We start from the raw sequence: 288358 nt of genomic DNA on the forward strand, positions 1-288358 counted from the left end.
TAAAGCAGGGCCCAATTGGGTGCTTCTCCTTCTTTTAAACAGGGAATCTCTGAAACACCTGAGAAGAAAATTAGCAAAGGTGCTAAGTGTCCTTTGGAGTCTCAGATGATGTCAGAGGCATCTAGAGTCAATTCAACCGTAAATCAGGACTGTGCTTCCTATTCAAAGCCCTACTGAGTACTTTGGGCTGATGTGCACTCCATTTGTTTAATTTATTTGAATATTTGATAAAAGAAGTGCCAAGGTAGCAAAAAAATTAATTAAAGTAAGAAAGAGAGATCTTAGGAGAGAGAGGGAGGGGGGAGGAAAGCAGAAAGGAGCCATAGACTGCTCTACCCACCCTTTCCAGCAATTAATTAATTACTAATCCGTTCATTATTTCCAACCTAAGACTTCTTCCTCCTATTTTATCCCTAGGGGGAAAAAAGGGACATGTGAGTTGTTGTTGTGTGTGGTGTTTTTTTGTTTTCAGTGCTTAATTAAAATACATTGAAAGGCAATCTTTAAAATGGGTTTGGTAGCTGCTAATCAAATTGGCAGAATGGTTCAGAAGCTGCTGGAGCCCATTCTCAAGGCAGTTTGAAAATTGGGGAAATCTTTCCTCATTAAAATGCTGAGGCTTTGATTATTGTTTTCCTCACACGGCATAACCAGCTCCTCTTCTCCCAGAGTTAGGGAGGAGGGAGGAAGAGCATGGCAGTGATGTCAACAAGAATTTCTCCCCCCAACCCTCTCCCCTTCCCTCCCACACAGTGGATTTCCACTGGAGTCTTTGGGTTTTTTTTTTTTTAAGCTCTGAAAATCCACCCTAGCAAAGGAAGACTGAAATCTTAACTCTATCTGAACATGCAAAGGAACAGGTTTTTATGAACTGTTTATTTCCCTTTCTTCCCTGCTAAGCCAAGCTGACTGTGAGCAGACAGCCCAGGCCCACCCCAGACCCCACCATTGCTCACCCCACCAGGTTTTCTTCCTTCCTCTCCCTTTTTGCAGTCGAGAATCTTTAACCAAAGTGATTTACAGGCAGTGTTATGGCAGGACAGGTCTGACACTGATTGAGTCGCTTATCTCCCCTTCTGTGTCCTGCTTGATGACAGCCTCTCCCTCAGGTATCAATCAGTGCATCAGTTCTTTTTTTCTAGGTGAGAGCGTTGCTGTCAGGCAGGCTTGCCGACTGTCATCTTCATCTAAACCACCACCTGCCCTTTATGGCTTAAAGAGCCTTTTTACCTATGTGGAGGTGGTTTGTGTTGGGAGGGGAGGAGAAGAGAGAAATCAAAAACAACAACAAGGACAGTAACCCTGCCACACTTTGGACGATCCCATTTATTTTGAATGGGCTGATATCTGATTAGTTCTCATTTTTGGAGATGTTTGCTTAAAAAAAAGAAAAGGGCCAGAAAGCTTTTCTTTTTTCCTCTCTGGGCTGCTCAGCCTTTAGTCTCCATCCACAGAATTTGGTTTGGTGGGTGACAGGGAATTCTCCCTCTGATGCAATTAGAATAAATAGGATGTCTGGCTAAAGAGAGTACATGAAGGCAAAGTGGAAGAAACGCCAGGTTTGGAGTCAGAGGACCCATTTCTGTCATTTAGTAATCGTATGCACTTGGACAAGTCAATTAACTCTTCTGAGGCTCAGGCTCTTCATTTCTAAAATGAGGAGTTTGGTCTAAGATGGAAAGTCCCTTTCGACTCCATTGCTGCCGATTCTGTGCTGCAGAAGAGGGGGCAGAAGAGAAGTACATAAAAGAGGAAGAAAGACAGGATGATTCCAAAGGCCATAGGAAGCAGGACTGCTGAAGAGACTGGGTATAATTTTTTAAAAAGTATGGGGAGACCTGGGACAAGAGGAGACAAGGGGAGATGGGAATCAAAATACAATATATGTCTAAGCCTGGCTTTTGAATTGGCCCCAATTGCAGTGACATTTTCCTTTTTGCTGCTTTGAAAGAAGAAAAGAGGAGAAAATGTAGACGATGACATTAAAGATGGATGGGATTTAGACAAATTGAACAGTTTTGAAGGCTTCCCTCGTGCAGAGGAGGCTGAGTGCAAATCTCTGTGGTGTGCTTCTTGAAGAGATATGATCTCTTTCTCTTAAGCCCAGAGAAGACTGCATAATGAAACGGCCATGTTCAGCATAGGCAGGTTGCTGGAAGGTTTAATATTTAACATCTTATTGGCTGTTGTGTATGCCAGGGTGAGCTTATCCTCTCTTTAGGTTGACATTTGAAACATGGCTCGGCTGGTGTTCTCTCTCTCTCTCTCTCTCTCTCTCTCTCTCTCTCTCTCTCTCTCTCTCTCTCTTTGTCACTCTTTCCCTTTCTCTCCTGTCTCATCTCTTTCTCCCTTCTTCTCCCTTCTTTCCCTCCCCTCTCTTCTTCCCACTCCTTTTCATTCTCTTTCTCTCCTTTTCCCATCTCTCTCTATCCATTTCCCCTCTCTCCCTGTCTCTCTCACTTGAACAGAACAGTGAGGGGAATAGGGGATTATGGGTATCTCAGGGGAAGCATCAGTAAAAGGCTGTCCCCATTCACATAAAGAGAGCCCAGAGCCAACACACTATAAAGCAGGTCCTCCAGCCCCATCTTGCATTTGACTTTAAAAGCAGATGTGGCAGACTGGCCCCTCTGCCTGTGAATGGCATCTTGAAGGAGTAGGGAGTGAGAGAAATCCCATTAAGGAAGAACTATTGACCCATCTGTCTACACAGTGTTGACTCTCCAGCTAACCTTCCATTTAGGGCCTCTGATTCTTTAATGCAGGAGGCAGTAATTGGGGAAGAAAGATTAGAGTGAAGAATAAAACAATAATTGCCTGTGACAGGAATGGGGAGATATTGAAGGCCACTTGATCTCTAGTGTGCCACTCTATTACAATAAAATGGATGCAGAAAGGGGAACTTGATTTTGGCTGTCCCTGTCATCCACACTTGAGTGGCTTGGGACCTAGTTTTTTTTTTGTATACTTTTGGCACTTAGTACAACTTACAAATGAATAGAATCAAGAACATGGCCATAGAATAGCTGATTTAGAGTTGGAAGGGGGCTTAGAGATGATCTAATCCGACCTTTCCATTTTACGGATGGAGAAACTGAGGCACAGAGAAAGTAAGTGACTTGTCCAATGACACAGGTAGTAAGTGGCAGAGTCAAGAGCTGAACCCAGGTCCTTTGAATCCAAATCATCATTCTTCCTACTACACCATACTGACCTCCCCATGGACTGAAAATCCTAATGTTTTTTAAAATTTGATTTTCTCTGAATTGCTGTTTTGAGGATTCTTTTCACTGTATCATATCATCTTCAAGCCTGCGTAAAGAAGGTAGGATCACATTTCTTGGTCAGCTGCAAGGATGCTACCCTCAATTCTGCTTCCCCCTAGAGCTACTGCCCAATCTTAAGTCTTCCTTCATTGCTAAAATTCCCAAAAAGGAGCCTTCCACTAATTGCCACCTCATCCTCGCCACTCACTTGCTCCTAAACTCTTTACAAGTTGGCTTCTCTTTCTACCACTCTACTGATATCGCTTCGTTGAAGGTGACTTCTCATCTTCAAATCTTCTGAGTCATCAGATAATACTCTTCTAACTTCTCCTCCTATAATACTGATTGTGATTCCTTGGTATCCTTCTCTGACTCATGGACTTTCCCAATGTCTCTACCCCCATCCTCTTTTTTTTCTCTCTATACCTTCTCCCAGGGAGATTTTATTCACTCCCGTGTCTTCAACTATTACCTCTAGAGAAAGTATTCTCAAATCTCTATCTCCATCCTTAGAGTCTTTCCTGGGCTCCAGTCTCACATTACTATCTGTCAGTTGGATATCCCCACTTATATGTTCCACTGGCTCCTCAAACTCAGTAAATCCAACACCAGCCCCATCATCATCTTCTAAAAAATGATGTTTCCACTACATTTGCTGTGCATGCCCTGTACTTTCCTTGCTCGTGTCTTTCCCTCCCTCACTCCTGTTATACTATCTCTGGTGGAAATCCCACTGACCTTTTCAACTCAGTTCAACAAACAATTATTAAGTACCTAGGATCAAAAAATCATAGGTTTTAGAGCCAAAAGGGACCTTACAGTCTAGCTTACTGTGTGCAGAGCACTGTGCCAGAGTCTGAGGGATATAAAAATTTGTAAGAAATAGAGTTTCACAATCTATAAGGGAACATTTATAATTATAGTACAAAATAATAGCAGATATTTATAAAGTGTTTTAGGATTTGTAGTAACACATTTACATTTTACATTATTTTCTTTAGATTCTCATGCTGTGTACAAGAATTATTATTGCTCATTTTATTGATGAGGAAACTGGGTAGCAGTTCCTTCTCTTAGCTAGCATTTATATAATGCTTTGAAGTTTACAGAGTGCTGTATATATGTTATGTCATTTGATCTTTTATGACACTTGCCATATTCTCATTTATATTTATAGTTAATTGTGTACACATTTTACCTCCCATACTAGATTGTAAACATCTTGAGGGTAGGGACATGTTTAATTTATCTTTATTTGTCCCTCCCCCCTTCCCAAGCACAGTGCCTTATATTCAATATATATTCAATAAATGTTAAAACAGTGAATGGATGAATGGTGAATGAAGGAGAGAGGGTCTGACTGCCAGGGAGGGCAGTTACATTCACAAAGACCTATTTTAGTTTCTAAATGAGGAAGGAAATCGTGCTCATTTGAAAACACATCATCTTGTTTGAATACCAGGCAAAGATGTCATTCTATGGGTATTGGACTGTAGTTATTGTGCACTAATGGAAAACAGCAAAGTAGAAGAAACTTTCTATAGTGTTTGTGCTGTATGCTGGTAGACCAGACTTCTGCTGTTGCTACTGCTATTTTTTTGATGCATAAGGCTAACCAACCCTTTTCACTTTGGGGCTCCACTTTCATCACAAAACAAAATTTGAAAACACAGGGCATTGTTTCAGGGCTGGCCCTGGAAAAGGGCTGTGGGGATCTTCCATCATCCTATATGTCTTGAGTGGGGAGCTCTACTGTAAAAATTTCCCCTCTGGTAATCATTCAGTATTACATTGGGACCTATGCAGGGAGGGAGGCATACACACACACACACACACACACACACACACACACACACACACACATACATGTATGTATATGTATATATGTGTGTATTTATGTATATATGTATATATGGTATATATATGTATATGTGTATATACATACATACGTACATATATATGTGGGGCGTGTGTGTGTGTGTGTGTGTGTGTGTGTGTGTGTGTGTTGTCTTGGCTGTGATACATATTTCCAGGCTTTGCAAGTGACTTGTCAGGAGGTTGTAAAAACAAATTGGGCATGAACCAGCTCTTCATCAGATGCCCTCCCAGCTGCCTTTTGTCTTGTGTTCAAGGGAGGAGTAGGTGGGACCACCTGCTCTTGCTGTGAGAGAAGCTGGGCTCGTGGACTAATTCCCAGCACATCTCATAGGAAGATCAGCAGCAAAATGCCAAGTCGGTGGGCACTGCACACTAAAGTACATTCTTTGGCCTGAATGTCTCCAGAGTGGCCTCTGAATTTTGCACCTGTTGTTTTTGCATAGATAATGAGGTGCAGATGCATTTTTCCTCCAACTAAAAGGCAAGCCCGGGTGTGAAGGAGGGTGTAATTGGGTATTTGCAAACATGACAGATTCTTCACAAGCATTGTTTAACCATTTTGATGCTGGTGAGTGTCAGGGAGAATGTCACAGTTGTAAGAGTAAGCTCCACTACCCATCCTGTAAGACCCAACTCAAATGCTATTTCTGCTTTCCCTGATGATCCCTTTCCCATTTGAAATGATCTTTTCCCCTTCAGACTTAAAATAGCACTTTGTGCCTTTACACCTTTCCTATACACTTAGTAAGATCCCTTTTATATTACGGATGTTATAGGGATGGGTAGTCTTTAATGGGACCTGTCTAATGTGACTTCAAGTGCCCCAAATGGGGAGGCATGGAAGGTGCTGTTCTTAGAAGAAGCTTCAAGATCCTAAGGGTCATTGTGCCTGGATGCAGGGATTGAGTCAGGATTCTAGAACTGGAGAAAGTAGAAAAGAAAGAGGGAACTCCCTGTAAACAGAATAAAAGTAAGATATGAAGAACTTTCTGGACTGGGGACATAGGAAGATTGTTAGTTACAGTGGACAGAGATCCAAAATAGAGAAATCTGATGTTGTGGGACTTGGTCTACTGAGTGGTGAGATGTAAGTCATATTTAGTGTGTTCATGCTGTAGAAAAAATGGATAATAAGAATCAAAAGGATTGACTCTACTTTGAGTGAACTGGCAGCCCATCACCAAAGCTGAGGCAAAATTAGCCCCAAGGGACTGGAAGAGATCTGTGTGCTGGCCACTGAGAGCATACTGAGAGGAGATAAAGTAGGGGAGTGGGTATGATGGCCAATTTCCTCACACTCTGAGAGATTTTCCCTCACTTTCTCATGACCTTTTCCACGATGGCCTCTTCTTTAGGAAACGTAGAATGCGATGCCCGTGTGGATGCAGAGACAGACCATCATTCTACTTCATTCCCTCTTGATATTAACCTTATTTCATCTTAATGAAATGATTTTGTTATTGTATCCCGTGGTTTGTAAGAAGAGTGTTGTTCTGGTGGGGGCTTGGGCTCTGATGTACATAATTGAGTACCCACAACAACCCACACTGAACCCAGAAAAAGTAAGTAGGGTTACCAGAGTTACAAAGTTCAGAAGTTTAAGGGGGGTAGTTGTTACATAGTTATTTAAATGTGTGCCTATCCCACCGTTAAATTAGAAGCTCTATGAAGCTAAAGATTATGTCTTTATTTCTTCCCCAGTGCCTAGCACAATGTTCTATATATAGTAGATGCTTAAGAAATGGGTTTGGAGTTGAATTTGTTCATCATCTGAACTTCAGTATAACTTAAGTGCTCTAGAAGCAGGAGGGTTTATTATAAGTTTTTTTTTTACTATCTTTCTGTACAAAAAAAAGACGATTTAGGGCAAGAGATATGGTCCCTACTCTCCCACTGATGGAAATGGTTTATAGTTGGTTAAGTGATTAAGTAACACCATCATGATATAGTGGAAAAAGTACTGGACTAAGAGTCAGGTGACTTATTCTCCAGGCATAGCTCTGCCACTAAATTAGCTGTGAGACCATAGATAAAATTCTTTTTTCTCCTTTAACTCAAGTCTTTTCCTCTTTGAACATCTCTTTAAGTCTTCACAGATATCCCCTTTCCAAATTAAGCCTATGGCCTTCTTCACAATTCTAAAACCTTCTCTAATCTCTTCATAATTCCTTCTACTTTCTCTCTTTCTTTAGCTATAATCCAAACAATCAAGGGGCAGTTGATTAAAAAGAAGAAAGAAGAAAACCAAATTAACAGTATCAAAAATGAAAAAGGAGAAATTATAACATTTGAAGAAGTAATGACATATTACTAGAAACTGGATATGTAAGGAACTGGTTCAAATTAAAATACTAGGAGCATTCCCAATAGATAATGGCCAAAGGATAGGAATAGGCAGTTTTCAAGGCAAGATATCCAGACTATCTTTAGCCATATGAAAACATGCTCCAAATCACCAATAATTTAAAAATCAAGTTAAAGCAACTCTGAAATTCTATCTTACCCCATCAGATTGGCAAAATTAACCAAAAAAGGAAAATAGCAAATGTTGGCAGGGGGGCTGCAGGGAGACTACCACATTGATACACTGTTAGTAAAGCATGAATTGGTATAATCATTGTGGAAAGCAATTTGGAAATATGTCCAAAATGTTACTAAGCTGTACATATCCTTTGACCTAGCAATGTTCTATTAGGCTTATATCCTGGAGATCAAAGTAAGATCCTAAATGTATAAAAAAAATTATATCACCTCTTTTTGTAATGGCAAAGAACTAGAAAATAAGGGACTACTCACCGACTGGGAAATGGCAAAACAAAATATGGCATATAAATGGAATAGAATGGAATGCTTCTGATCCACAGGAAATGAAGTGGTAGTTCCAGAGAACCTAGGAAGACTTATACAAACTGATACAGAGTAAAATGAGCAGAACCAGGAGAATAATTGATACTGTAACATAAATATTATAAAAAGGAATGATTTTGAAATAGTTAAGAACTGACATTTCATCAGAAGTCCCAGACACACTGCTCACTTCCCTCTTGGCTCACTCTCAGGTCTTCCCCAACTATATTCTGGCTGCCTTGCTCTCTTCCCTGAAGATGACTCACAGCCACACTGTTCATTCCACCTCCTCTTTATGTGTTGCTTTTCCTCCATTAGAATGTAAGCTCTTTGAGAGTAGGAACTATCTTGCTTTCTTTTCTTTCTTTTTTTTAATCTCTAACATTTATGTCCCAGAGCCTGACACACAGTAAGTATTTAATACATGCTATATCTGTCTGTCTATCTAAACTTCTATCTGTGTCTGCTATGTCTATCTATCTGTTGTGTCTATTCATCAATCTATCTTGTCTGCTTTTCTAGTCTAATTCTAACCAATCATGACTCTAGAAGACAAATGATGAAAAATGCTTCCCATCTCCTGACAGAGAGATGGTGAACTAATACATGCAATGAAACACATTGTCTTTGAACATTGCCAATCTAAGAATTTATTTTGCTTGACTGTACTTATTTGTCACAAGCATAGTGATAGCTGTCCTCCACATTTGCATAGTGGTTTTGTGTGACTTGAAGGGAGGCAGAACAGATAGCTCTAGCTTCTTCTGCCCCTACCCTTCTCCAAGAGAGACTTTAATTCCTCCTAGGAGGGGAAGGAGGAAGTTGGGGCTAGAGGCCACTCTGCTCTCAGAGAGAGGGGGTACTGAGCTAGAAGTATATCTATCTGCTTCCTTAAATATTGTGAGTCTAGGAGATGTGATTTTTCAGATTCAGTCTAATTTGATGGCTGTTTCATTATTGGGGGGAAGCAGGACCCCAAGCTTATAGCTAAGGCTTGATTTCTTTCCCACCAAACAAAGCACTTAACCAAGAAACCCATTTATTCAAATGAATAGAAAAACAGAAATCAGAGAAAGTATTCATAGGAGAATATATACCAGACAATACAGAATGAAGGACATCTCCCACTGGGAGCAAGGCAATTCAGTTCAATAAAGAAACAGTTCCAGGTCTCACCAGAAGGAAAGTTCCCCGAAGTCTCTAGTATAGGAAGCCAGGGATAGAGATGTGATTGATATAAATCAGGAACTCTCGTGTTGGCTTCTTCCCAGAGTCCTTTCTTCCAGTCCCTTGGAGTGGTGTTGGCCTCTTCCGTTTTCTTTCTAGTTTGGAAGCCAGAAGCACCCAAAGAGGTTGTAGAACCTGAAGAGATTTGAAGAGACCTCCAAAGAGACTCAAAGTTTGAAAAGAAGGGAAGAGCTTTTCTCTCTCCCACTTTGACCAACTGCACCCTATCTGTCATGCAGGCACAGGGCATTTATCTTCACCAATATGGAGAAAATACCATACCCATGAGCTTTTGGATTGGGGCTACACAAGAGTTTTGTTTTTATTTTGGTTTTTTTTTTCCCAGTGGGGTAGCAGAAATAGGAGGGAGGAGAAAAAAAAATATATCTGATAATTTAAAAAACAAAATTTAATTAAAAAAAAAAGAACAACAACAACTCCTCTTCAAAAAACTTCAGTTGTCTGAGTTTCAGTTTCCCCGTCATCTTGTAAAATGAGTAAGTTGGAGTAGATGAGTATTATGGTCCTTTCCAGCTCTTACACTGTATATCTATAGTACCTGAGTAGTCTATACTAGAAGAGGCCCATAATGTCTATAAGGTGACAGTAGTCCTACAGGATCCCACATGGATCCTCATAAAATGAAGGATTTAATCCCATCACTAAAGGTAGGTAGAGGAAATACCATTTACCTCACCTTTCTAGTAGGAGAGTTAGAAAGTTATCCTAACTTCTGTAAACACCTGTCCTCTTGGCCCTCACCATCCTTACCTGTTCACACAGTCACTCCCAGCCTTACTTTAGCCCAAGTTCCTCTAGTACTGCGATTCTTAACTTGTGTTCTGAGAGCTTTAAAAAAATGATAATTGCATTTCAATATAATTGGTTTTCTTTGTAAACCTATGTATTTTATTTTATCATTTAAAAAAACCCATTATTCTGAGAAGGGGTGCATAGATTTTACCAGGCTGCCAAAGGGATCTATGACACAAAAAATATTAAAACCCTCTGCTCTAGGTTAAGTCTAGGATTTTAAAGTATGAAAGAATCACTTGCACATAGTATTTAGTAAATCTATCATAAATTCAGTTCATATTTTGCCTCCCCCAAAAAAAAAACTGTGGTGAAATCTCCAAATATAACTCATTTCTCATTTTCCCATTAAGATTTTTATCTACCTCTGAGCCCCCTGTAATGCAAAACAAAAACACACATTACATTTAGGTACATTTTCTATAAGGACTAAAAAGATAATAGAACACAGTTTTCCCAAAAGGCTATGCATGGCTCTGTGAAAGGATCCGTATATAAAAGGATAGCTACGTGCAACCCTACTTATAACTACTGTGTCGATGGCTGAGTTCACTCATTTACTCTGTTTTATTGATGCAATGTCAACATGGTAAGAGGTGTCCAGGGGAGTACTCCAGGAATCCATACTTGGCTCCTTGTTCTTTTTTTTTTTTTTAATATATTTTTATTTATTTCTTTAAATATTTTCCAATTACATGGAAAATATTTAACATTCATGTTTAAAAATTTTATGTTCCAAATTCTTTCCCTTCCTTCTTTTCCCTTGTTGAAAAGGAAGCACTTTGATATTGATTATATATGTGAAATAATGCAAAACATATTTCCATATTAGCCATGTTGCAAAAGAAAACAGAACAAAAAAAAGAAAAAGAAAGAAATATAAAAATATGCTTCAATCTGTATTTAGAGTTTGTTAGCTCTCTCTCTCTGGAGGTGGATAGCATTTCATCATGGATCTTTTGGAATTGTCTTGGATCATTGTCTTGAACAGGGTAGCTAAGCCTTTCACAGTTGATCATTGTTAAAATATTGCTGTTACTGTGTACAATGTTCTTCTGGTTCTGCTCACTTCACTTTGCATGAATTAATAATAATATTTAATAATGTTAATAATTATATTAATACATTACTCATATATTAATTATGCATGATCATATATTAATATATAATTAATTATGTAGTAATATAAATATATTGATAATAATAATAATGTCTCACCAAGTTTTTCTGAAACCATCGTGCTCATCTTTTCTAATAGCACAATAGTATTCCATCACAATTATATACCACAAATGATTCAGCCATTCCCCAATTCAGGGACATCCCCTCAGTTTCCAATTCTTTGCTACCACAAAAAGAGCTACCATGTATATTTTTGAACATATAGGTTATTTTCCCTTTTCTTTGATCTTTTTGGGATACAGTGGTATTTCTGGGCCAAAGGCATAATTTTATAGCTTTTGGGGCATAGTTCCAAATTGTTCTCCAGAATGGCTGGACTGGTTCACAACTCCACCAACAATGCATTAGTGTCCCAATTTTTCCATATCCCCTCCAGCATTTATTATTTTCCTTTTCTATCATTTTAGCCTAATTTATCAATTAGATCTGATAGGTGTGAGGTAGTGTCTCAGGGTTGTTTTAATTTGCATTATTACTCTACTCAGTAGTGATTTAGAGCATTTTTTCATGTGACTATTGATAGCTTTGATTTCTTCTTCTGAAAACTGCCTGTTCATATCCTTTGACCATTTATCATCTGGGGAATGGCTCTTATTTTTATAAATTTGAATCAGTTCCCTATATATTTGAGAAATGAAGCCTTTAGCAGAGAAACTTGTGTGTCATGGCATCACCTCCCTGATGTCATGGTCCTCTTCTAGAACGAAGGGCAAACAACCACCACTACAACATTTTTATCAGTGACTTAGATAAAGGCATACCTTTATGTTCTACTTACCAAGTGTGCAAATGACAAAGCTCGGAGAGATAGCTAACACACTGGGCGATAGTCAGGATCCCAAAGAGTTTTGACAGGTTTGGGACGGACTCTAATAAGAACTCAATAAGGATAAATGTAAAGTCTTTTACTTGGATACAAAAAAATCACAAGTTTATGATTAGGAGAGACATGGTTAGACAGCAGTTATTTTGAAAAAAGATTGGGGGGTGGTAATTGACTACAAGCCTCAGTATGAATGCTGTGGCAAACAAAAATATTTGTAGTTTCTTGTGCTGCCTTAAAAGAGGCATAGTTTCCAGTAATAGAGAGATCATAGTCCCACTGTTTTCTGCCCTTATTGGACTTCTTTTTAAAATTTATTTAAATTTATCAGCAATCGCTTCCATAAGTTTTTGAGTTTTAAATTTTTCTCCCCCTCCCTCCCTGCCTTTCTCCCCAGTGTGGGATTTTGAACTCAGGGCTACGTGACTTAAGTTCAGAATATATCCTTTACACTAAATGGCTGATGCACAGATAGGAAGCATTGTTTCCCTTATACTGGCATTTATCTCTCCCCAAGATGGCACATAATCTGATATAGGCTATACATATACATTCTTATTTTCACATTAGTGACCTCATCAGACCTCTTCTGGAGTATCAACATGCAATTCTAGGCACCACAATTTTAAAAGGACCTTGATGAGCTGCAGGGTGTCCAGAGGAGGGCAACCAGGTCGGTAAGGAGCCTTGACCACGTCATAGGAGGAACTGAAGGCACTAGGAATGTTAGCCTGGCAAAGAGAAGTCTCAGAGAGAAGATGAAAGCTTACTTCATTTATTTGACAGCCTGAGATACGGAAAAGGAATTAGATTTGTTCTGTCTGGCCTTAAGGGGGCAGAAACAGGAGTGATTAAAGGTGCACAGAATCAAAGTTTGGTTTCATGCCAGAAAAAAACAAACAAAAAACTTCCTAACACCTAGAACTGTCCAAAAATAAAATGAGTTGCCTTAAAAGGTTATAGGTGGCCTCCAAACACATGGCTTCTTGTTGGCTATGTTATAATGGGGTTGGACAAGATGGCCACTGAAATCCCTAACAGCTCTCAAATTCTGTGATTCTGAACTAATAAATAATAACATTCAATATATCAAGAATGATGATCCTGACATTGTAGGTAGTAATCCCTGTTTACATCGCTTCTGTATTAACGTTACATGCATTGACACAGCACAATTAAAAAAATCACTTGGCAGTCTCAGTGGGTTCTTTCAATGATAACTACTCATCTAAATTACATGTAGGGTATATCAAGACATACCCACTATCTGGCACAATGCCTGACACACAGTAGGTGGTTAATATAAGTTTGTTAATTTATTAGTCACATGCATGCATCATGATGTTGCATGAATGCTCATAATACATAAATAAATAATCATAAACAGCAAAAAACAATGCATAGCTCATAGTAAACAGTGCATAGCTAATAGAAACCATGGTCATAGGCCCCTATATTAACAATGCATGTATAATCATTAGTATGTGCACAAATAGGAATAGCAAAACAATACATCCCTAGCAGACATAAATACCTTCTGCACAAACACAGCCCATAAACAAGTAGGCAGTAACAGCAAAGCCATTTTTTAAAAATCAGAAAAATGCAATAGTGAATGACACATGCTTCAATATATTCCAACATATCTAGCTTCATCCAAAGCATGAATTACATGACAGTACTTACCTAGCAAACTAGTTGTGAGAGTTAAATGAGATGGTGGATGTAATGCTTTATAAATCTTACAATTATTCTAGGAGCATCAGTTACTTTTATTTGGTGGATGCAGAGACTAAGTTCTGACGCTAGAGGATTTGCTTCTGCATTTTCTTCCTGGTAACACTGAGCAAGAAGCCATTATAGACCTCCTTTAGCTACTGAAAACCAGGCAGTTCTTGTAGGAGGAAGGGTATATTTGTCAGATGGTCAGAGTTTAAAATGTCATTGGCTTCAGAGCCAAATCCCAGACCTTAGAGATCATCTAATCTAACCCCCTTCATTTCAGAAATGGGAAAAAGGAGGCAGAGAAATGAAGTGTTGCCTAAGGTGACCCAGGTAATAATAATAGCTAGACCTTCTTTAACACTATAAGGTTGACAAGACACTTTACCTACATTACCTCATTCGACCCTTTCAATACCCCTGGGAGGCAGGTACTATAGATATTATTATCCCCATTTTATAGATAAGAAAACTGAGGTTCAGGGAGGTTAAGTAATTTATCCATAGTCACCTAGTGAGTAGCTTTTGGATGTGGGATTTTGAACCCAGAGCTACGTGACTTGAAGTTCAGAATATATCCTTTACACTAAATGGCTGATGCGCAGATAGGAAGCATTGTTTCCCTTATACGGGCATTTATTAAATGCCTACTATATTCCAGATACTGTGTTAAGAGCTGGGGATACAAAGAAAAGCAAATATCATCTCTGTCTTCAAGGAGTTCACAGTCCAATGGAGGAACTCACAGTCTACCATATACATAATAAGAAATACCCACAGTCTCTTCGAGTTTGTTGTTGTTTAATCATTTCAGTCATGTCTGATTCTTCATGACTTCATTTGGAGTTTTCTTAGTAAAGATACTGGAGTAGTTTGCCATTTCCTTTTTCAGCACATTTTACAGATGAGGAAACTGAGGCAAATAGGGTTAAGGGTCACACAACTGGTAGGGGTCAGAGGCCAGATTTGAACTCCCAAAGATGAGTCTTCTTGACTCCAGGCCTGACATTCTTGTCTACTGTGCCACCCAGCTTCCCTCTCTTTGAGTTAGCAATACAGTAACATCAGGTTGGGAAAAGTGTTCAGTTCTCTGAGGTTTTCCACATAGACCCAGATTACTGAATGGGACTTGCCATGCCCAAGTTCAAGAGGTGGGATGGGGAACGTGGGGAAGAAGAGCAGAGATGGCTAGAAAGTTTTAAAAACGTGATTTTTTTTTGTTTTGTTTTTGCAAATCCCCACTTGTCTGTAATTGCTCGATGTCCTCTTCCTGACCCCTTATAATGAGCATTCCCCAAAGGAACCTTCCTCCACTCTCTTCTTTAACAAAAGCGTTCCCTCCTACAGCTTCAACTACCACCTCTGTAAATGACTTCTCAATTTAGAGACCTGACCTCTCTTCTTTCATTTGAGAGAAAGACCCATAGCTTGAACTGCTCATGGGACATCTCCTCCGGGGTATTTCACTGCCACTTCAAACTTAACATGAGCAAAACTACACTAGTTATCTTTCTCCCTAAACTTCTTCCTCCTTCTGTCCGTAGATCCTCATTCCCCCAGTCTTCCGTGTTCTGAATTTTAGGGTTATTTTTTAATTCTTCTTTCACTTCTTCCTCTCTGTAGAGTTGCTTGTTGGCAGTTACACATACATAATAAAGTCAAGAATCAGGAACAGAGGCTTGAGGCGGACTATGGTGCCTCTTGTGTTGTTCCACAGAGGGAATTTTTGTACTTGACTTGCCCTTCCCTTTCATTTTCAACAGCACGGGATCTTAGGCTTGAGAAAAGCTTGTAAAGCTTGAGCCCACATAGCTCCCGTAAGATTTCTTTGGCCCAGCACCGCCTCTCCACACCCTATGATTTGGGTTCCACAGCATCAGACTTGAGGGGAGTGGCAAGAATTTTCTAAGCCTTAATTTACATAGAAGCTTGGGATAAGAACAAGAACCCTCATGACAGAAGAAAATAGAATTTTAAAAATAAGCAATGTTAGTTTGGGGCCATTATGCCTGCTTTGAACTTTGGCTAGGTGTGATGACCCACAGAATTCTCTAAAGAGCTGTCCATGCACACTTATCAGTTGAAGGCTTTCTAGCCACTGCACCCTAGAGACGAGATGGGATCTGGTATGGACAGCATGTGCTCTGAAGAGAAGCCCAGAAGCTACTAGCAGAGAACTCAGCAACCACAATACCAACCGCTCAGATCTGTAGTTGTTGGGTCAAACTCAAACAGGGGCCGCACTAATCGATACTCACTAATCTATATTTAGGGGTCTCTATGGGCTGCCTATTGGCTTAGTTTTAAGATATAACATTATCGATGTTGCGTTGTATTTTTGTGTATTTTGTTAAATATTTCCCAATGACATTTTAATCTGTTTCAGAAGTATTGTGGCCCTTAGGATGTGTGTTTGACACCTCTGCTACAGAGCACCATTCACCAATGCCACGTTACGTTAGTAGGGAGCAACACTCAGCAGGAACTACATGGCACTCCTACTTTCCAAGCAGAGAACACACGACTTATTTGGTAGGAATTGTACACCAAAGACAGGCAGGGAGCAGCCCCAGTGGGAGCAGCTGGAGATACTGGTGGCGCTGCAGTGTTATAGGCATGAGCTGCTCCTTCCAGCGTGTGCCCTTATCACACATGCTCTCTTTGTGTGTGCCTTTCCATACTTGCTCCCTACGTATATCTGTTCTTCCCACTAATAGTGTGTATATTTGTGGGACAGTATGCAATAGGTAGGGGAGGGGTTCAAGTGCTACTATACTATTTCATTTTGATCAAATCCTTTGTTTTGAATTTATTGTATTCTCTGGCTGATTAGCAAAAGTAAACACATTAGCGGGGGCTTATACTTTATGACTTTTGGATGAATGTGGACTCATAGAATATCTTGAATTTTAGGTAACTTGTCTAGGGAGACCCACAGGGAGAATGTTTTCTAGGTGCTAAATCTCATATACAATCAGTATCTAAGACCTGTGGAGTTATATCCACCAATTATCTCTTGTTATTGTTGTTGTTCAGCCATTCAGTCATCTCCAATTCTTTGTGATCCCACAGACCATAGCAGGTCAGGCCCTTCTATCCTCCACTATCTCTCTCTTAAAGTCTATCCACGTTCATGTTTGTTGTTTCCACGACACTATCTAGCCATCTCATCCTCTGCTATCTCCTTTTCCTTTTGCCTCCAATCGTTCCCAATATCAGGGAGTCCCATCTTCTCATTATGTAGCTTTGGTATTTGACCTTCCAGTGAATAGCCCGAATTAATTTCTGTAAATATTGACTGATTTGACCTCCTTGCTGTCCAAGGGACTCTCAAAAGTCTTATCTAGCACCACAATTTGAAAGCATCGATTCTCCAGTGCTCAGCTTTCCTTATAATTCAACTCTCACAGCCATACGTTGCTACTGGAAAAACCATGGCTTCGACTATGTGGACCTTTGTCGGGAGAGGTAATATCTCTGCTTTTTAGCATGCTGTCCAGATTTGCCATAGCTTTCCTTTTTTTTTTTGAGGGGGAGCATCTTTTAATTTCATGGCTGCAGTCATCTTCAGTGATCTTTGAACTCAAGAATATAAAATCTGACAATGCTTCCATTTCTCCTCCCTCTATCTGCCAAGAAGTGATGGGACCAGTTGCCAAAATCTTAGTTTTTTGGATATTAAGCTTCAAGTCAGTTTTTGCACTCTCCTCTTTCACCCTCAAAAGAGGCATTAACTCTTCACTTTCTGCTATCAGAGTGGTATCTCTGCATATCTGAGATTGTTGATATTTCTTCCAGAAACTTTAATTCTAGCTTTCGATTCATCCAGCCTGGCCCTTCACATAATGTACTCTGCATATATGTTAAATAAATAAGGTAACAATTTACAGCCTTGTCATGTATCTTTCCCAATCTTAAAACAATCAGTTACATGTAGAGTTTTAACTATTGCTTCTTAGCCCGCATTCACAAGTTCCTTAGGAGACAAGTAAGATGATCTGGTACTCCCATCTCAAAGGTTTAATGTAGTCAGTGAAGAAGTAGATGTTTTTCTGGAACTCTCTTGCTTTCTTCATAATCTAGTGAATGTTGGCAATTTAGTCTCTAGCTCTTCTACCTCTTTAAATGCCAGCTTGCTCTTCTGGTAATTCTTGATTCACATCTTGCTGACGCCTAGCTTGTAGAATCTTAAGCATAACCTTGCTAGTATGTGAAATGAGTGCAATGGTTTGGTAATTTGAATGTGCCTTGGTGTTGCCCTTCTTTAAAATTGGGATGTAAACTGATCTTTCCTAATCCAGTGACCACTGTTGAGTTTTCCAAATTTGCTGGCATATTGAGTGCAGCACTTTAACAGCATCATTTTTTAGGATTTTAAATAGCTCGGCTGGAATTCCATCATCTCCACTAGCCTTACTGTTAACAGTGCTTTCTAAGGCCCACTTGACTTCATTCTCCAAGATGTCTGACTCTAGAGTATCAACCACACCATCATGGTTATCAGTGATGTTGAGATTTTTCTTGTACAGTTTTTTTGTGTATTCTTGCCACCTCTTCTTAATTTCTTCTGCTTCTGTTAAGTCCCTACCATTTTTATCTTTTATCATGCCAATTTTTGCATGAAACATTTTCTTGATATCTCTGTTAGTACCTGCCCTTCTTCATTTTGTGCTCCAAGGCCAAACTTGCCTGTTATTCCAATTATCTTCTATGCAGTATAATTATCCATGATGAATGTGACATCTTTTTTGGGGTGTTATTTCTAGAAGATGTTGTACGTCTTCATAGATCTGATCAGCTTGGGCCTCTTCTGCATCAGTGGTTGGAGTACTGACTTGTATGATATTGAACGGTTTGCCTTGGATTCAAACAGATATCATGTGGTCAGTTTTGAGATTATAAAAGCATTGCTTTTCTCACCCTTTTATTGACTATGAGGGCTACTCCATTTTTCCCTAAGGGATTCTTGCCCATGGTGATATACATAGGGATCACCTGAATCAAATTCGTCCATTCCTGTCCATTTAAGTCCACTGACACCCAAGATGACGATGTTCATTTAATCTTTCCATCTTCTGTTTGACCACATCCAGCTTACCCCGGTTCATAGTTCTCATATTCCAGGTTCCCGTGCAATATTGATCTTTATAGCATTGGATCTTCCTTCTGTCATCGGATGCATCTGAAGCTGAACTTCCTTTTAACTTTGGCCCACTCACTTCATTAGTACTGATGCTACACGTAGTCGTCCTCTGCTCTTCCCCAGTAGCGTATTGGACACCTTCCAAAATGAGGGGCTCATCTTCTGATGTCATCTCTTTTATCATTTCAGTACTGTTCATAGGGTCTTCTTGGCAAAGATACTAGAGTGGCTTGCCATTTCCTTCTCTAGCAGAACACCTTATGTCAGAACTCTCCACTATGACCTGTCCATCTTGGGCAACCCTACATAGCATAGCTCATAGTTTCACTGAGCTCCTCCATGAAAGCCCCGCCATCATGACAAGGCAGTGATCCAAGGAGGCAATATCTCTTCATTTTCTCTGTTTAAAATCCACTCAAATGTCACATTCTCCTTGAAGCCTTCCCAGATCTTCTCCTTGTCCGAAACAACCTTTTTCTCCTCATAAAGTACTTAATTTGTGTCCTTCTGATTCACTTAGCTTACAGTATTGTATACTATGGTTATCTATGTATGTATCATTTCCCCCTACAAGACTGTAAACTCCATGAGGGTATAGACAGTGTCTTAGCTAAACTTTGTTAATACCCTGCACAGAATAGTCCCTTAATCAATGCTTGTTAGATTTAATTCCTTTCTGTTTATTAAGTACCTACTACATATAAGATACCATGCTAGGATTTGGGGATAAAGGTAAGGTAAAAAAGTGCCTGCCCTTAAGAAATTTACAAAAGTAAATTGAGGAGACATGATGTGTACAGAGAAGTGAATATAAGACAATTTGTAGAGGGAAAGAACCTAACCCTTTGATAATAAGGGATTTGAAATATTTTGGATGATGAGGGAATGTATTGTAAGCATAGGGACATGTGTGCAAGTAAATGGACAGAAGAAGGCAATTGATTGGTAGCTTTAAGGAACAGAATATATGTCAGGATCGTGGATTCAGATATGTCAGATCGTGGTCATTTAGTGCAGTCCCCTAATTTTAGAAATGAGAACACTGCAGCTCAGAGAGGTTGTGATTTGTCCAGGGTCATACAGATACTATATTTTAAACTAGGCCCTTTGCCTTCAAAGCCAATGTTCTTTCTACTGTCCCACACTGCTTCCCTTTTAGTATGTCTAAAAGAGCAAGGGAATAAGCATTTATATAATGTCTCCTATGTGCCAAGCACTGTGTTAAATATATCTTATTTGATCCTCACAACAACCCTGGTAAATAGGTTGTATTATTATCTCCATTTTAGAGGAGGAAACTGAGGCAAACAGAGTTAAGTGACTTGTCCAGAGTCTCATAGCTACTAAGTGCCAGAGGCCGCATATGAATTTGGGAATTCCTGAAATACAACATGCATGAAGGTGAGTAATGAGAAATCCGGGCTGGCAAGGTAAATTGGAGCCAGAGTATGGAGGCCCTTAAATGCCAAACTGAAGAATTTGTACTTTGTCCTAGCAGAAATAGGGAGCCAATGAAAGTTTTAGACAGATGACTCCTATGGTCAGATCTGTGCCTGTGGAAGATTCTCTTGGCAGATTCATTGAGGATGGATTGGAGGTGGGGGAGAAATTAGGAAGCTAGTGTGTAGTAGTCTAGGTGAGAAATGATGAGGACCTGAGTTGGACTGATGGAGTTGTAAATGGAGAGGAGGCAGAAGCAAGAGATATTTTAGAGCTAGAATTGATAGATTTGGCAACTTTAAAGAGTGTTCAGTGCTTGGGGTGGGGCTATGCATCAGAAATAGGCAGTTACCTGCTTGGGAGGAGGGTAAGAGGAGTTCATAGAATGGATCCAGCACAGTAGGCTCAAACATACCTTGTCACCATGTCACAAAGCTCACATGTGGAGCCAGTGAGAGGACGGTGCAAATATGAGCGTGTGGCAGCGGCAAAGAGAGCAGCCCCTGGGGTTCATGCGCACAGAAAGACTGCTCTTTCATCCACAGCAGGGCAGCCAAGGACTTCAGAACTGTGGGATTTATTAGAGACTTACTCCTCCAAATCACACAAGTCTGGCTGGAGGAGTCACCGACCGGAGCAGGGGGAGTTGTTGAGTCAGGGAGTGAATTGCAGTGACCTTTCACCTTGCTAATATACCAGTTCCTTCTGTGGTGGTGAAGGTGATGGTGATCATGATGATAGTTGTATGGGCCTTGGTAAAAAATAGCCCTCCTCATCCCTGCCCTAACCATCCCAGTCACTGAAGCTGATCTGCAGCTTAGAATGAATGCTTCCCTGGCTTCTGCTCTAATGGGTCCTCACTCAATCAGTTGGAATTGGAATGCCTGCAAAGGTCGGGCAGCAGCAGTGGGGAAGCTGAGGACTTCTCAAAAGAGGATGGCAAAGAGAGGATTGCCCTTTGGGGAGTATTTGAACCTTTTCTTGATGGCAGTCTTCAGGCCTGCAGGAGGAAAAGGTCAGCGTGGCACCAATGACCAGTGGAGGTTGGACTCAGGCCAAGACCGTTCAGTGGGTAGGGGAAATTTAGCTCCTAAAACAGAAGATGCTGTTTTCTGTCAGCAAGTGATTTTAAGTGATGGATGAATTGGGGAAGTGGAAGGATACAGAAAACAGGCTCAGTAGTATACTGTTCTGGTCTTAGTACCCCGACTCTAGAGATAGTGATGTATTCTGGTTCAAGAAGATCTGGCTTTGAATTTTGTTTCTGATGCTTAGGTATATGACTTTGGGCCAGTCACTTAACTTGCCTGAGCTACCATTTCCTCATCTGTAAAATGAGGGTCATGATATCTATAGCACCCACTTCACAGGATTGCTGTCAAGCTGAACTGAAATAATAAATGTGTAATCCAAGTCCCAAGTACGGATCTCTCTTCTCACTGGAGGGTTATATGTAAAATGCTTTGCAAAACTTAAAGTGCTTTATGCATATTAGTATTATTACATATGTATTATGTGAAATAAAGGACTATTATTATTCTTTAGGACCCTTACAAAGGCTACATAATAATAGTTTATGATTCATGTTGAAATGCTTTGCACACATTATCTCTTTGATATTTTAAACCCTGTGAAACAGGTGCTTTATTTATCTCCGTTTTACTGATGAGGAAACTGAAGCTCAGTTAGGCTAAATAACTTGGAAGAGGTCACACAGCTAGGCAGGATTCAAAACTCAGTCTCTTGACTTCATGTTCAATCCTCTATCCATTGAACCATGCTGTCTACAGAGGAGTCCTTTCTGTGATCCTGTAGCTTCTTCACCTCCCCTTCCTACCCCTCTAATTGACTGGGTACATATGCATATATATATATATATATATATATATATAAAATAATCACATCATTTATATAGTATTTTAAAGTTTACAAATATATATGTACACACACATTTATATGTGTATACTATATGTTTGCACTCAGGCCAAGGCAAGGCCTATATCTATGTTTATTTTGAGTTGAAGTGGACCCTCCTCAAACACTTTTTCTACAACGACCTAATATTATTGTACTGTTAACTCAAAGAGACTGTGGGTAAAACCAAACAGCCATGTTGTTACAGGGGAACTGACCTCCACCCACCATTGTAGGTCACCTGAAAGTCACTTTGTAGTAGAATAAAGAGAGAAAGTATCCAGATCAGAGGACCTAGCCAGGCTTTGTCACTCTCTCTCTCTCTCTCTCTCTCTCTCTCTCTATCTATTTAGCCATCCATTCATCATTTATCCATCCCTTTATCCATTGATTCATCTTCTCTGTCTGTCTCTGTCTTTCTCTGTCTCTGTCTCTGTTTCTCTCTCTCTCTCTCTCTCTCTCTGTCACACACACACACACACACACACACATGCGTGTGCACACACACACACACACCCTTTCTTTCTCCCTCCCTCTCCTGGCAGGGAAGGGAGAGGAAATACACAGTCTTGAAAAAGCTACCAAAATAGCCTGGCTCTTGGCTCCAAAAAACTGCCCTAGGCAATTGTGTCTACACCACCCTCCACCCCTCACCTGCTTTGACCTCTGGGGAGAAGATAGGGCAAATCCCTCCCACCTGAACTGATCCAAGGAATAGGAGAACAGGGGACTATTGTCCCAGGAGGGGGAAGGCAGACAAGCTGAGATTGGGAGGATTCAGAGAAGATTGAAGGTTAAAGGAAACTACTGCTTTGTGTTTGCCTTGCTAGGTGGTCTGAGGTTAGTTGCTTGACTTCTCTGGACTCTAATTTCCCCATTTGTTGAAATGTCTCTCTTAATACTGACTTTCTGAAGTGTTTTGAGGTTCTTTGAGTGAAAGGCAATGTGCCCTTGAGGTCAGGCATCAGAGAATGTTTTGCATTCCTCCCCCCTACCCTCACCCCAAGAGAAAGCATTCCAGAATTTTGGTGAGTTCCAGTTGAGATAAGCACCACCTCTAATCTCTGGGAAATGGAAAATATTTTGCATTTCATCAGTAGCTTCTTCCTCATAAGTATCAAAGCCAAAGTGGAACAGTTGGCCTTGACATCCAGCTGGTCTTTGTTTCCCTCCTGAGTACTTCTGCCCTAGCTTCAACTCACTCTACTGCCTGTGTACCAGACTTAGCCCTCCTGAATGCCACTACCTTTAGAGATTGTCTAAACATCTCTAGAAAGATTCAGATAAGAGAAAAAAGTTCCATATAAACATGGATAGCAGAGACCAGGACATTTTATTGGCTTATTAGTGCATTAAAATGCCTCAAAGCCTAGTTTGAAAAAGCAAGGATTTTCTTTTTAAAACCTCATTGTTAACAAAGAGTGCTAATGAAGAGAGGAATCAGGCATCTCATCAGACACATGAAGTAATAGAAATAAGGATGGGGAGATGAAAGTCAAAGGAAGATGGGGCCACTTATGTTGGTCACCCTTAAATGAATTATAAAGCCCCCAAAGACTTTGCGCCTTGGCTCAGATCTGACTTTGAGTCTTCTGACAAATGGGCAAATGTTAAAGAGGACCAGTCGTTGAAGACCAAGACCCCATCCGTACATCTATTTAGGGAGGAACATAGTATTGGCAGAGGTAGCATTGGCCCTTTCAGTCCCAGACCTGTAGGGAACAGAAAACTCAGATCTCTTTTGACCTGTTTTCATCATGCCATTATTAACTTCTGGGAGTGACTCAGATGCCATTAGACCAAGTGTTTTCCAATTCAAGCTATACTGTGGACAGGCAAAATATCCAAATCCTCTGCTATTTTACTCTATCCCTTACAGCTTCAACACACTGATTCTGGAAGGCTCCATAGATGGAGCAGAGTAGAAAGAAGGGACCAGGACACTGGAGGACTTAGTTTGGTATAAATTTTAAGAAATAAGGATCTTTGGTTATGAAAGTTTTTCAGATATGTTCAAGATAGGGGTTGGAAGATTTTGTGCTAAAAATAAGGATTCCTGTTCTTAACATCTGAACTTTAAAAAATTTTTTTTGATAATTGTATTTTAACATTATTGATTTTCTTTGTAATCTCATGCATTTTATTATACATTCTTAAATTTTATTGTATAGATTATTCTGAGGAGTCCAGAGGCTTCACCAGACTTCCAAAAGTTTTAAGAATTCCTGCACTAAAGAATAGGGATAGGAACTAGACATAATCTCACTAGTGTGGGGAACTTCTCAGGTGAGGAAACCCCCCCTACCAATTCAGATGTGCACCTTTTAGTCTTAGTTTAATGAGTTCCTTCAGGCAGGGCTTCTTAAACTGCTGATGGCAACTCCATATAGGGTGGTGACCCTATATGGTTTAAGAAGTGCTGAAGGGGTCTTGAGTGGACAAAGTTTAAGAAGCCCTGCCCTAGAGCAGCATTGCGTTAAAACTATCCTCAAATGGAGAACAATCATTAGCTTTCTCGGCATATATAATAAGGGCTTAATAAACGCCTATTATTGTTGACTGACTTTAGATGACCAATACCTTGGGTTGTTTGGAACCGAGTGATGGGAAGGTGGACAATGGCTCTCAACCTTTTTTATGAGGGGTCACTTTTCATTACCTGCAAAGCCTTTGGATCATCGTATGTGGGGTGGAGGGTGAAGCAGGGCTAAGAAATGCTAGCTGTGAAGACCTTGAAGAAGGAAAGGAAGGATGTGCTAGCAAACTACAAATTACGGAAAGGGAATGTTGTGGAGGTGGGGCCGGGAGAGGGAGGCATGGTGTGTGGTGATGCCAGCTGGCTTAGTGATTTTCAGGTAGAGCTTCGGAGCTACTGGTTAGAGTGGCGGTATGACGACTCATTACCCATCCCTCAAGCTCTTCATTCTGCCATTTTTTCCCCTCAGACAGCTAACCAACCAATTCATTTCAATCTCAATTCAAGAAATATTTATTCAATACCTACTCTGTTGGAGCACCAGAGATACAAAGAGAAAAAAAATTTTAAAACCGGACCGGTTCCTGCCCTCAAGGAGATAGCCACCCACATTTATTAAGCACCTACTGTAGTATGCAAAGCTTTTACCCCAAGTCCTTTTGGCTCGAATAAAGAAGATGCAAAAAGAGAGTCCCTGGCATACTGTTTATTTAAATAGTAATTTTAAAAAGGCTTTGTACAAATCATATAAACACAGTTTGTTGTTGCTGTTTATTTTTTACCTTGCGAGAATCACAGTAAAAGCTCTCAAGTCCCCTGTGATCTGGCTCAGCAAGTGAATGGTCAAACACCTTCAGCTGTGAGCCTTGGAAAAGTTAAGCCACTGTTTTCTTAACTTTCATTTCCCCTCCCCCACCCCATGCTCATCCCAAAGCGTCCCACCCCACCAACCCCCTCCCCACCAAAGGGAGAAAGCAACCGCATGGCCCTCCTGACCACCCAGTCTATGAGAGCGTGGAGGTAATAGGTCATTCAGTACAAGGCATAAAATTGTGTCAATACTGTTGGTTGGGTTTACCTCACTAAGGAGGATGAGCAAAGCATCACTGTAGAGAAAGAGAACAATGAATTGAATGCACCAATGTTTTGTTTCGTTTTCCCTGTTCAAGTTACAGTAACACACTGTAGCTACTGGATGGCCTGCTCTGGCTCGGCATTCGGAGCACAGTCAGATTCCCTGTACCAGCTGATGGGAAATATGAATGTGGGACTCCTAAAGTGGATGCATGTTCCGTAGTGTACAACCCAGATGAGCTACAAACCTGGAATGAGGCTAGCAGGTGGCACGGGGCCAAACTCCCCATTACCAGGCCATGACAGGGACAGTCAGCACAGAAATGGGTGTGGGGAAATCTTTGTCTTCAAGAGAGTCTGGAAGATTCCTGGGTACTTCCTTACTTCCCAAGCATCCCTCCTGTAACCAGTGTTACCCAAGGCCCTAAAGGCCTTACTGCAGGGAGAAGAGGAGGATGGATTGACCTAGAATTTTATTTCTGCATGCCCTGCTCATAGGGTAGTGTTGAGCCAAGCATGTGGGCTTAATAACTTTGCACTTCACCATTAACTAACACTGTGCCAAATTAAACGCCAAGAACAGCAGTACTCTCCTGCCCTAGATCAAAGTTACATTAACACTATTTAGTCCCACATGACCATTCACATACACGGTACATACAGAGAACCCACATGCGCACGCAAACACACACATATATGTATAAATATATGTAGTTATGAACTCTCACTCTCTGTATGCATACAATACACTGTGACATTACCATTTTAACTATCAGGTCCATAAGTTAACATTTATAGGAACAGATCTGTTCCATTCACCCTTCCCCTTTAGCCTGGGTGTGAGACGAATGAAATTGTACATGATAGTAGCAGCAACAATGGTCTGACGAGTTTTACCATTCATATGTGATAAGCTGGGCATGGTGGTTGGCTTTTTGGATGAGTGTTGCCTGCAAACAGGAAAATTCTTACACATTAATTTAAGCCTAAGTCAAGCTACTCTTATTTGGACAATATTTCCTCTGCACAGTTTTCCTTTTATCCTGCCTACCCCCCAACCCCTTCTGCAGCCAGGTGAGGTGGAGGGCTACAACTATTGACCCATTCAGCCATCTGGGCAGGTCTCGTTCCATTAGCAGATATCAGTGGAGAGTTCAGAGGAGTTCAGAGAGGCAGCTGGGCCAGGGAAGGATGAATGCCTTACTTGTATGATACAGCATGGATTTCTAGATAGAGGGAAAAAAATACTTTTTTTCTTCTTCACTTTTCAAGGCACTTGATAACAAAAACTCGTAAATCAAAGAGTGTGTGTATGAGAATGAGTAACAAGTTGGATGAATCCCATGGTGAGGGGGGGAGGATGAAGTAGAAGTGTTAATATTTTGGTTCACACTGCCTGCTAACCTCTGGCAGGCTCTTGTACAACTTAACTTTGACCCCCCCCCCCCCCCGGGAAAGCCAAGGCTGTGGCTATAACCCAAAACAGAAATCAGGGCTCATAGCTTAGAGAAGGGACTCATTAATCAAAATATCTCCCTAGGGCAGTCCTTTCAACCCTTCCTACTTAACTATAGGATATCAGAAACTGTTCTTTCTCTGTCTACTTTCTCCCTCTTTTCTACCTAGTCAGGAGGCACTGTGGTGTAGCTGAACAAGCACCTGACAGAGTCAAAAAGCCAAGGTTTCTTGTCCTGGCCCTGCTACTAACCAGTTGTGTGACCTTCGATATGGCACATAATCTTTCTGGGCCATAAGTTCCTCAAATGAGGAGGTGAACCAGATAATGTCCGAGGTCCCCTTTCCAGCCCTAACATGCTAGGATTCTAGTGGTCACCACACTCGATGTCTTATTAATAGAGAAAACAATAATCGCTTGTATTCTCATCCCCCTCCCCACCAAGAATATCAAACAAAGCTATCTCCTGGGCCTTGGAAACCTTACAAGGGTGTCTTTGTATGTGGTGTTCTCATTTTTACAAGAACAAGGGGGGAATGAAAAAGAAAGAAGGAAAGTAAGAAAGAAAGAAAGCAACATCCAGAGGCCTTGTTAGGAAGGCCTCAGCCATCAAGACAGACTTGGGTTCTGGATTTAATAAATGGCTCCTATTCACAAAGCACTTTAAGGCCCTTTAGCGGCTCCCAAGGAGGTGCTCCTATGGATTGTGATTTGTGAAGTTCCCTTTCTGTTTTGTTTTGAATCACACATAAGAAAGAGCTGCTGTTTCTGTTGACCCTCAAATGGGAATTTTCCCCTGGATAAGAAAAGTTCAAGGCAACAACATTCAATTTCCGTTCTAGGACTGACGGGAGACGGCAGCACACAGGCTCGGTTGGCAGAACCTGCCCCGGTAGCAAATCCCTTAAATCACAAACTTATCTGAGAAAGGGATAAGCTGGATGGCTCTTTGTGTTTTATTTCTAAAGATAGACCAGCTGAAAATTCCTTTGCCTCTCAACCACCGATCAGGAAAAGAAAGTGGGGAGTAATGATTTGTACTTCTCACACCACACAGGTCATTCTTTTCTTCTACTTCTTTGAGTCCTTCAAAGATGAAAATTTTTTTAAAAATTTTTTTAAAGAAAATCCTCAAACAAAAGGCAAAATCAGAATCCCAAGAGTCGAGCTCCTGTCCTTGTCCCAGCAGAGAGCAAGTCCTCATTACAGCCATGACTCAGCCACTGTGGTCCTGGGTGGGGGAGCCAGTCTCCCATGTGGGCCACACCTCCCTCTTCCCCACTTCCACTCCCCCCGTCTGCCTTGCCCTCACTGTCTGTATTCTGGATCGGTTTGTTCGAGATTATGGCATTCAGTTCCCATAGGAAAAAAAAAAGTAATCTTCACCAGCCGCTCTTGCTGGAATGAAACGTCAAATGTGATCCGGGTGCAATCAGTCATGCCTCCGAGCAGCACTTCTGGTGGTTTATTTTGACCTTGTGCTTGATGCCGTCATAGAGCTCAAAGTTGTAGTTCTCCAGTGTGGTACAGCTGCGGGACGAGAGGCCTGTGTAGGAACACGTGCAGTAGAGCAGTAGGCCAGCACAGATGGCTCCTAGCAGGACACCCAGGGAACTCATTGCAATGATGGTGACGAGGATGGGGTCCAGAGTATACAGCCAGCTCTTCTCCCGGTCCTCTTTGGGAAGACCTGGACCAGATGTTGAGGACGATGAGTTACTCCAGTCGACATCATACTCATCTACAATACAAGAGAAGCAAGGTGATTGAGCTCATTATCACTCCATGGGCACCTACCAGCATGCATCTCACCACAATGGTTCTTAAAAAAAATTTCTAATTGTGTATAGCATATGCCATATATGTGTGTTACATGTAACATATACACACAGAGTTTATTCTTCTCTTTCTTTTTTCTTTTTGTGGTGAGGCAATCGGGGTTAAGTCACATACCTAGTTAAGGGTCAAGTGTCTGAGGCCAGATTTGAACTCAGGCATAGAGTTTATTCTTGCCCACCTAGTGCTGGCCTCTGAAGAGGTGCCAGCTGTGCACTCCAGCTGGAGAACACTTAAACCCAGGTTCTTAAGAAACAACCAGAATATCTCCTGATGTTGGTAATCAGTGGAATAGGTGTGTTTGGAAGCCAGGCCCTGGTTGCCTGTGACCAAGTGTGGAATGGAATTTGAATATGTAGAAGATAGAGTGTTAGTGTTGGGGATGGAAACACAAAGCACAATTAGTTAACTTGAATGTGTAGGAGCTAAGGGAAGAATAAGAGTGTCTCAGGGCAGAACCCTCAGGAGATCTGAGAATGTATTTGCAATCTTTGGACGTCAAAAAGTTTTGGTCTGTCCCCTCCAGCAAATCTCCATTTATGGTGACTGAGAATTAAGGTGATACAGACCGAGGGTCGCCAGCCAGAGATCCTGAGGTTTTGCAGGATCCCAGTGTTAATTTTCATGAAGAAAATTCTTATGTTTGGGCATGGTAATGACAAAGCCCGGACAATTAACAGAGATCAAGTTTTCATAGTTCATAGATCCCTGTAGTCTTTGCATAAAAAAGACAGTACCCAAGGTAAATGGGGGGTGGGGCAGATCCCTCTCCCCCAGGAGTTGCTAAGTGAGTAACTGGCAACATGTTGAATAGATTCAAATTACCCAAGAAGAAGATTGGCAAAGTAGTGGTTACCCCAGGTGCTCAAAACACTTACAACAGCTTCTTAAACATTAGGCTCAACTCCAAACCAGTCAAGGAAAAACGTAAGGTCCACCATATAACAAAATGCTCACCGTAGCACTTTTCATGGTTATAAAGAAATGAAAACAAACTGGGTGCCCGTCGATTGGGAAATGGCTGAATTATCTGTGGTTTATGAATGTAATGGGATAAAACTGTACAGTATGAAGTGACAAAAATGAGAATTCTGAGAAACATGGGATGATTTGTATGAACTATTATTGGAAAGTGGACTGAACAAAACCAAAAGGATAATATTCACAAAGACCACAGCAATATAAAGAAAAAGATCTCTAGTAATTGAAAAGTCAGCAATAAACAGTCCTGGAGAACAGACAAGGAAACACACTTTCCTGTAGGGACTGCTGGGGTAAACTGTTGCATATACATACTGTCAGACATGGTTACTGCATTGAATGCTCTTGCTTAACTGGTTTTTCTTTGTTAGTAGGAAGGGCTCCATTCCAGGGTGGTTTGGAAGAAGGGTGGCTATAGCCAGAAGAATATATTTCAAAGACCCTCAGTTCTTTCTTTTCTTTTTCTTGTTTTGGAGGTGTTATTGTTAGCACCCAAACACCCTCAACACAATCACAGACCCAAAAGAGTATATAAACAAAAGACATCAATAAAACTTACAAAAATCAGTCATAAAAATAATAAAATGGAATCTAAGATTACATAAAAATCATATCCCTCACATAATTGTGATGTTCACCTTATGAGGAACCCTGTCTTACTTTGTTTTTAATAGCTAAGAAAACTGAAGGTTAGGGAGTAGAAGTGACTAGCCCAAGGTCATACAGCTAGTTAGTGGCAGAGTTGTATGAAGGACCCCACTTTGACCTTGATAGATGGATACGATATTCTCTAGCTTTTTTCACCATTTTCATTTTTGACCTTTGTTTTTCAACCTTTTCCCCCTAGGACTCTGGATATGACTCCTGTTAAGCCAATCTTCAGTTTAGCTAGGAGACTGTCTTAAAAAAAAAACAAAAGGAAGGGGGTAGGTAGAAATCAGCTCACCTTCATCGTCTTCATATCCCTCGCTGTTTGGAATTCTTGTTATTTCTGGGATGTCCACTGTAATGGGAAACAAACAAAGTAGAAGCCATTTTTATATCAGTAATTGTCAGAAGGCAAGCTTTGTTAGAGTTGCCTCCATTGTTTCCACAGCAACCAGAAGAAAAAGGACAACCCCCAAAGCTAAGTATCCAGCATGCAAAGATATTGTCACTTGTGCCTTCCTTCATAATGGCTGCCATTCATTATCAATATTATCCTGGATATTATCCTTAGATCTTTCAATGGTGTCTTAGCACTTGCCGTCAGTCACCATTATTGCTAAAGCCATTTTAGCACCACAAATTTCATCACCTCATATGCATACATCTAAGTGGACACAAAGTCTAAAAGGCTTCTCTCCTTGGGATTCCAAATAAATTTAAAGTAATTTAAGCAAGTCATGTACCATCATTATATATTTTACTGTAGAAGCGGAATTGGAAAAGAATGTCATAATGACTGCCCATATCCACATATCTGCATTAATATCGCTCATCTCTCCTGCCCAAGCTACTCTGTGTGTTGGCTTTCGTTATGATTTGGAATAGATCAAACATTGGCAACCAATCTAGCTAGCCCAGGTTTGAATAGAGCTTAGTTAATTTACTCTGAAATTTCTCCAGTATTATCACTGTCTATCTTTTTCTTTTATATGATAATTTTTGGCAATAATACAGGTCTTTCTATTCACTACTCTGTCCATCTCACAGAAATCACAGCTGAGGAGAGAAAAGAAAAAGCCAAGGAAAATTACTTGTCTAAAATGGTAAAACATTTTTTAAAAAAAGTTAAATATATGCCTGAAAAGCAATAGGCTATTGTTTCTTCCGATCTTACACGCTAATTTTTTGAGTCCACATCTTTGGCTCAGTATACCCCCATTGCATGTGCATGTGGTCCTTAAAGAATTCTGTTCTGCCTAAAATTGTACTTTCTGAATTTCAGCGTAATTCTGAAGATTAATGCCAAGGACTTAAGGAAAAGATTTGAGAAGAGTTAAAACACACCAGAAGAAACTAACATAGATCCTAAAAGTAGCCTAAAATGTTAACCTGTCCACACTATCAACCGGGAACTTTCTCAACCACAACCTAAAATGATGTCCGATCCATCACTGTCACACTCCAACTCCAGCTTCTTCCCAAAAGCTTGACCTTTTAATCCATATAGGAAGTTCTCTGGACTCCCGACTAAAGCACCAAGAGTCCCCTCAAATTCTCACCCACCTTCATGGAGAGGGAACAAATAGAAAGCTCCCTTAGATTCCAATGGCCCAGGTCCTAGAGAGTGTTTGCCATCTACAATGTTAATCACCATTGCTCTAAATCTCCAGGCTGTTCCTGGCCCTCTGACAGCAGGAAGACTGGCATCAGTGGGACCAAGCCAAGCATTTCTACCTTGGTTCCCATCCTCTTCATTATTCTTTCTGTGATGTTACAAAGCAGATTGTTTACTTGGAAGGCAAACATGAACAGGAGACAGGTGGTGTCCATCAGAAGGCTCAAGTAATGAATCTGGAGGCCTAGGTTGCTGAGCTGATTTTTTCCTATAAATCAAATCTTTTCTTATTTTCACTTCCATCTAGAAAGAAAGAGTATATGGGGGGGCCGGGGATTGGCAGAAATCCACACAATATCTCCAGCCAGTAATCGAGGTGATGGATGCTCACATTTCTTAACATCCTCACAGCTGAAAGGCCCAGGATATTGGATGGGAGTCTGTGGATCCACTCATGAACCCAGCAGCATGACTTGCCAGTGAAATCTGTGTCTGCGTCCAGATACAAAGGCCCCACCAAAGGGAAGAGAAACAGTTGGATGTGAGAATGTGGCCCTATTCCATTTCATCCCCCAGGAAAGGGATCAGAGTCAGGAGGCTTCTGCCAGCTGTCACTCAGCAGAAAGTGACTGCTGCCAGGGAAAAGGGCAAAAAGAACATTAACCTTTAAGAAAAAGGAAAAAAAACTGCCCTGACTTTAAGGGTTAGATATGACTGGAGCAACAGCGTTCCTATACCGAGAAAGGAAGGACAGGTTCTTAGGCTTAAAGATGTAGAGCTGGAGGAGACTTTAAAGGTCACTTGGTGCAATCCATTTTTACAGATGGGGAAACTGAGATCCAGAGAGATGAAGTGACCCAAACTACCAGGCTAGTAAGCAGCAAAACTAAGATTTCAACCCTGGTCTTCTTTCTACAAAGTAGTCACTCTTTCCTTGCTTTAGGGAGCACTTCTGAGGGGAAGGTTTGAATGCAGTCTTGTTTACAGGCAATGAGTTGAAGTAGATGGCCTCCCAGAGTTCCTTCTAGTGCTGAGGGGTTCTCTGAAAGCTCTCACTCAGATGTGGCTGAGATTTCTGCACCTGGAGAATCAAAGGCCACTTCAGAGGAAGAAGAAAGCCTTGGAGACTTGACTTTTCTCCCTTCCCCCCCCCTTCCCTTCTGATAATCATTCATCCCAGTAGTTTTGTTTGGGTGAGTGGGAAGGGTTCTAAAAAAGCATCAGTTAATCAACATTTTCAAAAGAGCATCTGTTCACCAAGCCTTAAAGAAAGAATTGCACACTGGGGAAAACTTGAATAAAGAGAACATTTATACAAAAAGCAATTTAGTTTGATAGCAATTTTCTCCATTCCCCTTGCTAATATCCCTGATATTTGTGTTTGATTAAGAGCTTTCTCCCTCAAAAGCCTTTTTGCCCTTCACCAGTCACTCTTCTCTGTTCAGTCCAGTAGTTAAAGCTTGGTTCATTCCTCTCTTGAGATAGTGAAAAGGAGAGTGGTGCCACTTTTTCCTTCCAGTTCTGTGATTCCCCAATCAGACAAGCAAAAAGGGGAAGGGGGGCCAAGCCAAAGGAACAGCAGCCAAAGAAAAGGGGAACACTTGTGGACATCAATTTAAGACAAAAATATTAGAGATTTCCGTAGCTCCTGGGGGGGGTGTGTGTGACAATATCATAGGTCAAGAGCCAAGAACTATCAAAGTATATGTTGACAGTTGATTGTCCCTGATAGTTCCATTCAAATCCACAAATATTTATTAAGGCCCTACTATGTGCCAGGCACTGCCTAAGGCACTGGGGAAACAGAGACAAAAAAAGTAAATAGTATTTTATTTTCAAGGATTGCTTGTACACAGAGCATCAAATACAAAAGTATTTACAAAAGAATTTCAGCCGGTGGGGAATTAAGCCTGATATAGGAAGTGCCACTTGAGATATTATTGTTTGTCCTTCATTCTTGAAGAGGACTGAATACTTCAGCAGGGTGATATCTTGACTTGCACGTGAATTGGATTTAAGTGAGGCAGGGCTGTGCAAAGTCATCAGCCTTACTCTCTTCTCCAGGGTCACTGGAGTCCAAGGGCAAGACATAGGTCAGGACATGTGTCGATAGCCCAGCAACACTTGAGATAAGCTTTGAAGGGATCTGAGGGTTCCAAGAGGCAGAGATAAAGGAGTAGAACATGTAAGCATGGGAGATAGACTATGCAAAGGCACGGAGGTGGGAGATGGGATGTTGTGGACAGGGAACGGCAAGGTGGCTACTACCATAGAGGAAACAGTAGTTTGGACTATCAGTTATGCAACGATTGGAGCAGAGCCAAAGCAGCTAGGAGACGGCAGAGAAAGGGGGGGAAAACAATGGCAGAGATGAGAGTTGCTTTTGTCTCTCTTAATTAGCATCCAAAGTTGGTAGAAGGGTTGGGTTACTACCTTCCTTTGTACTGGGCTTCACGTGAAAGGGTAGATATCAGGGTGTGTGTGTGTACAGGTGAGCAGTAGTAGTACAACAGAGAAAGGAAGGAGCTGCATGCCTCACCCCATAAGATGTCAGAAAGAGGATGGAGAAAGAAAATTCCTAATATATCTTATCTTATACACTCTAACACACTGACAATTCACAATGTAGCCTCCTACTGGAACTCAAGAAAAGACTGGAGTATAATGAAATGAAGATGAGCAACCTTAGCTTAACACTGCCAGGTGTCCATTTGAACAGTGTTCCTGTAGTGCCAGGAGCCTACCCTGAGAAAAATCACACTGAGAAACCACTGAAGATGGACCAGGTCATATTGAGGTAAGGAAAGGACCTATTCATCAAACTCCAGCTCCCTGTAGGAGAAGGGCAAGGCCTCCTTGGGTAACAGACATAACACATGTCTGAGCTGGACAGACAAAAGGAGGCTATTAATATGACTGATTCTTTTCAAAGTGGCCACATTTCTCATGGAGACTGATTAGGAGAACCATGAATGAAAGCTGAGGTGATGGATGGGGATGTAGCAGCTTTAGTTCATGTGGAATGATCCTCCCAAATGAGTGGATATGGAAAGGAGACATGGGAATTCAAGGAGGGGAGTATCTGTGATGAGAGGAAGAGGGAGAGAGAGAGAGAGAGAGAGAGAGAGAGAGAGAGAGAGAGAGAGAGAGAGAGAGATCAGAATATTTCAAGTGTGGAATAGGATACTCAGTTCTAACCTATAGGCTAATGACCACAACTTCTGGCAAGATAAATGAGGCCAACAGAGAATGGAGTCAGCGGTGTGATTTTCCTACTACATAAGGCAAACTTGACACTGAGGCTTTGTGGCCATCCTGATATCACAAACTGAATTAAAGTGAATCATGAGAGACAGCATGGAGCAGAGGGAAAATATCCCTCTGGCCTGGGAGCCTGAAGACTCAGGCTCCAGTCTTGGCCCTGCTAGCTGGATGACCTCGGACAGAGCACTTTACCTTCATGGTTTTCCTCCTAAAAAAGGAGAGTGTTGTACCAGATTCCATTCAACAAACATGTATTAAGTTCAGGCTATGTGCAAGGCACTGTGCTAGATGCTTGGTGACACAAAAACAAAAATGTAAAACAGCCCCTGCCCTCAAGGAGCTTACATTCTCTTAAGGGATTCAACTTGTAGCAAACCAAGATAATTTGATGAGGAAGAGAATGCTAACAGCTAAGGGGACTACGAAAGGCTTTCCATTTTATCAAGTGTCAACCTGACCTTAAATCTGCAGCTACAATACCCAGAATTATTCTGGTTTTCCCAGTAGGCCACATAGGCAGCCAAATTTAGAAGAACCTTTATTATCGTTATTCTTCAAAGAAAATATTAATCAAAGTCTTAGTTAACACCAACCAACCAATGAATATTTATTACACACCTATGTACCTGGCACTGTACTAGATGCCTTGAGGAATGCAAACATGATAAGCTCCATGTCTAGCTTGCAATGTAATCAGAGAACATTGTTAGACAGTCTGGAACAAGGTACGTAAGGCAGAGTACAGTGGAATGCACACCAGCCATGGGGTCAGAAGATGTGGGTGAGAGCCAACCTCTGTCACTCCCTAGTCATGTTGACTGTGAACAAGGTAGCTGGGCCTCAGTTTCCTCATTTGTAAAATGGAGGGAGAAACTGGACTAGTTAACTTTAAAGACCTTTTCCACCTCTAACTTTCTGCTCCTTTCTGAATACAAGAAAATGGCTAGACAATTCTACACAGCAAAAAACTGGCAGGGGTTGGGGGAGGGGGGAGTGTGAAGAGGAAACTGAATGGAAAATCCATCTCCTCTGTTTGCCTCCTCACAAGGAAAGGTTTCAAACACAGTCATTTAGCATTTTTTACCCAATACCCTAATTACTCAGTTCTACTTTGTTCAAGTGCAATTTTTTTTAACCAATCCTCTCTGGGATGTAAAGTGATTGTATCCCACCACCACATACTCTCCACATCCTATTTCTCTAACTAAGTAAGCCCTCCCCCTAACCCAACTCATTCTCACCCCCTCACCACTTCACCATCCACTGGAGACCCACCATGAGCCAAAGAGCTGAAATAACAGAGCAGCTCTAATGGAGTTTAATAGAGTTGGAGTAACCAAGTGTGGCAAAATAGCTGCTACTTTAAAAAAAAAATCCAGTGCCTTTTCATATTGAGATTGAAGCTTCCAGGCTGTGACTACAAAGCAGCTCACCTCCCCCACCCCCCACATTGTTTCCCCAGGTGCCCCTTCAGTTGGCATCCCTGGAGGGGTGGTGGGTTAAGTGCACTGCGTGGAGAAGCCAGGACAGATTCTTGTCCATCTCAGGTGAGTATAATTCTTCAAAGTGAAAACCTCATAGCAACTGGTTACTAAAATGCACACTAGCCTCTTCAAGGAAATCCCTCAAAACTACAGGAGAGCCATAGATTCTCTCATGTAATAAGTAAACAAATTGCAACACTTCTGAACAAGGGGAGAACAGAGTAGTTGCATCCATTCACAAACCAAACCGAGTCTAATGAAAGGAGCTTCCCCCCAGGGGGCCTGGAACATTGCCAGATATTGTAAGCCCACACAGACTACCCAGAGACACCTCCAACTCATCGCTCAGAAATCCTTCTCCCCCTGACTCTTCCTCCCTGTCTGACACTGGTAGTCTAAGTGATTTCTTTTGCTCGTTTTAAATTTTTGCAGTCTGGTTTGGGAGGATGCTAACTTATATTCACAGTGTTTTCAGACCATGGTCTGCCATACTAGGGCTCTGGTGGACAGAGTGGCATGGCTTTGTTTCCTTTCCATGGTATAATGGCAGCCTGCTGTGAAAAGGAAAAGGCCCACGCACAAGGGCACGAGGAAAGCAAATTTGTCACCCTGTTTCATAATCTGCTATTCGGCCAAAATGGCTATCCTTCTGTTCCTCACTCATTCCGTTACATCTCCTGTCTCCACACCTTTGCATTGGCCAGCCCACCGGCCTGGAACACTCTCCCTCCTTACCTCTGCCTTCTAGTCACTCTCTTCCTTTAAGATGCACCATCTTCTACATGAAGCCTTTCCTGACTCTACCAGTTCCTAGTGTCTTCCCTGCCAAACTACCTTGTACTGAATTACTTTGTATATATTTATATTTATTAACTTCATAATATATAATTATACATTATATTATATATTATCTCTCTATATATACCCACACATGAATATGTAATATAACATCTGTATGTAAAAATATGTACTTATTTCCCACCATAAGTTCCTTGTGACGGGCATTTGTTTCCCTCTTTTTACGTGTATCTCCAGCACCTAGCATGGCGCTGGCACATAGGAGACTCAATAAATTCTTGTTAATAGACTGATTTCTAAAACTCACATTCAATGACACTATAAGTCTATGAGAAGAGAAGCTAAATGAATCCATGCTAAGGCCAGAAAAATACAGAGATTAGAGGTAGGAAGGGGCCAGGGGTGAGAATCCCTAGGAGCCAGTCAAGGATGGATGGAACAGATAGATAGGCAGAAAGGACCGTCATTTCAACATCACCTCAGGGGTACAGGGCTGAGTCCAACAGAAACAAGTGAAGTGGAAGGAAGGGTAATGCTAGTCTTGGGACAGACTCCTTCCAATTGGAATTACTTCTTTATATCAATGAACAGACGGTGTGAAAAATCAAGACTTTCCTGTTCATTTAAGAACACTTGTTTTATGCCTATATTTAATCCAACCATCTTTAAGCCTGTGATAGACATCAAATCACTCATCTTTAGAACTCTACATGGGGCTGGGTGGCGCAGTGGATAGAGTGTCTGGCATCAGGAAGACCTGCGTTTAAATCCAGCCTCAGACACTTATTAGCTGTGTGACTCTGGGCAAGTCACTTAACCCTGTTTGCGTCAGTTCCCTCATCTGTAAAATGAGCTGGAGCGGTAAATGACAAACCGCTCCAGTATCTCGGCCAAGAAATAATAACAGCAACAAGGGGCTAGCTGGATGCCAGGTCTCACTATCCCATCTCAGAAATTGCAGGACCACAGATCTAGAGCTGAAAAGGACCCCAGAGACTAGCTAGTCCAATTCCCACAATTTCCAGAGGAGGAAACTATGACCTAGTGAGGTTAATTTGCCCAAAGTCATGTGGATATCATGTCAGAGGGGAGATCTGAATTCAGGTCCTCTGACTTTAGAGCCTTTACTATACTATATCTGACTGTACCATACGATGGGAAAAAATGAGCTGACAGAATAGCACAGGATAATAACAAATCATAGAAAAAAAAAAAGAAACAGAAGTAAAACTGGAAATAAAACCTGAGCAATTTCAACACCTAATTCTGGGCAGTCTCCACTAGCCTGTTCCATAAGATTGAGTGATTTATGTACCTGGGATCAACCATTAGCTGTTTAGATCTTTGGCTGAAGCTTATCCCAAGTTTCTGAACCTGCTGAGCTCACACAGAAGCAGCTTTGGGAGGCCTTTCATCCATTTTGCCTTTGTTTGTAGCAGGAAATGCTAAGCAGGGAGGCCACCAAAATGAAGGATGATGGAGGGCTGAACAGAGATGGCTCTGGGCTTCAAAGTGTTTAATTCAGTTTGGCATTATGTATGGTATTGGCTAAATGATGTACCCTTGTTTTTCCTAATTCAGTTTGTTCATTCCCAGTTCCGATAACAAGCCAAAAGTTCAGATGTTTATCTCCACTTTGCCAAATCTCCTCTGGTAGAAAGTCAGGCCACCTTGGGAGCTATTTAGCACTAGCTGTGTTTGGCTTGATCTTAGAAACACCATCAGAAGACCCTTTATCATGGGTTTTTATCACCTGGGTTCCAGCCAAACCAAAGAAAGGTCATGAAAAAGAAAATTTCTATTCGGAATGTTCCAAATGCCTTTTAGGATGGGGGGGGGAAAGGAGAAGGTTTGCACTTGGTTTGAGATTGTTAGGAAAGTTTGTTCCAGATTTTTTTTAGCCATTATTTCATGTTGTTTTTAGTTGAGTAACTAAGAAAAAATTGGGATTAATGGCTGAAAAAAAGAGAAGGCTGTGAGAAAACCTTGTAATGCCCCTAAATGGTGCCCAATGAGCACAGAACCTGGAAGGCTTTGCCTCCTCACCTCCATCTAGCACTTAGAGCATTCAGCTTTCTCAAAGACTTCACACTGGGACCACTCTCCTTTATAAATCCTTTCCTGAGGCCCCCTCAAGTTATTTTGCATTTACTTATCTGTGTAAACAGTAGAATGTAAGCTCCTTGAAGGCAAAATTGTTTTTCATTTTTACCTTTGTCTTCCCCACCCTGCCCCCTTAACCTGGACCTGTTATTTCACTCTTGTGGGTAATGCCACATGAGAAAACTCCTTCTTTCCATGCCCATCAGCAGCTGTTCTGCAGTTTGGGGTCTTAGAGAATTGCCAAGGGCAGTCAGGGAGGTTAAATAACTTGCCAAGGTCACATAACTAGCATAGGTCAGAGGTAGGACTTGAGTTCAGGTCTTTCTGACATTAAAGCAGGTCTTCTATCCACTGTGTCTCACTGCTTTGCAAATGGTAGACAGTGAATACATGCTTGATGAATTTAATTGGAAAACGAACCAAAAAGAAAGGGCAGAACATCGTTTTGTGGTTGTTTAGTTCTGTCTGACTCTTTGTGACCCCATTGGGGTTTTCTTGGCCAAGTTACTGGAGTGGTTTGCCATTTCCTTCTCCAGCTCTTCTTACAGATGAGAAAACTGAGGCAAACATGTTTAAGTGACTTCCCAGGGTCACACAACTAGTAAGTGTCTTAGGCCAGATCTGAACTCAGGAAAATGAGTCTTTTTGACTCCAGGCCCTGTACTCTATCCACTATGTAACGTAGCTACCAACTCTGTAACAAAGGTTACATATGGAGAAATTATCAGATATAAGGGCACCTGCCAATGATGAGGGTGAGCAAAATGTGGTAGGAGTGGCTACAAGTTTCTTTAATTCTCTTTGCAAAAAGGAGACATTCTCCTTGGGAATGAGTGAATGAACAAATGTATAAACATGCATTTACTAAATACCTACTATGTGTCAGCATTTTGCTAGGTTCTGGTGATAGAAATGAGATAGTCTCTTCCCTTAAGAAGCTTACATTCTAAAAGAGGGAGAAAACACAAACAGGTCAGGCTGTGAAAGGAAAGGACTTCTGGTCTCAGGAGTTATAGCAACTGTGGGGTGGCCATTAGGCAGTTGCACCCCATCCTAGTAGGAGTGGTATCTTCCATCTGATTACTCTTCCCAGAGAAGGCAAAAGATTTGGGGGGAGAGGAGGAAAGAGTTTACTATGGCAGCAACATGGCGAGATGCTCCAGCTAAGTCAGCCCTGGTTTCCTGGTGGACAAGTGGGTAGTGGGTGTGATGTAGTGACAAAAGAGACTGGGCCAAGGATCTGGAGACCCAAATCCTTTACTGGGCTCTGCTTCTAATGAGCTGAGGCCCTTTGAGCAAGGGACTCCATTTCTCTCTAGGGCTTCTATTTCCCCATCTGTGATATGGTACTAGTGGTTTTAGACTAGCTCTAAGGCCCCTTCCATCTCTCACAATCTATTATCCTATGATCTCTACCCTTCTTTCCACCTCAAACATTTTTGGACACTGAGCCAGAGACCAACTTCATCTGCTTCATAGTTCTGCCTGGGGCTGGCCTGGAGGCAGGCCACGCATTGGTTTTTTCAGTCTTAAATAACAATCTTCAAATATCAAGGCCAGCAAAAACACTCCCTCCCTCCTTCCATATATACAATTGTGTGTAAATATTTTGCATATGCATATTTTATCTATATAGATGCACATATATTTAAAGCAAGGGCCAGACTTTCCCAAAAGTTGCTGTTTGCTAGTTCCCAGGGTTCTGGCACTGTTGATAGACACCCCAGGTTACAACTGAACAAGATTCTGTCTGTTTGGACATGTTTTTATAGGCACAAAGCAGTCCAGGTGTGAGCTCTTCCCCAGGCTCTCAGTTTGGTATCGAATGAGTGATTACAGGAACAAAGGGTCTTATTCCCCATTTCCCTAATCATCTTCCTTCCCAAGTGGCCAAATGAACATTGGACATTATCCAAAATGGAGTCATGAGAAGAGTCTGTTGTGTATGGTGCTGGTGGTGATGGTGGGAGCTATGTAATATATGGTAGCTATGTAATAGTTCCAGGAGTGGGGGGAGGGAAATGAGAGATGGAGGAGGCCTGGAGGGGAGCCACACAGGAAGGGCATATTTATTACCTCCGGCAATCTTGTCTTCTTTGGCCCTCTGTCTTTGACATTGTCTGAGGCACCAATCCTCTCACTGCCACGTCTGCTTCATTACTGAACTTTTAGCTCTTTTTGCAGTATCTTAGCTACATGTGCAAGCCTCCCCCCAGGAGCTCTAATACTGAACCCCAAAAGCACAGTCAAGGATTGATGATAAAGGGGCAGCTAGGTGGCTCAGTGGATAGAGTATTGGCCCTAAAGTCAGGAGGACCTGAGTTCAAATCTGGCCTCAGACCAAAGACTTGACACTTACTAGCTGTGTGACCCTGGGCAAGTCACTTAACCCCCCAAAAAAGGGAAGAATTGATGATGAAGGTAAGCTCCTTGAGGGCAGGAACAATCTCATTTTTGTCTTTGTTTCTCTAGTGCTAGCTCAGTACTTGCCACATAGTAGGTGCTCAATCAGTGCTTGTTGAATAAAAGGAAGGTACAAGGATAGGATACCATAGGCATATCTTTACTCCCTTGGTTTCCAATGGACAGTTTAATGGGAGATATCCTCAAGGGTTCTTCTGGTGTTCCTAAGCTAGTCCTTAAGGTGGCTAGTTGGCACAGTTGGTAGAGTGCTGGGCCTAGAGTCAAGATGACCCAAGTTCAAATCCAGCCTCAGATACATACGAGTTTTATGACCCTGGGCAGGTCAATTAATTTGTTTTCCTCAGTTTCCTCAACTGTAAAATGGGGATAATAATAATAATAATACATACCTCCCAGAGTTGTAGTGAAGATCAAATAAGACAATATTTATAAAGCACCTAATAAGATCCTTCCTTCCTCTTCCTAGGCAACCTCATTCCCCCAAAGGAATCATTATAAAGGAGGGATGAGAAAGCCAACACATCTTCCCTCTCCCATATTCTCTTCCTTCTATCAATCTATCCACAATGATTAAGAAACAGAGGGACAAAAGATTTTCGCACAGACATACTAACCTCGTACTCCAGTACCTCCTAAATAAAGACTCAGAAAGCAGCAGGAAGCTGAAATAATACATGGGCAGAAGCAGCTGCCTTGCTCACTTCCCCTTCTGCCTCCTCATTATCATTGGGGCTGGCTGTACCCTGACAAGTCAAGTGCACTACATCCCAGTGGCCATTTTAATGATTCCTACTGTAGTTGATGAAACCACTCGCTGACAGCTAAAGCATCTCATTGCATCATTTTGGGCCCCCTTTGGAACCCTTCTGATCCTTACTTTGGGGACATGAGTTAATAGTAAATGATACGTTGAATTGTAACCTATTTCAGCACAGGAAGGGGAGGAAGCAACTGATAGCTTTCTGCATTGACTGTTTCTCCACAATCTATAGCTCCAATCCCACAGCTTGATTTCTCAGGCCATCTATGTAGTGTTAGCAATCCAGAGACGGCAGTGGCATGTATGTCGGTATAGGGCAAAAAACACTGAACTTGGAGTCAGAAGCACTGGGCTCACATCCTGTCTCTGCCACCGGGAGAGTGACCTTAGACAAATCACTGAAAACTTCTAAATCTCAGATTTCATCTGTAAAGTGTAAATTGCCTCTAACCTACCTTCTAGCTCTCAAACTCGAGGATGCTATTGTTATAATACAAAGAGTTCTAAATATGGTCTCAAAAGTTCTGGATTTTAATTCTGCCTCTACCTAGATGATATTGAGCAAAGTACTTAACTTTGGGGCAGCTGGGTGGTGTAGTGGATAGAGCAGCAATCCTGGAGTCAGGAAGACCTGAGTTCAAATCTGGCCTCAGATATGTAACACTCACTAGCTGTGTGACCCTGGGCAAGTCACTTAACCCCAATTGCCTCAACCAAAAAAAAAGAGAGAGAAAAAGAAAAAACAACAAAGTGCTTAACTTCTCTGTATCTCAGTTTCTTCATCTGTCAAATACAGAGGTTGGACTAGATGACCTCTAAGCCAGACAGGTCAAACTCAGGTAGAAATGGGGGTCACTAAACCATACATAAAGATCTGTATGGGCTGAAAATTGATGCAGAAAACTACATATTAACATTATCTATGTTCTGTTTTATTTTTATTTACTTTGTTAAATGACTTCCATTTACATCTTAATCTGGTCAGGCTGCACATGGGCCAACTGAGCTTCTGGCCTTGCAGCCCCGTGATCATGGCCTGTGATTCTTGGAAGGCCAGAGAAAGCTCATAACACCTATGCTTGGCTATAGACATAGCCGTAAGTTGCAGAAGAAGACACGTTTTAGAGTTTTGCCTTAGTCTTAGGGCATCACAGAGACCAGGGGTAGGACAAATGGTGTTTCTAACAAGCCCCTTGTTTTCTCTTCTGAATGTTGCTGTGCACCAGAGTGCTCTGGTACTAGCAACATTCCCTACAAATACAAACACCTCACCAGAAAGTAAACACACAGTCTGGAGCCTTTCTGTCAAGTGACCTTCTTCTTTCATCCCGAAGGCCGGACCTTTCCAGGGCCGGCATGGGTGTCTTGAAGGCCACGAGCTCAGGCACTCACTCAGCATGTGGGTCTACCTGTGGCTCACTTGAATATTTAAAGCTGCGGCATACCACATCTCGCTGACCTTAAAGAATGTTTTTTACATGAATTTTTTAGTAGAGAACATAAATAAATAATGCAGGGAAACAGCGCAGTCACTCTTTGAAGAAACCAAGTGAAAGTCATTAATCATGGAGAACAGGACCCTGTCTCCTAGACCTGGGGACAGAGCTACCTGTTGGGTTGTAGTACGGCAGACTAGAGAGAACTAGGGTTTTAATTTATCAACTTCCCTGACCCTTGGATTAGTTAATGCTTGCCAAATGCTCCACTGAAGGAAAGACCTCGGGAGATACCCTCCATTAATAAAGTTCCCTTCAGGATAATATTCTATGTAAACCTTTTTCAGATGGAGACAGTCACAAAATTGATGTGGTCTGACCAAACCATTGTAGCAGGGGAGAAATAGAGGGTGCATGACCCTCAGTCTATGATCTAGTCACGAGGCTTTCTCCATGTCTCTAAATGGCTGGGTGACTCATTAAATCCATGCACTCACGCACAGTTATATGCCACTGTGTGTCTCCCCTCAACTATCTGGGTGAATCATTTCATGTCTCAGATCCTCAGTCTCATATCTGTGAAATCAGAGGACACTAGATCATCTTGAAAATCCTCTAACATTCTGTGATTGGGGGAACCTACTTTAGTTGAGGGTCAGTACCCACTCTGTTAGTCAAGTCAACACACACTTCTTATGAGCCAGGCACTGTGCTAAGCACCTGGGATACAAAGAAAGGCCAAACCAGCCCCTGCCTTCAGGGAGCTCACAGTCTAATGGGGGAAATGACACACAAACAACTCCGTATTAATAAGATACAGATAACGTTGAAGTAATCTTAGAGGGAAGGGACCAGTACCAAGGGGAACTGGCAGAAACTTCTCACAGGAGAGGAGATTTTAGCTAAGGCCTGAAGGAAGCCAGGGTTTCACAAAAAAGCATCGAAACCACCCATGTTTTTCCCCCAAGTGGTCAAAACGCTCAAGATCCTTTTTCTGTGTATTCTGGGTTGTGCTTGGTCTGGCTCCCTTGGGCTTTATTTCAGTGCTATTAGCACTTGGAGTTCAGTAGGCATAACAGATATAAAGACACAGTGATTTAGCAGCTCAGCAAGGGGACGATCTTTGGGCTTCCTGCCCGCCACACACTAGACAGGAGTGGAGTCTTTAGCTGTCCTAATGGGTTGGGCTTCAGTGGAAGAGCACTGGGTATGAGGGGAGACTGTCAGAATGTCTGAATCCAGCCTTGCCTCTGACACTGACTTCGGGGCTGTTCCTTTCGGGGCTCAAGGGCCACCTTTGTAAAATAGAGATAATAATACTGGCGCAAACTATATCATAGGAGAGGCAGCTTGGCATTGTGGATATAGGCCTGAAGATCTGGATTTAAAGTCCTGCCTCTGAGACATATTGGCTGTGAGACCCTGGCCAAGTCACTTAACCTTTACCCACTCACAGGCAGCTCTATGACTATAAATTGAAGATGAGTTATTGATCTGCACTGGTGAAGGGTTTTTCACAATAAGAATTCACCATACTGTTGAAATCACAGCTCTAGAACACTCACCACCCCCCTCCCCAATAACCTCATATGATTGTTGGGGGAAGAAGCATTTATAATAGCACCTACTACACTAGGCACTGTTTTAACTGCTTTACAAATATCTCATCTGATCCTCACAACAACCCTGGGGAGGAAGGTGCTATTATTATCCCCATTTTACAGATGAGGAAACTCAGGCAAATGGAGCCTGGGATCACATAGCTAGCAAGTGTGTGAATCCAGATTTGAATTTGAGTCTTCCTAACTCCAAATCCAGGGCTCCTCCACTGCGTCACCTAGCACTCTTTGTGATTTCTTTCTACGTTTCTGTCCCTGGCAAGGTGCTATATCAATGAGAGACAGTTTTGATGCCAGGTCAGAACTCCGATTCTTTGCTGTTCTGGGATTGTCCTGTTAAGTTCTGCTCTTTAACATTTTCCAAAACTTACATGCCACCAATGCTCAAGTGAGCCCAAAATAAGCCCCCTGCAAATGGCCAATAGGCTTATAATTTTTCTGGCAGCAGAGGCTGATTTTACCCAAAGCTATTAAATGCAGTGTGGTCTACAGATCTCAGCTACCCATTTACATATGTTTGTGGGTTCAGGCTATATGTAAGGCTTAATTAAATTCCAAATTATTCTTTGCTTTCAGTTTATTGACTTAAAGCAGGTCGTTTTCTTTCCCCCCACTTTGCATAAGGCCATTGGCTTTAGCTAGCCCTTCTCTCACCTTCCAGCCTTCCTCTCTGCTCCGCCCCCCTGCTTTCTCCCTTAGATTCATGTTCTATTTTCTTTGGATAGTTGCTGGAGTAGATGAAAGGCAAATTACAGCTGGGGGAGCCCTGGTGATCTGTACAATTAGAGGAAAAATATGCAACCACTGATCTTTAGCTCCATTTGGGCTTGTGCTGTGGCACAATCCCTACAAATCAACACTTAAAATGCAGGCCTTTTCACCCCAGGGTACAGGGAGGCCAGTCAGCATTTGTGTGAAACAACCCCAATGTCAGTGGGAAGGGGCGAAAAAACAAATATGGCACCACTTGGAGTGGATGTATTTCCTGTGGCTTCAGTATCTGAACAGGTTTAAAAACAAGCAGGGTCTCGGTTCTTGCATAACTTTGTAAAAAACTGGGAAAGGCCAGGAAAAGGCTATTCTGAGACTTGTGGCCCAAGAGTTATAATCCTTGGAAACCCTGACTATAATATTTATGCTTTGGCAGAATTTGAAAAACCACATTGTAGAATGCTTTACCTACAACAGTGCTGCACTCTGGGTTCAATCCCAGGGGGCTCAGGGCCTTTTGTCCTTTTGTGGTAGTGACATTATAGCAAAGAAGGGGAGTTATCCAGCTAACATCCAAGGGAGGAAGAATAATGAACAAATTCAAGTGAAAGACCTTAAAATTCGATCACAGGTCAGTAATGAAAAGGATTGATTGAGCCTGGGTCCTTAAAAAACGCAAACAAAATTCAAATGGATTCATGAACATCTGAACATCATCATTTACTAATGGGTACAGAGAGTTTTACTAAAAGCAAAGCATCTTGGTTAAAAATTGATTAACCTTGACAATTGAAGTGCAAACAGTACGGAATTTTCTAATCTTTCTTTTCTGCTGAGGACATGAATTCAAGAGCTGGAAGAGACCCCAAAGACCATTTCGTTCAACCTGTACTTGAACAAGAATCCTCTCCACAATATGCGTATACATGCATATATGTGGATATGCATGTATATAATATATATCACCTTTTGATATTAATGTCTTAGTCTTGGATATCTAGACATGCAAGCAGTCAATAGCCTTTACTAAGGTCTCACATTAATAATGCTGAGCAGTACAATACAGTAGAGACAGCACTTGACTAGAAGTCAGAAGATTTGTGTTCAAGTTCATTTTTGCCAATCATCAACTCTATGACCTTGAACAAGTCATTTCTCTTTTCTAGGACTCCATCTCTTCATCCTATAAAGCAAGGGTCATGAACCAGATATCCTCAAAGTTCTTCCCAATTCTATGCTGTGATTCTACATTGCTAGATAAGAGTTGTGTCTAATTCTGTATTTTAAGGTTGCATGTATAATAGGCGCACATATCAAGTTTACGTCTATGTACTTGGGTGTGATGGCTTCCTTTTTAATAGTGAACTATGCTTAATATTTGCATGGCCTTCAGAAACTTGTTTCAAAAAACCAGTTCCAGGGGCAGCTAGGTGGCACAGTGGATAGAGCACAGGCCCTGGATTCAGGAGGACCTGAGTTCAAATCCGGCCTCAGACACATAACACTTACTAGCTGTGTGACCCTGCAAGTCACTTAACCCCATTGCCTAGTAAAAACAAAAACAAAACAAAACAAAAAAACAGTTCCAAAATCCAGACAGGCATATTTCATAAGAACTTTTCTCTTAAACAGGGGTTCTTAACCATCTTTGCATCATTGATCCCTCTGACAATTTGGTAAAACCTATGGACCCCTTCTCAGAATAATATTTTTAAATGCATCAAACAAGACAGAATTGCAGAGGAAATCGGTTATATTGAAATACAGCTCTCAGAACAAGTTCATGGGCCCTGGAAGAACTCCTGTTCTAGAGCAAGGGTTATACCAAAAAAGAGAGCCCTGGCAGAAATATAGTCACTTCTTTCCCCTTTATCTGCATAGAGTTCTGGAACACTCAAGAACAATGCTTAAAGTCCCTGAGCCCTAAAGAACAGCTCCTAGATTGAAGAAATATCTCATTACCTTTCACTACCAGTCAAATATTTCTGTCTTCTTGATCTTGATCTAGAAACAACTCCTTGAACTTTGCCAGCCCAGAGTTTAATCTTGTCTCACTATGGGGTCTTGCTCTACCTCTTATGCCATATAAGTTATAATTAAGGTGGCCAAAGAGAAGGGTTGTGTGAAATAACTGAAGAGCAGGCTTTGTCACTAAGCCACTTATTCATTCATCAAGGCCCCTGTGGAAGTTCTTGACCCTTTTTAGGTCATGGATGCTTTTGGTAATTTGGCAAAGCCTGTAGACTCTTATCTCAGAATGGTTTTAAATGCATAAAATAAAATACAAAGAAAATCAATTTTATAAAAATATAATTTTAAAAATATTTTTATAAACAAGTTCATGGCCCCCCAGGTTAAGAACCTCTAAGTCTATCAGATGCTTATTTCAATAGGGAGACTGCTGCCCTGTTATGAGCATCCACTTTAAATTCTTGAAAATGCAACCCAGAAGTTCTTTGGGCTCCAGACACACTTCAGGCTGAGGTTATCTGTCTTGTAAGGGGAATCTTTTGCTTAGAAAAATAGGTTAGTACATTCACCATCAGCCATACACTGGAAGACCATGTTATGGATGAGACAAGATGCTCATGTGTCAGGAGAGGGTTAAATCAGACACTGCCCTTTCTTTTCCAAAATTAGCTCTCTATCTGAGTAGACCTGAGAGTATTACTCAGCTTTGCCAGCCCCTCTCCTGTGGGGCCCTATGAAATGATACCACCCATCTCTAGGGTTTTGCTATCAAGAGAAATTTTGTAGAATCACATTTAGCAATTTAGCACTTAGCAACTTTTGCAAAATCCCATACCAGTCATAAAAGCTGGCTCAGCTGCACAGATTGGATGAAATTCCTAACAAGGAGTTATAAAAATAAAGGAATGAAAAGTTGGCATTCAGCCCTGAGGAGTAAACCCACCTACCACCCACAGAAATGCCCTGTAGCTTAGAAAGTAACATGTTAACTTCAGAACCATCAATTTGTTCAAAGTCTCCACTCTGACTTTGTTCTCAGAGGCAAGGAAGAAAAAACCCAGATGTTTGTATAAAAATATCATTATTTTATTACATTCCACACAATACATCTTCAAAGAATTTCCAATGTCCACAAGTTATTTTCACACACAGGCAACGGAGCAATGCAAGGGGATGTCACAGTTCTAGAGAATAAGAATTGGGAGTAAAAATCTCTAAGTGATCTTTTCTCGGTTTGTCTTTGGTAATTTGAGATATTATTTTTGTTTGTCTGTTAATTTCATTTTAAAGAGAGGGTATCTGTACCAACCCCTGAAATGTTACTAGTTGTTTTCCTGCCCAATTCTGGTTTTAAAGAAAACTGCTGGGGTGGGGAGCGTGCATGGCAAAGACTAGGTTTCACCTCACTTCCAGCATCATGTTTTAGCAAGGGGAACCATATGGATTTTTTTTTTTGCCCTAGGACAAAGACTACATGATAACACTTGCTAATATAATGATAAGGAAGGGAACTTCACCTCACAGGCAAAGGTTTCCATCTCACTAATGTTCAAGAGCAGGAGATACTGACAAGGGACCTCATGTGGGAAAATCTTCACAAGCCTGATCTGTGGCATTCTGTCAGTAGCTCTCACATTTCTCTCAATCCTGATGCCACAGGGCTACAACATGCATGTACTCACGTACCATATCATCTTTAAAGCACAGTTAGCTTCCCTAACCCACCCCACCCCCACTTGAATTAAGAATCATAATTTCACTCCCAAAAGCTTCAGGTTGTGGTATATTTTTAACATCTGCAGAGTAACCTGCCTTTTTTGCACAGTACCTGAAAATTACTAAGAAGGAAGGGAAAATACTAAGAAGGAAGAGGGGAGGGGGAAGGAGAGAGAAAGAGAGAGAGAGAGAGAGAGAGAGAGAGAGAGAGAGAGAGAGAGAGAGAGAGAGAGAGAGTGACATCCCCAATTGAAGTACATCATGGGAATTCACAAAGACTAGAGCAATTCTATAGACTCTACCTTGACATGTGCATAAAGACGATGTATTTTTCCCACATAGAGCATCTGATAAAGATGCAGAAAGTTCACAAAGTTGCTGTCATCTTCTTTTAAAGAAGGGAAAATCTCTGAGGGTATATGAAAAGTCAGCCAGCCACTACATTGGCTGGATTTTCTGGGTGGTGTTTCCTAACTCATCATCTTCTTAGGGCACCTACAGAAGCATCTAACAGCTTCATGAAACTAAATTGGCCCAAACTGTTTACTCTCAGGAAGAGAAGCATCGTTGGGGCCAAACCCCTTCTGATCTAGTGCTAACATGGAAATCACAACAAAATCCTCCACATCACATGTTATGCATCTGCCCACCTCACCTCTATTTCCTATCAGGATTTTTGAGAGGGGAGAAAACCTCTTGAGATCTCAAGACACCTTCTGCTCAACTATTCTATCTTTTCCTTTACTGAGTAGAGAAAATTGGAAAAAGAATGCTTAAAAGTACAGCCAGGGCTGCTTTCTAGAATGCAGTAAAGAGAAAGGAAGCATCTTCCCTTCCAAAGAACGAAAGACACTTAATCCTAAAGCATCACTTTTCTGGCTAGAGGCAGAGCTGGGTATTTTGAAGAAATGCTGAATCTCTCTCTCTCTCTCCCAAGCATCCAAACGCTCATCAGTACTGTGTACTGGTAGCCATCTAGAGGCTAAGGAGACAGCTTTGAGTAGAATGTCTCTATTCCCCCACAGAGGTGAAGATGACCATAAACTGTCCTATTGGTGGAGCCATCCACTGTTTCCCTGGGTGACAAATAATTCAAGGGCTACATTACAACATAAGCAGAGACATTAAAACATAAAAAAAAAATCTTGACTTGGATATAGATTCCATTTCATCATTTTATCATTAGGTGATTTCTCTCAGTTACGTCTTTCTCCACGTGGCTTTAGATGGCTTTAATGGGCAATCGAATCATGTTCACCACACTTGCTACTCTAAGATGTAGTCAACATCTGTATTTTATAGGCCAGCAAAATAAGGTCCATCTGCCAGGTGCTACTTGATGCTTTAAGGAGTAGCACATTGGTAAATTTTTAAAAGGTAACTTTCTAGTTCTCTTATAATATTTTAAGTCAGGTGGATAGGTTTGTAATCCAGGGGCTGATAGGGAGACAGCCAGAGTGCTCTACTGGTACCCTGATGATATCAGGAAAAAGTGAGGAAAGCCTCCGGCATGTTGAGTGGACCCCCTCTGGTGAACTTTTGGGAGAACAAGGATAAGAGTCACACCAGATGGGCAGATATCATCTGCATAATTAGAGGAAACTTTTGACCGATGAGAACACAAATCCATCTGAGTATTAAGATACGCCGTCAAAATTTCAATATGATACTAAAGAAGGGGTGGAAGGGACTCTCATCTTTTATTCCCCTGCCCTTCCACAGAACTCAATCAACTCCCCTCCCCAGCTGAGCAGACTTAAGGTACAATATTCCAACCCTTTCTTCTCCACTCCACTCCACTCCACTCCACTCCAATTTAACTACTGCATTTTCAACACCCATCTGAGATTTGTTCTTTATGACTTACTCCAAGGCTGGTTTTAACTAATAGAAGCTAAACATTCATTACAAGCTTTTCTTTTATAAGGCAACTCAAGCAGACTTGCTTCAGGGGATGGCAGCAGGGACGACTCCTTCAGCACCCAATGGCTCTGTGTTATCTCATCACTCTAAGATACTGCCATGTATCCACTATGAAAGGGCCACAAAAGGGCCTATGAATCCATTTCAGGGAACCTTTCTCTTGGGTCAGGAAGGTCGGTAGGCCATATGTCATTCTCTTATGCCCTCTCTATTTCATTAGGTACCCAGAGATGATAATGACAGCCAACAGAAACACATCCAGTGCTGGATAAGGCAACAAAAAACTTCCGTTTCTTCCCCCAAGTAAACAAACTAGCATATTATTTTCTTGTGAGAGAGAACCCCCAGGAGAAGCAAAAGAAGGAGGAGTTGAAGGGGGGCCCTTACTGAACACACACATTGAATCAGTCTCTCTCACACGCACCATCTCTTGTACATAGATAAGATACTTGTACATATACCCATACACACATATATGTATACACACACACACACACACACACACACTCACACACACATTTTTAGGCTTTCCCATCAAGTTTCTTGGCAGACTGCCCACTGAGGGGAGGTACAAGGGATAGGCTAAAAAAAAAAATTGAGGAATCAGTCTCTGGGTGGGTGGATCAATGGATGGATTGCATCAGGCTGTGAGGGGATTAAGGGAAGGAGGGTACATAGCTTTTTTCATAATCCACGATGCAGCATTATAGTTATTTTTGCTTGACGACAACAGCCAAACAAACAAACAAAATAAAAGAAACCCCAACAAACCCCAACACAGGGAGAATAGGTGCACAGGGTAGAAAATTGAGTGGGGCTTAAGGATATTAGAAAGAGATGTCTAGAAGTCCACACAGAGACTAGGTGAAGAGGAAAAAGTGCAAAATCGAGGCAACGCATTTGAAGTCTTTTCGTTTGTTTTTGTTTTGTTTTGGGTTCTGTCCTTGTCCTCTGGACTGATCCACTCTCAACACTGCGAGCTGTGGTCTTGCTCTAGTTTTATGGTTAGGGTGGGCTCCACTGTCAGAGGGGCCCCGTTGGTGTAGTGGGAGGTTTTGTAGGTGATGGAGTGATCGGTCTTCTTGGCCGCAAAGCGGAACCGGTGGTAGTGGAGCACCAGGGCCAATGCGATGGAGACCAGCACCAGAACGGCACCTCCTGCTGCTATAACGTAATACCAGTAGGCTGGGATGGGCTGCACTGATACCGTGTCCACTGTGGGCTCGGTCCCTGGTAGGAGGGTGCCCCCTGGTGGAGAGACATAGAAGAGTGTTGCTAGGTGGGAAGCATGCACACTAGTAAAAAATTAATTAAAAAAAAAGAGAGAGAGAGAAATACATGCTTTCAAGAATACAGGCAAGTACAAAGCGATGCCGAAACTACTACTGAGTTATGAGTTATGAAAGTGCAATTTGGGTGGAAATACCAAATCTGGCCTGGCATGTAAAATATTCTCAAACGGTTTATTAATTAGCCTGGCTAGACTTAAAAGGCAAATTCCACCCTGCCTTGCCAACTCTGCTATGCCCATCAAAATCAGCCCAGTCTTGTCTATACAGAACAATTACAGTTGTCAGGCAATGACTAACACATCTTAGTTTTTTAATTGGAGGTAGGGTTTTATTAGTGAGTTGCAATAGAAGTTATAAGAGAAAAAAGTCCAAGCAGAAGCACAGCAGGAAAGTTACACACACACACACACACACACACACGTGCACACACACGCACATGCACATAAAAAGACTGAATCCTAGAAAAGCTATTGAACAAAAACGAAGCTGGCAGAGAAAAATTTAGATGGCCACAAAGTTCAGTAGCCTGACTCAGGTTGCCATAGAGATAATGCACCAAATTTGTACCCAATGGAGCCTGTGGGGAGAATTGGCCAGAGTACCATATGATGATAAGTAGGGTTACAACTTGTTTCTCCTGGAGACTTCCGTCAGATGAGAATCTGGCTCAGAATATTTCTGTGCCCCTCTGAGACTGCTCAAACTACAAATGATCTCTACTGATGAATAGAGTCTATCTTTGACCTCAGGAAAACCACTTACTACCCACCTATATTCTGGGGCTAGCAGCTGGTTCCGAGTCCCAAGACATGACGTAGTGGTTCAAGAGTGTGCCTGATACCTCTGCACAAGGTATTTTGGCAGAACCAAGAACACCACCAAGCATTTCTCCTGAAGTGCTCCCATCTGCATATGGTACTGGGCCTTGGTCAAAGTACTTTACTGAATATACAGAAAGGCTTGTGGGTTACTTAGCTTTTAGGCCCAGATCTGAACCAATACCATGTGAATCGCCTACAATCGTTATGGTTTAACAAAAATGTGCATTATGCCAGACCTTTTCTTCCTGACTTGTAGAATGTAGTTGACTTCCTAATCAGTAGTGGAATAAAGATATACTTTACTTAGGCAATCGTCAGAGAGAAGCTAACTTTCTTGCATTATCAACTTGCCAGCTCCTCTGGAAGGAGAGCTTTTTCTCTTTCCAAAGAAAACGGAATTCTTTATGTAACTCTCAGACAATCAGAAACACCTGCACTGGAATAGCAGAGAGGCTTCACCATGTATACCCTATTGATATCAAAGCCACAGTGAAGGTTCCTGGGCCCAGAGGATACAATACAGTAATCCTGTGCCTACCACAGTCCACTGTAGGTAGGAGGCCCTTAATGAATATTTCTTGCCTGAACAATACCATGCTACATTTCTCATTTTCCTCTTGTTTCACCTTCTTCCTTTTCCTCAATTCCCATACATCTGGGGATACCTTTATGCCTTTCAATAATGATATCACTATAGCTGGTAAAGAATTCTGTGGGCACACCCGGAAATTTGGAAATTGAGAAAAGTTGGCTTCAGATGGCCAGCCTGAAACTCCCAACAAAATGGTATCAACTCATTTATTCAGTTCATTAAGAATATGGGCTGCCTGATAACAGTCTCTGCCACTGTTGTTTGTTTTTGTTTTTGTTTTGTTTTTTGAAGGCTCAGAAGACTTCACGGGGAAAAAATAAAGTACAAGAAGGAGGAGGCCTGAAGCAAATGACTCCGAGGAGGGCTCCCCATAACAGCATCCTCCGGAGAAGGTATTTTCCTCTGATTTAGGATTTGGCTCTCATGGCCTTTGAGGGACATTCTCTAATGAGGAAGTGGCTTCTCAATCAGAGAAAAATGATTAATGAATCAACAGGGATTAACTCCACATCCAAAGCACCTGACCAGAATACAGCAACAACCCAGTTTTCTATCAAGCCAGAAAACAGTCACAAATGTCTACTCCTCACCTTATTACCACCTCCTACTTAAAGCCCCCCCAAATTCCCAGTCAGATGTATTTTTCCCAGATTAGTGGTAGAGTTCCACATTTTTTAAAAAAGCTTACCATTCTCACTGGACTTCTAAATGGCAATGTAGAGGAATTGGAGGTGAAAGGAGCCCAAGAGCCCTTAGGTCTCTGGAAGCTATCCCTGGGGCCAATGAGCCTGGGATGGCAGGCAACGGCCTTCATTATCTCAGTCAACCAAAGAGGCAATAAGGTATAGTAGATAGAGAGCCAACCTTGAACTTTAGAAGAACAAGCATGACCTCTGATATGTATTAGCAACTCTAATACAATAAATTATACATAAGTTGCTAATGGGTGTTGGTGGAGGAAGTTTCAATACCAGGCATTTCCTGCACTGAAGAAATCACAAATCTGGACCAAAACAAAAAATCGTAGTCTCTGAGCAAGGGATGGAGTGGAGGGAATGAAAAAATCAAGGGAACTCAGACATAGAATCAGCATGGCTATCCATACCTGGATCCTTTTCAAGATGGGGGATAGCTAGTGATGGAAACAAATTCAGTTCAGCTCTTTCTTCCCAAACAAACAAGGACTAAGCCTTATGGAACTTCCACCCTCTTTTACAGTTTTCCCTGGCGTTCTCAGGGTATGGCAGACATCAGCAAGATAAGAGTACCAGTGTCCAGAAGATTGAAAATGAAACATGCCACTCATCTCAAGCCATAGATGTGACAAACTTAATAAGCAGATACATTTTGGGGTATAGCTAATGTGGTAACTTGCTGTGCAGGACTATACATGTTTATAACAAAAGGGTTTTTTTTTAATTTTTCAATGAGTCGGTAGGGTTGGGGAAAGGGGACAGATTACAAATGCATGTAAAATAAACTAATTTTTTAAAAAGTTTTGTAAAAGACAAAAGAATCAGTGGATTCTATCCCACTTGCCTTCAAAATTTGGCCCTAGCAAAAGATCCTAACAATCTTGTAGAGTATTTTCTTGGGAAAGAATTCCATCTTCTTCAGGAAGTCTACCTGGGATCCCTAGTCAGTGATGATTTTGGATCCTGGCTCTCATATAATACCTGGCTCCCACTTTCCTGGTGGAATGTGTAACATGTGTTATGTTATGTAACATATATATGTAACATAACATATATTATTTTGAGCTCCTCAAGGACAGGGAATGTCTTTTGCTTGTATCCCTAGTGCTTAGCACAAGGCCTGGCACCTAGTGGGCACTTAGTGAATGCTTACTGTTGACTGATTTTTGTATTTATATATATACATATATATATATATATATATATATATAAAACACATATATAATTATGTTATATATAAAGATTATGTGAATATATAATTATATGTTATTAATAAAATTATATAATGCATAAAATATATTGCATAATTATATGTTATGTAATTATATAATATAACATAATATTATATATTATCCAGATAATTTTTTACCTACTACAATGTAATCTCAAAGAGAACTCGGATATATCTTATCTAAACTCTTTTATCTCTTCTTGTGCCTTGCACAGGGCTTGCACAAGGAAGAGGAATTAGGCTTGTCTAGCTTGTCTCCAGACGGCAGAACTGTGAGGAAAGGGTAGAAGCTGGAGAGAGACAGATTTAGGCCAGTTAGAAACGAAAACTTTCTAACAATTAGTATTATCCCAAAACAGCTGCCTTAGTAGAGATTGGGCTTCCTCTCCCTACAATTCTTTGAGGTTGGCTGACTGCTTGTGGAAGAAGTTGTAGAAGGGATTCTGGGTCAGTCTGGGTCAATTCTGAGGTCTGTCTCGTCCAGTATCTTAGATACTGGGACTCCAGAAATTTAATCGGTTGGCTACGTTGTTGAATTGAGCCAACGTTGTGGTCACATGTGAATGAACAAATAAATTATTTATTAAGTGTTTGTTTTGTGCAAAACTGGGGGCAGAAATAGAAAATTAAGACTGTCCCTACTCTCAAGGAACTCCCATTCTAACAGAGGAGACAAAACATAGAAAAGTAAATACACTTAAACTGTTCATCTGGTGCAGGAAATGCACCTAAAGCCTTCACATTTGGGACTAAACTGCATTTTAGCCCAGACTACAGACCCTCAGTGGATCCTCACAAAGCTCTAAAATTTCATTGTTCATTTGTTTAAACTTCTGCTCTAGGAGATGAGCAGGGCAGGCAGGGAGCTATTACTTTTCCGAGATTTCAGTCTTGTCCAGATGTTGTGATGTGTGCGCATGACCCCCACTGGGGTTTTATACTATTTATGACATATTTCCAAATAAATTTGTTCCTTTAAGAATTCATTTTGATAGAATAAAAGATGACATAATTTCTGTTATTTCTATTACTCAAATAACTTTTTTTTTTTGCTTTTAGGCAATTGGGGCTAAGTGATTTGCCCAGGGTCACACAGCTAGTAAGTGTCAAGTCTTTGGTCTGAGGCCACATTTGAACTCAGGTCCTCCTGACTTCAGGGCCGGTGCTCTATCCACTGTGCCACCTAGCTGCCCCTCAAATAACTTTTTTTTAAAAAAAACTTTAAATTGCTTCCACTTCTTTAAGTATTTTATATTAATTTGTTATTTAATAGGGTGGCTAAGTGGTGCTAGATTATTAGGCTTCGAGTCAGAAAGACAAATTCAAATCTAGCCTCAGAAACCTCCTAACTATGTGACCTTGAACAAGTCACTTAACCCCTGTTTGCCACTGGAGAATGAAATACCAGTGTCTTTGTCAAGAAAACCCCATGGACAGAGGTCCATGGGGTCATGAAGAGTCAGACACAACCGAAACTACTAAACGACAACAGCGATTGAGGGGGGAAAGATGTTTTCCAAACAAAAACTGTTTTTTTCTTAAAAACATGTGAAATCTGCTCTTTGAGATAACATGGGTAAGGACACTCACAGAGGTTATCGTCTTAGGTTGAAATGAAGGGCCTGGAGAAGAAAAGCTTCAAAGACAAGGAATTTGTTTAATTTGCTAGACGTAATTAAAAAAAAAACAAAAAAACAACGGTTGGTCCCACCCCAGACAGAGAGTTTACAGAAGATGGTGGAAGAATGAGGTAACCCGCCCACTGATCTCTTTTGAGAGAGAATGGAGAAGTACAAAGTGTCCTGAAAATGACTAATGAGGCAAATATCTCCCCTTGATCTTTGTTTGCCACTTAGGCAGTAAAGGGATGAGTGAGAAACATCACAGGGTTTTCACCAAAGCCACCAGAAGCCGCTCTGATCTTTGGAGGGCTAACTCTGCCATTATATTCAGATCAATGGCAACGCGAAATCTCTGCCTTCTTCCCCTATCCCTAGAGCTTGTTTTCCTTTCTTTCAACCAAGCACTGTCCTTTATGTTCATGGAGAAGGAAGGTCAGGGAAAGAAATTTTCATCCCCTCAGACAAACTGACCTTGGCAGCTGTTTGGATTAATGGTAAACTATGGGGAATGTGTCCGAACTCTCTGACGGTGTACAGTGTACCTCACACGTAACCCATGAGTGTCTCCAAAAGCAAACAATGTCAGCCAAGTAGTTATCCCGTTTACACATATCTGATCTCCATGCTTCCTTGCTCAGCAACACCTATTCTTAATCTGGCATTCGGAGGAGGGTAAGAGAGGAGCCAGGAGCAATTCACACACCACAGCTGCCTATCTGAAACATGGGCATGGATTGATTACTAATACTTTCCTTCCCTTCATCAGAGGATCACTCTGCCTAGTACTAATTAACCCTCACAAGCATCCTTGTAACACTTGAAAATACTCCAAATGGAGCCATTCCTAGATTATGTTGAAACAGAAGGACTGTCTCAGGTCCTACACTTTGGGGGAGCCATATTCTGGGCTGGGGGTATTCAAGGAAGCAGCTAGAAGGTGAATGGGCCAGTTGGTGCTAAACAAGGTTCATTTGTATGTAATCCACTCACATTCCCCTAATCTGGCTCCAATAAACCAGCGGGACTCTCGTTTCTTCCCACTTAGACTACCCTTCAGACATTTATTTTCCTCCTTCAAGTCTGACCTAGATGTTCATTTTAAACACATGTGATGTATCCACAGTTGGTTTGTTCTTGGATTTGGGGGACCAAGAAAACACATGGTATGCCAGACCTTCATCCCCCACCCTTTGAGATGGCTCCAAGTCCCAGATGGCCCTGGCTATAAGATACACTTCAAAGAAAAATGAGCAAATTACAATGAAGTAGTTTACTGTTTCTATTCATCCCATGGGTACTTGATGGGTACAGCAATGGTTCTTAGGACAACCTCATCTTCCTTAAAAGAAAAGTCTAGCATCTAGCACACAAAGTCTAGGATTTTGGTCGGCCAAATAGTTGGTGAGCCACACACATTCATCTTCACTATTCCTTGTTTCAAAACAAACATACTGTAACAGTAACAACAGCTCTCTCTTAGGCTGCAACGTGCTAAAAAAAAAAAGCCAAAAAACCTGCCCACTAAGTGCAGAAAACTGATTACTACTTTATGCATATTTATTAGCTTCTTTATTATTACTTTTCTATTAGTTTTTTTTTTAAAGTATTGGTTGAGAGGAAATAATCCACCATCTTAAGTGGATTACTTTTCTGGGCCTTTTCATTCTTTTCTGTGTATAAGGCACATTTTCATTCTTTAATTGTTCAGTTCATAAAAGAGATACATGATCGCATCACATTTGTATGAAATGCTTTAAAAACATACAAGTCAGAGTGCAAGTTATTCTAAGTGATTTCATAACAAAAAAAATGGACTGTTAAAACGCATGAACACACAATTTATCCATTTTCTCCCCTTTCCCTCACACACCATTATAAAGCCACAGATAACATGCCAAAGCAGAAAGCACATTTGAGGCTATTTGAGTGCAAAAGAAAATATTTCATGGTGAAAAGGAAAATGAGAAAAAAGCAAAACTTTTAAAGATATCTCCAAATCTCAAAGTACCCAAATGACCCAGGACCGAAAGCATTTGCCTTAAGTATTTACTCTAAAAACATTCTCAGGTCTTCCTAAGAAGGTGATATTTTCTGTCTCAGAGTCATTCAGAATTACTCCTCTCCCCTCCTCCAAAGAAACAAAACAAACAAACAAACAAAACAAACCCAAGCCACCAAGACATGGGACATAATTTTCTCCACCACTACCAGATCCCATAGCTCCCAACCTCGTCCTGTTGCATTTGGAAATACATAACTTTTTTCTCTCTTTGTTTCCTCCTCTCACATGAAAGGGGATGTTTTAATATTCAGTATACCCAACTTTACCCCACAGAGGTCTACCATGACATTTGTTTACATGTTTCTTTGTTAAAGGAGACATTGTTAAGCTTGGACATGGGCTGAATACCCATTTGTTTATTCTCTTAGAGAAGTGAAGCCCTTGGCATCACACTCGTCAGTCATAGCCCGAATCATGGGATCCCACCTTCACATCACAATGCCACGTATAGCTACTTCTGAGAAGTCTTTTCTTATCTTTACATGGGCACTTTGACCCTCACTACATTATGGCAGTTATGACCTGACCTGATAGTCAGGCGTACAAGAAGATAAAGATTTTATTACTCAGTAAAGATTGTACCTGGAACCTTACAGGTAAAAACTTTTGAATTTAAACTGTCATCAAGTAAATTTTTGAGAATCCTTCGAAAATTTTTGATTCAAATTTACATATATATATATATATATATATATAGATATAGATATAGATATAGATATAGATATAGATATATAGATATCATATCTAAATAATTCCAAAGCATGTAAACTTAATACCTTGAACGTATGTATGTATCCACGTGTGTATAGGTGTGTGGGCTCAGGCACATGTGTCTTGATGAGATAGAAACAGGGTGGAGGTAATTCCTACTATAGAAACCTGTTTTTTCCACTCTATCCCCTCTCCAGTCCTCATCTTTCTGTCTCCTCTGCTGTCTTAGAGCTATGACTGGTGAGGGGCAAATTACGCAGTTGAAGAGGGAGTTAGAAAGTACATCCAGGTAACAAATCAGAGACTTATCTGTCCCTGAGTGACTTTGAGCTAGCCATGAGTTGGGCAGATTAATGGGAATAAAGATAAAGTCTAGACTTTGGATATGAAAATGACTTTCTTTATCTCTGATGTGCTGTTGCCTCTGGGGTGAGATCCAGTAAAATCTTAACAAGGCATAATAGCATCACACAACTCTGTTTGCATAGAACAGGATATGATTAAACCCTGCAAATATAGAGAAGCGTATGTGGGTGTTTCTGTGAGCAGCTTATACACAGGCAAAGTGTAGAAGGCTAAATACCCTTTACTTGGGGCACCACACCTCCTTTCACACATATACTAATCACCCACCAAAAAAGACTTTGGAAATGTCACTTTTGTGGGATTATGTGTAGGAGGATACAAAAAGCCAACTAAATTTTCCCCAGCACAGAGAACTTCCATTCGTTTAGATTCTGAAAAGGGTCCTTTTCTTTCTGAATGAGATAGGCTCCCTAAATTCTATTGTTATTGCTGTATGCTCTATTGACTTAACAGGGAGATTAAAGAAAATTCTCATTTCCTATTTTCTTGCCCTATATTTGAAGTCTTCTGTTCTAGACACTAAATACACCATTTCTCCCTGTTTCTTTTACTTTTAAACATCAACTTCTGAACTCTAATTGTCCCTCCTTCTGACAGTCATTTCCAGAGTCTACTCCTAATTTTCTTCCTTCACAAAACCACCTGCCATTATACCTTACTGTGGAATAATTGAGACCGCTGTCTTGGTGCCCGGAAACTAGAAAGAAACAATCTTCATGCTAAAATAAATCATTGCCACCTCATTTCACTTTTAATTTGCTACTGATTTCTTCGTTAACTCTGTCTACTGGCTCTCTTTCCACACCACTCATACATTTCAAGCCTCGTTGCTCCCCATTGGTCAATGTAGGGCCAAGGGGTTTATCTGTAACCTATTTGTCTCTATTATTGGCTTCTAAACTTTAATTAAACAAGAGATAGTAAGACTCTAAATCCCTTCTGCTACCTCTGCAGGCGTGGTTAGCGCCATCTAGTGTTGGGAAGACATATCACCCATTTCCCCTAAGTAGTAACACCATCAATATTTGGTCAAGATTAAAGAATATTGTTTTTCAAATTCACATCACATGGGACGGGAGGGTGGGGAGGCAGAAGAACAGCATATATGTATATTTTAAAAGCATCTTTTACCTGAAAAATTCTCACCTGGAAAAGCTGTGATAGGTTCTGAAAGAGAAAAAAAAATGCTTTATATTAGAGGAAGGCAAAAGTGACAATGGAAGAGGATGGATGAAGCTAAACTATTTCTGGTAACTTTTCCATAACACCCTCTGGGCTTGGTTTGGGAATATCAAACCCCAAAACACATGGGCTGTATCCTTTACATATTCTGTACCATACCTAACACATCATCAGAGGAAGAAGGCGCCTAAAGTTTCTTTGGAACCAAAAAAATCCTTCTTGGATTAATAGATTCCCAAACTATCTGTAATCAGTTACTTGCCACTGATTACTTTCTCACTGGATCACTTTTAGATGCTGGGAGCCTGGGAGTTTGCCAGAGGGACCAGGGCAATCCCAGGTGCTGGTGATATCACCACATACACACATACCCAAGACAAATGTACCAAGAAAAGCACTTTGTGAGTTATTAGAGTTACTTACTGCTCAGGCCAAAGAAGTTCTAGTCCCTTCTCAATGCTACCTGTTTTCTACACTGGCATAATTCTGTTGCCCACAGTTATGGCATGGAAGACAAAATGTCTAGCAAAGCAATAGTAGAGAAACCCAGGTAGGAAAACATTAACCCCAAGGTGAGACACTGAGTGGGAAGCGTGTCTCTCATTGAGGTTTTGCAAGGATATCTGACCAATAAGACAATATTGCATCTTGCTCTTCTACGGGGTCATTGAGCTACTCAATGGACACTGGGCAATTCTCCAATGACCATTTAGTTTATGCATTTGGTGGATAAGATACCAAATTTCCAATAACTTGGTTTATATGCCAGGGTTTTCCCTATAATCCATTCAGCTGAAAGAATCTCTTACGTAATTATGCTATTGCTAACGCAAAGTTGGTTTTTTATTTGTTTGTTTGACATTTTTTTAACCTTTTTTTGGGGGGAGGTAGTTTTGATTTTTGCTCACTTGTTTGTGAAGGCTCACATTAAATCCATCCAGTCCTCTGAGCATGTAATCTTGACTGGCAGGTGGTTTTCATCCTGTAGCATTTTCCTTGCTAAAAGCTAGAGTTTGATGATGGCGTCTTGGCATTCAGAAGTTCTTTATACTTAGTGTACATCTATTTTTGATTGGGAACATGGCACCCTAGCTTTGCCTCATGTCACATTCTAGCTATCCTAAACAGTCCCAGGGTATTATACCCACTTTTAACCTCAAGCACATAAGCCTTCACTTTCTAGACAGCAATTTTTTCCCTTTCTTTTCCCTTTCCCTTCCTTAGTAGTGAGGAAGAGGAATAGCCAGCTCCTTTGAACAAGGTAACAACTGAATTTTGTGCCCTCAGTTGAATCCAGGAAGCACAAGATTTAACACAGTGACATGCTGTCTTCTGGTATGTACACCAGCACTTACTGTCTAGTTTGGAGCAACCCAGAGGAGACAGATGTTGACATACCCATGCAATTCTCTAGGGGGATATCAGTGCCTATCCGGATATCATCGATGGCGATCTCTCCTGAGCGTCCTTTGCCTAGAATTCCCTCAAACACAATCTATGGAAACAATCACAACAAATCCCATGGTTAGGTGACATTTCCATGACCAAACAGTGCAAAGATTTCTCATTTCCTCCCTACTTGTCTTTATTTATTTATTTGCTTGTTTATTCATTTATTTAGTCATTCATTCATGCATTTATTGCACCTGGGATGCATGTGTTGACCATATGGCAGCAGCATTTAGAAATCTTAATTTGAAAAGAGTTAGTTCAGATCAAATGCACAGTTGAGGGGGTGGAGGGAGAAAAAACCCCACACAAGGTGATGAATTTTTATATCTAATAACTAGTACACGTTGATTAAAAAGAACCACGATTGGTTTATGTTAAAAGGAAAGGAACTAACTTGAGCTATGTAGAAAGGTCTTTCCTTTTTTCTTCCCCTTCAATACACAAGTTGGGTATTTGGAAGCATTCTTATAACTCAGAGGAAAGGAATAGGGTGGGACACTGTGAGAAAGGGAGCATATTGGAGTCACTTTGCTTTGAGGGCACAGCTTCCTTACGGGCACACCATTATAACCAGGAGCAAATGACTCTCAACAACACCCCTCTAACACAGGGATGGGAAGGGCAGTGAGCAAACAGAGGTGTCTGTGCTCTCCGATGTTAAATCATCACTCTTTTTCTCTCCCTCACTCAGCTTTCTCTCTGCTAACTAGCACATGTCCTCTGGCAAGCTAAGCAAACAGTTGGCTGCCTCAGCCGCCATCTGTTGCTGCTTCTTGGCTGGGGAGGAGAAGGTTAATGCTGAAGCTGGTATGGAGTCACCTATTCCAAAGGGTGCCTCGGGTGATTTCTGCCCATCCTACCAGCAACAGAGCAGCTCCCACCTCTCCTGTGCCTCACTCAGTCTCTTTCTCTCTCTCTGTCTCTGTCTCTCTCTGTCTCTCTCTGTCTCTCTCTCTCTGTCTCTCTCTCTCTCTGTCTCTCTCTCTGTCTCTCTCTCTCTCTCTCTCTCTCTCTCTCTCTCTCTGTCTCTCTCTGTCTCTCTCTCTGTCTCTCTCTCTCTGTCTCTCTCTCTGTGTCTCTCTGTCTCTCTCTCTGTCTCTCTCTCTGTCTCTGTCTCTCTCTCTGTCTCTCTCTCTGTCTCTCTCTCTCTCTCTCTCTCTCTCTCTCTCTCTCTCTCTCTCTCTCTCTCTCTCTCTCTCTCTCTCTCTCTCTCTCTCTCTCCCCCTCCAACAGAGATCATAAAAGCCAGAGTGGCTGGGAGAGAAATGATTAGTTTAGGACTCCTCACATCCAAGGGCCACAGAGAGAGCAGGCAGCTTCCACTCCCCTTGCCTGGCTCAGATTCATTAAGGCAGGTCAGGAAAGGCTGTGTATATTTCCTTCAGAGAATCTTAAGAACTAGACACTGCTTTTTCCTTCTAGAGGGGAAGGTTTGTTTGTGTTTATTTTTCTGGCTTTTGTGTCAGGCTACCAGGTAACAATCAAAATAAAATGGGGTGGGGGTGGGGGGAAGCGTTTGTCCAGAGAAGATTTCAGCAATAGAGAAGCAATAGGAGGAACAAAGAACCAAGTCTGGGTGTATAGATAGGCACATTCTGAATAACAAATAAGAGTGTCATTTAGTTGCTATGGCAACGGGAGAAACACAATGAAAACAGCGGCACTTAACCACGTTCCCTAATGATGAATGGGCACAGCCCTTTGAAATATTGAAATAGGCTGAAAATGATTCCCCTGAATCTTCACACAAATCTCCTTTTATCACCTCACCTGATACTCCATTTCATCACTTGGCAAGATGATCCTTCCTTGTCTCCACTCGCTGCCTTGGTCTTCCCGAATGACCCAGAGGAGCTTGCTGGCTTGGCTTGCTTTCCGAACCACTTGCAGAGCGATCCCACTCCCACCTGTGGCTTGGTATTGGAATTCCATACAGACAGGGCTCCTGGGCAGGTAGAGGGCAGGGCTGATGAGCCGGCCGTGCTGGTCCTCTCTCCTTCCATTACTCTGGAGCCTCAAATAGTTCCTGCCATCTGCCAGAAACAAACCCAAAGCAGGGGGGTAACATTAGCCCCTGTCAATGACACTAGCACTCACAGTTTTGTTTCCAAATAGGACCCCAGTGGATCAGGACCCTAGGATGAAAGATGGGGCCAAAAGGGTGGCTGGTTTGATTTTTTTTCCCAAACCACAAGTTGTCTAAGTGGGATAGTGGCTGCTGATTGCAAAGTCTTAAAAACTGCCTCCCCCTGGCTGCTATGTCTATCTAGCCTTTACAATATCTTGCCTCCAGCTCTGATCACAAAGGAGGCATTTTAGCTGTCACATTGCTACACATGATGCTAGATGGCTTTTGGGATTCAGAGACACCTATCATCATTTAGAAGCCACAATATAGATGTTATTAAGGAGGAGGTGGGGTCTGGGGAAGTGGGGTTTGGGGAGGAAGTGGCACAGCGAGGGTGCCACCAAATGGGCATGTACCTCCCACTCCTCTCCCAATCCATCCAGGGAGCCTTGCTCTTGGCTGCCTTTTCTCAGAAAGCCAGACACACGCAGATCCAATGATAACAATAACCATTATTATTGCTAATGAGCTCTGGGGGCCTCTAGAACAGAGCTTCACTTTTAGCACCGAATATAAATATCCTAGAAAATTAGGGTTTTCCCCTTCCAGATTTTGGGAGAATGAATTTAATTGCTGTTTGGTTTCAAATACAAACCAAATACCAAGCAGAATACCAAGTTCCTCACATTGTGGTTCTGTAGCCAATAAGAAAAGGGTGCCAGTGGCTTGCACCTGCAAATCCCAACTCGTGTGGGTATCTGACCGCTTGTACAAAGGACAGGTTGTAAATCAATTGCATCTGCCTCTGGGTAAACAAAACATACAGGGATACCTTCTGTTCAAGAGCTATGCCTGAAAATCTGCTGCAAAGTGATAGGAATACCATTTTCACTGAAGACCCAGCACAGAACATAGGAAATAAATAGCATAACACTTGGCATCATCCACAGCTGGATGGTTACATGCATCTATTTTAGATATCTTGGGTAGGTAAAGAATGAAGCTGAGAGGCCCTGAGGCCTCAGCATGGCAGCACCTTAGCAATTGCTAGAGTTATTGGCTACCCTTCTGCCACTACCACCCTGCCTAATATCATCCTGGCTAAGCCAGGACTGGGCAGTCCAAGAGGTAGGTGCCCTGGACGTTGCCTCTTCCCCCTCACTCCTCCCTAGACTCCTCTTTATCAGTAACTCAAAAAGGAATGGCCCTTGCATTGTCAAACACTGTTCTCTCTGATTCCTTCTTTATTTCTAGCCTTTGCGTCAAATTACACAAATTTCACAGCATGTGCTCTGACTTCTGTTGCTGCCTTATCCCCTCCCCCCCAAATTACCCTGAATTGAATTTGGCTCCCCAGCTCCCTTCCCTTCCCCCCAAGTTGCAACAGAACAAAACAGAGACCAAAACAAGCATGATCTCTTTTCACAAAGTGTGAGTGGTTTCCATTTCACACTCAAATAAGCACGGGGAAATTCTAAAAACTGCAATAGTAATAAACAACTATCTTAGTAAGGTAATAGCATTTAAATTCTCTTCCATGAAAGGAGTTTACCCTGGGAATAGACTCAACTTGGCATTCAAGGCCCTCTATAATCTGGCCCAGTCCTTCCCAATCATGGAATTGCCAACTAACATGAACCTTCTTTTCAAGCTGGAATAGTTTCACTCTACCATACTACAAATACTTTGTATTTATTCAGTGCCTGTGTTCTTCCCTCCCTGTTCCACCCAGTCCACATGAATTTCTCCCTGCTCTCAGCTTCCATAAGCATTTAATTGCTCTGTGTCACCTATTCATCTGGGCATGTAATCACACATGGCCTATAACACTGTCACTCAGTTGTTTGATTTTTAGCTTCACCTTCAGTTAAATGAGAGGCTTCTAGAGGGCAGGAGCTATAACTTGCCTTTGTACTAATTCTTCCACATACCTGGAATGCATTGCTTCCTCACCCCTACCTCCTAAAGTCGCTGGCTTCCTTCAAAGGACTTCATCTCAAGTTCCACTGCCTACATGACATCTCTCAGCTGCTAGTGCCCTCTCCCAGAAAAAAAAAAATCACTTTATACTTTCTTTGTATATATTTTGTCTTTGTTATCTGTCTATGTGTTGTTTTCCCCCGGTAAGATGCAAACTTCTTGGAAGGTTTTTGGGGGGGGAGTCTTTGGGGGTCCAGTGCCTAGCCCAGTGCTTGGCACATAGCAGGGATTCGGTAAATGCTTGGTGAATTAGAGAATGAGAGATGTATGCTTTTTTTCTACCACGCTCTGCATCTGTGTATATGAAGGCACTTAATGAACACATATTAGATGCATAAATGATAAATGAATGGGAAAAAATGACAGCTCTTGATGTACTAGAGATAGAAGAGAAATGGGTATCTCTGAGCCTGGGTGTCCTTCAAGTTCATATAAGCATTCTAGAGCTATTTCCCATCCTCTTCTTAGTCAACAGACCATTTCAGGAGCAAAGAAATGACCAGAAACTGATCATCACAAGTATCCGGTTATCCAAGGAGCCATCCACTGACCAAAGAGGTCCTCTCTTCCACTCCCTATAATTTAAAAGTCATCACTTGCTTCTCCTCATGGGTGAAAGGAATTGGATTTCAAAGACTTGGCATTCCACTTTCTCTTTCATATTTTTCTCAAACAACAAGACCTACTTACTGACTAAAAATTGCTTGGCAAGTAATGCTGTCACTCGTGTGAATTTATGTTCTTAAGAGGCAGGGAGACAGTGAAACAGTGAGAAATTACTAGGTGGAAAAGGAATCTGTGTGGCGGTGTGGAGGATGGTGCTGGCGAGAGTCTATTTTACTTCCATATATTGCTACCCAAACAAAGGGCATCATTAGGCCAAAAACCTTACAGAGTTATTCCCCCTGGGACTCAGGGATGCCTTTTCTCTCTCTCTACATGATGGTGATAACATTGTAGTTTGTATGGCAATTCTGAGAACCAGGGAGTTAATGCTGGTGAAGTGCTAAGTACGGTGGAAGCTGCTGATGGGAACATAATTCACCACTGACATCCAAGCTAATCCACTCATCTGTGGGATCCAGAGACTAGCAGAGCTCCGATTTTCACTCTGTTAAATCATTTGCTCCCTACTTGCCTATTAAGTGCTATGAGCTCTGGGGGAAAGATGATATGCAAATTTGAGGAATTAGTAGCAGACATGAATTTAAGCACTTGTTAGGCTGGAAAGTATCTCTTATCCTTCACAGAGAGAGACCAGAACTGATCCAAGGTCATGGTAGAGTTTGGGTCCAAAGTAGGACAAGTCCAGGGAGGGGTAGGAGATATTTCCTTCCAATGTCACCCTGAGGATTGTAGTTTGATCTCAGGAGTCTATACTCCTGAAGGGACGAAAGAGTGTTTGGTTTGACTGGAAGATTTTATAGAAATCTTCAAGACTATACTGAATCTAGAATGGACCAATTCATAGTATTTCAGAGTTGGAAGGGACTCCAGAGAGTTAGTACAACCTGAATCAGGAATCCCATCTACAACACACCTGAGAAGTAGTTTCCACCTGAAGTCCAAGAGTGACAGGAAACTTACCTAAACATACTATCCCAAGGCAATGCATCCCACTTTCATATTCTAATTGTTAGGAACCATTTTCCTTCTATGGACCTGAGGTCTACCTATTATTTCTACCTGTTGGTCTTTGGTATAATCTGTGGGGTCAAAAAATACAAGTCTAATCCTTTTACTGCATGAGACCTTTTCAAATACTCAAAGACAATTATTATGCCCCAGCCTCTAAATGTCTTTGTCTCCAGGCTAAGCACCTCTAGTTCTTTCAAGCCATCTATGGTTTGGTTTTGGTTTTCAAGCCATCTACGGTTTGGTTTTGAGCTCTATTATCATGCTCATTGCCTTGCTCCGAAAGTGTACCAGGTTATCAATAATAATCCAATACTAACTCAAAATCTTATAAAAGTGAATGTTGAAAACTATCTTTATATGTAGTTGGAAAAAATACTGTTGGAAAAAAAGATAAATCCAAAGGTGTTATGCAAAATAATAATAATAATAATAATAATCCAATACTTCAAGGATACATTATTTCATCAGTATGGATAGTCCTTTCACCGACATAGTTCCTAATCCTTCTATGTCTCACTAGATGATCTTTATAAGTTGATGTGGCAGGAAAAATTCACCAACTGGTGGCCAACTTTCTGATAATCACCTTCTGTGAACTTAGCACTCACACCATGAGGAAGCATACAACAAGAATACCGATTGAGCTTGTCAACATCTTTCTTAAAACGTGGTGCTCAGAACTCAACATAATATTCCAGATGTGGTCTGTCCAGGGCAGAGTAAAGCAACACTATTATAATCTCTCGTTTTATATATTATCTTTCCATTAATAAAGTCGAAGAGCTCACCAACTTTTTTTGACTCCCACACTACCCTGCTGACTCATAACAAAGTAGGAAAGTCCTCAGAGTGATTGATATCTGCAAGAAGACTGGATTCCCCTGATTTGTCCAAGTTTTTGTCAGAAACAAGATCCATTCTCCTTGGACCCCTTAAGCCTTCTGACCCTGCTGCTTCCCAAAGGTCCCACTAGGCTCTAATTATCCCCATAGCTTTTCCATCCAACTATAGTAGGTAGTGGTACAGTCTTACACTAATAGAGACTCTTGGATTGAAAGGAACCCTCAGAGATCAGAATCTACCCCCCCTGCCTTCAGGCAGCTGCTCTTAAATAACCAAGGAAGCAGATGTTGACTCTTCGAGAAAAAAAGATTCCTTAGGCTCATCATCTGTGCACTCTGCTGTCTAACAACCTTCACCATGAGAACATTGTTCTATCCAGATGCCATTTGTCCTGCTGTAATTTCAAGTCCATTCTCTCCATGATGGAGAACATCCGGTCTCTACCCTCTCTCTTCCTGGCTTCTGGAGAAGGGCTGCTACCATTTCAGAAGTGGGTGGGTATGGGAGAAAGGGACAGAGTTACTAAGTGTCTGACCACCTTAATCCTTCCAGCTGTTAGGACTCTCCTACTCAAAACAATGCTTCTCTCCAGCAAACTGTAAGCTCACTTCTTGATGAGGAATGGTCTCTTTTATGTTTTGGTATCCCCGGTACAATGCGTGGTACTTGTGCTTAAATAAATGCCTTGTTGATATGATTTATAACCATTCATATAGGTAAAGGCAGTTAATACCCCCCACGGTCATAGGCTTATAGATCTAGAGCCAGATGAGCTGTCAAAGGCCATTTTGTCCAATCCTCTCATTTTACAGAAGAATCCAGACCCAGGAAGTTTTAAGTATCCTCTGACTCCATAGCTGGTACTATCTCCACTGTACCATGTGGCTTTCTCCTCACTTGTCCAGGAGATACGATCTTGGAATTTCAGAATTTCTATTTTCCAGTCTTTTGGTCATCTCTGCTAAATCATTCGTGCCCTGCTTGCCTATTAAGTGCTATGAGCTCTAGGGAAGAAAGATGTTATGCAAATTTGAGGAATTAATAAAAGACATCAGCCAGGCGCATGCTGGGCTGAAAAGTATCTCTTTGCTTTCACTGAGGGAAGTCAGAGCTGATCCAAGGTCACCGGTGAAGAATAAGTCTAAGGAGGAGTGGGAGAAATCCTATTTCACTGTGACCCTGAGCATTCTAGTCTAGTCTCAGAAATCCAATACCTTGATCTTAATTTTGGGAGCCTGTAAGTTTGATATTTACTCTTGGGAGAATCTACTACACTACAGGACCTGTGAATGAGTGTTATTTGAAAAATCCTAAGATGTGGTTAACCAGGACCCAGTCAGATAATAATAACTTACACAAAGAGCTTTAAGGTTTCAAAGCACATTCCCCACAAAGCTCCATGAAGTAGAGTATGTATTATGGCCCCCATTCTATAAAGGAGGGAATAGATGCTCATAAAAGTACATTTTCCTGCCCAGGGTCACATACCTGGGAAGCATCAAATATGAAATGCAAACTTAAGTTTCCTGTCCAGCATTCAAGACCTGGGGATGCCAAGGGGCCAAAAGGTATATACTTCAGGAAGAAGCAGGTACTTGCTATTCTCCAGGCTTATTTATAAGCATTAGAAAATGGCCTCAGGACTGGCCTTGGAAGTGATAGGTCAGAGACAAGCGTGAAAATGGTAAAATAACAAGTATATATTGAGGGCCAATAGCTGTGCCCAACTTGCTGGGTTGGTACCTGAACAATAGTTGTGTGGGTGGTAGAGTCAGTATATGGTGGAACAAGGTGGGAGAGTGAGGGTGATCTCAGGGTGTCTAGAGAGGAAAGTGAGTGAATCAGTACAGAGCATGGAAAGCGGGAGGCCTAAAACCCCAGCTGGGTACTGAGTCCTAAACTAAGAAAATGAGCATAAAGATGGGAAAGGGCAAATCCCCATCCCAGGTTCCCTCCAAGACATCCATGACGTGGAATCCCAACAAAACACAAATTGGGATGAAAAAAACTGCCCAATTCGATTTCTGCCTCAGAAATTTGGGGTTCCTCCTAATTCTAACTTGAGAACAGGGGGCCTGGAGTGGGCCTGGGGTATCATGACAGTGCATGACTGAGGCATGATAGCTCTTTCTACAGCCCCACACAGTCTCTTCAAGGGGATGCTCTGCTGGGTACGGGGAGTGTTCAGTTCATAACTTGTTGATTGATTGGGAGAAAGGTAGGGATGAAACCGAAAGGGTCACTCTTCTGACTTGATAGGACTCAAACAAAACAGATGTGTTAAGGAGCTCTACCAGAACAAGATAATTGTCAAGTTAAAGGAAAATGCAGCATGCCTGAGCCTCACTGTTCCTGTAGCTAATGGTCCCTGTGCCATTAATGGACAGCTTCCAGCAAAGAAAGAACAATTGAAAGGAAATATGTGTAGTTGCTGAAGCAGGGGGAAGAAAAAACATCCCAGAGATACAATCCCTCTCCTTCAGGACCTGAAATACTTTGGGGGCATTCTACTGGATCTCTGACTCAAAACATCTGTTGCTGCCCATGACACCATGGAAACAATCCCATGGGGATGGACAACAAAAGTTCAGAAGGTCAGAGAGGCATCTCGGAGGACGGGGCCATTCAGGCGTTGTTAACCTGCTGCCGTCTCTGGAATGGGGGTCTCCTGATATTTCACCTGGAGATTTACAGCTGCATCTGGCTTTGGTTGAATGAGAGCAGCACAAACACGTGACCCCTGCTGGCCTGATAGCGCTGCGATCGATCGTGTCTGCACCTTACCAAACTCTCAGATAAATCACCGGTCTGCTCCTCCTGGCTATTGGAAAGCCAAACGCACCATCTGTCCAACACACTCATTTCCTGGCTAGCAACTTGCCCTCCTGATAGTACAACCATCTGAAAGACTGTTCAGTGCCGCAGAAGAGGCAGTCTCTTCATATAGGTCATGGTTAAGATATGAGTTACCCCTCAGCTGGCTTCTTCAGGTCATTCTGCATCGGCCTAAGTCCCTAAATTAATATTCAGTTAAGGAAAACATTGACTCTGAATGTCAGCAGTATGTATCCAAGGTTTTTCCAAAAGACTGCCTTCTTGTAGAGAAGCAACCATCTCAGGCTTGGTCTTACAGACATCTGCACCTTCCTTGTGTCTATTGCTATCTCATCTGGTAACTGTAGATCCGTACCTGCTTCTTATCCTCTCGTTCCTTTTCCTCATTGTTCCACACGCTGGCAGGAAGCCCTGACCTTCAAGACCTCAAGCCAAGTAAAAGAATCCACATTTTACCTGCTGTCTCTTCTGCAAAACCAGGGATATTTCACTCCCTGCCCTCCTCCTTATATAACCACTAATCACTTCCTGCTTTTCTGCATTAACAACATTTTTATTTATATCTTTTATTTTTACATCACATTCCTTTTTGAATCTACCTCTCCCCCTACACTACTCAGGGAACCTCCTCTTGGAACAAAGAATAAAAAAGAAAGTTTAAAACAAAAATCAGTTTGGCAAAACTAACCAGCATATCAAACAAGTCTGACACTATACAGTCAACATTCCATACTCACAGTCCTTTACAAAGGAGGAGAGGAAGTATATTTTCTCATGTTTTTTTTCTGAGTCCAAACTTGGTCATTATAATTACACAGTATTCTGGATTCCATATAAATGAAAAGAACATTATCAGGGTCGCTGGGTGTGCTGTTTTCCTGGTTCTGCTTACTCTGCTCTGTATCAGTTCATACGCCTTCCCATGCTTTTCTGGATTCTTCATAGCTATCATTTCTTATGATACACTAATATTCCACCACAGCCATGTGCCACCATTTGTTTAGCCATTGCTCAGCTGATGGATCTTGATTCCAGTTCTTTGTCATGACAAAAAATGCTGCTCTGAATATGTTGGTGTATATGGGACCTTTCATTCTGTCTTTGACCTCTTTGAGGTCATAGGTCTCAAAGTTCTCTTCTATTTTCAATTCAAACTACACAATGATCTTCTTTTAGAGAGACGAGCCATTCCTGGTCTTTAGTGATCCACCACTGTCTACTGCCTGAAAAACTGAATCCTTTGTATTTTCAGTGGCTGTGCCCCAGCCAAACCCCAAACCACAATGGTCTCTTTGAAGGCAATTCAATCATCCCCACCCTGCCCCCGTCTATTGTTTAGGTTGTCAGCCCCACCTGTGGGGATCTTCAGAGCTTAATTTGCTCTCAGAGTCACGACTAGACCACGGTCAAAATCAAACGAATTAGGAAACCACTTTCCTTACCTTGTGCATAAACACCTATCCACCCACACCCACACTTAATTTTCTTGCTCACAATTCTCAGGATGAGTCATCCCCTGCTCTAATGAATCAATTCAATGGCCCAATCAGCTACTTAGCTCTTAGTCAAGACAACCTAAATAAGGAGTTAACAAGACAATTGCTTCTATTTCTATTGCATTAGGCATCTGCAAATCTCACTTACAGAACAGTAAAATTCCTGAGTCATCCCAGCTGAGTTCTATATTTGAACTTTGAAGCAAAGGCCCTGTTCTATCAATCCCTTCATGTGTAAATACCATGACCCCAAGCTCATCCTTTCATAATGAAACACTATTCCAAACACCCGTGTCCCTCATAGCTCTTGCAGTTAAGATGCTGAGTAACCCAAATGGAATATTCCTATAAATCAGCTTTAAGAGAACATTAGACACATGGGGTCCCTCCAAGACTCATGTTTAGGGAGTCTGCTGAGCTGCTTTAGGCCTCTAAAGATGACCAAAATGGATTCAATCTAGCTTCATACCTGTTATCCCTCTACCTCTATCCTGACCATTGACACATTCCTATTTAAAATGTCCTTCTGTCTTCAGACAATGACAACTAAAACTTCTACATGTAGGTTCAACTCAATTCAATTCATCAGGTTTTGTTAAGCACATACTATATGGAAGGCATTGTGCTAGGCACAGGGATTACAAAAACTTAAAAGAAAGAAAAGCAAAAAGTTTAAGAGTGAAAGCCAAAAAAAGAGTGAGAGAGAAGAAGGAAGGAAGAAAGAAGAAAAAAGAAAAGAAGGAAGAGAGAAAGGAAGGAAGGAAGGAAAGAAGGAAGAAAAAAAGAAGAAAAGAAGGAAGAAAAAAAATTTCTCACTTCAAAGAGATACATTCTAATGAGCAATATAACATGTTATCAGATAAATCAATATAAGAAATTTTGAGGAAGAAAAGAGAATTAACAACTAGGGGATTTTACAGATGAAGACACTGAGGTTCAGAGAGGTAGAGGTCCATGATCACATAGCTACTAAGTGGGACACGAACCCAGGTCTTGAACCCTGACTGAAGTCAATGACTCTTCCTACTATACCTTGTTGTCTCTCATACTAATCCTCTAGTATATGTAGTTTTCCTCACACAGAGGATCTCAACAAATGCCTTTTGCCAGCACCTCCACCAGCAGCATCACAGAGCTGACATCTACTTCTGATGGGAGTCGGAGGGAAGCACATTCCCCCAATTACTTGCTTCTTGGTTTACACCAAAGCAAACAGGCACGGTCCTGATATGATCCACAAAGAAAATAAACAGCTGTGGTCTATCATTCGAATGTCTCTGAGATTCCCTGCATCATCCAGTGGAGTGCTTGCTCCATCCTTGGAGACTAAAACCTGATCTTGTAGAAAATACTATAAACTATCTCATGAAGAATTCTGTTTATGGATGGGAAGCCTGAGAAAGTCTGTAGAAAACATGTTGTCTCTGAGGAACATGAAAATTGAAAGCATTTCTGTGTGCCATCACCCCCACAAAACACAGGAGGACAGAAGAGCCATTCCAGAGTTCAGAGGAGTCAACAAATATTCGTTCAGCAAACACCCATTAAGCACCAGCCACGTGGGGAATCACTGCTGGGTGCTAGGGGGAGTACCAAGTTTAGATGCCTTTGTACAGCTTACAATTGTGGAACCCCTGTGGGTGAGTCTGGCTTCCCTCTCACTAATGGGGGTCATGGAATCACTAACAAGGGAATGAAATGGAGAAAAATCTCAGCAACTCAGGGTATAAGCACGGAGCTTAAAAAAGAAAAAGAAATCGAGTAGACTGAGAACATATATATTGGAAAACAAAAAACAGCACAATGAAACCAGTGGGCATTTTGTCACCTGGGTGGCACAGTGGATGGAGTGATGGACCTGGTATCTGGCCTACTCGAGTTCAAATCTGGCCTCAGACACTCACGAGGTGTATGACCACTTATCCTTTGTCTGCCTCAGTGACCTCATCAGTAAAATGGGGATAATAATAGCACCTACTCCCTCCCAGGGTTTGTGGTAAGGATAAAATGAGATCATATTTGTAAAGTTCTTTGCAAACCTTGAAGCTCTACAAAAATGCTAGCTGTTTTAGTCAGCCTTGGGTAGCAATCACCACTAGCGAAAAAAAAAAGACTTAAAAGGGAAAAGAAGAAAAAAAAACACGGGGAACAAGTAAACCAGAAACTATCTAAAGAATTTAAGTAGTTTCTACAGACACTTCTAATCAAATGTCCTGTGGATGATGTTTCAGCATGGCTGTTCCCCTTCTCTTTCCTTTCCTCTCTTCTTTTCCTTCCACCCCTGTTCCTTGTGACACTAGCTTGGAGCTCTCTCTTTCTCCAAAATTCATTATTTTGGTTTACCTATCTAATAGAGATATGGCAGGAAGGGGGGGAGAGGAGGACATATGGTCCACATCTTTTAAAGAGGCAGAATGTTCTCCTCTTTTGTGAGGTGCAAAAGTGTTTGATAACATAGCAAAGCTTTCAGGTTTGACTTGTAGGGTGCCAGCAACTTTGAACTCCATTAGCATTTGCCCTGCCCCTAAACTAAGCACAGCTGTTTCCTTTCTCCCAACTGCTTACCCTTGGGGCTTTTTTTTTTTTAAAGAAGAAGAAAAGACCACCCCCGAACAGAAAAGGCTTTCTATCTTCTCTCACTTGAAATCTGACAGCAAGTTTTCTAAGGAGAAGGAAAGTACAGAGGGTGCCCAAAAAAGGATGACAAGATGAGGGAGTGAACGTGGGAATGATATTATGATTTCTTTTCTCCTCCCATATGTGGGTTACTAGCCCCTCTTCTCCAAACTTTGGGGATTATGCTTAGAAGATGGAACGGGAAAATAATTATTTTCCTTCCTAATTTCTTAAGGCAGGAACAACATTAGACTTAGTAGTTCCTTATGGTTGAACTCCCTTTCTGAACCCTCATCTCAGCCACATGTTGGACTTCTGCCCAAACTGTGAGCTTGCTCGGAAAGGCCCCCCGAAACCACAGGGTGTAATGAATCAGATCGAGTGAAGACAAGGGCTAATATTCCCAACCAGTAGCGAAATTCCGTCGACAGGGGCCTTCAGGTGAGGGGCAACAGCTGGACGAAGAGGAAGAAGAAGAGGAAGAAGAAGAGGAGGTGACGAAGGCAGGGCCAGAGTGACTGAGTCCTGAGGAAGTTCCTGAGGAGAGTTTTGGCTCTTGTTCAAGGATAGATGGACTCAACCACACCAAGACAAGACCTAATTAGTAAAGGGAGATGGGGCTTGGATTCCGTGGTGATGAATATTAAAAGGCCACAGGGCACAGTAAAAAAAAAAATGTCCTCGCTTTGTAGCCGGAAGACTTGGGTTCAAATCTTGCCTGCCTCACTATCTTGGGCAAGTCATCTAAACTTTCCTCCTCCGTAAAGAGGGGTTAAGACAAATTGGCCTTTAAGATTCCTTCTAGGTCTAAATCTACAAGCCTCTGAACCAGTAAGCCTTACCATACTGAACATGACCCGTTCTTGCATTCCTCCTTCACCCGAGTCTCTGTGAAACTGACCTCAAACTCACCCTGCTGCCCCCCTCACACATGCACACCAAGCTTGGCTCCTTTACGTTTGGAAAAGGGGGAAAGGGGAAAAAGGCAGCCAATTAATTGGTGAAAGTCTCAAGGGAGAGGAAATGAAATGAAAAATCTAGTCTGGGTTATAAAAATAAGTATTTTTTCTCCTACTTGCAGGAGGCTCATTATATTAATTAAACATGATTACAGTGAGTGAGATGGGGGAGGGTTATTAAGTCTGGGACTGGGGTAAGTGTTCTCTCTTGTTGCCTGAGGCCCTGATGATCTTCAGATATTAATCTTTCAGAGCACTCAAATGCTGAAGAGATAAACACTTGAAATACAAAAAATGTTTTTCTCTGGAACAGACACTGTGACCCAATGGGGAAAGCAGGCACAGATAGACTAGAGGCCCCACGGTCTCTGCTCACCACAAAGCATCTATCCTTAAGATAATGGTCCCTCCCCAAGACAGAGTGAAGGAGACCAAGAGAAAGGGTGCTTAAACACCAGCCCTGGGCTGGGGGTGCGTTTGTTAGAAAGAGCAGTCAAACCCTCATTTCTTTTTTTCCCTAGACCTCTTCCACACTGCCGATGCCACCTGCCATGCTCTAGTTCAGGGGTCTGCATTCTCTTTTAGCTTTAAGTACCAAGGCAGACAAAGGCAAGGGGCAGCTATACATGAGGCCTGTTGGGACTACTGAAAGAAGAGAAAGCAAAAGAAGGAAAGAGTAAAACAAAAAGGAAGGAAGGAAAAAGCGAGAAAGAAAGAGGGAAAGAGTAGAAGAAAGGAAAGAAGGAAGGAAAAAGAAAGAAAGGAAGTAAGGAAAAAAAGAGAAAGATTTTCCTAACTTCAAAGAGATATATTCTACTGGGCATTAACAGCTATATCCTACAGAGGCCTAACGCAAGAAAGCAAGGGGGAACAAGGGAAGAAAGCAGAAGGCAAAAAGAGTCAGAGGGAAAGGAAAGAAAGAGAGAGAGAAGAGGGGAAAAAAAGGAGGGGCCAGCTATAGAAAACGATTCTTAACCTGGGGTCAATAAGCCCCAAGATATGGATATTATGTATCCATTATGTATCTAATCCAGTATGTGGCTAGATTTCAAGAGGTCTATGAACTTGGATGGGAAAAAATTATATCTTTATTTCAATATAATTATTTTCCTTTGTAATCCTAGGTATTTTATTTTATGCATTTAAAAACATTATCTGAAAAGAGGACCAGAGGCTTCACCAGATTTCCCAAGGGGTCTGTGACATACAGAAAAGGTTAGGAACCCCTCCAACACAGAGGGACCCCTCACAGTGGTTGTGTCCATCTCTAGTTCCATTCCCTCAACAGCCTCTTTCTCTGTTCTAGTTACAAGTCAATCCACCTCCCCCCACCCCCACCCCCAATTTTTCCGTCTTTCTTCCTCTTGCCCCTTTCCCACTTTAACCCTCATGTTTTCCTGGGCCCCATATCTCTCCCTAGTGTGGGCTCCAGCCACTTTCCTATGTTTCTGCCTGTGTAGTAGCATCCCAGGTGCTTTCTGTGTCTATGGCCTAGTTGCGACCCAAAGAAGCTGATGCCCATCTAACCAAAAGACCAGAAAGCAAGGCCAAGAGGAGGAGGAGGAAAAAAGACGCATCTGTAAAAGCTGCCTTTCAAAATTAAAAAAAAAAAGACAGAAAGGCTTAATAATGTTTCATGGAACAACAATGGTCTTATGAAGGCAAATTACTGAACCACTTTGCTAGACACAGTAGTTATTAGAGCATTTCAGTCCAACCCACTCTTTCCCCCATCAGTTTGCCACAGAAACAAGAGTAACCTTAGAGCAATCTCTGTCAGCCTGGAGGGCACCATTCACTAAAGGGGTCAGGGGCCATTTTTAAGGGGTTAAGGAGTTTGAAGGGACTTGCAAAGCTGTCATGTGTTGGCAGTGGGAACCTGCCGGCTACATTCCATAGTGGATCTGGCTCCTTTTGCCTCCTGAACCATCCCTGTACCCCTCCTTCCTTCCTTCCTGCCTTCCTTCCTCCTTCCCTCCCTCCCTCGTTCCTTCCTTCCTTCTTTCCTTTCCTCCTTACTTTATTCCCTCCCTCCTTCCCTAATTTCTTCCTTACCTCCCTCCTTCCCTCTTTCCTTCCTCTCTCCCCCTTCTTTCCTTCCTTCCTCCCTCCTTCTTTCCTTCCCTCCTGCCTTTCTTCTTCCCTCCCTACCTCCTTCCTCCCTTCTATACCTCCCTCCTTTCTTTCTCCCTTCCCTCCTCCTTCCTCCCTCCCTCCTTCCCTTCCTTCCTTCCTTCCTTCCTTCCTTCCTTCCTTCCTTCCTTCCTTCCTTCCTTCCTTCCTTCCTTCCTCCTTCCCTCCCTCTCTCCCTTTGTTTTTTCCTCCTCTCATCTGTCCAGCTTTCCAGTTGTTCTGTAACCCCAAGCATGAGCTGGGGGAGTCTGAGGTGAGGGGCCAGGGACCACCTGGTAATTTTTCATGGAGACTGGAGGCAAGGGGTGGATATGGGACCTTATACGATAATAACCTTAGACTGAAATATTTGGAGGCCCCCTCATCATGGCCTCCTCTCCCTCCTTCTCCATCCTTAATTCCAAGTCAGGCTTACCTGGAGAAGCGCTATCAATGGGACTTGAGCTTCCTGTCCAGGTGCTTGTAAGCCACTTCTCATGGTCATACAGCCAACCACAGCTTTCCTCCATGAAATCAAAGTTGCAATTGAAGCCTGGCGGAAGCTGAAAATCTTTGTCTAAGAGAGAAAGATAAACCAAAGGAAGAAAGATGACATGAGGTTCCTAGAACAGCCATGGCAGTGCTGTTTAAACAGTGGGTGAGTCCTAAGTGGAGAGGAGAGAGAAAAATCATTCATTAACTGGTCCTGGGGATCATCAGCCCTCCAGAGCAGCCCTGGGTCCTGTCCTTCCCAGGACTGGGTGCCAAATCTGTCACTAGTTCCCATGGTAAGTAAATGTAAATGAGGGCCCCAAATGCCTCCCTCCTGTCCATGTCCAAAAGCAGACAAATGCTCAAATCTCTCCTCTCCTAACTACCAGAGAATGACTCCCTAGTGTCTCAGTGGCAGTCTGGCTCTCCCAAGGTATTATCTCAACTCCTGCCAACCTGGCTCTAATAAGTGATGGAGCAGGCCATTAGCACCAGGAGAGCTGAAGATGTTTGCCCTCGAGGAAGGGAGCATCAGGGAGAAAGTGATCTCATGGAGGAAGGAAATGGGGAAGTTCTTGTTTACCGCCCTTTGGCAAATGTCTAACTGTAGAAAGCCAGAGCAGAGAGCTTCTTATCCCTGCACAGGAAGGGCAGCTTGGCACAATAAGGAAGTTGTGAATTCTACAGCAGCAGCAGCAGCAGCAGCAGCAGCAGCAGCAGCAAAAATACTGCAGCTGTTTAACAAAAGGGGAGGGGGGCAGGGGGAAGAAGATCTACAGTTTAAAAAAAAAGTGTTGGAGCAGCCAGAGGTTGGATTTAGGATGATAGCCCGCCAGAAGACAAACACTATGAGTGAGATGAGCCAGGGGCTGGTGGGTTGAGTGATAGAGCACAGAATCAAAGAGGTAGAATCAGCACCGGCCCTGAAGTCAGGAAGACCTGAGTTCAAATGTGACCTCAGACCAAACACTTGACACTTACTAGCTGTGTGACCCTGGGCAAGTCACTTAACCCCAACTGCCAAAAAAAAAAGAGGTAGAATCAGAAGAGAGCTCAAAGGCTAGTTCAACCCCTTCATTTTACAGATGAGGAAACTGAGGCTCATTGAGGTTCACTGATTTGCCCAAGAACAGTGTCAGAAGTTGGATTTGAGCCTAAGTCCTGAACCTCCAAGTACTGCACCAAGCTGTCTCCCCAAAAGGACCAGCAAATCCTCTGTCCTGTATTATTTAATCATCTGCCTGCCTAAAAGCAGGAGAATGGACTCAATGGTCTCTTGAAGTCTTCTTAATAAATAGGTGGGAGAAACATGACAGGGTGAGAGCAGGAGAGAGGAAAAGCTGAAGTTAGTGCCTCGCCTGGTCTAGTCGAGTTACAAAGAAAGAGCAAAGCCTGGGGAGGAAATGAGATGGTGGGGAAGAAATGAGATGGTGGGGAAGGGAACTTAGAAAGCCAGAGAGGCAAAGCTCTCAAGAAAGGCACAGTTATAGGGGGGCCTAAAATGAATAGCTTATTGAAAGGAATTCCTCTGCCATGATGGGGTGGGGTGGGGGTGCTAGGAATCGTGTCAGACGGAAAATGTCACTGCTGGTCCCAGTGACAGAAGGTAGATGGTGACCACAACTCATTTGCAACTTTTCCCTCCAAAAATAGGATCCTTAAGGCCGGCTCTCCCTGTGGCCAAAGTTAGTGTTAGTTGGAAAGTAACACATGGCAATCATTAGGGAGGCAGCAACCTGTGGTTTGGAAGAGACAGCCCATGCTCTGCATTGCCCCACCCCTCAGCCCCCTTTCAATTTCTATAACTTCTTTTTTTGCTTTCAAAATAGAGAGTAATTCAATATACTGTAATTCGCCTCCAATGTCTGTGTGTATCCGCAGTACATCCAGAAGAAAAGCCCATATATGGACCTTTTGCAAAAAGAGAGGGGAGAAACCCTCAAAGACAAACACATCAGAAAACTCTGCAATTATATTAATCATAGATTTCTGAAATTCAGCTGCAGCATTCTTGAAATGTCCTTCTGATTGTCATTTAGATAGATAGCACCTCTCAAAACAAGCTCACTCTACTAATCCAATGCTGCATATTAATTCACTATGCCTTTCACTTTGGGCTCTTGAGCCACCCTAAACATACCCTGGGAGATTCCCTAAATCTCCCTCTCTTCTCAACAAAGCACACATAAAAACTAAAGTTCATTAATATGCCAGAACTCCTGGCCAATAACTTCCCTCCTTCTCCCACCAAAAAACCCCCCCAAAAAACATAAACAAAAGTGCATTCCCCAAAGCATGTGCATTAAATTATCATTTTCAGTCACACAACTTCAGCATTTATTGTTGGCGTCTTTCCCATCCTTCTTTGATCCTTTCCTTTTTTTTTTTTTTAAAGTCCGGTTGATCAGAGCAGTATCTCCTACTGTCCAAAGGCTGAGCTAACAGAATCAGGAGATTTCATAATCCTCCTACTAAGCTTATAAAACATCTTTACGTCTCCATCACTTCCCAAGTCCCTGCTCCAATCTTCCCTCATTTCATTTAATGAACATTTAGTAATGATCAGTAATTTACTGTAAATTGAGGCTGTCAAAGCTTTAAATTCTAGCCAAAAATGCCAGATGTTCCAAAATTTGTGGTTTATTAGGAATGTCCTCAAGCTTAGTGACCTTATGCGTATGATTTAAAACGTGTCTCATTTCCAGGCTCTGCCAATTACTGTCTTTAAGTGAGACATACTCAGAAGACCCCAAAATGGAACATAAATTCTCCGTGTGAACTGTCAGGTCCAAAAATAGATGATCCCTTCTTTTTGAAGAAAAAAAACACTTGGGGGTGCTTTTTCAAATCTCTGCCTCTGTTTTTCTGACTTCAGTTATTTTTGATAAATAAACACACATGAAATTGTTGGGAGAATCAGATCAGACCACTTTCTCCTAGAATCAATGCCACTGTGGTTTCTTCAGTCAGAGTCTATGATATAAAGTGAAGTGGGCACTAGGCAAGCACCTAGTTAATTTAACCAATAGTGGAATTACCACCTTTGCACCCCCTTGTCTATCTCTAAAATAATGAGTTTGGTTTCTCTTGTTGCTGAGTGGATTAGCTGGAAAAAAATAGATCAGGATTATTTGTGGAATCCAACTGTGAAAATGGCGTTGCTTGAACTGGTGGGATGAGCAGGTGGGAACTCTGAAAACTGGGACTTCTCTCAGGATAGAAGTCATCAGGTATTGGCCCCAACCTTGGGCACTTACCATCTTCAGCACTACAGTTTTCACCACAGTCTGTGGTCTCCTCATCTGTAGGATACTGGGTAGTTGTCTCTTCATTCTTCAAAGTCGGTCTTAGGGTCTCTACCGTGGGCCTTGTGTCTGTGGGAAGAAAATACAAGAGGAATGAAGGTTTAGTTGTCCTGCTGATGGGGGAAGCTGATGAGAAAGTGTCTTCACTAGCAGGATTAGGTGCATAATTTGAGTCATTTCTAAGGTTTATTTGATACATGAAATCAATCAGTTAACAAGTATATATTGAGTGCTCAGTATGTGCCAGATGTAGGCCTTGATGACACAAAGACAAAAGAAAAAGTCCCTGCCTTTAAGGAACTTATGTCTTTTTAGGGGAGACCATGTGTGTATCCAAGTATTTACCTAAGTATCAGAAGGTAATTGTGGGGAGAAAGTACTAGCAGCTGCAGGGAAAGGGAAAGGCCTCATGCAGAAGGTGACATGAGCTTAGCTTTGAAGAGAATTAGGGATTCTAAGAGGTGGTGCATCAGGCATGGGAGACAGACTGTATAAAGGCACAGAGATGAGAGATGGAGTGTTGTATATGAGGAATGGCAAGAATGTCACTTCAGTTGGCTAGCAGAGCCCACGAAGGGGAGCGACATATGGTAATGAGTATGTGCTAGACTGTACGTTCTGGAAGTGCAGGGGTTATAGCTTAACTGTGTATCACTCTCAGTACATTGCACGTATTAGGTCCTCAATAAACATTTGTTGAATTAGATGTTTTGGGGTATGAAGTAACAAAATTGTTTCACCCGCTGAATGAAAAGCTTCTTGTGGGCATATACAGTAATCCTCCCCTTGCCCCCCATTTACTGAGAAGTCAGAACCTGACAACCCCCACTACGACCCAGAACTCAGCTTAGAATTCTAAAGAGCTGAGGGTCTTTGACCTGGGAAAATAGTTTTCACAAAATGCTTAAAACAATTCCTGTCACTATTTAGTTCTTATTAACTGCTTTTTCACCCATTCATGTTTTTCCATTCATTTTGCTCTATGGAGAGGCCAATCACTCAGGGCTAAACAATATAATAAATGCTTACGATAATGACCCTAAGTCATGAAGACTGTCTAAGAAGGCAGGTAAGGATGTAAAATGCATATATTTTAAAAGAGTTCTATCTAAATGGCAAAAAAAGTTTTGTTGCTAAATACATCAAGCTTCAATTATGCTAAAAATTCATCTTAGTAATTTATTTTTTTTTAAAAACCATTTACTTGCTGCCAGTTATGTGCAAGGCACTGTACCAGGGAGGCTATAGGGATATACTAAGCTTATAATCTAATAGAAGACATATGACATGCTCACATAACCATAATACAAAATGGAATATGCACATAAGAGATAATAAAACAACTGAAAACAGAGTTCATAGAAGGGAAATATCACTTCTGACAGGGGACATCCCAGAAGGCTTCATGGAAGAGGTGGGCATGTGACCTAGCCCAGGGATGGCCACATGTGGTCTCGAGGCGGCAGGTTCCCCACCCCTGAGTCGTAGCCCTTGAAGGATAAGTGGGATTTTAATAGGCAGAGATGTTGGGTAAGGGCACATCCCAGGAATAGAGAACAGGGTAAGCAAAGGCATGGCAGTAGGAAATTTCAGATTTGGTTGACTTCGGAGTATGTATTTGGAAGTAATGTGAAATAACACTGGAAAGGTAGAGTGAAGCCAGATTCTAGAAGGTCTTAAAGCCACACTGAAGAGTTTGGACTCTTTTTTGGTAGCAACAGGGAATCTTGAATGTTTTTTTGAGCAGAGGCTTGACATCAATGCTGTGAAGGGATGAGAACAGTGGGTAGGACAGATTGGTGAGGCTGAAGACTGGGGAGAAAGAGAAGAGATTACTAAGGAGGCTGGTGTCATAATCCAAATGAAAGGAAGAGCCATGATTAGGAATACCAGCATCTGGGATAAATTGATTTGTGTGGAGGATAGGGGAACCATTCCTAAGAAAATCTAGTCTATGTCCCTTCAGGAGGCTGGGGATGGGGAAGAAGGGAGAGAAAGTTGTCAGTTCTATGAGAAATAATCTGACTGCAGGTATAGTAATGGTAGGAGAGACACAACCCATCACCTTCCTTTTCTATCCAAAATCTGATAGGCCAAGTCCTCATCACCTTTCCCTCTCTTAGGCCAGATTGTCTACCTCCCCGACCCTTATTGGAGAAGGTCTATAAGGTCTAAGTGTAGTGGTCTCTGGAGCACAGTGTGTAGGAACTAGGTCACTTAGATGTTAGCACCTGGGGCATAGCACCTTGTCCTGGTTACAGATCTAAGGAAAAGTAATAAAAATCTGGAAGAGGGGTGGTGAGAGTTATTGCAGGTGAAGAATCGATAATACCTGGCTGCTGGCTGGGTCTGGGGCTGGAAGAAAGAGACATCTATCTGCGTGACTAGAAAAATAGTGGTGCCATGGAGAGAAGAGAAGCAGAATTGGGGTTTGTTTTTTAAATAATTTTTTCTAAATTCTGAACTTAACCAACACCAAATAAAAACAAGCTTTTCTATAGACAAAGTAGGACAGAAAAAGTGGATTCTACATGAAGCTGAGAATCTCTGTTATGTAAAACTTGCTTTTCCTTTTAAGCATATGCAAATTGGACATGTAACTTTCAGAGAGGAAAGATGAGGAGTTCACACTTAGACGTCAGTGTAACCGAGCCCATGCCAGATAGATGTGGCTCAGTGATAGATCTCTTCCCTTCTGGGAAACCCACTTTCATAACAAGCAGGATTTCCCTTACTTGATCTTCTCTGTATGGATAATGAATATTTCCTGAACCACACAAAGGAGATTCTGTGTCTGTGTAACATATATGTATATATATGTGTGTGTGTGTGTGTGTGTGTGTGTGTGTGTGTGTGTATGCAGCTAGGTGGTGCAGTGGATAGAGTGCCAGGCCTGGAGACAAGAAGACTCATCCTTGTGAATTCAAATCTGGCCTCAGACACCTACTAGCTGTGTGACCCGGGGCAAGTCACTTAACACTGTTTGCCTCAGTTTCCTTATCTGTTAAATGAGCTGGAGAAGGCAATGGCAAACCAGTCCAGTATTTTTGCCAAGAAAACCCCCAAATGGGGTCACGAAGAGTTGGACATGACTGAAACAACTGAATAATAACAATAAATATATGTCTCTCTGTGTGTATCTATTATCTGTATATAGATATATACACAACATATACCTACCCACCCACTCACACATGTTCCTGGCAAAGGAGTTTCTTTTTTTAAAAAAGTATATATATGTACATATATACACACATACACACATATATATGTGCACATATGTATATGTATGTATATACATATACACACATGTATGTGTTTCACCAATTGGATCCATCTCTAATACTACAAATGTCAAAGTCATAAATAAATCCAGACAACCTGTGCCTGCCCTGACTTAACCAGGGTGCCACAAGATGTGTGGACTGGCCTATAGGTTTAAAGGGACAGAGTGTCCTCTTTTTGGGAACCTCCTTGGAAGCTAGTGACAAAGATAATGGAGAGCTACATCATTATTTAGAAGGTAAACTCCTTGAGCACAGGGAATGAATTATTTCTCTCTTTTTATGCCTAGCCTGGCAAGCAGTAGGTGCTGAATAAACACTCGTGGATTAATTAAAGAGGGGCTCTTGCAACAAAGGGTTGTGATATGGTATCTTCATACAGGAGCTGGCTCAGGGTTTGGCAAGTGGAACCCTGGGCATTCCTCCCATTTCTATGAAGGCTCCTTTGCTCTATTATTTGGGATTAATAATAACAACTGGCATTTATGTGACACTTTAAGGTTTGCAAACATGTTAATATCTCACTTAATTTTCAAAGCAACCCTGTGAGGTAGGTAAGGGAAGCAGTTTAGGTAGTGGATAGAGCATCTGACCTGGAATCAGGATAAACTTGAATTCAAATCCCCATCCCCCTCCATTGCTGTGTGATCCTGGACAAGTCACCTAACCTTTGTCCGCCTCAGCTTCATCATCTATAAAATGAAGATTAAAAATAGTACCTAATTCTTAGAGCTGTGAGGACCAAATGAAATGTTTGTAAAGCACTTTGCAAACCTTAAAATGTTCTCTCTTTGTGTCTGTCTGTCTGTCTGTCTGTCTCTCTCTCTCTGTCTTTCTCCACACACAAATTTTACCTGTTTGACAGATGAGGACACTGAGGTCGACAGAAGGTAAATGACTTGCCCAGGGTCACACAGCTAGTAAGTTTCTGAGGCAAGATTTGAGCTCAGGGCTTCCTGACTATAAATCTAGCTAGCTGTCTATCCACCTAGCTACTTATGTCCTGATCCTTTGTCAAACATCCTTCAGGATATCATTTAATAAATGCTAGGAGCTGAAATAAATCACTAAATACTTGGAATAGTTTTTCATGCTTGGCTTCCCCCTCTTTCAGTTGTTAATGCCAGGCACATAAACCTTCATGTTTTCCTTTTCAGCATTTGCCTCTTGCTCACAGCAAATACCAAATAACCTCAAAGCTTTCTCATTTGCAAGCTCAAATTTGTTACCATGTCATAAAACCTCAGACTGGGTCTTGAAGAAAAAAGGCAATAAATAGTTTTATTTAAAAAAAAACAACAGGTGAAAGTGATGTGTCCAATAACCTGTCCCCAGCTTAGCCTCAGGCATTTTCTGATTGGTTACCATTTGCAGGGTGGGGTGAGAGGACAATCAATGAGCACTGTAATTTAGGGCAGAGTGACAGCACTGGGGGAGGGGGAGGGGAGAAGGGGGAACAGACCACATGGGCCAGGGAAACAGATCCCCAAAATAGTTAAGAGAGCCAAATGTGTAGAAATGGTTGGAATAGATCATGGGAAAAAAAGGGGTGGGGTGGGGTCATGGTTTGTGGTTGTGAAAAGGAAAGAGAGGATGGTCAGGTTCTCTTGTCCACTGTTCCAACCACTGTCTGGTGTCTGTCCCATCTGGGGACTTTAAGGGAGCAACTGCCCGTCAAACTGTGATGTTGTTGAACAATTGAAACCATATGTGTATAACTTCAAAGTCAGGAGAGTGGTCATAGGCTAAGGCTTTTCCTGTTGTGATCTTCTGAGGAAGGAGGTCGGCAGGGCTTTGAAATCAGAAGCTTGTCGCTGACCAGTCACCAATGTGATTGGGGAGGTGGGGGGAGGAGGGATGGGGTGGGAAGAGTAGGGGGGAAGGACGGGGACCACTTGCCATTGGGCAGCTGGTTGTAAACAGGGTTTCTGCTCCAAGATGTGTGAGCGTCTTCCTGCCCAGCTCCATCAATGAAGTCATCATGTGTCAACAGGAAAGATTCTATTTTAAACACATGAAAACTAGTACCGGAGAGCAGAGGGCTTGGAGGTGGGGCCACCAGGTGGACTCATCTCCACTGCCTCTGACATTTAGGGATATCTATTCCCAAGGGAAATGATTCTCCTTTAATTTGAGGGCAAGAGATGATAACACAAAGCCTGATATCTATCCTGGGTATTTTTTTTAGGCTTTTCCCACTGAAGAAGCCTGATATTTTATGCAATACTTTTCTCCCTAGTTGTTGAAAACATTTCACTCAGCCTTCCCAACATCCCTACTAGGGTAGCAGGGGACAGGAAAATTAAGGCATCGAGGTACCTAGCAGAGAGTGCATAATGGGAAAGTATAGGCCTGACCATACTCTGTGTCCTGACAGCACCTGGAATCCTCTTAGCCTCAGAGAGTTGTAACTTAAACCATCCCCCTGCTCTTGCTGGCTTGAGCTCCTTTTGGCAGATTAGGAGAGAGGAGAGCTTAAGATGTAGTGCCAGCCATGGGGATCTGGGTGGGGCCAGAGCTCAAAGGAAAGGAGGGGATGGGTATGCTTGCTCCCCCAGACAACTTGACTAGTAGCTCTCAGTATGCCTCCTCCTCCTCCTCTCATTAGTGTGAATTAAAGAGCTCGCCTCTGTCTGGGGCTACCACAGAGCCGAGGAGATGAGCAAGGTCCCAGCCACAAGCCGGGGCTTAGCCACAACAGGAAACTTCAACCAGCAAATGCACTTTACAGATGTGGCTTCTAAATGAAAATGAAGGCTCTTTACCACTGACATCTGGAGGCCAGATTCAGACTTAAACAGATTACTTTATTATTATGAGGTGGTTTCTTCCCTACTCCCTCTCCTTTTCTAAATCAACAGGAACAGCCCTCTAGCCTGAAGAGTCAAGATGTAATTGAATTGGGATGGGTGGTGGGCTGTTGTTATTTGTTTTCAAGACTCCCAGAAAAATCTTGCTGAACCTGTGACTCAATGCCTGAAACACGAGGCCCACAGAATGGCCCAATGGCACCTCCACTCTTGGCCGAGGCACAAAACGCTCCATATTGCATCAGGCTTGGTTGATAAGGTAGTTAGTTTTGTTGAACTATTAATTTCCTCTCGTTTATTTTTTTTTCTGAAGGATGGCTCCCTGGGAGGCAGAGGGTAAGAGAATATACTAGGAAATGAAGCTGATCTAAAAACAAAGGATAGCAATAAAAATTTAGTTTTCAAAATTGGCTAGTCTACAGATGGACTTTAGGCTTTTAGTCTGATAGGATTTTAATCCAGGGGTGAATGCCCTCCATCTTTCCCCAGCCCAGGTCAAAGAGTGAACCTTTCTCTCCCAGGGCAGTCTTGGGGAAGACTGAACTTTAGCAAACCTGATTGGAGATGAGTTAAAAAGATGCAGGGACCTTACCTGTCCAGTCACATCCCAGAATCTCCAGGCGCATCCCAATGCCAGCTGGCGACCACCTTTCTGGATACACCCGAACATACTGGGCAGGGACGGGGTCAAACCTTCGGATGTCTGGAGTGTCGTAATGCATGTTCCCTTCAAAGAGCTGCAGACACAGTAGAGGCAATTTGACTTCTCCTCAGGTGCTTCAGACTCCCTCCTCCCATACCCAGCCTGGTGCAGGTATAGAATGATGTTCTCGGAGATTGACGTTCCATGGAGGCCAATCATTAGGTCATGTAGTCAAAGGACCGTAATTATTATGGGACAATACATGGAAGATAGATTAGACTCTATACCCCTTAATAAAAGGATTTGTTCTGTGAAGTCTGGATTCAGTCAAAGGGCCGCACTTGAGGACCCAGAGGGCTGGCCTTGAGGCTACAGGTTCCCCACCCCTGCCTTAGAGAAACTTGTACAGATCAGTAAATCGAGGCCCAGGGATTTTAAGTGACTTATGCACACAAGTCTAGAGCTAGAAGGGCAGATGCTCTCATTTTATAGATGAAGAGACTGAAGCCCAGGGAGGTTGTGGCTTGCCCAAGGTCACAGGTAGTAAGCATCGAAGGAGGGTTTAAATCCAGGTCCTCAGATAACACTCAGTGCTTTTTCTACAATGCCACACTTTTCTTTCATTTACATAGAGACAACGGGGCAGGTGAAACTTAACACTTTGAGAGACACTCTGTGGACCTGGGGTATCCTAGAGGTGTGGGGAGTCATGAGCTTCCACATCGTTGACATTGGTGCAGAATTAGGGCACTCCAGCAAGCCTCTCAGACCTCTTAGGATGCAAGGAGCTTAAGAAATATCCAATATACACATCAGAGACTGAATAAATCTCATGCTGAAATTTGCTGGAGGGAATAAAAGTGACTTGGGCATGGCCTGACTGCTTGAGAGTTCTTTATATATTGAAAATGGGTTATCTCCTCTAATGTTCATTAGCCAAACTAACCACAATTCCTTTGTGCAAGAGATCATAGGCACTGAGTTAGAAGGAATCTTAGCAGGCATCCAACCTGCCCTGCCCTGCCCTGCCCAGCTCCTTTACATATGAAAGAACCTGAGGCCATAACAAGTTGACTTTCCCAGAGGCATTCAGGTAGTAAGAAACAGTCAGCATTTGAACTCAGGTTCTCGGATGCCAAATCCAGGCCTTTTTTCACTCTACCCCCTAGCCTCCTATGAAAACTAGCTTTGAGAGCATATCCTTTGTAACTATGCTGACATCCCGGGCAAAGAGGAGTTTGCCCATTTTGTTGGGATTGCTACTGAGGGGACAGGATGGGAAAGGGGAAAGGGAAGGTGAAAGGTAGGTGTGGGTGTTTTTTTATCTCCTTTGCCCTTTGAGAGGTATCAATCTATGTGCATTGCTGGCATATTCAAGCACCTGGAATACATTTATATCTCCCCCTTTTCTTTTTTCAGGAACAGATCGCCTCTGTGGGTCTTGAGAACTTACTCCCAGATGGAGGAAGTTGGCCACTTTCTCTGTTCACAAGGAAGAGTCTAACTATAGCTAAAATCATCTCAATGCCCATGTCTACAGAGAGGCCCAGGAGAAGCTGTGGTCAGTCCTTTTCTAGCAATGCTTGAAGCTTGTGGTAGACAGCTTGTGATGGTTTGGGTTGCCAACCCATAAATTCCGTCAAGATCCGGGAGTTACGAGTTTGGAATTTACATCAGTGTTCTCAAACCTCCACTCCACCCCTGGCTTCAGTTTTGGGAATGGAAATATTCGCAAAGCAGAGGAAGCTGAATGCAGACCTGCTCTCCCCTTTCTTTCTTGGGGCCCTTAATTTTCTAAGGGGTGTAAAAGGCAACTTTAAAAGAATCTTAGACCAAACTGACTAGCCAGCTCAAAGGGCAAATGAGATAAATGTTCTCTGCCTCCCGAAAGAGAGATCTTATTTTAGTAGCTCACCACCAAGGCCTGTCCTTTCCACCTTGAGAATAAAGCCTGACCTTCATGTCTCAGAGGCAAAAAAGCACGAGATTTGTGACCCTGACTTCCAGTCCAGATGAAATTTGTCTTTGGAAGACTGTTTGACCATCTACCTTGATAAAGGAATGGTAGAGATAGAACCAGTCAGGACCACCAGGGGGATGGGAAGAGGTGTACTAACTAAATGGAGGCATCTAGGTGGCATAGTGGATAGAGAGTCAGGAAGACCTGAGTTCAAATTTGACCTCAGACACTTACTAGCTGTGTGACCCTGGGCAAGTCACTTTAGCCTGTTTGCCTCCGTTTCCCCATCTGTAAAATGAGTCAGAGAAACCACTCTAGTATCTTTCCCAAGAAAACCCCAAATGAGGTCACAAAGAGACAGACACAACTGAACACCACCACCAATGACATACTAACAGAGAAAAAGAGCTGTTTCTGATACTCCATCCCTAACCTCTACTTTAAAACCTCATATCTCTTGCATTTGCTTCTATGCCAGCCAGGTGGCACAGCGAATAGAGTACCTGTCCTGGAGTTAGAAAAACCTGAGTTCAAATCCAGCCTTAGATATGTATTAACTAAGTGACCCTGGGCAAGTCATTTCATGTCCATATGCCTCCGTTTCTTTAACTGTAAAATGATAATACTAGCACCAACCTCTCTGGGTTGTTGTGAGGATCAAATGAGTAGATGCTTAATAAATGTTTGTTCCCTTCCCTTCCTCCTTTTAGGCCCTTCTCATTTTGGGACAAGAATACGTGCTTCTACTCTTTTCCTTTCAAGATGCATATGAGATTCTCCATGCCTGGTCAAATCACCAACATCATGGTATCAGTGAAAAAGACTTGGGTAATGCACCTTTGAAGTACTGGGGTTATTCATTTGCCCAGTATTGGCTGGTAATGGCCATCCCACAGATACACAAGGGTGGCATTTGGTTTTTGAGATATTCCAGGTGAGGTGGCCTCTTCCATGCGCAGGACCTGTTATATCTCTCTTGCTATTATTCCATAATAACCTTAACTCAAAGGAGATGTAGAAGGGATGGAGGATGAGGAGAGTAATTATAAAAGGAAATAACTGAACAGTTAAGGATATAGGAGTTAGATACTTAGGGCTACTTAGATCAGTGGTATCAAGCTCAAATAGGAACAAGAGGCCACTAAACTATGCATAAGGATCCCTGGGAATCCTTGACTCAGACAACTACACATTAACATTATTTGTGTCCTATTGTATTTGTACTTATTTTGTGAAATGTTTCTCAACTGCATTTTAATCTGTTCCCCACGGCCACCACTGGGAAGTGCTGCACATTTGACACCTCGGATCTGGAGGAGTGACCTGCTCCCAAGGTAGCCCACCCTATTTTGGTTAGAATTCATGAATCTTTACCTTGGGTTGTAAAGTTCTTGGATCCTCTATGTATTCCCAATTCTTTCCATTCAAACTGTACGACACTTTGAACTTGCGCACAAAAGCTCGGGCCTCCACTGCAGTGATGGTGTCCCCACCTCGAGCTCCCTGGATGATCACTCCTTTCACTGTCTTGGGCACTCCCAGATCCACCTGCAGCCACTCTTCCCCAGGCTGAGCCTGGGGAATGCGAGGGAACCAGCCCGAGCGGCTGCTCACCAGGCGGGCCACACTTGGACTCCAGAGGTATTCGCGAGTGGATGAGGCTGTGATCTGGGAGTCTGCGATCAGGCCAGAGAGCATTCCCAACATATTCGAGCAGGGCGCATCTGCAGAGAGAGTGGAGAATGAGAAAAATACAAAATGCCATATGCTTGAGTCATTGTTGACATCCCTCAGGCAGAGCAACATTCCACAGTGTATATGTATAAAGGGACCAAGACAGAGCAAAGGAGTAGATGAAGCGCTGGGCTGACAGTCAGAAAGAAGAAGGTTCAAATCCTACCCTCCGACACTAGCTAACTCTGTGACCAAGGGTAAAGAACTTAGCCCTGGTTTCTTGGACATAAAATGAAGGGGTTTGACTAGATGCTAGCCTCTGAAGCTGCTTCTAATTCTAAATCAGTGATGCTGTGAAATATGTTTTCCTATACCAGTACAATAGGAGAGCAAAGGTTTGATGTAATCAAAAGAGCATTGGATCTAGTCTCAGGAGATCTGTGTTCAAATCTCACCTCCTACATTTACTGGGCCATCTGACTCGGGGCAAGTCATTAAAAAAAATCTCTCTAAGCCTCAGTTTCCCCATCTGTAAAAGAAGGATAATTATATATGTACTCACAGAATTGTGAGAAAAAAATTTTGTTAATTATAATGCATTATGTAAATGTATATGTTGTTTATTACTGTTGTTGTTTTTGTCATTGTCGTCATCATGCATGGTCACTCAGGAGTGTATCACTTTAGACTGCGCCAGCCCACACTGATCTCACCCTCCTCTGAAATCCTATGCACTTATCATCAGCACAATACAGTTCAGCCCTTCATTGTCCTCTGCTTCAAAAACTGTTGACTGAATGCTTTAGAATTATAATGACCATTGGCCCCAAGTAAGAGGGATGAGAAGGTGCCCAGGTGCGAGAGTGAGCATGGAATACTTCAAATCATGGCTGATATTGTGAATGTGCATTGTTTTGCTGTATTTTTGTTTTATTCTTCATTATAAGGGATCACTCACTGGAGACGAGGGGAGGAACCCGTCAAGAAAGGTAGGTGATGGAAAACCAAAAAGAATCTATAAAACTATATTTTTAAAACTATTCTGAAAAAAAACCCTGTTCTGTTTCATGTGCATTGGTTGTCTTTCCTTTGAGTATCTTAGCTGTATAAAGGAAAGCATCTTTTCAATCTCTTTGGCATCACCCCCTACCACTACTACCACCACCATTATCCAACATAGGGCTTGGCTCACAGTAGGCAACTAACCAATCCTGGCTGTTGGACTCACATTACAACAACTTCTCTCAGGTCCAAAAATGTAAACATGAGGTCCTCAACCCTTCCCTCATTTCCTGACAGGCTGGTTCTTGTTCAGCTGTGTGCCCCTCATTCAAGCCTACTGGTTACAAATTACCTGTGAGGTAACTGAGTCCTGGATACCAAATTTCTCACATGAATATGGGATGAATAAACGTTCACAAAAGAGTGCCAGTGTAGAAGTGTGTGATGCTGTCGCTACTATGGACCAAGGATGAATGACTGTCATGAAGAAAGAGAAAAATGCTCTGCGTGTGTGTATGTGTGTGTGTGTGTTAGATAGAGGAGGACTAAAACCCCAAACACTGCGGTAGGGATCACAGGTCCATAATTTAGAGCTGGAAAGGGACCATGGAGCTTATCTTGTCCCATCTTTCATTTTTTATAGATGACTTTATAGATGAGGAAACTGAGGCCCAGAAGGGATTAGCAACTTAGCCAAAGTCACACTGGCAGAAGAGGCAGAATCAGGATTTGAATCCAAGACCTCCGACTCAACTGCACTTTGATGCTTCTCAGCGGAAAGGCATTGTATGGATGGAGCTGACATGACATGAGGACAGGTATTTGGACTGACCTACCAGTGAGACAACACAGATTAAGGCTCCACCCCCAAGCTCTAGGTAACCTTAGGATGCAACAAAGTGCAGAAGCATCCACCAAAGTACCATTTCCTTCTTTTATGAAGAAAGGCTGTAGGAGAAGGGAGAAAGGGAACTCTCTGCCCAGTAGATCGTAGTACCAAGGGGCTTGGCCAGGATTTTCAGACTAGGACCCAGAAAAGGTGAGAGAGGTCACTGACTCGCTGAGCCCTCTGGGAGGAAGCCAAGCTGTTCTCACCACATAGCTGAATGGCTTGACTCTGTCGCCTCACTTGGGCCAAGAGCTGAACAAAGGAAGAGGAACAGAGGAGATGGGGCAAAGTAGGCTGATCTCACCTGTAATCCTGCAACCAAAGAGCTCGAGCCTCAGGGCGATGCCTGTGTGCCAGGTCTGAGGGCGGATTCTGATAAACCGAGTCAGCACTGGAGTATGAATCTTGTTCAAAACCACTTCTGTGGCATCATTGTTGGCTTGAAATACCTATAACATGAAACCAAGATGTGCTATTCAAACCTATTTTTTTAGCTTAGCCATACACTTGCTACTTTTGTGACCTTAGGTCACTTAATTTCCTTGGGTCTTAGTTTTCGTCTCAGCAAAATGGGGAGCGGGGGATGGGGTTGTACTAGCAGGCCTCTGAGCCCCCTTCTAGCTCTTGACCTATGATTCTATGGATCTGAAAAAGTTCTGCTGAGCTTTGCTTCTCATAAACCCCAAACATCATAAGTGTTTCTTCTCTACCATGAAAAAATTCCTATTTTTCATTACTTCTCTAACTTTAAAACAATAAATGTTTTTCACTAAAAACTTTCAGAGAGGAAAATTTTGCCCCTGGGCCAAGAAGGTTTAGCTCAAAAGTGAAGCATTTTAGAAACCATAAGCAAATGAAAATGAGGACTTGAAAGGCAGAAATACCCAGAAAACTGATAAATACGCAATGTTCTGCCTTTCAAGGACAGCAGACTTTGTCCACTTACCTAAATTGGAAATTAGCTTTTTGGTATGCAAGCAGATACATACATACACACCACACACACACACACACACACACACACACACACACACATACACAAAGATACAAACATATAAGAATGTGGACATACACTTTTAGAGACACATGCATATAGATATACTCACATACAGATACTGATGCACAAATACAGAGTTAGTGGCACAAATACAAAGAGCTAGACATATACAAATGCTCATGAAGATACAATCACACTTTTATAGACCCAAAGGTAAAGATATACACATGGATGCTGAAACACATAAACACTGAGACACAGATACAAACACACATAGATATAGATACATACAAACTCATAGATAGGAACACATAGAGACACATGAACACATAGAGATACATACCAACATAGACACACAGAGATACCCAAAAACACATAGATAAAAACACCCACAAACCCACAGAAATATACCCACAAACTTTTTCAGACATACACACAGATATAGATATAGACATATGGATACGGATGCACACACAAACACACAGCTACAGATGCAAACGCATACACAAATTCATGTAGATATGTGCCAACACGCAGAGCAGACACATCTACATGTCTGGCATCCTAAAGAATTAACGTAGCACTTCATCACTGTGAGGTTCTATCCAATCACCTCTATCAGTTACATACATATTTCCCCAGCTCTCACACAAATTCATGGGTGTGAGGATGGAGTCCTGTCTCAGCACTCCCCACCCTCTGTCAGTCAGCACATTTTACAGTGTTGTTGGTCTTTGTTTTACAGTCAGATGTCCACGCGACCCCTCAGAGCCCAGCTTCCTTCTAGAGAAGTCACCTCTAGGTAATGAAATCCATCCCTATCGCCATCTGACCAATATGCATCTTATGGGAGGAAAGGCTTTTTGGGGCAGCTTTTGATTCAACATGGTAGAAGCCAGCTCCTAACTTACCAGATGGCCAGAATCAATAACTACCATATGGACCGTATGTTTTTTCTGTGTGTGTGTGTGTGCTCTCTTGTGTTTTTTTTTTTAACTAACTGGGGTAAGTATACTTATGTTTCTGTCTTGGTTTTCAGGGCTTCGGGGTAGAGAAAGCAAAAAAACAACAACAAAACCCCTACCTAAATCTGAGCGCCAAACTATGCAATTTGTGTGTTGTTTTAAATGTGTTCTCCATATCCCACAATGATCAGCACTGGGGATGCTTAAGTCATTTCTTTTAGGAGAGGAAAAGCTGGATGTTCTAATTTCTGTTTCTTCGAATATGACAGGCTTCCAGGGCATAGATGGGGCTGGAGCATAATTTGTTTCAAGCTAGTGGTTTCCTAGACACTGAGGATAGTTACCTGGCTCACACTGATTGCTTGAACCTTACAGAGCTGCTAGTCACTGAAACCTTAGTGTCGCTGGGTAGGAATGGTTTTAGTGAAAGTAGGGGGCATATCAGGTAACTGACTGGCAGTCTGTCCCTAGCAAGGGGTAATAATTGAGCCTGAAGAGAGCCTTGGGTTACAGTGAAAACAGGAAGAACAGAAGTTAAAATTAAGCTTTTCTCTGGCTAATCCACTTATACCTAACAATACAGTATTTCCTGACAAGTACACTTGGAAATGCGTCATTTTGTAAAATACTCATGACTTGCTATTTGGCAAAGTCAGAACTAAAGTTATAGTTATTGTAAAAGTTACCTGCTGTGGGGTATGTGTGTATGTGGAATATGAAAATAAATAAAACCATTCTCCCATAGATAAATGGTCAAAGAATAGGAATAGTAGTGTTCACAAGAGAAAATGAAAACCATCAACCACTATATAAAGATGCTTTAAATCAATAATGAGAAACACAAATTAGAACAACTCTAAGGCTTTACCTCCCACCTATCAGATTGGTGAAGATGCAAAAGACAAGAATGGTAACTGTTGAAGAAGCTTGGGAAAACAGACATACTTGTGTACTTGTGTGTGTACAAATAGATTGCTCTGGGAAACAATTTGGAGCCATACTGGACAAGTCATTAAAACACACACCCCCTTTGACCCAGCACTACTACCACTGGACATATACTCCAAGGAGGTAGAAAGCAAAAGTAAAGATCTTATTTATACACAAATACTTATAGCCTTACTGATGGTGGTAGCAAAACCCGAAAATGATCAAATTGCAGTATATGAATAATAAAAATTTTATTGCATCAAAAGAAATAATGATTTAGAGAATTAAGAGAAATTTTGGAAGACTTGTATGAACTGATGCAGCATAAAGTCAGCAGAATCAAGAGAACAAATTAGTAACCATGATAATGTTAAGGGAAGCAACATCAATGTAACGGCCTGTCAACTTCAGAGGATTGACGATGAAATCTAATTTCCTTCTCTCAGCAGAAAGGTGGCAAACTCTAGGCATATGACATGGGATGGTTGTTGGCCATGGTCAATGTATTGGTTTGTTTTGCAAAACTATACTTTTTTGTTACAAAGGAAGAGGGGTCACTGGAAAGTGACAGCAATGCAGGAATTAAAACATCAATGGAACATTTGTTTTGTAAAAAAAGAAAAGAAAATCAATGAAGTTTTTCCTACTTTATAGACAGGGAAAATGGAACACAGGGAACTGACTTTCTCAAAATGAATAAAAGGTGGGGTAAAAAGGAAAACCTTTAGCTCCCTCTTCCTAGCATCCCCCAAACCCCTCCTCTATTCTCACAAGGGTCCTGACCTTCTACCTCTCTACAGTACTGCTACTCTCTGGTCTCCTCTTCCAAATGTTGATTTCATTGTCTTCCTACTAATGGTAGAAAGGGAAGATAAGGGAAGATAGGGACAGGAGAAGGGGACTATACAGGAGCTCCCCCCTATAGGATGGAATGAGGAAGGGGGAAGCCTGGAGTGACAGTTCAGGGTATTCTCTAAATTCTCAATAACTAATCATGATTAGATGATGAAGGGAGAGATGATGCAGCCAGAGAAAGCCCTGGCCCTCACCATCACCCTGCTTTCACATCTGTATTGGCTAGTGCACATTACAGCTTTCAGAAGGATGAAGGAATTTTGCCTGCAGACAAGAGGCATTAATGCAGCTCTCCTAGAATCCAAGTTGCTGAGGCAGAGATATTCTTTTTTTTTCTTTTTTGGCAAGGAAGGGATGAATTCAGTACTGTATCCCCAAAGGGTGCTGTCAGCAGCCAGTGCTACCACTGCGCCCTGATCCCTAAAGATGTTGGGCTGGGTGCTGGTCTCTATGTGAGACCTTCATTAACTTGGTGCTAAGTAGCCTCAGAAAGAAAAAAAAAAGCTTTGTTTGCAAATGTGAGTATGTAATTGAAGTTCTGAGCAGATCTGAACTTTAACACAGCTACTAATCTGTAGCATATATATCATGCTGGTACTGTTTAGAAACACAGCATGGCTTATGTGTTTTTAATATCCTATTTTATCCTATTTGACCCCCCTCCTTTGGCAGTCTTGGCAGCTAACGCCAAACGCCATTCTCCTACCCACCTTCCTCAAAGCTCCTTAAGTGAGGGAATGATTGCTGCTTTGGACTGCATTACATAGTTGCAGTATGTATGTGTATATGTTTGTGTCTGGCCAGGGTGGAAGATGGGTATATGTGTACAAATATGCCTGTACATTTCAGTGTTGGCCTGTGAGAATGGTGAATGTGGACATGTGTGTTTTCGGTGTAGGGTTACTTCTGGAGAATATCTATGGCTATTAGGTTGACCCTATATGCATCAGGAAATGGTAAGATGACAAGCAACATGGCCTAGTGAATAGAGGGTTAGTCTTAGAAATCAGGATGGTCTGGGTTCAGATTCTACTGCTGCTAGTAGCCATATGATCATAAACAAATTCCTTAACCAATTTCAGTGCCTGCATATAACTCAGTTCCTAAGACTCGAGGTTAGACAAGTGGCTGATCTGCTTTGGTGGAGGGAGTTTACACACTGGGAACTCCCTATGTTGAGGAAATCATAGGAAGAAAGGAAAGAAGGAAGGAAGATTGAAAGAGACTTGGACTTGTCCTAACATCTCAAGATCATGGATTGAAAGCTAAAAGGGACCCATTCATTTTGCAGCTAAGAAAACTGAGGCATAGAAAGGTTAAATGACTTATTACCCAGGATCATACAGCTATAGTCTGACCTGGGATTTGAACCCAGGTCTTTCTGCCTCCAAGTGCAGTGCCCTATCAAATACAGAAGCTTGGCTAATCTGAGCCACTGGAGTTTGTCTTAATACTTTTCCCCCCCACTAAATATTCTTCTACTTTAGACCCAAATCTAAAGGTGTTTTAAACCTCTTTAGCAGCTGCATTTCTCTGAACTCCCTAGCCTCTTTTGTTTTTCCCCCAGCTCCTTCACAGTTTTGTATTTACTTTTGGTTTCTTCGAGCTTAGATCTGTCCTCTGCTCTACAAGCCAACCACTGGTGCTGACTCTCACTTCATTAAACCTTTCCACAACCCTCGGAGTTCCAGCCCTCTGCTTTCTTAGTGAGCTGGGGCCTGCTTCACATGAAGACTTTTCTAATCCAACTCACAGCCTGAGCTGCGGCTTCCCTGGGGCAAGAGGAGCCTCTGTCTTGTTACAGGAGTCATCTCCATTAACACACAGCTCCCCAAAGTATCCCACGAACAAGGACTAAAGAGGGTGTGTAGGCTCTGAGCAGGGTCTGGCCCATTACAGGGGCTCAATAAATAGTCAAAACATACTTTGTTGACAGTTTCATTCAATAACAGTTCAAATTATTAATAACAACTAAGGGTAATGAATAACAATGCCTCAGTCCTTACATATTGTCTTTCACCCAAAGATATCAAAGTGCAATTTATGAGAATCATTTTTAATGAAATATTAAGCAGTTTCTATTTCTTCTGACCCAATGGATTGATAAGGTCTCTATTTTCCCCCCTGCATCTTCCCTATTTATAGCTGGTAAATGCCATCATATATTATACATCTTTATGATTTTCTCAGAGCTTCTGTGGTTTCAGAATCGCCTCTTACTTTTTTCTGATCAAATTCTTTGAGATGGGCTCTTGGCTCCTGAACTAGTCATTACAAGGTAAGGGTTGTGTGCTGGAGGAATGGTGCCAGGAAACTGTTTTATTCCCAGTTCCCTTTACTGATTCACTGAATCACTGTGGGCAAATCGATGAACCTCAAATGCCTCAGCTTCTCCTTCAGAAACATATAGTTGATAACAGACTCAAAAATAAGCAGTCAAATTTACCACCACTCCCTGCAAGGCCAACTGTGCAACCTAGTAAGAGCTAAGCTGTGGGTAAAAAATAAGGTTCTGAATTTAAGCCATCAACATGCATTTATTAAGCCCCCACTGTGTATAAGGTGCTGTGCTAGGTTCTGGGGACACAACAACAACAAAAAGAAAAAAAAAGAAAGAAAAGAAAAAGAAAGAAAGAAAGAGGAAGAAGGAAAGAAAGAAAGAAAAAGAAAGAAGGAAAGAAAGAAGGGAAGGAAGGAAGGAAAGAAGAAAGAAAGAAGGGGAAAAAAGAAAGTAAAGAAAAAAGTTCCCACCCTCAAGGAGCTTATATTTTAATGGTGGAGAGAACTAATAGATGCACAGAACGATGTCTAAAAACATTGGTCCCCAAGTGCTACTTTGTTGCTAAGCCCCCCCCAACAACCTTATAGCTATATAATTATAAAATTAACTAACAGTAATATTAAATTGAAAATCAGTGGAGTGTGATAACAGGCAAACATGAAGAGCAAATTTTGACAAATTTACTTTTTTAGGCATCTAATTTTTTTACTAGCAAAAAAAATCAGAAGTCACAGAGCATACGCATTCTTGTTAACTTTAAATTAGAACATCTTAAAATTGATTCTTCATTCCCCAAAGAAAAAGGAGAGGAGGGTAAAAGTGTGAATTTACTCCCTAAGCAAGATAGCAAGTGGAGGAGGTAGTGGTAACTATATTTTAGTTAACAGGTCATATTTTGAAAAAATCCAATATGGTGTGATGTACTCAGAAAGATTTCCTTCAATTACATCTCAGTGAACAGGATATAAACAGCATAATTCAGGATACAAAGTAGATTGGCTAATCCATTTTGTGCCTCATTGAATTTTAAATGTAATCCAGCATTTTCCAATTGATTTTTTGAGAACTTTGGTTGATATTCAGTGAGAGAAAATTGGGAAGTCAGTGGTGTCTTACTGATTTTCTGATTTATACCAATGAGTGGCCCATCTGATTATTAAATTGGTCAATATTTAATAAAAGTAGTTTGGATAGAGCTCCATCATATAGGACAAAAAAATCAACATTCTTTACTGTGGTTCTGGGTCCACAAGCAAAGAGCTTTTCAACACAGGACTATTTAAATACCATATGTTTTAATGAATCAGCCTTTAAAGGAATCCAGAGATACCGTCCAGGACTGAGATCTGCAAGGGCACACTCTTGCCATAACCAATCTCATTGTAATTAAGAATGTGGGACCCAATAATTTTGCCAGCTTCTCCATGAATAACATTCAATTTACTTAAGCACTCACTCTGTCACTAACCTGCCTCTCCTCCAATCCTATCTCTCAATCTCCTGGTTTCCCAATCCCCATTAACTAGTTGTGTCTTTTCCTTGTCCCCCAATCCTGAACTCATCTCTGAGTTCCCTGGGGCTGTCCCTCCATGGTCTGTGGAAGGCTTTCAGGGTGCCTAAAATATAGGTCTCAAGAATGCATCATTTATAACCCTTCCAATGTCATAGTGATGACACATCTGTGAGGTAGTTAACATCTGTCAGTCATCTGGCACAATACAGGATGGTACAGTGCTTCCTTGCTCTTTAGATGAGATGATGTTAGATTCAATATAAAGAAAGGCTTCTTAATTACAGCTGTTCAAAGTGGGTAATGAGTTCACCATCGCTAGAGGTCTTCAATAAAGGGTTGGATGACCCCTTGGAAACATTGTAGAGGGGATTCCTGCTTCCAATGAGGAGATGCTATTATTCTAGGATCATTCTTCCCCTTAAACTCTCATCCTGGTCCATCTCAGCCTTATTTTTTATTCTCTTTCCTCCACTTTCCTAGACTGTTTTCAAATATGGAATCCCTGTTCTGCTACATCTTCAAACTTTTTTCTATTTTCTCCTCGAATTAACTGGAGCCTAAAGACAACACAGCCTTCCAAACCCTCTCATTGGAACTCTCTCCTCTCACTTTCACAACTCCCAGGAAGGGTTGACATGCTCTTGTTCATTTACAGCTACTTCCAAACCTTTGTTCTGCCATCATCAATTAAGGCCTTTCTCCTCCCGGTGATGGTGAACTCATTAACCCTCTGAGGCAGCCCATTCTGCCTTTGAAGAGCTCTACTTGTTAGAAAGTTTTTCTTTAGATTGAATCTGACATCACCTAATCACCATTTGGGGTTTTCTTGCCAAAGATACTGGAGTGGTTTGCCATTTCCTTCTCCAGCTCATTTTACAGATGAGGAAACTGAGGCAAACAGGATTAAGTGACTTTCATCTAGGAAGTGTCTGAGCCCAGATTCGAACTCAGGTCTTCCTGACTCCAGGCCTGGTCCTCTATCCATTGCACCACCTTGCTGCTCACCTAGAAATACCCCACTTCTGAGACCCTAAACTCACAAATTCCTTTATAACCACAATCTCCTGTGCTTTTCCTCTTATTCCTATTAAACCCACTCTTTGTGCTCTTTCTCACCACTATTCTGGTTCTCCTCCTTCCTCTCTAAGAAGGGTTTCCTTGTCTACTTTTCCATTTCCTTTTTGTACCTTGCCCTTGTACTTTCTCACTCCATCATCCACCCACAGAAAAATTCCCCAAGGTCCTGCCTGTCTTTGACTCTCTTCTTCCATGACTAGGATGACACCTTCCCCATAGTGAGCTCATCTGTTGCCATAGCTTGAACTACCATTTCTATGGGAGTAATGTTCAAATTTATACGTAGCTCGTCTCTGAATACACTCTCCCATTTACATATATCTCCAGCTACAGTTTCTCTCTCTCTTAAGCTCTGGAGCACCACTGCAACTGTCTAGTAGATTCCACCTGTGTGGAAGTGCTGCCAACAGCTCAAACTCAATACCTTTTAGACAAAACAGGATCATCTTTCTGCATTCTTTAATTTGGTTTGTGATGGCACCATGCTTTTAGCTCCCCATTTTCAAATCCTTTGTGCTGTTTTTTAAAACTCTTTTCTCTCTCTCCCTTGGTCCCAACATTTAAACTGTCAAATGCTTACAGTTGACAACTGTCAAATGCTTATGACCTCTCTTAAATCTGTCATTTCCACTCCATTCTCAGTGCCCTCTTTCTAGTTCATGTTCTTCATGCCTCTCACCTGTATAATTTCCCAAGTAGTCTGCCTGCCTCCAATCTCTCCCAAACCATATACCATTGTCAAATTAGTCTTCTTAATGCATAGATCTCATCCTGTCACTCCAATATTCAAAAACCTTGAATGATTCCATTCTGCCTGTTGAATGAAGTCCAAATTTTTACCCTGATATCAAAACCCTCCATAATCCAGTTTTGACCTAGCAATTCCCTCATATACCTTTTACTCCAACAAAAATGGACCAGTAACTGTTAGATTAACTTGTCCAGAAACGTGCTGCATGTTTTTCCACCTCCTTTGCTAACACCTTTGCTAATACCTTACTCTATACCTAGAATGTCCTCCCACTCAACTATTGACTTCCTCCCCATCCTTCCAATGCTTCTACCTCCATGAAGAGTAGGAGAGTATCTAACTGCCTTTGATGAGATCAAGTGACCAAGCCTAGAAAAAGCATCCCATAATACTTTAAGAACTGGTGTATTGAGCCAACTTTGAAGAGAACAAGAGAGATGTCACAACACTAGAAAAGGACAAACGCTGAACTGATATTCAAAAAAGGAAAGAGAGTAGAGTCTGAAGATTCTAGGCCAATAAGCTTGATTTTAACATCTGGCAAAATTCTAGAATGTATGATTAAAGAGGTGTTTAGTGAACATGTAGAAAAGGATGAGGTGAGCCCAAATAATGAGCATGATTTCATCAGGAACATGTCATGGCAAAAAAACCCTATCATTTCCTATTTTGACACAGTTATTAGACTGAAAAATCAGGGTGATGCTACAGCTATAGTTTACATGGATTTCAATGAAGGATTTGACTACGTCTCAGTAGATAGAGGGCTGGGCCAGGAAGACTTATCTTCCTGAGTTCAAATCTGGCCTCAGACACTTCTTAGCTGTGCGACCCTGGGAAAGTCACTTAATCCTGTTTGTCTCAGTTTCATCATCTGTCAAACGAGCTGGAGAAGGAAATGGCAAACCATTCCAGTATCTTTGCCAAGAAAACCCCAAGTAAGGTCACGAGGAGTCAGATGAGACTGAAAATGACTGAACAACAACAACCCATGCTACTCCTGTGGACAAGATGGGGAGAGATGTGGGCTAGATTATAGCACAGTTAAGTGGGTTCTGAACTGGTTGAATGGGGAGAGTAAAAGAAAAGGAATAAGCATTTATAGAGCACCTACTATGTGCTGGGCACTGCACCAAGCACTTTACAAATATTATCTCATTTGATCCTTACAGCGACCTTGCAGAATAGGTGTTGTTATTTCCATTTGACAGTTGACAAAACTGAGATAAGCAGATGTTAAGTGAGTTACCCTGGGTCACACAGCTAATAACGCCAACTTTGAACTTAAGTCTTCTGATTCTAAGCTCAGCCCTCTATCCATTCACTTCTCTACCTAGCTGCCTCTAGCAGCTAGCTGGATTACTTCAACTTGGAAGGAGGTTTCTAGAATGCTCCAGGGATTTGTGCTTGGCCTTGAGCAATTTGGCATTTTTATCAAAGACTTAGATAAAGGTACATATGTCAAACTTATCAGACTTGAAGATGAACAAAGCTGGGAGGGGTAGCTAATACGCTGGATGATGGCCAGAACCCCAAAAGATCTTGACAGACTAGAACACTGAGCCAAATCTAATAAAAGAAATTGAACAGAGAAAAACTTAAAGCCTTATATTTGGGTTACGAAAACTCTCTACTTCAGAAGTCCATACTGGAGCATACTGACTAGTCAGCAGTATTTCTGAGGGGGAAAAAATGGTGATTTTAGTGGATTGAAAGCTCAGTGAGTCAATAATGGGATATAGTAGCCAAAAAGCCAATATACTCTGGGGTTAGCAGTAAGACAACTTAGTGTCTAAAACAAGAGAGATTACAGTGCCTCCCACTTCTTATGCCTTGGCATTCGATTCTAAGTACTACAGTTTAGAAAGGAGAACATCTAAGAGGGTGACCAAGGTAGAAAAGGATCTTGATATTATTTATTATTACTATTATTATTAATAAGAGTAAGAATAGGAATAGTAGCTAGTAGTGCTTTAAAGTTTGCAAAACATTTGACGTATGTGATGACATGTGTTATATTAGCTATAGTATGACATATATTCTATGACATATGACATATGTGCTATTTTATATATATTATGACATATTTTATAACATATGACATATGTTATCTAATTTTATCTCACAAAAGTTGGGAAGTTGGTGCTATTATCTCCCTTTGACAGATAAGGAAACTGAGGCAGACAGAAAGTGACTTGCCCAGCATCACACAACTAGTAAAAATCTAAGGCCAGATTTGAATTCAAGTCTTTTTGACTCCAGGTCCAGTTTTCTATCCAAGGAACCTGGAAAAAAAAATTTAGAAGGCATTTGATTGCTTCTACGCGGCACAGTGGATAGATTGGTGGCCCTGGAGTCAGGAGGAACTGAATTCAAATCCAGTCTTAGATATGTATTGGCTGTTTGGTCCTGGACAAGTCACTTACTTTTATTTGCCTCAGTTTCCTCATCTGTAAAATGAACCACAGAAGGAAATGGCAAACCACTCCAGTATCTTTGCCAAGAAAACCTCAAATAGGGTCACGAATAGTCGAATACATCTGAAACACTGAACAATTCCAGTATTTGAATGCTTATTAAAGGATTGGATTCAGTCTGCTTGGCTACAGAAGGCAGAATAAGGAACAATGAGTGGCAGTTGTAGAGGAACTGACTGATGTAACGACAAAGGAAACACTTCCTCAGTGGCGGCTGGTCCTCCTTTACCAGAGGCCTTTAAGCGGCCTTGAGGATCACATGCCGACAAAGTACTGGAGAGGATTTTTTTTGGGGGGGTTAAGTGACTTGCCCAGGGTCACATAGCTAGTGTAATGTGTCTGAGGCTGGATTTGAACTCAGGTCCTCCTAAATCCAGGGCCAGTGCTCTATCCACTGCGCCACCTTGCTGCCCATTGTAGAGGATTTTTATTGTACCAGTTGGGCTAGAGAGCCTCTGAGGTACCTTGGAATTCCCAGATCCTGGTGCTTTTTGAGGCCTTCCCTCATCCCCCCCAGCCGGAAACGATTTCTTTCTTCATCTGACTCTCAGAGCATGACCAGAGTATCCTGAGCTGTAATTCTAGGTGTATTTATTAGAGGTGATATCCTTCCTCCTAGAGAGAAAATGCCTTAAGGCAGTTACTATGTCCCATTTAGTGGTTTTTTTTTCCTTTTGAAGTGCCAAGCTCAGTGTTTTGCACATAAATGTTTAATTAAATACATAGTTCCATGAGATCCTCTCTCCAGAAGCACTCACAGTCATGTGGCTCATCTGCCTGCACTCCCTACAAATGGGTAAAAGCCTTGTTGGTGAAGAGATTCCAGGAAGGGTCCCTTATGATCCCATAATTACAGTACTGAAGACAGAATATGTTACAGGCCTACCTGTCATAGGACTATATAAAAGAGACTTTCAAGGTCGCCTAGAAACTCCCTCGTTTTACAGCTGAGGGAACCTGGGAGAGGTTGAGACACCTTCCAACAAGGTCCACAGGTAGCAAATGGCAGAGTCAGAATTTGAACCTGGGTCCTCCAGTTCCAAATCTAGCCTTCCTCCACTGCCTCCTAATTACTAGAATTTTTCCCACCTGGCCTAAACACCTTCTGGCTATGCTGGCATCTTTACTAAATAAAGGCAGTGTAGTAGAAGGGCACAAACATCAGTCTAAGACCCAGATGCTCTAGATCTTACTCCCAACTCCTCCACCTTGATTAATCGTGGAGGACCTTGGGAAAAATGCTAAAACTTTTTGAACCTCAGTTTCCTAATCTATAAAATGAGGGCAATACTACCTTCCTTGATTGTCAGGGCTATTGTGAGGATTAAATGAGATGTGTACATTAGGTGTTTTGTATCTATTGTATTTATCGTTGTATTTCTACATATACATACGCACATCTATCTATTAGGAGATATACATACAGATTTAAATGTAAGATATTATCACTCTGGTACCCTGTACTCTGTACTCTATCCAACCTAACTTAGAAGATTAATGAGAATCTTTGTCACATGCTTTGAAATGTTTGGAAAGTAGGCACTGTGCAAGCCCATCCATAATGTAAATGGGCCCACCTCTCCTGATAGGTGACAGCTTCAGTTTCTTACGTGGGCACTGCCTCCTAATCCTTAGTATTCAGACCCTTATCTCTTCATTAATTGTGGTGCAACCTACTGCTTATTTCTACTTTGTTGCAACCCTGGAAGTGAGCCTAACTCTCAGAACTACAAAGGAAGGAGGAGATTTTTCAAAGACAAACATTATATAATCTAGAGCCCAGAGATAAAAATTATACATGGTTTATTCTCTTTTTTTCATAAATATTTCTACTTCCTAATAAATAGTTTATTACACCAAATTTTCTCCTTTTCAATCTATTTGGCATGGGGCACATGAGAAGGAAGAAAATGCAGGCTGTAAAAGAGAAATTGTTTTAGGACTGGGGTGGGGGGAAGAGGGGGAAGCATAGCAAGGGGGGGGGAAGGAGGAAATTGAAACTGGGGGGACCAGTTAACACACTTAGAGAATTTGTCCAAGAAACAGTAGCAACAACTCATCTTGACTGCAGGATTCAGGGCTGGTCTTCTCCCCATCCCCCATCCCTCATGCCTTTCCCATATACCGTCCTTAATCCTAACTATCAGGCCTACAAGTAAAAATAAATTGTTAATCAATGGATGTCATCCTGTTTAATTAATTAGTTTCACAAAATAGCAGAAGGGGGAGCATAAGGGCAGAATGATGTTAAGTTAGTGGGTGCTTGCTTTCTTTCCCCTTTGTAAATCACATTATTGATTCTTAAAACACTTTCCCTTTAAGGCTGGAATGTTTTTTTTTTCATAGTTGTTTCGTTCCAGTGGATGTGGGAATTTAGCCAAATGCAGAGTCAGAAGGGAAATTTGGGGAGCTAGGGGGTGAAGACTGTGACACCCAAATGGTCATTTATGGCTGGAATGACCCTAACTTCTTTATTGTAGGGCTGGGATTGTCATCAGGCAGTTTCTCAGGAAATAAAGGGAAAAGGGCAAAGGGCAAGAGAGTGTATACAGGGGGGTGGGGATAGGGAAGGAAACATCCTACTTTTGGGTGCAGGGGCAGAGATAGGTGGGATGTGTTCATCTCCGTGTGTGTGTGTGTGTGTGTGTGTGTGTGTGTGTGTGTGTGTGTGTGTCTTGCTAGGCCTACTAGATTTATGGCAAGATTGCATTACCCCCATGGAGACGCTGAGCCCTGGAACATAGCATACTAACAGGATTAGGGTTTTAGGATTTGAGACAGAAAAGCGTGAGGGGGGAAATGAGAAGAGTACCGTACAAGGATTTTAAGTTGGGGGTGGGGGGAAGGGAAGAGACAAAGAGAATGAGAGAGACAGAGAGAGAAAATGAGAGAGAAGAGAGAGAGAAAATGAGAGAGAGAGAGGAGAGAGAGTGGTGGGGGATAAGCCCAGTATTTTGGAGCAGGAGAGACCAGGGAGGGTTGTAGATAGGTCTTTTAAAGTTGCAGAGAAAAACAGTGGCAATCATTCTTACTGGAATAGCCAAAGAGAGAGCCTTGAGTGGGGTGAAAAGTGTCCTGTTCCCCCTCCAAGTTATTTTCCCTGGACTAAAGGTATCCTAAGAGCCTTGAGATGGTGAGGGTAGGAAGAGGGAAAAAAGATGGCAAGATCAAAAGAGAGAAACCAGGGAAAACCAGAGCCATTCACTCTGGGGCAGGAGGGCAGCTTGGGGAGCACTGAATTTTCCAGTAAGGAGTACAAGCAGAGTGAGGCCTGCCACTGTGGCCTCAAAATTCAGGCCAAATCCTGACAAATATTGGGGTTGAGGGACAGGGGGAAGGATGAATGTGACAACCAGATTGGAGATCTTTCCAGATTTGCTGGGAGACTTGTTGGTTGGGAGCCTCTATCCCAAGACCAAGCAAGGTCATTATTATTATCTAGTCATGTCCTTTTTCATGTCTTAGCATTGTTTGAGTAGTCCTCTGCCACAGTCCACTACATTAAATGGGGGCTAGGGAGCCCATCCAGTGAATTTTGTCTGAGGTCTGGGAACCTCATGGAGACTGACTTTGGCTCCATGAGACAATCCATCCCCTTCAGAATGTCCTAATGCAGAAAAGTGTCTAAGCTTCCTAGTGATGAAGTTTTCCTTTAGCTTTCAAAGGGGAGATACTAAGGATCTGAGCTCATCCCATGACAAATGGATAATGGGCAAATGCAAAACCAGGAAAGATGGCACTGGATTTTTCTCCATTATAATTGAGGGTACAGATAAATGGGAGGTGAAATTAAACTGAGAAATACTGATATTAAAAAAAACCATAGGCCTACTCTAGAAAATATGTTACCAAGGTTGGGCTAAACTGGGTATTCATATTACAATAGTCATAACTTCTGAAGGCTGATACCCATCACAGGACATTAGTTTATGGTTTGAGACATCATCCTAATCTTATTTACAATAAATGAAATTACTACAACCAAAAGGGATAAAGGGCAGGGAGCCATCCAACAGAAAGTTTAAAACGATGCATTTTTTCTTAAGGATCTAAAACTCTTGAACAAAGAAATCTCCTTCATTTTCAAATCTATGAGGATAGGGTAAGTCTATGTTTGTCTGAGATGGCTCAGGTGCAACCCTGGACAAACACAAGGGACTGGACTGGATGGCTTGTCAAGGTCCCTTCCAACCCAATCATTTGAAAAGAGGCAGAAAACTATCCCACAGGGCCTTGTTACTCTTTAAAATTGATAACTTGCATCTGCTGAAAAAGAGCTTTGTGGGGCTAATACATTAATTATATCTAGAGAGTGCCTTCCATCCAGAGATTTCAAAGTGCTTTGCCAACATTAGCTAACAGCAAAACCTGAATGTCCCTTTCACCAGACAGAAAAACTGAGGTATGGAGCTGTTAGATGACTCACTTGGGATAAAATTCTTGGAAGAGTTGTTTGTTTGTTTAAAGCCAGACCTGACATAGTCACGACTTGTCCTAACCACTAGACAAAGGTTTTACAAGTGGTTTTGGTCCAATTACTCATGGAGAATTGTGAAACTCTCAAAGAAATCTCAAAGCAAAATTAATTTTAACTCACTTTAACTTAGAAAGTGAGCATTAGCCAAAGCTCACTTGGTTGGGGGTAGGAGGAAGTGATTAGAGGGAACAAAGGGGACAGAATCACAAAGTCAAATGGACAATGATGATACTGAAGCCCCAAAGAGGTTAGGAATTGGTGCATAGAACATAAGATTTCCTTTGGATACCCATTCCAGAGGGATGGGGCCACAGGAAGATGTAGCCCTCCTCCTGCTTATTACCCTGCAATTGTATTTATACGTATACATTTCCTGTGGATATAAGATTCACAGGAGAATATTGGGACTATGAATCAGTTTGGGAATCAGGAAGGAGCTTAAATTATACTGCTTAATATAGGCACCCTCATGGGTTCTACGTAAATGGGGTATGTCACTTAGCCTCTTGGTGATTGTTTCTTCATTAAAAAAAAAAAGTCTCCCTTACACATTATAGAATTGCAAAGGGGATAAGATGTGCCTGAAAGGCTCTCTGTACTCCTTGGAGGTAAGTGGTTAATTCAGTGCACTTCCTTGGATTCCACTCCTCTTTCCTACCTTTCCAACAATGATATTCTAGAGACATTCTGGATCCTCTTGGGCCACTTGTCCAGAAGCCACTATTAAGTTCCCTGACACCCTCACCCTGAGCTTCCTTTCCCCTGTTAGTAAGGCATGGGGTCTGCTTCCATTTGTAATAAACATCAATAATAGAAACCTGAGTGATTTCGATGAAAATGACATCAAACCCCACCTGCTCAGCCTATACTGAAGTCTAACATTTTTTGTTCTTAGATAAAAAGCATGGCTTACTTTAGATATAGGGTCCCATACCCTCGTCACCTTATAGAACTTGCACCAATCTGGTCACAAGAATTAAATGAGATAAGTTAAGGGTTTTGCAATAGTACTGGAAATATACCTCAAGGAAGCCAAAAGACAAAAACAAGGGTCCAAGGCACACTAAAATATTCAGAGCAGTCCTCTTTGTGAAGCAAAGAACTGGAAAAAAGTAGATACCTATTGACTGGGGGATGGCCCCAAAACTATGGTCTATGAACAATATAATGTCTTCATAAAGTTAGAAATGATGGCTATAATGAATTCAGAGAAACATGAGAGGATATATGAACTGATGCAGAATAAAAAATGCAGAACCAAGAGAACAATATAGACAATGACTAAAGCAATGTAAGTAGACAGATCACTGATAGAAGCTGAACTTGAAAAACAAAAAAACAGTGAAGATTCCAAGGAAGAGATAATGAAACATGGTTCCTTTTTTATGGCATGAAGATAGGGGACAGAATGATGTATTTAAAACTCTTCCTTCCTTTGCAGTCTTCTTACACATTACTCTATATACTCTCCAGTCCTGCCATCCTGGACAACTTGCAGTTCTGCACATATGCTGTTCTGTCTCCCATGTCCATACCTTGGCATTGACTGTGCCTCATGTCTGGAATGCACTTCCCCTTCACCTCTGCCTGGTTTCCTTCGGGGTTCAACTCAAGTATCCCCTTCTATAGGGAGTCTGCCCTGATCCCCTCATGCCTGGAATGAACTCTCTCCCTAAACCACCTTGTATTCATTTTGTATATATACTAAATATACTTAAAGATATACATATTGTGCCCCCTTCCCTGGAATGTAAGCACCCTGAGGTCAGGAGCTTTTTCACTTTGGTCTTCACATTACCAGTGCTTAGCACAGTTATCTGGCCAGCAGCAGGCTCTCAATAAAATGTTTGTTGGCTGATTGATTTATATAGCTCTCTACAATTACAAGGCATTTTAGGTGCATGATCTCATTTAATCCTCACAGTCACCCATTTGAGGCAAGTAGTCTTACTTTACAGATAAGTAAATTGATGCTCAGATGGGTAAGTGATTTGCCTGAGGGCACATAGCTTGTTAGCAACAAAGGTAGTACTCAGACTCAGCTACTGTGACATATGAGTCTACAATCTGCTGTCCACAAGCCTTCCAGTACCCACTTAGAATCCTAGTCCTTGAATTTTCGACCTAAAAGCTCAACTTTGAAGAGGTCTGACCCATAACGCTTTGAAATTGTAACTTTTTTTTTCCTCTCTCGGCATCTTTTTTTTTTTGTGGATACTGCTTTCTTTCCATCTCTCTCAGCATGTGTATCTAATATACATAATACGTAATTACAAATACAACCCCCACCCCTTGAGTATTTACTACTCTATGCCTGTGTTCAGGGCATTGTTAATATAGCTGGCAAAATCCAAAGCAGTAGTTTCTGTTTGTGGTTTCAAAAAAAAAATGTATGTGAAATGATTTGTATAATCTCAGTGAGCACATGGTTTGGAAATGGGTTCCATCAGGCATATTAGCTCTCTGCCTTGTGGTTTAGCTATAAATATGTATTAGGAGGGTCTGCCCCTTACAAAAAGTCATAGGTTTCACATTCATTGCATATAGAGTCAGACAAGAATCTGAGGTTGTGTTACACATGTGCACTACATCTTGCTGGAAGATGCTTGAAATGCTCCAACCAAGTTAGTCATTTTTGTCTTTAGGAAGCATACCATCACCTGTTGAATGGAGGGTGACAGATTTGCTGGCCAATGGGAAGGTAAGAAGGCTCTGATTGGTCCTGCCCTCCCCTAGCAACATGGTAACTGTTCTACTATCAGCCTCAGCCTTCCTTCCACCTCCAACTCACAAATGGTGTTTTGCAAGGAAACAATACAGCTGTCCATCCCCCCCACTGCCCAGAGCACTCATCAGTCTTATTTTCCTCTCGGTTTCCTTATTCCCTTGACTTTACTAGGCTGCCTCAGTGCTGACAGTAACTAGGGAAATCGCGGGCTGGTTCCCAAATTTTCCCAGAAAACGTCACATTCCCCTGTTCACACTCCATGCCCAGGGAGGGCATTTTAAGCACATGCTAGAGCAAACAGGATGCTCCATCTTCAGCTTGCTGCTCTCACAGGCTCTGCTGCCTGAATTTTTCTTTCGAGCCCACCACTTAGCACAATTCAGTTGGCGCTGTGCCCATCCATCCACAGGCAGCAAGGAGGAACTCAGGAGGTGGTTCTTGGGGGCTGACGGAGAAAGATGCACGTGTATGCAGAGATGGAGCCCACCCATTCACTCTCCCCCCACTACCACACACACACCCCTAGTCTCACACCCAAGCCTCCACCCCTGCTTCTCTACCAACCCCACCACCTCCCCTCCTCACCGCCCCCCTCTCCCTCATGGCACCAAATCAAACTGCGGCAGACTTGAGAAATCTATTTGGCACGGTTCACTCAACTATTTCAGCCTGAACCGTGCAGAGTACGGCACTGACGCACCATGAGCCGTGTGGAATCTGCACATTAAATACAGACATCTGGGAGTTTTCCTAATGAAAGAACAGCAGAGATTACCATTGAAAAGGGAGCAGGGATCGGTCTCTACCGCCTGACCAACTGAGTTAGGCGATGGAGCTCATGGGGACCAGAAGCCTTTGCAATAATGCAGCTATTTCTAGATAGTCGACAGATGAATTTAAGTGGGGAGATGAAAGGGCTCATCCTCACCCCCCCATCTCTGCCCTGTCTGCCCCACTGACCTCCTCACTTGATTTGGAGATAACTCATATACAGAAGAGTTCTAAAACTCCACTAGCATGAGGAGGAGGGACCTCTTGTGAAGATCCCCAAGCCTGTAATAGAAGTAGGAGATCTGGGGGCTAGGGCTAAAGGACAGAGAGAGTCATAAATTGAGATAATTTCTGTAAAAAAATTGTTTAAAAAGAAGAAAAATGAATTGGAAGAACACTCATGGTTGAATTTGGGTATTAGTCATGTTTTCCCTGTAGAATGGCCACTATGGCTACAGCTAGAGAGGACCGCATCCTATCAAAATATGCAGTACTAAGGCATTTCCAAAAGCAGATTTCCTACAAATGGTGTTTTAAATAGCATCCAGATCCATCTGCATGCTTTTAAAATCAGCTCATGGTATAGTATCCCCTTTGCCAGCACTGCTTAGTCATGGAGCCTTGGACTTGGACTCAGTCAGGTGACCCAAATCCTTTCTCTTCAAGATCCACCTCAAGCATTTTGCTGTTCCTTACTCACCTGACCCATACGCTTCTTGGTTCTAACAACAAGGTGATGAGGGAAGAATGGAGAGGAAAAAGGTAAGGAGATGAGTGAATGCAGCCCCCTGGTTTGACATCCCCCATCCATCTCCAGGGCAGTTAGCCTTTTTCTCATTTAAGCTGGAAGGGACCTCAGAGATGCTCTAATCCAACCTATTCATTGTATAGATAAAGAAACTAAGAATCAGAGAGGAGGAGTGAGGTTACCCAAGTAGTAGTTTAGGGATTCAAACCCAAGTCATTTAACTTGCAAACTCCAGTGTCCTATTGACTATAGTTCCCGGCTTTACACCCCCACCCCCCCACCCCAGTCCAAGAATTCCTGGTTTCAAAGTGTGTCTCTGTTGTATGAGCACAGGCATATGCCCTACTGCTTCACCTTCCCCGAGGTCTGGGTGCAGGGAGATAGAAATCACATCCTGGGACATCTTTTATAAGGACGTCATTGGTCTTCCTCTTTTAGTATGGCTTGGACACTACTCATTTCAGTGTTTTGTAGCCAGAACAAGAGAAGGATTTCATAGGGTTATCAATCATTAGAGTCAGAAAGCACCTTAGACACCACATAGTCCATTCCTCTTATTTTAAAGATGAGAAGACCAAGTCCAACTTAGTGAAGTGATTTTCTATGGTTTGTGCAGACCATGCATGCCCAAATGCTGAGGCATCATAGTGTCATATGTCAAAAAGAAATCTGGATTGGAGGTCACAGAATTTGCTTTCTACTGGTGTGGCTCTCAGGTAAGTTACTTTACCTCTCCAGAACTCAGTTTCCTCATTTGTAAAATGAGGGGGTTTGACTAGGTAGCCTTAAGGTTCCTTAGCTCTAAAACTATAATCCTACTTGATGGGGAGGAAAGAAAAGGACTTTCTTCTCCTCCTTAACTCTCCTCCCCACCCCCAGGGATAAATAAAGTCATAAAGAAAAATAAGTAGCTTCTTCTCCCCCATGATGATTCAGAGAGCCAGTCCCCACACCCCACCCCGCCATGATGATCTACAGTTGAACTTGCCTTATGGCACCACAATCCTTAGGTTGCCCTCTGCCCTTTCCAGTCCTGTCCCCCGGGCAAAAAAAAAGCATGCTTTGTTTTCAGCAAAGTATGCCTCCTGCCAAACATACTGTACACCACCATATCTACAGAGCCATATGAAGGGCAGCTCGCAGACAGTGCGCCATGTGTCCTAAGGAAGCCGAGTGTCAGACATCCATATGCACAACAGAAAACTAAAAACCCTCACACAGGCCACACCTCCGGGAACTGCAGCTGGAGTGGGCACAAGCAGAGAAGGTTCAATGCATCACTGCCAAGTGTGATTGCTATCACAGATTCCAACTCTCTGACACACCAAATTTCTCCTCGTTATTTATTGTCTTCTTTATTGTCTGGGACATTGTGGTCCCCTCTTAGGATTTGTGCCCTTTCATTTCCAGGCCTCAGTAACTCCTGAACTGCAGCTACATGTGGCTTTGTGATTGTTAACCCAGCATGTGGACGGGGCTCCGGCCATAAATGCTCAATGAATCTTGTATGGTGAAACATGGGCTGTGAAAGCATTTTCTCCTTCATTTGCAGTCAGAGAACATACTGCAGGCTCTCTCTGCTGTGCGAGATGCAACACCAGCCAGGTTGTCTGAGAAACTGTGTTTTCCAATCACTTTAGCATAAGAAAGAGGATTTTCAGGGCTGGTCTATCCCTCCCAGCTCCCTCCACCCCTCCCTTCTCCCTACCCACCAATCAATTATTTGAGCTTCACAAAACAAAGCATATTCCAGTAGGTGAAGTTTATCCTAGGTTCTCTTTTCTCCCCTCCTCCCCACTCTTTTCTCCTTCTTTCAGTTCAAGAGCGCATTTGAGGTGGGGAAATAGATTTACCTTGTGGTTTTTGCCATGCCGGTACATCATCCAGTCTTCACCATTAGTGCTGACTTCCAGCTTGTAGGATTTGACGTAGTAGCCATTCTGCGTTTCCCGAGAGATGGCTCCCTGGGTCGCAATGGCTGTAAGTATAGTCAGAAAACGTAGGTCCACCTGTGGGGCATTAAAGATGGATAAGGAGAGGGAGACACTGCTACAGTCATAACAGGACATCATCTTGCCTTTCTTTCTACTTCCTTGGCTGACACACCAGTAATGTGTCCCAGTGCCTATGGCCCACTGTGGTTACTGCCAGTCTCGAATCTAATTTCATAACCAAACATAACTATTTGGCATTAAATTAGTCACACTGATGAGACAAATTTTGTTCTTTTTTTGTTTTTTTTGGGGTAATCTTTCTTTGGTTGCAGGGAACAATAGAGAATAAGATGCTTTTGAGTAAAAAACAGACCAATGGCACAGGATTGCTCTAATATTAACATTACTGGGTTATTAACCAAACTGCGGGAGACCATTGCTAATGAACACCATCTTAATACAGCAGTGGATAAATCCAATCCAAGTGGATAAATCATCATGTCCAATATCCCTGCCTTTCTTCCCTCCCCAATATAGCTCCTTCTCCATTAATTCTGTGGGTCACTAAAGGGTCAAATTTTATGCAGAAAGTGCCAGCCTAAAGAATCAAAATTCTGTTCCATTTTACATTTATTGGAAGAAGTGTGTGCCCAACCCTTTAAAGCATCTACTTGTCCATGATGCCAAATCCATTTTTTCTTGAGTGAGCAAAATTTAGCCAGTGTATGCCATTTCGATGGAATTCAACTCAGCAAATGTTTTCTGTGTATCTACTATTTGTTTAGCAATTCTAAGCCCTAGAGATTACCAAAAAACATATCGGGGAGTTCTTAAGGAGCTCATAGACTAAGGGACACAGAAGAAGAATTTAGGGAACAATGAGATTGTATGTGGAAAGTAGCCAAATGAACCGGGCTAGCAGTGGATGCTGTGGGAATTCAGAGGATGGGGGTGGTGAAGGAAGGCTTCATGGAGGAGGTGAGAGCTGAGCTGGACTTTGAAGGATGAGGAGGGAATGGACAAGCAGTGAAGAAGAGGGAAGGCATTCAGTGTTTTCAGAAGAATAGCCCCATAGATGTATTCATGCTGGTTGTGTTCACGCTGGTTGGTATGCCAGCTGTCAGAGCCATTGTAGACTCCCAATATTTCTAACTAGTCTTTCTCTCTCCATTTCTGGCCACTGTGGGTTCTGCAAAGTCCATCGTGAGCCAGGGGTCACAAGGTCACCTCAGAACTTGTGCTGACATGTCAATGGGAAATCAAGGCTGTCGTGAGCCATAAAAGCATGAGGTGCCCCTGCTTGGAACTCACAGCATTCCCTTGCCTAGCTGACCTCTCTCCAAGGGGCCACATTAGGTCACCTCTTTGTTGCAAGGGCTGGCTACATAGCATTAACTGCAAGCCTTTTTCTAAGGGGAAAGAAAATTGCAATCTTGAGAGCTGTAGTGAAGGGACTGACCAACCCAGGCTTCATCCCAGTAGTAAGGTTTTCCCCAGTTGTGGTGATCGACTAGTGACATGAAAAAGGCGTTCATGGTGAGGTTCCCACCAAAGCAGCTCCTACCATGCTGAGCTACCATCTAGATAAGGGAATGCCCATTCTCAGGAGTCTCTCTGTGCAATGGTTGAGGGAGCTTTGGGTCAACTTACGGAAAATTTCCTTAGATATCATTATATAACCCAGTGTAATATCTCTGCCATTGTTGTTGAATGGGAAAACAATTTTTCCAAGGTCCGGTGTCCCTATATAACTCAATGTTCCTTTTCTCTGTAGTATTAATTGGGATTTAGGCTTAATCTACATGTCCTCTGGGCTAAGTACCTGGAGATATTCCTTGTTGGAATCCACGTTGGGGGTCCAGCCATTGTTGTCACCATGCAGCCGACCCTGCTGGGGAGTCCACCTCCCATCAGAGTAGGTAGAAGAGGCACTAATCTGCTCATTGGAGATCCGGCCAGATTCCATCCCCAAAGGAACATTGCACTGGAAGTCTGGGGCACACAGGTATATTGAGAAAGTCAAAAAGCAAAACGAGGGCTCTCCATCCCAAACCAAAGAAAGTCACAAAATCCTCTTCAAATCCCAGAACAAGACTCTTGGGTCTGGAGAACTATATCTTAAAAACAACATTCAGGTTGACAACTGTCCACCCTTGCCCCTGCTGGGCTCAAAAGAAACTAAATTAGCCATAAAAGAAACCAGTCTATGGATAATAAGAACTATAATACAAATTGAAAATACAGTTTATAATAGCACCAAGTTGGCTCCTACTTCAGGCTACTGATGCTCACTGTTGCCAGAAGATACATTATTACAGCAGTACAAGTACATGTGAAAAGAGTGGAAACAATTTGAATGGGCTGATGTATCTTGCAAATGCAACTTTAGTAGCATACACATGGGAAGTTTCCTTCTTTCTTTCCTTCCCTCCTTCCTTCCTTCCTTCCTTCCTTCCTTCCTTCCTTCCTTCCTTCCTTCCTTCCTTCCTTCCTTCCTTCCTTCCTTCCTTCCTTCCTTTCCTTCTTCCTACTTGCTTTCCTCTTTTTTTCTTAATCTCTTAGTTTCTGACACAAAAGGCAGATGTCATAGTACACAAATATATCTGAAATTTGAAAGAACTCTCCATATGACACGTGTTACTCAAAAAAACCCACCTTTTTCTGCCCCATACATCCACGAAAGGAGACCTAGTAGTTACTTTCTCTGCTCCTGCTTCTGTGGTGGAAAAAAAAAATTGCTTCCCTTTCTATATAGATGCCACCAATAATGACTGCTGCTAGTGCACACAAGGTTATGGCTTCTAAAGAACCAACAATCTTTTCCCCATGTGTTAAAAACAGCATCCTTTAGTGCTGTGGTTGCAACCACCATTTATAAAGCTTGTTGCTGTTTATAGTCTATGATTCTGTATTTGCTGCCCAGTTTGAGCACCTCTGGTTGAAAAGAGCCATCCTGGCTTCTGATTACTGCAGGCCAACCTACCCAATCTCTTGCTTGGATAAGGGAACAGACATTGGCCATTCCACAACACTGTAATTTGTGAATTTTGTGGGTCTTTAAAGCATTGGTTACTTCTTTTTTCTTAAAAGCTCAACTCCAGAAGTTTCTCTATGTCAATTAGTAAATAAACATTTTTTAATTGCCTACTAGATGCCAGGCACTGTCAGGTAAAGCTCTCAAGGAGCTCATGGTCCAATGGGGGAAACAACATGCAGAAAACTACATAGAAATAAGCTATATATAAGATGAACTGGAAATAATCAACAGAAGGAAGGTGCTGCAATAAAGAGGAATGGGGAATGGTTTGTTGTATAGGGTGGAGTTATAGTTAAGCCTTGAAGGAAGCCAAATGTGTACATGACAAGAAAGATAACAAATCATTTTCTGTAGAGTCAGTTCAGTACTTTAGACTAAAGACGACTAAGGTTTCCCATAAGTCCCTTCTGGGGATGTCCTACCTAAAGCCAAAAAGGGTCCTCAGCAATACAAAGCCAAAAGTTTCTCACATACACAGTTGTGAAAGGCTCTAGGTCAGAGGTTCCCCATCTGTAGTATGCATACCCTTGAGGGTACAAGAAGCTTGTCAAGGTGGTACAGGAATATTTAATCAATATTATGATGTTCAAATATTTCAGAAGGCTCTAATTATATTTATAATGATGCATCTCTGAGAATCAGGATGCTCAGTCTTGTTCATAAGCTCTTTATTTCGTATGTGTATAAAGCATAGGTACTAGACCTGTGATTTCATTAACATAGGGAACTCTGAAGTGATGAAATTCTACCAATACAGAACAGCACCTTTTCTGCAACTCATTCTTAAAGAGTCACCTACCCAAGGTGTCTATGACACCTTGGCCAGAACCAGATGAATATGTAAATTGGAAAATGTTTAACAAAATAAATAAAAATACAATAAAACATAGACAATGTTAATTTGTGGTTTTCTAAGTCAATATGCAGCCTACAGGGACATTTATTTTTGAGTCTGACACCATTGGCCTAGACCACTGAGAGCTAAGTCACTAGGCTAAGTCACAAAGGAAAAAAAGGGAAAAAAAATTTATGTGATAACTTTATTATATATTTAAAAGAAATAGCAAGTTGTACATAATAGATTTTCAGTTTCATTTGCAATCATCTTTTTTATTGTACCATATTATGGAAATACTTGTTTTATTCCATAAATTTAAAATAAATTAAAACATTTTAAAAAAACAGAGTCACCCAGCCAACATGGGTCAGAGAATGTAGATCTTCTTGGCTCGATGGCTGACTCTCCATACCAATGCTCTAGATTTTATTTCCTTTTGTAATGAATAGGGAGCACAGAAAAACCAAGAGATATAGGGACCAAAAAAGGTTGAGAATCCTCATTCTAGATGCTTTTTCTTTGAAGAGAAAACTGAACCAGAATCTACCACATCCTTAACCCCATGGCTACATGATGTCCCTTTCACTCTGCCCCAGCAGATTTATATTTGATTTATATGTGTTCCAGATGTATATGTTCAAGTGTGCATGCTCAAAACTGGAAAGTTTTTGTAAAAAGTAATGGGCTATATCATGACAAGTATTATATCCATAAAACGCCAAGATTTCCAACTCACTTTCAGGTGTTTCTTGAGGAATTAAGTAGTAGTGTGCTGAGAACCCATCCTTGGCCACTGCCATGTCAGTGTGGAAGGTCAGAGAGAGGATACCGGTTGAAGATCGGAGCTTCGAGGGAGTTTTAGTTCCACAGTATTTGCCAATCAGAGGACCCACTGGGAGATGGGGAGAGAGAGGTCAGTGGAAAGGAAATGGCAAACTTCCTGCCGATCACATAATTTTCCTCTTCTCAACTCATTTTAGTTAACTCAATATGCAATCACTCTATCTGCCTTACTAGAACAAAGTATAAACTGAAAAGCAAAATGTAAGAATGGTCTTTCTTGCTCAGCAATCACATTCTATGGACTTACCCCCAGCCTATATGCATCTCTTTGAAAAAAAGCTGCTCCCATTCTGTGATGGGTAAAGAGCATCCCTAGCACCTATAAGCAAGAATGATTACAACTATATGTTTCTGTTTGGGTACAACTTCTAATTGGAGAGGAGTCATCTTATGTGGAAACCCTGGACCCACAGAGTTGGAAAGACCCTATTGAAGTTAGTGGGTCATTGATCTTGAGTTAGAAGGGACCTCAAAGGCTACCTAGTTCAACCCTTTCATTGTATTTTATTTTTTAAACGATATTTTATTTTTCCCCAATTACATGTTAAAGTAAGGTTTTGAACTCTTTCATTTCATAGATGATGTAACTGAGACTTAAGGAGTTTGGGTGATGTGTCCAAGGTCACAAAGACAGTAAGTCTAAGAAGTGGGATTTGAACTTAAGTCTTCTGACTTTCAGAGGTAGAACTCTTTTCTAGTGTCACCATCTTGTCTGGCTCACTCTCGTCTCCACACAAACTTCCTCTAACTTAGCCTGAAAATATAGTGTCTATCTAATTCTCAAAGAATCCCAGGGTAGAAGACAGGACAACTTCTACCATCTCTCCTGTCTTTAGTTGAGAACAACGGGTCATCACCCTTTGAATTAGCACTAGAGAATTCTTTATAGTTTTAAAATCCTTGATTTCTTTCTTTCTTTCTTCTTTCTTTCTTCTTTCTTTCTTTCTTTCTTTCTTTCTTTCTTTCTTTCTTTCTTTCTTTTTGGTGTTACTGAGGTGATTTGCAGACAGAGGGCAATCTACTGAGAAAAATATCTACAATCCATCATTACTCACCATGAGGAATGCCATCCCAGATGTCCAGCCAATCATATTTGCAGTCACCTTCTCCCACTTGCAATGGATCGTGCTCCAGGTCAAAGGTCATAAATTGAAGGATGATCTCCATCTTGGGTTTGGCTAAGATGGTGAAGGTACAGTCCAGATTATGTGGGTACTTATCAGGGAACCCAGGGGATTCAATGGTACCATTCAAACTGGTGAAGTTTCTTGAACAATCTTCAGAGCCTAGAAGTAAGAAAGAATTGCAACACTTTTTTAAAAAGTGGTCTCTCTTTGCTGCGTTTGAAAACCCAAATGTTTGGGTCAAAGTCTCAATGTTTTGCATTGGATAGATCCTTGGAGAACACCCTCTCAGCACCCACAATTAAAGCCCCCAAACCGGTTCTTCTCAAGCACAGACCAAGGGGAGAAACATCTGGCCTGATCTACATCTCAGGGAAACAACAACTAAAACATTTTGGGGGATAGAGAGAAGTGTATGTGTATGTGCATTTGTGTGTGTATGTGTGTATGTGTGTGAATTCTGTTGAAAAGAAGAACAGAGTCTCCTTTCTCATTCCACTCAGCTGCCTGCTCCAGAAATGTAAGTTATTTCAATCCTTAAGGAAGGCTTTCTGATTGCCAGCAGGGAAAACAATGTTACTACTTATTTATTGCTGACCTCAACACTGGCCTCCATTGTACCGTAGCCAAGTAAGTGCCCCCCTCTCTCCACTGAGATCCAAGGTGCCTCAGGGGAGGGGCAAAGGGGAGCTTGGGTCCCCATTCATGTCATGACCATATTAAAACTAGTTGCTCTGTAGTGATCAGACAATTAACAATTGGAGTTTTTAGCCGCTGAATCACAGCAGGGTATAAGGGACGTTAAAGGCTTTCCACCACTGTCTGGAGAAAGACATCATTCGGAAAGTGTCTAATTTCTGCATGATAGAGATGACTGGTAAGGTCCCTGCTGGTGCCTTCCTAGAAAGGATGGAGTTCTCCTCATTATATGCAGCACACATTCCTGTGCTGGTATGGCTTTGGACAGCAACAGCGATCTACCCCTTAAAGCCTCTAGGTGGAGTCGTCCTGTATAGCAGGAAAAATGTAAGCATCGACAGGACTAAGTCTCCTGCTGCAGCCAAACAGAGCCACCAATTCTCCCAATCTGACAGCGTGGCACCACTGTGGCTGCAGCAACAAAAACAACACACAAACAGGTGCGCGTGCACACACATATGCATGCACAGTGGCAAACATAGCAGAGCCAACACAAGTTATCTAGCAACACACTGAATACAAATGCTAAGCAATTAGAATTGATTGCATTCAGCTCAGATAAAAAGGTAAGCTGGATTTATGAAGAGAATCATACACACTGCAAGCATGGAGGAAAAACACAGAAATATTCAATAAACCAGGTGTTTACTGGCAAGGAAGTGTCCTCTGGGGATTGCACAGAAATATAACTATGTGGTGTCAATAACCTGATCTTAGCCTGTGGCGATGTCTTTATCTGAGGCTCCCTAGCAGGCCGGTTCACTAGTATCTTTATTGATGATGGTTCTCTGGAAAGCAGAGAATGTCTGACTTTTTAAAAGGCGCCATGCAAATGTGCATCGGAGAGAAAGAAATGTCCTTTTCTTTAAAATTGAAAAGGAAATGCACTCGCGCGCGCGCTCTCTCTCTCTCTCTCTCACACACACACACACACACACACACACACACACACACACACACCCCTCACCCTCTCCCCTACCCACTGCAGCAGATTGGCAGGGCAGGGGACCCTGGACCCACAAAGACCTCAGAAGGAACCTTTTCTTAATTCTTTGGAGTTCTATCTCTAACCACAGTGGCTCAGAGGTTCTGCACTCACTCCATCAGTCATGGATATTCATACCAACTGGGCAAGCCCTTGGGCTGTTGGAGCATGAAGCCAGACCAGCTAAGCCATCCTCTGCCCTGTCTTTGTTTCCTGTCATCCTGGGCTCCGGTAGCGCTTCCTCGGTTGGCCGCCTGCTTCGCCCAGTGTGATGAGATCCAGGGCAGCCCAGCAGAGCACAGCCAGCTGGCAGATCTTCAAGGGGTCCGAGAGGAATTTTGAAAAGGTTAGGGTTTAGCTGCTGCTGAGCTGCCTCCCCTTATAGGCCGGCTGGCAGGGCCACATGCGTGGCAGGGAGAAAATTAAATCTCCATTCTCAACCTGCAGGTCAGCTTTGAGAGCCAGGGGAGGAGTATTGACTTTCCCTCCTAGAGCCTACCCTTACTGTAATTCTCTTTAAAGAGGACTGGAATTTCCCTTGGGAGCAGGGAATTAAAGCAAAATCCCTGGTCCCATCAGATGCTTCACACAAGAGGGAAATTTCGCTTGAAATTACCAACAGTTTCAAAGAAGGTTCCTGAAAACACCCCCTCCTTCCTGTTCCTCTGCAGCATCACCACAAACACACTCTTTTCCAAACCACAGCCCCCATCTCCTGCCCATGCTTGCTCCTTTTGTTTCAAAACAAAAGACTAGAGGAAAGATTCTAAAATACATTTGATTCCCAGAAGATTGTGTTTGGGCACTCAAAGGAAAGGCGTGTCTCTGCCCCAGGGCTATTACTTCCATCAGCTTGCCCCTAGCTCAGAAGAGATCCTAGTGCAGGTAGATACCAGGATAACATTAGACAATAACAGCAACAACAGCCACAGCAACCAGGCCTTTTTCTTTTAAATAGTGGGTGCCTAACCCTTGATGGCATCTTGAAACCTGCCTGTTGCTCTGGGTTTGGCCGGAATACCAGAAAGGAAGGCATACTGAATGTTCAATACAAATCAGAGGGATGGGGATTGGACCCATGATTTCATTGCCATGGGGAACTCCCAAGTGCCTTAGAATACTCCTACTATTGTAGGTCAGCGCCTTCTTTGCAGTCTTTAGAGTTGCCTAGAATACTTAGAGGTTAAGTGACCGGACAAAGGTCACACAGCCGGTATGGGTGGGCATCAGGACTTGAAACCAGGTTTTCTTAGCTCTGAAGGGAGCTCTCTATCCACTTAAGTCAGACACCAGAAAAAATATAAGCTTTCTCAGGACTAAAGTTAAGGTCTTCCTTAACTCTTAAATCAAAGGGATTCAGATGGACCAGACACCCTTCTCTCCACTGCATGCAAAGATCTGCCAGGGAAACTAAGTGGTATCTCCAGCAGAGAGCTACTTCTTTCCGAACAGCTTTAGCCCAGCACGATTTCCTAGCTGCTGTGTAATTGGAACAGCAGTCCCAAAAGCAGAAAAACCTAAACAAGGGTTTCCAAAAGTATCTGGAGCTTTTTCTAGAGAAGTTTTCCAACTAAAAGCCAAACTAAAAGATATATATTGAAAAAGAAACTTAACCGAGACCACTCATCCCCTCAACTCAAAGGTGCTAGGATTCCCCTAGTTACATGTTACAGCTGAAATGCTAAGTTTAGCCATCACTAGGTTCCAAGAAAGGCATCTTGACCTTGAACTCAAGTTCAAGAGACAGCAGGAGAGGAATGAACCTCTAAATCTTTTGGTTTCCAACAGTGATTTTAAAAAAATGATACTTGAAATTTCTGCTGCTGTTTCTACCATGATGGAGTATCTCATTTTCAAATTTGCAAGATTTTCTTCCTGCTAACCTTCTATGCAGATAACCAATCTGATGTTATGGAAATGCTTGATTTATTTCATAAACTAAAAATAAAATAAATAAATTTTTTTTAAAAAGAGAGAATAAAAAAAAACGGATCAAGTGATATATGATCTCTTATAGCCCACTTCAGCTGGAGCCAGACATGAAACTCCCAGACCCATCACAATGTTCCCTGTCTGCACTGAAATTGTGAGTTTATCTCTCTTGGTATATTTCTTCACTAGTGTTCTAATGGTATAATATACTGTCGCTGGGTTCCAAAGCCCTCTGGTATGGCTATTTGTATATCTCTGTTTACAGTTTCCCCCTCTCGCTCTCTTTGAAGAATACTAGGCAGCAAACAGAGCGGTGTTTGTTTGGATTTCTTCAGTATATTCATGCATTTCTTTCATGTTCAGTTGATGACGTAAACTTTGTGTGTGTGTGTGTGTGTTTTTCCCCCAGGACACCAGCAGTGGAAACATGGGCATAAGGCCTGGCACCTCGATGGATTTTCAACTCTTCTTCATTTTGTACCCAGCAGAGCCATGTGTCTGTGCACCTGGATTTGGGGTTCAGGGATGTTACCCTGATGACCTTACTGTGCCCACATTTGGGACTGGAAGGTCCAGTGAGTGACTTGGTGACCTTTTTGTATTGCTGACATTTGCATGACCAGAGGTCCACTTCAAGTGCTTCACCACCTAAAAACTACCTATAACTAGCATTTATTTCTTTTTAAAAAAATTTTTATAGCTAGTATTTACATACCCCGTTAAGGGTGGTTTTTGGGTATGTTATCTCATTTTATCCTCACAGTAACTCTATGAGCTAGGTTCTATTAATATCCCCATCATACAGGTGGGGAAATTGAGGTACAGAAAGTTTACTTGGCTTGCCCAGGGTGACACAGCTAGTAAGTGTCTCAGGTAGGATTTGAATTCAGGTCTCCACAACTGTGTCCTAGCAATCCAAAGATGTGCTACAGCATTTGAAGTCGTGCTGTGGTGGGTCCTTAAACAATGACACTCAACCTGCAGGACCCTCAGCCTTGGATCTGACTTCCCGACAAACGCCTTTCCTTCCTTCTGTTGACTAACCCCTTCACCAGAAAAGGGACACATTGTGCTCTTTTATATTTAAAACTGACGTGAATGCAAATTTATTTTGGTTTGAAGGATTTCTGAGACTACAGTAATATCCAAAGCTTAAGAATGGTGAAAACCAGTCCTCAAATTATCTATTTCTCATGGGAAGACTTATATAGACTGATGAATATCTGATAAAGTAAGCAGAACCAGGAAAACAATCCCCACAATTAGGAAGGAAGGAAACATTTATTAAGTGCCTGCTATGTGCCAGATGCCAGGGCAGGTAGGTAGTGCAGTGGATAGAACACCAGCCCTGGAGTCAGAAGAACCTGAATTCAAATCGAATTTAGTTCAGACACTTGCTAGCTATGTGACCCTGGGCAAATCACTTAACCCCAACTGCCTCCAAAAAAAAAACTGAAGAAAAACTGTACCAGACACTTTGCTAAGGACTTTACAAACATTATCTCATTTGATCTTCACAATAACCATGGAAGATTGGTGATATTATTGTCCCCATTTACAATTGAGGAAACTGAGGCAGACGCATGTTAACTGCTTTGCCCAGGACACACAGCTAGCTAACATTTGAGCTCATTATTTGAATTCAGTTCTTCCTGACTTCAGGCCCTGTGCTCTATCCACTGCACCATCTAGATTCTTCACAAGTATTATAATAATATAAATGCAGAAAATGACACCAAGATGGACACTGTGTAATTATAATAACCAAGAAGGTTGGCCCTCAAGACAATGTACCACCTTCCCTTCTTTGCAGAGCCGAGGAGCTAGGAATGTGAACAGTGAATATGCTGTCAGATCAGTGACTAAGTTGGTTGGTTTTGTTTAACTGTTATTGTTCTCAATAAGACTGTAAGCCCCTTGACAGCAGGGACTGTCTTCTGCTTTACTTTGTATCCCAAGTGCGGAACACAGTAGGCACTTAATAAACGCATGTTGACTTAACTTTTACTTTATCTGTTCTTTGTCACAAGAGATGGTTCAATGGGTTGATGTAAAACCAGAAGCTATCAATAACTATCTGACTTCTTCTGTCTGCCTTAACTGCAGTCACCTTACATCATTCCACCCCTTAGCCCCTGTGTGTCTATTTCCTACACAAACTTTGCCCAGTGCAATTTTTGAGTGCTGGTGACTGACCTATTTCTGTTGATCCCAGCTTGCTTTCCAAAATTAAGGAGGGTTCAGGATGATACTGATGATGTTATTTCCAAGAGGCTAGAGCCAGGCCTGCTTTCAGCCATAAAGTATGTTGGGGCCCTGCTGCATTCTTATCTCCCTTCAGTTAGGTCTAGGGCTGACCACCACAGGCCATTAACCTCCTCAGGAGCAAGTTTGTCCCCTTACTCACACCCTGTGATAGTCTATGCTTCTGCTCACTCACATAGCTTTCCCCTTTATTTTGTTGCAAATTCTTGTTCTCATGCAGACAAATCTGACAAATATTTAGACAGAGAAGACATAAAAAGTGCTTTCAGCAGCTACCACTTCCTTTCAAGAACTATTTGGTAAAAAAGAAAATACTGCTGAATAGTTCCCCTCGCACTGAACTCCGGAGGCACCTGGCTTTCTCCCCTCTATGACAAAGCCACTTCTTTGCCTAGCACTATGCCAGTCACAAAACCCCCAGAAGTGAAATGCATCATCGCTATGCAAGAGGATGCCACTGGCCTATTGGAAGTAGGGCAAGTGTGTGAGCAGAGAGCTCTGGAGGGACAAGTATCACTCCTCCTTGGCTTAAAGAGAGCCACGAGGGCCATACAGAAAAAGGCCTTTGCTTGGGGTACTTAAATACGGGAGCTGAATCAATGAAGAGGGAAGAGAAAGGAAAACTTCCTTACATCAGCCATGAAATCAAGTGCCAGCCCAGACTGCTGGGGGTCTAAAAAGAAACCAGGAAACCAAAGGGAGACCCAGGTGCCAAGTGCTAAGAAATGTAATCCTCTCTGCCTCTCCTTCCTACACCTTTCTGATTGGTTTTCACAGCAATCTAGATGTGTTTGGGAATGGGAAGGGGGAGAATGAGGGGGGCTGCTGTGGATAGATGTTGGTGCTCTCTCAGCAAGGGTTCATAGGCCATGGACTGAGAGCTGGAAGGGGCTTCAGAGGTCAACTGGTCGTTTTTTTCAGATGAGGAAACTGAGGCCCACAGATGGGAAATGATTTCCCTGAGAACACACAGACTAGCAGTCAGGACTGGAACCCAGGCCTTTTGACTCCTTTCCATTTCACTCCACTGCCTTGGAGATGATAAATGGAAATGGTCCCCAACACAAATTCTGGGGGATGAATGAGATTTCTGTAGATGGGCAAGATCTTTTAAAAAAATTGCTTAGAAAACCACATTCTGCCCATTACTTTTCTTGAATAGGTCACCAGAAAAAAAACATGTTTCATCCTTATCACCTTATACCTCTCTTTCCTCTATCACCTTTGCAGAAAATAACATACTCCCACCCACATGACTTAGAGCCCCTTCCCTTGGGAGATGACTTGAGGAAATGTCCCCTGGGTTCCCATCTTCCCTTTCAGGCTTGCACCCTCTCCCCTCCCCGGGTTTCCCAAGTCTGCCAAGCTCTGGTTAGAGGTAATGAGGTCTCTGATAGGATTGTATCTCCACTTGGGGCATCACTGACCTGTCTTGAAGATCTCATAGCGCAGTGAGAAGCCAGCGCCCTGCCGGGCATAATCAGATGTGAACTTGATGTAGAGCACTGACCCCGAGGAGATGATGGTGGGAGGGGCAATGTTCCCACAGTGCTTTCCCAGGAGGTCTGCAGATTCACTGTCCCCATCTCGAATCTCAATGAAGTCATACCTAGTTGATGACAGTGGAGGGGACACACAAGAAGAAGAAAACAAATCATCAGAAGAAGAATACTTTGCTCTTGTCTGGTTCTTTGTAGCTAAGGACCTCCTGCCTGAAAGACAGCTTGACACAGTGCATAGAGTGCTGGGTCTAGAGTCAGGAAGACCTGAGTTCAAATCCCACCTCAGTTTCTGTTTCCTCACCTATAAAATGGGGATAATCACATCCAGAGAAAGAACTATGGAATTTGAATGCAGATCAAAGCACACTACTTGCTCTTTTTTTTCCTCTTTTCTTCTGTTTTGTTTTGTTTCCTCTTTCTTGTGGTTCCTCCTACTGGTTTTAATTCTTCTTTACAACATGATTAATGTGAAAATATGTTTAATAGGAATGTATATGTAGAGCCTATATCAAAATGCATGCCATCTTGGGGAGGGAGGCAGGGAGGGAGGAGAAGAAAATTTAAAACTCAAGAGCTTATGGAAGTGAATGTTGAAAACTAAAAATAAATTAATATTTAAAAAAAAGAATGTAAGCTACTTGAGAACAGGAACTGTCTTGTTTGCTTGTATTTGTATCCCTGGCACTTAAGTGGTTAATAAACATTTTATGCCTCAAAAAAAAAAGGGGGATAATAATAGCAACTACCTCCTAGAACTGCTGTGAAGATCAAATGTGATAATAATGATAAAGCACTAAGCATGATGCCTGGCACATAGTAAGCACTCTATAAATGTTAACTATTATTATTTATTATTATCTGTCAAATGGAATAATAATAGCAACCATCTCATAAGGTTATTGTGAAGATTAAATGACATAATAGATGTAAAGTATTTTGCAAAACTTAGACCACCATACAAATATTAGCTGTTATTCTTTTGAGAGTAAGTGTGGCATAGTGGATAGATTTGGCTTCAAAACCAGGAAGATCTGGGTTCAGGTTCTGTCTCTGCCATGGACTAGCTGTGTGACCCTGGGAGTATCACTTAAACTTCTCTCCATTAGGCAACTATCTCTAAGACTACAAGTTTCAGAGAAAGTGTTTGCTTTCTCATATGACAGTCCCCTATGCCAGGTCCTTTCCCCATTATTATTTTGCAGTTAACTTTTCCATTCAGTTGTTCTAGCCTGAGGTCAGTAAGGAATACATGCTATCATGACCATTTTTCAGATGGGAAAATTGAGACCAGTGGTATGACTTACTAAGGTTACAGAATGAACAAGTGACATGGTGAGAGATCTTATCATGACAAAATGGCACCACATTTCAAACACTTCCCTAGAAAATATTCCACTTCCTCTCTTCCCAGTAGGCCTCGCTTCTCCCCAGCTTTCTTTTCTTTCCAGTCCTTATCTTTATCTTCTTTGAAAGACATATTACTAAACCTATAGCAATTAGCCCCCTCCCTCCCTGAGATGACAATGCAGAATTCAAGGCATTACACCATAAGCGGGGACAACAAGCGAAGAACATTAAAAATAAAGGAATCAGCATCATAATTCAGCTCTTCAATAAGACAACAAAACCCTTTCTCTGACAGCCCAGGATGAATCCCTGGGGAACCAGTCTCTTCTTGATATAACCGTACATCTATTATCCTTTGCGAGGCTACATGTCAGCTCTAGGGCATTTCCTAAGGTACTGCCAAACTTAAAGACCACTTAAAGGAGTGTTCCAAGCTGGGTTGGGGAAATGGCCCCTTAAAGACCCCAACCACATCCAGTCCTAACATTGGAGGGCTGAGGACTGAGGGAGGCTGTGGGCTTGGGAAACCTACAGTTCACTGTTTCCGTCCTCTTGCTTCCTCTTCTCAGCTCCCACTTAATACTCCTGACCCAGCTGCTTTGTTGAGAAACCACTTCTCCCAACAACTCCCTTTAAATTGCCGGCCACTGTAACATTATTTACTGAAAACTCTCTCTCTCTCTCTCTCTCTCTCTCTCTCTCTCTCTCTCTCTCTCTCTCTCTCTCTCTCTCTCTCTCTGCCTCCTTCTCCCTGTTTATTTACTTTTGCATCAACCTGTTAAAATAACATGTAACAAATTTCTTCCTCCAGGGCATGAAGCAGAGTTGGAAATATTATATTCCATGTTATCCTGACTTCCCCGGGCTATCACACACAGTGTCTTCTTGGTTAAGTAGCTTGTTCAGGGCAAAATGATCTCCTATCTCATCCCAGCCCCACAAGACACACCTTATCACTCAACAATTTCCAACTCAGGCAAATCCAATGAGTTGGGCTGACGAAACAAAGGGAAGTAGTAGACCAGACTCAGCTCCTGCCCAAGAATGAAGAGGACTGGACTCCTGACCAAAAAAACCCTGATGTTAAGGTTAGGGTGGAAGACAGAGGACAGAAGAAAATAATGAGGAAGCTGGGTTGTGGGGCTGGGGGAGTAATTAACTCAAGTTTATGATTTTCACGTGGTAGCTGAACTGAGTCAGCTATGACACTTTCTTGACTTTGGAAACAAAGAGCATTTGACTGGACCCAGATGGAAAATGAAAGTTGACATGGTGCTTTTCTCAAGAAAACCCCCAAGGTTTTCTCAGGCCCAGTAAGGAAAGCCCCTACCCATCAGTCTCACAATGTGATAAGCCTTTCTGATCATAAGCTTTCCCTGGGTATTGATGGCTGATTGTCTAATAGTGGTACACAAGGACCTCTAACATCTGCCCACATTCCTCACTCCTCACAGCTGCCAGCTTAAGTGGGCAAGGGTCAAGTATGAGGCCCATTTTACTTAGCAGTTACCCAAACCACAAAAATGTAACATGGTTTTCTCAAGGTTACGCAGAAGTAGGGAGTGGAATGGGGATGAGAAAATCACTCATCTATCTTGACCAAAGGATCTGAGTATTTCTATGACCTTGAAAATGAAGAGAACCTACTTCTAAGAGGGGTTCTTAACTGGTTTTTGTGCCAAGGACCCCACTGGCAGTCTGGGGAAGCCTATGGATCACTTCTGAGAATCATGTTGGTTGCCTACATTTGCAATTGATGGAAATGCCAAATAACAATTAGAGGTTAGTGAAGATTAAGACGAATTTTTTTTCTCTCTTCACAATTTGCAGATTCCTTAAAATCTGTCTGTGGACACCAAGTTAAGATACCCACCCCCCCAACTCCTGATCAATGCAATGATCAATTCCAGTGCCAGAGGACTAATGATGAAACCATTTATCCACCTCTTTACAGAGAGGTGACGTACTCAAGATACAAAATAAAATACACATTTTTGACACAGCCAATGTGAAAATTTGTTTTCTTTGACTATACATACTTGTTACAAGGGCTTTGTTTTTCTTTTTTTCTTTTTTCCCAATGGAAGTGGGACTAGGAATGGAAGGGTGAGAGGGGTTAGGGATAAGGCAGCAAGAAAAGAAGTGAAGTGAAAGAGGGTCATTGAGGCATTTTTTTAATACAGAGAACAAAAAGAAAGCCAGAAAAAAGCACAGGCAAAGATGACAGCTTTGAAAGCCACAAGCTGAATTTACCATACACTTAAAAACGAAAAGCAAGCCACACATAATAGAGATTTTCAATTTTACATACTATCCTTTTTTTGGGGGGTTGTTGTTGTTCTACTATGTATATGGAAATACCCATTTCATTTGTTTTTGTTAAGTTCACAACTTTTAAAATAAAAACAACAATAAAAAGGAATTATAGTATTTAAGTCTGGAAGGGGCCTTAGAGGTGGTCAAATTCCATTCACTGGAGGCACTGAGTGGCACAATAGATAGAGCACCGGGCTTGAAGTAAGGATAGACCTGAGTTCAAATCCAGCCTCAACATATGAGCTGTGTTACCCTGAGAAAGTCATTTAACTTCAGTTTGCCTCAGTTTCTTCAACTGTAAAATGGAGATACCGATAGCAGCTACCTCTCAGTAAAGATCAAATGAGATATTTTTGAAAAACTTGGCTTAGCACAGTACCTGGCACATAGTAGCTGCTATATAAATGTTTATTCCTTTTCCCGATTCTCCTCTTCACCTTCATTTTAATTGGCAAACATTTATTAAAAGCCTATTGTGTACAAGGTACCATGTTGGATGCCGAGAAAAACAAATTTTAAATATTAAGGTATCCTTGATAAAGTTACACACAAATCACATTTTTGTAAATCAAATCATACTCTCAATGTACTAGGAGAGCTTGTTACTTAAATGGATCCCTACAGGGAATCAGTCTAATAATTTATCTGCAGAACGAAGAGGTTGGTCAAAACAGCCTCTGAGGTCCCTTCTGGCCTAGCTTCATGTTCCTATGATCTTTTGACCAAATCTGGGTTTTCATACATGAATACCATTTGACAAGCAATATTGTGTGTTTGAAAGGGTTCCAGACTTCGAGTCAGAAGACCTGGGCTCATGTCCCATCTTTGCTGCTTACAATCCCTTTGACTACAGGCAAATTAACCTCAAGTCCCTCATCTGTAAAATGGGGGTAAAATTTGTAATACTGACCTCACAAGACTGTTTTTGAGGAAAGCATTTTGTTGCTCTGAAACTGCTAAGAAATGTGAGTTTTTTTTTTATTTAGAGCATAATGCCAAGTTACCAAGGTCTTCCTGTCGCATACTCTTCCCCTAACAATTACACTGCTGTGAAGTAGCCATCCTCCCAGTTGAGCATGGTAGTCATGACCCCACTTAACCACACAACATCCTGTTCCCCACTTTTTTTTTTAACAAAAAGTCACCATACAAATGACACATAGAGAATGTTTCGTTTGCCTCCTGCCACAACCGTCTCATTCTGGGAAACATGTGTTATTATTGAAGGATTTCCTACAAATGAAACAAATCTTCTTAGATATTTCAACATTATCAAGTGAATTTGTGAAGAGCTCAGTTGTGCTTAGAAAGTCTGTGGTTTCTGAACAAATGTAGCTCTATGTCTAACAAGAGCTTTTAGGGAAATCTGGGTGCCACCATCTTCCTGTGTGGCTCTTCAGGGGGTTCTTTCTGGCCGAGGGGCAGTGTCAAGGGGATTCCTCTAAAAACACATGATGGGGCTTAAGGACTGTAGCATGAACAAACTAACAGACACATGTTAACTGCTCTGTTTGTTTGGCATTAGGCATATAATCTCTCTCAAAATGAAAAAATTCCTTGCAAAGCTAGAGCACCACTTTTGAACTTCAGGCTTAAAGCATGGAGAGAGAGAGAAAGAGAGTAAGAAAGAGAGAGAGAGAGAGAGAGAGAGAGAGAGAGAGAGAGAGAGAGAGAGAGTGTGTGTGTGTGTGTGTGTGTGAACGTTTCTGTTTCTGGTCCTCATCCACCTAGGACCATTCCCTCAAGTGTCTGTTAATAGTTTCTGATGACTACAAGCTAAGCTGCTGGCTTTCCACCATTTTCTTTGCAAATTCAAGATCTAGGCTACTCTCCCTAATTTCACAGTGTGGGTCCTAGAGCGAAAATAGCACAAATCAATTTAAGAAAAAATGGCTGCTGGTGATGGGTGTGGGGATGCAGGAGATTGGGAAGGTCACTGGAATCGTGTATGATCTAGACCATTCACGTACCCTAATGTCACACTGAGCACTATTTTAGCTAGCTACATAGAAGATGCTATCCATGGGGTTGATGCATATCAAGGAAAGAAAGGGAAAGCAAAAATTTCATCCAAGCTTCTAAATAATATTTAGCATTTATTCGGCTCTTTAAGGTTTACAAAAAGCTTTACCTCCATCATCTCTTTTGTCCTTCACAATAACCCTGGGAGGTAGGAACTACTATTATGGTATCTTACTGTTGTTCAGTCATTTTAGTCATATCCGACTCTTTGTGACCCTGTGGACATCTGTCCATGGGGTTTTCTTGGCAAAAATACTGGAGTGGTTTGCCAATTCCTTCTCCAGTGGCAAGCAGAGATTAAGTGACTTGCCCAAGGTCACACAACTGGGCAGTTTCTGAGACTGGATTTGAACTCAGATCTTCCTGATTACAACTCTAGCACTCTATCCACTGTGCTACCTAGCTGCCCATTGGGCTATCTTACATATGAGGAAATTGAGGCAGAGAGAGGTTAAATAATTAGCCCAGGGTCACACTGCTAGTAAATATCTGAGTCAATATTTGAACCCAGGTCTTTCTGACTCCAAGTCCAACACTCTATGCTCTGGGCCACCTAGCTACCAAGGAAACTTTCTGATTTCCAGAAGGACAACCTTCTTCCTTAGCAGGCACCAAAGGCAAGTTCAATCAATATGACAAAAATTAGAAGCTCAGTAAAGGGCACAGTGCATAAAATTTCTCACAGGGTAGGATGATTTTCCTAACTTACTCCAAGGTATCCTTTCTTCCCTAGATTCTATAGATCCCATTTCTCATTAATGGAGTACATAGATACCCCACAACTTAAATATCCTTAAATATTGGTATCATAGGTGATTGCTGCCAAACATCATGAGCGTTCTATGTTGCAAATACCTATCAATGATGGCAGCTATACCCAAATCCCATAGGCCCAGCCAGGCAGCCAAGCACCCTGCTTCCCTTTTCCATGACTTTAGTTCTAAATGCATCCTTTAAGCCCCTTTTCACATGGGTGTACTATGTTAGCAATCGCCTATTTTTTGATAAGGGCTCTTGTCTTTGAAGAACCCATGTCCACTTCCCGCAGACTGTTGTCTCCTTATAGTCACTGAGCCATCCCATGTGTTTCTTGAAATCAAAACGCTGCTTCAATGACTCCAAAAACATGAAATATAACATTATGAGTGGAAAAAACACTTCTCGAATCACTTTGACAGCATTTTCACTATTAGCAGCAAACAAATCAACTATAATTAAAATGCTGTCAGAGTGATTTGAGATGTTTCTCACACTTTCAAAGTGCCATATTTCATGGGTAGATTACCCAGGCCAGGGAATATATCACCTCCCGGAGTGCCTTTCTTCCAAGGAGCTCAAAGACTTTTTTTTTTTAAACAAACACTGTCTCATTAATCTTTACATTAAAAAAAAAACTGTGAGGAAGGTAGGTGGCAAAAAACTGAGGACTAGCTTTTCCACTTTTCAGAAGGCAAGGCTTAAAACACAAAGAGATAATGCACATGATGCTGAAATAAATGGTCCATTCAGTCGACTTCAAGTCATTAAATGAAAAAATTCAAACTGATTCAGGATAGATTTTGAAGGACTTATAAAGAAACCTTCCTAATTTAAGCTGGGGTTCCTTATGGAGAATGGCCCATATAGGCTCTGCCAAGGTTCAGAGAACCACTTAGGGCCTAATCCAAATCTCAACCCAGTTTGGAAGAAGGTTCTTTGACCTAAGCAGAAGTCATAAGAAAGTACTTGAGAGATACCCCCCAATAAGCTTATAAGACATTAGAAGGTTTCTATATATGAACTATGATGCACATAATCTAACTGAATAGTTCTCTTCTCTGGACATTTGTTTTGTCAACCTGGAGGGGGGGGGACTCCCTTATGTTAACACAGCAGATAGATAGTAGGAAGAGTAACTTAATCATTGGATTCAGAGCTCACAGCTTCAATGCTCTTGCTTCACCCAATATTAATGTTATATTTAGTTGTAAACATTCAGATGTATTTAAATATACATATATAAAGCATATATATATATATATATATATATATATATATATATATATATCACGTGTCCATTTATTTAAGGGCTAATTTTATATAAGTTCATGCATATCATTGAATGTCAGATTGCCCTCCTACAACATGTTCAACAAGTGGCCGTTTGGCTATATATTGTAGGAGTACAGCTATAACAACAACAATAACAGCGATAGCGTTTATAGGGACTTCTTTATCATTTCCCAGAAACCTCTTCATCCTGGAAGATCCCTTCAGCCAGGGAATTCACAACCCAGAAGCACCATCTTCCCCCTGGGACCCTTACCAGAACCTGCAGTTCAGGAGAGTACGCGGGCTAACCAACTCTTCATTTCTTATCAAGGTACAATCAAGACTTCTACATCAGGCCCCTGTGACTTAACCTGTTAGGATGTATGGTCCTTGAGGGTAGGGATTGTCTTTCAATAACACGCTCATTTTTGTATTCCCAGCCTGGCACGGAGTAGGCGCTTAAGAAATGCTTGTGGATTAACTGTTGACTGACTGGCAAAGTGCTTTACATATGATATCTCATTTGATCCTCACAACAAATATCTCCATTTTACAGATGAGTAAACTGAGGTTGAGAGAGGGTAAGTGATTTACTTACGGTGTCATAGCTAGTAAATACCTGAGACAGGATTTTAACTCCTCTTCCTGACTGCAAGCCCAGTACTCTATCCACTATATCACCTTGCCACCTTCCTTTAGAGCAGTCACACTGGATTTGAATCCAGGTCTTCTGATTCCAAATTCAGTGCCTTTTCAAGCACATGAGGTTGCTCATATACACATATCAATCAATAACCATTTATTTAATTCTTACTATGTGCTAGGCACTGTGCTAAGTGCTGGGTATATAGAGTATAAATATATACTCTTTCTACACACACATATACACACACACATATATGGGGACAGAGAGAGAGAAAGAGAGAGAGAGAGAGAGAGAGAGAGAGAGAGAGACAGAGAGAGAGACAGAGAGAGAGAGACAGAGAGAGAAAGAGAGAGAGAGAGAGATGGCTACATCAATTGAAGGTGACAAATAAAGGGATATAGATGATATAGAAGTAGGTAAATGTAGGCAGCTAGGGGTCAAAGTGGATAGAGTGCCAGGCCTGGAATCAGGAAGACTCATCTTCCTGAGTTCAAATTCAGCCTCAGACACTTACTAGCTGTGTGACCCTGGGCAAGTCATTTAACACTGTTTGCCTCAGTTTCCTCATTTGTAAAATGGACTGGAGAATAAAATGGCAGACCACTCTAGTATCTCTGCCAAGAAAACCTCAAATGGTGTCACTAAGAGTCAGATGCAACTGAAAACAAGTGAACAAGATAAATATAGATATGACATTTAGGTATTATATACATATATTCAACCAATAGATTCGTGAGGTTTCACACATTAAGTACGATATAGTAGAAAGAACATTGGATAGTAGGAGTCAGGAGATATGGGTCCAAAGTCCCAATTTTGCCATGTGACTTTGGATCTCTTCTCTGGACCTAAATTTCCTTATCTATAAAATAAAGAGGTTGGACCACATGACCTCAAAGGTCCCTTCCAACTGTCACATGGGTCTAAGACGTTAGATAAGAATTGTTTCTATTCTATGTTTTAGAGGTCTAGGTGTGTTTGACATATATGTTAAGTTTATGTCGATGAACCTGTGTCTATGTTGGGTGTATTTTTAATAGAAGTTATTTGGCATTTCTTTCCCCCCCTTTATTGCTTCCCTCCACAAATCTTTAATATTTGTAGCTATTCATTCTCAATCCTCTCTCAGTCAAGGTCACCAGGGTTTGAGGGTGGTGGTGGTGGTGGTGAAATCTGGCCATTTAGCAAAGGAATCACATAGAGAGTATAACCCAAAACAAACTGAAAGGCTTATCCCCCCTAAACCTTGGAGGCAAGAAAACGGAAACTACAAATACCATCTATTTATAACAGTTGGGTTTTTTTCCACAGAAGACCCACAATAGGGGAGAACCTTTCACTGCTCATTCTTCCTCACACAGCCAACTGCCAAGAATGTTGCTTTATATAAGGAAGGAGACTTTTCTTTTCAGACAGTATGTCTGACAAGTTTCACTGCAGATGAACTTAAGGCGGATGAAGCCCACTCGGCAGAGCTCTGACGCCACCACCCCCAGACACACACACACACACACACACACACACACACAATCCCTGGCTGAATGCTTCTCCCATACCAGTGAGTCACATTCCTGTGGCAATGTGGCTAGCCCCCTGCCCCTGGGAGGAGAAGCACTGATGAGAATCTTGCTCAGATGGGACATGTCTGGAAAATCATTCGTTACATAAGAAAACAAGATGTGCTAATGTGCTGTTTAATACTTTTCGGCAGGCTGTTTATTCGGGGCGTACGCATGGCTGTTTAGTTCTATTTCGGTCTCCAGGACCAACTCTATAAAATCTTCACCCTCACTCTTTAACTCACAGGGCCCCTTCCCTAGTGTTTGGAAATGAGGCCACATCAACAAAAGGAAGAACAGCTTGGAATTTCCAGGAGCTTCCTTCAGGCCAGTTTCTCACTGGATGTGTGAGGGGCGTGCCACTGGGGAGCAGGAAACAGCCATGGCAGTTCACCACTGGCACTGGTCATTTGGGTTCTGAGTTGGCTGGCTGAATGAGCCAACATGGATAAGTAACTCCAGGTTTCCCAAGCATTGATTTCCTCATCTATAAAATGGGAATAATGTCAATGCCTAGCTACCTCTGAGAGCTATGTGGCAGAGAAATAAAAAGGCCTGGGACTACTTTGAGGAATATGTGAAAGGAGTGTTTTGATGGCAGTGCATAGGGGCCTGATTCCAAGGTGAGCCAAAGAAAGAAATCCGGGTAATTTACCAAACCCCCTCTTCTAGTGCCCTCCCTCGTACCCTGTTGTGAGGGAAGAGTTCATCCCCTTCACCCGGGTGAGCAGTTTGCTCTCAGACAGTCATTTACTACTCCCAGCTCCCAGAGGATCAAATTGTGAAAGCAAGTCATAACCTCTCCATCTGTCCAGAAAATGGGATCCCTGCTGAGAGCAGAGGTGCTCTGGGATGAGGGAATTACTGCATCTGAGGAGTTTTGTGCTTTATTTTTTCTTTTCCTTTGTAAAGGCTTTATTCTTTTAGTCATTCCCCCTCTTCCATTTTCTGGCGTCCAGTCTCTACAATAAAGCCTAAAAAAGGCAAAGGCCATTTGAAAATGTTCCATGCCGAAGCCTCTTTAGAGGCAGGAGAGGCATTTCAGCAATACATGGCAGGTGGGATCGGTCCTGCTCTGCGATTCATTTCACATGTGGCTTCAGGTTACAGGGCCTGGAGTTTTCGCTGGCTCCTGGGATTAACTGATCATCGAGTAAAAACTATGGCAGCAGGAAAATGATGAGCTCATGTGAGTTCTCTGAACAGAAGAGCAGGCACCCGGTGGTTAGTCAGCTGAAATGGCTTCCCTCACTCAGCAATTGCTCAACTTTCATCCCATTCATATCCTGGCTCTTCTTCTGGAAGGTGAATTATGAATACCTTGTTCCTGCTGAGTTTAAAGGCGACTGGACACATTCAAAGCTGGGTTAGAGTTCTGATCTTCTCCTAGCATAGAGGACTCCACCTTTCTAGCTAGAATGAGTCTGGGGGAGCTGGAAGGTTTGGAAATAGCAAAAAATGCTCTAGTGTTTGATGGGTCCACTTGGAGGCTGGTATGGAAAGATGGCGCTGGGGCATATGCTTCTACACAGGTGACAGAAAAGCCTCCCAACCAGACTTCAAGCACGTAGTGTTAAGTGACCTTCCCCTCAATAGAAAGCTGCAATAATACAGTCATGGAATGGCTATTTCCTTCCATGCTTGACATAGCAGTTGTTTTGAAACATGGCGCTCAAGGAAAGAAGGAAAGGTTTTGGCATCATACAGCCCTTTTGTGTCTTAGTAGCCTGTCTCATGGGAAATAGAAATTGCAAACACTCCTTAGTCACAGGGTCCATCAAAGTGGGCCAGGAAGAGCTAGCTGGAGTCGGTGCTGAGACAACAAGGGGACAGAAGGAGAGACTGGGGAGGAATAGAAGCTGAGCCGCTGGAGGCGCCCACGACTAATAAAAAGACAATCAGATGGAGAGTCTGCATCCTGCAAGCCTCTAACTTGTTCTCTGACTTGAGCCAAGCCTTTTCTCTCTTGATACCCCAGGTTCCCAGACTGTAAAACAAAGAGTAATGATTCCCTGCTCTCTGCCTTCCTCAAGGCATGATGGGAGGAGATAAAGTGCTTTGAACCCTTTGGATGATAGGTACCCCATTAAACCAGAGGTATCATCAGTAAATAATTATAACAATAATTATTTTAATGATAATAACGATGATAATGAGCAATGAAGAGGAGATAAACTGCCCACCTTGAGATGGAAAAAAAAATTCTCTTTGGTTAAAACCTATTATTTCTACCCTTTCCCATTTTGAGTTCCTGATACCCTCTTCTTTCAAAATGCCCATTCTTGGACTGAAATATTATTTACTCCTTTGCACTAAAACAATTATTTGTTCCGCTGTTTTCCCTCTCACTCACTCACTCTCTGGAATGTCTAGCTTGGCCCTGACAGCTCAGCCATGGACTGTTTACAAGTCTCGCTCACCCTCCCAAGCTCTGGTTCAGCTCCATTGACACTAAAGGCTAGAGAATTCTCTCTGTGTGAGGAATCAATTACTTCCACTGACACTCTATTACTTGCCCTCACATCCTCTGATTCCAGATGTAGTCAGAAGGTGGTGGGGAGGATGGCAAGGAATTTGATGGGGAGACAGAGGGGGGTTGAGGGGAGTGGGAAATAGGTGCACTGGGGTGGAGGGGGTGGAGGGAGGCCAGTCGGAGGTTAAGAAGAGGTGGTTTCTTGCTACTAATTGAGATCTAGACCTCATGGAAAAAGTCCTAGCTGCCTTACTTAAGGCATAGAAAGCCATCTCTTTCCTTGACTGCCCTACTGGAATCCGGAGGTGACTGACAGGCAGGGAGGAAGAAATGGAAAGAAAAGAAAGAAATCAAAAGGTTTACAAAAGGACCGGACAGGCCCAAATGCTTAAGTACTGGGGCAAGACAGAACACCTGGCTGCCATCCCTGATGAGGAAGAAGAACAAAGACGGGTGTCACCACTGGGGACAAAGGACACAAAAAGTAATAAGACCTTTCGCCAATGAGCCATGCACAAAAAATTAAGAAAGTACCCAAAATGAATTATGCCTCTCCTGGGCCTCTTAAATTACCTCTTTGATTTCTTCTGAGGCAACTCCCATCAGACCATCTTCAGGAGTTCTAAGCCTTTTACCATAATATGATAATGATCTGCCTGCCTGAATGGGCCCCTGGTTTGAGGGTCCAGCTTTGTCTCTGTGATACATATTAAAAGGGTTACTCATTATTATAATTAATATTAGGGATATTAAGCATATTAAGGAGCACAGACCACAAGCTTCCTGATGAGAATCACCTAAATTAAAATTTAAATAAATCAGTCATAGTTAATGCCTCAGTGAAAAGTGACCAACTCCTGAGATAAAATAAAGGCCAAGGCTATTTAAATACCAGGTGGTGGGCAGCCCTCTAGCCATGACCTAAGGACTTACTGATAAGCAAGAAAAATAATACTGTCGGGAGATACCCAGCAGCTTCAATGCTAAGTAAAAATTTTCCAGCTTTCTTCCCCCTTTCTTACTCCTCTTTTTTTTTTTGGCTAGGCAATGGGGTTAAGTGACTTGTCCAGGGTCACACAGCTAGTAAGTGTTATGTGTCTGAGGCCAGATTTGAACTCAGGTCCTCCTGAATCCAGGGCCGGTGCTTTATCCACGGAACCACCTAGCTGCCCTTTTCCCCCCTTTCTTTCTCCCAGCCTCTTCCCTCTCCCTGTATCAACAATCAATGCAGTATTTTGAATTTATTAAGCACCTACCATGTGTCGGGCACTGTGCCCAGCAATACTGGGCTATGCGCATCATACAAATCGGTGCCTGACCTGTCATTCATGGCTATATCTCCTTCCAGGATAGTTTCAGGAGGTGCAGAAAAAAATCCTGAGCATGACATACTTTTCCAGGGTTTTCCTCTTAAGAGTAAAAACACAATTTTTGAGCAAAAAAACTTAAGCTAGACTGTATTCTGCAATTGAAGGAGCTAGACTGTGAGATATTGATACTCAAGGCACCCAGTACACCCAATACATTGGAAAGAGAACTGAATTTAGAGTCAAGAAGATCTGGTTCAAATCCTGGTTCTGCTCTTTACTACTGAACAAGGCAATATGAGTGACCTTGAGCAATAATTTCATTTCTCAGAGCCTCAGTTTCCTCATCTGTAAAATGAGGGGGTTATATGAGATGACTGCATCCCTTCTAGTTCTAAATCCATGGTCCTATGACTTTATTGCCAAAGGAAGTCATGGAATCTACTTCTCTAAACAAAGTTAGCACATTATTTTTCTCAGAAGGCTTGAATGTGTTCCTTAACTAAATCCAGGGGGACATTCTCTTGAATTTCTTTCAGCCCAAGGGTTCCAGGATCTCTAACACTAATTTTTTTTATTTTTTAAAAAAGCATCAGAAAGAAAGGATTGGGGGAAGAGGTGGGGTAAACTCAGTGACCTTTGAGGTTTCTTCCAACTTCAGATCGATGATTTCTTTGGCTTTATCGATGTCTTATATGTCATATAATCTTCATGAGTACCAGTCGCTCCCTTTTTTTCCTTCTCTTTTCTTCATTCAGTGTATTTCCCTTTGTTTCTTATTCCCTCCATACTTGGAGTTCCCACTGAATTTCTTGAGACAGAACCTTGCCCTATGTAACTGGATGGGAGAATTACATCGAATTACATCGGGTGAGATGCTGGCCCTTAGGGAAACTCCAGATTCAGAGGAGGTGCCAGGGTTGAGAGTGAGAACAAGTAGGACTGTGTATTATGAAATTCCCAAGTGGTTTTCCCAATGAAAAGATAAAATGCATTGTTTAGAGGGCAATCCGCAGTGAAGCTTGCATTTGGACAGTCACTATTACAACACAGCTTGTTTGCAAACAAGCTGCTATAAATAACTGTGGTCCCTCCTGCCTTCTAACCTTGGTCGGAGAGGGGGAACATTTTGTGACATTTCCTTTTTTGGTTGTTTTGGGGCTTCCCCCCCCCCGCTGAAACCCCATGTTTTTGGGTGGAGTTCTAGGTCAGGACTTGTAAGCCCAGAATCAGGAACTAGCTAGAACTGGATTTTGCTCCATTTTGTTCTTACTCATATCTAGGCACTGTTTACCTGCTGCGCTTTATTCCCATAGGAATGAGTAGATAGATAGGTTGCTAAATTATGAAAAAGAATTACTGCTTATTGATTCCTTGTGGGAATCAGACCATTTTAATAGTACAACTGACAATAATAATAAATAACAATAATATTTATAATCAACTCAGTTCTCCCTCCTGAGCTTAAGATGACCTCACACGGAGCCTTCTGGGATACAGTGAGAGCTCTCTACCATCTTGGTTTCCCCAAGAATCAGCTTGCCACTGGCTAGCCACATGCGGCCACATGTGGCCTTGAGGCCACGGGTTCCCCACCCCTGGGCTAAGATATACATGCGTGACAACCAAGAAGTTTCTGGTATCTGATGACAAAGAAGTCATGAAATCATAAAAAAATTAGAACTGAATGAGTCCTTAGATATCATCTAGTTCTCTACCCTCACTTGACAGATGGGGAAATGGAGGCCTGAGAGGCCTAGTGATTTGCAGGAGGTCATACAGTTGATACATGGCGTTCAATGAGGGCCCCAGCATGAGTAGAAAGAAGTCAGAGAATCCTAAGAAGAGATGATTTCTGGCCCAACCTTAGGCTTCAAGACTGGGATATATGTGTGTACAGGACACAAACTAAGTGCTTAACTCCTGCCAATGCTTATTATCAAAGACAATAGAAGTTTGTTGGCGGCTAGGTGGCGCCATAGTGCATAGAGCTCTGGGCCTGATTCACACACTTATTAGCTGTGTAACCCCTGGGTAAGTCACTTAAGCCTGTTTGCCTCAGTTTCCTCATCTGCAAAATGAGCTGGAGAAGGAAATGGCAAACCACTGCAATATCTTTGCCAAGAAAACCTCAAAAGGGGTCATGGAGAAAAACATCTAAATTTTAAAAAGTTTGTTGAAGTAAGAACTCCCAATGAGTGTTGAGAGGTCAAAGAAGAATTTATGAAGGAGAGACAGGATTTGGGTAAACAGAAAGGAGAAGAGAGGGAGGGGAAACAACCTAATTGAGGGCCATGAGTTAGGAGGAGGAAGAGTGGATGCTGGGGAGTATGGAAAGATAAGTTGGGATAAGCAGAAGGTGTAGCCACACCTTCTTCATCTAATCATCCCCACCCACACCTTCACTTCAAATATATAGAATACGCAGTCATGAATGGACACACATGAACATCACAATTCTAAAAAGCACATCACCTACTTCCAGGGATGGACTGGTAAATGTTTAAAAATCAGCTCTCTGAAAATACAGAGCAAATTAAGTTTAAGTTTAATTGCTAACATTTACTCCAATCACTTTCTTAAGTCTATACAATTGACAAAGCAGTTAAGCTAGCCCCAATTTTTTGTAGCATTTGCCAATGTGTAAATGCTCACACCAGAAAATTTAACAATCAGCTCTTGCAAACCTGGACAAATGGCTCCAGCACGCCCCAGCCTACTTTCAAAAAGGATTTGAAGCAGTATACACAATCAAACCGAAAAGTAACATCAACAGGACAGCTAGGAATGGAAACAGAAAGGAGACTGCTTAAAAGGGAGCAGAGGAAGCAGATGTTACCAGGCACCCAAGAGGAGCCAATCACGCACAGTTAACGCAAGCTTACCAATCTGGGCAAGCTAGCTATGTGCAAGGCCCTGTCCTCGGAGACTGAGGGAAACAAAAAGGAATGACATAGTCCTTATGCTGGAGGAGCTTACCACCTTGTAGTAGGAATACACGAGTTCATAAACAGCTATTTCTTTTCTCTTTTTTTTGTTTGTTTGCTTTGTTTTTGCTAGGCAATGGGGTCAAGTGACTTGCCCAGGGTCACACAGCTAGTAAGTTTTAAGTGTCTGAGGCCGGATTTGGACTCAGGTCCTCCTGACTCCAAGGCTGGTGCTCTATCCACTGTGCTGCTATTTCTTTTCTGTTCCATCTCTGTGCTTTTCCTTGTGCCATTCCCTATGTCTAAAACACTTCCCTTCTACCATTTTTTGGGGGGGGGCTAGGTGATGGGGTTAAGTGACTTGCCCAGGGTCACACAGCTAGTAAGTGTTATGTATCTGAGGCCGGATTTGAACTCAGGTCCTCCTGAATCCATGGCCGGTGCTCTATCCACTGTGCCACCTAGCTGCCCCCCCTCCTATCCTTTAAGACCCACTTCCGGTTCTGCCTTCCCATCAAAAGTGATTTTTCCTTCTTATGATATCATATGACACTACATACTCAAATTATCCTGTGTTCTACACCACGGTTGTGCTTTCTTATGTAGTACCACAGACTTTATTTTTAACTCCCTACCTTCTGCCCTGGTAGACTATAAGCTCTATGAGGACAAGAGCTATGCCATCATGATCTTTGTATTTCCTCTGGATGTATCACACTGTTGTGCAAATACAACATGATAAATGTGGGGATTTTTTTTTTTTGGTTTGGATCCTTGATTTCAGAGCTACCAGAACTCCTGTTGAGGGGATTCCATCTACCAACTGAAATCAGGACCTCTCTTCAATGCCATCTTAGAGGGTTTCCCTGGGATGCTCAATGAATGGTTAAGTGACTTGCCCAGGGTCACACAGCCAATCTGGGTCAAAAGCAGGACTATGGAGCCAGTTATAACCTCCTACCTCTCTTATATGGTTTGAATGGAGAGCCAATGTGCAGCTGAAGGAGATATAGGGAGGCAATATGGTTCAAAGGAAAGACTACTGACATTGAAGTTAGGGGACCAGTGTGATACTGGGTAAATAATTTGCCCTTCCTGACCCTCAGTTTTGTCCTAAAATAAGAGAGTTGGATTAGATCATCCAACCATTAGAACTGTCTCTTCCAACTCTAAATCTACAATCTTATACAATAAAGACCCTGGACCAGAAAGCTTACCTACTCTGCTCGAGAGAGAATCCCTCAGGCAAAATCACAGACAATTTACTCTTAGTTTACATATGATTCTAACAGGTTTAGTTATCTGGTTTCCAAGCCCACAAACAGATTAGAAGCAACAAATTACAAGGAGGAGATTGCCACAAGCAGGGAAATTATAACTAACAGCCTGAAAGGGAGGAGACATGGCAAGCAAAGATAAAAATTCAAATACCATGGTAGTTTGCAGTTATTTTGACTTGGGACAGACAGACCGAATACGCCACCATAGGCCCTGAAGCCATTCTGCTAGAGTTCTATATCATGAATTATGTTTATAATTATAACCTTGAATCATCAACAACAAGTTTAACACTGATCAGTATCCTCTGCTTAATAAGATGAGGAAGTATGTAACACATTTCAGAAAGATTTCCACCAAATGTGGTTAAATTTTTTTTTTTAAATTTTGGCACCTAAAGACGTATTACTCCAATTATGTGGAAAATTCACTTATGAGAAATACTTCATTCACCATCAGTGCCAGATAAATAAAGTATTGTTGTTGTTGTTGTTGTTGTGTCCTATTCTTTGTGACCCCATCTGGGGTTTTCTTGGCAAAGATACTGGAGTGGTTTGCCCTTTCCTTCTCCAGCTCATTTTACAGATGAGGAAACTGAAGCAAACAGGGTTAAGTGACTTACCTAGGGTCACACAGGTAGTAAGTATCTGAGGCCACATTTGAACTCAGGTCTTCCTGACTCCACTTGCTACTCCATGCTCTCCACTATGCCACCTAGCTGCCAACAAGTTTCTACCGACTGATAATAAATATTGACTGGAGTTAAGCACTTAGTTTGTGTCATATGACGTTGCAAGTAATTATATTGTCTTATGTAGTTCAATATTATTTTACATATCTTCCCAATTAGACAACAGGCTCCTCATGGGAAGGAATCAAAGGAACCCAGATGCCCAAAGAAGGCATTACTGTACTTCATACAGCCTGAGGTCTTTATAATGCGAATTGCCCTGTGCAGTTTTTTTGGCCTACAAAAGCCTCCCTTAAAGTCTTCCTGGTCTCAGAGTGGTATATACAAATGCCTGTGAATGCTTTCTTCTCTTTAAAAAAATGGCATTCTACTAAAGTGTCATCTTCAGAAGGCACAGATCCTTGAGAAATTTGGTTCTTTGTCCTTTGGTGGCCAATATCTCTAGGGTATGAGTAAGAGAATGAAACCGTCTGCAGGATATGATCTAGTCACTCGTGAGTTAATTCTGTGTCATCAGTAGGTTGAGGATTTCTTTTTTTTTTTTCCTGCGGAACTTACCATGTGTTTTTCCTCCCCTAAAAAAAAAAACACTCAACCAACTGGGTGATGACTCAGCTGAAAAGCCTCTGTCTGCCAAAGAAGCAAAACCATCATTGGCCGGCACCGCTGGGCATTGAAGTCAGCTTCTCCCTGTTTGCCCAGAGTGCCTTGGGCATAGCCTCGTGTTCTGTCTACTCTGCCCCCTCTCACCTCCTTAGACACTCCAAACTGGGAGTGTAGTGAATAGTTTCTGGTTTCTGGACTAGGCCAATGAACAGGTCAAAGAGAAGCCTTGGGGTTTTTAGTATTTAGATTGTTTTTAAGGGGAGGGGGAACACACAGAAAACCAACCAGAGGTGGTGGCCATTGAATGCAGTGACTCAGGCAAAGCTGAGGTTTCTGAACTCAATCTTCCCAATAGCAAGACTGTTCAAAGAGTAAAATCTCTGCTGAAAGCACAAAAATCCACAAGTGGTGGTAAGACTCAGGAGATGACTAAGACAGTAAAAGCAAATTAACTTTGAAAGTAACTCAAAGTATATTCCTCACATCAAGCTACTTTTTAAAGTAAAAAAAAAAATAGAGTTAAAACCACTAGTTCCAGGGGTGGGTTAAAATCCCACTTCTGCCATGTGTAGCTTTGGATAAGACCCTTGACCTTCTTGGGCCTCAGTTTCCTTATTTGTAAATTAAGAGGGTGAGAGAAGGGAAGGAGAGAGGGAGGGATAGAATTTGGAATTTAAAACTTTAAAAAATGTTTTAAAATGTTTTAATATGTCATTGGGGGAAAATAAAATAAATGTTGAGAGAGAGAAAAAAATAATGCTAATAATAGCTAACATTTACATAGCGATTACTATGTTGCAGACACTGTGTTAAACACTTTTCAATTATTAGCACATTTTATCCTCACAACAACCCTGGGAAGTAGGTACTATTACTATCCCCATTTTAAAGATGAGGAAACTGAGGTAAACAGGCTGAGTAACTTGCCCACGGGTCACTTGGCTACTAAGTATCTTGAGGCTAGATTTGAACTCAGGTCTTCCTGACTCCAGGCTGGTCCGATGAGGAACCTAGGCCAGATGGCCTCTGAGGTCCCTTCCAGCCCTAGGGCTGTGAGCCTGTGACTGACAGAGTTAGCTGAGCACTCTGCCTCAGCTTTAAGGACGCAAGTTCCTAAGGTGAGTGAAGAAAATGGATCACTAGCCACTGCTTTGAAAATAACCTTGGATAATCCTTTCAAACCAGGGAATAGTTCACAGCTCACAAAGTAGTTGCTGGATTCAATCCTGTAGATGGAACATGAGGAAACTGTCGAGAAAACATGATCTGAGCTTCTTCTCAGCTAGAAAGGCTTTTTTTTTTGAACTATTAACTTCTTACTCATTCCTCTCTTATCCCCCTTCCTCCCCCTCACGCACACACCCTTGTAGCTTTGGTGTTGGGCTGTGTCCTATCATCTGAAGGACAGTTCAGGCAACGGCATGGGTTCCAAGTTTTATTTTCAGAAGCATCAATGCTATAAGTACTGAAAACCAGACTCAGCCTGTAACATGCACACAAAAGGGAAAGACAGAAGAAGCTGATTTCCTTTGATTTGAAGTGCCTTCCAAGCTTCCTTGAAACAGAGATGAAACCCAGAGAGAAAGAAGGAGGTGGGGAGAGAGGGAAAAGGTGGGCAGAGAGGGAGATGGAGGCGAGAGAAAGAAAAGAGAGAGACAAGAAGAAAAGAGAAGGAAAAGGGGGAAAGGGAGGGAGAAAGGGAAAGAGAGAAAAAAGCAGAAAGAGGGAAAGAGAAGGAAAGAGGGGAAGGGAGAGTGAGGCAGATAAATACAGGAGAGGAAAGGGAGGAAGGAGGGAGGGGGAGAGAGAAAAGGAAGGAGGGAGGAAAGGAAGGAGAAAGAGAGAGAGAGAGAGAGAGAGAGAGAGAGAGAGAGAGAGAGAGAGAGAGAGAGAGAGAGAGAAACACCTTCCAGGACTTCAATTACAATAAATTATTCCTTTCATAATGAAGTAAAAAAAAATGGGGGTAGAGCCAGTTTCTTCTGAATGTAAATGGTCAGCCAAAAGAATAGAAACTGAAAAAAGGAAGGTTTGAAAGAAACAGATGTGCCTCCCCAAATGATAAAGATGAGAATACAAAAATGCACAGCAGAGGAAAGAGAAAAAGAGGGAAAGGGTGGGGATGGAACTTGAAAGGAATGAAGGATGTAATCAAATGTCTGTTGCCAGGAATTTGAAACAACCCTATCTGATCCCTTCCTGCCCAAATGGGTACCCAAGGAAAATAATATACTCCAGTATGACCTTCTTCTGACCTCCCTGTACTTCTAGGTTCCATCAAACATGATCTGGGTTAGGGCAGTGGAGGGGGAATGGGGAGAGAGAAGTAGAAAAAGGAAGACGACTAGAAAGCCTAGTAAATGGAAGATGAGTCACAATTTATGCTCTCCCATTGAACAGGTAACAGGGGCAAATCCCTCCTGCATCTTCCCCGGTTCTCAGCAGAATCGCAAAATCAGAGAATGCCCCCTCCTACCGGGGTAGGAGGAGCAGAGGGAGAAGTAAAGCCTTGAGGGCTCCCAATGCCAACATCATCCAGAAATCCTTGTGGACCATGTTCCTTCTGAGCAGGGAAAGCTTCCTGGAGCAGCACAAGAACTTGCTTATGTAACCTTTCACGCCACCCAGTTCTTTTGTGCCATGCTTATTAGCTCCCAGATTTTTCCTTAAGGAACTTGTGATTTCCCCCTATACCACTGATGCATAAACATAAGAGATTTCACTGAGAGCTCTGCTGTGAGAGTAGAGGCAGAGGTGATTACTCAAATTTTTCTGAGCTCCACCAGCCCCAAGCTCAGGTCTTTCTGAACTCCTGTGCCCTGCCCACTCTCATCTCGTGAACTCTCAGCCAAAAAAACAAAGGCATTGGCTGCTTTGGTTGGAGGCTCCTACAGACTATTCTGCAGAGCTGACAGTGAATAATAAACCTGTAAGTTGATGTGGAAAGATCCCTGCATAGGTGAATTTCACTGAAGCAAAGAATTGAATGAGTTATCCTGAGTCATCTTTAGGGTCAAGGGTGAAGCTGGGATTAGAAACTGGTTCTCCTGATATTAAATCACAGGAGACAGCCAGCAAGCCATCCTACCCCTCCAGTCCTTAGCAAAGAGTAAGTCTTGTTAGGAAAAACATTCATGGCAGATACAAAATAGCCACAGGCAAAGTGAGACAATAATTCACTGAATTACACAATATATCCTCCATGCTTCAAGGGTGGCCCCTTCACCCGTTCAGAGAATAAGGTATTATTATGGGACTTCAGTGAAATCTCTACCAATAGCGTAACCCATGTGGCTTCCTTCCATTTATTCATCTATGGATTCCCTTCTAATAAATTTTAAAACATGCCCTCATTACTAGGCACATAGTAGGGGCTCAAAAAAAGGCTTGGTTAATTAATCTACTTAACATGAAATTTTTCCTAAAAAAAAAAAAGAGTTCCTCTTTGCTAAGAACTGGAAACTCTAGATGCCTCATGTGATGGAAAGTCAGGAGACTTAGTTTCTAATTCCAGCTCTCTGAAGGCAATGAATGTTTTCTTCTTAACTTTGTATCTGACCACCTTAAATAAGCCTCCAAGCCAGTAGGTGCTTTAGTTTTTATTTTTTTAGTAGGTGCATAAATGTTTATTGAATCTATTTGAATACCTGTTTGTTTGTTTTTTTTAAACTTGATATTCAGATCCCAACCATGATTATACATTTTTTTTAACAGAACATTATCTTTTCAGTCCAAACATGGAAATATGGCAAGACAGGGTCCCTCAAAGAAACCATAGGCCTGTTTTTGTCCTGAACTTCCTAAAAACCAATTCCACAGACCCCGAAACTGATGCTGAATGTCTAGAACACTTACAGAAGCTGATGGATGACTTCTGACAATGTACCTTTTTGCCTTCTAGGCCCCACCCCCAAAGCATGAGTAGGAGAAAGGTCAACTTTATAAATCAAATGGAATAGTCACATATGGGTAACATAGCAATGTCTATGGATAGGCTCTCATTTTTTTTTTGTCTCTGTACCCAAGAAGGCACACACCACCATGCCATTGGGTTAACTAGGCCTTTCTTACTCTGAAAGATAATGGCCTAAGGAGACACGCTCTGGAACCAAGGCTTGCCGTGGAGAATCAGGTTTCAGGAGTTATTGATCTCTTATGTAATGGGATTCAGGTGGTGGTGACAGTGATGTTGGTAAGAAGGGGGATGCTCTGGTTACTAAAAGGGAACAATGAGGGGCACTTACTTGCAGTCATGTTTCTCGATCTCAAAGTGAGGGTTGAAGTTGAGGACAATCTTCTGGTTGGGTTCTGGAGCATAAACGATCCACTCACAGTTCTGGTGGGAGGGGTAGTCCTGGGGATAGCCAGGGGAGGTGATATAGCCAGCATCTTTGGAATTCAATCGACCACCACAAGGTAGGCCTGAAAAGGAAGGCAAGCAACACCAAGAACTTCAAATAGGTTCTTTTTATTTCTCTCCCTTTCTCCTTTTTCCTAGCGGCTGATTAAAAACTATTTTACAGACCTTTTATGGCAGTGCACAGGGCTGACCCACTTACTCATTCAGTGGGCAAAACTATTACAGATCATCCCGCCTTCCTCCACCAGCTATGCATATACACCCACACCAAATGAAAACGTGCCAGGAAAGGGTCATAAATATTCCAATTAGCCAACTTCAGATAACAGAAAGGGGGGCATAAACTTAAGCGCTCCCCTTTTTCATATCTGGCTTTGTTGGCCCCTTTCCTTTAGCTCATCCAAGTGGCTCACATCACTTTTTAACTCACAAATCCTTCATTTTCTCCAGCTTGGCACCAACCCACCCCACCGGTGTGAATTAAAGGCTCCAGCTCATAATTGACCATCGTGGTTTTGAAGAGCTGTCCCACAAACAGCCTGGTAACAATTATAGCTAGGCAAGGAAGCACTTTCTAGCTCTGGGTTTAAGCAGACCCTTCCCTGGAGGGTGATTTCAGCTTCTTCTTCTTCTTTTTTTGAAATAAGGAGGAAAAAAAAATCTCCCCCAAACATTTAATCTCAAATACACCACAAATTTGATTTGTTATTTCATTACCCACCAAGAAGGAAAAAAAAACCCTCTACATCAGAGATTCCTTTCACATTCAGAATTTCCACAAAGGTGCTTTGAGCTCATTTGATTTCCCACTTTTTTCCCTCCTACTGTCCCTCCCAACCTGGTCACCACAAGAGAGTGCTACTGCTACATTTGGTTTCAGCCAACCGCTTGAAAGACAGCCGAGGCTCAGTCAGCTGACCATTATTTCTCCTCCTTTCCCTGGCTGCTCACTGATGGAGATGAACGGTTTCATAGGGGATGACAGAATGGGGAGTGGGGAATCTTCAAAGGAAGAAGAGGGGGATGATGGGAGAGGACTTCTGTGCTACCTCAGCCCAGTTGGGTTGGTGACGTTTGGGAAATATAATAACTGGGAATGAAATCCCACGGCATCTGGGGGTTTCCCAGGAAACATGGGGTTTTCATTTAATATCCACAGTAGAACACGAAGAAGACAGAAAGTATGAGAACCATAGCAATAGTAAGAGGTCTCTTGGAGATTTTCCTGAGGTTTTTTTTTTTTGCTTCTCTTAGCATCAATCATGCTTTAATATTGCCATCTGCATGAACCAGCGTGGTCCTGTGAATTATGTATTATGCCTCAGTAGTCACCCAACAGGGCAGGATCTTTCTCTCGTGTTCCCTCTTTCAGGGAGAGGGTCATGCATTTTTAACTCTACAGGTGCAGTTTACTATTCCCCATGTCTGTCGGTATTACCGTCTTCCATACCTCTGCTTCAGATTATCAGCCTGACAGGGCTTAATGCATAAAAGATGGGGTGCAAGGCATAGCTGTGCTTGGGACACAAAGCCAGACAAGTAGCCTTTTAACCAGTTCACCTTGAGGGGTTCCAGTGTGAGAGGAACACAGAGTGAGATCTTGAAATCTAATGGAATCTGGTGCCATTTCCTCCTGGGCAGGAAAACAAAAGCAGACCATTTCCTCTGAGCTAGCAGGGACACACCATCCTCTACCTAAGGACTAGGCCCAAGAACACAAAGGCGTGACCCCTTGAAGAGAGGCACAGATGAGACCATAAATGATCAATGGCTTGAAAGGAGCTCATTCTTCTGCAACCAACTCCTTGGGGGTGTTCCAGGCGCCATAAACCATACTCTCAAGCAGAGCACCCAGAATAATTCAGAGTACTAAGACAGACTGTGTCCCATTGCCGCTGCCTAATGAATGGGAAGGAACCAGAAGGAGGAATGAGGCTGCTCCTTTGGGAAAGGCTTAGGTGTGGGAACACGGAGCACCAGCTGCTCAGTGAGTGGGGGAGAAGAGATCTTTTTCTGGTGTATACTGTCCCTTTGCCAGCTACTTCACAGGAACAATAGCCCTGCCATCCACCCACCCCAAACCACAGTCCTGGCCAGGACGCTGACTGGGGCTCCTGTTTAGAAACCATTGTTATTGTTATCTACAGCGCACCCTCTACTTGTTTCACTCCACTTAAGAGATGCCTCCTTGAATTTATAGAGCATTTTGTAAAGTTCTTTGCTTATAACTGTGGGAGTACAAGCATTATCTCACCCATTCATTCACAGATGAAGAAACAAGACCAGAGAGTTCAAGGGACTCACCTATAGTTGCACAGCTGATATGTGGCAGAGCTTGGATTTCAACCCAGGCCTCCTGACTAAGACAGGCTTCATAGATTAATGACAAGAGGGCCAGTCTTAAGTTAGAGGCCCTGGGTTCAAATCCTAACTCACCATGGGGCAAGTCATCAAATGCTTGTGGTCTGCTAGAGCCAGCTCATACTTGTTAAAATTTCAGTGTATTTATTTACATCTCGGATATCGTGCTATAAATCAGGGTTTGATTCAGTTTTGTTACCTAGACTTAAGAAAGTGATGGAGAGCATTTTAATAATTCAGATCAAACTTAAAAGTGTGTCCTGCATATATTTTTTTTCCCGAAAGCCACTGTAAAGCATTGCCAGCACACTGTCAATATCTGTGATCCCTTGAACTCTTCTCCTCCGTTCCAGAGATCTTTCTAATGCTGTTCAGTCATTTTTCAGTTGTGTCTGATCTTCATGAGCCCATCTGGAGGGTTTTTTTTTTTGGCAGAGATACTAAAGTGGTTTGCTATTTCCTTCTCCTTTTCATTTTACAAATGAGGAAACTGAGACAAACAGGGTTAAATGACTTGCCCTGGGTCACCCATCTAAAGCCAGATTTGAACTCAGGAAGATGAGTCTTCCTGACTCCAGGCCCGACACTATGTACAGTGCCACCTGTGTGGCCCATCTTTTTATTACATCTCTTTTATTAGGTAAATATCATGGAGTATTGAGGCAGTGTGGGGTGAGAGTGGTGTTGGACTTGAGAGTCAGGAAGACCTGCTTTCAAACCCTGTCTCAGATACTTCCTATCTGTATGACTGTGAACAAATCACTTAACCTCAATTTCCTGTCTGTAAAATTTGGGGGTTAGAATTGATAATCCTTAAATTCCCTTCCAGCTTTAAACCTAGGCTCTGCTATCCCACCAAGTACAAGACTTTTCATCAGGAATATAGTGATTAGAATAAAACTCAGTTTCTTTCCCTTGGGGAGTTTCCAGATTATTGGGGGGGAAGGGGGTTGATAGGAGGGTGTATAAAACGTATGCACAGTTATTTATAATAGAAGTCAGAATGAAAAAATGATCAAGCAGTGCAGTAGGAGAGATTTGGTGGAGTGGAGATGGAGATCATTTCTAGGTAGGGGTAGGCGGTTTAGGGAACATTTCCTTTAGAGAAGAGTGACCATTCAAAGTCCATTCCTCTCTATTTCCTCTCTCCTCCCAAACACTCTGGGAGAACATCTTTCTCTCCCATGGGCCATGCACACAGAAAAGTTAGCTATAATGACAGGAAACTTCCTCATACGAAGTTTTTATTTCTCATCCACACTGGGGAGCAATCATTTCCTCGGCTTCAGATTTGGCCACCAAAAATGGAACTATTTTTATCCTGAGGCAGGAATACAGCATTTTCTGTTGTTTCCCAGAAACTCATTGCGCAACCCAAACAGGAGAAGCAACCAGCCTTTTTCTGCCTTTATTTTATCTGAATGAAAGACTCTCATAAAATATCTGAGAATTTAAAAACATCTGTTTTAGTTCCATGGGGTGAGCTTACTCAACACACAAACATTTATAAATGCAGATTTTTGTTTGGATATCTCTCTCTGAAATACACACACACACACACACACACACACACGCACACACAAATAGAGATATTGAACATACATTAGTTACATATACATATTAGTAATTCACACTTCACTCTTGTACACACTTTCACACCCTCACATAAAATATCACACATCATTTGCACAGACAACCATCCCATAAAGATAAATATTGGAGTTTCAGCCTGTATTTTTCTTGGAAAGAGATGGACTCTTGAAATACAGAAGTAAAGACTGGAAAGAAAACATACTCAATCCCTTTCCACCTCCCATGTTCTCATTTAGAATCCATACCACCCTTCCCACTTTCAGGTACTTTGCTCCTAAAATGCATATAGAGCCACAACAGACTCTTGAAGCAATCTCTTTGTAGCTTCCATCACTTTTCAAAATGGCCCATGTATATGAGAAATGTCAAAGCAAGGAATTACAGAGTTCAGTCCAAAATCCCTTGGGTTAGCCACTCTCCATAGGCAAACTATCTCCATTCCAAAGTCATGGAGTGGCTGCAATGTGAACTACTCAACCTTTGTCAGTTAGACAAGAGATTTCATTCCACAACCATCCAGTGAGTACTTTTCATCTAAGACAAATTCATTTCCCCAAAGGGGAGTGGCAAAATCCTGGATTAACCAAAGAAGGAGTTGTATTTACCTGAAGGTGGTAGGCTGGACCAAGTAACTCTCAAAGATTTAATCAATCCCATGATTCCATGCTAATATCACCATGCTTATGAGAAGTATAATTAAGCTAATTTAGGAGCAAAATCAAGGCATTAATTGGTTTCCTGTTCAAGTCAAGACTTGGATATCAGGTAGGGTTGGAGGCAGGCTGGGGTAATGGAGATGATTAAAAAACAAGCACACCATCTTTGCTTCCCACAACCCTTCTATCACTGGGCCAATTAACTTTTCTGGGCCTCATTTTTTTCATCTGTAAAAGACATTTTTGGACTAGAGGATTTCAACAGTCTCCTCCAGTTCTAAATCTATGATATTTTAAAACCTTTCAAGAGACATATTATCATGTTTTTGTTTGTTTGTTGATTAATAGAGCAAAGGGCCATATCTAAAATGTTACAGAACACCCATAGTAGGGTATGGTTTGGTCAAAACAACAGTAGTTTCTGGACCTAGAACTGCCACTAATTAGTTGTGTGACTTTTAACATTTCCTCTTTCTGGACCTCAGTTTCCTCTTTTGTACAATGGAAGGAGCTGTGCATAAGAGTCGGGGGGGGGTAGACTAGCGGATTTCCTTTCCCCTTCTAGTGCTCTGTTATGCTGATATCTGGTTTTAAGTCTCAGATTTACCCCTTGCCCACTTTGTGGCCGAACCTTCTCTTACCTCATTTCTTCATCTGTAAAATGGGACTATTGACAAATACTTGTACTACCTACCCCATAGTCTTGTTGAAAGGATCAAACAGGATGATGAATGTGAAAGTACGATGATGAATGTGAAAGTACTATATAAATGTGAGTTACAGTGATTGCTACATGCCTCTGGCTAATGATTCAAACAACTGTAAGCTTTCAGAGGCTCTAGGGTTCATCAATGATCATGGGAACTTAGGTTTGGAACTACAAATTCAACTCCCTCTTTTTTACAGGTGAGGAAACAGTCACAGAAAAGTTAAGACTTGTCCAGGGTCACATGAGTAAAGTCAGAGGCAGGAAAGGAAAGGCAGGTGGGCTGGTAACGTTGAATTATAGTAAAAAATAGTCACTATTTGGTGCCAAAGCCCTAAAGAAGGTATAAGGGAAAGGACCTTATAGGCTTCCTATTACTTTCCAGAGAGGCTTAGTTGTTGCTACTGTTCTTTATTCAGCATTTTGGGAAACAAACAAAAAATAAATAAATAAAAGAAGTCTCTGGAGGTCCACACACTGCAAGCAAGAGCTGCACATTTAAACCATAGACCTAAAAGTGGTTTTTCTCAAAGAGAGGTAGGGGGATCAAAAACATTGAAGTACAAAAGCATCAAGAAAATGGAAAGAGAGCAGGTTTCCCAGAAAGCACATTTACTGAATTGAGCAACAGACCACAGAGGACAGCTAGTCCAATCTACCCATTCTACAGATGAGGAAACCAAGGTCCACAAAGACAAAGTAACTTGCCCAAATAATTAGTGGCAGGATTTGAACTGAGATTCTATGACTCCATCTAAATCCAGGACTCTATCCACTGACTACACTGCCTGTCTCCAGAGTCAGCATCTAAAAATACCCCGAATGTTGGACTGATATTAACAAGATAACATTTAACAGGGATTTATGTAAGACTCTATATTCGGGTTCCAAAAATCCATCTGTTAGGGGAGTTATAACTAGATTAGTTTGTCTGGGGGCAGGGGAGGGGGTGTAAATATTTCCTGGTTTTGCCCAATTGAAGAAGGGATTCAGAAACTCATCCTTTGTATCCCTCTTGGAAATCACATATGTTGGCTACTTTAGGGGAAAAAACCCACCAGTTAGCCCCCACATTTTTAAGGACCAGAACAAGAAGACTAAAGATCTATCCACTGCATGATATTATTAGTAGCAGGGTCCCTTCACTTTCCCATTAGGAAGAAAAGGAATATATCAGGTTAAAATTCATGGCCCAACCTTTTGGCAAGTCATCAGGGCCCTAAGGACTGCAATGGGCTTGGAGTGGGTAGAGATGGATGTGCCAGTCAGACCCAGGCTAACCACCAAACCTCTGTAAAATGAGAAGGGTTGAATGGAGGAGCTTTAAGGTCCTTCAGAGCTCCAATATTTTTTGCTTTGGTGAAGAAAGGAACCCGAGTCAATAAAACAGATAGTTTTAAAAGTCACTAAAGCCTCCATGATGCAGAACACATTTATTCAAAGTGTCACACTTGTTTGACTTGTGCTTCTGTGATAAAAATTTCCTAGACTTTTATGATGAACATAGAAGAGCTCTGTCTTAGATTATGAGGAGCTCAAGTATCTCTTTGCACTACAACCCTGCATGCTGTTGCATATTTATATGTCTTACGGATACATATTTCTGCATGGAACATGTCACACACAGAAATACACAAAAAGAAAACCCAGAGAGCTTCTTCAAATCCCAGCCCAGCTCATCTAAGTCCTTTGCTCAGGGTTTAACCAAATTTTACCCAGCAACCCTGGATAAGCTGATTTTAGGAGTCATTTCTGTGATCTGAAGCAGGATTTTGTTTTATTCAAAGTGACTTCAGCCTGTCACAAGGCAGTCTCATAAAATCTGTGTCTTGGCTTAAGCTAGAAAGAAATGAGCCAATCCATCAGCCCAGGAATGCAGCCGTTTGACCACTTCCTAAGGCAACTGGGAAGGGATACAATCTATTCAATTTATAGTTCAGGGTGGCAGTGAATGATGAACTCCTGAAAAGGTAGCAAATGGAAATCCTTGTGAACTTTTGCAGCGATAAAGTTCAGAATCTGAATAAAAGCATTTTAGGGGGAGAAAGAGAAGGGAGAAAACTAACAGGCACAAGCCTGTGAGTGTGGAGAGATGGGGAGAGATGGGGTGAGAGCAAAGCAAATTCTCCCTTCTAAAGTTTTTCTAATAAATACTCCTAAAAAAAGATTTGTAAATGGAGTCTTGAAATAAGGCTATTAAAAGCCTCTTTTCCCCCATCAAAACTCTAAAAAGAAAAAAAAGATCATCATTTAATTTTTGAAATGTGACTTTGATGAGATTTCCTATTCTGACCTCACATAATGCCACCTGGGGTAACCTTATTATTTGTCATCTTATATCATAAACAAATGCAATTCCAATAGGGCAGCCAATATAATATCATTAGTTTATATTTATGTCCACTTTCCCCCAGTCCTTACTGCAAATGTAATTCTGATGCCTGTGGTGGTAGATCTGGGATTACAAATCCTGACCGTTTCAGCAGACCTAGGGGGAGGGGAGGAAGGGGTTGCCGCATTTACAACTCTGAGATCCAGCCGAATGCACCATTTTCACATTCATTTTGATTTTCAGGATCAGAAATAATACGAAGGGGCAGAAAATATAATTAATGAAGAGGTACCCATTTTCATTTGCCTAATGATCCCGGGGCACATGACAGATGCCAAGGAAACCTGGTAACAAGTCTTACTGACAAAAACAACAACACCACCAACAAACCAAATCTTACTGACTGGTTCTCCAGCTTTTCTCCCTTTTCCTCAACTCTTCACAACCCCACAGGTGTTATTAAATGAGAATCTGTACACAGTTTGTTGAAATTGTAAATAAATTGCCCAAGTTGAGACACAAAATGGACTTCAAAGGCTCAGATCGTTTTAACCAGTACAGGCAAGCCACTGACTCAAAGGGTAAGGGGATGGGGGTGAGGGATGGAAAAAGACTAGAATAGGAGGATCTGAGTTCAAATTGGGCTCTGTAAATTACTGCTTGTGTGACTGTGGGCAAGTCATTTGACCTCTGGGCCCCCGTTTTCTGAAAATGAAAGAGTTGGACCCTATGATCTCTAAGCTTTCTTTCAGCCATAAATCTACAATCCTAAGTGATTCAAGAGGCAGCTGGGGCTGCCCAGGAGTCAGGAGACCTTCCTCTGCCACTAACTAGCTATGGACTGTGACCTTGGGCAAATCACTTAACCCCTCTGGACCTCCACAAGAAGGAGGGGGTTGGTTAAAATAGTTCCAGGGTCCCTTTCAGTTCTAATAAGCTATGTGAATTTCTGACCAGAGTTAACACAAACCTTCTGCCCTAAGTAAAACCAGCTTTCAAAAGGTCAGAGGCTATTTAAATTTTTTAATTGTATTGATAAAATGAAATTATTAAATCAACATTTGGTTGTGGGTTTTTTTTTTCTTTCTTAAAACCTTAAGTGGCTGTAGTTAGTAGTTTTAGGATGCCACATACAGGCAAACTAATAGACCAAACACAGTACTAAAAGGGTGTGCTTGCAATTGATTTTTCCCTTGCTCTGTCCCCTCTCTTCCCTCCTTCTATTTCAACCCCCTCTGCCCTTCCCCCATGCCTTTCAGGCACATCTGTTTTATTTTCTCCTTTATCAAAACAATTATTGCTACAATTCCATCCAGTAAATTGCAGCTGCCTTTATCCTCTTTCACAGGGCAAGTAAGTAGAAGCCCCAAGATTTGCCAATAAGCAAGATCATTAGTTATCGAAGGATCTTTTGAAGCAGAGAGCAGGTTGTTATCAGGGCCTTACTCTGAGCGTTTAGCATTAGGCTGGCCAGCAGCTCTATCAACTTCATGCCACAGTGGAGATGTTTCCTATTGTTATTTTATCCATTTTTTTTCTGGATTAGATCATGACTCTTTTATGAAGACCCGGGGGAGATGGGATTATTAAGAGTCTTGCTGGGTAAAAGCTATTTTGCCTTTATGATGACTTTCTTGAGTTCAGCAGTGGAGAGGCCTTAATGCCAGAGTTGAAGTTATTATATATTCTGGAGAGTGCCTTTAAATATAGGGTTGCCTGCTGAGCATACTTGCAGTGATGAAGGATAGAAAGATGGGGGAAAAAGAAGGGTGGGAAAAGTTGAAAAGCAAACTGGAAAGAATAGAAGGAAGACAATAAGAGGACAGGAAAATGAAGAAAGTAAGAAAGAGGAGAGTAGCTGGTAAGCATGTTGGTTCTCTAGGAGAATTTGAAAGTAGCCAAACGTAGAGGTATCTTACTTCCCTGAAGAGAGTCTAGAAATAACTTGAAAATGAATGGAACCATTGGTTCGGGGGGGGGGGGGGGTAATAGCTGAGTTAAAGTGTTTACATATTTCTCATAGAACCTGATAAAAGTCAGGAGATCTTTACTCTTTGGTGTACAAAACACATCTCAAGAGTTCTGTGTTTCTTCTGTGTACCTATGATGGATCCCTTTGAGACTGCTTTTAAAAACTTGAAGGTGTTAATAGAAAAGCTGGGGTGTTACCAAAAAGCCTGAGAAGCCCTAAGAAGCCAGTTACCCCTGGTTCTTGGTAATTAGCCCCTAGATTAAACAGCAGGCATGATTGATTGTGGCTGGGTAAAGACAATTGCTTTTTCATTTCTGAAAATCCCCTTTGCTTTATTTCTAGGCCAATAATCCTCATGTATGGATGAAGAGAAATGTCTCCAAAGCCTAGGGGTGTGGTAGACTGGAAGCATTTAACACCTTCCCCATCCCTCAGTGCTGAAGGCTTTCCCTGTAATCCTGTCCCTCTTTCCTGTGTTTTGGAAACCCAGTGGGGATATGTCTGTGTCAGCAGCCACATGTCACAACAAACAGAGGTTTTAGACAAACTCCCATTTTCCTCCCCTTTCTCTCAACCCCACTATCTGTATAATAAATGCCCAATTTCTTATTGTTCTACTGGATAGGAGCATATTTTTCAGATATGTGGGATTTATTTTTATAGCACAGCTGGTCTGCCAAAGGTCACATAATTTGGCAATGTTCCCAGTGGTTAAAAATTAATTTCTCCTTATTAATACAACCAAGGTCCCATAGGATAGGATCCCAGCCTTATCTGAACTTGTCAGCTTCCTAAACCCTTAGAAGGATGCTTTCTCCAGGCCAGCTATCTGTGCTGCAAGGCCACGGTGTCCTGGAATCCAACTCCACAGAATCCGGTTAGGTAAGCAAACCACCAAGGCCTCAGAACTTGCAAGAAAGACAAACTTCTGAAAGCTGTAGAGGAGACCTCCAAAGACCACCTTTCCACAGCATGTGGCGGGGAACAGATTCAAAACTGACCAGGTGGATTTTCCAAAACATGAACGACCTACCTGGAACAGATATTTGAAGTATTGAACAAAAGATGCCTCTAGGGATAAAAAGAAGCAAACAAACAAAACGTGTTGCCTCTCAAGCTATATGCTGCTGCTCTGCAGCTGCAAGATTTTCCTGAACCAGATCATGTTTACCCTCTCATAGGAGCTTAAGAAACAAACCAGCGCAAGCTTTTTCAATCTGTCACCAATGGATACTCAACCTTACCTTACCTGGAAAATACCTCACTGCCAGAAAGTAAAGGTTAACGGAACTTAAAGAAGTATTATTTTTATATTCTATATTTTCAAAAATTGTCAGATCTCATCAAAGTTACTGAAATAGTTTCTAAATGGCTCTAAGGATCAGGTTGGGGAGTTTGTTTTTCTTAAACCTGTATTAGTCAACATTACTCTTCAGTTAAAAAGTTAGACATTTCCCACATTTGTGTCAGCTTTAAAATATATATACATATGTATGTTTGTACTGAGAGTTGTAAAAGAAGATGAGAAACAGCAATGGAGTCATCAGAATTCCGTTCCAGGGTCTTTTCCCCTTTTTCTCACTAACCCCTCTTCAAATGGTTTATCTTAATTGCTAGCTCTTTGCATGTAAATCGGTCTTTTGCTACTGGCCCTTTATATTTCCAGGGAAGAGGGTTCATAAGGATTTAGATTTAGATCTGGAAGGGACCTTAAAGATTCTCTAGTTCAACCCCCTCATTTTACAGAGGAGGAAAACGAAGCCCCCAAAGGTTAAGTGATCTGATCAAGGTTACAGACAATAAGGAACAGGGGGCCAGACTTCAAACTCTGGTCTTTCCCCTCGAATTCCAGTGCTCCTTCCCCTTTAGGCACTACGGTGGCCTATTCTTTCTGCTAAAGAAGTGCTCAGCTGTGTGGGGTATCATACTGTTGTGCCTTTCAAAGTGAAAAGCTAGAAACAAGAGTCATTTGGTGTAGAGTAAGCATGTAGCTTCCCGTCTCTGGATAGCACAGGTTCAGGTCCCAGCAGGGACAGCGCTGCCTTTCATTCTTACAAGGTAGCTTAATTGAGTGCTGCGTAGCTAAATGTTTGAAGGCCCGGTGGATAAGATCTTAAAAATCAAAGCCCTAGGTGCTGCCTGGACATTAACAATCCTATGCAGCACATTTTGTAACAAGCAAGGGCCTGCCCCCTAATGCCCTTGGTCTGAAAACCTCTCCCTCTCCCCAACGTTTTCTCCCCTCCCCAACATTCTCTCCCTCCAAGCCCCACCCCCGCCCTATCCCCACTATACCCCGCCGGCTAGGTTTCACTTATGCAATGCACAGTATTACCAAAGGGCGGCGGCAGCTTTTCGGTCCCAGGTGGCTGCTTATCAGTCAATGTTTATTGGGCATCCACAGGATGTGTGTATAGCTGGAGACTACAAAACACAGAAAAAGACTGCGTCCCTGCCAGTTTACATTCCAGATTCTAGGAGCTTACAATCTTGCCTCAGGCTAAAAGGAGCTACATGAATTATTATTACTGCTCATGGCCACTGCAGTTTTTGGAGGGACATACCATATGGGAGAGCTTTCCAAACATAAGTTTATACACAGAAACACAGAATTTCATTAATTCTTTTTTTGTGGAGTTTTGTTCAAACCTGGCCTCTCTCTACTCCAGCTACAGCTTTTACACCTCTGCTCTGATCTTTTAGCCCTGACAAGATGCTGAATTCATATCACATCAGGCCCTCTTCCCTCCATCCAAAATAGTGTCTTAAGTCAAACACGCAGGATTTAAAACTTCATAGATGAGGTCTGGCAACGGACTGGTCATGGAATTAGGGGGTTTGGGGGAGGGGGAGAAACCTTGAATCATTGTTTCTAGCCTGATCCATAGGCGGAGAGAGAAAAAGTTGCTAACGCCTGATGGATGACGCCTGGTTAGCTCAACCCACTAACCCACAGACAAGGGCTGAAACGTAGCCCTTCAGTGGCCAAGAACAGGGCAGGGCTGGCCAGTGCTCGGGGGCCCACCCCCTCGTCCCGGAGCTGAGGGCGCTGGATGGCTGAGAGGGTGGGGCGAGCCGCGGGTTGCAGAGAGGATTTGCCAGTATTGTAAATTGAGACTTTCAGGTCTCCCCCGCCTAGTACAATTCACTAGCGAGACACCCGGTTCTTGGGAACGGGAGGGGTCTGCGGTACTGAAGTACAAAAGCTGGTCTCCGCCCCGGTGCCAACTGACGGCCCGCGGACCTAGCGGGATTCCCCGGGCACAGTCAACACCGCCCCAGGCTGCGCAGGGCAAGGCGTTCAGTACCGGTGGGAAAGACTGAGGAGGAGCTCTCAGACCGAGGCGAGGGGCGAGTAGGGGCAGCCGCTTAATCACAGCTCGCCTCGCCTCTATTAACATGTTGGTATTAAAAAGGAATCAATCAGTTCAAATGAAGCATTAGCCGTGAATTTCTTTCTCACGAGGAAAAGCCCAAGCGAGACAGCGGACGGGAAGGGGAGGGGACGGAGGAAACTCATTTGCAACTGCAATTGCTTCTCCTGAGGAGAACTGCGGCTACGACTTTAACTTTCTGGCCCCGGGCCGCAGAGCGGAGATGCCGAGAGCTTCTCCCCCGGAGTGTCGCGGGTCCCTGGGAGGCGGGGGTGGGGCGCAGGATTGAACTGGAGCTGGCTTCGGCCAAACTCCCCGGGGCTAATTTCTCCCGAGTTTGTGCTGGCGTTTTGCTTTCGCTGGGAATATTTTTTACCTAATAGAATGTTTATGGATCGCTTGGCTCGGTTTCTGCTGTGCGGCCCAAACAAATCGATGCAGGCTCCGCTAAGGGGTGGGGGGTGGGGGTGGGGAAAGAGACGATGGTGGGGGGGCAGCCCAGAAGACTTGGGGGGAATTGGGGAGGTACGACCTCTCGACCACATTTGTTCCCAGCGGTGTGTTTTTCACCTGTTAAACAGCAGTGGGCTCAGGAACTGGCTGCCCCGTCTCGATGGAAGTTCTACCGATTCCTGCAGCTTAGTCTCTCTCCCTCCCATCTCTTCTTTCCTAGCCGCTTGGGTAATTGCAGCCTCCATAGCCCCTATTTCCCACTCCGCAGAACAGCAGGCCGGCTGGCCTCCTTCCTCCCTCCCTTCCCTCGAAGACCCGGGGCTCCCGCATAGGCGGCTCCCCGACTCCAGCGGGCGCTGCGCGGCGCTAAGTTGGCGCATAGCGTAGTGCAGTGCTGGGGGCGTCCGTCGCTTGGGACTCGGGCTTGGCTGAGAAAATGCGGTTCGAGCGTTCCCGAGCCCGGGGGTCAGGGGAGGACCAAGCAAAAAGGGCTTTGGAGTTTGCGGTGCTGGCGAAGGACACGGAGCAGAAGCCGAGCTGAAAAGAAACTGAAGACCGGTTGCATCTAACCGCGCCTCACCGCCGCAAGATCAGCTTCCTTGACCAAGACGCCCAGGTGTCTTGTAAAGAGCAGATAGTGGGTTTTTATTTTAATCTTACATGAACTCTCGCCCTCTCTTCCTTTCCCTTCTCTCTGTTCACCCCCCCCCCATTTTCATCCTTCTCGGAAATGGTTATCCAGAGGCTTTATCTCCACTAGTCTCCTTTCCAGACCCCAGGCGCACACGCTGATGAGTCAGATGGTCTCATTCGGCCTCACCCTCTGCCACCCCTCTGTGCAGCTTCCCGGGTTGCCCGCCCAGTTTGCAGCTGGAAAACCCCAGAAAAACTCAACTTCGAGACGCCTCCTCATGCGGAGGAGGTAGCCCCCCCCCAGCCCTTGCTCCAGTCTCCTGCACCCCCACCCGGCCACCTGCCTCTGGACGTGGAGGGTCCCCAGCGCAGGTAACCTGAAGCATAGCCTGGTTCACCTTGCCCCTGGACTTTTATAGAACTGACGCATCGAGGGTTGTAATGGAAGGGTTGTGGAGCCAGACTGCAGCCCGAGTGTGTTTGTTCCCTGACGGGTGCCAGCATTTACATACACCCAGGCACGCGCGCTTGGGCGCACACACGCACACACACACACACACACACACACTCACACACACACCACTGGACTAGGGGAACAGATGTACTGAACATCTGTGGTGTGAGATGCTCCCTTGCTCTCCAACTTCACAACCCCTTCTGTTCCCTCTCTCTGCTCCCCACCCCACCCCATAAAGGGAAACGTTAGGAGAATGTGTGTGTGTGTGTGTGTGTGTGTGTGTGTGTTTTCCCCCAGTCTGGGCCTATGTGAGTATGTGTATGAATGAATAATAATGTTTCATGGGCCCCGCTTATTCCCAGTACACACAGTAAATTACATAAACATACATAATTTATGCAGCATCCAGGACTGGGAAGTAATTTAATTTTGCCTCATGCTGTGACCTTAGAATTAAGGAAAGAGAATAGGGAGTGTCGGGAATCCCTTAAGGTAGGATCCATACCTATCCCACCAGGTAGGTAAGCTGAAGGTATAGTTGCCCTACCGGCGATCCTTTTATGAAAGAGAAATAACTGGAAACGAAGATTGTCAGAGAGAAAGTGTGCTTCCTTAATCGTCCTCCCCCTCAAACACACACTCAAGTTAAAAGACTAGGGCGGGAAAAGAGGTAAGGGGAGCACATAAAGTAGAGAAAGCTGCTCTGTCAAATTAAACAGACTCAGCGAATTACCAGGCGGCTGGCTAACCTCACTCAGCCATGGATAGATACATGGCAGGGTTTGCCTAGGAAGGCTTGGGCCTCTTCTTAAGACCCTGTTGCAAACTAGTGACTTGGGGAGTGAGTGTATTTAACACACATCCTCCAGATGGGTCAGGTGTATCTGGGTGTAGATTTTTTCCCCCCAGTCACCTGTTAGTTCTTGGTAAGAGCTGTCAGATCCCAGATCGATTGAGTAATCAATTGAGAGAAAGATCCATCATGGAAACTCTCCCCAGGAAGGAGGGGGTAAAGTTGCCCTTCATTCCCTTAAGAAATGAGGCCTTTTCCATGAAGTTCACACGTGCTCCAATCCCCGCATCCCCATTACTGCCTGGTCCATCCTCTATACTGTGGCCTCTGTGCTTATCTAGCCAGCAGTTTGCCTACCTTCTCTTTTGGCCACTGGTCTAGAGTGAATTCCATAAGGAAAAGTTTCCTAAGCCCTTCACAAGATCTTTGAGGGCCATGCTGTTTGTTTTATCTAATAAAAATTGTATATGATTTACTTTCCCAGAAAACACACAGACACATATACACAGTGTGGAATTGCAGAAACCAGGATTAAAAAATGGGAACCCTGCTCATCAGTTGAAAACATTTAGTTGAGGCCCTTTATTTCATACCTTAAGCTAGACTGTTCCATCAGCCTGAACCATATAATTTTTGAGGTTTTTCCATCTATTCCTTTCAAAAGAATGAGCAATGTTTGAAAATGAAAACTAGATCCCCTCCTCTCCCAACCCTTTCACTTTGCCTTGCTCTATGTAGCTAAATGGGGTGAATACAAATGATTTATGTTTTTCTGGCTAGGTTCAGGAAACTCAAGGGAGATGTGTTCTGCTTCAAGACATGAAAAAAAAAATCCCTAAAACTGTAATGCGAAGGCTTTGTAGTATTTTTAAACCTTTGATTCAGTCCATATGTGACATCTGAACACCGCCAAAAACTGTCTGTTTCAAAACACACACACACACACACACACACACACACACACTACTGCTTGCAGGAGGGAAAAATTGCATTTTTAAAGCAGTGATGGTGGAGAAGGATGGTTGGGTCTGTCTAAATTATTGAGTAAGTCTTGTTCTGCGCTGCGTGTACGTCACCCCCTGCATTTGCACTGGCTTTTAAGGAAAACGATCACAAACGCATAGAAAACAACTTTCGAGGGCTTACCTGCTTCTCCTATCACTCCGGGTCCTGAAAAGCTGAGAGCTAAAGAAACCCAGAGAAGATGAAATGTATCCATTTTTGGAGAAGGGGCTTTCTCCACAGCTGATGTGTAGGTCTTCCTTGGTAACTGGGAGTCTCTCTTGGGTGTCTCTTATTTTCCTCCTTAGAATTTCTTCCGCCAAGTGTTCCTAATTGTGTAGTTTCCCTCCTGCGGGGTCCTGACGTCCCGTCTTCTATCCTTCTGCTGGGTTTGTAAACCCACCGCACCTCAACAGGAGGAAGGGCAGCTCTCGAAATCAGAAGAGAGAAAGAAGGGAAGAGGGTACCGCTTTCCTCCTTAAAAAAAAAAATGTATTCTCTCCAGTTCCTTAAAGTGTCATTGCCTTTATGTTATATCACGAGCGTTTCCCGAAAGCCAGGGATAAAAAAAATAAAATAAAATAAAAATAAGAGAGGCTTGCCTTTGGACATCACACAAACCACAAGCAAATGTATAATTTCAGGCACATACACCGATACACAGACTTACACACATACACACACAGTACAGACACTCGGCGGAGGGACAATCTGCCGGTATCGGTCAGTTCTCCCCCTCGGTGCGTTTCCCTGAGTGGGGTTGTCCTCTGAGGTCCGTGGCTGAGCTGGGCGCAGTTCCCCCAGTCTGGCCAGTTTCAGGGGGGAGTGTGTGGGAAGAGCAGGCTTGTGGAGGCAGCTCAGGGATTTATACTGTGTGTGAGGCTGCTGCGGCGGCGGCGGCTGCTGCTGCGGCGGCTGCTAGGGCTGAGGAAGCCGCCTTCATCTGAACGATGATGATCGGGGCTAAGAGTTGGGTCTTTTCTCCGTCCACCCTCCTCCACCTCCTCTTCCTTCTGCTCCTGAGTCGGTGCGTGTCTCTCTGTGTCTGTGTATGTGAAGATGTTCAGAGGCTTGTGGGCTCGGTGCCTTCTCCTCTTTCTTTGCCTCCCCTTCAGCTCCTCGCAGCCTTTTCAGGCAAAGCAGCATGTGGATGTCAGAGCAGAGGCAGAGCTATCCGATTACACGCCGGTTCAGGGCCCGCCCCTTCTGTGTTCCTGATTAAAGAGGCAAACGCGAAGACACACGGCAGTGAGCGGCGCTCAGACCCAGCTTGTACATCCGAGCGGTGGCAGCAGCAGCCGCCGCAGCAGCAGCTCCAACCAGCCAGCCAGCCAGCCAGTCAGCCGCAAGATCAAAGTTAATCCAGCTCCCACCCAGACTCCTCTTCCCACCTCCAATCCACAACTGGCGACGAGAGCAAAGCCTTGCTGCAAGAGCCCCGAGCCGGGTCTCAGCCCGTCAATCTATTAATTCCTTTGCTTAGGACTGGGCACCTTTCAAAGAGCCGTCCTCTTGTTCTCCATCTCTCGAGACACACAACGGCAGGAACCGGAATAAATCTCTGTTCTCCCTAAATTCAAAACAAATTCCTTGTTGACTCGGGCGCCACCCACACGGAACACAGCACAATACAACACCACACATGCGGTTGACAAGCGAAGTTGGATAGGCTGCGGGTGCTAGGGGTGGGTTGCCTGACTGATCTGGGACAGGCAGCTTTGGCCATCCATCCGTTCCTACAGGCAGAGCAGTAGTGCGTGGCATCGACATATAAACCATCAGTCAGGGCTGGGCTAAAACCAAAATACCCCGAGGGTTTACTAGTCACAGCCTTTGTCATGTCCCAAACATGTCTTCCCCCCCCCCCGTTTCCTAAGTGAAATAGCTACATCTACCTCCCCACCTAAAGATCAGAGCAAGAAAGGGGGAGGGGGGATAGGGAACACTCACACCCGCGTTAATCAGCGAAATCAGTAGTCTTTTGGAGTGTTTTGTTTTGGGTTTTTTTTTTTTAAGTACAGGTGCTGAGGCAGACCTCTGGTCCTGGAAATGCCATCCTAACTACGCACTTATGGCTCATATTTTCCCCAGGGTAATGTGGTCACAAATGCTCAGAGAAGGGGGAAAAAGCAGCATTATGCCAACTATTTTTAAATGGAGGCGTGAAAACCGTTTAGAGAGAGCCGCAAGCTAACAGTTGGGGAAACACTTGTATCTTTGTTTCTTAGAATGGTTTTGTGTCTTCCAAACTGTCTTGCTTCGCTAAGCACCTATTACTACATTATCATAAAGACTAGAACAGGAATGGTCAAAATAATAGCACACATATGCATACGCTGCAAACTCTACAGAACAAGGAAAAATAAAAGTTCTGGAGACGAGAAACACACACACATACTTCTGACTGGCTCCTGTACTTCTTTACTGGGAGTGTGGGATTCTCCTGGGTGGTTTACCTCCTTATCTAGACTTGGCTTTAGCTTTGTTTATCACTTTTAGTGTTTGAGAAATCTGTAACTCCCACTTTACTGCTATTTACACTTAGATAATGAAAACAAAATTGAATCAGAAGTGATTTGCAAAGACTTGATTCAAAACATAACACAGATTTTTACAGTGTCATGTAAATCCCTTGGATGAGTATCCTGCTGTTAATCTTAGATGCCTGCTCTGAAAGGGCACAGAACAGAGGGTTACTGAGCCCTTCCAGAAGGGCCAGAACATAGTGTGGCCTAAAGGCAACATTTCATGTTCAACAAAGGAGCCATTTTTTTTAAAGAAAGGAGAAAAGCATCCAAATTATTAAAAAACATTACATTTTTTCCACTTCTAAGTCAGTTTGAAAGTATGAGGATTTCCCTTGCTGCCCCCTTCCCTATTTAAAAGTAACTAAAGCAGGGTGATCCAAATTACAGCTCTGATGAAGCAGAGGTTCCAGTTGATAACCCAGAATGGGTCAAGTTGGGTCTAGAGGAATAAACCCAGAGGGGGAGAAGGTAACAGGATCAACAAGTCATTTCCTTTCTCAGGACCTCAATTTTCTCAAATATAAAATGAAGGGGTTGAACTAAATAATTTCTAAAGCATCCTCTACTATAAATCCTACGAAAGTACCTCTAACAGTGTAAAAAGAGGAACACATGCTTTGATGACAGTCACCATGGTCACCAAGTGGAGTTGGACATTGAAAAATTCAGTGATAATTCCCTCAAACAATCCAACGTGTGGTAACTCTATTATATTCCCTCTTATTATTATTATTTCTTAAATATATGTAATAAATATTACTGCCAACTGATCTGGGGAAGGGGGTAAGGGAATGTTGAGACAGGAGCTGGAAGAAAGAAGACGGGATAACAAAGGATACCACATAACCTACATGGCATAAAGCCATATGACCCATGAAAATATTCATGGGATTAATAGGATTTAGAGCTGCTAGGAACTTTGAGATCATCTAATCCAACCCTTTGTTTTACAGATGGGGAAACTGAGGCCCAGAGAGGTCATAGGCTCAGAGAAGTGACTTGCTCAAAGTCATGCAGATCATTAAGTAGCAAGGCAAGAATTCAAACCCAAATCTTATACCTCCAAATCCAGTCCTCTTTTTACCATATAACACATCCCCTAACTAAGGTTTGCAGTGCTCTATTTTATTTACCTAGAGGAGTTCTTAACCTGAAGTCCACAGACTTCCAAAGATGCCATCGACAGATTTCAAAGTCCATGAATTTAAACGATATATATAATTGGCTTCCTTTGTAATGCTATTTTATTTTATGCACTTAAAATATTATTCTCAGAAGGGGTCCATAGGCTTCACCAGACTGACTCCCAAAAGGATCTATGACACAAAAAAGGATTAAGAATCAGTGTCCTAGGGCACTGCTGAATTTAACCCCCATTTGGAAGATTGTTCGAATGAAAATTCCTGGACTGTTTGTCCTGCCCCTCAGTGTAAAAACCTGGAGTTCCCAGGAGAATGAGAGCAGACCATTATGGATACAGGTTACTTGGTCATGTTTCCTAGTTGGATGATCTGGAGGGACTCTAATGATAGGTGAAGTCATTCCCCAACGGTTTCTCTTTCTTCATTTTCCCTGTTCCTTAGCAGCTAGATTTCTAATTTGCTTGCAGGAGCCTTTGAGACACAACTGACCAACCTTTGGGGAGTGTTTTGCATTAAGCTGGTTCATCCTTCAGATACCTTTGATGTAATACTATGGAATGTGTCAAATTGCTAGATATTTTTTTCTTAGTACCTGAGAGACATCACTAAGCTGTGACTTGACACAAATAATGGTAATACCATGATTTAAATGATTTAATGATTTTTTAAAAAATGGTATTTTCCCCCCAAATGGAGTTTGCCTCTCATTGTTTCCAAACACTCTGCATAAAGCAAACAGTAGGTCCCCCTTAGAATTGTAGTATCCCAGGAGTGGAAAGCCCTTTGGGGTATTCTGTCCAGTCCTCTCTCTTATAGATAAGGAAACTGTGGCCTGGACAAAAATGACGTGAGTTGCTTAATATCATAAAAGTGAGTTGACAACAGAATAGGATTTAGAACCCAGTTCTTCTGACTTTTAGCCCATGAATTTCCATGAGTGACACCAAATTATTTCCCTGTTTAGCAAACTGAAAAATAACTGAGATTTTAAGACATTGTTTTTCATGGATGCAAGCCTCCTCTGAGCTAAGATTTGAGCTGCAGATTATATCTATATTAAGGCAACATCTAGTCTAGTGGTTATCATCATACTGGATTCCTTTATTCCTTATCTTTGGCAAATTGCAGTCAGAACTACTATCTAGGCCCCTTCAAATAGCTTCCTGTCTTAGATTAGGCAAGAAAGCCCACATTGGAAGTTCTACAGTGACGGGAAATGCTTGGGCAGGCATCATTATCCCAGGAGCTCTTCTATCTGGTTGTACTCTATCTGGTATGTAGCCCACAGGGGCTATGGGTAATGGCATCCTTGGCTGTGGGAGATACAATCTAATCCTGAGCTGTACTTGGTTTGGAGGTCTCCCAGGAAAACAAGTTGACTCCAGGACCTACTCATATTGGCCCAACCAGTCTGTGGGAGCTAGCCACCTAAACTCCCAGGTCAATTCAGCCTGATGTAGATTCTCTAGCCTGGGGTTTGCTTAGAAGTATTAGAAATGCTTTATCTCAAACTCAAATCCCAGGGAGTTGGCTTGAATCAGGAAACTTTCTAGGAGATAGAGAAAATTGGAGGGACTATAGAGATGAGCGGTTGCCGAAGGGATGGCACCCAACTGAGAGTGGCTGGTTTAATGAGTAGAGGTGGTTTGGAGCTAGTAGCAAAATGCCTAATTACTGGTAACATCAATGACTTACCTAGGGCAATTTGTTACTATTTCCCTGAATTGCAACATAGGAATAGAAAATTAAAAATCCTATTGTACATGCCAACACCCTGACAAGAAGGGATATTGTAGGGGTGAAGCAAGCATATAGAGGATGCTAACAGAAAGCTATTTCCCAATCAGCCACACCCTGGTGGAAAGTGAGGTGCTCTGGGAAGCATATTTTATTTGCCACACCCATCTGAGGGAATCCCAAGACTTAGTGGATCTGAATGCAGCTTTTCAATCTGTTTCTTACTCCCTGCATAACCTTGGACAAGTTAAGAAACCTTTTCGGGCCTCAAGCCTAGACCAGATGAATTCTGACATCTTTTCCAGCACTCTGTCTATAATCTTGTGATCTTATGACCTATGTAAATATTCCTTTATCTTTGCTGTCCAAGGATTTTTCAAACAAGTGGCAACAATGTTTCTTATTAGTCCCAGAAATATCCAAAATGTACCACCTAAAGACAGAGGACTGGATTTCCAACATTCCTCATGTCCCATGATGTCCAGGTACAAGGATTCTCTCCAGTGGAGTTAAGATAGCCTACTAGGAATTTAGGACTGCCTGATTTTAATGGTTAGGACATAAGATCATAGAAATAAAGTTGGAAGGAAGTAGTTGGTGTTATCAAGAGGACAGAAGCCTCCCCGACTCACCACCAGCCAATGGCTCCCAATGGATATTTTCTCCACCCTGTGTGTTTTTTTTTTTGTCTGTTTTCATCATATTGTATATATTAGGTGTCCATGGATGCCTGGGGCTGCTGGATGGTGTGCAAGGAAACCAAACAGACATGGTTCCTGCTTCCTGGGGCAGCCCCAAGAACACCTTGTCTATGACCTCAAATTTCAAAGGTCAACAACTGACTCAGCCCATGCCACCAGTCACATGATAAGGTTCCTTATCTTTGTACTAACATCAACAAGCTCTCAGCCCTGGAAGAGAGAGATATGAGGTGTAATTGCATTTTAATCTCTCATTGACCACGCTGCCCTTGTTAATGTTTAGCTTCAGCGGTCTTGGAGTCTGAGCTTGGCTTCCAAAATGATGGATGCTCATTTTTTGTTCCCTTCTCTGTTGTTGCTAAGGCCTGGCCTTTTGCTATACACAAGAATGTCTGAGTCGAGCAAGTTGTTTCATTCACCCTTTAAATATACAGTATTTTTCTCCTCTTCCTGTAATTCTCAATGAACACCCAATAAGTTTCTACTTCGGTATTTCCCCAGGTGGGCTCCTAGGATCCCTAAGGTTTTCTCTGAAATGTGGAAGCCATAACACCTCCAGCCCCAAAACACTGGACTTGACTTACCTCAAAGTAAGACATTGACTAAAGTTAAAAAAAAAACTGAAGAAAGGAAAAGGCTAAAGGACTGAGATGGAAAGAAATGAAGCTAAATTGGCAAAATTTAGTCAAATTCCACTGGAGTACTGGGCAAAAAAATTCCTGCTCTCTCAACTTTATTCTCCCTTGTAATAATAGATGTATGCAATACCACTATTCACACACAGGGGACACTCGTGCTCCAGGAAGACCTCAGTCTACCTTTTCTCAGGAGGAAATTAAAGTGTGATACATCCCATTTCCTGTAAAAGACAATAGAAATGGCCTCATTTGTAGACACCACCTAGTGGAAGTATCCCATTTTACAGAAAAGGAAACTGAGACTGAGAAAAGTTGGCCAATTTGCCCAAGATCACACAGCAAATACATTGACAGAGTCTTTATTTGAACCTGAGCTGCAGTAAGTCAGGTTTGGTGGTCTTACTGACCACCATCATGGAGTGGCTATCATGGAGTCACTCTGGCTCTTTAAGAACTAATACTAAGGGAACCGGTGGACACTCAGGACTGTACCCCACCCTGACTCTGTACCCCTACCCAGGCCAAATCGCTTTCAATTCCCCCTCCACCCTGGATTGGTAACTAAAATGAAATCTGTGCATGCATAGACAGAGTCCAAGGTTGAGCAATGGAGCTTCCATCTTGTTCATGACAAAGTAGGCCCCTAGCCAAGAAAATCCCTATAATTTGCCCCCTGAAAATCCCCCATTTGAGCACGCTTCCAAATCTGGAGTTCATGCTGCTGGAGTGCTCCCAACTCTCCTCCTCACTTTGTGCCTTAAATGGATCATTTAATTGCTGTTACTGAATTCCTACCCCATCCCTTCAACAAATATTCTGCTGTGTGTGCAAGGCTGGTGTGGTACCTCTCCTTTACATGTTTCTTCCCATCAATGAACCAGGAGGGTGTTGCTCTCCCTCATTTGTGGGCACTGGGAATTGGACTGGGTCTACCTTAGATGTGAGCTTGGAACCAGGTCTACAACTAGGCTCTTAGGGCAACCGCACCTACTGATCTGAGCCACAGGAAAAAGCAAGGGCCGAGGGATCAAAGCTCAAACATGTGACCCACAGACCATGCTTCCTTGAGGAATAGAATGGAACACCTGCAAATCCAGGGCTCATCCCACCATACCACATTATCTCATTTGTTCTCCTAGGAGGGAATGCTAGTTGAAGCAGCATCATTGATTATGTAATACCATACCTGAAAGTGTTTGGGAAGCAGTGTCAATGATGGGAAGGTTGGGTGACATTTATCTTCTCCAGACAATCCATGTTTTCAGGACTTTTACCTCCTTGGAACCCTCACTACACCACTCAATAGACACCACGTACCAGACTCAGTTTTCTGGGGTCAACTTTGGTTTCAGCTGGACTTGCCCTTCAAATAATTTCAAGAAGCCTTTACTGACCATGTTCTAGGTGCACCAGTAAAAGGACCCCTACCTTCAAGAAACTTACATTCTACTGAGGGAAAACAAGTATACAGACAAGTATGTACAAAATATATTTATCTGTGTACCTATTACTCTCAAGGGCAGCTATGCTCAGTTTTTCTGAAACTTTTCTGAGCTATCAAAATTATTCAGTTCTAGGCCCATTTCCCCTGAGTCTTGCTAGGTAATTGAAGCTAATGATAAACATTCACAATAAAGTATAATGACTGGTTGGGGTTGAATTGCTTGCCCCTTCCATACAGAGTCTGCATTTTAATGTGGCCTTCAGTGCTTAATCTCAGAGGAGTGAGTAATGTGAGAATTATAGACACCTTGACAGGGAATTGGGAAAGATATTTGATAGCAGGGGAGCCTTTCTTAGGCCATTGGATGCCGGATAGGCTGCTTCCTATCTGGTCTAGGGGACCAGCACCCATTGGGGGATTGATGTGGTGATATTTGTTGCTGTTGTTTGTCCTTTGACCTCAAAGAGGACCGAGACATCAGGAAGGTGATTACATGACTTGCAAGTCGATTGGATTTAAGTGAGGGAGGGCTGTGCAAAGTCACCAGCCTCACTTTCTCCAGCGGAGCCATCTGGGTCCAGTGGCCAGATATAAATTGGGATGACTGGAGAAGGCCCTAGATGCTATGATGATAGTGTTGAAAGCCTTACAGGCAGCATGGCTGTTGAAGATAAAAATTCAACAGGGAAGTTAAATTCTGAAACTCTTTTCTATTGTAAGACCTTTAAAGAAACTCATAGGAAAATGCTCCTTGAGCATTAATTGCTGTTACTGAATTCCTACCCCATCCCTTCAACAAATATTCTGGTGTGTGTGTAAGGCTGGTACCTCTCCTTTACATGTTCCTTCCCATCAATGAACCAGGAGGGTGTTGCTCTCCCTCATTTGTGGGCACTGGGAATCGGATTGGGTCTACCTTAGACATGAGCTTGGAACCAGGTCTACAACTAGGCTCTTAGGGCAACCACACCTACTGATTTGAGCCACAGGAAAAAGCAAGGGACTTTCCAGGATTTGATGGAGCTCACAAACTGATTTTCTTACAAAGTGGAATTTATTCGTCTCCTCATACCTATTTCCCCTCCTCCCCTCAGTGTGTGAGTATGTGCATATATGCAAATACACCATGATATAAGCCCACAGAACTATGGGGATTTGGGGTTGTTGATTTTTTTTTCAGGTTGCTTTCTGTGACTAATGATGCCTTAATTAGAAATCTTGATGTTGCATTATGAAGGCAAGAACTGCTCATTTGAGCTTGAAAGTAGTGACTGAATGGAGAGAGCTGGGGAGCTGACCTTTAGATGCTGAGGATGCTTCAGGGTGGGTCAATTCACACCCACCAGAGTCATTAGTCTTCAATCTCCTTCCTAATATTTACTCCTACGCAGTTTACTGAGCTGCCAATCAAACCCTGTGTGTAGGGGAGGGGAAGCGTATTAGAGCTCATTTAAAAAAATAAAAATAAAAACAGTAATACTCTGTAGAAGTATTTCCCCTCTCAACCTCCAAACTTCGATTATATCTTGAGTTAAAAGCAAATGTGTTTATTATCCTTAAGCTTTTTTCCCCCTAAGTCTCATCATTCACTGTTTTGCTCCTTCTAAGGCTTCAAGCCCAGAGTGGTAATGTGCTTGGAGACCATCAGGGGGCAGCTGTGACCAGAAAAGAAAACATCGGGCTAAATGAAGGCCAGAAAAATCCTAAAACCCAAAAAAACCAAAACCCCCCCACCAAATCTACCGCCATCCCTCAAGAAATCACGAGAAGAGATGAAAAAAAAAAGACACACACACACACACATACACACACATACACACACACACTAGACAAATGGGAAGGGAAAGAAAAGAAATACAACGGAGCTAAATACTACTGGAGGGGAAACTGAGGTGGGAGAAGTTGGAAAAAAAAAGAAAGAAAAAATTTGAGCTTTTTAAACTTGTTTGGTTTTTTTTTTCAGTGAAAAGAGAAGTCACAAAACTCACATATGTGTGACTTTCAGAGTCTCTGCCTAAATCAAAAGTAGAGAATTTTGTTGGACAGACTCGAAGCCTCAGATTTTGGCCCAAAGCAGAGTTCAGATACCCTTCATGCATTTGGGTTTGGAATGCTTGGGGGGTGGGGAGGAGGGGATGGTGTGTGCCATGGTGGGGTGAAGATGGGAATAAATAGACCACAAAAAAAATTCTGCATCTTCGGAATGCATTAAACAAATAAAGAAAGAATAGCTTTCTGCCTTTTGGAAGATAACTAAATTAGGCTGAATATAAAGGTGCAATTCTACTTCTCAATGCAGCAGAGCTAGGAAATGAGGGACTGGGTTTCTTTGGAAACCTGTGCCATAATCCAGAGCTTTCAGGTGCTCTTCAGCCAAACGCTGTCTTGGTTTCAGCAGGTTAACTTCATTAAAGCTCCTAGCTACTGCTTTAATGTCTTCAAGGCTCCCCCCGGGTACATTAGGCAGAAACAAGCCCTCCTGGGAGTACTGTACACTGATGTTTTGCATTGAGAATGGAATGCAGGGGCAACACTTACGCTGGAATATTTGAAATGGAAAATAGCTTCTAAAATACAATAAATACAATTACTTCTAGTTAATGTCTCTCTTCCTCTTCTACTTTTGTTTTCTTTTTTCTTCAGTTGCAAATGATGAGCCCATTTTTATCATCAGAAAGTCAGAATTCAGCACCCAGAAAATATTCACGTTGCTCTTCTGGACAGTGTTCGAAAACAGGGAGAGAAAAAAGCTGACTGGTACCAAGTGAGAGCGTATAATAAAAAACAGGAGCTTAGACTCCAAAGCCACATTCCTTATCTTTAGAACAAATAAGCAAACAATACCTGAAGGGCACAGTTTTGATCGACCAGGACTCCCAAAACAAAAGCCATTGCCCTTTCAGTTGGTCAGAACTATTCTCTCAAAATTGGGCGTTGGGAGGGGCCAACCCAAAGGTTGACTTTGGCTCCAGGGATCCTAGCACAATTGTCCATCAGGGATATTTATTTATTTTTTAAGCATTGTCTTTTTTTTTTTTTGGTGAGGCAATCAGGGTTAAGTGACTTGCCCAGGGTCACACAGCTAGTAAGTGTCAAGTGTCTGAGGCTGGTCCAAGGCCAGAGCTCTATCCACTGCACCACCTAGCTTTTCCAGGGATATTTATTGAATAACCATCGTGCTACTCCAAGGAGAATATATAAACTCCTTGAGGGTAGAGACTTTCAATTTTGCTTTTTATTCCCAACACTAGTGGCACAGTAGGCGCTTAGTAGGTGCTTAATAAGTGCTCACTGTTGAATAGAATTGAATTCCCATCCCCTCACCCAGTCCCTGCTGACACTACTTGTCAGATAAGGATATATTTATTCATCTTGATGAGAGGCTGTGGTTCTGGTGAATATTGGTAGATTGTACTAGTAAGTCATGGAAGGATCCAAGCCAGGGGTGGGGAACCTGTGGCCTCAAAGCCACATGTGGCCCTCTAGGTCCTCAAGTGAGGCATTTGACTCAATCCAAACCTCACAGAACAAAGGATTTTTTTCTTCAAAACCTGAACTCAGTCAAAAGGCTGCACCCAAGGACCTAGAAGGCCACATGTGGCCTTGAGGCTTCAAATTCCCCACCCGGTTGCATGATAGTTTTTGCAGAGCTGCAGAATGTTTTTTGCCCCTATAACCTAAAACCAGTCTTAAGATGACTCTTTGGAAGGGGCTAGGAGGAGGTATATACATGTGTGTATGTACGTGTATATATATGTGTGTGTACACACACACATATATACACATACATACATACATACACACATACACATATCTATCTATCTATCTATCTATCTATCTATCTATCTATCTATCTATCTATAAAGAGAGAGAAATTTAGGTGATATAAAAAGAAGATATCATTGTCAATTAAAAAAAACTCTGTGTTAAGTACGGCTTTCATTTCCTTCTCTGAATTTCCTTCTCCTGTCCTTATCTTCTTAGAAATGCATCCCTAGAGAGCATACTGCAAACTCTAAGAAATGTTTAAATTTTTACCTGATGAAAAATAAAACTTCTTAAGGGACCAATTTTGTTCACCTTAAACAGCTCTCCTGCGGCTTTGGTTACAAACTTGTTGGACTGTGGCTGTCTCTTCCCTTGTTAGAACTCAGCAAGAAACTAGTGTACAAATGGGTTTTTTAGATGCTTCATTTGGTCACAGTTAAGTGTCCCCACCCCAAAAAGTAGCTTTTAATCTTTCTGCACACACTTGGCAGTGTATTTTCCACTTGCTATACCTGTGTGACTCCATTACCGCTAATAGGATAAATCCTCCTGCTACTCAGTTCCCCCCTCCTTCCCCCCCCTACCTCGGCCTGGGAAAATGGAACTTTTGCACTTGACTAGAAGATGCATCTTGGGAAAATTCAGTCTAATAACAGGAAGGATCTTAATCCTTAATCGTAACGAGGAGACTACATAACAAAGTGAACTCAGAATCTCAAGCTAAGAGTCGGCAGACCTGGAGTCTACTCTTGGGTTTTATATTGACTGTCTGTGTAACTTAGGTCCTGCCACTTAATTTTTCTGTCCTTCAGCGGGTTTCGCTTCTAAAATATGTGACATCACACTTGTATTCCTATAACATCGTTCTCTTTAAAATGGAATTTGCAATCAAATGGGTCTAACTCAGGGCCTAACCAAGAAAATGTTAGGACTGACGTCCAAACCCCTCTTTCCAATGTTATGGTGGCCTTAGTTCTAAGGGGATCCCACAGTATAGAGGGAGTCCCTGTCCAGTGGAAGGCCCATCGACCTGGGCTTCAAGAGACCTGGGATCTAATCCCAAATTCAGTCACTAATTAGCAGTGAGTGGAGTCAAGAGCCTTCGCCTCTGATGTAATTCCTTCCCTCTTTTCTGGACTTCAGTTACATACTCTATAAAATGAAGGTATCAGATTAGATGGTCCATCTGTCAATCTGTGATTCTAGGACAGTTTTAGAGTAAGGACCTAATGTATTTTATTTAAATGTATTTGTAGCATGTTACAGGGTCTCCTAACATCTACTATCACTGGCAGGTTGAGTCCTTAGAACAAAGCTACATCTCCTCTTGGGGCAGCTAGATGGCACAGTGGATAGAGTGCTGAGCTTAGAATCAGGAAGACACCTTCCTGAGTTCAAATCCTGTCTCGGACACTTACTAATTGTGTGACTCTGGCCAAGTCATTTAACCCTATTGGCCTCAGTTTCCTTATCTGTAAAATGAGTCAGAGAAGAAATTGGCAAATCACTCCAGTATCTTTGCCAAGAAAACTCTAAAAAGAGGTCAAGAAGAGTTAGACAAGACTGAAATAACTAAACAACAACAGACATCTCCCCTTAGGTTTTAGGGATAACCTTAAGGGTATGGAATTCTCTCTACTATCATTACTCTGAGGCCCCATTCTGGTGTGTCTCTCCTCAAAATTAAACTCCATAATTAGTGCTCCAATTTAATTTGTCAATGCCACTTAATATTTCTCTAGTATCATTTAGAGGGCAGCTATGTTGTTTGTATTTCATTCTCAAAGAGGACCATGACATCAGGAAGATGATGCCATGAATTGCAAGTGAATTGGATTTAAGTGAGGGAGGGCTGGGCAAAGTCACCAGCCTCACTCTCTCCCCTGGAGCCATCTGGGTCCTGTGGCAAGATCAGGATGACTGGAGATGGCCCCTGAGGGCAGCTAGGTGGTGAAGTGGATAGAGCCCTAGATCTGGAGTCAGGAAGACCTGTGTTCATATCCTGTCTCTATGTGACATAGAGACCCTGGGTAAGTCACTTAAACCCCATTTGCCTCATCTGTCAAATGAGCTGGAGAAGGAAATGGCAAATGACTCCAGTATTTTCACCAGGAAAACCCCAAATGGGGTCACCAAGAGCTGTACATGACTGAAACAACTAAGAAATAGTATCATTTAACCAGGTAACATCTTCTCAATATCATCAATAAATCATTAAAATCAATTAACTTTTACAACAAGATATTAACTGAGCAGCTATAGTAAGAAAAAAGCAGAAACATATTTTCTCCTGAATTGGGGGACACTCCCCCAGCTACCACCTCAGTCTTTAGAGAAAGTGGATTCAAATTTAAAGTGGTGGCTACCAACATTCCCTCCCACCAAGGTCACTTCCTAATAATGCTGTGTAGCTAATGGACAAGTAATTTCCTTGCTTGCTTTTTTCTGCCAGGTTTATTCACTAGTGGTCTTGAGTCATGCTGGTCACTCCTGGAAGCTGTGCTGTCTCCTCACCTGTCTGGGCTATAGTGGCTATGTCAGTATCTGCCATGGATGCCATGGACTCTCACTGGCTCCTTCTAAACTTTGAATGCTCACGAGGTCATTCTGTCTCCAATACTCCAAAAGGATAAACACAACAGAGACAGAAGGAAGAGCAGGGTCCAGTATTCGAAGGTCACATGGTGGTGGAAGCGGGATTGAGGCAGCCAAATCAGTGGGCCCTTCCCACTGCCTGCACCCAGAAGCTTACAGCAGGTCTTCCTCCACTGCCATCAGAGAAGTTTCACCCACCATTGCAGTCTTTTGTGCATAGACTCAGTTCCTACTCAACAGCCAGTTAAACAGCTTCTCCACATGCAAGGAGTAACAGGACAAACAAAAAAAAACCAGTCATAGAATATCTCTCCACACTGTGAATCAGTGACAAGGCCCTTTCCTTAGCGTTCACTGTGAATTTCTAGAAGCAGCCTCCCCAGGCATCTACACAGATGGAACTAGGCAGAGCAGACTGCCCTTGAATGACGGACTGGGCCCCAGTTGGCCAATCTCCCAATACATATTTATTGCTAAGTAAGTAACAGGAGAGGGAGACTGACAGAAGATACTTAGCCTTGGCATCAGAAAGACAGGGGTTCAAGTTATTCCTCAGACTCAACAGTTATGTGACCTCAAGCAAGATACTTAACCTTTTAATGCCCCAGGGAACTTTCTTGGAGGGGTAGTGAGGTGGTACAATGGATTAAGTACCAGACCCAGAGTCAGGAAGAATCATCTTCCTGAGTTCAAATCTAGCCTTAGACACTTACTAGCTGTGTGACCCTGGGCAAGTCACTTAACCCTGTTTGCCTCAATTTCCTCATCTGTAAAATGAGCTGGAGAAGAAAATGACAGACTACTACAGTATCTTTGCCAAGAAAACCCCAAATAGAGAAACAAAGATCTGGACACAATTGAACATGAACTCTCTTTGAAGATGTTATATATCAATTGTCTGTTGCCTTAGGTGAAGGCAGTTTCCACATCATGAATTCCCTACACAGATGAAACCACAGCTCAGGGCACCTCACCCCACCCCAAATGTAACTACTTATTAAGGCTGTTTTTTTTTTTAAAGCTGCATCTGTCAGGATAAATAACATTTAAAAAAAACAGAGTAAGACTCATCAAGGAGCTCATACACCACAATTTTAAGAAGTAAATAATCTGTGCTTTTTTTTTTTTAAACCCAAGATCAGCCATGTAACCCATAACACATTGTCCCTTTTCTCCTTGTCATGCCTGGGCTTGCCTTTTCTTTGAATTTTCTGTGAGGGCTTATGATGGAAAGGGTCTGAAATATTCCTCACCAAATTGCTTTCTGCCTGGTTTTTAGCAGTAATTCAATAAACCTTTAGAAAGGAAGAGGGAAATTTGTCTGTAAAATTTCCTCTTTCTGGTCCTTAGGGACTTAGTTAATCTAGGGACCTCAGAAATTCCGCTGCTCAGCTGGGCTTTGTGCCTCAGTCACCTTATCTAGAACTTTAAAACTCTAACTTAATACAAAATCTTCCTTAGTTGAAGCTAAGGTAGCAGAATTCTCATCCACCAACCATTTTTTAAAAATATAAATTTGATTAGAAATAGATGACCCAATTTTTCCATTCTTTCTCGCCTGGAACTCTTGCTGCAGTCCAGTGGGATGGGAGAATAGGACCAGGAAAACCCCATTGAGCAATCAATGATACATCATCATCCTTAAAGAAACAGAGAGTCAATGGTCCTAGCTTATAGTCAAAAGCATATGCCCACGAGTTAATTTTCAAGTTCATTTCCTTAATTGCCTGAAAATCCATGGCTAGGCAAATTGACTTAGAGTCTAGGATGTCAAATAGAACCATCAGGGACCACACACACTTCACTGAGATTTCTTCCCACTCTGAAATTCTGCATTCCTATCACCTGTGATTTCTTAGTTGCCCTCCAAAGAGAGGCCTAAGATCATAATGGAGCTATAGTTCACAACAAGGTAAAGGAGTGTCTTTTGAATGTAATCAACACAGATATTTAAATATGGTACATATTCCCCAAAAGATCTGTGGGACCACATTTCCATAAGTAGATCAAATTATAGAAAAAAAAACTGAATGAGCTTGCTATCCAAAGGAGCCCCTCTAGTAATACTGAAGCAAATTATCCTCCCCAAATGTATCTATTATGTAATTTTGATTTGCCTATAACTGCTTCCCCTATGTGTCTTTGGGTATAATACAAAAACTGAAGTCCAGGCCAACATGGGAAAAGTACAATGAGAAGAACATGGTAGTACATATTCTTTGATTATTATATCATCATGATTTTTTGGGGGGAGGGGCAAGGCAGTTAGGGTTAAGTGACTTAAGTCACACAGCTAGTAAGTGTCAAGTGTCTGAGGCCAGAGTTGAACTCTGAGTTCTCCTGACTCCAGGGCTGGTGCTCTATCCACCTAGCTGCCTCCTCAAGATTATTTTAATGGTATTGTTAAAAGAAATTGGTTTAAGTTAACTTCTTTACCTACTATTGCCACTCATGGAGCTCATCCAAACTGAACCATTCAGTGCCTTTCTTTCTGTAAGTTTGGGATTTTGTAGCTCATTGTTCCTTTTTTAGGATCCTTATTGGAATCATTTCATTAATGACATGTTCTTGAAGTTGTGCTATACCTTTTTTTTTCCTTAAAGGTAGCAGATTGGACCTATGCCTGTCACTCTAAGTCCCAGAGACACTGAGACGTAAGTGGCAGCTTTCAGTTAAACGACTGCAAAGCTGTATTTAAGGGGTTTCTGCAGCATCATGATGAGAAGAAACAAAAGCTTTTTACAACTGCTATTTTAAAAATACTCACCCCATGGATTTCTTGTCATGGCAGCATTTGTATTTTGATCCCTTCTGTTCAAAGGTAACTATCCAGGGAAGCTGATAAAAATGATATTTGGGATAAATACAATAAGAGCATTTGTCAGTTTCCATGAAGATTTCCCTGGATCTTTATATGTGTATGTATCTATAACATATCACGCATATGTTTGCATACATACACATGCATGTATATGTATATGTATATGTATACGTATATGTATACATATATGTATATGTATATGTATATTTATACATATAATATATACATGTGTGTGTAGACTCATGTGTGTTGGGAGAAGAGCTAGGGAGTTGGGCCAGAGGTGTAGGAAAGGAGTCAGTGGCATAATTAATTTCCGCAATCTGCCCCAGGCATTTCAAAAAGGGTCCCTTTGTCTTTTGGAAACTGTGAAATTAACAGCTTTCCAGAGAGTCATTAACAGGTGTTATTCATGACCCAACCCTAGCCTTCCCTTCTGCCTGTGGGCACAGGAAAATGCCAGCGTGCTTGGAGGAGCCAGAAATTAAAGTCAGAGTCCTCACACTCAGCATAGCCATCTCCCATTATCACGCATATAAACTCTCCATTTTATGTGCCTGGAATGCACTCTCTCCTTACCTCTACCGCACAGACCCCTTCTTTCACTTCAAGATATAGCTCAAGCGTGACTTTCCCTGATCTTTCAAATTCTCAGCAACCTCCTCTTAAACTACCTTGTATTTAACTAGCTTGTGTTTATTCTCTATTTGTTTTCTATTTGCTTATATATCCATTATCTCCAGATCTTCTCTCTCCATTGTGTTACAGGTCACACATGCAACTGTCTCTTGATAGATTGCAAGCTTCTTGAGGGCAGGCACTGTTTCACTTTTGTATTTGTATCCCTAGTGTCTAGCAAGGTGCCTGGCATGTCACTTTTAATAAATACTCATTGATTGATTGGTTGATTTTATTCACTCCAAGAGGAAATGGTACAATAGCCACTGTTGTCTAAATGCGAACAAAGGAAGGAAACAAGCATTCATTAAATGTTTTCTATGTGCCAGGCATTGCATTGAGCACTGGAACACAAATACAAGAAAAAACGGAAAACAGCCCTTGCCTTCAAGGGGTTTACATTCTAATGGGGGAAGATAATACACAAAAGGGAGCTAAGGTACCCATTGTGGAGACAAGATTTTGAAGTCCAGAAGTAGATCCAGGAAGAGAATGAAGCTAGCTATCTTGGGCTCCTCCACAAAATGGAGGCTCGAAGAAGAGCCCACCGTTGGGAGGAGGGAGCTGGCCTGTCAGAAGTATATTCCATGGTCAGAAGGCTGCAGAGATAGTTAGATGTTCCACAGTGAGGAGTTTCCAGGCCCAGAAGTCATCATTGGGGTACTGACAAAATTTCATTATAATACAACAGGAAAGATCAGTCACAGGCACCTCAACAGACATGGGCCAGCACATGTATAGAGTACCTACTGTCTCATAGCACCATAATAGGAACAATTCAAGGAAATAGCTACCCATCTCCAGTACTCTGTGATATCAACCCAGCCATGTGAATGCATAGTAAAATAAACATTAATCTAAAACAAGAGCATGATAAAGTATACGTTTAAAGGCCCAAGTGTAGAAAGAGCCAAGTGGGGCCAAGCCAAATGAGGAATAGCACTGAAGACCATTCAAAATCAGTCATTCATTCTGACTTGAACTAAGCTGAATAACCCCTTACCAAATGTGGAACTAGTTATTTCATTCTTTAGCACATATTTATTAAATACTCACTGTTAACAGGCAGACCACAAGGGTAATACGAAACACGTCTTCTACCTCATGGAACTTACATTTTCCTATGCCTTGGGACACCACTAGAGCAAAGTTCTTAAAGATTGAATAGCTCCAAAATGTTTTCCTGTGAGTCCATTTTTTATAGACTCCATTTAGCTCAGAGGAGGCAAAAGAAGACTATATAGGTCAAGAGACTGGGCATAGATTCTAATAACCAGTTACATAACCTTGGTTAAGTCTTTTTCATCTCACTGTGTCTCAGTTGTTTTTCTAATCTATAATGTGGATGGATTGGGCCAGGTGACCTTCAAAGGACTCTTCAGGACTCTTCCAGTTCTACAATTTAAAATCCTACAGAAAGTCAAAGGTGATGTGACATTTTAACTCTTCAAAGGACCCTTTCATACAGTGAGATTTGAATGATTTAAAATGATTAGGCTGGGCTCACTTGGCTGTCCACAGCTATCTGTGAATACCTATTTACATATAGTAATATTATATATTATTATGTATACTATATTATCATATATTATGATATAATATATATTATATATCACATCTATTTATATATAATCAGGTTTACATATATGGACTGACATACATATACACATACACACACATACACACACACACACACACACACACACACATATATATACACACACATACATATATATGTATATATAAAATAGGTCAAATGGAGTACATTTCAGCCATGATAGGCTAGGTCAGCTATTTCAATTGAATTGAAAATGGAGAGTTTATCCAGGATACATGAGGAAAGGCCCTAAAATCTTCTCTGATTGTTCTGGGAAGGCTTTTAAATGACCAGAGACAAGCTATTTGATTGACTTAGAAGAGAAAGACCTTCCAGACATAAAATATTACTTTGGATAAGGCCTCAAGGGGAAAGGGGAAAGGTTCTATCCTTGGTTTTTGCCTCTTCTTCCTCCGTATTCTTTCTTGTTAGTTCCCTTCAATCCCATAGCTTCAATCATCACCTCCATGTACATTCTTCCCAGACATTTAGTTCCATACCTGACCTCTCTCTGCTTGGCTTTGGATCCACATCTATTGACTCCAGATAAAATGTGGGATCCCTGATGACAAGAACTGCACTTAATCAATCTCTCTCTCTCTCTCTCTCTCTCTCTCTCTCTCTCTCTCTCTCTCTCTCTCTCTGTCTCCATCTTTTTCTCTCTGTATCTACCTCTCTAATATTATCTAATGTACTCTCTGTCTCTCTATCTGTCTGTGTGTCTATCTATCAAGCAATCATTCCAAATTCCTAAAATGCTTTGGAGATTCAAAGATAAGATCACTTGGTACTTTCAATATCAGAAATTGAAATAAGTGTTAATAGAGACAAAGCAACCTTGCTAAGATCTCTCTACCCCATAAAGCAATATTTTAAGTCCCTGTAAATCTTAAGAAAAGTAGGACCTAATGAATTAAGTAAGTATGGTTGATTGTTATACATGCTCCTGTTGTTTATAAGAAGTTTACTAGTGAGACAACAGAGGGCTCGCAATATGGATCCTCTTCTCTATGCTTCGTCTTTCAGTTTAGTTTCAGGGAACAGGGTCAAAGCCCGACACTCAGTGGATCTAAATATGGGATTTTTTATACAAATGGATCTAGTGAACATTTAAATAATACTGAGAATATATGTGTCCTGACTGTCTCCCACCACTCTGGGGCCCTGATGTTTGTTGTAGCCCTGGGACACACTGCTTAGAACCACAGGCAACAAACATTCAAGTGGGCTGTGGACATTAAGGGTAGTGGTATTTTATGCTTGGGATGAAAAATAAACTAGTACTACTTTTGAATATGCTAATCATGAGTAGGTCAATAAGGATGTATACTGGGCTTGTTAGAATTACTTTGGTGTCTGGGGCTGCTCTTGGATTCATCAGTCATTTTAACTACTTCTGTCCCCCTGTCCACCATCCCCTAACCAGATTATATCACCTGGGCAAAAGCATGCATTTCTCTCATAAAGCATATTTCCTCACATTCATATTTATTATCTAAAGGATTTGACTGAATGTTTCAAAATTACGAAGAACAACCATGTTTCCAAATAAGATAAATGAGAAGACACCCTTACTGCACAACTTTGCGGAGGTGGGAGGTGCATTAGTACAATACATTGCATGTATTTTCAAACTTTCCTGATGTATTGACAGATTTTGCTGGGGTTTTTTTCTCTTTTTCTTTCCTTTAAAATATTATTTGTTATGTGGGATAGCTCTCTGGGAGAGGGAAGTGCACTTGGAGAAATTCTGGTGTTATAAAAAAAAGATTAATTATCAATATTACCAATATTAATTATCAATAAAATTAATTTTTTAAAGTCCTGAATCTTAAGTCCCAAATTGCTCTTAGGTCCTATAATGAGGTATAATCATATAACCTGGTGTGCCTTGGGGACAAAAGATATGGTTGGCCTTAGTGTCAACTACCATTTATTCATTTTTTTTAGGTACTTTGCGGAATCCTGAATACTCTTTATCCCCTACCCCCCCATCACCTCCATTGCAGTAAATGGAATGACAACTCTAAACAAGTGGAATGTAATATTCTAGACTGTCCATATCATAAATGGTATAACTAAATTACCTCATGTCATTGGTTGGGTGAAAGAGGCAGGGTAGGGGTGATAATAGAGCTTGGGAAGGAGTTCTAACTCGAATCAGAACTTAGGACTCTCTGGCCCCCCTTCCTGGTTCACATTCGTCTAAAGCCTTGCTCTTTTTGAGTAGTTGGCGTCACTGGGACTGCCTACGTAATGACAGAAGAAGGGAGTGAAGCAATAAATCGTATCAGTCTTATGGCATGTGGGTGAGTTAACTGTGGTATAGACTGCCAAATCTGATGCATTCAGATATGGGAAATCAGTTCAAGCAGAACAGTTGGCCCTTCTCCATCTGTTCACGGTCCCCATTTGACTCATCTCTGCTCTGTAAACACACTCTGACTTGTTAACAAGTTGAGCAAATTTTGAAACTCCATAAACCAAGGTCAGAAGTTACCTTGTGAGACACATCAGAGGACATATAAACTTGACTTACCGTGAGAAACATTTTCCCCCACTCTGCATCTTGTGAGGACTCACATTTCTCATGTATACAAAAAATGAAAATTAAGATCAAAAGAACCTTGGCAAACAGAATTGGGGGAGACAAAAATTTCTTGCCCCCCAAATAGAGAGACTGTCAGCATTCTTTTGGGTGCATGATAAGGGAAAATAAATGTTCACAAAGGTAACAAGGTAGAAAAAAAAAAGCAATTACAGGCATTCCAAAGGAAACATAATTGAAGATCTCTGTGATTCATGATTGAAGAACTAAGCGTTTTCTCTATCTCCACTGCCTTGGGTTCTGTAAGAATTTGCTAGCAAGTGTCACCTCGATTTTCTATGAAACCCATAATAAAACTTTACTTTTCTGTAGACCTTTTCAATTTGCATCTTCTCTTAGATCTTATCCCATTTTATCTTCCCTCTAAGGTAGGCAAGGAAGGTATGATTATTCCTGTTATAGATGAAGAGAACAGAGGTTTAGGGGCAGGATTCAAACCCAGGACCTCTGAGTCCTAGTCTAACGGTCTTCCCTTTAGAGACAATAATACTCCCTGACCAATGCTACCGATATTGATACTGCTGATCAGTCCTCTTGAAGGGTCTAACCAAGAGAGTGAATGCAGAGAAATGCACACACAGATTTCATAGGTAAAAGCAAAGCTGAAACACCTTGCTAACACTTTATCATTTGTCTTGTAACAATTCCGTCAAATTTTTGGTTTGCTTTCCCCTCAGGCCTGTTATTTCACCACCGTGGGACACTTCCAACAGCAACTAGATTTTCTTTCAACAACTTAGAAATTAAGCAATTTGCCCATGGTTGTATCACTAAAAAAATGTTGGAGGTGGGATTTAAACTCGGGCCTTTCCTGAATCCAAGCCCAGTATTCTGTCCACTCCATTACTCAGCCAAAAAGTTATGAAAACCTTGCATGGAAGGAGAGGTTTTAGATGGAGTATGCTTGTAAATATTTAACAACCAGCCCTGTGAGGGAAAAAATGTGCAAAAGACATACTTTTAAGTTTAATTTGCCTTATAAACATTCTCTCCATCAGTTTCTTATGTTGAGACAGTTAATAAAACAAAACAAAAAAAATCAAGCCCTGATTTGTAGCTTCTGAAGATTTTCAGGGTATAAATGCTCACACTGCAAATTTAACAATAGGCTCTCACTAGCTGGTATGAGCTGGCTCCAGCACATTCTTGTTGGGCTATATCTATTTATATATGCAAACCAACTTGATTGTTTTGACTGACTGACTTTATTGGTCAAAAAAAAAGTCTGTCAGTCCATAAAATAGTTGTCTATCACAAAGCTAGTAAATCAGTGGAAAGCATAATCAAAAAGCCAGTCAAATGATTACTTTTGACTGACTTAACTAGACAATCTAATCAAAACAGTCCAGCCAGCATTTGATGATACCAAAAAATGGAGACATAGCAGGCTAAAAACCATTGAAACTATAATGGTGTTTAGAAGCTGGCAATGTATGAGGTCATAAGGCTCAGAACAAGGAGAAGAGAAAGAAGCCCAGAGAATTTTTACTCTGCCCATGACTTACTATTTGAATTTAGTTAAGCATCTAACCTTTGAAAAATGAGGACACCCAAAATAACTCTTTTCTACCTACCTCTCAGCTGTTCTGGGAAGATTACTGAAGTAATTTGTTTCACCTATCACAGGGGGTGGGATAAATGGACCATTTGCAAACACTATCTTTTATGACTCTGAAAAAATTCCCCACCTCCCAAAGGGGAGCCATTTATCTCTGGTCTTCAGCAGTAAGTTATGCCTAATGATTGTGAGAAACTTAGAGCCCTTCAGAGGTCTTTATCAGGGTTGATGATGGTCATTGATAACAGTCATTGCATAATTACACGGGGCCTTAAAGCTGAGGACCTGAACTGAGTAGAGTACATTGCATATAGTAGATGCTTAGTAAAAGTTTCTTGAATGAATGAAATTTAAAAAAAATAGCGTCAGTGTTTTTTTTTTAATAACCATGAATTTACTTGGATTTCCAGTATGTGGAGTAAAAATTCAAATTCAACCAAGCATTTATTCATGACCTGCTACATGCAAGACTACACTGGTATCCTGAAATGTCAGGAGAAAGTGAATAAGGTCTCCAGGGTGGACTCCTCAGGGTGAACTTATGGGAAAATCTAGATAAAAGTTGTAAAGGATGGGCAGGCATAGATGGGTTATGATCTCTATCACTGAAGGGAATTTCAATTCCAGCCTGAGTGAGATAGAGAGACCCTGGCTCAATAAATAAACAAACAAAACAAAAAATGAACAAATCATAAAATGAACGAATGAATGAATGCATACATAAAATATCATTAAATGTAAGTTAACTTGGGAAATGGGAGTGGGAAGAGAACACAATCTCTTCTGTAATTGCTAAGGAATTAGAATTAAAGTTGTAGTGATATTACTCTAACTCATTATACCTACTCATCGGACATGCATCTGACAAGCACCTCATTGGCTGACAGGTGGAAAAAAATCACACACACACACACACACACACACACACACACACACACTCCAGCCTGACAATTAGGAACCAAATAAAATCCACCAAGGCCTTCTGGCCATGGCTTCTGACTTGCTACACTTCTGTGGCACTGTTCGAGGCTGCTGCATCACAGAGCACTTAGAAATGCCCAGCTAACGGAATCTCTCCCGCTCCTGGAGGACAACTTTAACATTGGAGCCTGAGATTCTGGTGCAGAGACTGTGCGGTGCTAGTGCCGGCAAGAAGGAGGCTTCCCTACCTCACAGGGGTGTAGTGAGGCTTGATTAATTGTTGGAAAAGCACTTTGAGATCCTGGGATGAAAGGCACTATATAATGATAATAATTTGCATCCGCAAGGTGCCTTTCTTCAGTAGAATTCAAAGTACTTTATAAACATTAATTAATCCACACAACACCCCAGTGAGGTAGGTAAGTTTTCCCGGGGTACGTTATACAAATCCACCACATTATGAGTAGGAGAAATAGTATGCCTTAGCACTAATTGCATCTATTTATTTATTTATTTATCTATCTATTTATTTACTTATCTACTTGCTTGCTGACTTGTTTTGTTCTCGGGCAACCTCTAGAAAGGCTAGATTTCTTTCCACCCTGTCTCCCATTGCCCTTCTCTCCAGATCGCTCACATATCATATTCTGCTGGAGTGTTTCACAGCTAATCACTTTGCCTAGAGGACACGTGTCCTGAGCTATGCAAGACATAAACAGCTGTCATTCCAATGGATATTAATGCCTATTGTCTCCCATTCTGGAACCCTCTGCCTCCACCATACAAAGAGAATTGGGGGGGAGGGAGAAGGGGAGCAGGGTGACATCTGTTTGAAAGACAGTTAGCAGCCATACTGTAGAGACTGCACCTGGTTTCTACTTGGGCTTCCTGGCGTTCTGTCTTTGTTGCCAGTGTATTTTACATTTTGCTTTTCATTTCCATCTACCATGGGGTTATGAAATGGTGGGGTGGGAGATGGGGGGTGGGGCAGGAAGGGAGAGAGAAAATTCTCCTCCATGAGTAAATAGAATTGCCAGACTTCCCAGGCATCACGGATCTGTTATGAATCAACGGTAAAGCAGGGGAGTCTCTGATATTGGGACCCAAATAGCTCCTCCTAAATCCCAACAGTTCCACCACTGAAATAAACCAGAGAAAACCAACACCCCTCAGCTAGACAAATGACTTCAACATGCTAAGTAGCGGCTGACTTGTCAGTCTTGAGTGATCCTAAGATTAGAGCCCCTGTTCCCGACACTCCTCCTGGCTTTAATTCTACACATACTCATTGCCTGCAATTTTCCAGATCGAAAAGGAAAGGAGCAGAGAAACTTGCTTGCTGTCAAAGTTCTGCAAATGCACCCGCACTTTAAGACAGCTGTCTCTCACTCGCCTTCCCAAACGGCCCATCTCTACCACTAGCAGCGGCAGAGGTGTTCGGTGAATCAGTGCTGTAAAGGAAGCGCTGTCAGAGAGCAAGCTGCCCCCACAAGCTGCCAGGCTGCTCTCTGATCAAAGGGCTTCTGTTTTCTGACCTAGTGGGTTTTATTTTGGTTTGGTTTGTTTTTTTTCACTTGGACTAGAGTCAAAATTATGTTTGTACACAGTTGTTTGCATGTCATCTCCCTCGTCAGACCTCGAGCTCTTCAAGCGCAGGCAGGGACTGTCTTTTGCCTTTCTTTGTAGCAAAAAGGAACTGATTTATTCTTTTCGGTCAGGGGAACTTATAGGCTGATAGGATCAGGCATCATGGAAAGAATCCTAGTGGTGGAATTAGAGGACACACATTCAAATCCTGCCCCCATCACTTTTTAGAGGGGTAACCTTGGGGAAGACTCTATGCCTCATTTTCCTGTCTAAAGTTTCAGGGTTGGACTAATGGTTCTCTTACAAGGTCAACTAATACAACCTTTGTCATTGTTTTTTATTTTCTTTTTGTAGTTTAGTTTTTCATCTCCCCCCCACCCCAATAATCATATACTTAACTTGCTGAGCCATCTCCAGTTGTGGTCATGAATATCTGGCCACTGGACCCAGATGGCTCTGGAGGAGAAAGTGAGGCTGGTGATGTTGCACAGACCTCCCTCACTCAAATCAAAGTCAATTGCAAGTCATGTCATCATCTCCCAGAAGTCATGGTCCTCTTGGAGAATGAAGGACAAACACAACACAGTATACTTAATTCTATAGGCTTGTCTGAGTATTAGAAGGATGAGAGAGAGAGAAATGAAAGCCAAAGAGAATTGTAGCAGGTGAGAGTAATAAAGGTCACAGATCATGAGAGCAGATGGGGTTGGGGGGTGCTCTCCCCAGCAACAGAAGGAATGGTTCAATGGGAAGGACAAAAACCAAAATGATTGCTGATAGCAGTGGTGATTTTCTTGCTGGACTGAAGCACTCCATGGCTTTTGAAATGGTTATGCCTCCTTTCACCTGGCCAAAGGCCCCATGTTTGCCATCTATCCAACCAATCATTCTTAGCAGTCTGGGTGTAAAATTGGGACCTCTTTGTGCAGGGCCCAGCATCTGCCATGGTCAAGATACCAAGACCAGTGTGCTTCAAGATGAAGTCCTCATCAGAGAACCTTTACCTTATAGATAGACTTACCATTGGTGTCATTAGGGTGTGTGAAGTCACTATTCTGGCACACCAACACACAAATGATTCTGTGAAAGCAGAATCCCTTATAACCAAAATCCCTTTTTTCCAATGCTCAGAGCATGGATGTTTTCTGCTGGCTTTGGAAAATTGTCTGCAAACACCTCAAAAATAATTTGAACCAAAGATCCTTTATTGATGGTAATGTTGAAGTACATACGAGGATTCCACAGAAAGCTGGTCTAAGGGCAATGTGGGGTCCAGGGAGAAAAGATTGGTACCCAACAGACCAAGGAGATGGGGGCCCCATCTGTTGGTATCTACAAAGTTTATTCATTTTTAGTTGTTCAGTCTTATTTGATTCTTCATGACCCCATAGACCATAGCTAACCAGGCGTTTCTGTCCTCCACTATCTCTCAAAGTCTGTCCAAGCTCATGATCATTGTTTCCATAATTCTATCTATCCATATCATGCTCTGCCATCCCTTTCTCCTTTTGCCTTCAATCTTTCCCAACATCAGGCTCTTTTCCAGTGAAAAAGAGACCTAGCAGTAACTTGCTCTGGGTCACTCAAGAATAAGTAAGAGTCAAATGTGGACTCAGGCCCTCAATAGAGCACTCATCACTGTATCATGTTGAAATGACTAATTTAGGGGGCTTTGGCTTTGCCCAGGGTAGATGGTTCCCTGATCTTCCTTACTTTTTCTCTGAATCAGAACTATATTTCAGTAAAATAACTTTGGTAGCTGTGTGGAAGACAAATTGGAGAGGAGAGAGAGATGAGGAAGGGAGACCAATTAGGAAGTGAGTTTAATAATCCAGCAAAGAATCAATGAGTTCTTGAACTAGAGTGGTGGCTAAGTGAGGGCAGAGAAGGGCATCATGCAAGAAATGTTGTGGAGGTAGAAGATATGAGATTTATTAACTGATTGGATATGTATGTTGAGGAAGAATAAAGCATCAAAGATGACACTGTTTTCTCAAACTAGAAGCCTGGAATGGTTGGCAATCCCTTTGACAATAGCAGGAAAGTCAGAAGAGAGGTGGGTTTGGGATGGGACTATGGAAGTATCGAAGATTATAATTCATCTATATTTACTTATTCTATGTGACTCATTCTATTAACTCTGTCCCATCGAAAATGAAAAGGCTGGCGAGGTAGGGCTCTTACTTGCCAGTCCTTATCCCACAGCACAGAATCCACATGCTAAGGCCTTGATGTGATCTGGGAGAGAAGTGGTTGTGTTGGAGGAGAAGTGGAATGTCCCTAATGGGTACTACATAGCATGGACAATGCACATTCAAGGGAGAGTTTGGGAGAGAGGGGTCAGGGTTGGATTGTGATGGGAGATGAGGGTAGGTGGAGTTATGTTGAGGACAAAATCCACAATTGGCTATCATAGAGAGGGTGCAATGTGACCCACATTCCCACCCAGTTGGTTGATTACATAAACCTTGGGGTCATGCCAGAGCCGGCCAGCTCTTTAGAGACCATTGATGTAGATAATGCAATGGCACAGAGATTCTCAAAGTTTGTGTCACGGGTATACCAAGAAATTTTGTATGTTACTCTAGATAAAATGTTAAATAATTTCATTTGATAAAAATTTTACTTGCCTAGCAATGTATATTATGCTGAATATAGTATTTACAAAATAAACAAAACTTTCCTATTGCTTTTACACTGACTTCAAAAACACAGCCTTGAACACCCAATGAAATAGCAGCTTTGCCAATATAATTGTTCAAGAACTGTGATTTTTAAAGTTTATTCCAGTGAAGAATATTGTGCTGTGAGCAAAAAAAGGCAAAAAACAAAATAAAATGTCTGCAAATCATCTCAATAGCAGCTTATACTTATATGGGTCGTACAGTATTCAAAACGCTTTCATCAAGACAGCTCTGTGAAGCAGGGAGTGAGTCTTATACTTCCCATTTTATAAACCAGAGGTAGAGACTCAGAGATCTGTGGCCACTTGCCTAAAGCTGCTTGTCTAGTATGGCAGTCAAGGAGCAGGCACTCAAGCAATGAGACTCAGGTATCAGCCTTCTGGGGCCCATTTCCCATATTATTCCACTCTAACAGCTGGATTCAGATTCAGAGGACTTGGGTCCAATCCCAGCTTTACCTCTTATTACTTGTGTGAACTTAGGAAAATCATTCAATTTCTATGTAAAGAAAAGTTTCCTCATCTATAAAATGAAAGAACGACTGGGTCACCTCTGAGGTCTAAAAGTGATCTTAGATCCTAGGACTTAATAGTACAATAAGTACGTGGCAGACCTGGGTGTGTAATCAGGAATCCTGATGCTAATGGGTAGATAATATGGTAGGAATGTAATTCTGTGTATGTGGGGATGTAGGAATGCTTAAATTCTACCATAAATGTGGGGTCATATGAAAAAGTTTCAAAAGCCATGTTGGGCCAATTATTTAGGGGATAAAACATATACAGTCTATTCCTCTCCTCTTTTCCTCAGTAACTGAACACACTGACACCTATATTGAAAGAAGGAAATTCTTTTATTGATTACAATAAACATGGCGTATAATTTTTTGGGGGGCTAAATAACCTTAAAGTTTTATTTTTGAGTTGAAAATAGCTCATTTTAATATTTTGCTGCCTGAGTTTGGAGTGGGGCGGTAGGGGAATATTGAGTTACATAAAATCCATGTAAGAAGGCGCTTTCTAAGACACATGGTAGTTATTTTAAAGGGAGCTTGAAAGGATAGCTGTATTAGCATTGAGCATTCCTGTACTTAAGTGTGAATTCAATATGGTAGAGAATTCCTTGTCCTACCTGCCTGACTACCACATTGGCCCAGTTGTAAGCTTGGGGGTTGCTTTTGGGGTAGAATGTGTACTTTCTGTCACTCATTTCTTAAAAACACAGATGATATGAAGAAGGAATACAGCTATATTATGACAAGACACATCTTACCTTTTCCATAGTTTTTCCTCGTTTGACATAGTGCACATACAAGAACAATAGCTTACATTTATGGACAGACAGTCTGGAGTAGGGGATAAAGAAAGGACTGGCCTTTAGAGTCGGGAAGATATGAGTTGAACTCTTCCCTCTGATACTTACTAGCTGTGTGACCCTAGGAAAGTCACTAATGTCTCAGTGCCCTAGGCAACACATTAAGACTACAATTGACCGAAAGGTTGTCAGCTGTGTGGCTTTTTAAAAGGTTCAGATATACAGTTTTTGGGTAATTTAATCATTCTACTAATAATACTGGAATGCTTATTAATAAAAGGATGGTCATTTGGCCATCTCTCTTAGACTAAAGATCTCTCATGTCAATATGCTTACAAAGTACAGTAGTCTTGGAAGGTGTTCCTGAGGGTGGCAATCTACTGTGATTGTTTAACAATTCATGAGAAAATGAATATTGTAACGAGAAGCTGGGCTATATTACCATGAGGGTCTTGGAATACTTGACTTGGATCACCCAAATCTTGGTCAAAGACACTTATCAATTTCCATATCACCTGTCTGACAAAAGGAGAATCAACACTTTCCCAGACCTCTCTGGGTAAAAACAATGAGCAGGAATTCATCCACTAGCCTAAATTTAGAATTTCTTTTGGTGTCTTTGATTAGATCTCACCCATCCTGGCTGGGTAAGTCTTTTAGAAAGATTTCTTACACTGGTTGATTTCTGGAGAAGGAAGTACAAAAAGGAAAAAAAAAATCCCAAACCTTGGTCCTAATACAATAATTAGTTATTAAATACAAGTGAGAAATAATAATTTCTCTCAGATGGAGGATATTTCTACACACTTGGAGTTTCCTACAATGATGAAATGAAGGGATCATAACTTTTGAAGTGGGAGGTCAGCTTCAACTCCCTCATTTTAAAGATGAGAAAACTGAGTCCCAGAGAAGTTAAGTGACTTGCCCAGGGTCATACAGCTAATAAATGTCTGAAAATAGGTCTTCATAATTCCAGGTCCATCACTCTATCCATTACAATATGCTGGTTCTCCATCATAGGACCAGCAAATTAAAAAAAAGTTTAAAATTCCAGACAGACATATATAGAATCTGAGAGATAAGAAACTATGGAATTATCATATCTAACCTTACATCTAATATCAGGATATGATGTTCCTAATTCCATATATAACCCCATTCAGTTCCTATCCAGGGGTGTGCTGATAAATGCTTAACAGCAGGTTCTCTGGAAAAAAAAACCCCACCATATATATATGACACTTTAAAATTTAATGTTTTTAACAGATTAATTTAACAGAAAATTTAACATTTTCTCCATCACCTTAAGCCTAGACAATCAACAAAACTAATCAATCGAGCCCTGGTTCATAACATCTGCTGATTCTGAGGTGTAAATGCTTTGAATGAAAATTTAGCAGTTGATTCTCCAGAGCCAGTGAGCACTGGTGCCATCACAGCCTGTCCCTGATCCCATTGCTCCCCTACCAGACATCTATCTACATCATCTCATTTGATTAAAGACTCAGATAAATGAAAACTATGTCTCACTGTAGATCAAGAAGCCCTCCTGATTGAACATCACAAGATTTGTGGATTTAAATCAAAGTATATTTCTCCTTTAGTGAGACCAAATGGGTATGCACTTAGAAATGAGATTAAACATTGCTGCTGGCTTGGAAAGAAATTTAAAGCAAACATGGTAATCCGTTACTGGACTCCTCACTTTTGAACCCTCCCCCTTCCTCTTCATTTAGCCAAATCCCACCCTTCTTTCAAGAGGACTGCTCAGATCCCAAGTCCTCTCTAAAGCTTTCCATGACTTCAGCAGTTGGGCTTGCTTTAACGATTTATTATACTTGCAGGAAGGACTCTGTTCCAATTTTTTTGTTGTCTGGAACCGTCATGTAAGAGACTTATTATTTAACATTTAAGAAAAAATCCTTCTCTCCTCGTGTAAATTTAGGGCCCACTAGGTTGAGGGCTCAGGGAGAATTTTATAGCCCTTTAAATTGTTTTTTACTTTTTTTTAAACTTTCCAGGGACCTGAAATAATGCTCAGATTAGTAGTTGCTAAATAAATATTTATCGTTTTGATCTAATTTTGTCTTGTGCCTTAAAGAATTTCGCTAAAACACTTCCTATTGCTTATCTGTGCCCACTCTGGAGTGTAGAAACCAATTCAAAATCTAAAACAGCTTCCCAAAGTTCTTGCAGTTTCCTGAAGTTTCTAAAAGGTGCTTGGTCTCTTAGCTTAGCATTTTTAAGAGGTGGGTGTTTCCAGCACTTAATTAGAGATGATTGATTTGAATTGAAGGAATTTGCAAAATTCCACCTCATAGAAACAGCCAAAGCAGGAGTTCTTAATCGTGTGTGTGTGTGTGTGTGTGTGTGTGTGTGTGTGTGTGTGTGTGTGTGTGTGTGTGTGATGGGCCCCTTTGGCAGTCAATATGGTGAGGCCTATGGACCACTTCTCAGAATAAGGTTTTTAAATGCATAAGATAAAATACATAGAATTACAAAGAAAATCAATTATATTGAAAAAGAATTATCAAAATCTATATATTTTTGTTAAGAATATGCTATCTAAAATCCTAGAATCTTAGGACTGGAAGGGTCTTTAGAAGTCATCTTGTCCAAACTTTTCATTTGTTTGGGACGCCTTTACATTTCTTGGAGGTAGGAAGCTCTTCAATGTACTGTCCCCTCTGACATTGGGTCTTGCTTCAGGATAGTATTATGCTGAAAGCAGCCCAATCAATCTCCTTAGCCCTGTCATCTCCCTACTCCAACTTCCATTTGCACCAGGAGGGTCCTCAGCTTGCCTTTCCAATAAGCCCTCTCCTAAATCTAATCTCTTGAAATGGTGGCCTTCTCCGTTCAGACATCTTCACTTAGAAGTGAAGGGAGATCACCTCTTCACCCCGCTTACCTATTAGACTGTCATGATCACCCCAAGATGGAGTTGAACTTGTAACCTGCTAGCAAAGGGTCTTAGCAACCGATTCCTCAAGTTAACCAGGTCACACGTAAAAGAAGAGGTGTATGTGTGTGTGGGAGACAAAGTTTAAATATTCAAAAGGTCAGACCACCAGATGAAGAAAACTGGCTGTCAATCTCAGAGGCAGCATTAGTGGAAAAGGTCCTCTGGTTTGCCCCTAGAATTGAAAAGCCAAGTTATTCAAGCAGGCAGTAACTCTCTGTTGGTTTATTTCAAATGTGTCTATCTATCTATCTATCTATCTATCTATCTATCTATCTATCTATCTATCTATCTATCTATCTACCTACACATATACAATCTATACATGATATTTAGATTATTTATTATATATGCTATATATTTTGTATAATTATACAGATATGTAATATCTACATATTACCTATATAATTTATCTATTTATCTAATGCATAATTATTCAGACATAGCTGTTGGCTTGTTGTCTCACCCATTAATTAGACTGTGAGCTCCTCAAGAATAGGGATTGTCTTTTGCCTTTCTTTGTATCTCTAATACTTAGCATGGTGCCTGGTACATTGTAGATGCTTAATAAATCCTTATTGACTGACTAACCGGTACAATAGAAAGAGTACTGGATTTGGATTTAGGGAATGTCACTTTGTATCTGGGCCCTGCTACTTGCTAACTGTGTAATCTTGGGCATGTCAAGTCCCATGAATCTCCTCTGGAGTTCTGTGTTTAGTACTTGGTGCTATATTTTGGGAAGCACATTGATAAGTTGGGTGTTAATAAACAAGAGAGGGTCTCCAGAATGGGTGTTGCATTCATGCCAGTGGCCAGGGTTCCCCTTTCCTTCCAATTCAAGGAAATTCCTTCATACTTCATAAAAGGATACAGGGTATAACCATTAAGGGATAGCAGATAGGGACTGGACTCGTTATTTCATTAGGTGAAACTCTCTCAATGCAATTCTCTGTCCCTTATTAGAGAGATGCCTAGAGCACCCAGAAGGTATGTGACTTGCTCAACGTCACTCAGTCAATATATGTTAGGGGTAGAACTTGAACCCGGGTCTTCCTGACTTCAAGGAAGTCTTTACACTTACTTTAATATTGCCTTATCTGTTGTTTACTTTCCATTCTTATTCTGTTCTATGTTCAGAAATCAACTCCTCTGTATGATTCCCCTCAATCTCCTTTTTTTCCTTCTAGGCTAAATATTCTGACCTCCTTTAGTGGATCCTCACTGGTATGAACTGGATGCTTGGCACTGCCCTGGACGTCTTCCTCTGGATGTTTTCCAGCTGATCAGTGGGGAATTCTGAACCCTTCCATCTCGCTTGCCTCCTCTGAATTCTGACCAGCCTGAGTGACTGAGCTTGCCAACTATGTCAGAGAAATGTCTGGGCCTGGTATCCTGAATATGCTGACACAGCACTGAAACCCTTCATCAATGTGAGATATGTTGGCCCAATATTAAGAACGCTATCTTTCACAAAAGAATATGCCCAATCTTGTTGTAAGATCTTCTAGCCTACCCAGAGGCCCTGCCACCTACCTTCTGGATTCTGTAGGACATTTCCTGGGGCCTTCTCTAGCTCTGCCCCTGGGATGAGATCCCTTCTCCCAATCCCTTCCCCTACCTTCCCTCCCCTCTCACTGGTGGGGTGGAGGAGTCAGAATACTCTTTGCTTTCCATTGCCACTTTTAGATTCTCTCTGTTATCATCACTTCCTGTCCCTGAGGTTCCCACTACCCAAATTTATCATCCAGGGTGATGATTGTGAGACATCAATGACCATCAATGACCCTGATGAACACCTATCAACCTCCAAGACATTTTCTTTGTCTCCTCAATGCATTTAGTGTTCGGCTCACAATCACTCCCTCCATCCCAACTCATGCCCTCATACAAAGAGATTTCAGCATACATACTGAAATTCTCTCAAATACTTTAACTTCCTAGCTCCTCAATATGCTCAATTTTTGTGATTTATTCCACTTTACTGTATCTCATCTCCATAGGGAGATGGTCATACTCATGATCTTGTCTCACTTATAAGTATTTCACTTCCATGTCCATAAACTCTGAAATTTCTTTATCTGATCATAATCTTTTATCGTATCACCCTTTCCTATGCCGTCCAGCCCATTTCTTTGTCCTCCCAGTAATATCCATTTTTGTTTTGTTTTGGGCTTTTGTTTTGGTCTTGCTTTGTATCCCCAGAACTTAACACTGTGATGGGTATGTAGTAAGCATTTAATAAATATACAACACTGTATAGGAGGAGGAAAACAAATAGGACAGGAAGGAGAAAAGGGAGAAAGAGAGCCATCCTTCATCAGGCAATATGGCGCTATCTGTATGATTTTGGACAAATTGCTTCATCTCTCTGGGCTGTAGTTTCTCTCTTTGCAAAAATAAGAGGACTGGACTTAAAATGTGAGCTTGTTAATGTAGGAACTAGGTTTTTGCTTTTCTTTGTTTGTATCCTCTGCCTAGCACCACTCCTGACATATAGATACAGGATATATCTATATAATATATGATGTAGAATTGAATACATATTATATAGAATATAATGTAGAATGAATGGATAGATGCTTAATAAAAACTTGTTGACCAAATGACTCTTTAATTGGACTAGATAATCTCAAAGGTGCCTTCCAGCTCTAAATGCCCTGATTTTATGTCCAAATTCTGGTATCCACTTTAGCCAAATTGAGAGACTACTGAAAGTTCTCCAAAGCCTTGTCCATCACACAAGGTTGAATCAAACCTCAGAGAACTGGGCCCCTTAATGAAACATTTCAAGTTAGGATGGGGAACATTCAGTGGGTTTTTTTAAATTAAAAAAAAATTTTTTTGGGTCTTATTTGGACTTGCTCAGTGTTCTGGGGTCTCATTTAAAGTTTGCTTTTACAAATATGGTTCTAATCAGGAATGAAATCATAGGAGGAGAAGGACAGGATGGAAAAACCCAGGAGCTAAGCTAGGGGCCTCACAGTTTCAAGACACAGTCCACTGGGAGCCTGGTGCAAGAGCAGATTGACTCGTGCTGTTAATAGGAGATTCTCACTAGAGCAAACAGGCTGCTGTTAGAGAGCTGTGGGGGATTCCTTCTTTGAAGCCTTTGTTTCTCTAATAGACTTACTTCATCGTAATGGAGGAATCCAAAAGAGAAAGAAAACACCAGACTGCCTGTTACTATGAACAGATGACTACTCTGTCGGCTGAGGTAGGGCTCATGGAGGCTGGAGTCCCTTTTTCCTTCCTGCCTCCGCTTGCCTTCAATCTGCCACAGAATGGAAATCAAACTCAGCCAGGCACTTTGAAGTCTCTCCCCATCTGAGGTTTTGGGTAAAGGGATAATGAGTGGATGAAAGAAAGACCTCTTTTGCTGGGGCTATACACTACTAGATCCAGATGAATGGGCTTGGGAAACACAGAGAGCTCTGTGATGCTTGGCTTCCAAGAGGGAAGTGCTGGGGGTGGGGTGGGATAGAAGAACAGAGCACACACCCTGATGGTGTCTGCCCATAGGACCAGCAAAGGACAGCCGGATTTGAGGGGTGGAGGGATGGAGGTAGAGAGGAAGGAAGGAACCTCACAGAGTTGGTGATTCAGCCTTTGGAACTGTCTCCATTTGTATTTTTGAATGGACTGAGCATAGTAGAGGGTGGGAGCTTGGGAAGTTAGACAGGTTCTGGCAAGCTCTCCATTTTGTCTTCATCCCAACTCAATAGTGAGGGCAGATCTAAAATATATTTATGGATCAAAGGTTATCATCCTCCTATTCATCTTTTCTTCCTGGCCCCCCCCAAAGCATTCCCTGAACTCTCCCTGGCCTTCCTGTGTGTGCAAGACCCACCTTCCTGCTCTCCATACTGGAATCCAATTTGTTTATTGTTGGGCAAATCAGCCCCACACCCGACCATTTTGTCTTTATCTACATCCATGAAGCATCCACTTCATGGCTTTGTCTGCCTTGTGGGTGAAGCCTGGTAATCAGTTCCTCCCTCCCCCTCTCGCCCCAATTAGAATGTGGTAGAAGCAGGTTCCCTCACTCCACACCAATGCTTTTGACATTACCTAAGACCTGTCTTGCTTTCTGAGATAAGATTCTTTTGCTCAAGGCTGAATCTTGACCAAAAAAAAAATTACCTATACCTGCCTGGTCTGATAAACAACAAAAAATAATATTTTCAATTGCATTAAGGTTTGCAAAGCATTGTATATATGTTATTTCATACCATCTGTACCAACACTGGAAGGCAGGTGCTATTACTGTCTCCATTTTATACATGGGGAAACTGAGGTGGAGAGAGTTAAGTGACTTAGCCAGAGTCACACAGCTAGTAAGTTTTTGAAGTGGGATTTGAACTCAGGTCTTCCTAACTCCAAGTTCAGTGCTTTGACCTAGTGTATCATAATATTTTTGTTTTTTGCTCATAATGAGAAGGGAAAAATCTTCATGTTGCACCGTGGTTTTAGAGACAGCTTCTAGTCCCCATCTGAGTGCTAGCTGAATTTAAGCAATGATCTTGGCTACCACTAGCAAGTTTTTGGAGAAAGAAAGGATGGGTAGATAGGGATTCTGTGGAAGGAAAAAGGAGTATGAGGGGGAAAGTAAAAGATGCCAATAAAGTTGTGTTCAGATGTGCCACAGTGGTGTTGATCCTGGAGTCTGCTTTTTAAAGTTGTTTTTTTTAATTAACAAGAATTTATTTTTTTTCTCTCCCACTGAAAAAGAAAAGAAAAAGAAAATATTTGCAACAAACATAAAAAACAAATTCCCACATTGGCCATGTCCAAAAATATATGTCTTATTCTGCATCCTGAGTCCATCACTTGTCAGGAGGTGGGTAACAAGCTTCATCATCAGCCCTCTGGAATCATGATTGGTCATCACATTGATTAGAGTCCTTGAGCCTTGCAAAGTTGTGTATTTTCACAATGTTGTCCTTGTATAGTTGTCCTTGTTCTACTCACTTCATTATGTATCTATTTATAAACATCTTGCCAAGTTTCTCTGAAACCATCTTTTTCATAATTTTTTACAGCATAATAATGTTACAACAATGAATATGTATTTATATGCCATAATTTGTTCAACCGTTCTCCAATGTCCCCTTAGTTTCCAGTTCTTTGTTACCACAAAAAGAGCTTCTGACTAGAAATATTTTTGTCTCTAGCCCCACCTGGCACTGACTAGATACACTTGTGTCGAATTGAGTTGAAGAGGAAGGGAAAGAGATAGATTCTTTTCCTCTTGGGACCCAGGTTCTTGAAGGTTAGCCCCACAGAACATGAGATCTGACAGTTCCCACTAAGCTGGAAATGTTTTGAGAAAAAGATACAAACACTATCTCCTAAGAGGCAGATGATGAATTGTGGAATGGAGAGAGGCGGGGTATAACAGAGAGCACACTATGGATGAAATGTGACTCATTTAAAAAAATTTTATTGATGTCTTTCACTTTTCCACTAAAGTATTTCCTCTTTTGCACACACTCTTTCTCTTCCCTCTAATACCTTTAAAACTTATAATAAAGGAAGCATTAAACCAAAACTAACTGACAGCTAGTTGAATGGAGCACTGGACCTGGAGTCAAGAAGACTCATCTTCTTGAGTTCAAATCTGGCTTCAGACACTTCCTAGCTGTGTGACCCTGGGCAAGTCACTTAACTCTGTTTACTTCAGTTTCCTCATCTGTAAAATAAGCTGGAGAAGGAAACAGCAAACCACTCCAGTATCCCTGCCAAGAAAACCCCAAATGGAGTCATAGAGAGTCAGACCCAACTGAAAAGTGACTTAACAACAACAATAAAACCGACATGTTGATTAATTTTAATAGCATATACTATGTTTAGCATCTGTAGTTCTCCACCTCTCCTTTGAGAAGAGAGAGGAGTATTTTGTCATCAATTATTCTGGCAGATTGGCTGTTGCAAAAAATCAGAGTTTAACTGCCATTTAATGCTGTTTTCATTTCCATTACTATAGTCATTGTGTATATTGTTTCCCTTTTTCTGCTTACTTTGCTCTGCGTCACTTCAGATAGTTCTTTATATGTTTCTCTTAATTCTTAATCTGTTGTTTCTTAAAGTGAAGCAATGGAATCAGGCTTTTCTGAATCAGTATTATAGATATTTAAATATGTCTTTTTTCCCTACTAGACATGAAGGCATTTTACTGAAGGTATATGTCTTATTTCTTCTTTATTCCTTGAGTAGCTAGCCCCACCTGTCACTGACTAGATACACTTGTGTCGAATTGAGTTGAAGAGGAAGGGAAAGAGATAGAAAATGAAATCCCATTAAAATAGCTACAGAATGTATAAAATATCTAGGAGTTCATGCACATGTTCTTAGTACTTGGACATGTGCATGTGCAGGTTCATGTACTTAGGACTAAAATACTTTTTTATATAAATTAGGAAGAAAAATAATTGGAGTCATGAATTGATCATGGTTGGGTCATGCCAATATGATAAAAGCGATAATAACTAAAATAATGGATAGACTCAATGCCATTCTAGACTTACAAAGGGGCTATTTATGAAACTAGACAAAATTATAGCAAAAAGTAAGTATATGGAAAAGTAAGAGGTCAAGAAGTTCAAGAGAAATAATGGGGAAAAATTAGAAATGAAGCAACCCTAGCTTCATTTATAATATTAAATTATACTTTAAATAATCTTAAATTATACTATAAGATAGTAATCACCAAAACTATTTGGTGTTATTCAAAAAATAGAAAAGTTGATGCAGCGGAAGAGATTGAATAAACAAGAGCCAGAAGCAATTGAACATAATAGTTATAGGTGGCAGAGTGGTGTGACCCTGGGCAAGTCACTTAACCTGTATTTGCCTCATTTTCCTCATCTGTAAAATGGGGATATTAATAGCACTTACTCCAGGGTTGTTGTGAGGATCAAATGAGATAATAATTGCAAAACACTTAGCACAGTGCCTGGCACATAGTAGGCACTATGCAAATGTTAGCTCTTAAGATTAGAGAAAACCAAAGACTGCCAACCACTGGGATAAGGACAAAAGCTATTTGACACAAACCGCTAGGAAAAACTTTACATTAACTTGTATATGCTTTCATTGTATATATATCCTCTAGTCCTTGCATCCCTAGTACTTTGCACATAGTTAGCAAAAAAAATGTTCGTTGAGTTGAATATAGACCATTCTCCTTGATGCACATCTAAAGAAGAGAAATCACAAAATTGCTGAGGTTATCCTATTGGATATGCAAACAAGGTGGAATTTTTCACTTCCCTAAAAAATATTGAATGTATTGGCTAGTGGAGAATCAGAATTTTTGAACTGGAAGGGTATTTAGAAATTATCTAATCTAGCCTCTTCTCTTCTGTTCTCTTATTTCTCCTTTTCTCTTTTTCTTCCTTTTCCTTCCTTCCTTCCTTCCTTCCTTCCTTCCTTCCTTCCTTCCTTCCTTCCTTCCTTCCTTCCTTCCTTCCTTCCTTCCTTCCTTCCTTCCTTCCTTCCTTCCTTCCTTCCTCCTTCTTTACAAATGAGAAATCTAGGGTGAAGTAAATTACTCTTAGGTCTTTCAGCCAGGTGGTGACAGCCAGGAGCCTAGGGTTCTAAAATAAACAGTCTAATGCTTGCTGGACTGTATCACATGGCCCATTTAAGTGGAGCAGGAATGTCTGATTGGTTGGATGGAATTGTTAGGGCCTTGTCCTTGCCCATGTTCACAGCAGGGAAGAATAATTAGTAAATTAATGAAGTGTGTTTTCCCTGAGTGAAGTGTTTACTACTTCAGTACTTCAAGGGTCTGTGATTTCATCAGTGTGGGTACTCCATCCACTGACACAGATTGCAACCCCCTCTGTGCCTTCATGAGTTGCCATGGTAGAAAAAAAAATCTATAGGCTGATGGCTCGGGGGATGAACCTCTCCACACTTGGCTAGGCTGGGCCTCAGATAACAGTCATACATTCTGCTGCCAGCCTTGTACTCAAAAGGAGAAGCTGCCAGAGCCTGGCTCTCCTCTACATCACACTGGGCTTATCTGAGTAGAACTTTAATAGAGAAAGCAAAGTCTTTAATAATTTTAAAGGTTTAAAGTAAGAGAATTTTAGTAAACAAAACCTGCTTGCATTTTTCAATTTACTACCACTCTGTGACCTAAATATAAAACACCTCTAGGGTTACTTTCTTCTTACCCTGTCTCTCTAAACTTTATGTACCTATATATGTTGGGTCCTTATTAGTATGTAAGCTCCTTCAGGATAGGGACCATTTTTGTGTTTTGTCGTTCTTTGTGTGCATAGCACTAAGCATGTTTCCTGGCACAGAGTTAATGTTTAATAAATGTTGTTAATTTAACTGAAAATTAAAGTTTGTTAAAGCCAGTTGTTTTAGATCAGAAAATTTTCATTTTGCCAATGAAAAAACTGAGACCTAGAGAAGTTAGGAGACTCATCCAGGGTCACACAACTAATTATTGTTAGAAAAAAGAACTCAAGTCTAGGTTTCTTGATTTTGGAGAGTTGCTTAGCAAATGTTTTTTGATGGTAATAGATTAGGATAAAAGATGGAAATAAACATGTTTTAGTTCAATAGATTAAAAAGTAGGCTATATATAATCAATTAATTTAATCACCTTTTCTCCTTTTTGGATGTTACTTGTTATGTGAAAGTCAGAGCGATTATAATAATAATGGTTCATATTTATGTAGAATTTCATGGTTAACCAGGTACAATATGTGTGTATGTGTGTATGTATGTGTGTATATGTGTATGTACGTGTATATGTGTGCATATGCATGTGTGTATTTGTATGTTTATATGTGTGTACATGTATGTATATGTTTGTATATATGTATATGTATATTATGTGTGTATATATATAATATATATATATATAATGTATATATATATATATATATTCTCATTTGATGCTTAAGATAACCCCTCAAGGCAAGTGATCATGAGTATAGGGTGTTATTATGCCCATTTTGTAGATCAGGAAAGTGAAGCTCAGAGAGATTAAATTATTTAGAAAGGTGAAGAAGAAATTACCTCTGCAATCTATGGATAGAGGAAGAATTTATGCCTAAACAAATGATAGGATCACACAATTTAAATGGATGATTTTGATTATATGAAATTAAAAAGGTTTTTACAAATGAATCTAATGTAGCAAAAATTGGAAAAGAATATAGTAACTGGGGAAAAAAATATTTGCAACACATTTCTCTGATAAAGGTCTCATCTCCAAGACATATAAGGAACTGATTCAAATTTATAAGACCAAGAGACATTCCCCAATGAATAAATGATCAAAGGATGTGAATAGGCAGCTTTCAAAGGAAGAAATCCAAGCTGTCAACAATCATCTGGAAAAATGCTTTAAATTACTAAGAATTACAGAAATGTAAATTAAAGCCATTTTGAGTTTACATCTATCAGACTAGCAAAGATGACAAATGAGGAAAATGGCAAATGTTTAAAGGATTGTGAGAAACCAGGTACATTAGTGCACTGTTGGGATACTCATCAATTTATCCAGTCATTCTGGAAAACAGTTTGGAACCATGCTGAGAAAGTTACCAAACTGTCCATACCCTTTGACCAAGTACTACAGCTACTATGTCTTTGCTCCCAAAATACAAAAGAAAGAAGGAAATGATCTACATTACAAAAATATTTGCATTCGTTCTTTTCATGGTAGCCAAAAATTGAAAACAAACCGAGCATCTTTCTGTTTAGGAATGGCTAAACAATTTGTGGTATATAAATTTAATGGCTATTATTATTGTGCCATAAGAAATGAGGAAATGGATGGTTTTGGAGGAAACTAGAAAGACCTTTTTGAACTGATGCTGAGTGAAGTGAGCAGAGGTAGGAAAACGATTTATATGATGATAACATTGAACAGAAAAGCAACCTAGAAAAACTTTAAACTCTGATCAACACAGCAATGAATCACAAATCCAAAAGAATGATGCTAACACATACCATTTACCTCCTAACAGAGAGGGGATGAACTTAAATCCAGCAAGAGACATACATTTTCAGATATGGCTTAATGGGGGGATTTCTTTTGCCACACTAACTAGATATGTATTAAATGATTTGGGTGTGTTTGTTTCTTAATTTAATTTGCTCAATGGGGGGAAGGGACAGATTAAAAATACAAAAAAATACTTATTTTTACTGTTGTTATTGTAGGAATGTCGCACATAGTCCTTTTGGTTTTCCACACAACTTCAAAGTTGAAAGGGGACTTCAGCGGCCACCTGGCCAGCCTATACCTAGAAAAGAGTGATAATCCTCAGAATAGCTTATTCGTTCACAATTACTCTTCAAACAACATTGCTGTTACTATAGGACATTCTCATGGTTCTGATCATTTCACTCTTTGTTATTTCATGCAATTTTTTCCCATGCTGTTATAAAATCAACCTGCTCATAATTTCTTACAGCACAGTAGTATTCCATCACAATCATATTCCACAACTTGGTTAGCCATTCTCTGATTGATGGGCATCCCTTCAGTTTCTACTTCTTTGCCAGCATTGCATCCGGGGCCATCGCCAGTGGTCCTAACCTACGTCTTGCCCCTGGACTCCAAATAACTGGAGGAGAGAGAGAAGTTGGTGACTTTGCACAGCCCTATCTCACCTAAATCCCGTTCATCTGCAAGTCAAAACATCACCCTCCTGATGTCATTGGTCTTCTTTGAAAAAGAAGGCTGAACAACAACAGGACATGACCTACAAGTGGTCATCTAGATTTTACTTAAAGAGCACTAATGAAGACCCCATTAGCTCATTCTGCTTTTAGGCTAATTACCAAATTTAGTTTATTCTGTCTCTTCCATATTTTCCACAGTATCAATATCTTCAATAGCTACCCCATTCCAAGCCCTCATTAATTTCCTTTCAATATTTGTCATATTTCATAGAACAGTAATATGCTATCATATTCATGTGCTATGATTGCTTAGTCATTCCCTAATTGGTGGGTATCTACTTTGTTTTCAATTTTTTTTACAATAAAAAAATGTTATAAATATTTTGGTTTATATGGTTTATATTTATATTTGGTTTCTATTTCTTTTTAATCAATGACCTCCATGGGACATATACATAATGGTCTGAATGGAAGGACATACACATTTTAGTCACTTGATTTGCATAATTTATCTCATCCAGAGCACTTTTTTCCTTTCTGACTTCCTTTTTAGTTTTGTGATTTTGGGGTAAGTCATCTCTCAGGGACCCAGTTTCTTCATTTGCAAAAATGAGAGGGGTGGGGTTTGGATTGAATAATCTCAAAGCCTTTTCTGAAATATAATTGAGTTCTTTGTCCCTTTTTTCCCCTTTAGCCTTAATTTCTAAATTCTTACATTCTCCTTACTCCCATGTTCTGATGGCCTTTCTAGGATCAGAGCAACCCATGTATTTTATAGAGAGGAGAAGAGGCCTGCTTAGTAAAGTCCGGTTAGTTTCCCACTGCTGAAGTTATAGGCAGGGAGATAACAATCAGCTAAGAAACTGGAAGTATCTATTATTGATGTTTCTAGATATAGAGAAGTTCCGGAAAAGGAGAGGAGAGAGCAGACAGGAGGTGAGCCCAGGAGGGAGAAAGGGTGGTAGCTAGGGAATAGGCAACCTAAGGTCTAAGCCAGAAGAACCAGAGGATCTGACCTGGTTTCCCTGCTTTTCTAAACCTTTAGAGATGTCTACTCCCTCTGGGGGAAGACAAGAGACATTTCTGATTTAAATTCATTTAAAGATCCACTATCATAGTTTTATACAATGGGGGATTGGCATTTAGAAAAGTTGCATTAACACTTAGGACAGGAGCTATTGTATCTCCTTCCTATTTAGTAAGTGTTTCAGTGGATTAAATACCTTTTGGTTGAGAATAATTGTACTGAAGTCCTCCTCCCCTAACCCCTACAAAAAAGTATGAATAAGGAACTTTTATTAAAAACAAAAAGCCCAACAAAAGCCGAGTTACACCCTTTGTCCAAGAAGGGCCTGGGAAGAGTGGAATGGGTCAGGGTGGGGTCGGGCAGGAAGGGTGGGCCATATGAAACTCAGAAAGGTTGTTTGAACCTGGAAGGGAAAGGTTAGAATGCTTCTCTTAGTGGATTTCCTCAATTCAGTCTCTTCTATTTTGATTCGTGATGACACTTGAGATGTGTGTGCACAGAGAAAGGATGATGTAGAATAGGATGTACTTTTAACCTCCATCCCTTGGGCAAGAAGAGGCCCAAGGCACATTCAGGTGGAGTAATTCCTTGCATCAGCCATCAACCCATGACAGCATTCACCATCTCCAGCTATTCCTGGTCTCCTGGGATGCTGATGCTGGGGGTACTCACAGAAAAGTGATGTTTTTGTGAGTTGCCAGCACCCTGTAGAAAGAAGTTTCCCTGGGCTTGAAATATTGGATGACTAGGACAGGAAGGCCTAGATTTATCACACAGTGTGGTATGCAGATAGTATCTTACTCAGCTGCTCTGATGACAAGATTCACTGAGGCATTAGGAAAGCAAGGCTGATCCATGAAGCTAAAATATGGGCCATCCCTGAGCACTTAAGTCAGAAGAGAGGATTTCTGATGAGTCTGTTTCCCTCGGGACAAGAGGTTTTTGTAGAGTTTGAACAATTCCATCTGGTTGACTTGGGAAAGATAGGGCCTGCTCTGGCCCGGGTCAGGGCACTTCTCTGGGGATTTTTGGAGGAAGGTGTGAACAAAGAAAGCTGATCACTGGAGTTCCAATTTCTTGTCAGCGGCAGAACAGGGCAGATTTTAGATAAGCACTTTACTTTTTTCCCCCCTCTTTTCCCCCTTAATAATCCTGGCCTTGTTTTTTGTCCCCCTCTTTTCTTTTATGGGGGTGAGGAGGAGAGAGAGAGGACAGCCTAGAATGTGCAAGAAGGAAGGAAGGAAGAAAGAAAAAAAAGTGATTCCTTTTAAAGGCCTTAACAATAATTTTGGTCCTTGTCTGCAAACAAAGGTTAAACTAGGCTGGAACTTGGCTTAGCACGACAAATGCCTGTTTGAATTTCTCTGGATCTCTCTCTCCAGGGGCCCCCTTCAAGAAGATGCAGTTGTAAGGATCTAACTCTCGGACTGTTTGCTCTGAGGAATTTGTTTTCTGCCCTGATATCACCCAGTGACATTTCAAATGTGTTTATGAAAGGGAAGGACAAAAAGGACCACAGATATTAGGAAAACATATTCCTTAGATGCCATATCCTGTTAGCAAAGACAAAAAAGTCAGCCTGGAAAGCTTCCTTTGGTAGCTTCAGACTGAATTTTCAGATATTTTTGTGTGTCTTGGTTTTTTCCTTTGTTTCTGCTCCTACACTGCTACATGTAAAGGATGCCTTGAACTGTCTGAGTGTGGAGTGGGGGCGGGAGGGTGGGAAGAAGGAAATGAATGAACCAAGCCCACACCCAAACTCAGGGACAACACTGAGCTGTCTCAGTAGTCCAAATGAGCCCTATACAGCCTGGAGGAAGAATATTAACTACTATCCACACAGAACTTCTCTTAAAAAAAACCTTATGCTAGTATAATTTTTTAAAATGTTCCCGATTTTAAATGATAAAAATTTGACTAATATTTTAATTGATTTTTTTGGTTTTTTCATCACTTTCAATATCCAATATAACCTCCTTCAACCAAAAACTCAATCCTAACAAAGAATAAAAAAAAAAGAGGAAAAATGTTCTGCAAAACTAACAAACATATCAGCTAAGCCCACCACTGTTCCGTATTCATCACCCTACAGCTCTGCTGAGAAGAGAGGGACTTGAATTGTTGTATCATTTTTTTTGGTGGGGGGAACCAATATTGGTCATTATAATGATATAACACTCAGTTTTGGGTTTTGTCATTCTTTCCATTTACATTGTTATAGTCAATTTGTATATTGTTTTCTAGCTTTTGCTTATCTCACCTTACATGAATTTATCATATGAATTTTCTCATGCTTCCTTGTTTTCTTCACATTTATTGTTTTTTAAGGTAGTAATATCACATCACACTCATCTTGTTTCACCATTCTCCAGTTTATGGGCCTTTGATTTTTTTCCCCTAGTTCTTTGCTACTACAAAAGGTATGCTATTATTATCCCCATTTTACAGAAAAACAAACAGGGTGCCAGGGTGGTGCCCAGGGTTACACAGCTAGTGAATGTTTGTGGGATTCAAACCCAGGCCTCCTGATGCTGAATCACCATACCACATTTCCTCCAAGTAGTTAGGCCTGTACCAAGACAAAGAACTTTAGGCACACAGACAGGACACTTTTCCTTTCTCCCTCCTTTGGAACTGTGTTAAGCCTTCTTTCTCCCTATAGAAATGACCCTGACATTGTGGGTGGTGGGAAAAGGGACCAGTACGTGTGGAATTAGGCAGCTCTGGAGAGAAGAGTTAGCTTCTGAGATGTTTAATGTTTAATGAAGGTATTCAGCACAAGATTATACCCAGAACTCCATGGTTGTGTGTATATCATTATTCTACATTAGCACCATTGGCCTTTGTCTAGAGTAGGGACCTTGGCAGCTGCCCCACCCTCCCAAGCTATGGTTTAGGGAACATAAACCACAAAGGTTGAGACCTGCTTCCCCTTCCTCTGCTACACTAGGATTGTGACCAGGGGCCCTTGGCAACAGAAGAGGCAAACAAGAGAGATTCCTGCCCCCTGCTAGCATAAGGGGGGAGGGGGCTTGAACTTTACCCTGGGATCTCAACCTCACTCAAGAAAGATAACAAAATAAACCCTTATCAGAGGTTCTTAACCTGGTGTTCATGAGCTCATTTTAAAAATATAGTTTGGTAACCATATTTCCCTTCTAATCCTACATACATTATTTTATGTACTTAAAAACATTATTCTGAGAAGACATCCATACGTTTCACCAGACTGACTGCCAAAAGGTTCCAAGACACAAAAAAGGTTAAGGCCTTTGGCCCACCTTGTTCCTTTTTCTCAAACTCTTTGGCTCTTAGAATGAATATCATAAGAACTGGAGGAAAGTAAAGCATTTCCTCCGGTTCTTTTGTTAATTAAATGCCCAGAAAGCCCCGAGAATGTTTTTTCTACTGTTTCCTTATGATCATATATACCTTTGATTATTACTTACATCAGGAAGCTAGGAAGGTTAGAAAGGTATGGGGCGACTTTCTCCAGATTTTGTTATAGTTTTATCTGGTTTGCTCTGTAACCTTCAGAAAGTCTCCTCATTTCTTTGTGTATTAGTTTAAGATATTTTTAATATCTCTGAGATGAGACCAATAATTCCTACCCATAACTTCTTGCCATGTATCTTCCAGAGTTAGTTATATTAAGATAAAATCCCTTTGAATTACTTAGAGACAGACAAGTTGTAAATATAAGGCGTTATTATTTCTGGAGCACTTATTCCTAGAGTACCTAGCTATTTGGGCCCCAGAGTCTTATTTTAAAACTAGACACTCTAAAAGCTAGAGAAAGAATAGGCTCCCTCACAATGTCAGAGTATCACCTTGGAGCAGACTGAACCAATTTGTATCTGCAATTACAGAGACCGGATGAAGCATAAAGAGCCTGGGTGTGGCCTATTCTGATGTACAGAATTTTAAAAAAATTTTGATGTGTCATAGATTTAGGCCTGGAAGGGACTTACAGAAGCCACCAAATCCAACCCCTTAATTTTACATAAAAGGAAACTGAGTCTGAAGGAGGTTAAGTGACTTGCCCAGGGTCATATAGCTAGTTAAGTATCTGAGGTAGGATTTGAATTCAGGTTTTCCTGACTCCAAGCCCAACACTCTATCTACTAGACTAGAAATAGTTAGAACCTTCAAAATAGATTTCAACATGTGGGTTTTGGGGACTCTTTCACTTACTCTATCTCCACCACCATCTAATCTAGCATGTATTAATTACATAGTGCCTGTCATGTATAAAGCATCCTAGGCAGGATTGCAACAGCCAGTGATAGCAACTATTTTCTTCCCCTGGTGGCCCCAAATATGCTCTCTTCTACCATCTAGTCTCATTTAGGATGATTGCTGTGGAGCCGGAAGAGATATCACAAGGCATCTAGTCCAATGCCCTAATTTTACAGATGAGAAAACCGAGGCCCATAGCTACTTGTCCTAGGTCACACAGGTTAAGTGGAATACCAGGTCCTCAGCCAGTACTGGCACTATGCATCATTGCAGCTAGGAATTGTAGCTGTAAGAAAAAATGAAAGCCATAATGTGTTTTTTCAAGGAGCTCACATTGTACTGAGATCCTCTTCTGATTCCCTGCCAACTTTGCTCCCTTTTAACTTTCCCTAGGTTTTTCTTTTTTCAATAGTATTTTCCGCAATTACATGTAAAGACAATTTTTAACATTCATTTTTCAAAAAAATTAGAGTTCCAAATTCTCTCCTTCTGTCCTTCACCTCCCCGCTTCCCTAACACAGCAAGTAATGTGATATAGGTTATATACGTGCAATCATGTAAAACATTTCCTTATTAGTCATGTTGTAAAAGAAGAAACAGACCAAAAGAAAAAACCACACACACAAAAGAATTAAAATAGTATGCTTCGATCTGCATTCAGACTCCATCAGTTCTTTCTCTGGAGGTGGTTAGCATTTTTCATCATGTTTCTCTAGATTTTTACTCAAGGCCAAGGCTCTTCTTGGTCAAGTCAATAAACTATGCAGATACAAAGATAAAAAACAATTACTGCCCTCAAGGAGTTCACAATGTAATGAGGGAGATGATGTAAAAATTACTATGGGATATAGACAGAATAGCTTGGAGATGATCTAAATGGGAAAGCAGAAAGATTGAGGAGATTTGGGAAAGACTTTTTGCAAAAGGTTGGAACTTTAGCTGAGACTTGAAGGAAGCAAAGGAATTCTGGAGGAAGATATAAGGAAGGTAGAAAATTCCATGCATGGGGAAAAGACAGTGAAAATGCATGTAGTGAGTCAGAAGATGGAGTATCTAGATTGAGGGATGGCAAGGAGGCCAGTGGTATGGGATCATTAAATACACAGAATGGAGTAAAGCGTAAGAAGTCTGGAAAGGAAAGAAGGGACCAGATTATTAAAGGCTTTAAAAATCAAACATGGGATTGATAGTGGAGGTAAAAAGTTGCCAATTAAACATGGGATTTACATTTGATCCTGGAGGTAATAGCAAGCCACTGGTGTTTATTGATTACTTAGGGAGTGACATGGCCAGACCTGTGGTTTAGGAAGATCGTTTTTAATGGACTGAAGTAGGGATGGACTTGATATAGGGAGACCAAACAGAGGTGATGAGTGGCAGTGTCATAGGAGAGAAAGAAATACAGGAAATATATGAGAAATGTGCAATTGATAGGACTTGGGAACAGATTGGGTATGGGGGTGGTAGTCAGAGAGAATGAGGCAGGCATGAGTAGGTTATGACTCTGGCTGAATGGAAAGATGGTGGTACCCTCAACAGTAATAGGGAAGTTAGAAAGAAGAGGGTTGGGGATGGGGGCTGGGAGAAAATGTTTTCAGTTTTGGATATGGTAGGCTTAAGATGTTTATAGGATAATCCATTTGAGATAGTCAACAAGCTATTCAAGAATGGAGGTCAAGAGAGAGGTTGGGACTGGTTAAACAGATCTAAGAATCATCTTTATGGGTTAGATTAGATTGTTGTCTGGTCACGTCCAACTCTTTGTGATCCCATTTGGGATTTTCTCAGCAACGATACCGGAATAATTTGCCATTTTCTTCTCCAGCTCATTTTATGAGTGAGGAAACTGAGGCAAACAGGGCCACGCAGCTAGGAAGTGTCTAAGGCTGCATTTGAACCCAGAAAGGTGAGTCTTCCTGACTCTAGGCCCAGCACCATATCTAGCTGCATTACTGTTAATATAATAGTGAGCAAATTAGCGATGAGTATGTGTGTGGGTGGGACAGGAGAACAAGGCCAGCTGCCAGCTGCTTATCTTTGCTGAAGCACTTTCCTAAGAAGAATTAGTATTCAAGAGATTTCAGACTGGAAGTTTCCAAGTTTCAGATTTCAGACTGAAAGGGACCTTAAGGATTACGTAGTCCAAAGACTTCACTATACGGATAAAGAAGCTGAGGTGCAGATTTTTGTTAATTGAAAAAATAAAATAAAAAGACAAAGATTTTAAGAAAGAAACAGCAGTCAGATACTGAAACCAATCACCTAAGAGCCAATTCTCAATTATTCACAGCAGGGGAAAGACATTCTACTGAAGAGCATGGGAAATAATGGTGAATTAACCTAGCTGGGCTAAGCCTAAAGCAGGAGAAACTTGCCAGAGGCCCCAGCCAGGGAATGGGAGAAGGCTTCTCTGTCACTTACTGCCTCAGGGTCCCTCACCATTGAATCAGGAATGTGTCCCTGCAAATGCAGAGATCACATTCTCAGTGGGGCAACCTAGCCACAAACCATTTATCTGTTGATCAGACACAGTGTCCCACATGTAAGTAGTAGCATTATCAGAGACTGAACAAAGGGTAAGACACTTACTTGGGGCACACAAACCTGAGGGGGGGCAAAAAACCCAAAACATATATATGCATGTGTGTGTGTGTATGTGTGGAATGCAGTTACCCCTTCCACATCTCAACTCTCCCCATCACCGTTTCGAGATATCTCAGGTTGGCATAAGAAATTAAATGGAAATTTGGGGAGTGTTTGCGAAAGCCTCTAAGGACACACAAAATCCAGCAGACAACACAGAAAAAGCTTAAAACTCAGAAATGTACAAAATATATGTAAAATATTGTATAATAGCAACATATTTTATCTCTTAATACAATAATTCAGACTTCTTTTCTGTTACCAAGAGGAGACTAAAACATGTTATGAGTATTTTCTAGATTGGGGGAACCATGCCCCTAATCCCCATGTTGTGGGAGGGATAACTGTATATTTGTTTTCAAATTCCACCTTCAGGAAGCAAAAGGTTGCATGCTATTATATATATATATATATATGTATGTAAATACACATACACGCATATGCATATCCACATCTATATCTCTCTAAAATGAGCACCTATTATTCCAAGTAAGCCATGTTGTTAAGACAGTTTTATAGTCTTGCCAGGGGTGCAAGATCAATTCATTACTGTGCTATTTATCGTGATTATTATTATCATGAAAGCACGGTTTCGGAGGATTACAATTTTTGGTAACAGGGATATAACACATAGAGATTTATGATAGCTTTTCTCTACCTTGGCTTTGCAGGTAGAGTCAGATTGGGTTATTCTGGATTGACATCTCATTAAAATCTAGCACAATTTTGGGTATATTTCCCTAACATCTAATACAAAGCAAATGAGGGAGGGTGCTGGCATCAGGGATCACAGCAGCCGAGAGAGAGATCTAAAACCAAGAACTGAAAACACGTAGAATTAGTTCTCATTCCTTCCCTTTCCTTCCCCTTCCCACCCCTCCCACACCATACTTCCCCTTCAAGAGTGGATTCAGGGCAGAGTTATTACTAGATTATGAGTCAAGTTTATTTCAAGTGGAAATCTGACTTGGAGAACCCCGTTTTCACTTCAGCCTCCTGGGGAAGGAGTAAGGCATTAACTTTAAGCTCTCATTTTTAGCACCAGTTCACCTAATGCATGCAACCTTTTGCTTCCTGAAGGCGGAATTTGAAAACAAATGATATGGGCTCCCCACTGGTTTTATTCAATTCAACCAATATTTATTGAGCTGCTGCTACGCACAAGAAGCTGTGCTGGGTGTCTGGGATGCGTAAGAACAAACCTTCCAGCCACCCAGGGGTGTGCTGAAGTCATCTCCCATCAGCTTGTGAGAGCGCCATTCTTAAATTTTCAGTATAAGCATTTACATCTCAGAAATCCTCAGACGTTACAAGTCAGGGCTTCATTCATTGTTTTGTTGATTGTGTGCTGGGGTTGGGGAATCTGCAGCCTCGCTACATGTGGCCCTCTAGGTCCTCAAGTGCTGCCCTTTGACTGAATCCAAACTTCACAGAACAAATCCCCTTAAATAAAAGGATTTATTCTGTAAAACTTGGACTCAGTCAAAAGACCGCACCCTAGAACTCCGAGACCCCCCCACTCATCATTAAACATTTACCAGCACACCCCTGCAGCCCTTATACCTTGTCCCCTGAAGTATTTCTATTGTTATTTAATTTATTTATTTTAGGCAATTGAGGTTAAGTGACTTGCCCAGGGTCACACAGCTAGTACGTCAAGTGTTTGGTCTGAGGTCAGATTTGAACTCAGGTCCTCCTGACTTCAGGGCTGGTTCTCTATCCACGGCACCACCTAGCTGCCCTCTTCCCCTTAAGTATTTCCCCAGTTGTCCTGACCTATGTCTTGCCACTGGACTATGATGACTGGAGGAGAGAGTGAGGCTGATGACTTTGCATAGTCCTGCCTCACTTAAATCCAAGTCATTTGCAAGTCAAGACATCACCTTCCTGATGTCATCAGTCCTTTCTGAGAATGAAGGATGAACAACAACAAAGAATGATTCCACAACCAACTAACCCAAGGTCCAAATCTGCCTGGAGCCTGGTAGGACCATCCTTGGTTTACTTTTCCATATTCTTCCCTGTGGGCACAGTCTAAAGAAAGATTTCAGCCAATACTATGAAATCTTGGTAAAAGAGATTTCGGTTCATGATCATTCAGGGCTGACCTGGGAAAGGGTGGGTCACCATGCCAATATTTATATGTGGCTTTTCAGGTTAGTAAAGCATGTGATATGGGTGTCACATTTGAGCCTCAGAGCAATCCTATGAGGGGCTTTTATTGTCCCCATTTTGCAGATGAGGAAACAGAGACTGGGGAGAGAGGATCATCACTTATCCAGAGTCAATTACAGGGATAATGCTGAACTTGGAACAGAAATGGATAGATCCTTTTCCTATTATATTCTGCTCAAGATATTACACCGTTCCTATCACCACCTCTGGCATCCTTAAAAATAGTTATGAACCCTGGTATAAAAGATGAAAGACTTCAAGAAAAGGAGAACGAATGCAAAAGAAACTGAAATCAAAAGACTGACATTTGTTCCCAGACAAGATTAAAAGGGTAAAAGGAAAATTGGAATACATCAGTCAGCCAGTCAACAAGCATTTATTAAGCATTTACTGTTTGTCAGGCACCTTGCTGGGCATTGGATTTGAATGCAAAGAAAGCTAAAAACAGTCCTTGCCTTCCAAAGCAGGATGTCAAGCCCAGGTACTGTTGGTCTATTTCTATCTTCCCTCTGTCTCTGAAAAGGTGCAACACCAGCCAGCTGTAGAAGCTGGTTGGCTTAAATGGGTAACAACTCACCCCTCCCTCTCTGAAGTGACTCAGTTTCCCCTCAGTAGGTATATAGCTGAAGGAGGTTGGGGAACCCAGATGGGTAGGTGGAAGATAAACAGAGTCCTCTGCTTTCTCCACAGTGCCTAGACAGAGACTGCCTTGACAGCTGAAAGGCACTAGGAAAGTCTGACCTTGGAGAAATTCTTTATTTAGGTCAGAGGTTCTTAACCTGGGATTCATGCACTTTATTTTATTTTTTTAAATTTTGGTCACTGTATTTCAATACAACTGGTTTCCTTTGCAATCCTATGTGTTTTATTTCATGCATTTAAAAATATTATTCTGAGGAGGCTCCATATGTTTTGCTAGCCTGAGAAAAGGGTCCCCAACCCTCCAAAAGGTTAGGAATCCCTGCTTTACTAGAACATCCTCCAATCTGCAAATCTGCATTTTGATTTTGAAAAGTAGCATTTAGGGACAGTACTAGACCATGCCTCCTTCCTTTGGAGAAATGATCTAAGGGGGCGGGGAGGTGGTGGTGGTGATTTGGGAAGAGGAAGAGAGATGTTTAATTCATCATAGCCCATCGGGAAGCCACTAGGAGAAGTCAATTAACGGGGCTGGATGAGTACAGTTTACACCTGTTGCCCTACCCTGGAGTCTGGGAGGCCACTTTCTGGGAACAGTAATAGGGGAAGAAGGAAAGGAGTTGGGGATTCTGATTGTGGCTCTATGGGGAGTAGGAGGAATTTCAAGGGAAGCCAGTCTGGAAGATAAGAGGAATTGATACGTCTTGGGTTATACTTATTTCCCTTACACACACATTTCCCAATGTCAGAAAGCTTGGGAGTCTGATGAGAGTGGGATCTAAGAAACAATAAGGCTTGTTGTCTTGGGACCCGGGATAACTAAGACTTTTATAAACCAAAATTTTTCTTTTTGTTTGTTATTGTATATTTTTCTCTGTAGTGCATAATACTTAACAACAACCACAACAAAGCAAGCGGAGTCTGTCTTTTCAAGAAGTAGGGCAAAACAGGCTGAAAAAAATGTTACTTCCTTTCCAATTTTTTCCCTTAGGATAAACTCTGAGAGAAGCGATGGTGTTGAGGAGAAACCAGAAGGTGGTGCTGAGTGAACCAAATCCTGAACTTAATGGTGGGAAGGTGGAGAGGTAGGGGAAAGCCGGGAGTCTAAAAGTACCTGTGAGGGGAGGCTGAGGTAAACTCAGAAGCTTTTCTCAAACTACTAAGAATTCTCAATCACTTGTGGACTGGCATGTCAGCCACTTAAAAAGAGGCAGATATTGGGCAGCTAGGTGGCGCAGTGGATAGAGCACCAGCCCTGGATTCAGGAGGACCTGAGTTCAAATCCAGCCTCAGATACATAACACTTATTAGCTGTGTGACCCTGGGCAAGTCACTTAACCCTATTGCCAAACCAAAAAAAAAAAGCAGATGTTGTCTTAGACTTGGAGTCTGAACAGCTAGGTTCAAATCCTAGCCTCAACAATGACTCCTTATATGTTGATGGGAAAGTCACTTAGCCTCTGAAGCCTCAATTTTCTCATTTATAAAATAGGTATTGTAATGCTCAAAACTATCATTCCTCATGGGTTGTGAGGAAAGAACTTTGTAAGTCTTAAAACTAATAGAAATGTGAGCTATTGTTGTTAATAATAATAAAAAAAATAGCTATCCCTTCAAAGCTCATCCGTGCTGCTGAGGTTGGGATGCATCAGTGATGTAAGCTAGGGTCTGGAGACCTTTAGGGCAGTTGTGAAGACCTGGATGCAAATCTGAAATGCTAGAGAACTGAGCTCTCTGGATACCACTGATTAGATTAGCAGCCCAATTAGTATGATGCAACTGTTCCTAAAAGTCAAAGAAACAGATGGCAGCACTAAGGGCCGGCCCTACTTGAACATGTCTTGATGCTTATCAGCTTGACCAGAGAGATAGTAATACTCTCTTACGTGCTGTTGCCTCAGAAAGGCAAGATAAACCAGAACAACTCAGAAATATCCATAGTCTACTACTGGAAATGCTTCTTGGGGTCTTCTTTCCCCTAGAATACCCTTCTACCATGCCAGTCCTTTTCCCATTGGTGAGTTCCTTCCAAGGGTCTCCATTTTGGGAATGGGTCCAAGCAAACCATGCTTTATGCCTTTCCTGACTGTGCTTCTGACTGTCCAGACTTCACCATCATTCCCTGCTTGGGTACTTTCCACCCCTCTCCTCACCTTCTTCCCCCCCTCCCCCATCCCATTTCAGCTCCCCTTTGTGTGCTGTCTTTCTATGTTAGAATGTAAGCAGCTTGAGATCTGGGATAGTCCTTTTTGCTTGTATTTGCATCCCTAGCACTTAGCACAGTACCGCACTTAATAAATTCTTGTTCCTGCCTTCATGCCTTCAGTGCACATGTCACTAGCCACTAAAGTGGACAAATCATAGTGGGTACGAAATGGACTGAAGACATGAATGCTTTCATTATGTATCAGCACCTTACCATAGCAAGATTGGAGGCAATTTTATCAGTAATGGGCAAGGACTTCCTACTGCTTTTTGTCAATGGCATCCTCAGCTCTGGGGGCCATGTTGAGTCATCCTGATATGTATCTTGCCACTGGACCCAAAAGGCTCTGAAGGAGAAATTGAGGCTGGTGACTGAACACTTAAATCACTTAAATTCAGTTCACTTGCATGTCATGGTATCACCTCTCTGATGTCATGGTCCTCTTCCAAAATGAAGGACAAACAACAACAATAATAAAAACAACAACCCTCAATTCTAAGTCACACAAATGTTGCCAACAGATAGAGGGCAATTATAAAAACAAACAAAAAAACCCCCTTCATCCGGAAGCCTGGGTCGGACACTGTAAAAGGTGAAATTGAGTTATTGCTAAAATGTGGAAAGGGAAAAGTCAAGAGCCATTGAAGATCTTCACTTAGCATGAGCCCCAGAAATTCTACCTGGTGAAATGGATGACAAGCAGCATTGCCCTTACACATGATTTTGACAAGTAGCTGGGAATACTTGGGTTTGAATTTTGAAACCTGATTTTTCAGCTCAGATGGCACAAATCCAATTAGCTAAGCCAAATCAGAGTCATTTAAAAAAAATTGTCATTTCCTATAAGCATCATGAATGAGCTCATTCTTCAACAGTATTTGGCAGAAAGTGTAAAAACATTTCAGAACCTGCACACAGTAATATAGATGGCAGCTGTTGCCATGGTAAGAATCACAGGAAGAAAAATGGACAGGCACTAATGCTACCAGTAGAGAAATGCCTTGAGAGACTTAGTGTAGATCTGTGGGAAGGCATTGGAAGATTACATCACTATCTAGCTGGTTCCTATATTAGAAAACTTGAACATCATACCGCCCAGTTAAAGGCAACAAAAATGGAACATGGGGAAACGAGATTCAGAAGATATAAGTATATCATAGATTTCATATTCCCCTAATTAGTCATTGAAAACTAAAACCTAGTGGTTAAGGGGCTATTGGGAGTCAAAGCAGTACAAAGAACAAAATAAACAATTCAACATTAATCAAAACCTTTACTGCAGTGGTGTGAGAAGTAAAGAAATCAGAAGTGGGAGAGTTGAAGGAGAAGGATGTGGAAAATGTCTGGTAGTCTATATGGTTGTAAGAAGCCCAGGATTAGGAAAAGGCAAGTTGGATCAAATGAGAAACAGACAAGTTAGGTACCATTACGATAATGGTATGACAGAACATCAATGGAGGTGACTGTAACTCTAGACTTTCTGCAAAACTAGAAAGCAGTGGCCCAGATAAGAATCACAATTATTAGGTTAAGCATTTCATAATGGTGCATGAATATAAGGAAAGCATTTTACCAGCATCCTCTCAGATGTAAATCCAATCCTATATTTCTTACCAGAAAGATCACACGTCAGCTACCAAGAGATGAGGACATGAGTGATCTCTTCAATATAGGCCAATTATATGTTTATGTGCTTTATACAAAGGATTCACACCTTGTATCACTAAAAGTAAAATGTGTCAACACTTACAAGAAAACCATATGTTGGCAGACAGCAAAACGTTGTGGCAGAAGTCCCAGGCATAGGAAGGTCAATTTATTACTGATTCCATAATTATTGAACTGCCCTAAAGCGGGCAGTCGATCTACATTGACTTTATTGATTATCACAATGCCTTTGACTCAGTCTCACACTCATGACTTTTCCTTCTACTGCAAATATATGAAATAGACCCAAATGTAATGAGAATACTAGAGACTTGATGCCCCTGTGGAGAATCATATTTAATATATGCCACCAATAGAACAATATTGAGAACAATTTATATAGAATATATTTTAAGCAGCCTTCACTCTACTAGCACCTCTTTTAAACAGAATTATGACTTCCAAATTAAAGAGGGAGTTGATCCAAAACATCTGATTAATCCCTTGATGTGTATGATTGACATCAAGCTATATGGCTCCACTAAAAAACACATTAAACAGCTCCTATATTTCATAGGATCTATTTCCAATGATATCAAAATGTCATTAAGACCAAAGAGACTGAAGGCTTCTGAATCTACAGCCCATACTGAAAGCAATGCCTGCAAATACCTTGGACTTTTCCAGGCAAGATACATATCAAAGAGAAGACTGTAACTGAATATGTTAAAGAGACTTACTGACATCCGGAATTCAAAACTCAGTGGGAAGAAAACTTTTGAAGAACACATTTGATTTATAGCTACATCATATAAGTCTTAACTTACACTTTGGAAACTATAAAGTATGTCAAAACAGATTTGTAAAATATCCTAACAAAACCTAGACAAATATTAACAAAACATAGAACTTATTGCTCCAAGGCAGCTCTAAGGAGATTAACACTTCCTTGCCAAAAGGGAGGAAGGATTAATAGATATTCACAGGGCGAATGATACAGGTCAAAAACCTTCAGAGATGCTTTTGGAATAAGCAGCCATCACTTCACTAAGCCATAGCAATGGCTAATAATTGGTATACATCATTTGATTTGTTGAAGATAATAAAAAATGGTTTACCTCTGGATGGGGCTCATGAAACAGATAAGACCCAAGAATGGAATTAAAGAGTCCTCCATAGGTAATGTCCACACTAATTCTGCCAACTATATAATGACAAAGAAACTTCAAACCAAATGAATGAGTCTTTTAGATTTGTTTATGGAACAGAAGGATGATGGCGACTCAGGATTAGGTCAATGTCACCAAAAATGTTAGAAGGGCTATTGTTTTATTTTTAAATTAAACATTTTTTCATTTACCAAGCATTTATTTCCCACTATCACCATTCCCTCTTCACTGGACAAGAAAAAGAGAAAAGAAGAACAAAACTATTGTAAAAATATGCATAGTGAAGCAAAACACATTTCCAGACTGACCATGTTCAAAAATGTGTCTCATTCTGCATGTTAATCTGTTGTCATTCAGTGGTTTCAGTCATGTCTGACTCTTGGTGACCCCATTTGGGATTTTCTTGGCAAAGATACTGGAGTGGTTTGCCATTTCTGTCTCCAGCTCATTTTACAGATGAGGAAACTGAGGCAAACAGGGTTCAGTGACTTGTCCAGGGTCACACAACCAGTAAGTGTCTGAGGCCAGATTTGCACTCAGGAAGATGAGTCTTCCTGCTTCCAGGCCTGGCACTCTATCCACTGGGCCACCTAAGTGCCCTCATATTGGTCTACCATCTCTCTAAAAAGGAGGAGGGTAGCATTCTTCATCTTCAGTCCTCTAGGATCATAAATGATTCTTGAGTTCTTGAGTCTTTCAAAATTAGCTCTTACAATGTTGATCTTATGGTATAAATTATACTTCTGGTTCTACTCTCTTCATTCTGTTTCAGTCCATACAAGTCTTCCCAGGTTTCACTGGAGCCAGCTCTTTCTTCATTTCCTATACCACAATAGCATTCCATTATATTCACATACCATAGTTTGTTCAGCCATTCCCTAATTGACGGGCACCCCTATAGTTTCCAGTTCTTTGTCACCACAAAAAGAGTTGTGATATTTTATTTTACATATAGGATCTTTTCCTATTTCTTTGATATCCTTGGGATATAGGCCTAACAATGGTTTTGCTGGGGCAAAAGGATTGCACAGATGAATAACTTTGGGGGCATAGTTCCAAATTATTTTCCAGAATAGTCAGACTAATTCAAAACTCCACCAACAGTCCAACAATGTACCTGTTTTCCCAGAGCATCTCCAACATTTGCCCTTTTCCTGTTTTTTTTTTGTCATCTTTGCCAGTCTGATGGGTAGGAGGTAGAATAATGATTTGGAGCATTTTTTCATAGAGTTATAAATAATTTGAGTTTCTTCCTTTGAGAACTGCCTGCTAATATCCTTTGACCATTCATCAACTGGGGAATAGAATGGCTTTTATTTTTATGCATTTAAATAAGTTCCTTACATATCTTGAAAATGACACCTTTATCAGAAAAACTTGCTGCAAATTTTTTTTCATAGTTAACTGTTTCCTTTCCAATCTCAGCCTCAGACTTACTAGTGCAAAAACCTCCACTCTATTCTTTTACACATTTTCTTCTCTTTGCTCCATGACCCCTCTTTCCATAGAAGAAGAGGGTCATGGAATAAGAGTATGCTCAGCCCTATGGAGGCAGCTAGATGATATGGTAGAGAAAGCATAGGTCTGAGGTTTAAAGATCGGAGTTCAAATCTGGCCTCAGATACTTACTAGCTGTGAGACCCTGGGCAAATGATTTCACTTCTCTCTGCCTCAGTTTCTTCAACTATCAAAGAGGGATACTAATAGCACCTACCTCCTAGGGTTGTCATCAAGATCAAATGAGATAATATTTGTGAAGTACTTAGCATAGTGCCCCACATATAGTAGGTGCTTAATAAATACTTATTTCCTTCCTTCTTTTTAATGTCTATGCTTGATGTAAACAGCTTCCACTGCCTATCCTGTCTTTTCTTCCCCCCATCTAGACTGCAATTACAGGTTTTTACCCTTTCTTTCTTTCATTTTAAACCTCTTCCTGATGTGACTAATCTCTTTCTGGATAAACTCTTTTACTCACATTTTTTTTCTGTTGAATTGTTGAATGCACCCAAATGTATATGTGTGTGCGGTGCATGTGTGTATGTGTATGTGTGTCTGTCCTACTATTCTTTGATCAGCTCAGATGAAAGTGAGATTTAAGTGACAGTTATCCCCCCCCATGTTTATATGGACTTCTACCTGTGCCCCCCAGTTATATGAGATAAATCCCTCTCAATCCTCCCCCCTTTCCCCCTAGTGTATCTTTTCTCTCTTTCCTTTCTTCTTTTAAGATTGACAAACCAAAACATAAGTCCAGGCACTCCATCTTATGTGACTCTCTCTATGATCTCAATGACATTACAGTACTTGGAGATGTTGATCTCATCCCTTTGACTCCCCATTAGAATGCAAACTTGACAATTTCTATACCAAAAGTGTAGATCTCAAAATACCCTGTAGGAACCAGCTTATAAATCGTACTGGAATCAGACATTATCACAAGTCTACCTACTGCTCAAGATTGCTTGGGTGCACATGGGACCATGGGGGAAAAACCTTCAAGAACAGCATTTTGAATTGATATTGCTGTGCCAAATACTGCTAATCTCCAATCTATACAGAATAAAAAACTTTCAGAGTAACATAGCTGTCTAGCAGAGGAAATCAAAATCAGGAGTAAGAAGAGATAAAGATTATTCCAGTTTTCTCATCTGCTATTAGACAATGTAATGAGAATGCTTTCAGTTAGTGTACAGAGGATATGCTTATGGCCTAATTATTTTATTCGACTACAAAAAGCAGCTATTTTAGCTATCCATGCAATACTCTATAGAACACAATATAAAAAATGTAATAGTAGGATATTGATTTGTCCTAGAACCATTTCTGTAGGAACCTCCTCAAGAAAGGTGAAAAGAATGAAATGGTATTAACAGCAATAATAGTGATGATAACATTAATTCAGGTATGGTCATTCACAAACACTGCAGTTTAACTACAGAAGGAGCTAGTGCACAGGTTGTCTCGGTAACTAATACCTTGTCATATAAGTATCACCAGGAGGAGCTGGAGGTAATTAGTATGGAGAAAAAAAAAGACTGGAGCAGGGAACATAATAATTGGGGTAGCGAAGAGGTATAGTGGATAGAGTGCCAGGCCAGACTCATCTTCCTGAGTGCAAATCTGGCCTCAGACACTTTCTATGTGACCCTGGACAAGTCACTTAACCCTGTTTGCTTCAGTTTCCTCATCTGTAAAGTGAGCTGGAGACAGAAATGGCAAACCACTCCAGCATCTTTGCCAAGAACATCCCAAATGGGGTCACCAAGAGTCAGACTGAAATGACTGAAATCACTGAACAACAACATGTGAAAGAGAGATTAGACTTTTTCTGTTTGGCTTCAGAAGGCAAAACCAACAGCAATGCAGAGAAGCTACAAAGAGGTAACTTTTGGCTTGGTGACCCCAAAACACCTCTCTCAATATAGCTGTCCAAAAGTGGGAATGGATTCTATGGAAATAATAGATTCCCATTCATCAGAGGCCTTCAGACAGAGGCTGGGTGACCACTGGGTAGGGATACTATAATTGATGTAGGCTGGATTAAATGGACACTAAGGTTCTTTGGAGTTCTAAAATCCTGTGATTTTGTAAACAGTATAGGTCATCAAATAAGTTAGACACTGCTTGGCCAAGTCATCATGGAGAACACATACAATTGTTGTTGCTGTTGTGAGCCATTTCAATTGTGTCCAACTCTTCATGACCCCATTTGGAGTTTTCACAGCTGGTAAGTGTCTGAGGCAGGATTTAAACTCATGAGGATAAGTCTTCCTGATTCTAAGCCCAGGGCTCTATCCACTGTGCCACCTAGCTGCCCACATGTACAATAGGTTAGTCATATATTGAGGGTGAGGGAGAGCTGATTTGAGCTCAGGTCTTCCTGATTCTGGGTCCAATACTCTGTCTGCTGTGCTACCTACCTAACTGCCTTGGCCTTAGTTCTGTTCTAAAGGGACAGCTTGAACAATACACTAGCATCCACGAAATGTTTAAAAGGCCCTGAAGAAGTGCCTGGGCATGTTGGAAGAGTCAAGCAGGATGTGAGGGCATGGATTCCACAGATGGAGGGAACAGCCTGTGGAATGAGGGGGCCCATTGAAATACCAGCTATCAAAGCTGTCTAGCCATTTTCTTTATCTCTTCCTCAGAAAACTTCTTCAAAACTTAACAAAGACTCACATGAACAGATGCTGAGTGAAGTGAGCAGAACCAGGAGAACACTGGACACAATAACAGCAACATTGCACAGTGATTGACTGTGATCAACTTAGCTCTTCTCAGCAATACAATGATCCAAGACAATTTCAAGAGACTCATTGCGGAACATGCTATCTAGAGAAAGAACTATGGAGTCTGAATGCAGATCGCAGCACACTATTTTCTCTTTTTTTTTGCTTTTTGTTTTTTGTGACTTTTCCTTTTTGTTCTGTTTCTTTCACAAAATGACTGGTGTGGAAATATGTTTACATGATTGCACATGTATAGCCTATATCAGATTGCTTGTCATCTTGAGGAGGGGGGAGGGGAGGGAGAAAAAATTTTAGAATTCAAAATCTTATAAAAATGAATTTGGGAAACTAAAAGAAAAAAACTCCTTCAAGTAAAAAAGGTGTATGCATTTGGCTGGGAGGTGAAGGGGGTGGCTCAGTCAGGATGCTGACTTCAAACTGCATCGAAGCATTAAACTCTGTTGTCTAGGATACAAAGCAGTCCTTTCCACCTACTGGGCTTGAATGTTGGTTAACTTTAAAACCACACAAGAGGCCCCACAGTAGGCTTTCCAACTGGGTCTTGAGAGAGCTGCAAGAATTTTTCAGATGAATGAACTGCAGCTTCAGGGCTTGCCAAGTGGACTGGTGAAAAACTTTTCCTTCCATTCAGAATCTACTCCTCCTGTCTTGCCTGCCCCCAGGACGAAGGTTCTTAAAGACCCAGCATCCTGTTTCTCAAATTTGGGGTGCTCCTTACAGTGGTACATGAAGAGTGGCAATGTGTAGGTCCTGGAAAAAAAATATCGAAAGAGGTGATGTAAGAGTACCTTCTGATGTAACCAGTTATGTAGGGAAGGTGTAGCTGACAAGAGGTTCTCCCTAAAAGGGCAGACAATTGGGAGATGAGCAGTCAGTTGTAATACAAGTTGACTTTTCATCTAATGTATTTTGGGTCAGCCTCAGCTACTATCCCCAGGATTCTTGAATTAAAAGAAAAATCTGCCTTAGAACTTATTTGATGGTGTAGGGGACATGAAAGATGTCAATTCTACTTGCAAACTACTTTGTTTTCTTGAAAAACATTTTCACTATAGTCTAAGAAGTCTTCATTATATCATTGTACTCATTGCATTCTGAATTCACAGGGCAGTTTTCTGAGGAGTCTGCTTGCATAATATCTTATTTTGTTATTCAGAAGATGAAGCAGATTTTACATGAAGTTATACCTCTTTAGAGGCAGACATTATTCTGGAAAATTGGTGCTGCATTTCTATTCTTCACATCTTTCCCTACCTGGTTTCCTGTCGTCAGATGTGTCTGTGTTTAACAAACCAGCCCTGTAATTTGTATACTCACAGATAACGTAACAAGGAAAGAAAACAATTAGAAGCAAGCTCAGAGAACGTTTTCACATCTCAGATTAGGACTAGTTTTCTTTCTGAACAGAAAAAAAAAGCTATTTGAAGAGATGCATTTCTCTAGATAAAGAATCCTTCTTTCAAGAGCTTGTAGCTCAGAATACAGGACAGCCTAGCCTGAAAGTCAATGCCATCCCTCGCTTACCTTCCTAATTCAAATATGGCTGACTTTGGGAGAAAGAATTTACTCCTCATTAGCCATGTCCGAGGAAGCAAATAGAACTGCACAGTCTTGACTCCACAGTCAAGAGGACAAGGATTCTATTAGTTATCTTCAGAGAGACAGTATGATGATAAGGAAAGGATTCCACATTGGAGTCTGGGCACTCAAGTTGGGAATCCTGTCTTACTAGCTGTGTTCTTTTGGACAAGTCATGTTACTTCTCTAGGCTCTAATTTCATCATCTGAAAAATGGGTATAATAATTTAGGATCATAGATTTAGAGCTTGAAGAGAAATTAGAGGTCACTTAGTTCAATCCCCTCATTTTAAAGATGATGAAACTGAGGCCCAAGGAAATCAAGGACTTGTCCAAGGTCATAGATAGTGAATGGAAGAGGGGGAATTCAAACTCAGGTCATCTGACTCTATATTCCTCACTCTTTCTATTGCAAATTGATGCCCTGATTTGCCTCCATCTGAGTTAATGAGCTCTCTAAATATGAGTTGTTATAAGCATGAAGAGCAGACATGTTAAAGATACCCAAGAGCCCTTTCCTTTCTTGACTCCTTTAAAACAAATTATTTATGTCTTTTGCTTTGATGTAACTTTTACTTCTGAATATATCCCTCCCTATCTGCTATCCAGTGAGCTATCCCTTGAAACAGTAGAAAGAGAGAGAGAGAGAGAGAGAGAGAGAGAGAGAGAGAGAGAGAGAGAGAGAGGAAGACAGCTGCTCAGCAAATAATATAGTGCTTTAAAGTATTTTATGAATTTTTATTAATTAAAGTATTTTATGAATTTTTATTACCCCATCTTACAGATGAGGAAACTGAGGCAGAGAGAAGTGAAGTGACTTGCCCAGGGTCACCTTATCAGTATCTGAGGCTAGATTTGAACTCCCAGAGTTTTCCTGACTCCAGGCCCTGCATTAGCTATCTCCAAAGCAAACCCATCAACTCTCTACCTATGCAAAGAAGGCAGGAAGGTTCATTTTCTTAACTCTCACCCAGGGTCAATCTTCATGGTTATTATAGCATTTTGTTGTTGTTGTTCAGTTGTTTTCAGTCATGTCTGACTCTTCGTGACTCCATTTGGGGATTTCTTGGCAAAGATATTAGAGTGGTTTGCCATTTCCTTCTCCAGCTCATTTTTTACAGATGGGGAAACTGAGGCAAACAGGGTTAAGGGACTTGCCCAGGGTCACACAGCTAGTAGGTGTCTGAGGCCAGATTTGAACTCAGGAAGATGAGTGTTCCTGACTCCTGGCCTGGCACTCTATTATACCACCTAGCTACCCCTCTTATACAATAACTACACAATATTCACTCTTCCTTTTGTGTTCTTTCCATTTCCCTTGTGATCATCATTATGTGTATTGTTTTCCTTGCCTTCTTCTTGAGGCTCTATGAATATGAAGCCTGACATTTTATATCCTTAATTAAAGATTAAACCCTAGACCATAAGTCAGGATCTTCTTAGGAAGAGCTACAGATAATTATGGGATTGTAGATTTAAGACTGGAAAGGAACTTAGAGGCCATCAAGTCCAATCCCCTCATTTTTACAGATGAAGAAACTGAGGCACAGAGAGGCTAAGTGACTTGCCCAGGGTTACAAAGCTTGTAAGTATCTGATGCAGGATTTGAACTCACGTCTTCCTGATTCTGGCTGTATCTGCTGTGCTACCTACCTAACTGCCTTGGCCTTATTTCTGTTCTTAGTTACAGACATTACATCTTTTATCCTGGGCCCTCTACATTATTGTAGACATCCTTTCTTTAATACCCCTGTAACTAGGGTATAACAGGGACAGCTATGTCAGCAGGCAGAATTGGATCACTGGACTTAGGATAAGTCCATAAGAGGAAACCAAGGCACAAAGTCATGCAGTGAGTAGCAGAGCCAAGTTTCAAATACTGGTCCTCTGAATTGAAATCTAATGATCTTTCTACTTCCCACTACTCTAGTTTTAGAATAGTGATCCTGGAGTTTCAAAGGCACCAGGAAAAACTTACTGTCACAAAGTCTTCTCTGATCACTCTGGCAGTACTTGGAATTCATTCTGTTGGCTTACACTTTCCCTGAGAAGAACAGCCCTATACATCATCAGTTATTTACAATTTACTGAAGGAGTTTCTCAGATCCTTTCTAAGAAACAGATTTTCTTTCTGGGAAAAGGAACACAAGAGATGGGCAGGAGCCAGGGGAGAGTGTGGTCCTAGGGAGAGAAGTTAAGACAGAGGAATTGGAGAGGAGTGTCAAGACAAATTTCACTGCCTACAGTTTTTTTGCTGACAGCCTCTGAAGGTTGTTGTTTGACGATCTGATACTCCTTCAGGGGATTTATAAAATTGTTCAATATCAGAGATGAGCTTAATGGGAATTAATGAAACTTTCCTGAAGTTCTTAAGATTCTTAGAGTAGTAATCCCTAACCACAAACTAGAACTTTGATTCTAAAACCCAAGGCCAATGGGAAAAACCAGTTATTTGGACAGTTGGTCAGGAAGCTCTTCAACTTTCTTCTTTCACAGTTTTGTCACTGAATTGTGGTACCACCTAACACTGTTTCTCTTGGTGATCTCACATGTTCCCATGGGTTCAACTATCTTTAGTATATAATTGACTTCTAAATTGATACATCAAGCCCTAGGATCTCTAAGGAATTCCAGTTTTGCTTGCTAGACATTTCCATTATGCTGTTCCATCAGTATCTCAATTTCAATATGTCCAAAATGGAACTTATCATCTTTGCCCCATCCTTTTCTTCAAATCTTTCTTCCCCAAACTTGTATATTACTTTTGTGGGCACCAGAATTCTTACCAGCACTCAGCAACTTGGCTTTTCTTTCTCCTTCACTATCTCCTTCCCATTAATGAATTACCAAGTCTTATCTATTCTTCCTTTACAACCTTTCTCTTCATGTAGCTCTGTCTTTCGCTTCCCCCTCTTCTTTCCATTCACAAAGCCACTACCCTGATTGATGATCTCATTTCTCTCTTAGATTATTGCATTTGTCACCTATGTAAAGCCTTTCCTCATCCAGCAAAGTTGAGTATAATTCTGAATGAAAAAAATGGATATTTGATGAACTGAAAGACTTTCAGGTATTTGTAACAAAAAGTCAGAACTCAAAAGAACATTTGATATAAAAGATCCAGAAGAAATATAAGGAAAACATTAAAGACTAATTATAAGGCACTCATTAAGATCAAACTGTTTTTATATATATGTATATATACACACATATATAGTATATGTAATTATATATATACATATACACACATATATGAAAATGTTACAGTATTCTTAAAACTGTCATCATTACTAAGGTAGTTTGAAAGAAAGGTTGGGGCTGAGTTGTATATGATAGGGTGATTCTAAAAAACAAAATTGAGTAGGAAAAGATAAAAGAGAGTAATTATATTATAAAAATGGGGTGTGAAAGGAAGAATTAATACAGAGGAAGCAGGTGAGGGTCTGGTAACATTGGAACCTTTCTCTCATCAGGGAAACAGTATGTACATCTGAAAGGGTGTAGAAGTCTTCTGAACATATAAAGAGGTGAGAAAACTGGGGGAAAGGGTGGGGGGGGGACTTTTAGAGGAGTGTGTAAACTAATTCCTTCTGTTATTCATGTACCATGTACTTTGTTACATCACCATGCCCTCCACTTCCAGAGTGTAAGCTCCTTGAGTGTGGGGACTATTTGATATTACCTTAGTGTCCCAAGTGCCTAGGTATTTAATAAACATTTGTTGAATTGAATTGACTTTTTGAATTGAATTCTTAATGATTCCTTTTGGCCATGGGAAACATTAGGCTTGAGTCTTTTTTTCAGACAAGTTTCCTTCCATGCTTCAGGAGAAAACAGGATTCCTTTCCCTTCTTTTTTTAAAATAAAAATGGTGGGTTTTTTTTCCCCTAGGCAATTGGGGTTAAGTGACTTACCCAGGGTCACACAGCTAGTAAGTGTCATATGTCTGAGGCTGGATTTGAACTCGAGTCCTCCTGACTCCAGGAGCAGTGCTCTATCCACTGTGCCACCTAGCTGCCCCTCCTTTCCCTTCTTTAGTGTCATCTAGCCTGTGTCTGCTTATAGCAAGAAAAATTGTCAGATGCCTCTTAAAGTCATACCTTCTGATGAGTACCTGTCACTGGCAAGAGGACTAAGTATGCACATTTTTTTTTGTGTATGTAGCAAAAATTGTATGTAGGGGCACTGGGGAACCAGGGACCTTACTCTGGAAAATTCTGCAAACCTGTCTCCCATCTCCTCCCATTCTGATTGATCTCCTTTTGGGGCATTTCCTAGAACTGAAGGCAATGGTCTTCCTTCTTTGTTAACACTTTCTTAATTCTACTTCTACTATTTGGAAGTTAAGTCAATAATTATTTAGGAAGTGCCTCTTATGTGCTAGGCACTGTGCTAAACAGTGGGCATACAAAGAAAGGCAAAAACCAGGGACTGCTCTTCAGATGCTCACAGACTAATGGAGAGGCTCAGAGAAGCTGAGGGCGTCCTTCCAGCACCTTTGTGACAACTCGCTCTCATTGATCTTTCTTCCCCACAGGGCAGGAATGCCTGTGTGTTGGGGAAGGAGAAGGGGATGCCTGGAGGGCAGCTGTTGGGATCATCAATAATACTGGCACATGGTATTTATATAACACTTTTCTCCCAGAAACTCACAGCTCATAAACATTATCTTATTAAGTGACAGTATCGCTGAGAGGTAGCTAGGGAAGGTGTTATTATCCTTATTACAGAGCTGGAAAAATTGGGAGGCAAAGACAGTCAGAGCCTTGACTCAGGTCCTAAACTGAGTCGGTGTTACAGCTAGGGTTCCAAGCCACATTTCCCAATTCCAGGTCAGGATAGATGAAGAATCAGGCCCATAGAATATTTTCAATGCAATCCGAAGGTCAAGAAGATCAAAGAAAACAGAAATTTACTTCCCTTCTCATACAGAATTTGTCTGATGTTGAAGGTGGTTGGGAAATCTGAGAAAGCCAAATTTGGGTCAGTAAATTCGATTCAATTGAATGTCTGCTTTGTGCAAACAATGTTGTAGGTGTAGGGATAGAAAGACTAAATAGTCTTTAATCTAAAGGAATTTACATTCTAGTAGATGAAATAATATGCTCATGGACAAGCAAATACTATATTTATAGATGAGAATACTACACACATATGTGTATATTATGTATACTTAAATGCATATGCACATACATATTATATATACATACACACACAAATATATATATACACCCCCCCCACAGAACCAAATGGAATGGCTTTTATTCCACTTTACATAGTTGTGTGTATATATGTGTGTGTGCACCTATGTGTACATGTATACACTTGCATATGTATATGCATACACACATATTGTGTATGTGTATACTTTGTATATGCTTTTATATACTTTGCACATTTATTTACACTTTGAGTGCATGGTATATTTGCATATGTGTGTGTGTATATATATGTATATATATATGTGTATATATATACATATATATATATATAAACATAAATGTGTACACATATGCATACTTACGTGGGTCTATGTATATGCATCTTACCACTTCTGTGGGGGTTCTTAGATTTGTTTGGTTATGGACTCCACTGACAGTCTGTTGGGGGCCCTTTTTCAGAACCATGTTTTTTTTTTTTTAGGTAATTGGGGTTAAGTGATTTGCCCAGGGTCACACAGCTAGTTAAGTGTCAAGTGTTTGGTCTGAGGTTGGATTTGAACTCAGGTCCTCCTGACTTCAGGTCCGGTGCTCTCTCCACCGCACCACCTAGCTGCCCCCAAGAATCATGTTTTTAAGTGCACAAAATAAAATACATCTGAATACAAGGAAAAGTCATTTTTATTGAAATATAGTCATCAAAAATAATTTTTTTATTAAAAGGAGTGCATGGACGTCAGGTTAAGAATCCCTACACTACTAAGAAGCAGAACTTTGGACTTGGATTCAGTAAGGCCTGGATTCAAATTCTACCTAGTTCACTTATCAGCTGTGGGATCTTGCACAAACCATTTAGCTCTCAGGAGCCTCAGTTTCCCCAGCTGCAAAATGAGGAATTTTAGGAATTCCTCCTTAATACCTGCCCCACCTACCTCTCCCCACACTTTAATAATTGCCAACTATTCTTATTATTGGGTAGCCTCCAATTGCTCGGTTAGACTCAACACTCCACAGACTTTGAAAGAAAGGGGGATCCCACAGCTGATCTCCTCTTTTGAAGCCCTGCTGGAAAATCACCATGGAGAGGCAGAGCCTCAGGCCAGGGACAGTCTGACCATCCAGGTCAGTAGAAGGTCAGGGCAAGCGGAAATTGAAAGGCCTCCTGGATGGCCGGCTTAGGCAATGGTTTCCAAAGGGCCTGATTTCACACCTGGCAGGGGTGGTAGGGGATTTGGAGGGGACAGTCTGCAGAATGGCAAGAGGCCATTCAAAGGCAGTGCCACAATTCCAAATCCCAGAAAAATGCAACTGATCAGAGGTATGTTGCCCTTTCTGGATGGGCTTCTGAGGTGGGGAAGCCTGCAGAAGGTATTTCTACACATTCCTACCCTGGGGTAGGGATGCAGGTGGGGAGGAGAAATCAAGAAGTGGAAGTCTCATAAAGTCAGTGGAGGGATGCTCTGGATATCTGGAGGTGGAGATATAGAAGAGTAAAGGCTGCCATTTTGATGTGACCCTGGGTCCTGGGAAAAGCCCCAAAGGCAGTTGGGACCAAAATGTGATGAGGAGAGTATTTGAGGGATTTTTCAGGGCAGATTTAGAAAGGAAAGAAAGCCCTTCTCTCAGCTTCTATGTTCAGAAGCCTGCCCAGGATTTGAGAGCAGCGCTCTCTCTAAATTCAAGAGTGGCACCACACCACCTATGACACACAGCACATTGTGGTGCAGGGGTAGCCCTTAAACCTACCCAGACAGCTCTGGGAGTAAAAGTACAGCTGCTCTGGGAGGCCGAGGAGAATGCATCCTGGAAAGCATCCCAAGAGCTCACCTGGCTCCCAGGTGATAAGGATGCTGAAGAGCACCGAGCTGAGAAACCTTGGCAAATAATTAGCCAGGGGAGCAAGATAACTTGTTGAAATTATGGACCTTCAATTTAACAGTGCTTAATGTGTTTTCTGTCTCTTTCTAACTCCAATGGACACTCACTCATCTGTTTATGCCTTTCACAGCTGGGAGAATTAAGTCATCAAAGTTTCATCTACCTGTCTGGCTTCAGCCAAAAGTACAACTTCCTTGACTGCATACCTTTCAAAATTGCTGTCTACATAGATTATAATTTAATATGCGGTGGAACCTACTCAAGGCTGCCTGTATTCTGAATATAAAATGTCAAAATCTGCATATACACGCTGTGGATTTTCTTCAACACTGCACACATTTTTAATAATGGTCAAAACTCTAACGACGGAAATCTTTTTTTTGTTTTAGATTACAGTGTAATTTATTTTTAGTCATGACTATTCCATTTCCTTGCACTCTCTTTCCCATAGGGCCTCTTGTTCCAATGCATTAGTCTGGCTGAACTAACAGTGTTTTCATCTTAGCCAAGTCTTTGCCGGTTTCTTATCCTTGTACACTCCTCTCTGGCTAATTCTCTCCCTTTCCTAAAAGAGAAACTTAGGACTCAGAAAAAAACCAACTTTTGTTTTTGTTGGTTTTTAAACAATACTTTATTATTAAAATATTTATTATTTTTCCCAATTACATGTAAAAATGATTTTAACATTTTTAAAAAATTTTGAGTTCCAGATCCTCTCCTTTCCTCCCTCCACTCCTTCCTCCCTGAGACAGTAAGCAATTTGATATAGATTATACATATTTAGTCACAAAAAACTTATTTACACGTTAGTCATTATTTACGTATTGTTTTTTAAGACCATTACTATTTTAATTAAGGTGTTTTCCTAAACCAACTACATACTACTAGGGTGTGAATTGGGAACTTAGGGATTCAGTCAATAAACATTTAGTAAGTACTTCTATGTACCAAGCCCAGTGCTAAGTGTAGGGGCTACAAAGAAAGGCAAAAAAAAAAAAGGGCAGCTAGGTGGCGCAGTGGATAGAGCACTGGCCTGGAGTCAGGAGTTCCTGAGTTCAAATCTCACCTCAGACACATAACACTCACTCTGGGCAAGTCACTTAGCCACAGTTGCCTCACACATACATACACACACAAAAAGGTGAAAAACAGTTCTTCTCTGCCAGCTACATGCATTGTAATGGGTCATTCAATATTTAAACAATAATTAAACAAGATATATGTATACACCTATGTATATATCCATAATACATATATGTGTTATTAAATGGTACGCATACATATATGGTACATTATACAGATATAATGCACATATATGCAGTAAGTTGAAGGAAATCTGAAAGGGAAGTCACTAAGGAAGAAGGGTTCCCTGAAAAAAGCCCCTTTTAAAAGACAGATCATGCCCTTGTGCTAAAATTTTACTGCTCAATAAATGGGGGGAAAGTAGTGAGACTACATTGATAATATACATATATATGGAAATATATATATGATCTATATACGTATACATATTTTTGCAATTTTGTTCTAATTATTTTAAATATGTATTCTTCTGAGGTGTGGCACTGGTCCAAATGACTTATGACCACTCAGGTATGAAAATGATTGGCTCTGAAGCTAAGGACAATGGAGAAGTAACCAGTCTCTAATTTCCCTCAGACATGCTTGTTAAGGTATCTTGGTTAATAGTGAGGGGCCCCGGCTTCACAACTAGAGGTCAAGTTAGTTAGGAAGAAGCAGCCTTTTAGGAGTGAGGCTTCAGCTAGATGATCCTATAATAAACCTAAATTCTTTTTCAAAAAATTACCGGATTTTTAATTTAAGTAATAAAAGAAGCATTTCCATAACATAGTATAATAAAAAAGATGATTGCACATGAAATGACATATTTATTACATACAATTTGCTACTCCTTTTAAATATATAATAAAGTTACCATGAACATTTTTTCCCTTTTTTTCTTTCCTCTCTTCCTGCCTCGCCCTAGAGATGGCTACCATTGGACACAAATTGGTATCTACATTATATATATATATATATATATATATATACAAATATGCATAATATATACATACATATACACATATAGTACATATATATACACATACTATATATACATATATATGTAAAATTATTCTATACATACTTCTATTTTTCAGTTCTTTCTCTGGATGCAGATAGCGACTTTCTTCAAATGTCCTTTATTTTCGATTTGTGTATTTGTAATAGTTAAAATGATTTACTGGCTCAAAGTTGTTCTTAAAATGATATTTGTGATACCAAATAACCTAAATTCTTTATCGCACGTAAATTACTTTCTTTGTAAGATTTTTAAACAGCTTAAGCCTGTTGCTTTAAATTAACTACATGAGGTGGTTTTTTTTTTCCTCTTTCCAAATGAGCGAAGTGACTTTGTGTATCTTCCTGGAAGCTTCTTATGGCCTCTTGAATAAAATATTAACTGCTCAGTCTTGCATTCAAGGCCTCCCACAATTTAAGGAGCAATTCATTGCAATGGTTCAGAAGCTAAGTTAATATCAAGGCCAAGACTGAGCAAAATGAATTTAGGTAGGAGGAAGCTAAGCAGAGGTGAAGAATAGCATTAAACTCCAAGAATTATTGTTGACTGTGAACCGACACTCTTTTTAACTGTTACTGCTGCCTGATCCACAGCAGCTCTATATGACCCTCTGGTGCCCAGTAGCAAATTCCTCTTTAAGAGGAGTGAGGCAAAGGAAACCCAGGTCACCTCTCTGTATTGGGATTTAGCAGTGGCCATAGCTTGCAACCTGAAGGGGGCACCAGTGAGCAGGGACCACCGAACTTGTAAAAAAAACCTGGGCTCTAGACTGCCAGGAGGCCTGTTTCCTCTATGTCCACAGAACACTCCAATTACTCAGGGCATTACTTTCACTATGCCTTGAGACTATTACTTCTTACTTCTTGTATTTTTACTTAGTAGAGTTAATATTAGGAGGAAAATCATGTATATGATTATGAAACATTTGCCCTAAATAACAGTAATAATAGTAATCATTTGTCCCTGTGAGTGTTTCCATGTAAGTTGTACGAAATGCATTTTCTCTATGCTTATGTTTTTCTTTCCTCTCTAAATAATGCATTACCAATTCTGTTTACAATCCTTCTGGATGGTTTCCTGCTTTAAGTTAGAATCTGTTGGGTTTATTCTGAGTTAACACTCTTTACCCTTCACCTCAAGGACAGTATCAGTATTGGGCTTTCCCTCAGAGGAAAGACTACCACTTTCAGGGTCCTCATACCACTTCTGGACTCCTTGCCCTTGTTCCTTAAGGGCCCCTATTCAAGTAGGAGGTCCAAGTCATCCTAGTTTACGCATCATGACTGAAAGTGATGGCAAGTGAAAATGAACACTATTATACAATACTGTTTGAACTCTGAAAAGCTTTATTTTAATGCAAAATAAAACCAAGTACAATTTATGTAGTCGTATGAAACAAAAATTCCAAATGCTTTCTGTGGTACAAAAAGGAACAACCTTTCAAATTTAGCAAAGATGCCACCCCTTTCGTCCCCCATACTCCAAAATATGATTTCATATAATTTTTCTTTAGAACTTTTGAACAGATTTTTTGGTATCATAAAATCATACAAAGTACTAGAAAAAGTAGTTTATAAACAACAGGTTTTGTTTTTACATCCTGATAGTAAACGGCACTCCAGTTAGTGCAGACTGAGTGAGAATACTCTCAAATCATTGCAATCAGGGATCCAGGCTAGAAGTGTAATCAGGGGCCATTAACTCCCCCAACATCAGGGTTCTCTAGTTCACCTTTGAAAAATCAGCCCTTGAGGGGATGCTATTATGACTTAGGGACGACTTTCCTTAAAAGACCTCGCTGCATATATGATGTGGGACCAATTTCAGTCTGCCCTAGGTTTCTCTTTGATCACAAAGCTCACTCTGCAGGGATCTCTCCGAGTGACTATTTCTTGCTCTGCCATCACTGGGCTATCATTTCTTTCCAGGCTGACATGGATGAGGAGTGCTGAGAAATAGCATCTTTTGTTATTTCTATTAATGGCTCTTCCTGTTGTAATGGCACCAAATGTGGCCACAGTGTGACTCATGGACTCAGAAAGCAGGAGAGAAGTCTCTCCAGTAGAAGACTTCCATTTTGAAAGGATCTGTATTTAGAGTCTCAATTTTTCAAATTATGTGATGTTTTCCAGGCCCATAGATATCCCAAATATATCAGGGGTATTTTCCTTTCCTTCTAAATCCTTCAGACTCCAGATCAGCTTGCATGCAAAGAGGAAAGGATGCTGGCTTTCCATATTGGTCCAGACTTGTGAGTCCATCACCATGGGAACTCCTGGTGTAGAAACCCTCTTTTACCTGATGCATACTGACCACATATCTATACTTTGTAGGCTTAGAAGATAGCCTGAAGTAGCTGGAGGTTAAATGGTTTGTCCATGGTTTGTTAAAGTCAAAATATGTGTGAGGGACTGAATTTGAATCCAGTTTTTCCTTATTCCAAACCCAGCCCTCTGTATCCAATACACCATGCTCCATAGCAGCGCTAGGAAGTAGATAGGAAGCTAGATTTAGAGTTAGGAAAACCTGGATTGGAAAACACTAGCTATGTGATGCTAGGCAGGTCATTTAATTTCTCTGGGCAACTGTAAATACCCAATAAAAATGAATAAAAGGGAAAAAAATGTTATCAAATGACTTGTCTGAAATTCTATGTTTTCTAATAATAAGCCTGGCTCCTACTTCCTGAATTTTTTACATAACCATCATGACCTATCTTCAGTCCTTGGATTTGGTGCTGTGGAAAGGCATAACCTGCCCTTCTCCCCCACCTTAGTCCAGTAGCTCAAAGGTCCAAGGCATTGATGGAGATATTTCTTCTTTCTGCTGCTAATGGAGGGTAGAATTTTTCTACCACTATATTCCCAGATATTATCCTTTTTACCTATTCCTTCAAACACAGGAGGAAAATAGGGGTCTGTAAAAATGTCTGCTGACTTAAGGCAAAAACATCATTTCAAGTCCTAAGTGACCTACTGGGTCAGATTAGCATCAAGGAAGGGGGTTTGTTTGATACGTCTTTCCTAAGTGGCACCAGCCCATGGCATTCCAGGGGAGTTATTGGAGTTCTGAACTACTGATGGAGACTACTGATGGAGTTTTTCAAAGGCCATAAATAAAGTGGAAGTTTGTTTTTCACCCCATGCTGATTATTCTGTGTTTTTCCTAAATACTGTAGATGAGGTCTGTAAAGGGTGCTGCGGTGCCCTGAGAAGGGATATGTTGTGTAGTGATTTATTAAGCCCTCCCTTGAGTTCTGAGCTGTTTCTAATTGTTGCCTGGCTTGATAAAGGCACTGTCACAAACATACAATATTAGTTCCTTTCCAGCCGGGGCCAATGGGATGTGGGTTATATTTCAAAGGAGCAAAGGGAACTACCTTAATTTATTTTTCACTCACTTTAAGTGGACCTTCTCGGCAGTGGCTGTTTCCCTGAGGTTACCACATTTTTATTGACTGTGTACACAGTACAAAAAGCCTTCTCCAGAGAAGTTGAGACCCCGTCTGTGTGCAGTAGGTGGAGTACGTGCTGGGTTTCCAAGTGGGAACGTGAAAATGAGGGCTTTTTTTCTAGTAAGGTCACACCTCTTGCCCACTGTAGACTACTTAACCTCATGGTACTACCCTCCATCCAGATGTACATCCTTTACCAATAAGCTGAAGCTTCTGGCTTCTAGCCCATAACAGCTAGGCTAGAGATTGGGGGGCAGAGAAGGAAAGAACCAAAGAGCTCATTTCTAATTATCCATTACAAGGGACATTTCCCCTCGCTTCATCTTTTTCATCTGCAAAATGTATTAAGCCTGAGGGTGAGACCTCATCATCCTTTTCATCCTTGCCTGCCCACCCCTCAACCTGGTATACCTGCATTCTCCAAACAAGTATTGAAATCAGCACCTCCAAGGTAGGACTTCCTTCAAGACCCAAGTAGATCCCCAGTGAAGTTACTACAAGAAGCAAACACCAGATAACTGCAGATGGGAAAACCTGGGATTTTTAAAAAATAAAATCAGGTGCTCCTGTATTAGAATGTGGCAAAAACCACATCAGATCCCTTAACCTGGTTCCCGCTGAGTACCGTTAACAGGAATTCAAATGAGGTTCTGATCCTCCATAGTTCCAGGATGGGCTCATGAGGTTGAGAGATAGAAAAAGCAACATCCTGGTATGCTTCCAACAGGAAATTGTAGTTAAGAATATTGGAGAGACATACTCTGCCAAACTTCACTTCCTCCAAAAATCTGGATAGAACCTAAAGCTGAGGTGGGGGAACCTCAGACATCATCAAGTCCAACTGATCACCTCCTTTTAAAGACGAGGAAACTGAAGTCTCTTTTTAAGCTTGTTCCTCCATTTTGTAAAATGAGGTCGTTGGACTAAATTCCTTCTGGTTCTAGACCAATGATCCTAGGATCCTATGGTTAAGTGACTTGTTTAAGGTCACATAGCCATTAGCAGATCCACATCCTTCTCATTCCTACTTAGTGTTCTTCCTGCCATTCAGCATTGCTTTTTTTCTCCCAAACCAGCAGTCAGTATCACTTCTTAGAGATGGAATTCAATTTTATTTTGTTATAAATGATATTATTATGGAAACATGCAATTGGAAAAAAGGTGGTGGGCTAAGTAAGAGCAATGAATTACAGACTGCTCAAGTGCTAATACCTATGAAATATAAAAAGACCAAGGGAAGGCCTCCATTATGTTGGGTTGATGCGCTGTGGAAGATGCTTGGGGGAGCACGGACCAGATGAGGATAGATTGTGATCTGCATGGACTAAATAAACACCTATATCAAAGCCATCACAGATACATAGGAGTAAGGAAATGTTAATCTGGGATAGATGGACCCTTGGTTCAGTAGCATGGTAATTTAATAAATCCTCTTAACCTCCCCCATTTTAAACAAAGGCAATGGCTGAAGGTGACCTCTAGACATTTTTTTTTTTTAAAGAATAAGGAAGCACGCTGAAGAGTCTTATAGCATTTCTTTTTAAGAGGCCCAGATCTAGACAAGTTGTTCTGCCTCTAGGCTTTGAATGGTCCTCAAACAGTTCTTTGTTTGCACTCTCATTTAGGTCTAGTTACAATCTTTGAATCGTCCATTCATAAGTGGAAAACAGTCATGGAGTTTAAAGGAATTACAATGGATTTATCCACCTTAAAGCCTTTGGAAGATTTTTTTATGAAAATTATTTTGAAAGCCTTAAGATCCCTTCTCTGCCATTTACTTTGCAGTCAAACAAGCTAGGTTGTGAGACACTGGAACCCAAGTCTGAGTTGTACAGTGGAGTGTGCTCAAATCCTGACTGCCATTTCTGACCTGTGTGATCTCAGTTGCTTTTTCCTTTCTGAGTCTCAGATTTTTCATTTTTTAAATGGGTTAGATGACCTCCCTTCAGCTCTAACATTATGGAATTTCCATTGACCTCCCAGAGACTGAGGAACATTATGTTTATTCTTAGGGAAACTGAGGAATAAACAGGATTCAGCTCTAAATCTCTGGTGGGGCCAGGGTCCTCCCTGCTACCTTGTCTGCTGTTACTAAGAAGACAGATAAAACTTATCCTGGTTTGCTGCCTCTTCACCCCTCCCCTCTATCTTTTCCCTTCTTTTTTTCTTCCTTCTTAAAACCAAAAACTCCTATGTTAACTTTATATTTGCCTTTAAAAATTAGTTTTCCAAAACTGTGTTTTCCTACATCCTACCCCTTCTCTTGCTTCACACACACACACACACACACACACACACACACACACACACACACAAATTCAAAACCAAACTGACATCAGAGTATGGCCTTAATGAACACATACTGTTTGTCCACCACGCCTTGGGCCATTTTGTTTTAAAGACCCAAGAAGGCTCCTCCCAGCTGTGGTTGGCATTTAGCTCCCTGGAGTGCAAATGGGGATTGTTTGGCACTTATTACTGAATTGGCACCTCCAGGGCATTGAATCCTGGGAGGCCCAACAAGAGGGTTCTCTTCCTTCCCAATTGAGGATTATCTATAGACGAGAAAGCCTTAAAATAGAAATAGCAGCTAAATAATTACAGGTTGGAAACCCGGGACTGCTTCTCAGATCGGGGCCTCTCTGATGCTGTGGCCAGGAAAAGGCGGAAAGGAAGGGGGGAAGGACCAGGTCAACTTTGGCCCTCCTGCTGGCTCTCAGGCTCCTCTATCTAACAGAGAATAAGCATGCCCTTGTGGAACATAGCTTTGGGCTGCATGTGACAAGACCCCACTTCTTTCCTTGTGATTGATTGGTCCTTGAAATACCAGCCTCTCAGCAGCTCTCACTGATTTTTAGGATCCCTCCTGAGGCCTGATGTTGAATTTCTACCTTACCCGTTTTTTTTTTTAAATAGAGAAACAGGGAAAATATAACTGAGGCACCCCCCTTCCCCTTTCCTATTGCAGGTTCAGGCTTACCAAACGCTTTCCTGGCTGGCAGGTATAGTCTGTGAAACATTCAATCAAACTTATGGTAGCAGGACCCTGACAGATACTAGAGATAAAGAAATACTGTCTTTCTCTGATGGAAAACTTCTGAGGAGCCACTTCTGTTTGTTTCTTTCTTTTCTTTTTTCCTTCTGTTGCTAAAATAATAACCGACTCCAGGTGCACCAGATTTGCAGTCTTGTATACACCACGGCCATAGGTATTGTCTTCCTGATTGCAAAAATCTTGCTGTTGCTTTGACTCCCAAATGGATAAGGATCTTTAGCAGAGACTGTCTTAACACCAGCGGTAATCTTTAACAGAGGAACTGCTCTGTGTGTGTGTGTGTGTGTGTGTGTGTGTGTGTGTGTGTGTGTGTGTGTGTGTGCGCGCGCGCCCGTGTGCTCATACGTGTGGAAAGGCCAGCGATGCATATTATCTAGCTCTGGGACATTCCACTCAGTGTGTCTAACAATGTTATTTACTTTTCAGCTACCACTTCTGCTCTGGGTTTAACTGGTTTAAAAGCATTTGAATGTACAGTACCACTGTTTTCATGGCCTGATCAGACATATTGTACCTTCCTTTTTTCCCCCTCTGATTGGCCTTAAGTGATTTCCTCAGCGAGAAGAACCTAATCTGTACCTGCAGCAGAAAGAACGGTTCCAGTTCATGGATAATTTTATAGCCAAGAAGACTTTGGGGGACTGAGAGGAAAAAAGAACAAGGCAATTGCAGAAGGTTTTTTTCCTGGCCCGTTTCCTGCTACACAGCGGCAGTCATGGGGTTCTTCTGCCGGGGGTCCTGGGCTTGATATGGGTACCGTTCTGGGCTGGCTGCCCGCTGTCCTGTTTTGCCTACTTCATGATATGCCGGCACTTTGTGGTGTTGAGGTGGTGAAGGTGGGACGTCTTGTCGGAAAGGTCCTTTGTGATGTGTGGCTGGAGGGGGTGGGTAGTACTGCGGATAGCGAAGGTCTGTCACCCTCACATCCTGGGCACGGGGGTAGCTTCCTTTAGGAGGATGAATGGGCTGCATTCCTGGGTAGTAAGGAAGTTCCCTTTCCTTGTATAGCAACCGAGGTCCTGTTAGGTAATCTGCTGGTTCTGAAGGTCCTCTCCTGGAGAGAGAAAACACAGACACATATTAGAAAAAAAAGCCAGGGTGTCCAGGCATATAGAGAACTCTTTAAGGAGCCGGAGGAATTCCGTGTCCTAGAGATCCACAGTCGTACATGTCAGAGGACTTGTCACGAGCTCAAATTTAGACTGTCTTCTCTACTACTTAAGCCACTTTGGGCAAGTCACTCAAACTCAGTAGGTCTGACTGAGGTAGTTAAACCAGGTTAGATGTTCTTAGCCTTTTTTCCCCTTTTTTTCTTACTTTTTTTTTTTTTTTAGTATCTTGGACCTCTCAGAATAATGTGTTAAAAGGCATAAAAAACGTAGGGAAATTAATTATACTGAAATCAAGATATAATTTTTTCCCAACCAAACTCCTTGAAATCTATCCATAAACTCCTTGGGGTTCAGGGACTCCAGGCTGAGAAACCCTAGACTGGCTGAATTTGAAAGTTTCTCCTAAGTCTAAATTCTATGATGATAACAATAGCTAACCTTTATGTAGCAGTTAATTCTTCATAGCTTCATGCATTATTACATTGGATGTTTCAAATCCCAGTGCTGGAGAAGACTTTTGACAGTCCCTTGGACAGTAAGGAGGTCAAATCAGTCAGTTCTCAAAGAAATTCATTTTTAGGCTATTCACTGGAAGGTCATATACTGAAGCTTAAATACTTTGGCCCCATAATGAGATGATGGAACTCATTGAAAAGACCTTGATGTTGGGAAAGATTTAAAGCAAAGGGAAAAGGGGATGGCAGAGAAAGGGAAGGATAGATGTTATCATGGAAAAAACAAACATGTACTTGGACAGACTTTGAGAGAGAAAGTGGAGGACAGAAGGGCCTGGCACACTATGGTCCATGGGGTCACAAAGAATATAACATGACTGAACAACAAATCGTAACAACACTTTCAAGGCAGGTGCTATTATTATTCCCATTATATAAATGAGGAAACTGACACTGAGGTTAAGTGACTTACCCAAGGTCACATAACTAGTAACTCATACTACTTGTAAGTATCTAAAGTAGGATTTGAACCCAGATCTTCCTGACTCTAGGTACAAGACTTTATCTGATGTCCTTCACAGAAGCCTGTCAACGGTGAGAACACATGAAAACAGATGATATCTGTCTGCCTCCATTCCTTTTCTGTATTTGGTGTTGGCAATTTAAAGATGCCAAAGTCACCAAACTCTGGAAGCCATTCCTGGCAGCCTCCACTTTTCCCTGTGGTCTGCTGTTTTCTTAGGACCCTATGGCACTAGGGAGGAGAGACTCAAATTAAAAAAAAATTTGGAAACCAATGATATCAAAATCACAGTTTTTGGATAAGAGACATTGACACATTTCATTCTGGACATGAACGATTTAAGTGCCCGGGGAGAGCCAAACAAGCTGCCATTTCCACACCCTTCAATGCATAGGCTAGCAAAAGGGTCTAGGGCAAGTGAGAAGTGAACACAGCCCAATACCTTCCTCCCACAGCCCCTACCCATCTTCCCACTGGAAGAGAGCAAGCCTCTCCTATTCCATTTGCTGTAAACCAGAGCAAACAATGTGCAGATGACCGCATCTTATCTAGCCCGAGGATAAACAGATGAGTTCAGTTTGCAGCTTTGCCAATCTCATAAACTGTCTGTGCAGAGATATTCACACCTCCCCGCTCCTTCCCCACTGCCATTCTCCCCTTCCCTTTTCTTTTTAAGAAAACAAAAACAGCAACTTAAACACATCAGTCTGACAAGCCCTCTTAACTTCAGTACTCAAAAAGGCCAGAGCTCCTGAAGGGAAGGGCTGGGAGAGAAGACAGTAGCTGTAGTTAATTCAACGGGCTGCCAGATGGGGAAGAAAGCATCCTAGAAGTTGTGGAGGCTGAGGGTAAAACAGCTCTGTGAGTTTCCTGAATCAATGAGGGTTTGACAAGCTCTGGTGCTTGTGACAAGCAACATGGGAGCACGTGAATCCAGCCCTACAAATGTGCCAGGGAAGCCCCCTTCTATCTTCCTACGTCTTAATTCTACCAGGCATCATGATGATTGATGTTCTTCCTGTCGTGTCCCATTTAACTTGGGACACTTGTCAGCAAACCAAAGTAAACTGTTTTACATTCATTAAACATTTGGTTCAGGGCTGTGATTTCAGTCATGCCGAGAACTCCTCGGTGGGAACTCCCTCCACCAATGCAGACTGGCCATTCATCTCTAAATCATAGTTTTGGAGAGTTGCCTGAGGCACTAAGCAGTTAAGTGACTTGCCCAAGTATCACAGCTCTTTTTCATAGGATTATAGGTTAAAGCTAAAATGGACCTTAAAAGTCATCAAATCTAACCCTTTACTTTACTTACGAAAAAATTAAGGTTAAAAGAGGCTAAGTGGGTTACTCAGGTAGTTAAGTATTTGAAGAGGGATTTGAATTAGGATCTTTCTGACTTCTAACCAGCATTTTAACCTAACGCCTGAATCTCGGCCTTCCTGACTCTGAGTCTGACCCTTTTCCCATTAGGCAACATTGCCATTCTAACATGAAAAAAGCAGGTACTACTGTTTAGTAAAATTTTTGTGTTGGTTTATTTGAAAATGTCTACAGCAAGCAGTAATAATAATACCTTTAAGGTTTACAAAGTGCTTCACAAATATTGTCTCATCTTATCCTGAAAGGGAGGTGCTATTATCATCCCCATCTGGGAAAACTGAATCAAACAGAGATTAAGTGCCTTGCCCAGAGTCACGTGGTTAGTAAGTATCTAAGGCTGGATTTGAACTTGGGTCTTCCTTACTCTAAGTCTAGAGCTCTATCCATTGCCATCTAGCTGATACTTATATAGCTCTTCACAGTTTACAAAGCATTTTTATCTACATTATTTTATATGATCATCATAAGAACTCTAAGAAATAGGAACAGAAGTCATATGATCTGCACTAGACACTAAGAAACAGGCTTGGCTTACAGAGATAAAGATAACTTGTCCAAAGTCTAAGCAGAAGACTCAGGACTTGAACCCAGGACCTTTACCTCCAAATACAGTGTTCTTGCCACAACACATCTATCTACCCATCCATCTCTATCATTAGTCTATCATGCACCTATATCTGCATATCACCTATTCATATCCATCCATCCATCTATCTCTATCATCAGTATCTTTCATCTATCTATATCTACATATTACCTATCCATATCCATCCCCATCCATCCATCCATCCATCTATCTATCTATCTATCTATCTATCTATCATCTATTTATCTATCATACAGATAGGAAGTAAATGAGGCTGAATTTGAACTTAGGTCTTTCAACTTTCTAACTGATTTTCTAACTAATATATATATGCCCTGTGTTACCCAGAGGACATCTCTGCAATACAAATATTTTGTTGCATAGTGGCTAAGTATTCTCACTTTGCTCATCTGCAAAATGAAAGAGTTAGGTTTCCAGCTCGACATCTATGAAATTATGAACCCTCAAGAAGGTTTCAGTCTAGTAGAATAAAAAGAACACTGAACAGTTATTACATTGCAGTAGGAGTTCTTATCATGACAGTAGAGAGATTTGGGGGAGCATGAATTTGAAAGGGAAAAAAAATCTGTATTTTTACTAATCTCTACCCAAAAATTAGTGTTTTCTTCTATCATAAATTTAAGCGGTTTCACTATACTGCCAAAGAGGTCTATGACATAAACAAGGATAAGAGCTCCTTCATTCAGGGAGCTACAAAACAAAATGCTATGTGACATGTGAGGGCAAAGGTTGTGACCAACCAGGAAAGGTCTCCTGGAGGAGGTACCACTTCAGTGGAGTTTTATTCCATAATACTCTGGGCATCTTTCCTCCCTTGCCACACAAGACACAAATATCTCATCTGTTGCTGCTGGTCTGAGGGTAGTAGGATTGCTATTTCATCTCTCTTTTCTGTTTGAAGGCTATTTCATTTGAGAATGTTTTCAGTGTCCATGACATCTTTCATCTTAGAATTTGAGTCTTTCCCTTACCAGCTCCGATTTTTCTTTTTGTCCATGCTGGAGATTTCCAAAACACTTAGAAAAAAAATAATGCCTTAAACCGTGTTCCCTCCCCAACTCCCCTGAAGAGCTTTCTCTGCATGAAGTGACACGTGGTTTTCCTGCACTCGCTTTAAGCCCATAGGGTAAATCACTGACATACGCAACAGCACAAACATTATCTGCCTCAAAATGAACATACAACCAACCCTCCCTCTGGAGTCTCTTAGTGTGAATGTTTCCTGTTTAAAATGGAAAGAGAGAAGGAGGAATTCCAGGCCTTGGACTTTCAGGGTCCTGTTCTCCCCCTGGGGACTCTTCTCTGTTAAAACAGCACATTATAAAAGACAGGCACTCTGGGTTGTTTTTTTGGTGAGACAAGCCAGACTAAGTGCTGAAGGGGCAGAAGCCACCCTCCGAGATACAATCCGACTCACTGCAGGCGCTGAAGACAATTGGTATCTCTTCTCACACACCTCATTGATGCGACAGGGTCCAACTTTCACAGAAGGGAAAAGTGAGGTTTCATTTTTCTATGGGCAGACGGGGCAGAGCCCAAGATGATTTCATGATCCCGTTCCTACTTTCCTTTGAGGGGAAACTTTATGACTGGAACTTGTGCTTACATGTGGTAGAAACCAAGAGTGAGGTGGCTGTTCTTTGTCAAGAATGAAAATAATGGAAACCATATTATTCTGTAAAATCCATCATAACAGTTATCTTTTGGGGAGAGAAGAAAAACAATATGCTGGCCTATGAAAACACACAGAGTTAATGTTTCAAAGAGTGCTAAAGACACTGAATATTTCTCCTTTTGGGGTCTCTGATATTCACAGAACCTTCTTGCTTGGAAACGTCCTACAGACATTTTTCTTTAGCCTACTAGAGGTTTTTTTCCTGAGGAAAAATAAATTATTTTTAATTACTCTTTTAAAAAATAATTTTATCCATATTTGTGTTTTGCATCATCTGTTTCCCACTGTATTTTCAATATAATATGAAGAAATGAAAAAAGGGAGAAAAACAGTTCCATAAAACTAAGCAACGTATTAAAAAAAAAGTCTGCCATTGTATGGTTCCCTACTTCTATAAAAAGCACAGATGAGGGGCTGGTTATATTATAACTCTTATTTAGGGTAAATCTTGATCATTATGATTTTGTAGCATTTAGTTTTGATTGTTTTTCCATTTATTTTTCTTTTGGAGGCAATCAGGGTTAAGTGACTTGCCCAGGATCACCCAGCTGGTAAGTATATGAGGCCAGATTTGAACTCAGGTCCTCCTGACTCCAGGGCTGGTGCTCTATCCACTGTGCCACCCAGCTGCCCCTTGCATTTACTTCCTTGAAGTCATCATGTATAATTTTCTTGGTCCTCTTTACTTCACTTTGCATCATGATGTTTATATAAGACTTCACATGCTTCTCTGTATACATCATGTTCATCATCTTTTTTATGTCGCACTTCTTAATATCACATCACATTCACATACTGTCACTGGTATAGGCATTCCCTAATCACTGGGCATCTTGTCTTCAGTTCTTTGTTATCACAGAGAGTGCTCATAAGTATTTTGTTTTTTTAGGGGCCTTTCTTTTTTGTCACTGATCTCTTTGCAGTATATTTCTTACTGGTTTTTTTTTCCAAGAGGATGTTTAAGCCTGGGGGAAAAATACTCTACCCTTAATAATTACAGGATTTTGGCAAAAGAAAAAAGAAGGAGAAGAGGGAGATTAAATGATAGTTCTGCCCATCTTTAGCTTCCCTGTCAGTGGTTTCTTTACTGGTTTGGAACCTTACCTTTGTGGATAGACATCTAAAGCAATACCATTCTGGGACATCACAAATACTGATCAAGGAGACTTCTACATACATTATACCTACAGTGAGAAATCCAGGAGCAATCTCCTCTGGAGATTTTGATTACAATAACGATCCAAATAGGGAATCCATCACCATTTTAAGACATCTCATTTTTCATGAGATCTTGCGAGCTTTTTTTGTGCATGTTGTTATTTTTCCAAAAGACTAAAAAAAAAAGTCTTTCCATTTAAAATCTCACAAGGATACCACAATCATATCTGAAAAGAGGTGGAAAAAGTGTTTGTTTTCTTTGGAAAATAGCTTGCCCAGGACTCTACCCTTTTCTGATAGGCAGAAGGGTCAATCAATCAATCAATCAATCAATTCACAAGTGTTTATTATGTACCAGCTATTAAGGATAGAAAGACAAAATGGAACAGTTCCTACCTTCAAGCACTTCACATTCTATAGGATGAAACAACATGCACATATATAAGGAAGAACACAAAATAGACAAAATAATGCAGGGTCATTTGGAGGTGGAAGAGAAGCCCCCTCCCACCCAGGGAGGGGAATGAGGCAAGAACCCATGTAGGAGGTGATGCTAGAGCTGCATTTTGAAGGATCTAGGCATTCTAAGAAGCAAAGGTAAACAGAGAGTGGATTCCAGGCCTGGACCGAGTGATGGATACAAGAGATGGAATATCGTATGTGAGAAACAGAAAAGGAGGCCAGTTTGGCCAAACTTTAAAGTAACTGAGAAGAGTAAGGAGTAATAAGTCAGGAAAGTCAGGCTGCAGCCAGACTGTGAAGGGCTTTAAAGGTCCGAAAAGAGAGTATGTATTTGATTCTAGAGGCAACTGAAAGCCACTGGAGTTTATTGAGGAAGGGAGTGATATACTCAGATCTGTGCTTTAGAAAAATCATTTTGGTAGCTGTGTGGAAGACGGGTTAGAGAGAGAAGAGAAAATGAAAAAAAGAGCAAATTGGGTCCTGTGGTCTTTTAAGTCCTATAATCACTGACTTTCTAAGAGGACTTAAGGAAAAATGGTGCTACACTGACTGTACAAATCAATCAGAATAAGCTGGATACAAGGGCATCAGTTATAGAATGGATGTAGCCATTCATAAGTATAATTTTATCATGATACCATATTAGTCTGCTCATAATTTTTGTTGCAAGTTTAGTCAATTGACTCAGGTTTAGCAAATAGAGCATAAAGAAGAAGAATCTTGCAAGTTCTATCAGAAGACTTCAGTGTTGACAATCAGGCACTGGTGTTAGAGTTCCTAATTCAGAGACTCAAGATTCTCTGGAATTCTCCGAAGGTTTAAGTGACACCTGGTGGCCCTAGATACATCCTGGATATCTCAATAACTTGCTGTTTTAGAGGGATGGAGGAGAGTTAGTGAGTTGGGAAATAACAAAGGGAAGAGACCAGCTGGAGGAAGCTCAGAGAGACACAAGGTATAAGAGTTAAAAAGCCAGAACTGATTGACAAGTAAAAGGCAAGGTAGATATTTTCCTTCCCAGCACAAAGCATTAGAGTCATTACTCATAAGACTCCTGAGTAGCAGACAGGAGCTCTTTTGAGTCTTATAAAGCACTCTGTGTACACAGAAAGAAATGAGGCAAATATCAAACAGATCCTTATCCCATGACCATTTTTAAAAAAAGAAAGATAAAAAATGGTGGAGAGGCATATAGCTTTTGAGAACCAAGTTTAGTACACATGTCATAGACAGCCAAATGGCCTGAAACCAATGATGCCATCCACATGAGCTGCCTGCCTCTCTCAGCCAGGGGCAAAGAGCTCAGCTCACAGCATCATATCCACCATAAATACACCACTCATAGATTCTTTAAGGCTTGAGCTGTTATAGGTGCCTTCTCTTGTTCTTTTCCAACCAATGCATAGCAAAAAAAAAAAAATCAGATAATGTAAACTAATACAATCCCAGGCTCTCAAGTTGAACATGCCATGGGCAGAGAGAGAGAGCTGTTTTTAGTTTGAGGACTGTGTTTGGAATTCCTACAGTGTCAGGTTTCCAGTTACCAGGCCTTTATCCTCTGGTCCAGGCACGAATGTGGTCGACCTGGATTAGGGGAACATTCTGCAATGTATATTACATAGCTTCAACTTCTATGGACTTTACAGAACTATAAAATATAATGACCATTTGATGACCTGTGTTACAAAAAAGACTGTGGAAAAATTTCTAACTTTCACCACTCCGGTTTCCCTTTGTATTATGAGGAGAGGCCCTGGCAGTTGGTGGAAGATTTGAATGGGGATAAAGTGAAGAGACAGATGTGACCATTTTCAGATTTTCTTTCATAACATTTCTTCGGAATTTAAAAAGAGGTGACAATTATTGAGCAACTGGAGGGGGAGAAGATCTACATAAAGAGACATATCTCATTTTTGCTTCTGTTCTGGAACTATAACCTCTCCCTACTCCTGCCCAACACACACACACACACACACACACACACACACACACACACACACGGCCCAATATCAATTTTGTTTTTAACAAGTGATAGTGGGGAAAGATGAATGCCAAAGTCATGGGTACCAGTTCAGTGGGTACTAAAGAGGGGGCTCCAAGACTTTTTTATCCTATTAGATGGCGGGAGTATTTCCTAAATTCTCCTTTATAGGGGTGAGAGGATTATAGGAAGTAGAGACCATGGATTTAATGATCCAAAGTAATGCTTAAGAGGAGAGCTTTCAGAATGAGCTCAGGACTGTACAATTGAACCCAGTTGGATGGTACCTGCTGTTGGCTTTACAAATGTCCTGGAGGCCTTCTCAAAAGATTCTGTTTTTTAATCAGAAGGAATGTCAATGCAAAAGATCATTTGATTGATTGATTTGTTTGTTTATTTTCCCCTAAGATCCCTAGTCCTGGACCCCAATTATTTAAATGTTTTGTTATTCCATTCCATGGTCATGAGACAGTCACTGGCTGATGAGGTGTTTAGGTTAGGTTTCAGAGGCTACCAAAGTTCACCATTTTGAAAGTATGGATTTCCTATGTGCTATTCTTTCTTATTTTTCCTTATTCTTCACGAAGCAAAAGCACCAGATAGCTCTTTCCCTCTAGAGATGAGAAGGTCTGTCGTTTTTATATCACCCCCTACTGGGCCACTCCCAGTTTTACAACCTTTACAATCTGTAAATAGGTTATTCCACTGTGAGCCACTCAAAAGTTTTACTTCTTTACAAGCTGTAAATGAAACCAATCGAAAGTCTGAAAGAGGAAAATCCTTAACACCTCATTGTCTGTATTATGTTCCTTCATATCCATTAATTTAACCAAATTAGTGGGTAGGTGGGGGAATCAATTGATCAACCTTGCTTCCATACAATTTTTCCTCTGCAGTCACTTTTCTCCCTTCATAGATGAAAAACTTTGGATTTTGAAATTTTTTTCTAGGTAAACGGATAAAATATTTAAGGCAAGGTGTCCACATCTAACCCTTAATCCCCCTGAATAATTTCTAAAATTATATAATCAGATTTTAGGAGGGTAAAATTATCTTTGGTATTACACTATTACAATTCTTGTACCCTAAGGTTAAGTAGCACAGTATGACTCTTAAATATTGCTGCTTATAAGTACAGAAGAAAGCAAAATGTATACTTTATTAAGATATGGGAAGCATTATCAACCAATTCTTGTTATTGAAATATTTAGGGTCAAAGATTCAAAGACAGAAATGTAAGCAATGTGAGTAGTCCAAGTCTGTATGCCTGCATTATGAAATAAAGGCCCTAAAATACTCAGGACTTCATTTTATAGAGTTACTTGTAAGTGTGGCAGGATGCAGAATATTTTTACGTGACTGGTGCAGCAATGTGGTCTGGAATTTTGCTGAGCAGATGTCACAACAGGATGGCAAATTGTGGCAGGAGCAGCATTTACTACTAATAACAATGCTGGAAGATTCCTGCCACAGAAACTAGTTTTTCTCTAATAAAAAGCAGTTAGGTACTGTGGGATCCATTGTCTTTGGAGTCAGAGGAACTAGGGTCACATCCCTCCTCTGGGCAAATCACCACCCTGGGCTTCAGTTTCTTCATTTGTAAAACAATGGGATTAGACTAGATGCCCCCCCCCCAAAGCTTTCTAGCTCTGGGCTTTCCAGCTCCAGCTCCTTTGGGGTCATTCAGTCTTTTCAGTCGTGTCTGACACTCCATTTGGGGTTTTCTTGGCAGAGATACTGGAGTGGTTTGCCATTTCCTTCTCCAGCTCATTTTACAGATGAGGAAACTGAGGTAAACAGAGTGACTTGCTCAGGTCACAGAGCTAGTAAGTGTCTGAGGCCAGATTTGTACTCAGGAAGATGAATCTTCCTGATTCCAGGTGTGGCACTCTGCACTGTGCCACCTGACAATAATAGTGCCTGGCACACAGAAGATGCTCATTAAATACTCATTGACTTTCCTTGACTTAATAGTTGAAATTTACATAGTACTTTAAGTATTGCAAAGCATTTCACATATATTTACTTGTTCCTCCAAAGTACTGTGGTTGTTTATAGAAGTGCAGAATCATATCTGATTAGGAGATCAGAAAAGGCTTCACGAAGAAGCAGGAATTTCAGATGGGGACTTGAAAGCAGTATCATCCTGGCAATGGGGAAAAGGAATCACAGCTTTAGAGCCAGGAGATCCCTATAGCCTTAGACATCAGCCCTATCATTTCATAGATGAAGAAACTGAGACCCAGAGAGTTTCTATAACTTGCCTAAGGTGACACAGGTAGTGATGAGGGTCAACCTGGATTGGAGCCCAGGTCTTCTGACTCCAGAGTCATTGAGCTTTCCATCGTACCACATTTGAGGCAAGAAAAAAAAGAGAAGAAAGGAACTAAAAGTGGAAAACTGATGAACATGACCACAAGCTGTCAAGTTTAGATTTCTATTTGTAGGCCTAAGCACAAAGGGCAGGCATTCAGTAGCATTAGCTACTGGCAAGTTGTACAGACATTTTTTGAAATTTTTGAAATATTTTTGAAATGTAAATATAAAAACAAAAGTGTTTCATTGAAGAAATCAACTTTACTGGTCCTGGCTATGTAACAGTGATGGTTTGCTTTATGCCATACTCCGTGGTAATAATTCCCATATATGGATGTGAGTTTTTAACTTTAACACTGTGTCATATTTTATTATGACATTAATATAAGAATACAAAAAACTTGAGGAAGAGAAGAGTACCTTTTCAAGTCTAGTTTGACAGGAGCATAGAATAAATAGCAAATGGAACAAAAGGTTGGAAAGATACATTAGGCCAGAGTATGGAGGGCCTGAAAGCCAGCTAAGGAGTGGTGGTAAGTATTTGTTAGACAATGGGAAACTACTCCTGAGACATGAGAAGAGAGAAGGCACAATTGGATCTGTTCTAGAAGATTCCACATGCCAAATAGCCTGGAAGAGAGGGAGAGATGAGGTAAGGGAAGTGACTTTCAACAAGCCTGAGCTATCCTGGTGGCCAAGAAGATCTAAGACAAAGGCAAAATTAGGTTGCGATGGGAAAATAGCCATTTATATATGCTATTCAGCCAAAGAAGATTTCCCCAGGAAGGCGCTGGACTAGGAGGAGACAGTGAGGTTTGGCTGATGTGTGGGAGTGGGGAACAACCCCATGTGGACCTGGAAAGGGAACATTTGGCAATGTGAGACAGAAAGGTGTGTCTATACAGAGATGACCTCTTCTATTGGTACCTGGGTTCATACTCTTTTATGTACATCTATCAGATTCTATTTTACATTAGAGTTTACATTATAGTTATTTATGCATGTATTATTCCACTTTTCCAGAATGAACTCAAAGGCAAAGGCTGTGCTTTCTCTAAGTCTCCTCCAGCACTTTGCATATAGCAGGTAATTAATAAATGCTTACTAAATTATATTAAAGAAGAGAAGGCAGGGAGCAGGAGGAAGAATGAGAGAGAAAATGGAGAAGGGGCATGATAATCATTAGATTTTCCACTAAGATGTAGAAATGAGCTTTAAAAACATGCTGTAATAAATAGCAGGAATTGGTAAGTGGGCTTGAGGAGGGTTAACAGTTTGACTCCATGAAAAAACATGGGAGATGTTAATGCATGACTGTGGGGAAACTATTTAACTTCTCTAGATTTCACTTTCCTCATCTTTAAAAGAAAAGGGTTATATGACATGATTTTTATAGGTCCCTACATCTAAATTCTATACATTTTAATTCCCTTCTCATTTCCCAACTCCTCTACCCTGGGACCTGGGTCAGGGGAGAAACAAAATGGCAGGGGGAGGAACACTCAGAATCTTAAAAATAAAAGGGATCTTGGGGACCTTCTTGTCTGTACCTAGACAGGAATCTCTTCTACAACACTCCCAATAAATGGTGATCCAGGCTTCTATTGAGGGCCTCAAGGGAGGGGAACCCAACTACTTTCCAAGGTGTTCCATTGCATTTTGGAAGACTATAATAATTAGAAGTATCTCTTTGCATCAAGCTGAAATCTACCTCTCTGCAACTTTTGTCCATCAGTTCCTAGTTCTGGCCTCTTTTTTTTTTTTGAGGGGGTGTTAATTAGAATAAATCTAATCAGTCTTTCACATGACAGCCTTTTCAATTACTTATGAACATCTACCACAACCTACTTAAGTCTTCTCTTTTCCAGGTTAAACATCCCTAGTTCCCCCAGACTTTCTTCACAGAATGCAGTCTTTGGGGGTCCCCACAGCATCATGACATTCCTCTTGATATTTTCTAGCTTAGAATCCCAGGATCATCATTCAGAGTTAGAAGGGACTAAAGAGGCTATTTAGTCCAACTCCTTCATTCTTACAGATGAGAAAAATGAGGCAAAGGTTAAGTGACTTGCCTAATGTCACACAGGTTAGGAGCAGCAGAATTGGATTAGAACTCAGGCCCTCCAACTCTAAATCCCAGGATTGCATTGTACCATGCTGCTTCTATCAAAGACCTCCCCTCCTATCCCCAAAATGTGGGGTTTAGAACAGAACATAGCACTTCAGGTGTGCTGGAGTAGCTCAGGCCAGAGCATAGCAAGATTATTACCTCTTTCATTCTGAATATTAAACCTGTCTTCAGACATTTCAGTCATGTCCCATTCTTTGGGACCACATTTTGGGGTTTTCTTGGCAAACATACTGGAGTGGTTTGCCTTCTCCAGCTCATTTTATACATGAGGAAACTGAGGCAAATAGGGTTAAGTGACTTGCCCAGGGGTCAAACAGCTAGCAAGTGTCAGAGGCTGGATTTGAACCCCGGAAGATGAGTCTTCCTGATTCCAAGTCATGCTCTATGCATTATGGCAACACCTAGCTGCCCTACATCTGTCTTAATTTAGTCTAAGCTCACTTTAGCGTTGGGGGCTACTATGTCAGACTATTGATAATCCATTAAAACCTCCAGGTCTTCTTTTACATGAACCGTATGCCTCCCTAATTGTGTTTTCTTGCTATGTCCTATGAACCTACCCCAACCCTTTCTACCCTGTCCTCAAAAATTCTAGAAATGATATCTATTTTTTTGAGTTTTTATTGTTTTTACATCACCAAATATGTCCTTTCTTTCTCCCCTACCTTCCTTTGTAACTAAGAATATTAAAGAATATCTTTCTATTTAAAGGGAGGTTATTATAGCATGGTACCATAAAGTGTGTTTGGGTTGGTATGTGCGTAGGCGCCTATGCGGAGAGCATATGGATGGGGGGAATGATGATCACACTAAGATGGAAAGACGGGAGGACAAAACATGTCAGAACATCCTTGGGCAGCAACAAAAGTAGGGGAGAATCAAGTTTCATCCGTAGAAAAATCAATTGCTTCCTGCTTTATTGGAAGGTTATTATGGGCCAGTTTCACAAAACACTATAGCAACTGCCTTGGAACATGCTGTATGAAAGGCTTGAGTACAATTTAACCATACAAACATCTGGCCAGCTGCCTCAGACTTTGAAGCAATTTCAGCCACAGCTACATTGCCCTCAAATGAAAGCCAGTCACAATTTCCAAACAGATGAATTCGGTTCCATGTGATCATTTATATTTTCAACTAAACTCATAAGCTCTCAAAGTTAATCTTGGGCAACTGGATTAGTCTTAGAAATTTGTTTGTGGATGAAAATAAGAACTAGTAAAGGCCCGGGTACAATTTGCTCTTTTAAATTTTCTGGTCTAAATCTATCTACATTTCCCAACGTTAAAAGACTAGGATGTGTTTTAAAGTTTCAAACATGGAACTGGGCTTCCCAGAGTTTAAACAGGGTAGTGCAGGGAGGATGCGAGGAACAGCGCTAGAGTGCTAGGACTGGGTGTCTCCTAGCCCAGAAAGTACCTAGCAAGCTGAAAGTCAAAAAGCAGAGTCAGGAAAATCAGAAGTGAAGGTCAGGCAGACGGATTGAAAAGTTTTCTAGTCCTAGCAACTCCTAATGGAATAAGACCCTTACTTCTGACTGTGTCTGGTCCCAGTATCCCTCTGTTTGGGAGTGTATAGCTCTTTAACAAATATTCACTTAAGAAACATTTACTAATCACCTATTATCTGGTAGGTGTTGGGAATACAAAGAGAAAAAAAAGTCCCCTCCCTTCAAACAACTTATATTCTACTGGGGCAGCTAGGTGGTACCAAAGTGCAGAGTGCTGGATACACAGTCAGAAAGACTGAGTTCAAATGTGGCCTCAGATACTTACTAGCTGTATGATCCTGGGCAAGTCACTTAACCTCTGTTCGCCTCAGTTTCTTCCTCCAAAATGAGGATAAAAATAGCACTTACCTCCCAGGGACACTGTGAGGATCAAATGAGATTATAATTGTAAAGCACTTAGCACAGGGCCTGGCACATAGTAAACTCTATGTAAATGTTAGCTATTATTATTAATATTATTACTAAGTTATTAATCACTGAATTAAATTCTTAAAAGTTCAAAGTAAGTTCTTAAAACATTAAATATCAATTATATCTGTTAACATATTATTATATCAATTATATTTGTTCCCCCAAATAGCCTTCCATCATATAATGTCAAATCCCACACTTTATAAGAGATAAAAAATGAAGCCTCCTGACAAATCTTACTCCAATGCCTCACCATGGCATGGAGATGACCTGGGGGCTCAATGCTATGTCAGTAGACCACAAATTTTGGCAGGGCAATTAATCAGGAATGGCTTCCAGTGTGTCCTTGGCCTAGACTGTGTCTGCTCTTAGAGAGACAGCTAAAAGTGGAGAGGCTCATCCCCAGAAGACGAATTTCGGGGAGATTAAGGTAAAATATGACCTGGATAAATTATATGGAGCTATAGTGGTAGAAATGAATATCCACACACTAACTAAACCATAGGTGGGTCCATTAAAATAGATACTTGGAAGTTCTCTCTGCTTCTCTCTGTTAATTTCAAGATAGACTCTAAGACCCTTGTGATTCTTGTAACAAAAGCACTGAAGAAAATTAGGCTCAGCCTTCATTTTTTTCTCCCTTAAGTAAGTTCCAAAGCTGCAGGCTGAGGCTGAGCTGGTACACACAATGGTGGTACCATTTGCCTAATTCAGTTTTCCCAGCTATCAGTATCTAACTCATTATTCTGCCAAGCACTTTTGCGATATCATCAGCATTGAAAGATTCTACATAATATCAAATTCTATTCAGCTTTCATTTTTTAGACGAAATGGATTTAAAGCACAAGGGTTACTGAACTGTATTGTTGCTATGATTTTCAACAAATAATAAAAGTTATTAAAGGAGTCTTAGGTAATAATGACTTCTGCTGAGCTTCTCACCATTCTGCCTTGGTCTCTTAATGCTCTAGCTAATCATTACATGGCTAGTAAAAACAGGTTATTAATGCCATTACAAACCTTTTATTTTCAAATCATCTTTTATCGAAATTAAAATATCCTTTGTCAATCTTCTCTTTGGTGTAATGTGAGTACTATGTCTGTCTACTCTGTCTGTCATGGTCCCACCCTGGGCTTTGTTGCCTGGGGAAATCACACTCAAGCAAATAAAGGATTGGAGAGAGAACTGATGGTGGCTGCAGATTTTCCCCACCCCCAACTTTGTAGAATTTCAAAACAGTCAAATATCTAATACAGCTACTCACAGTCATATGTCTTTTAAGTCTCTCTCCACTGCTGTGTACTTCCCTTTTTTTTTTTTAAGTGAACTAGTGCTCAGGTCCAGAGACCAGTAGTTGCTTTTTTTTTTTTTGAAAGCTTTTATCAGGAGCTTCTTTAGATGTTATTTTATCCCACATTTGTTCTCTAACTCACTGATTTATTGATTTGTTCCTTGAACAATTCAAAGAAAACTGTAAATTTATCTTTGTAGTCTACTCCTGTTGCTGCTTTGATTTCGGTGGGATTTGGTCCTGGTATGAAACAGAGCGATATTAAGCATATTTGTTTCCTTTCATACTGTGCTGTCCATACGAAACACAACAACCAGGGGAGTTTCAAGCTAGTCAGGAAGCTATGATTTTAATAATTTATACAAACCTCATAATAGAGTAGCAAATGTCTACAAGTATGTGTAGTATAATATAAAGGCATTAATTAAAAGTAAATGCTGAAGTGATTTAAAACTAAAGATCCATTTTCAAATACAACAGTTATTTGCCATTTGCCAACGTGTCAAATGCTTTCAGGAACTGGAGAAAGATAAAATCCCCAACACGAACATTTCCCATGGTTAGATCATGAGTCTTGCAAGGATTTTATGATAATATTTTCACACTGGATTATATTTACCCTTATATCATTCCTCTTAAGCTAGGGTCATGTTCATAGGATCACCTGATTGCACATTATTTACGAGGAAGAAATCAGACTTTCTGTAATATTTCAAGTAGTTTGTTCAAGACCTTGGGGCCAGTCAGTGATAGAATTCAAAATTAACCCAAACTTTGGAATCCATGAATCCATCTTAGAAATGATACATTAGGAAATTCTCCCTGAGGAAAGCAAAAGAATTTTAGAAAGTCCTAATTTCTCTCTTACTAGTACTGTTTGCACATTGTAGTTCTGGTCTGTGAATAGGTGGTATGTATTTGCACATTCAATCATCCTACAAGACTTTATGTTATGTTATTTTACAAGCCGCCAGGTTGCTAAATGGCAGATACTCAGGCTGCTGGGAATTCTATCCAACTTTCCAGTTTTTTTTTCTATCCACCAGGTTTTTTTTTTTTTTAAATTCTATCCACCTTTCCAGGGTGGAAATCTCCTTAGGAGATCATCAGAGAGGCCTGGCTTTGGAGGCAGGGAACTGGATTTGAATGTCAGCTCTATTATTTTATATTCTGTTCAATTCAATGCAATTCAACAAACATGTGCCTACTACGTGTCTAGGACAGGGGCCTGTTCCCCACCCCTTGTCTATCATGTTATCAAGTGCCTGTTGTCTGTCTATTATGTACTGGGCACTGGCACAGGGGATACATAGAATTAAAAGAAAACGGCTTTCCCTGCTTTCAAGGAGTTTTCTGCCTATGGTATGACCTTGTGTGAGTTATTGCCTTATCTGTAAAATAAGGGGGTGAGGGATGGGCAGATGATTTCTGGGATATTTTGCAGCTCTAAATCCTATAATTCTCTGATCTTCTTGCCTAGCAAGGGTGGGGAACGTATGGCCTTGAGGCCACATGTGGCCCTCTAGGTCCTCAAGTATGGCCCTTTGACTGAATCCAAACCTCACAGAACTAAGGAAGTTTGGATTTAGTCAAACACCCTACTTGAGGACCTAGAGGGCCACATATGGCCTTGGGGCTGTAGGTTCCTACCCCTGGCCCAGACCATGTAACAATAGCTAACATTTATATAGTAATATAAAGTCAGCAAAGTGTATTGCACGTATTATCTCATTTCACCCTCACGACAACTCTGTAAGGCAAGTCCTATTATTATCCCTATTTTACAGATGAGGAAATTGAGTCTGAGAGTAGTTAAGTGACTTGTCTAGGATCGCAGAGGTAGCAGGTATCTGAGGCATGACTTGGACTTAGGTTTTCTTGGCTCCATGTTCTTTGTTTTATCTATTATACTACCTAGTTATACATAATATATGCACACGCACACATGCATGCATACCTACATACACGTGTATGTAAACACACACATATATAAATATTTACAACACACAATGCACATATATGTATATGTATACATGCACATATACAAGCATCTATGTGTGTTTGTATACACATATGTATATGTGCATGTATAGGCAGCTAGACCGTGAAATGCATAAACCTTCAGGCCTAGAGTCAGGAAGACCTAAATTAAAATTCTGCCTCAGATACTTACTAGCTGTATGACCCTGGGCAAGTCATTTAACCCTGTTTGCCTCAGTTTCCTTATCTGTATAATTAGCTGGAGAAGGAAATGGCAAACCAGTTCCACATCTTTGCCAGAAAACCCCAATGGGGTCATGAAGAGTCAGACACAAATGAAAAGACTGAATAACAACAAAAGACCATAATTAATCTTTACAATGAGTTGATGGGGAGAATGAATTGTCTGATGATGACCAGAAACTCATTATGGCCCTGGGTTCCATATATCCTAGGTGCTTGATTTCCCTTTCAAGGTAGGCCACAGAGAATATGAATGACTAAGCCACTTTAAATATCATCTTTGTGCCTCAGTTTCCCAATCTGTACAATAACATTTGCCATTTTTTTAAGCACACACAAGAATGTTGTGAGAATGAAGTAAAATATGTAAACCCATCTTGACCAACTGAGAGGAAAATTTCTAAAAAGATTAAAAGAATTGTAGTACTGTCATGCTGAGGCTGCATATGCTCCAATTAAAGTGGGTTCTGATCCAGACTTTAACAATCTCCATTAGAAACTACTAGACAGACACCACCATAGATAGGAAAACAATTTTGGTCCTGGCACTTAACAAGGTAACACCTACTTATAACAAAAGTACTTCTCTATCCTCCTGTCCCCTTTCTCTTCCCCTTCTCCCCCTCCCTCTGATTTACCTTTCTACTAGATGAATTTTATGAGTACTCTATATAATTAACCATTATCAGTTTATTAAGCAGTTTGATGAGGTATGAACTAATTGTTTAATTGTTTTCTTTATTTAAAATGTACTTAACAGTCCTCAAAATAGCAGTGGGGAATTTTCTACTTAGTTAATTAGATTAAGGTTTCTATATAAAATTTGGGGACTGAAATTCTGCTAACCTACAGGCAAGTCTAGAAATTGTAAAATAGCGATAATAATAGGACTTGCCTTACAGAGTTGTTGTGAGGGTGAAATGAGATAATATGTGCAATACATTTTGCTGACTTTATATTACTATATAAATGTTAGCTATTGTTATATGGTCTGGGCCAGGGGTGGGAAACCTGCAGCCCCAAGGCCACCCAGAAGTTTTAGAGGCTTTCAAGAGTAGACAGCCAGCAAGCACTGTGTTGTTGTGTCTTTTCATTTATTTATTTATTTATTTACTTATTCATTCATTCATTTATTTATTTACTTATTCATTCATTCATTTACTTATTCATTTATTCATTTGTTCATTCATTCATCCACTTATTCATTCATTTATTCATCCATCCATCCATCCATCCATCCATCCATCCATCCATCCATTCATTCATTTATTTAGTTTAACCTTAAAGAAAACTAAAAATGCCCCAACCAGCCGAATGGAATTTGACAATCCCATCTACCAACATGCTTTCTTAAATAGTGAGTGATATATGGAAGAAACAAACAAATTACTTCATTTTGACATGTACAACTTTTCTGTATCTTGCCTGAAATGAGGGGCTTTCTGGGCATTTCTCTTTTGTCATCTAGACAGTCACTTAGGTTTCAGACTCTGGAGCATAAGCAGAAAGCTGTGTCACTCTCCTTTTCCTGCTTCTGCCTTGTGGATGAATGCCAGGAGGGAGGTGGAGAGGATACACTGTCTCTTCTTCCTGTGGCGATTTCTTCCCCATTCCAGCTAATGGGAAGGAGAAACTGGAAAGGGAGCTAGGGAGAGAGCTGGGACAGTACTAGTTCAGCAAGAAAGCCTGGGGCACTTAGAGGACTATCCATCAATCTATCCATCATTCCATAAGAATAGCTTTGGGGGAGCAAATGCCTTTTTTAAAGGAAAAAAAAATAAACCCAGTTAATGAGATCTTGCCTATCTGCCACTGTTTGGTTGGAAGCTCCCACCTTTACCTTGATCCAAAAAAAAAATACAAATTGTTCTCTTGGTGACACTAAGAAACAAATTTATAGTCTTTGTAAGTGTAGTTCTATTTTCATCAACCAAGCATTTATACAAGGAGGCACAAAACATTGTCCTTCTTGACTCCAAGGAGTTAGCAATGTAGTTGGAGAGACAAGAGTATAAGGAAAAGTCATTGGCCCATGGCCTGGGCTAAGTGCCAAACAGGCCATAAGGAGCTCAGAAGAAGGGGGGATTGCTAAGAATTACTGTTTGTGTTTGGGGAAGGGAGAACTGGTTTGCAAGCCAGGCCTCAAAGAAAGAGTGGGACTTAGAATCAGAGGACATGATAGGCTGTTGGAAGCCTCCGGAGCAAAGAGGGGTAGAGCTGTAGGGCCGAGATTTAGGCTCAGGGTCTTTCCTATCTCTAGCATATCTGCCAAAGTTACTTATGGTAAAATCCAGCCCTGGTAAAATTGTCTATGTTGTTGCCTTTGATATTAGCAGCATTCTCTCAAACTGTGTGATCAATCTATCAATTAATAAGCATTCATTGAACACCCACTATGTGCAGGTGTTGTGCTAGGCCCTGGGGCTCCCAGAATAAAAATGAAACAATTTCTACCCTTAAGGAGTTTACATTCTGTCAGGAGAATGTAAACACCTACAAATGCAAGTGATTAGATTACATATAAAAAGTAAATAAAGGGTAATGGAGAGTACTAGGCAGAGATTAGAAGGTGGTTTTCGAGTTGAGCTTGGAAGGAAGCTGTTGTTGTTTGTTCTACCTTCTCAAAGAAGACCATGACATCAGGAAGGTGATGTTATGACTTGTAAGCGAGTTGGCTTTAAGTGAGGGAGGGCTGTGCAAAGTCACCAGCCTCACTCTCTCCCCTGGAGCCATCTGGGTCCTGTGGCAAGATCAGGATGACTGGAGATGGCCCCTGAGGGCAGCTAGGTGGTGAAGTGGATAGAGCCCTAGATCTGGAGTCAGGAAGACCTGTGTTCATATCCTGTCTCTATGGTGACCCTGGGTAAGTCACTTAACCCTGTTTGCCTCATCTGTCAAATGAGCTGGAGAAGGAAATGGCAAATGACTCCAGTATCTTCACCAGGAAAACCCCAAATGGGGTCACCAAGAGCTGTACATGACTGAAACAACTAAACAACAGTATCGTTTAACCAAGTAACATCTTCACAATATCATCAAAAAGTAATTAAAATCAATTAACTTTTATAACAGGATATTAACTGAGCAGCTATAGCAAGAAAAAAGCACAAATATATTTTCTCCTGAACCATTTGGGTCCAGCGGCAAGATAAGGATCAGGATGACTGGAGATGGCCCTGGATGCTAGGGATTCTAAGAAGGGATAGTGGGGGTGTGGAGGGCACAGGCTGTGCTAAGAATCAGAGGTAGGAGATGGAATGTTACATGAGAAGAAAAGCAAGCAGGCTACTTTGGCTGGGATGTGGAGGATGTGAAGGGGAGTAATGTGTTATAGATCTGGAAAAGTGAGCTGGAACCAGGTTGTGAAGGATTTTAATTGTCAAAAAAAGAGAAGTCTTATTATGATTTCTATATATTGTTTCATTGAGAAATGTAATGAAAACACTTGAAATCTTGATTTAAAAACCTTACATTTTATGTTTTAAATGCTCATTTATGAAGTTTTATTCTATGAAAACTTCAATTCTTGAAAAGCATGTAATTTATTATTAAAAGGATGGTTCACAAAAAGGAAATGATTGTCAAAAATGGGAATATTGGAGAGGCCATATATGGCACAATGGGCACACAGAGGCACTGTTGCTAGAGCTATGAAGTGGTCCAACCATTCTAGATTTCATTTAGGTGACTAAATCATTCACCAGGCATCCATCCACCGAGGATATATCCCAAAGAAGTCAAGAGAACAAAGGTGCAACATACACCACAATAAAAATATGAAGCAACATTGACTGTCCAATAATTGGAGGATGGCTAAAAAAACAAAACCAAACCCTTTACGTGAATGTAATGGAATATTACTGAGCAGTAAGAAATAATGGATATGAGGGAAATGTGGGAAAATTTATATGAACTAATGCAGAGCAAAATAAACAGAAACAAGAGAACAATATCCCTCCTCCCTTTCTGCAGAGGGATAGGGTAGTATTAGGAAAAAAATGGAGTATATTGTATGACAGGTTCTCTTACTGTGTTTTACTTTGTCACAAGGGCAGGTTCAATCGGGGTGGGGGGGATGATAGTGAAAAACAACTACAATGTGTTGGCTTTGGGATATGGGATATCTCTCCCTCTCCTCCTCACCTCCTTGCAACACACATTAGCAGGCTGAATCACCCGGAGAGCGATGATTTAAAGTTCAAAGTACTCTCCTGGTCCACACTCCCTAAAACTACAGCTCACAAGCCAATACCAGTAAATTTTGTTTACCTTAATTCTCACCAGTCACCGAGACCTGTTAAAGACCTTAGCTTAAAGGGCCAAGGCCTCCCACTGCATCTAGGACCATCTCCAGTCATCCTGATCTATATCTGGCCAGTGGACCCAGATGGCTCCAAAGGAGAAAGTGAGGCTGGTGACTCTGCACAGCCCTCCCTCACTTAAATCCAATTCACTTGCAAGCCATAGCATCATCTCCCTGATGTCCTCTTTGAGGATGAAGGACAAATTGCAACAACAATAACGACAACAACAGGCAGTCAAAGGACACAATTAGATCAATACAAAGGTATTCTCTAAAATGGCATGGCAAAAACATTGATAACAAAATATCTACTACATTAACCTGGGGCTCACTCTCCTGCAAATTCACATGCAGCTAGTGGGGAAGGATGTGCACAAGTAGAAAGGCTCACATCTAGGGAATACATATGGCTAAGGCCAGTGGATAGGGCAGTGGGCCTGGAGTCAGGAAGATTTGAGTTCAAATTTGGCTTCAGACACTTACTAGCTGTGTGACCCTGGGCAAGTCACTTAACCTCTGTTTGCCGTAATCCACTGCAGAAAGAAATGGCAAATCACTCCAGTATTTTTGCCAAGAAAACATTATGGACAGTATGGTCTACAGGGTCACAAAGAGTTGGGCATGACTGAACAACAACAAAAAAACAAGTTCCTAGTCTTCTCATGATATACTTGCCCTGCTCTTTGTTGGCTGTGGGTTCTCTGTTAGGTGATTCCTTGCCCCAGAACCCCTAAAGCTGCTCTGGATTTGGCCATGAGGCTCTGAAGTTTGGTTATGGTCTTCACTGTCTCCAGCTTTTTGGCTCAGCTGGCATCTGGGCCTAAAGTACTATGCACTGTGGGAAAGAACAGGAGCCTTCATTCTGGGACCAGTAGGAAACTCAGTCTGGCTTCCCAACAGTGTCCTAGTTACAGGGGTAGGACTCTGGAGTCTTCTAGCTGACTCAACTTGATGAATGGAATTTTTGGAAAATTGACTTCCTGGATCTGGTCTTTGCAGGGCCCAGCATCTCCTACTGCTTTATACAAGATAAAATTGCTAACTGGGGGCAGAAGGATGGACAGAAAAAAAATTACCTTTGTGGCAGTCACAAGAAGGAGAAAGAGAAGAATGCCTCACTTGGCTTCCTTCAACACTCAGCTTAAATCCCACCTTCTACAAGGGGCCTTTCTTACGATCCCTCCACTGCTAGTGCCTTCCCTCTGAGATTACCTCCAATTTACCTTGTATGTATCTTGTTCACACATAATTGTTTACATGTTATTTTCCCCATTAATCAATCAATTAATCAACATTTATTAAGTGCCTACTGTGTGCACTGTGCGGCAGGCACTGTGCTAAGCTCTGAGAATATAAATACAAAAAAATAAAGATGGTTCGTGCTCTCAAGGAACTTACAATCTAACAGAGGAAGATAACACACAAAAGGAAGCTGGTGAGGGCAGAGGAAGAGAACTCAGCCAGAGGGATGGTATGGTGAAGTCTGTCAGAGAAGTCCCAAGGTAGTGCTTTAAAACGTAAGCTCCTTGAGGGCAGAGACTGCTTTTTGTTTTTTGCTTTTCTTTATATCCCTAGACCATAGTACAGTTAATTAATGTTTGTTGCCTGACTGACTGACTGACTGATTGAGAGGGTTCTTTCTCCAGACCTGACTCTCTTCTTCACTGACTCCACCACCACAATTAGCAGGGGCTTAGTCACCTGTTTGGTGAGTGCGCAGAAAAAAGGGCACTAGGTGAGGCCTATTTTCTTTGCCAGTCCTCAGTTTCCTGTCCCTTCCATATACAAACAGACCACTCAAGATTTATAAGCAATGAATAGGCCACTCATGCCTGTCACTCAAGGTCTGAGAAGGGTAAACCCCTTTGTAAATTTGACCACTCAGACTCTGAAAGGGGCACCATCCTTCTACCCTTTTGTTTCTGCTACCTGTCCACTGTGTCCTATCATTTCAGCAAAGGTAGGGGAGAGAGCCAATTTAACAGAAGTCCCTACCCAGCCCAGCCCCCTAACACAGAGAAATAATGACAAAAGGCATCAATAAAACATTTAAAGGAAATCATGATCCCAAAGAGCTAATATGGCTTCATTAGGAAGGAATAGGTAGGGTAAGATTAACTTAATTTCCAGGGTTACTTATTGGACTGGCAGATCAGAGCAAGAATAGATAGTTTACAATGATTTTGGCAAAGCATCTGACAATTTTTTTGTGCTATCCCTGTGGATGAGATGGAGAGATGTTGACTAGCTAGACAATAGTCTAGTTCGATTTGGAATGGATAGAATCAACAACACAAAGAGAAGTCATGAATGGTTTAACATCAACTTGGAATAAAGTGTCTAGTGGAGGGCTCTAGCAATTTATCCTTAGCCTGGAGCTATTCAACATTTTTATCAATGGCTTTGTTGAAGGCATTTTTGTATGCTTGTCAGATCCACAGATGACAGAAAGCTAGGAAGAACAGACCACAAATTGGATGTCAGTCAGGAGCCAAAAAGATCCTAAGATCATAGACTGAGAATTGGAAGGGATTTTTAGAGGTCATCTAATCCAACCCCTTCATTTTACAGATGAGGAAACTGAGACCCAGATAGGTCAGACAATAAACATTTATTAAGTGCCTACTATGGTGCCAGCACTGTGCTAGTACCTAGGGATGCGATTAAAGAAAGGCAAAAGACAGTTCCTGTCCTCAAAGAGCTCACCATCAAAGAAGTGAACTGCCTAAACCTGCACAGGTGATAAGTGGAAGAACCAGGATTGTAAATTCAGGTCCTTTGAATCAAAACCCAGCCCTCCTTGCATTATCCCCCACTGCCTCTCTCATTATAGAGTCAGCATCCAAAAATATCCAGACAACTAGTATGATGGAATTTAACAGGAATAAGACCCTACCATTGGGTTCTAAAAAAAGTCAACCTCATATATATAAGTTGGGGGAGTTGTGGCAAGGTAGCGATTTAAAAAAAGATCCAGAGGTTTTAGTTTAGAGGCTCAAAATGAGTCAGGGCAAGACTACAGCCACCTAGGGCAAGGCGATCTTAGTCTGCATTAGGGCTGGAAACCACATTACAAAGGAGTTTAAAAAAGTAGGGAGTAAGGTGGTGGCCATTAGAGAAGGGGAGAGGGGAGGAAGAGAGGGGATGGGGAATAGATTCTCCCTTAGAAACTCCAGGCTAGCAGCTGTGAGAGACTACAAGGGCTTTTGACACCAAATCCTAGGATTGGATAAGCTTCCAAAGGGAGATGGAGATTTAGGTTGAGTTAGAAAAAAGCTTTCAATTCAGTCTGAGGATAAGATCAGCAGTTAGATTAAGTTGTAATGCATAACAATGAGAACAAAAGTATTATTTTTTAAACTTTTTTCTTAATTAAAAAGCTTATTCTTTGTCATTCTTGACCCTAGTGTATTTCAACTGCTTTGACTAAGGGTTACACACATATATACATATATTTGTTGTTTAGTCATTTCAGTTATGTCTGACTCTTTGTGACACCATTTGGGGGTTTCTTGGCAAAGATATTGGAGTAGTTTACCATTCCCTTTTCTAACTCATTTTACAGATGAGGAAGCTGAGGCAAACAGGGTTAAGTGACTTGCCCAGGGTCACACAGCTAGTAAATGTCTGATGCTAGATTTGAACTTAGGTCTTCCTGACTTCAGGCCCAGAGCTCTATCCACTGTACCACCTAGCTACCCTATATACATGTACATGTACTATACATACATATGCAAATACACATACATATACATACATATGTGTATATACAAAATAGATAAATAGATAGATAACAGGAGAATGTGCTACTTTTTCATTAACCATGCCTATAAGCCTAAGTTTTGAGTATGAATTTATGCTTCATGTTACCTACTTCTATCTGGTGGCAGCAGCCTCTAATTGCAGAGTCAAGAGTTTTTTTGGGTTTGCTTTTTTAAAGGAGAAAAACTTTTGAGTATGGAAACCAAAACATACAAAGTTATAATAGAATAACACAAGAAAAAAACTTTTCACCTCAGCTTTAAAATCTTCCACTATGCTACCCTAAATTAGTGTTTCCTGTCCCAAACATATAGCAGACTGCCAAGGTACCTTTACGTTTTCTTTTGAGGACTACTGGCCACACTATGGGTTTGGCTTTTGGAGGCTCAGTAACTAAAGACCAGGAGCTGGGGAGGAAGAAACAAGGGGTAAGAGGAATTGGATGTAGAAGAGGAAAAAGAGTCAGTATTTTTAGTTTATGGTTTTAGAAGCCCATGTTAGTAAAATTCATGCAGTTTTATAAACTTTTGTTTGTCATTGATTAATATTTGGGAAATAGCCATGAAGTGGGTACTAACCATTTGGAAATGGGAAGTAAGAGCATTTAATACCTGAATTAATTGTTTGTTGTTATCTTGTTATTTTATTTCATTAAATGCCTTTTCAGTTTAATTCTTTTATCATCTGGCTGGGTCTTGCATAAACAGACACACATCAGTGGGGGCTTGTAGCTATGAATTTAAATAGATGACTAGACCCAAGATAACTATGAACCTGGATATACCTGACTGAGAGTACCACAGTGGGGAAGCTCCAGTTTACAAATTTACTTTATCATTGGGTTAACATGTTTTTTCCCCTAAGTTAATTTATGTATAAGACTAACAAAAGGGCATGTATGGGAATATAAGTAAGTCATATGTTCACATACCCAAAGCCTAATAGAAGATAGGCATCAGACCAAAGCAAAGTCAGGAAGGGTCTCAAAAGAAATTTAGCATACCTCATCCCTCTTTTATCTTTGTTTTTCATTGGAATTCATGCTGGAAGAAGATAGTGGACTAGTCTGCATCTCCTTTGAGGCATGTGTATCAGAGACAACAGGAAGGGCAATTAGAAGGATGCCATTCCAATTCTTTTTGTTGGACATTCATTTCATTCCATTTCTTGTGATTGTAAAAAAACAAAAAAAACAAAAACAAAAACAGAAACCAAAACAAACCAGCGACTTCTCTCTCCCCTTTGCATCTTTCTTCTCTTCTCCATTTTCCCTAATACAGTTAGTCTGGGGAGAAAGCCTAATAATTTTTAAAAGCTGGCTCTGGGCCAGTGGGTGTGGGGGATGGGGAGACAAGTATTTAGGGAGGAGGAGAATTAGACGGACCAAAGACGGAGTACCAAACTGGGGAATAGGGGAATAAAAAGGCTGTATGACCACTCACTTTAGAAACCTTTAGAAAAAGCTTATCTATTGAATGTTGATTCAGGGTGGGACAGCTGGGAACATGTCTTCTTTCCAGAGCTGGAGGAGGTGAAAAAAAAACTACTGCAATTTTCTTCCCTCTTTAGTATTGACCACTTCATCGTCCTCTGGATCTTTTGTGGGAAAAGAGGCCAGGCATACAATGGGAGAAGTAAATTCCCACCTGTCCAGAAGCTCTGGAGCCAAATGAGGCTTCCTCCTCTTGGGAGAAGCCCCTCCAGCCCTGCTCCTCTTTCTAACAGTGGCAGAGGCATCGTGCCTTTATTAGCTTCTCCTCTGCTATTCTGTATCTCTGTTTGTATATACTGTTTGCGATGTGACTAGAGTTATAGTTGCTGTGGGAACGATTGGTTTGAATATCCTGACTTTGGTGAGATAATAATCTTCTCCTTTGGCATGCTGATTTTGTAACAGAGTCATAATAAGACAGAGGATATTTACTTGAATAACAAACAGTGTTCTTCACAGTCCGCAATCTTGGGAACTACAGCCGCTGAGGTAAAGCAGAAAGCTGCAGGTCTTGGGGTCTCTTTTGTGTTACTTCAAAAGTCAAGGAGGAGAGAGAGAATCATGGGTATCTGAACGGGGATGACAGCTTGACAGGGAACAGTAAATGACAATTCCAATGTATATATCTACATCTAATAACAATAGCCAGCATTTATACAGTACCTTAAGGTCTGTAAAACCCTTGGCAAATTTTGTTTCATTGAATCCTCATAAGGATCTTGGAAAGTAGGTGCTTTTATTATCCTCCTTTTCCATAGGCGGAAACCAGGAAGACAGATAAAGTGACTTGCCCAGGCTCTCACAGGTAGAAAGTATCTGTGACAGGATTTGAAGACCCAGCATTCCATCCATTGCATACTGCACCTTCTTGTCTTTCTTTTCTCTCCCTCCTTCTGTATGTAAATATGGATGGATGACTACTTCTATATCTATACATCTATATCGATCTATGCACATATATCCATAGCTGAGATATATAGAGCTATCTGGGGCAACTAGGTGGTACAGTGGATAGAATGGAGCCTTGAGTTAGGAAGACTCATCTTTCTGAGTTCAAAGCTGGCCTCAGACACTTACTAGCTGTGTGACCCTGGTCAAGTCACTCAAACCTCTTTACCTCAGTTCCCTCTGTAAAAAATGAGCTGGAGAAGGAAATGGCAAAATACTACAGTGTCTTTTCCAAGAAAACCCCAAATGGGGCATGAAGAATTGGATGTATTTAAAAATGACTGACACGACATGGCATAGAGCTATCTATCTATCTATCTATCTATCTATCTATCTATCTATCTATCTATCTATCTATCCATCTGCTAGATATATGCAAGTACTAAAAGAGCTCCCACTTCATCAACATAGGGACCTCCCCATGTGGTAGGTAATTCGATCAACAAAGATTGATGTAGTACATATGCCCTAAGGTACTGACTGAGTCACACAAACATTATGTAACTTCCCTAGGGTCATAAGGCTATTGTCAGAGGCCACATATGCACCCAGGGCTTCTTGCTTTTTAGTCCAACAAACACTCCATTCAACTATGTTATGCTATCTTTATTTGGATAGTTATATGAGTAAAAATTGAAACATGAAGGGAAAACTGGTAGCCTGTTCCATTCACTTGTTCACTGCCTCTCTCTCTCTCTCTCTCTCTCTCTCTCTCTCTCTCTCTCTCTCTCTCTCTCTCTCTCTCTCTCTCTCTCTCCCTCTCTCTCTCTCTCTCTTTCTCTCTCACCATTTCAGGTTTAGCCCAGCATGTATTCCTTGTTAAGGATCACATACTCATTCAGTTATTATGCCAAACCACTGTAGAAGACACACAAAATCCACACCTGAAAAATTTATTTCATGTCTGGAAAAATTCCAATCACTTATGTCTGGGGAACTCACAATTGTGGAACACATTTTCTTTAAGAAGAAATTACCTTCTGAATTGATAATAAGTATGAGAAATTTGAGGTTTGAAAGGAGTTCTTTGGGGGTAGACACAGGCAGTGGAAAATTGGAGTTTGCGATGAATGTACCATGTCATCTCAACCACAATTGCTCTCCTGCTTTGTGACATCCTGTTACAATAAAACCTTTTTGTGAAAAAAAAAATATACACGCAAGCTGTGAAAAATTGCTTGTGGTGAAAGAATCCCCCTGTTCTAATTAGGAAGCCCATAGGACTTAATACAAATAGAATCTCCCCAGAGCAAACTAAAATGCCATTGAAAATGAAGGTTCATGAAACAGATTATGGACCAGGGCAGCACTTTCTTATCCCTTGAGTATAGAATGCCTGAGAAAGTTCTCTCCTGGTTTCCCTTTTTTCCTCTTCCCTCTTGACTTTTCTCTCTTCTGTCCTCCCTGAAGTCTACCCCTCCTGTTTTGGACACTTACCTGGCTTTAATTAGTTTGTTGCTTGTCTCAGTCCCAGAAAAACTCAAAAACAGGTACAGAGCTGAAGAAAGGAAGGAGACAAGTGGTTTGATAGTGCTTCTTTGCTGATGAATGCTATCAGATCTCCTGGGCTTATTTTTTTTTCCAGTGGGGATTTTATTTTATTTTTTTAGGCAATTGGGATTAAGTGACTTGCCCAGGGTCACACAGCTAGTAAGTGTCAAGTGTCTGGTCTGAATCCAGATTTGAACTCAGGTCCTTCTGACTTCAGGTCCAGTGCTCTATCCACTGCGCCACCTAGCTGCCCCTCCAGTGGGGATTTTAGAAATAGGAAGCAGCATGATGTAGGTGAAGAGAGTACTAGAGCCGGAGTCAGGAAGATTAAGGTTCAAATCCTGCTTTAAACACTCAGTGGCTGGGTGGCCCTGGGCAACTCAATTTCTCTCCTAGCCTCCTTCTTTCATCTACAAAGTGGTGATAATAATACCCATATTACTAAGCTCACTGCATTGTTGTGGGGATTAAAGGAGACTACAGGATCCTAGCTCTAGAACTGGAAAAGGACCCTTATGGATCAATTACTTCATTTTACAGGTGAGGAAACTAAGACCCTCAAGAGGTTAAGTAACTTGCATAAGGTAATGCAAGTAATAAGGGACAGAGTCAGTATTTGAACTCGTGTCCTCTGAGTTTCCTGCCTTTTCTCCCACCCTGTGTTGTCTCTGTAAACCTATATCAACATCAGAAAAAAAAAAACCCAGCACTAAAAATATCATTGCACAAAAGAAATGAGTAAAGGCTGACAACATGTATATACATACACACACATATACCTACGTATGCATAGGTATATGTGTGTGTATGTATATATCTATATCTATCTGTATGTATGTAGATATGTATCTATACCTATCTATCTATATTTATATCCATATCTATGTATAATTTGTCACAGGTAACTAAGCCTACAAAAGAGAGTTAAGATACAACAGTAGAACCCAAAGATGCTCCATGGGCTGTGACATCCACATGAACTCAATCAAAAATATATCAACAAAGACTCTTAGAGAAAATGCTGGGTCATGTAAGTATGTTTATAGAATTGAAGAGTTATTCAGGATCAGATCATTGCCACTAAGAAATACAGGAAGGTCAGTCTGAAGGAGCCCAGAATTATTGATTAGTGAAGATTATGTAATAGAATGATAGAGATTATGCAACATGTATCACTTGAGGTTGCAAAAATTTAGCCTCTGGCAGACACCTAAGAATATATGTTTAGAGGGCTAGAATTATACACTGGAAGCTTGCTATGCATTCTAAACTAACAGATGATAAACTCCTATACTACAAAGATAACCCTCAACATAACCTTGAGAATTCAACACACAAACTAAACTTTCAGACATAATTTAATTTAAGAACAACATTTTCAAAATATCTGCCTCTCTACTGAATCCGTATAATCTCTAAGCTACATGGTATAAAATGCTTTCAAAACACAGAGGTCTAGGAGAAGAAATTAAAACCATGGGGGAACAGGATGAAGTACATGATGTCCCCATTGTCTCATCTGCTACTGGAGCCGTTCTGAAGATGTTTTTATAGAGTCTGCAAAAGATGCTCATCTTTTCCAACCCAACTTTAAAAAAGTTACAAGAAACAGTTATTTTTTTCTACCTTTATAGCAGTCCACAGAGCATTAAATGCAAAAGAGCAATAGCAGGATAGTAACTTGTCCTTGGTCTGTTTCTATCTAAAGACCATCAAAAAAGATGAGACAAAGATTACAATATTTGTAAGAGTGATAACAATTTGCTTAGTTGTCTTTCAGTCACGCCCGGCTCTTTGTGACCCCATTTCAGTCACCTAGTTCAACTTTTCTATTTAACAAATAAAGAAACTGAGGTGAAGACAAGTTAGGTGATGTGCCTACGGTCACACAAGTTGCAATTGAAAGAGTCTATGGCCAATTCTTCTCACATCCTCTGAGCCTATGGCCAATTCGTCTCACAAGGTTTCCCTCTTTCTTCCTTTTTTATTACAAACTAGAAAATCATCCAAAAACATGAATGTTTCCACACACAAAGGAAAGAAAATTAGGTTTGTCTATGAAACTCCAGATTTACTTCATAGAGCTTATTCTTACTAACATGCATTAATTTAACATGGTGGCACCAACCTGGTCCTATAAGTACGTCCTCTTCTGAACCCTCTGAGTACTTTTAAATGTTTTATTTATTCTCTTTTCTTTCCTCTTAACCTTTTTTTATGTTCCTATCATTACTTCCCTCTCTTTCCCCAACAATACTTGTCCTGCCCCATAACAAAAGTAGGATCAAGCAAAGCAAATTTGTATTACAATAATCATGTCTGGAAATGCATGTCTCATTCTGTAACGGCAGTTCACTGTTTCCCAACACAGAGGTGCATGCTTTATCACCAGTCCCTTGGAAACATGGCCGCTCATTGCATTGATAAGAGTTCTGAAGTCTTTCAAAGTTGTTTACATTATAGTGCTGTGGTCTTTGGATAAATAGTTTTCCTGGTTCTACTCAGTTCATACAAGTCTTCTCTTATCTCTCTTTTGTAATTGCATCAAAACTAAAGTTACAATCACATCTTATACACCAGTCTATTTTGCAATTTGTACCTATGTTTTTATATTATCAAATAGGAAAATGCTGTAAAGTACTTTTAAACCATAACATAGATGTGAATTGTTACTATTATTATTATTATTATTATTATTATTATTATTATTATAGCCAATGGAAAGGGAGGAAAACAGTTTTTACCTTTTTTTACATGTAACCTCACATATTTAGAGCTAGGAGAGAGCTTGGAGGTCGTCTCTCCTCATGCTGAAATTACTATGTTTTATTTTGCATTTACTTGCTTGTAGGCACATGTTCTTTCTCCCCTTTCTCCTAAAATATAAGCCCTTCAAGAAGCAGAGATGTTCTCTTTTCATTTCCAACGTCTAGTATAGTGCCTTAGATATGGCTTGTGTGAGCAATCTAGCTGAGGCAGCCAGGTGGCAGTGCATAGAGTGCTGGGCCTTGAGTCAGGAAGATGAATTCATATTTTGCCTCAGACACTTCCTAGCTGTGTGATGCTGTACAAATCACTTTGCTTCTGCCTGCCTCAGTTTCCTTAATTGTAAAATGGACATAATAGTACCTACCTCACAGGGTTTTGAAGATCAGATGAGATATTTGTAAAGTGTT

The 288358-nt window shown here is 41.3% G+C and overlaps 2 protein-coding genes across 9 annotated transcripts in view; both read right to left on the bottom strand.

Moving 5' to 3' along the window:
- Positions 1-25422: 25422 nt before the first annotated feature.
- On the bottom strand, positions 25423-173980 carry NRP2 (neuropilin 2). Of its 5 annotated transcripts, none has more exons than XM_020972858.2 (17): positions 172951-173978; positions 156359-156536; positions 132837-133018; positions 125460-125690; positions 124298-124453; positions 121509-121678; positions 119606-119761; positions 97487-97631; positions 94992-95341; positions 91607-91751; positions 84873-84989; positions 81560-81700; positions 66347-66609; positions 64523-64619; positions 63074-63109; positions 31025-31081; positions 25423-29002 (listed from the first exon to the last, which is right to left on the bottom strand). In XM_020972858.2, the coding sequence occupies exons 1-17, from the start codon at positions 173021-173023 to the stop codon at positions 28698-28700; spliced, it is 2802 nt and encodes a 933-aa protein (XP_020828517.1). In that variant the 5' UTR covers positions 173024-173978; the 3' UTR covers positions 25423-28697. The 5 variants fall into 5 exon arrangements, with proteins under 5 accessions (XP_020828517.1, XP_020828518.1, XP_020828522.1 ...); XM_020972859.2 differs by having other exon boundaries at positions 63089-63109; positions 172951-173977; XM_020972860.2 differs by lacking the exons at positions 25423-29002; positions 31025-31081 and adding an exon at positions 49976-53798 and having other exon boundaries at positions 172951-173980.
- Positions 173981-248766: 74786 nt separating this feature from the next.
- PARD3B (par-3 family cell polarity regulator beta) overlaps positions 248767-288358 on the bottom strand; it is a 1305457-nt gene continuing 1265865 nt past the window's right edge. For 2 of the 4 annotated variants that reach the window (XM_020972847.2, XM_020972848.2), the window contains one exon: positions 248767-255001. In XM_020972847.2, the coding sequence (XP_020828506.1) occupies positions 254647-255001 (355 nt within the window). In that variant the 3' untranslated portion in view covers positions 248767-254646. Of the gene's footprint in view, positions 255002-285128; positions 285190-288358 lie in introns of all 4 variants that reach the window. The other 2 variants (XM_078147494.1, XM_020972849.2) reach the window with 2 other exon arrangements.

Source organism: Phascolarctos cinereus, unplaced genomic scaffold, assembly GCF_003287225.1.
Source record: "Phascolarctos cinereus isolate Bilbo 61053 unplaced genomic scaffold, phaCin_HiC Scaffold_7;HRSCAF=346, whole genome shotgun sequence".
NCBI lineage: Eukaryota > Metazoa > Chordata > Mammalia > Diprotodontia > Phascolarctidae > Phascolarctos > Phascolarctos cinereus.

What these genes read in the sequence shown, in the direction of transcription:
- NRP2 (XM_020972858.2), bottom strand. Translation starts at nt 173,023, where the DNA reads ATGGATACATTTCATCTTCTCTGGGTTTCTTTAGCTCTCAGCTTTTCA. An exon ending in ATCGAGAAACATGACTGCAA is followed by an intron (nt 133,019 to 156,358) that starts GTAAGTGCCCCT and finishes GTCATCAACTAG; the next exon opens with GTATGACTTCATTGAGATTC. An exon ending in CTATGAGATCTTCAAGACAG is followed by an intron (nt 125,691 to 132,836) that starts GTCAGTGATGCC and finishes TCTTACTTCTAG; the next exon opens with GCTCTGAAGATTGTTCAAGA.